Source organism: Oncorhynchus tshawytscha, linkage group LG04 (genome assembly GCF_018296145.1).
Source record: "Oncorhynchus tshawytscha isolate Ot180627B linkage group LG04, Otsh_v2.0, whole genome shotgun sequence".
Lineage (NCBI taxonomy): Eukaryota > Metazoa > Chordata > Actinopteri > Salmoniformes > Salmonidae > Oncorhynchus > Oncorhynchus tshawytscha.
The window spans coordinates 52192148-52480505 of record NC_056432.1 but is presented as its reverse complement, the minus strand read 5'-3'; the positions used below and the strand labels follow the sequence as shown (position 1 = coordinate 52480505).

At 42.7% G+C, this 288358-nt stretch overlaps 6 protein-coding genes, 25 non-coding genes and 1 pseudogene across 51 annotated transcripts in view; 4 read left to right on the top strand and 28 right to left on the bottom strand.

The window, feature by feature from the left end:
• The window catches only part of LOC112248974 (neuron navigator 2a), a 133497-nt gene extending 117150 nt beyond the window's left edge, over positions 1-16347 (top strand). For 5 of the 8 annotated variants that reach the window (XM_042320867.1, XM_042320866.1, XM_042320865.1 and 2 more), the window contains 14 exons: positions 2319-2509; positions 2990-3028; positions 7825-7997; positions 8118-8271; positions 8387-8564; positions 8750-8940; positions 11476-11653; positions 11763-11998; positions 12272-12426; positions 12514-12585; positions 12819-13015; positions 13360-13478; positions 13697-13900; positions 14056-16347. In XM_042320867.1, coding sequence (XP_042176801.1) covers positions 2319-2509; positions 2990-3028; positions 7825-7997; positions 8118-8271; positions 8387-8564; positions 8750-8940; positions 11476-11653; positions 11763-11998; positions 12272-12426; positions 12514-12585; positions 12819-13015; positions 13360-13478; positions 13697-13900; positions 14056-14181 — 2213 coding nt within the window. In that variant the 3' untranslated portion in view covers positions 14182-16347. The remainder of the gene's footprint in view (positions 1-2318; positions 2510-2989; positions 3029-7824; positions 7998-8117; positions 8272-8386; positions 8565-8749; positions 8941-11475; positions 11654-11762; positions 11999-12271; positions 12427-12513; positions 12586-12818; positions 13016-13359; positions 13479-13696; positions 13901-14055) is intronic. The other 3 variants (XM_042320868.1, XM_042320869.1, XM_042320862.1) reach the window with 1 other exon arrangement.
• Positions 16348-16926: 579 nt separating this feature from the next.
• On the bottom strand, positions 16927-20963 carry LOC112249734 (homeobox protein DBX1-A-like). Its single transcript, XM_024419512.2, has 4 exons — positions 20372-20963; positions 20106-20213; positions 18260-18462; positions 16927-18081 (listed from the first exon to the last, which is right to left on the bottom strand). Exons 1-4 carry the CDS (start codon positions 20739-20741, stop codon positions 17752-17754), a joined length of 1011 nt encoding a protein of 336 aa, XP_024275280.1. The 5' UTR covers positions 20742-20963; the 3' UTR covers positions 16927-17751.
• An 80311-nt stretch (positions 20964-101274) lies between these two features.
• Positions 101275-109269, top strand: LOC112248973 (oxidoreductase HTATIP2). The gene is made up of 6 exons (XM_024418471.2): positions 101275-101473; positions 101963-102152; positions 104266-104373; positions 107240-107377; positions 107469-107530; positions 107840-109269. Exons 1-6 carry the CDS (start codon positions 101358-101360, stop codon positions 108054-108056), a joined length of 831 nt encoding a protein of 276 aa, XP_024274239.1. The 5' UTR covers positions 101275-101357; the 3' UTR covers positions 108057-109269.
• Positions 109270-112700: 3431 nt separating this feature from the next.
• Positions 112701-115121, top strand: LOC112249733 (transmembrane protein 208). Its single transcript, XM_024419511.2, has 6 exons — positions 112701-112897; positions 113220-113315; positions 113400-113459; positions 113650-113786; positions 113991-114075; positions 114184-115121. The coding sequence occupies exons 1-6, from the start codon at positions 112892-112894 to the stop codon at positions 114322-114324; spliced, it is 525 nt and encodes a 174-aa protein (XP_024275279.1). The 5' UTR covers positions 112701-112891; the 3' UTR covers positions 114325-115121.
• Positions 115122-121905: 6784 nt separating this feature from the next.
• On the top strand, positions 121906-132129 carry LOC112248972 (katanin p80 WD40 repeat-containing subunit B1-like). 2 transcript variants are annotated; one of them, XM_042320860.1, is made up of 20 exons: positions 121906-122204; positions 122711-122846; positions 122965-123095; positions 123235-123352; positions 124284-124384; positions 124807-124848; positions 125199-125282; positions 125922-126037; positions 126179-126250; positions 126376-126526; positions 126979-127163; positions 127524-127666; positions 127806-127853; positions 128164-128231; positions 128355-128624; positions 130333-130482; positions 130644-130720; positions 130848-130922; positions 131006-131122; positions 131381-132129. In XM_042320860.1, the coding sequence occupies exons 2-20, from the start codon at positions 122807-122809 to the stop codon at positions 131514-131516; spliced, it is 2124 nt and encodes a 707-aa protein (XP_042176794.1). In that variant the 5' UTR covers positions 121906-122204; positions 122711-122806; the 3' UTR covers positions 131517-132129. The 2 variants fall into 2 exon arrangements, with proteins under 2 accessions (XP_042176794.1, XP_042176795.1); XM_042320861.1 differs by having other exon boundaries at positions 121915-122204; positions 128376-128624.
• Positions 132130-133191: 1062 nt separating this feature from the next.
• On the bottom strand, positions 133192-201133 carry LOC112248971 (kinesin-like protein KIFC3). Of its 13 annotated transcripts, none has more exons than XM_024418463.2 (22): positions 200558-201133; positions 152572-152692; positions 150760-150911; positions 149620-149655; positions 146236-146401; positions 145708-145880; positions 145112-145255; positions 144648-144929; positions 144190-144363; positions 143751-143837; positions 143000-143147; positions 142523-142765; positions 139925-140100; positions 139548-139652; positions 139286-139416; positions 138402-138525; positions 137751-137880; positions 137426-137655; positions 137138-137284; positions 135680-135806; positions 135409-135455; positions 134754-134897 (listed from the first exon to the last, which is right to left on the bottom strand). In XM_024418463.2, the coding sequence occupies exons 2-22, from the start codon at positions 152651-152653 to the stop codon at positions 134889-134891; spliced, it is 2913 nt and encodes a 970-aa protein (XP_024274231.1). In that variant the 5' UTR covers positions 152654-152692; positions 200558-201133; the 3' UTR covers positions 134754-134888. The 13 variants fall into 13 exon arrangements, with proteins under 13 accessions (XP_024274226.1, XP_024274231.1, XP_024274225.1 ...); XM_024418457.2 differs by lacking the exon at positions 200558-201133 and adding an exon at positions 174096-175502; XM_042320858.1 differs by lacking the exon at positions 200558-201133 and adding an exon at positions 169463-169571.
• A 3543-nt stretch (positions 201134-204676) lies between these two features.
• On the bottom strand, positions 204677-229952 carry LOC112249552 (annotated as a pseudogene).
• trnat-agu lies at positions 229099-229172 on the bottom strand. The gene has a single exon. It is a non-coding gene; the product is annotated as a tRNA-Thr (tRNA).
• Positions 229953-230204: 252 nt separating the features above from the next.
• On the bottom strand, positions 230205-230278 carry trnat-agu. Its single transcript has one exon. It is a non-coding gene; the product is annotated as a tRNA-Thr (tRNA).
• A 1032-nt stretch (positions 230279-231310) lies between these two features.
• Positions 231311-231384, bottom strand: trnat-agu. Its single transcript has one exon. It is a non-coding gene; the product is annotated as a tRNA-Thr (tRNA).
• Positions 231385-232415: 1031 nt separating this feature from the next.
• On the bottom strand, positions 232416-232489 carry trnat-agu. Its single transcript has one exon. It is a non-coding gene; the product is annotated as a tRNA-Thr (tRNA).
• A 1032-nt stretch (positions 232490-233521) lies between these two features.
• Positions 233522-233595, bottom strand: trnat-agu. Its single transcript has one exon. It is a non-coding gene; the product is annotated as a tRNA-Thr (tRNA).
• A 1034-nt stretch (positions 233596-234629) lies between these two features.
• On the bottom strand, positions 234630-234703 carry trnat-agu. Its single transcript has one exon. It is a non-coding gene; the product is annotated as a tRNA-Thr (tRNA).
• Positions 234704-235735: 1032 nt separating this feature from the next.
• On the bottom strand, positions 235736-235809 carry trnat-agu. The gene has a single exon. It is a non-coding gene; the product is annotated as a tRNA-Thr (tRNA).
• Positions 235810-236840: 1031 nt separating this feature from the next.
• On the bottom strand, positions 236841-236914 carry trnat-agu. The gene has a single exon. It is a non-coding gene; the product is annotated as a tRNA-Thr (tRNA).
• Positions 236915-237946: 1032 nt separating this feature from the next.
• Positions 237947-238020, bottom strand: trnat-agu. The gene has a single exon. It is a non-coding gene; the product is annotated as a tRNA-Thr (tRNA).
• Positions 238021-239052: 1032 nt separating this feature from the next.
• Positions 239053-239126, bottom strand: trnat-agu. The gene has a single exon. It is a non-coding gene; the product is annotated as a tRNA-Thr (tRNA).
• A 1051-nt stretch (positions 239127-240177) lies between these two features.
• trnat-agu lies at positions 240178-240251 on the bottom strand. Its single transcript has one exon. It is a non-coding gene; the product is annotated as a tRNA-Thr (tRNA).
• A 1033-nt stretch (positions 240252-241284) lies between these two features.
• Positions 241285-241358, bottom strand: trnat-agu. Its single transcript has one exon. It is a non-coding gene; the product is annotated as a tRNA-Thr (tRNA).
• A 1031-nt stretch (positions 241359-242389) lies between these two features.
• Positions 242390-242463, bottom strand: trnat-agu. Its single transcript has one exon. It is a non-coding gene; the product is annotated as a tRNA-Thr (tRNA).
• A 1032-nt stretch (positions 242464-243495) lies between these two features.
• Positions 243496-243569, bottom strand: trnat-agu. Its single transcript has one exon. It is a non-coding gene; the product is annotated as a tRNA-Thr (tRNA).
• A 1032-nt stretch (positions 243570-244601) lies between these two features.
• trnat-agu lies at positions 244602-244675 on the bottom strand. Its single transcript has one exon. It is a non-coding gene; the product is annotated as a tRNA-Thr (tRNA).
• A 1032-nt stretch (positions 244676-245707) lies between these two features.
• Positions 245708-245781, bottom strand: trnat-agu. Its single transcript has one exon. It is a non-coding gene; the product is annotated as a tRNA-Thr (tRNA).
• Positions 245782-246812: 1031 nt separating this feature from the next.
• On the bottom strand, positions 246813-246886 carry trnat-agu. Its single transcript has one exon. It is a non-coding gene; the product is annotated as a tRNA-Thr (tRNA).
• Positions 246887-247918: 1032 nt separating this feature from the next.
• On the bottom strand, positions 247919-247992 carry trnat-agu. The gene has a single exon. It is a non-coding gene; the product is annotated as a tRNA-Thr (tRNA).
• A 1031-nt stretch (positions 247993-249023) lies between these two features.
• On the bottom strand, positions 249024-249097 carry trnat-agu. The gene has a single exon. It is a non-coding gene; the product is annotated as a tRNA-Thr (tRNA).
• A 1032-nt stretch (positions 249098-250129) lies between these two features.
• On the bottom strand, positions 250130-250203 carry trnat-agu. The gene has a single exon. It is a non-coding gene; the product is annotated as a tRNA-Thr (tRNA).
• A 1031-nt stretch (positions 250204-251234) lies between these two features.
• trnat-agu lies at positions 251235-251308 on the bottom strand. The gene has a single exon. It is a non-coding gene; the product is annotated as a tRNA-Thr (tRNA).
• A 1032-nt stretch (positions 251309-252340) lies between these two features.
• trnat-agu lies at positions 252341-252414 on the bottom strand. Its single transcript has one exon. It is a non-coding gene; the product is annotated as a tRNA-Thr (tRNA).
• A 1032-nt stretch (positions 252415-253446) lies between these two features.
• On the bottom strand, positions 253447-253520 carry trnat-agu. The gene has a single exon. It is a non-coding gene; the product is annotated as a tRNA-Thr (tRNA).
• A 1032-nt stretch (positions 253521-254552) lies between these two features.
• trnat-agu lies at positions 254553-254626 on the bottom strand. The gene has a single exon. It is a non-coding gene; the product is annotated as a tRNA-Thr (tRNA).
• A 1027-nt stretch (positions 254627-255653) lies between these two features.
• On the bottom strand, positions 255654-255727 carry trnat-agu. Its single transcript has one exon. It is a non-coding gene; the product is annotated as a tRNA-Thr (tRNA).
• Between the last annotated feature and the right edge of the window lie 32631 nt (positions 255728-288358).

The window sequence follows — 288358 nt, the reverse complement described above, 5'->3', positions numbered from 1 at the left end:
TGTAGCGTAAATTTACCCACTATGCCAGGTGTAAACTACTACAGCCGCGGGCTGATTTTTTTTCTTGAGCGGATGGTCAGTTGGCCGGAACATAATTACAAATCATTTGTAGATTGCAAATTGACCACAAGAAGCGAACACATATAATATTTGAGTAAAACAGAATATTTTCAAACCTAGCTTACATTTGTATAGGATCACAGATACAGTGCATTTGGAAAGTATTCAGAGCCTTTGACTTTTTCCTTGTCAATCTACACACAATACCCCATAATGACAAAGCAAAAACAGTTTTTTTAGACATTTTTGCAAAGTTATTACAAATAAAAAGCTGAAATATCACATTTACATACAATTCAGACCCTTTTCTCAGTACTTTGTTGAAGCACCTTTGGCAGCGATTACAGCCTCGAGTCTTCTTGGGTATGACACTACAAGCTTGGCACACGTGTATTTGGCGAGTTTCTCCCATTCTTCTCTGCAGATTCTCTCAAGCTCTGTCAGGTCGGATGGGGAGTGTCGCTGCACAGCTATTTTCAGGTCTCTCCAGAGATGTTCGATCGGGTTCAAGACCAGGGTCTGGCTGGGCCACTCAATGACATTCAGACACTTGTCCCGAAGCCACTCCTACGTTGTCTTGGCTGTGTGCTTATGGTCGTTGTCCTGTTGCAAGGTGAACCCACTGCCCCGTCTGAGGTCCTGAGCGCTCTGGAGCAGGTTTTCATCAAGGATCTCTCTGTACTATGCTTTATTCATCTTTTCTTTGATCCTGACTAGTCTCCCAGTCCCTGCTGCTGAAAAACATCCTCACAGCTTAATGCTGCAACCACCATGCTTCACTGTAGGGATACCATACATGGGAATACTTTAGAACAGATTTCCAAACTGAAAATCACTTGGAAATGATTTTCTGCTACTGTATTTTTACAGTCTTTTATGTCCCAAACTTGCTCAGAAAACTTGGGGGGCCAAAAAAAATCACCCGCGCCCCACCAGTTGGGGAACCCTGCACTATGCTCTTTATTTTATGCATCAAATCAAATCAAATTTTATTTGTCACATACACATGGTTAGCAGATGTTAATGCGAGTGTAGCGAAATGCTTGTGCTTCTAGTTCCGACAATGCAGTAATAACGAACAAGTAATCTAACTAACAATTCCCCAAAAAACTACTGTCTTATACACAGTGTAAGGGGATAAAGAATATGTACATAAGGATATATGAATGAGTGATGGTACAGAGCAGCATAGGCAAGATACAGTAGATGATATCGAGTACAGTATATACATATGAGATGAGTATGTAAACCAAGTGGCATAGTTAAAGTGGCTAGTGATACATGTATTACATAAGGATGCAGTCGATGATATAGAGTACAGTATCTACGTATGCATATGAGATGAATAATGTAGGGTAAGTAACATTATATAAGGTAGCATTGTTTAAAGTGGCTAGTGATATATTTACATCATTTCCCATCAATTCCCATTATTAAAGTGGCTGGAGTTGAGTCAGTGTCAGTGTCAGTGTGTTGGCAGTAGCCACTCAATGTTAGTGGTGGCTGTTTAACAGTCTGATGGCCTTGAGATAGAAGCTGTTTTTCAGTCTCTCGGTCCCAGCTTTGATGCACCTGTACTGACCTCGCCTTCTGGATGACAGCGGGGTGAACAGGCAGTGGCTCGGGTGGTTGATGTCCTTGATGATCTTTATGGCCTTCCTGTAGCATCGGGTGGTGTAGGTGTCCTGGAGGGCAGGTAGTTTGCCACCGGTGATGCGTTGTGCAGACCTCACTACCCTCTGGAGAGCCTTACGGTTGAGGGCGGTGCAGTTGCCGTACCAGGCGGTGATACAGCCCGCCAGGATGCTCTCGATTATGCATCTGTAGAAATTTGTGAGTGCTTTTGGTGACAAGCCGAATTTCTTCAGCCTCCTGAGGTTGAAGAGGCGCTGCTGCGCCTTCCTCACGATGCTGTCTGTGTGAGTGGACCAATTCAGTTTGTCTGTGATGTGTATGCCGAGGAACTTAAAACTTGCTACCCTCTCCACTACTGTTCCATCGATGTGGATGGGGGGGTGTTCCCTCTGCTGTTTCCTGAAGTCCACAATCATCTCCTTAGTTTTGTTGACGTTGAGTGTGAGGTTATTTACATCATATCACTGACTCTACCTTGAAGCTTACACCTGGCAAGGGAAAAGTGAACTTATAGACTTCCCCCAATGCTGTGATACTGTATTCTTTCCGAGTCTTTCAAACAAGTCTCTCTCTCTCTCTCTCTCTCTCTCTAAACCTCCTCCCTCTCCTTCCCTCTTTCTCAGGTTCTTTCTCAGGTGGTGGTGGTAGTAATGGCAGCTCCCTGCAGCAGCAGCAGCAGCAGCCAGACCTACGGATGAGGAGACAGCACTCGTCAGACAGCGTCAGCAGCATTGCCAGTGCAACCAGCCACTCAAGTGTGGGATCCAACATGGACGCCGACGCTAAGAACAAGAAGAAGAACAAGAAGAACTGGGTATGTGCTTTCGTAGACATGCACAAGTGCACACTCACACATGCACATTACACACACACGGGAACTGAGTATGATCGTGATCACTCACTAACAAACAACACACACACAAACATATCTTACTCCAAATGACATCTAACAACTTGTTTTTAGGTTTGTCTCTGTCTCACTTGTTTCGTCTCTCGTAATATATGTGTTTGTAACTCACACTCTGGGGTCTCTTTCTCAGGCATCTTGCACAGGGGCCAAGGGGATTGCAATGCAATTAGCTCTCCTTATAGACTCAGTTACTGTTAAAAAAAAGAGTGTACTGTATAGGGAATAGTGTGTCATTTGGTATGTTACCTAGATCTACAATTGTAGAGGTTTTGTGAAATAGAGAAATGCAGAACACTTTCAAATATTTTCAATTTCCTGTCGATACAGGAAGTTAACGCTGTTCCATTTCTTGTTGTGTTCCCTCTTGCTCCTTGTTGCTGACAGATCGTGTCTTGCACAGGAGGACAGTTTGAAGATGATGATGTATGCATCCTATTTGTGTTTAGGTTACTATAGATGCTTTTAGGCTGCGTGCCTTTATGTTGACATCTGTAGGCAACAAAATAGTGATCAACCTGAAAGCTTTCGTGTCAAGTATTTGTATGTGTACCGCTTCAAAGATGCTAGATGGAAACAGCTACGCTTGAGACTCTAAATATACTATTAGACTCTGTTTCGTTGCCTACATCAACAGTGTCTTGATAAGCTGATTGTTGTTGTGAGAGCTGCTTTCATACCCAGTGTGTCACTGCTGTAGTGTCTGTAGCAAATCTATCTCCTAGTCGATCCTCCAGACTTGGGCTCAATTCCAATAACATTTCAGAAATTGTATTACATGTCAATAGAGGAATTTGGTTTCCAACAGGATTTGAAATGGAATTGAGCCCCACTCTTATTTGCTTCATGGTATTGGCTGCTATTGAACCTGTCTAGACCCTAGTGATTTGTGTTCCTATCCTCTTTTCCCATAGATGCAATAACATTGAAGTGACCCTGTGTAAAGCTGGCTTTAGCTTTGAATTTCTATATTTGTAGCTCTATAGATTTATCCCAATCCCAATCCACTTTGTGTTGACTGGTGTACTGTCTATATTAGGTCGACCGATTATGATTTTTCAGCTCCGATACCGATTATTGGAGGACCAAAAAAGCCAATACCGATCAATCGGCCGATTTGTTTTGTATTTATTTGTAATAATGACAATTACAACAATACTGAACGAACACTTATTTTAACTTAATATAATACATCAATAAAATCAATTTAGCCTCAAATAAAATCATGAAACATGTTCAATTTGTTTTAAATAATGCAAAAACAAAGTGTTGGAGAAGAAAGTAAAAGTGCCATGTAAAAAAGATAACGTTCAAGTTCCTTGCTCAGAACATGAGAACATATGAAAGCTGGTGGTTCCTTTTAACATGAGTCTTCAATATTCCCAGGTAAGAAGTTTTAGGTTGTAGTTATTATAGGAATTATAGGACTATTTCTCTCTATACCATTTGTATTTCATATACCTTTGACTATTGGATGTTCTTATAGGCACTTTAGTACTGCCAGTGTAACAGTATACAGTGGGGAGAACAAGTATTTGATACACTGCCGATTTTGCAGGTTTTCCTACTTACAAAGCATGTAGAGGTCTGTAATTTTTTATCATAGGTACACTTCAACTGTGAGAGACGGAATCTAAACTCCAGAAGAAGAAAAAAATCCAGAAATTAATTAATTTGTATTTTATTGCATGACATAAGTATTTGATCACCTACCAACCAGTAAGAATTCCGGCTCTCACAGACCTGTTAGTTTTTCTTTAAGAAGCCCTCCTGTTCTCCACTCATTACCTGTATTAACCGCACCAGTTTGAACTCATTACCTGTATAAAAGACACCTGTCCACACACTCAATCAAACAGACTCCAACCTCTCCACAATGGCCAAGACCAGAGAGCTGTGTAAGGACATCAGGGCTAAAATTGTAGACCTGCACAAGGCTGGGATGGGCTACAGTACAATAGGCAAGCAGCTTGGTGAGAAGGCAACAATTGTTGAGGAAGGTGAGGGATCAGCCCAGAACTACACAGCAGGACCTGGTCAATGACCTGAAGAGAGCTGGGACCACAGTCTCAAAGAAAACCATTAGCAACACACTACGCCGTCATGGATTGAAATCCTGCAGCGCACGCAAGGTCCCCCTGCTCAAGCCAGCGCATGTCCAGGCCCGTCTGAAGTTTGCCAATGACCATCTGGATGATCCAGAGGAGGAATGGGAGAAGGTCATGTGGTCTGATGAGAATAAAATTATAGCTTTTTGGTCTAAACTCCACTCGCCGTGTTTGGAGGAAGAAGAAGGATGAGTACAACCCCAAGAACACCATCCCAACCATGAAGCATAGAGGTGGTAACATAATTCTTTGGGGATGCTTTTCTGCAAAGGGGACAGGACAACTGCACCGTATTGAGGGGAGGATGGATGGGGCCATGTATCGCGAGATCTTGGCCAACAACCTCCTTCCCTCAGTAAGAGCATTGAAGATGGGTAGTGGCTGGGTCTTCCAGCATGACAACGACCCGAAACACACAGCCAGGGCAACTAAGGAGTGGCTCCGTAAGAACCATCTCAATGTCCTCCGTAAGAAGCATCTCAAGGTCCTGGAGTTGCCTAGCCAGTCTCCAGACCTGAACCCAATAGAAAATCTTTGGAGGGAGCTGAAAGTCCGTATTGCCCAGTGACAGCCCCGAAACCTGAAGGATCTGGAGGTCTGTATGGAGGAGTGGGCCAAAATCCCTGCTGCAGTGTGTGCAAACATGGTCAAGAACTACAGGAAAAGTATGATCTCTGTAATTGCAAACAAAGGTTTCTGTACCAAATATTATGTTCTGCTTTTCTGATGTATCAAATACTTATGTCATGCAATAAAATGCAAATGAATTACTAAAAAATCATACAATGTGATTTTCTGGATTTTTGTTTTAGATTCCGTCTCTCACAGTTGAAGAGTACCTATGATAAAAAATTACAGACCTCTACATGCTCTGTAAGTAGGAAAACCTGCCAAATCGGCAGTGTATCAAATACTGTAGCTTCCGTCCCTCTCATCTCTCCTCCCTGGGCTCGAACCAGGTACACGACGACAACAGCCACCCTCGAAGCCGCATTACGCATGCAGAGCAAGGGAAACAACCACAGGCTCAGAGCGAGTGACGTTTATAACGCTATTAGCGCGCGCTAACTAGCTAGCCATTTCGCATTGGTTACACCAGCCTCATCTCGGGAGTTGATAGGCTTGAAGTCATAAACAGCGCAATGCTTAACGCACAACAACGAGCTGTTGTCAAAATGCATGAAAGTGCTGTTTGAATGAATGTTTATGCGCCTGCTTCTGCCTACCACCGCTCAGTCAGATACTTAGATACTTGTATGCTCAGTCAGATTATATGCAACTCAGGACACGCTAGATTATATCTAGTAATATCATCAACCATGTGTAGTTAACTAGTGATTATGATTGATTGATTGTTTTTATAAGATAAGTTTAATGCTAGCTAGCAACTTACCTTGGCTTACTGCATTTGCGTAACAGGCAGTCTCCTTGTGGAGTGCACAAGGATGAGTTAACTGTAAGGTCGCAAGATTGGATCCCCGACCTGACAAGGTGAAAATCTGTCGTTCTGCCCCTGAACGAGGCAGTTAACCCACCGTTCCTAGGCCGTCATTGAAAATAAGAATGTGTTCTTAACTGACTTGCCCAGTCAAATAAAGATTAAATAAAGGTGTAAAAAAAAAATCGGCAAAATCGGTGTCCAGAAATACCGATTTCCGATTGTTATGAAAGCTTGAATTCGACCCTAATTAATCGGCCATTCCGATTAATCGGTTCGAACTCTAGTCCATATGCAGTTTCAACAAGCAAAAGTAACGTGACATGTTTAAGATCTAGTGATAATAAGCTATTCTCAGAGAGCCCATGGTTCTCACGTGCTTTTTGCACAGAAAATAGGCGGGTCCCCTGATAATTTGCTGATTGGATAAGCCATATGTGGTAGGGTGTAGTATGTAGGGTGTATGTGGGCTGTCTGTGAAGTATCATGGTAAGAAGGGTAGTGGACCGTACATGAGCCTCCTATTAGAAGGACATTAGTCTGCACCAGTGTGGGTTGAAACAAATGGATTTGGTATCTTATGGTGCCGAACGGTTGTATTCCTATTCGAGTGCATACATTCTATTTTAATTGCCTTCCATTCTGTACCCTGTTCAGAGATTCTAATGGTACACGTTCTAGAAGTGTAGATTGCGCTGCCGATTCCTAAGATTGGACTTTTGACATTCCTTAGAGCATTTACCACAGTACACTTTCTGTAGCCTCCACTGAACGCTGGCTGTCCCTACCACTAACACGCTCACACACTCCCCACTGAACCTCTGCTGTTTTGTGTGTGTGTGTCTCTCTCTCTCTCTCTCTCTCTCTGTCTTCCTCTGTGCTATCGCTTCATATGGCAGGTCTATGAGGTAAGAGTGGATTAAAAAAAACGAAAGGCAGCTTAACCTCAAGCTAACCTTAACCTAACCCCCTGCACTACGTAGGTTACTAACCCAATCCCTCTCCTTCCTCTCCTGTCCTCAATCATCCCTCTGCTTTCTTCTCCAGTTGTGTTCTTTATCCTGATCCCTTTCCTGATGTGACTTTGAGTCTGCTCTGAAACAAAAACGGAATATCAGGCTCAATTGTAATGACGCCATTTCAGAGTAATCGTGTAGCAAACATACTATACCGCTTTGGCTGTACATTAAAGTTACATAAACGGGTGGTCTCCGCGATAGCCTTAGGTGCTCTTTTCTAGTCCTATTCACTGCAGTGTAGCTAGTTCTCTCTACAGTCTACAGTGCATTATACAGTTATACACACACAGTAAGTGAGGTTAGTGGACTGGATGTCTGTAAACACACACACACACACACACGGAATATCAGGCTGATGTAGGGTGTATGTGGTTACACAATAACCACCTGACACTCATTCATTTGTGTTTAGAGCATAAGCTCAAGTCACGGCCTCCCTACAGCACTAGTTCTTCCCCTTTGCTTCTCCTTCCCTTCTCTCTTTTCTTGATCTACTTCTCACTTGCTCAGGCACTCCCCTCACAGCTGCCTTCCGCTGCTTTCCTCCTGCTTTCCCTTGCTCCCCGTCTGTCTTGGGAGTGTATCCTCACTCTTCTCTCTCTCTCTCACACACATACACTCACCCTCCACTCCTCTCTGTCTCTCTCCCGCCTGCAGTTGCGGAGCTCCTTCAAGCAGGCGTTCAGTAAGAAGAAGTCTCCCAAGTCTGCCTCGTCCCACTCTGACATAGAGGAGATGACGGACTCCTCCCTCCCCTCCTCCCCCAAACTCGCCCACAATGGATCCACAACCTCCAGCCACATGCTCAGGAACTCGCAGTCCAACTCACTGTACGTATATGGTTTGTGTGTGTGTGTGTGTGAGTGTGAGCGTATGTGTGCTCGTGTCTGTGTGTGAGAGAGAGAGAGAGAAAATGTACAAGTTATATCAATGAATCAATCTGTGTGTAGGCTGTCGGACTGTCTGGACGGTGAGGCAGAGACAGTGATGCAGCTCCGCAGCGAGCTCAGGGAGAAGGAGATGAAGCTGACAGACATCCGCCTTGAGGCTCTCAGCTCGGCCCATCAACTGGACCAGCTCAGAGAGGCCATGAACCACATGCAGGTAACACATCAACACACGGTGAAACGTACGGGCATGCACACACACACACACACACACACACGCACACTGTTTTGTGGACCGACTGTTGCTATGTCTTTCGGGTGTTTTCTCTCAGGGGGAGATAGAGAAACTGAAGGCAGAGAATGACCGTCTGAAGCTGGAGAGTACGGGGAGCAGCAGAGCCCCCTCCCAGGCCTCCATTTCCTCCTCGCCCCCTCACCATACACACACCCCTACACCAGGGCCTGGTCTGTGCCAGCACAGCATCAACCTCACCGAGTCCACCAGCCTGGGTGAGAACGGCATGTTTTGATGTGGTATCTGTACAGTTGAGTAAATGTGTGAGCATGTGTTTTAAGTGTGTGTACTTCTGTATTTGTGTTTGGGTGTGATTGCCCTTGAGAGTATGTTTGCCTGATTGTGTGGTTGGGTGAAATGGGTGGATGTATGAGTCTGACTCTTCTCTCTCTCCTCTCAGACATGTTGTTGGATGATACAGTGGGAGATGGAGTGATGAGGAAAGAGGGACGACATGTGAAGATAGTGGTCAGTCTGGATGAGTACCTCTCCCAGGAGGCCAGGGCTCGCCACTTCCTGATTGGCTGTATCGGTGTGAGTGGTAAAACCAAGTGGGATATCTTGGACGGGGTGGTCCGCCGCCTCTTCAAGGTAAAAACCCTGGAATTATTGACTTCATTTATGACTAAAGGCTTCATTACGAAAGTGACTGTAAAAACGGTTCAATCTCTGTGGATTGACGAGGAATTGAAAAATGGTATGGTTGAGGGGGATGAGGCAAAAGGAATGGCAAATAAGTCTGGCTACACAACCGTTGGGCAAACGTATTGCAAATTGAAAAATCGTGTGACTAAATTGGATAAAAAGAAGAAGAAACTACACTATGAAACAAAGAATGATAGTAACAAGCTTTGGAGCACCTTAAAGGACATTTTGGGGGGAAAAGCAAACACGGCTCCATCATTCATTGAATCGGATGGCAATATCAGTTGGTTTTGTGATGAATGAGCCAACTACTTTAATGATTTTTTCATTGGCAAGATTAGCAAACTTAGGCATGACATGCCAGCAACAAACGCTTACACTACACATCAATGTATATCTGACCAAATTTTGAAAGACAAGAATTGTAATTTTGAATTCCGTAAAGTGAGTGTAGAAGAGTTTTAAAAATATATTTTTCTTTCAACAATGACAAGCCACCAGGGTCTGACAACTTCGATGGATATTACTGAGGATAATAGCGGACGATATTGCCACTCCTATTTGCCATATTTTCAATTTAAGCCTACTAGAATGTTTGTGTCCCCAGACCTGGAGGGAAGCAAAATTCATTCCGCTACCTAAGAATAGTAAAGCCCGCTTCCAGTCTGAATCACAACCGGCCGTGATTTGGAGTCCCACAGGGCCGCACAATTGGCCCAGCGTTGTCCGGGTTAGATTTTGTCCGGGGTAGGCCATCATTGTAAATAAGAATTTGTTCTTAACTGACTTGCCTAGTTAAATAAAGGTTAAATAAAAAAAAATTAAATACTGTCTCAAATAACCGACCAATTAGCCTGTTACCAACCCCTAGTAAACTTCTGGAGAAAAAATGCTCTTTTCCAGTAAACAAATTGACAGCAAACTTTCAGCACAATTATAGGGAAGGGCATTCAACAAGCACAGCACTTACACAAATGATTGGCTGAGAGGAATTGTTGATAAAAAGATTAGGGGGGGGGGCTATTTTGTTAGACTTCAGTGCGGCTTTTGACATTATCGATCATAGTCTGCTGCTGGAAGAACGTATGTGTTATGGCTTTACACCCCCTGCTATATTGTGGATAAAGAGTTACCTGTCTAAAAGAACACAGAGGGTGTTCTTTAATGGAAGCCACTCCAACATAATCCAGGTAGAATCAGGAATTCGCCAGGGCAGCTGTCTAGGCCCATTTACTTTTTTTCAATCTTTACTAACGACATGCCACTGGCTTTAAGTAAAGCCAGAGTGTCTATGTATGCGGATGACTCAACACTATACACGTCAGCTACTACAGCGACTGAAATGACTGCAGTTAGTTTCAGAGTGGCTAACAAGGAATAACTTAGTCCTAAATATTTCTACGGGCATTGTATTTGGGACAAATCATTCACTAAACCCTAAACCTCAGCTAAATCTTGTAATAAATAATGTGGAAATTTAACAAGTTGAGGCGACTAAACTGCTTGGAGTAACCCTGGATTGTAAACTGTCATGGTCAAAACGTGTTGATACAACAGTAACTAAGATGGCGAGAAGTCCGTCCATAATAGAGCGCTACTCTTACCTTAACAGCACTAACAACAAGGCAGGTCCTACAGGCCCTAGTTTTGTCGCTCCTGGACTACTGTTCAGTTGTGTGGTCAGGTGCCACAAAAAAAGGAAAATTGCAATTGGCTCAGAACAGGGCAGCACGGCTGGGCCCTTGGATGTACACAGGGAGCTAACATTATTAATATGCATGTCAATCTCTCCTGGCTCAAAGTGTAGGAAAGATTGACTTCATCACTACTTGTATTTATGAGAGGTATTGACATGTTGAATGCGCCGAGTTGTCTGTTTGAAATACTGGCGCACAACTCGGACACCCATGTATATCCCACAAGACATGCCACAAGAGGTCTCTTCACAGTCCCCAAGTCCAGAACAGACTATGGGAGGCACACAGTACTACATAGAGCCATGACTACATGGAACTCTATTCCACATCAAGTAACTGCTGCAAGCATTAAAATTAGATTTTAAAAAACAATTACAAAAACACCTTATGGAACAGCAGGGATTGTGAAGCAACACAAACATAGGCACAGACACATGCATACACACACACACACACACACACACACACAATAACATACACACGATACACACATGTACACATGGATTTTGTACTGTAGATATGTGGTAGTGGTGGACTAGGGGCCTGAGGGCACACATTGTGTTGTGAAATCTGTGAATGTATTGTAATGTTTTCTAAAATTATATAAACTGCCTTAATTTTGCTGGACCCCAGGAAGAGTAGCTGCTGCCAAGGGGATCCATAATAAAAACAAATACAAATTCATTTGATTTCTCTTTCCAATATCAAAATAAGTAACACAAAGCAATTCATAGTAGAGTTGCATATCACCTAACCCTTGACCTTTGCCCTTATGCTTCTGTAGGAGTACATCACCCATGTGGACCCAGTGAGCCAGCTGGGGCTGACCTGTGACAGTGTGGAGGGATACAACATCGGGGATGTGCATCGTCATAGCAACACCAGCACCGCTCACCCCCCCGAGCTGCTGCCCTGCGGCTACCTGGTTGGAGACAGTGACACCATCAACATCAGGCTCAAAGGTAAGGAATGCATGTGTTTCTCTAAATGTGTGTATCTCTCCCTACGATCTGGTGTGTATTGTGCACATGGGTTCTGTGTGTAAGCATTTCCCTCTCTCTCCCTCTCTAGGTGTGAGCAGTGAGAGTGTGGACTGCCTGGTGTTTGACACCCTGATCCCTAAGCCCATGCTGCAGCGCTACGTGTCTCTGCTGAGGGAGCACCGCCGTGTCATTCTCTCTGGCCCCAGCGGCACCGGTAAAACACACCTGGCTCATCGTCTGGCAAGACACCTGCTCCTGCAGGAGGGCCGACCCCTGACCCCTCATTCCGTCGTCACCTTTAACGTGGACCACAAATCTAGCAAGGTACGTAGCTATGCCCCTGAAGCACCTCACCGACTGGCGAGACGATACTTTGTGTGATGTGACAATTAATTTGCCTTCTTTCCCCCCTGTTATATTAGATATGTATCTTGGAGGCAGAACTTGAAAAAGTGTGTCAATGTTAAAGCAACTCAATAGGGTTTTTTTGTGCGTTGAAAAAAGACTTGGTGTGTAAACCTCCTCTCTCTCCCTCTCTTCTCTCCTCTCTCTTCTCTCCTCTCTCTTCTCTCTTCTCTCCTCTCTCTCTCTCTCTAGGAATTGCGTCAGTACCTGTCAGGCCTGGCTGAGCAGTGCAGCAGTGACAGGCCAGAGGCAGAGAGCCCTCTAGTGGTCATACTGGATAACCTGCACCATGTCTCCTCTCTGGGAGAAATCTTCAACGGAGTGTTCAACTGCAAGTACCAATGTTGGTGAGTACATGCACACTCACACGCACACAATTGTGTTTATTGTAAATGTGTTGATTTTCTGTATGTGTGTGTTCTCTCTGTTCCCAGCCCCTACATCATCGGTACTATGAGCCAGGCCACATCCTCTAACCCCAACCTACAACTCCACCATAACTTCAGGTAGGCCAACTCAACAGTTCAATAGAAACTGAAATGAAACAGTAAAATGTTTGAATTTGAAATGCACTTTGCATGATTCTTCACTAGGTGGCAGCAACAGACTGGACGGCAATCCATTGTCCTCTCTCCATTCCTTCAGAATGGAAAGATGGAGCGTCTTCATTGGCTGTATTCATGAATGAGTACCTAACCTATTAACTCCTCCTCTCTCTCTTGTTTGCATATGTGACCAGGTGGGTGCTGTGTGCCAATCACTTGGAGCCGGTGAAGGGCTTCCTTGGTCGCTATCTGAGGAGGAAGCTGATCGAGACAGAGATCGGCAGCCGCAAGCGTACCCTGGAGCTGGTAAAGATCATTGACTGGATCCCTCGCGTCTGGCACCACCTCAACCGCTTCCTAGAGGCACACAGCTCCTCTGACGTTACCATCGGTAGGTAGAAAACACAAGACCGTCATAAACCAGCTCTATGCCCCAATCCAAAATGAATGGAAAAGATAAGAACAGTAATTTTAAGATTTGTGGTTCTTGGATCAACAAAACCGATGGGGTGGGATGTGGTCTAATCTTGACATTAGGCAAATTTTGTGCTCGGAGGACATCTGACAAAAATATATTTTGGAATATAATGTGTTTTATGCATGTTATTGTGCTTTGGTCACAATATTCTCAATATTCATAACCTCATCTGGCCATAAACTCATTTTCCAAATAGGAAGGAAAGGCACAGTGGCACTATTTAACATCCATCTGACCTTTGACCTTTGCCTCCCCAGGGCCACGCCTCTTCCTGTCATGTCCCATGGATGTGGCTGGCTCCAGGGTGTGGTTCACAGACCTCTGGAACTACTCCATCATCCCCTACATGCTGGAGGCAATCAGAGAGGGACTGCAGGTAGGCTATAAACACACAAAGGCATGCAACACACACGTACAACACATGCATGTGGATTCACACAGGCACACACAAATATATCAGTCACAAAAATACAAAAAATATGCACACACGCACTTGCATTATTTATGGCACTCACTGTGTTATCGTAATATTATCATACCTCTTCATTGATACTTATAATTTTCTCTCCCCTCCATCCGTCTCCCTCTCTGTAGCTGTACGGCCGTAGGTCAGCGTGGGAGGACCCTGCATGCTGGGTGATTGACAGCTACCCCTGGTCAGCCACGCCCACCGCACCTGCTGACTGGCCCCCGTTGCTGCAGCTCCGCCCAGAAGATGTGGGCTTCGACGGTTACTCTGCCCCCAGGGAGGGCATCAGGAAGGAGCCGCCGCAGAGCGACTGTGACGCAGACCCACTGGTGAGACAACACGCGCGCGCACACACGCAAATGCTCAAAACAGATGACGTGAACACATAACACACACACAAGCAGGCACTGCAGATCCAGGAGACAACGCAGACACGCACAGTCACGCTCACGCTAACCTTTGACCCCTGCGTCTCCGTCCTCAGATGAATATGCTAATGAGGCTGAAGGAAGCAGCCACTTCCTCCAGCCCTCAGAGATACGACAGCGACTCTAACAGCAACAGTCACCAACACGACATCCTGGACTCAACACTGGAGTCAACATTGTGATCCGACTCCTCCCCCTTCCCAAGAAGACACAAATACATTCAGTTAACGTTTTTATGTTCAGTCAATACAACATTTCTTTTGAATGTGTTTTTCAAGCTCACGTCCACACAAAAAAAATCAAGCCACTTTAATTGTCATGTCCAGAACACGACGGGTGCAGGTAACCCGAAATGAGAGAAGAACTGAAGAAGGAAAAAAATAGGAGTGAAACAGAAAGCTGCTGCGCTGTTCTATTTTTGCACCGTCATGGCTAACCGCTCTCCTACGTCCAATCCGGACGTGCCACTTAGACAAAACAACTGACATAAACCAGGATTTTACACTGTGCGTCATCTTCACCGTCTTCAACGTTTTCCTTATCAGCATCAGTACCATGGTCTCCTTATTTAAGAAGATAAAAAAGAGACTGCATCTTTGAGCCAAACCCACCACAATCAGCAAGCCAGGCTCCTCACGGCTCTTCCCCAGCTGCAGTGCTCCAAACTGGGCTACAGATTGAGCTACAGGCCCTTTCCTTTGGAGCATGGTGCTGAGGGTGTCATCTTTGTCATCTCCACTGTGACCAAATTCACTGGTTCCCAAATGCCTCCTTATGCCCCCAATGACACACACACACACACCCATCACCATTCACCTGCCCCTACATGTGACTCCTTTTGTCCCAAACGGGTCGCCGTAGCATGAGTTTCTTCTCCAGACGAAAGTCTCTATTTTGGTGCTGGACCGAACTTAAATAAGGATGCCTTACTTTTTTTTTGTAACAGACTTTGTGCATTAGCTACTTTTTTATTTTGTCTTTTTGGCCGTAAACTTACAGGGCTTTAAGTCGACACTCTCTTTGCGTTGTGCCTAGGCAGGTGTGGCTTGAAGAGCATCGTCGACTATCGTCATATCAAACACTAATGCCATGTTATTAAGAGGTTATTAGGGCTTGAATAGGGAAAGGGACTTGGGCTTTAATAACATGTAATGAATTGTATTGCTCCCAATGCTGAGAAGTTTGTAAAAGTTTGGATATAACTTACTAAGGACAACTTGTGAGATGGGAAAGAACATGTGAATTGTGAACATGTGAAAGTACATTTGGTTGGTGCTCAAAGTACACATCATTGTGTAATAAATGTGGGGGAATGTTTATTAAGGAATTGTTTTAATCTCTATACCTCATCTACCTTCTATACTCCCCTTTACGCCTTTGCCATGCTTGTTGTCTGTTTTGATTATGTGTCGTGTAATGATTATTGTTGTCGTGACAACATGTTGAGTGAATATGTAACATTATGTATATGCTGCTTTGTTTAAAGTCATTTTTACTTGAGGTCATGTTTAAAAGGTACAAATGGGAGAAGTTAAAGATTTAAGAATGGTTATGGCTTCAGGTCAAAACAATATTTTATTTCTTGGCTTCAGAAATTGTTTATATTGTCCCCTTTCCTCTAAAAACCTTCATCCAAGGAGGAGAAGTGTGTTTTTTGGGGGTCCGATTAGGTTATTTGTTTCCAGTGTCGCTTCCATTATCTTTCAGAGTTCTTAGTCATCCAACCTATGCAACATTCATTTCAAACTCAAAATTGAAGCCAAGCCTTATGTCAGTTCTTTAAGGTTTTTTCAGCACTGCCAAGAGATGTACAGCAAGTGATCGGATTTTGTGAATAGTTTTTGGGGAGCTGGTACAGTCTTTGTTCATTTACAAATCAAATGTGTCTGTGCATTTGGAGAGGGCGTCTTGTCATAGTGAATGCAAGCACAACAAACAACGGATATGTATGTGTTTGTCTGTATGTCCACCGGTGATACGACCTGCTCGCTTTGAGAAGTTTGGGATGGTGAAATGAATGGAGTTGCTGTTGAATTCACATGTTCTTACAACTTAATGAATGTGTAGCCTTCTTTGCTATGTAAAAAAAAAAAAACAACACACAAACATATGTACACATAACAGTGTAAATACTTGATTACCTTGCAACATTTTTGATGACTTTTCTAGCCAATTTGTAACTACTTGAAAATGGAGTATTTTGTGTACAGTCTCTTTTGCGTCAGAGCAGGCGTGTGGAGTTTATCGTCAATGTTCTCTCCAGAGCTTGGAGAACTGATTCTGAAGATCACTGTACTAGTCTTAACTTATTTGTGATTCAATAAAAATCATGGTTATTTATTAATTCATGCAATGTGACTATCAATTATGGCTCTCTACTAGCATTAACCTATCGATCTATTTAATGATTTTTTTTTTACTGTTGTTCATTTCCGTTTTGTAACAGAAGTTATACCATGTAGCTGTTACATTTTATTTGGTATTTGTACAAAACATAGTGAAATATTAACACATATATACACACAATACATTGAAATAACAAACATAGTGAAATATTAGCACACACACACATATATATATATATATATATATATACACACACACACAATACATTGAATTAACAAATCCGTATAAATTATGCACGAAATGTCTACACTTTTCAATAAAAACTGTAAGTCCAGGTAACTCCATTTTCTTGGCATAAAATATCCATACAAATAGTTGTACAAAATACTGTACAATTGAAAGAGCTGTGCAAAACAGCAAATAATTTCTAAGTATATCCTATAAACAGGGACGGCTCCAGGCATAAGCGATATAAGCGGTCGCTTAGGGCCACTAGGGCCCATTATATAATTTTTTTGAACTCAGTCAGATTCTCAACTTACTGTTGAGAGTTAGAATAGTAGAATACACAAGGTGCAAGTTTGAAATTTGGTTGTGCATCAGCAGCTCTTCTCTTGTTTTGTCAGTCACTGACAGTCACTCAATTAGCCATTCCTGCAAACAATTTTTAGATTGGTAAGTTAGTCTAACCAGTCATCTAAACTTGTAGAAAATCATGGCCGAATTCCGACCGAGCCCAGAGCCCCATTAATCACTCTAACTCAGCTATCATTAACATGACATGTCATGGCAAAATGAGTAGAATTTAATGACATTATTATAAAATGTCAATATTTTCTCTCCACACCATGGCAAAATATGTAGAACTCCAAAAAATGGCTTTAAAGCTGCAAAAATGTCTTACAACTCCATGGGAAAATGAGTAGAATTGCATGAAATGTGTTATAAAAATGCCACATTTTCTTTCCACCCCATGGCAAAGTGTCTAGACCTGCTGAAAACTTTCTTTATAACTGCAACATTTTCCATTCGCCACATGTCAAAATGTGTAGAATTAAAGGAAATGCACTTTAAAACACTGCTGTCAAGAGGGGAGCCACTAAAAAAAAGCCCTCTTGGTGGGGGCCCCCCAACAAAATCTCCCTTAGGGTCCCCCAGAAGGCTAGAGCCGGCCCTTTCTATAAAATAAACCCTGCCTTTATTTTTAAAAGAAATAATCATGGATGTAGCCTAAATTGATTTGACAGAAGTTCATTGTTTGAAAATATTGTGGAATATGAAATAAATACATTTCTTAGTAGTTGGGTCTAAATTAAGGGATACAGACTCTTGCAAACATGGTCACATAGGTACAGTTAACCTGTGGATAACCATTTTATAAACATATCTGAGTTTTTATAAATCAATTAAGAAACTGTGATCTCTTCTTCATCTGATTCTGAGAATTCCGAGTGCTTGCTGGAGAGAGATGGCGACGAGAGGTTCGATCCGCCGCTGTTGGACAGCTCGTGCCCCGCTGCGGGGGAATGGCAAAGGCCAGGCGCGCCTCTAGCGCCGAATGGGTTCTCTTCCATCTCGTCCTCCTCCGCGGAGGACTTCTTGCCGACGTCGCTGAGGTCTGGGTGTGGGTTCGTTTTGGTGGGCAGGGTCTGCTCGCGACAACCTCCTGAAGACAGGAGCTCCCTCTCTTTAGAGTTCCTCCACTTCATTCTGCGGTTCTGGAACCAGATTTTAACCTGGCGACGGAGAAGGAATAGTATTACCAGTTAGTTCGGTTTAAGTTTGTAGAGGTTGACTTTATTAGAGAGTTTCAATAATACAAACAGTATCGACTTTAGCATGCATATGCGTTAAAGTAATTGCGCGCGTATTACGCACAGCGTAGCCCTGTGCAAATAAAAGTAAATGATTCACCTGCGAGTCTTTGAGACCGAGCTTTGAGGCCAGCTTCTTCCTGTCTGGTTTGCTGATGTATTTCTGTTTCTGGAACATCTTCTCCAGAGCTTTGCGCTGCACGTCAGAGAATACTGCCCGTCGGAGCATCCCTCTCCTCGGCTTCCCTCTGTTGGCCAGTGGCCAAGAGAAGGTCCCTGGGATGGGCACGACCGATGAAGATGCTATAGAAGAGAGGGGGAAACGTTGATTCAACAAATAAACACTGTTCATTCATAAAACCATGCCAAAACGTAGCAATGGGCTTAAAATAGACGTTAACCTCCGTCCCCTGGAAGGCTATTACTTTAGCCAACTAGCCTACTTTTTTTACACTTGTGTACAAACTTTGCAATCTGTTATGATTGAATATGCTTCTCCCCTTTGGCCACGGAATACATCTCCTTTTTGAGTGAAATGGCACGAGGTGACTAATTAGCACATTGGTCGGTCCCCAGGCGCATTGGTATGGTAAAGAGGCAGCGTATCCTTTAAGGAACCCCGCGAGGGCGGATAGAGGAGTTAATAAACCGTGAACGGTAATTGTGTAGTAATGAACTAACGCAGAAAAGACTCTGGACAGGCTGCGAAGGCCATATATTATCGCAACAAAAGGAGATTTACACTTTCAAACTAAACACCACTGCATACCTGAATACTGATGCCGAGGGGCCCAGGGTGCATTTTTTTCTGCCCTCAAATCATTTTCATTAAATGAACACGAAAAGCTATTCAGGCCGCTCGAGCTGTTTTGTGAAGGTATTCAGCGCAGCCCATGAAAAGACTCCAACTCCATTATGGTTTGTCTGAATGAAAGCACGGACTAGCGACTTTATAGACTTTTCTAAGAGATTATTCTTTATCTCGCCCTGTTGATTGGCCCCAGAGTTTAAAAACTGAGAGACGAAGGGGGACGTGTAAGGCATGGTGTTTTTTTCAGGTTAGAGATATAGTAAAACACTGACATGTTTCAATGTGCACTGATTTGATTATTGTTCATGCAAAGAATACTTATTCCCAAGCCACTTAATTATAGCACACTTTCAAATGTATGCCTATCTGTAAGCCTACCATTTATTGCCAAATAACTTGGGCTAAAACTACCTCCATATCCACAACTCATGGTTGCACTTCCCATAATCAGGCACAACAACAAGCTATGTGGTCTTGTGAGAATATTGAGAGCTGTGAATGGCGCCTAATAGGGAAATTAGTGTATGACTGGTCCACGCCTCTTGCCCGCCTGGTAGAAGTCACTCTGGGGTGCGTGGGTGGCTTGCGCCGGGGGGAGCTGACCAAATTGGTCATGGTGCTGAAAGCCTTGTTGGCATCCTGTGGCCCAGTGCCCCTGCCCTGTGGGAAAACGCGGGACTGTGCGGAGGAGACTCTAAAATGACCTTATCGCATGAGACGGTGGGGGGAACGAGCTTGACCCGCATCCCGCCTCGGAATTAAACCGTCATGATTTCGGATAATTGGTTAATTAGCATTTGGGGAATAGAGGGCTTTATTAGCGACCAGTGATCTCAGCAGCAAAGAAGTCAGTGCAAATGGAATCAATTCCACCCACCCCATCACACCCACTCTGAAAGCGCTGAAAAGTTCACAAGCTAAGTGCCTATACAGGGCATGTGCAAAAAGGTGCAACTTTCAGAGCTTTGCAGAAAGCATTCAGAGCTTTATTTCGAGTCCATTTGGAAAAGTCGTTCAACAAAACATGCTGATATGAAAAGTTCTGAACGTTGTCCCTGGCGAGGGAGGGGTGAGTATCAACTGTGTGCAAAGTGCAACTCAACGGTGTCTGAAAGTGCATGATTGAGTTCTTTACCTGGGAAATATGTCGACCTGAAGAAGGCGGGGTGAAAGGATCCGTCGAAGTAGGGGAGAGAGAAGGCCTTGGGGTGCATACTGTGGTGGATGGCGGGGGGCAGCGATGCTGTAGAGGAAAATAACGTGTCAAGGAACGCCAACAATCAAGGCAACACTCATGAAAAGACAAACATGTTTTGATCTGTTGTACAATATGCTAAGTGTAAGAAACTGCTAAAATTAACAATTGTAAAGAAGGTACAACTTTCCCAACGTCACACTTACCGGTCTTTGGTGATGGTGCCAGGATTGCGCTGACTCCAAATTTAAGATAAGTTGGGTCTTTACTACTCGGTTGTGACGTTTTCGGAGAGCATGATTCACGCGTCGAGGCAGTTGGAGAGACGATGCGCTCCTGTGGCATGGCACTGAAGGACATGGTTGTGGTGGTTGTCGCCGGGGAGACGCTTGCTGAGGGGAGCGTCCGGCTGAAGTGGTACTCCGCCGGCCTGCTTATCCGCAGCAGGTCCTCCACTAGAAAGCTGGAGTGGGTTGGAAACGCGTTCTGCAGAGACCGTTGGAGCGGCATGGAGGCGGAGGGGCGGTAAAGGCCTGGGTACATCGCATTAGGCGCAAGGACGCTTGGGATCATCATGGTCCCGTCTGTAGTATAACGCAACACGAAACGATCTGTTGAAATACTCCGTCAAGAACAAGTGAGGATCTGATAGGTTCCAATCTGAATGACTAGCTTTACTCCTCTGGCCCCTCTACTCAGGGGAGAGGCGTTTTATAGCAGGCTGCCCCAAAGCTCCTTTCAGAACTGTCAGCCTCAACAATGAGGTTCAACAAAGTTCTCTACATGAGTCGCTTTCAAGCGCCGTCCCGGGATCGCTGATTGGCTAGAGAGTGCAATTTATGATTGGATTAGACTTCATAAGCAAGGAACACACAATGTCCCTTCCACAAAAGAGCCATAGTCATCAATTTTGCATATTGACCACGTTCCATTGAGGCCCTGCGATTGGGTTTTGTTTGGTGGAGACGCACGCAGGCTAATTAAAAAGCGATCCTAAAAGATTCAGACATAATTTGGAGCTTCTGAATGAGGGCTTAACCAGAAGAAGCAGCTATATTTATTCGTCTCCCCTGCTGTGTTTTAATGGATCAAAAGTCCTAATGAAAGCTATAGCCCACTAAAAATTACAATTGAATGCAGTTGAGTTTATACCACATTGCTTAGGCTATAATAACGCGATCATGACGACAACAACAACAATTAATTCGTATTACAACAACAAATTAATAAATTAATAAATAATATAAATATTAATAAATATTGCATGAATGAACAAATAATATAGGCTATGAATATTGACAATCATTTTCACAATCATGATAACAACGATAGGCTAAGTCTAATCGCCACGGTTTCATTTAGCAACCTTTATAACTACCCTACTTTAAAATGTGAATTTATTTAGGAATATGTGGATTGCGTAAAATGTCCATTGGCCTCGTGTTTCCTCGGATTCTCAACAGTCAATCTGGACCTCGTCATGGAATAGTGTCTTAAACGGATTTCTGCGCTCGGAACGCTTTAACAGATGTGTTAAATATCACGGGCTTTGAAAAATCTTCATTCGTTGCGCCAGACGTAGACCCACTGCACATTCGAGCGCAGAGAAGTGTGCGGCCCTAACCGTGTACTGCTGATCCTGTTAACCATGAACTGTCACCATCAGCTGCCACGGCGCCCCTCTCCCGCTTTCATAAAGCCCTACTGGAATAAAAGCTTTATTTCTATAGACGGGTTTTGTTCTGCTGTTTTAACCAGCTGAATAAAAGTGCATCTATGATTTGATTTAAAACGCATTCATATGAGCGGACATTGAAAGCTGGTATAAAACTCACATTAAAGCGGGATTTGAGCCTGTTTACCGTCGCGTTTAGTCTGCTCTGTCTTTAACCAGGCATTAGAGTTCAAATAAATCAATTTCCAAACAGAAATTCATTCATGCGACTATTTTATTTTTGCCGAAATAGTGTATAGGCTAAAATAGTAAGCATATTTAAACAATGCCAAACGAATAGTTTACGAAAACATACTTGTTTATTAAAAGCACAACAAAAATATACGCTAACGAAATAAAATAACATATTAGGGAAGGAAAATGGGATACCTAATCAGTTGCACAACTGAATGCATTCAACCTACCAGAAATGTTTAATTCATATTAGCCTAAATACATTCTCATCAAGTTAGGCTATAATTTGCTTTCAGTACAAACAAGGTTAACGAAATGTTTTAAAGCACAAAAAACAAACGAAAAACGAATGTTATGATGTTAGTTTATACTTTCTTGCTTCATACTTCAAAGCATTACTTTAAGCACGTGCTTTTTAATGTAGACTACGTTTCATCAACAATACAGCCAATATATTTATCCTATGTTTGATTGAATATGTTATTCGAGTAATGATAGCCTACGTGGTTCAACATTAATCGAATGTAAAGTGGTCACAATCCGTTAATTAAAACGGAACGCCTCCGTGAAATGATTTCCAATGTGAGAGAAAGTGAACGCTTATCAGACGTGCGTTAGCCTTTCTGCTTGGCCCCCAAAAGCCCCCAAAGAAAAAGAGAACCTGCCGTAACACCGTCACCATTCACCGGGAAAGTAACTAGACCTTCAAAGCTTTTTTATGAGCCTATATTTCTTTAGTTTACTCAGAAAATCCTCCTTTTGTGACTGCAAGCAGATGGTTTGCAGGAAGCCTCGATCACCGAGACTAATTTCTACTAGCTTTGCAAGCTTTCCACGTCTTGGCCTCTTTTACCAAACAGAGCAAAAACAGCTGGCTCCGGCTGAATTAAAGCCATTAAAAGCACATCTCTAAAATATTAGAGGACCATCCGCCCCCCCCGGCTCTGTACCACCCTCGAATTGACACAAGACAGACTGCTTCTGCATTGAAACGGAAAGGGGTCTATGGAAAGACCCGGACCTCAGGTCCTTAACGCTGCCTCCACATCTCAAAACAATTTACTAAATAGATTAACTTAACCATTGTCTTGCGTCACTTTCTGCTTCGTTAAGTGAATGGGTTGAGTAAATATGTTACCCATGCATGAAGGCTTCTGTATGGGCCGTAACATTGTGTCCAGGGTCCGACAGGTGGTTAGCTGTTTATTATTCTACCATTATTTGATGGTGACGTCAAGGAAAAAGAACTCCCCATCTTTTCAACTCGCCGATGGACAGATTGCTCTGACTGGTGCGCATTCTCCTGTATGACACCAGTAATCTATCTACCCCTCTTTGGTGTCTTTTCATTATTGCATTATCGGCCTATACATTCGTCTAGGGGAACATTTATTTCACTCTTTGACGAAGAATGAAGATGGGTATGACACTGATCAAAAATGATATCCGTTTTCTACAAAAAAGTACCCTGTCTACTCTATACATAACTGCAGATAAAGAAGTGATTATAAACACAACAGCCCATAGACATAATATGCTACCTTTTCTTAAACCAGTTCTGAAAACAGCCCAAACATCCAAAGACTAGGTTAAGCACAGCAGTTTGTTGACTTTCATTGCGTATCCAACGGCTGTACATTTCAATTAACTAATCAATGTCATTTAATGTAGCCTAACTTTATCTCAGAGAATCTACAATGCGGCTGTGTATGGACTGTAGACAGGCTCTCCGGTGAGGGCTAAGCTAACCTTAATGCGGCATCTGTTGCAGTGCATAAACCCCAGAACATCCAGGGAATTATCAATGCCACAAGATCCAGAGGAGCAGTGACAAGCATTACATCGATATTAACTTTGTATTAAACATAGGCCCCTCCTCCCCAAATGGAGTAAAGCCATATCTCCTCGAACAATGCGCTCTGTCCTGAGATTCCCTGCACCTGTTCTTTGACTGCTACAGTAAGCAGCGCTAAAGAGGGCGATGGGAGAAAACGTGTTATTTTCACCCGAAGCGGTTATTTACCTCATGCTTGTCAGATATGATCTTTCGTCATTGTCGGCTTGAAGTGTATTTTGATTACTTAATGTTTCATTTCGTCTTCCTTAGCCAAATATATATGGCATGTCAACTGTATAGCCTCTGAATTGCACTGCCTAATTCATGAATATATAGTTATGCTATGATATCTGTATTATCAGTTTATAAGCATACCTTTGAATGGTTACTGTAGGCTATATTCGTGCCCTCCAACCTTTATACATTTAATATGTGTATTTTACTGTTCTGCAGTTGCCATGTAGTGATGGGACAATGTGTGTAACTGAAATCTTTCCCGTCTTTTGGCACTCTTATATCAGCACCGTGCTGCCTGCATCTGAAGCAGTGTTCTAATCCTCTTAAGGACATGTTGGTACAGTTTGCATATCATTCACCCCTCGAAGAGAAAGGCCACAGCACTCTCCATTCGCCAGGATCCTCTGCCTCCTTTCACCAGGGCCACAGCCACCAGCATTAGCATAATCTGACAACCAGCACTATTGTTTAGGACCTTGTATGCAAAGTTAATTGCTCATTAATACCAGACAAACCAGAGGGGTGCAGAGGAAGCAGAGTAGTCCGATTCGGCTCGTTTGTGGGTAGAAACAGGCAGGTAAAGTGGTTATTCAAATAAAATCTCAGAAAGAAGTTTATTCTAGCCGAAAACATCAGGCAATGTGAATGCATTTCCTAAACAGACAGACCCACACCCCATAATTAAAAGGGAAAGAGGCATGCCATATCTCTGCAGCCTGCAGTTATGGCCAGTTATGCCATTTTCTTTGGAGGTTGAGTTGCAAAACAGATATCATCAGATGCTTTTGACATTTTTACATTTCCATCTTGTCTCTGTTTGGAAACAGAAACGAATCAGTGAGGTAGCCTGTGTCTCAGAGAATGGACATGGGTGGCAGTGAAGTTATTGTGTCTTAACTCACTTGCCTAGTTAAGTAAAGGTAAAAAAAACATTTCACATGGAAGTAGCCCATTTCAGTGTTGTGGACAATTTGTGTTTGATGCTTTACTGAGCCAGACAAACTTCTCTCTTCGAGGAGAGCCCACCAATGGCTTGGGGGTAAAAGCTCTTGAGAAGCCTTTTGGTCCTAGACATGGTGCTCCGGTACCGCTTGCCATGCGGTAGTAGAGCGAACTTTCTATGACTGGGGTAACTGGGGTCTTTGATAATTTTTAGGGCTTTCCTATGACACCGCCTGGTGTAGAGGTCCTGGATGGCAAGCAGCTTAGCCCCAGCGATGTACTGGGCCATACGCACTACCCTCTGTAGTGCCTTGAGGTCGAAGGCCGAGCAGTTGCTATACCAGGCAGTGATGCAACCAGTCAGGATGCTCTCGACGTTGCAGCTGTAGAACCTTTTGAAGATCTCAAGACCCATGCCAAATCTTTTTAGTTTCCTGAGGCGGAATAGGCTTTGTCTTGCTCTCTTCACAACTGTCTTGGTGTGTTTGGACCATTCTAGTTTGTTGGTGATGTGGACAACCTGCTCCACTACAGGCCCATCGATGAGAATGGGGGCGTGCTCGGTCCTCCTTTTCCTGTAGTCCACAATCATCTCCTTTGTCTTGATCACGTTGAGGGGTATGTTGTTATTCTGACCTCCTCCCTATAGGCTGTCTCGTTGTTGTGTCGTCTGCAAACTTAATGATGGTATTGGAGTCGTGCCTGTCCACGCAGTCATGGGTGAACAGAGAGTACAGGAGGGGACTGAGCACGCAACCCTGAGGGGCTCCAGTGTTGAGGATCAGCGTGGCGGATGTGTTGCTACCTTCCCTCACCACCTGGGGGTGGCCCGTCAGGAAGTCCAGGATCCAGTTGCAGAGGGAGGTGTTTAGTCCCAGGATCCTTAGCTTAATGATGAGGTTTAAGGGTACTATGGTGTTGAACGCTGAGCTGTAGTCAATGAACAGCATTCTCACATAGGTGTTCCTTTTGTCCATGTGGGAAAGGGCAGTGTGAAGTGCAATAGAGATTTCATCATCTGTGGATCTGTTTGGGTGGTATGCAAATTGGAGTGGGTCTAGGGTTTCTGGGATAATGGTGTTAATGTGAGCCATTGCCAGCCTTTCAAAGCACTTCGTGGCTACGGACGTGAGTGCTATAGGTCCATAGTCATTTAGGCAGGTTGCCTTCTTAGGCACAGAGACTATGGTGGTCTGCTTGAAACATGTTGGTATTACAGACTCAATCAGAGACATGTTGAAAATGTCAGTGAAGACACCTGCCAGTTGGTCAGCACATGCTCGGAGCACATGTCCTTTAATCCATCTGGCCCCACGACCTTGACCTGTTTTAAGTTCTCACTCACGTCGGCTACGGAGAGCGTGATCAAACAGTCGTCCAGAACAGCTGATGCTCTCATGCATGCCTCAGTGTTGCTTGCCTCGAATAAGTGATTTAGCTCGTCTGGTAGGCTTGTGTCACTGGGCTGCTCGTGGCAGTGCTTCCTTTTGTAGTCTGTAATAGTTTGCAAGCCCTGCCACATAAGACGAGCGTCGGAGCCGGTGTAGAACGATTCAATCTTAGCCCTGTATTGGCGCTTTGCCTGTTTGATGGTGCATCGGGGGGCATAGCAGGATTTCTTATAAGCATCCAAGTTAGAGTCCCGCACCTTGAAAGCGGCAGCTCTACCCTTTAGCTCAGTGCGAATGTTGCCTGTAATCCATGGCTTCTGGTTGGGGTAAGTACGTACAGTCACTGTGGGGAGGACGTCCTCGATGCAGTTATTGTTAAAGCCAGTGACTGACGTGGTGGACTCCTCAATGCCATTGGAAGAATCCCGGAACATGTTCCAGTCTGTGCCAGCAAAACAGTCCTGTAGTTTAGCAACTGCTTCATCTGACCACTTCTTTATAGATCGAGTCACTGGTGCTTCCCGCTTTAATTTTTGCTCGTAAGCAGGAATCAGGAGAATAGAATTGTGGTCAGATTTACTAATGGAAGGCGAGGGAGAGCTTTGTATGCATCTCTGTGTGTAGAGTACAGGTGAGCTAGAATTCTATCCCTCTGGTTGCTCATTTAACATGTTGATTGAAATTAGGCAATACTTGTTTACGTTTCCCTGCATTAAAGTTTCCGGGCCACTAGGAGCACCGCCTCTGGGTGAGCGTTTTCCTGTTAGCTTATTTCCTTATACAGCTGACTGAGTGCAATCTTAGTGCCATCATCTGCCTGTGGTGGTAAATAAACAGCCACGAAAAGTATGGATGAAAACTCTCTTGGCAAATAGTGTGGTCTACAGCTTATCATAAGATACTCTACTTCAGAGAGACTTCCTTAGATTTTGTGCACCAGCTGTTGTTTACATATGTGCACAGACCGCCTCCCTCATTTTACCGTAGTGTGCTGTTCTATCTAGCCGGTGCAGCATGTATCCCACTAGCTAAGTATCCGTGTCATCATTCAGCCACGATTCCTTTGAACATAAGATGTTACAGTTTCTGATATCCCGTTGGTAAGATATTCGTGATCGTACTTCGTCTAATCTTTTGTCCAATGATTGCACATTGGCAAGTAATATTGATGGTAACGGCAGCTTTCCTACTCGCCGTCTGCGGATCCTTACGAGCCCCCATATCGTTTTTAGGGGGCTACAGCTGGAGATGCAGATCACATTTGGTTAGTTAGCAAGAAATGTGATTCACTTTGCTAGCTAGCTATGCTGAACTTGAATGACTTACTCACATATCTCTTAGTTGTCAATCAAATGTATTTGGCATTGATCAAATGGGCGGCGCAGGCAGGCAAGTTCCCATTTAGTTGTTAAAACGTTGGTTGGGATAAGCATGCATTGGCAGGCAAGCTGCAGGAGGGCGAGCAGGCTACTATTCCCCATCGTTTATCAGTGCAACTTTGAAAAAGCTGAAAAAGTTGATCATTTTTTGTTATTGTTAATCTTTTTGTTGTTGATGTGTTGATGTGCACAGGCAACTGAGGGAGCGATAGCCTAACTGTTCCTATTTGTTTGAATGATAGGACCGTAAAGTTCTTAAATGTAAGAGGACTCCTGTGGTATTTACACATTTCCAGAAATTCATTCAGGTGTATTATAATATAATGATCTATAGTTGCGCTGTTGCTACTGCCTGTAAACACACAGTTCAGTTCAAAGTGAAGGATGGCAGGCCCGTGTGGCAAATGGCTTATTTCCATATAGGCCTATTGTAGTTCTGACTGGCTATGGTGTAGTGGTTTGTGTAGAGTCCGGTCCTGGACAAGACTGACATGTTTTTATTCGGTTTTATTTACTGCAGTGTCTATTAAATGTCCAAACAAACGGCCACTTTCCCAGTCTATATTGCTATAATTTTCTCAAGTGCCTTACTCTATGTCATTCCCAAACATTCAATAAAAGTATGAAAATGACCATATCTAAGTGCTCTATTTTTTTTTAAGGCGTTATATTCTTCCTTGGTCGTTTCATGTTGCTAAAAGGCTGTCAGTTCCACTTTAACTGCTCCATTTCCTCCTAGTGGGGCTGTGATTTATAATGACCACCGCCATTCAATTAGAAATCGAATACTAGAATGGATTTCAACCTTCTTAGGATGGGTTAAAGGTCAGCCATTTTGGTCAGGGCGTTGGTCAACCATGGTTTGCCAGTGCTGTAATAGGATAGTGTGTGTAAAATAATGAATTTGAAGAATTGATCTGCCACTGTATGTTTGCTAGCTAGCTAGCCAGACAGTTTTAAAATGATCACATTTTATTTTTATTAACTGCCAACATGCCAACATTCCATTCAAACAATTCAGTCAATGCACAGCCATACACTGGCTGAAATCAGTTGATGGTAGGACGTAGCCTACTGATATGACAATATGACAATATTGCATCATGTAATAGCACTTTATGGTCCGTTTACATATATTTTAGAGGCTATTTATACTGAAAGTGTATAAAACCCATATAAACTGTATTTAGAATTACATGACAATATTTTAGGTTGCCAATCATTCTATTAAACATCTGATATATCACATGCCTTACTTTTGTTTTGCTGCATAAGTAAAACCAGGATTATTCCTCTACCGCCATTCAATCCATAGACTGGTAAGGATTTCTCCCTGAGCAATATGGCTGACATTTTCACCCATTTCTGGAACTTTGAGGGTTTATGACATAGTCCCTCTACTAATTTAAGAGGATCTCCATGACCACTGCCCCAATCCCTCACAGCCTGGAATGCGGTCAGGGCCTTTGGTCAGATGGATGGTCGTAATGTGTTCTGACTAACTTTATACGGTCAATCGCAAGACCCCCCAGGTCTAGTCCTCGATTCTAGACCACAGTTGGTCAAAGCCATTGTCCTGTACTGCTGGTTTATACTAATGTGGAGTGTAATTGATCCCATTAGAACACTTAGAGCTTTCTAATAGGCACAAGGTGAGCTGACCTGACCTCTGACCTCTGATCTCACAGGACTTATGTGACCTTAACCTCCTGTCACCCCTCTAAAATCATTCCTCCATTTCCCCATCTCCCCTTACTCTGTTAAGTCATCTGAATGCTCTGCTCTCGTCTGTAACCATTCAGCTTTAGCTCAATGAGGTAGAATTGATGCCGTTCAGGAGATCAGAAGGCCAGCCCAGTACCAAGGGACTTTCATGTATTGTGCCCGGTCCATCCGCCGATCAGACACCAGGATGTGGGGTTAAGCCAGACCTCCGACAGCCCAGGAATGGTAAAGTTAGGCGAGCTAAGTCAATCAAGGCCTGATGAGAGAGGAGACGTGGAAGAGAGTTCAGTCAACTGTTTCAATGGGTATGCATGCCCAAAAAAACTCACAACCGTGTGCTATTTAATGGGATGCCATGCACTTGCGCTATGCTTGAAAGTGCTGTGATTCTGAAGAATCTTCTAAATGCATCATATTGTATTTTCCTCTTATTCTCACTCACACATTTAGGTGCATGAGGTGTTATCTAATAAGGGTGATGATCAAACTACTTCTTACATTTAACCAAAAGGAATCCTCTTGGAGCCCCCTTGTACTTGGACAATAGGCAGAAGGCTGGCGGGAGGAGAGGGGGAAGGGGCTTCCATCGGTATGTGACCTCTGGTCTGCACGGCCTGATAAGAGACTTCAGGTCAAGGGGGACATAAAGGAGAGGAGAGAAGCTACTCAGATGAGCCACCCTGCAGAATGGAGAAGTTCTAAACTGCAGAAGGGGAATGTTGAATCCTTCTCTCAGCTGGGAGCTGAATGAGGTAGAGGAATGACGTTAACTTTTCAATTTGTCATTGTATTCACTGGCTGCCTTTGATGGCTTTAGACAGCAGCATACCACCCTGCATCCCGCTGTAGCTGCATCCCACTGAAGCTAAGCTTGGTTGGTCTTGATCGGTCCCTGGATGCGAGACCAGATGCTGTTGGAAGTGGTGTTGGAGGGCCAATAGAAGGCACTCTTTCCTCTCGTCTAAGGAGAGATCCCAATGCCCCGGGACAGTGATTGGGGACATTGCCCTGTGTGGGGTGCCGTCATTCAGATTGGATGTGAAACATTTGTCCTGACTCTGTGGTCACTAAAGATCCCATGGCTATTATCGCAAGAGTAGGGGTGTTAACGTGGCCTCCTTAATCATCCATAGCTTCCAATTGGCTCATTCATCCCCTCTCCTCCCCCTGTAACTATTCCACAGGTCATTGTGGTAAATGAGAATGTGTTCTCAGTCAACTTACCTGGTAAAAATAATTGGTTAAAAAACAAATAAATAAGTGGAACTCAAAATATGTGTTTTCAAGAATATTCTCCCACAAGGAAATCCTTGTGGGAAAGTTTGGGTAAAACAAACTGGGCTCCCATCACAAAATGTAAAAGGTGACATGTAGAAGGGATTGTGTTTGTGTCTGCTTTCCATTTCTGTGAATACAGGAGGAAGAGATAAAGCTCCTGCACCCATGAAACACATGAAACCGAAGTTAGTGTGCTGCTAATGTAGCAAATGGGGATATGTGAAACTTACTCCTCAGCCTGAAGTGTCCCGCTTGCATCGCATCATTAGCTGGCTTTTGAGGTGGCGCGATCGGCTAAGACTTTTGAAGGAGGCCGGTCACGTGTGCTAGCAAGGCAGAGGTTCTGAGTTTGTGCCAGGGTATGAGCTGAGTCGGGAGGAAGTGGTACTCGCTAAGCAAGCAGCGTCATGTCCTTAACTTCTTGGATATAGGGGGCGCTCTTTTAATTTATGGATAAAAAAACGTGCCCGTTTTAAGCGCAATATTTTGTCACGAAAAGATGCTCGACTATGCATATAATTGGCAGCTTTGGAAAGAAAACACTCTAAGGTTTCCAAAACTGCAAAGATATTATCTGTGAGTGCAACAGAACTCATGCTACAGGCAAAACCAAGATGAAACTTCAACCAGGAAATGGGCAGAATTTTTGAAGCTCTGTTTTCCATTGTCTCCTTATATGGCTGTGAATGCGCCGGGAATGAGCCTGCCCTTTCTATCGTTTCTCCAAGGTGTCTGCAGCATTGTGACGTATTTGTAGGCATATCATTGGAAGATTGGCCATAAGAGACTACATTTACCAGGGGTCCGCCCGGTCTCCTTTGTGTAAATTGGTGCGTAATCTACAAGCTGCACGCAGTCATCCAGTGATTGAGAGGAGAGAGGAGGCTTTCAACAAATGATATATCATGAAGAGATATGTGAAAAACACCTTGAGGATTGATTCTAAACAACGTTTACCATGTTTCAGTCGATATTATGGAGTTAATTTGGAAAAAAGTTTGGCGTTTTGAAGACTGAATTTTCATTTTTTTTTGGTAGCCAAACGTGACGCACCAAACGGAGCAATTTCTCCTAAACAAATAATCTTTCAGGAAAAACTGAGCATTTGCTATCTAACTGAGAGTCTCCTCATTGAAAACATCTGAAGTTCTTCAAAGGTAATGATTTTATTTGAATGATTTTCTGGTTTTTGTGAAAATGTTGCCTGCTGATGCTAAATGCTACGCTAGCTGCGCTAGCTGTTACACAAATGCTTGTTTTGCTATGGTTGAGAAGCATATTTTGAAAATCTAAGATGACAGTGTTGTTAACAAAAGGCTAAGCTTGAGAGCTAGCATATTCATTTCATTTCATTTGCGATTTTCATGAATAGTTAACGTTGTGTTATGCTAATGAGCTGCGGGGATAATTACACTCCTGGATACAGGTTTTTTTCGTAGCTAAATATGACGCACACAAACGGAGCGATTTCTCCTAAACAAATAATCTTTCAGGAAAAACTGAGCATTTGCTATCTAACTGAGAGTCTCCTCATTGAAAACATCTGAAGTTCTTCAAAGGTAAATGATTTTATTTGAATGATTTTCTGTTTTTTGTGAAAATGTTGCCTGCTGATGCTAATGCTAAATGCTACGCTAGCTGCGCTAGCTGTTACACAAATGCTTGTTTTGCTATGGTTGAGAAGCATATTTTGAAAATCTGAGATGACTGTGTTGTTAACAAAAGGCTAAGCTTGAGAGCTAGCATATTAATTTCATTTGCGATTTTCATGAATAGTTAACGTTGCGTTATGGTAATGAGCTTGAGGCTGTATTCACGATCCTGGATCCGGGATGGCTCGACGCAAGAAGTTAACAGTAGTGCCATGACAGTTGAGCTCAGCTCAGTGCTGGGATCGCTGTTGAATAAGTTTAAGAGGGGAATGTAGCACATGGAGATGTCAGCCTGAAGTGTCCTGCTTGCGTGGTAATCGCTAAGCAAGCAGCGTGATGTCCTTTACACTAACAGTATAGCTTCCTCCACTGTCCCTGTTCATACCAGGTTTGAACTATTGATCCTCTGATCGCAAACACAGGTGACCATCCTCCTTTACTACATACCAACCAATTTTGAGCTGTAGAAAAAGATCCAAATCGATAGCTCCATTGGTGATATTTCAAGCTAGCTGTGGAGTGAGTTGACAGCATGTTCTTAACTCTGTTAAGAAGAAAGCCTTGTCTCAAGTATAGCTTGCACAAATAAATCAATAAAACAATTCTGGATAACACTGCTAAAAAGGTCAAATGACATATACAAATTAAATAGAATAGGAAGTACATTTCAAAATACAATAAATAATGTGAAATATCTACCCACAGTGGAGTTGTCATAAACTCAGCAAAAAAAGGAACAGCCCTTTTTCAGGACCCTGTCTTTCAAAGATAATTTGTAAAAATCCACATAGCTTCACAGATCTTCATTGGAAAGGGTTTAAACACTGTTTCCCATGCTTGTTCAATGAACCATAAACAATTAATAAACATGCACCTGTGGAACGGTCGCTAAGACACTAACAGCTTACAGACAGTAGGCAATTAAGGTCACAGTTATAAAAACTTAGGACACTAAAGAGGCCTTTCTACTCACTCTGAAAAACACCAAAAGAAAGATGCCCAGGGTCCCTGCTCATCTGCATGAACATGTCTTAGGCATGTTGCAAGGAGGCATGAGGACTGTAGATGAGGCCAGGGCAATAAATTGCAATGTCTGTACTGTGAGACACCTAAGACAGTGCTACAGGGAGACAGGATGGACAGCTGATCGTCCTCGCAGTGGAAGACCACGTGTAACAACACCTGCACAGGATCGGTACATCCGAACATCACACCGGTAAACACCGGTGGACGATCAGCCAAACCTTGACCCAGAAAATATAAAAAACTATCAGCCTATATCGAATCTTCCATTCCTCTCAAAATTTTTAGAAAAGGCTGTTGCGCAGCAACTTACTGCCTTCCTGAAGACAAACAATGTATACGAAATGCTTCAGTCTGGTTTTAGACCCCATCATAGCACTGAGACGGCAAACTTTCTACTTTTAAACTCGGACAAAACAGAGATGCTTGTTCTAGGTCCCAAGAAACAAAGAGATCTTCTGTTGAATCTGACAATTAATCTTAATGGTTGAACAGTCGTCTCAAATAAAACTGTGAAGGACCTCGGCGTTACTCTGGACCCTGATCTCTCTTTTGAAGAACATATCAAGACCATTTCAAGGACAGCTTTTTTCCATCTACGTAACATTGCAAAAATCAGAAACTTTCTGTCCAAAAATGATGCAGAAAAATTAATCCATGCTTGTGTCACTTCTAGGTTAGACTACTGCAATGCTCTACTTTCCGGCTACCCGGATAAAGCACTAAATAAACTTCAGTTGGTGCTAAATACGGCTGCTAGAATCCTGACTAGAACCAAAAATTTGATCATATTACTCCAGTGCTAGCCTCTCTACACTGGCTTCCTGTCAAAGCAAGGGCTGATTTCAAGGTTTTACTGCTAACCTACAAAGCATTACATGGGCTTGCTCCTACCTATCTCTCTGATTTGGTCCTGCCGTACATACCTACACGTACGCTACGGTCACAAGACACAGGCCTCCTAATTGTCCCTAGAATTTCTAAGCAAACAGCTGGAGGCAGGGCTTTCTCCTATAGAGCTCCATTTTTATGGAACGGTCTGCCTACCCATGTCAGAGACGCAAACTCGGTCTCAACCTTTAAGTCCTTACTGTAGACTTATCTCTTCAGTGGGTCATATGATTGAGTGTAGTCTGGCCCAGGAGTGGAAAGGTGAACGGAAAGGCTCTGGAGCAACGAACCGCCCTTGCTGTCTCTGCCTGGCCGGTTCCCCCCGGTTCCCCACTGGGATTCTCTGCCTCTAACCCTATTACAGGGGCTGAGTCACTGGCTTACTGGTGCTCTCTCATGCCGCCCCTGGAAGGGGTGCGTCACCTGAGTGAGTTGATTCACTGATGTGGTCATCCTGTCTGGGTTGGCGCCCCCCTTGGGTTGTGCCGTGGCGGAGATCTTTGTGGGCTATACTCAGCCTTGTCTCAGGATGGTAAGTTGGTGGTTGAAGATATCCCTCTAGTGGTGTGGGGGCTGTGCTTTGGCAAAGTGGGTGGGGTTATATCCTTCCTGTTTGGCCCTGTCCGGGGTGTCCTCGGATGGGGCCACAGTGTCTCCTGACCCTCCTGTCTCAGCCTCCAGTATTTATGCTGCAGTAGTTAATGTGTCGGGGGGCTGGGGTCAGTTTGTTATATCTGGAGTACCTCTCCTGTCCTATTCGGTGTCCTGTGTGAATCTAAGTGTGCGTTCTCTAATTCTCTCTTTCTCTCTCTCTCTCTCTCTCTCTCTCTCTCTCTCGGAGGACCTGAGCCCTAGGACCATGCCCCAGGACTACCTGACATGATGACTCCTTGCTCCTTGCTGTCCCCAGTCCACCTGACCGTGCTGCTGCTCCAGTTTCAACTGTTCTGCCTTATTATTATACGACCATGCTGGTCATTTATGAACATTTGAACATCTTGGCCATGTTCTGTTATAATCTCCACCCGGCACAGCCAGAAGAGGACTGGCCACCCCACATATGCTCTCTCTAATTCTCTTTCTTTCTTTCTCTCTCTCGGAGGACCTGAGCCCTAGGACCATGCCCCAGGGCTACCTGACATGATGACTCCTTGCTGTCCCCAGTCCACCTGACCGTGCTGCTGCTCCAGTTTCAACTGTTCTGCCTTATTATTATACAACCATGCTGGTCATTTATGAACATTTGAACATCTTGGCCATGTTCTGTTATAATCTCCACCCGGCACAGCCAGAAGAGGACTGGCCACCCCACATAGCCTGGTTCCTCTCTAGGTTTCTTCCTAGGTTTTGGCCTTTCTAGGGAGTTTTTCCTAGCCACCGTGCTTCTACACCTGCATTGCTTGCTGTTTGGGGTTTTAGGCTGGGTTTCTGTACAGCACTTTGAGATATCAGCTGATGTATGAAGGGCTATATAAATAAATTTGATTTGATTTGACCTGCGGGTCAGGTACAGGATGGCAACAACAACTGCCCGAGGAACACCAGGAACACACAATCCCTCCATCAGTGCTCAGACTGTCCGCAATATGCTGAGAGAGGCTGGACTGAGTGCTTGTAGGCCTGTTTTAAGGTGGGTCCTCACCAGACATCACCGGCAACAACGTCGCCTATGGGCACAAAACCACCGTCGCTGGACCAGACAGGACTGGCAAAAAGTGCCAGTCATCGGACTGAGCTTGTTGTCATTGCAGGCAATCTCAACGCTGTGCGTTACAAGGAACACATTCTCCTCCCTCATGTGGTACCCTTCCTGCAGGCTCATCCTGACATGACCCTCCAGCATGATAATGCCACCAGCCATACTGCTCGTTCTGTGCGTGATTTCCTGCAAGACAGGAATTTCATGTTCTGCCATGGCCAACGAAGAAGACAGATCTCAATCCCATTGAGCACGTCTGGGAAAGGGCTAGGGCCATTCCCCCCAGAAATGTCCGGGAACTTGCAGATGCCTTGGTGGAAGAGTGAGGTAACATCTCACAGCAAGAACTGGCAAAGCTGGTGCAGTCCATGAGGAGGAGATGCACTGCAGTACTTAATGCAGTTGGTGGCCACATCAGATACTGACTGTTACTTTTGATTTTGACCCCCCTTTTGTTCAGGGACAGATGATTTAATTTCTGTTAGTCACATGTCTGTGGAACTTGTTCAGTTTGTTTCATTTGTTGAATCCTGTTTGTTGAATCCTGTTATACAAATATTTACACACGTTAAGTTTGCTGAAAATAAACGCAGTTGACAGTGAGAGGACATTTCTTTTTTTGCTGAGTTTAATAACCATAAAACCTGCCCAGCTAGCACAGTGGATCTGGGCCGATTCCAGCTGAGAGTCAGACTCGGCCGAGGTCATGTGGCCCGAGTCTGGGCCGTCTTCGGCAGTAATACTTATGACTAGGTGTGATAAGGTGCGTCTCGGTGAGAGGTGAAGGAGTCATGCGCAGGAGAGCAGGGAATTTTGAGAAGCGTGTTTAATATATATATATATATATATATATATATATATACATAGTCCACCAATACAAAATTGGCACAGATGAAAATCCAAAACTACGCTCTCGAAGGAACAGAAACTTGTGCCAATACACAGAGGAACAACCACAGTTCCGACACTACATACAAGTGCCTAAATAGTGAAGACAATACAGAAACTTGTGCCAAACGCAAGGAGGAACAAACTCAGTTCCGAAACTTAACTACACGTACGTAATAGCGAAAACAATAAACATCATAGATCATCGAACGCAAATACACACACGCTTAATCCTGCACGAATTAAGGCAGGCAACAGGTGCCCTATATACACACAGAAATAAACGCAATTGAAACCAGGTGTGAAAAGGAACACAGACAAAACAACCAGAAAAGGAAAAAGGGATCGGTGGCGGCTAGTAAACCGGCGACGCCGAGCGCCGAGCGCCGCCCGAACAGGGAGAGGAGTTGCCTTCGGTAGAAGTCGTGACACTAGGATGCGGGGATTGAGCTTGGAACGATTCCGGTGAGAGTTATCTGGCCCAAATGTATTACTTGGGGCTCGGGCCGATTGGGGCTGCTTTATATAATTAATATTTCATGACTTATTTATTTTTCCATATTTTCTCAAAAATCAAAAAATACAATTAACATTGAAATTAAATTCTTTAAGATTCCTGTTTAAGTAGTATTTGAGTATTTTGAGCATTTTGATACTCTGTGCAAGGCAAAACTTTGTGAATGGAGCCTCACGAGTGGCGCAGTGGTCTAAGACACTGCATCACAGTGCAAACTGCGTTGCTACAGATGCTGGCTCGAGACCCGTGCCAGCCGCAACTGGGAGACCCATGAGGCGACGTACAATTAGCCCAGTGTTGTCCGAGTTAGGGAGGTTTTGGCTGGCCGGGATGTCCTTCTACCATTGTGCTGTAGTGACTCCTGTCCAGGCATGCTGACACGGTCACCAGGTGTATGGTGTTTCCTCCGACACTAAATGTTTTTTGTGGATGGATATACTTTGTATGTATAAAATGTATAATAGTAATATTTAAAATTACTAAAATCTGGTAATTTTGTATTCATTAATTAAAATTTGCCAATTCTGTTAGGTGCCGGCAAAGTTGGCTGAATTCCGGTAGACGGAAACGTCCAGATGTTCTTGGGCTGATTCTGGGCAGTCATTCGTATTGATTCCGGGCTGAGTCAGACACCCAATTTCGGACCGATTCAATCAGTTCCGGCACCCTGGAAAAGGGCCGCTTCCTCATTGCTAGCTGGGTAGCGGTCAAACAGGGAAATGGTTCCAATCATTTTTTCCAGATTCTTTTTTCCCATAGGGACTTTTAGAAACACAAAATGAGGGCTGTGTATTGTGTAGGCTTACCCTGGCGTGGCATTTTGATAATCATGTAAATCTCTCTCAGACAAGGTGACTTAATAATAATATTGTTAAAAGTCACCTTGTCTGAGACAGATTTACATGGTTATCAAAATGCCACACCAGGTTCTATTTACTCTCAGATTCGAAAACGCTAATTAGCATCAAAGTAGACATCATGCAAGACTGCAAATCCCTGCAAGCTCCTTCACGTCATCTCTAGCCGACACCTTTGCTAGCAAGTATTGTGTCAATTAAAAAAAAACTTGCACAAGACATTTCACAGAATTGTCCATTTAAAAATATGTAGACAATTTATTCATTCATTACTAAATTTAGCTAACATTAGATTGTTAATCCAGAGATTCTTAGCTTTGCCTCGATTTGGTAGTCTTGTCCAGATCATCATGGCATTTGTAGTTCTTTATGATAGCCAGATTAGCCGTAATTAGCAGTAATTAACATAAAGATATATGTTCACCTGTATTTAACCCCCTTGTCCTAGAGAGATTTACAAGGTTATCAAAACATCACGCCGTGACCTGGATCCACAAGTAGGCTCAGCTCAACGGCTGGGATCGCTCACTGTGTAGAGAGTTTAGAAGAGGTGAATAGAGTACCACAGTAGAAGTCATATTACCCATAAAACCTAATGGTCAGAGAAGGAAATGGTTCCAATCATTTTCCCACCATTCATTTTTCCCATAGAGGATTTTTAGAAACATTAAATACGGGCTGTGTTTCATTTAGGAAACAGTGAAACCAACGTCAGTGTGCTGCTAATTCTATAGCGTCCTCCATGCACGTACGCAACATGCACACCAAATCCTGTTGATCACCACATCGCTTCCCACCATTCTCCCAAAACGTATTTGGTTTTATATCCTTGGGACAAACTGTCCTTCCAGCCATTTATCATGGCTCTGGTTCATGGCTCTCGAAAGCTTTCCCATCATCTTGTCAAAATGGACACAGTATTACAGATGGCTGATACAGTGGAGAATAATTGATCCAGATGGAAAGCAACGCTTGGTGTGACAGTTCAACAAGGTTATGTTTATGACCTGTGTCCAACCAACAGAGCCAGTCTGTGTGTTTGTGTGTGTGTGTTGTAAGGCCAATCTCTGTCTCTATGATAGTTCCTCTGATCCAGCAGGACACATGGGAAAGGTTTGTTACCATTTGTTACTGATGCTGTGATGTTGCAAGAGAAAAGCCCACTCACACAACCCTTCCACTTCATTGAACTTTCACTTCGGGCTATCTCAGAAATGTTTTTTCTCTCGCCATAATGTGATCTGAATTAAGCACCTAGGATGTCCTGTCTGTCTCACAAATTTGTTCCTAATTTGTAACGGTGTGTGTGTTAGGGCCAGTCTCTGTCTCTCTGACGTGATCAAATCAAATGAATCAAATTGTATTTGTCACATGCTTCGTAAACGACAGGTGTGGACTAACAGTGACATGCTTACTTACTGGCCGTTCCCAACAATGCAGAGAGAAAGAAAATAGAGAAACAATAGAAAAGTCAAATGCGTAATAATAAAATTCATAATAGATGGGTAACGATAACTTGGCTATATACAAGGGGTACCAGTACCGAGTCGATGTGCAGGAGTACGAGGTAATTGAGGTAGATATGTACGCTACCGTTCACAAGTTTGTGGTCACTTAGTAATGTCCTTGTTTTTTTTAAAGAAAAGCACTTTTTTTTTGTCCAATAAAATAACTTGATCAGAAATACAGTGATCAAATTGATCAGAAATACAGTGTAGACATAGTTAATGTTGTAAATGACTATTGTAGCTGGAAACGTCAGATTTTTTATGGAATATCTACATAGGCGTACAGAGGCCCATTATCAGCAACCATCACTCCTGTGTTCCAATGGCACGTTGTGTTAGCTAATCCAAGTTTATAATTTTAAAAGACTAATTGATCATTAGAAAACCCTTTTGCAATTATGTTAGCACAGCTGAAAAACTGTTGTTCTGATTAAAGAAGCAATAAAACTGGCCTCCTTTAGGCTAGTTGAGTATCTGGAGCATTAGCATTTGTGGGTTCGATTACAGGCTCAAAATGACCAGAAACAAAGACTTTCTTCTGAAACTTGTCAGTCTATTTTTGTTCTGAGAAATGAAGGCTATTTCATGCAAGAAATTGCCAAGAAACTGAAGATCTCGTAGAACGCTGTGTAGTACTCCCTTCATAGAACAGTGCAAACTGGTGCTAACCAGAATAGAAAGAGTGGGGGGCCCCGGTGCACAATTGAGCAAGAGGACAACTACATTAGAGTGTCTAGTTTGAGAAACAGAAGCCTCACAACTCCTCAACTGGCAGCTTCATTAAATAGTACCCGCAAATCATCAGTCTCAACGTCAACAGTGAAGCAGCGACACCGGGATGCTGACCTTCTAGTGACAGATAATAAACAGTAGCAGCAGTATACATGAAAAAGTTAGCACAAAAAGGGTCCATGTAGATAGTTAAATAGCTAACCAGATTATTACCCGGACTAACTTTTTAGCAGTTTTATGACTTAGGAGTAGAAACTGTTCAGGGTTCTGTTGGTTCGAGAGAGAACAGTTTATGACTTGGGTGGCTGGAGTCCTTGACCATTTTTAGGGCCTTCCTCTCACACTGCATTGTATAGAGGTCCTGGATGGCAGAGAACTCGGCTCCAGTGATGTACTGGGCAGTCCGCACTGCCCTCTGTAGCACCGTGCGGTCGGATGCCAAGCAGTTGCCATACCAAGCGGTGATACAGCCAGTTAAGAGGCTCTCAATCGTGCAGCTGTATAACTTTTTAAGGATCTGAGGGCCAATATCAATTATTTTCAGCCTCCTGAGGAGGAAAAGGCATTATCATGCCTTCTTCATGACTGTGTTGGTGTGTTTGGACCATGATAGATCCTTAATGATGTGGACACCGAGGAACTTGCCGCTCTCGACCCGCTCCACTAGAGCCCCGTCGACGTGAATGTGCTCGACCCTTCACAGCTCTTTTGTCTTGCTGTGGGAGAGGTATTTGTCCTGGCACCACACTGCCAGGTCTCTGACCTTCTCCCTATAGGCTGTCTTATTGTCGTCAGTGATCAGGCCTACCACCGTTGTGTTGTCTGCAAATATAGTGATAGAGTTGGAGTCATGCGCTGTGGATCTGTTGGGGCAGTATGCGAATTGGAGTGGCTCCAGGGTGTCTGGGATGATGGTGTTGATGTGGGCCATGACGAGCCTTTTCAAGTCATTTCATGGCTACAAATGTGAGTGCTAACTTGGAGTTGTTGTACACAGGGACTATGGTGGTCTGCTTGAAACCTTTAGGTATTACAGATTGGGTCAGGGAGAGGTTGAAAATGTCAGTGAATACACTTGCCAGCTGGTCAGTGCATGCGCTGAGTATGTGTCCTGGTAATCCTTCTGGCCCTGTGGCATTGTGAATGTTAACTTGTTTAAATGGTCTTATTCACATTGGCTACGGACAGCGTGATCACACAGTCGTCTGGACTGGCTGCTGCTCTAACGCATGGTGAACTGTTGCTTGCCTCGAAGCGAGCATAGAAGGAATTTAGCTGGTCTGGTTTTGCTTGTAAACAGGAATCAGGAGGATAGAGATATGGTCAGATTTGCCAAATGGGGGGTGAGGGAGAGCTTTGTATGTCTCTCTGTGTGTAGTAAAGGTGATTTAGAGTTTTTTTTGCCTCTAGTTGCACAGGTGACATGGTGGTAGAAATGATGTAAGGCAGACTTGAGTTGTCCTGCTTTAAAGTCACCGGCCACTAGCAGCCCTGCCTCTGGATGATTATTTTCTTGTGTGTTTATGGCCCAATACAGCTTGTTGTGTGCGGTCTTAGTGCTAGCATTGTTTGGTGGTAAATAGATGGCTCCGAAAAATATAGATGAAAACTCTCTTGTTAAATGGTATGGTCTACAGCTTATCATGAGGTATTCTAACTCAGATGAGCAGAACCTCAAGACTTTGTTAATATTAGAGACCGTGTACTAGCTGTTGTTAACAATGAGACACCTACCACCCCCCTTGAGCTTACCCGACACTGTCCTTTGGTCCTGCCGATGCATAGAAAAACCAGCTAGAATATTATCCATGTCCTTGTTCAACCAGGTTTCCGAGAACATATTACATGTCTTCAAGTCCCATTGATAGGATAGTCTCGAACAGAGCTGATCCAGTTTGTTCTCCAGTGATTGTACCTTCGCCAATAGAACCGACGGTAGAGGTGGATCATATACTTGTTGTGGTATTTTCATCAGGGTATCCGCACGTCAGCCTCTGAATAGTCGTCTCTTTCTCTTCCGAGTTTCGGCGATTAGGCCTTGGTCCAGGGTGAGCAGTATGTCCTGTGCCGCTGACTCATTGAAGTAGAAATCTTATTCTAAATCGAGATTAGTGATCGCTGTTCTGATGTCCAGAAGCTTATTTCAGTCATAGGAAATGGCGGAAATATTATTTACAAAAAAAAGTTAAGATCAGCGCAAAAACACACAAAATCGCAGAATTGGTCAGGAGCCTGTAAAAGGTCCACTATACATTCCAGTGCCATTCTCTTCCAGCAGGACACATGGGAAATGTTTGCTACCATTTGCTGCTGTGATGTGTCAATAGAATAGCCCACACACAACCACCCTCCACATCATGAACTTTCACCTCAGATATATCTTTTTTCCCCCCATATAATGTGGTGTGAGCTGCACTGGCTGAATACAAACAGTGCAGCTATTCCCTCCGCAAGGCTATCAAACAAGCTAAGCGCCAGTACAGAGACAAAGTAGAATCTCAATTCAACGGCTCAGACACAAGAGGTATGTGGCAGGGTCTACAGTCAATCACGGACTACAGGAAGAAACCCAGCCCAGTCACGGACCAGGATGTCTTGCTCCCAGGCAGACTAAATAACTTTTTTGCCCGCTTTGAGGACAATACAGTGCCACTGACACGGCCTGCAACGGAAACATGCGGTCTCTCCTTCACTGCAGCCGAAGTGAGTAAGACATTTAAACGTGTTAACCCTCGCAAGGCTGCAGGCCCAGACGGCATCCCCAGCCGCGCCCTCAGAGCATGCGCAGACCAGCTGGCCGGTGTGTTTACGGACATATTCAATCAATCCCTATACCAGTCTGCTGTTCCCACATGCTTCAAGAGGGCCACCATTGTTCCTGTTCCCAAGAAAGCTAAGGTAACTGAGCTAAACGACTACCGCCCGTAGCACTCACATCCGTCATCATGAAGTGCTTTGAGAGACTAGTCAAGGACCATATCACCTCCACCCTACCTGACACCCTTGACCCACTCCAATTTGCTTACCGCCCAAATAGGTCCACAGACGATGCAATCTCAACCACACTGCACACTGCCCTAACCCATCTGGACAAGAGGAATACCTATGTGAGAATGCTGTTCATCGACTACAGCTCGGCATTCAACACCATAGTACCCTCCAAGCTCGTCATCAAGCTCGAGACCCTGGGTCTCGACCCCGCCCTGTGCAACTGGGTACTGGACTTCCTGACGGGCCGCCCCCAGGTGGTGAGGGTAGGCAACAACATCTCCTCCCCGCTGATCCTCAACACTGGGGCCCCACAAGGGTGCGTTCTGAGCCCTCTCCTGTACTCCCTGTTCACCCACGACTGCGTGGCCATGCACGCCTCCAACTCAATCATCAAGTTTGCGGACGACACAACAGTGGTAGGCTTGATTACCAACAATGACGAGACGGCCTACAGGGAGGAGGTGAGGGCCCTCGGAGTGTGGTGTCAGGAAAATAACCTCACACTCAACGTCAACAAAACTAAGGAGATGATTGTGGACTTCAGGAAACAGCAGAGGGAACACCCCCCCATCCACATCGATGGAACAGTAGTGGAGAGGGTAGCAAGTTTTAAGTTCCTCGGCATACACATCACAGACAAACTGAATTGGTCCACTCACACAGACAGCATCGTGAGGAAGGCGCAGCAGCGCCTCTTCAACCTCAGGAGGCTGAAGAAATTCGGCTTGTCACCAAAAGCACTCACAAACTTCTACAGATGCACAATCGAGAGCATCCTGGCGGGCTGTATCACCGCCTGGTATGGCAACTGCACCGCCCTCAACCGTAAGGCTCTCCAGAGGGTAGTGAGGTCTGCACAATGCATCACCGGGGGCAAACTACCTGCCCTCCAGGACACCTACACCACCCGATGCTACAGGAAGGCCATAAAGATCATCAAGGACATCAACCACCCGAGCCACTGCCTGTTCACCCCGCTGCCATCCAGAAGGCGAGGTCAGTACAGGTGCATCAAAGCTGGGACCGAGAGACTGAAAAACAGCTTCTATCTCAAGGCCATCAGACTGTTAAACAGCCACTACTAACATTGAGTGGCTACTGCCAACACACTGTCAATGACACTGACTCTACTCCAGCCACTTTAATCATGGGAATCGATGGGAAATGATGTAAATATATCACTAGCCACTTTAAACAATGCTACCTTATATAATGTTACTTACCCTACATTGTTCATCTCATATGCATACGTTGATACTGTACTCTATATCATCGACTGCATCCTTATGTAATACATGTATCACTAGCCACTTTAACTATGCCACTTGGTTTACATACTTATCTCATATGTATATACTGTACTCGATATCATCTACTGTATCTTGCCTATGCTGCTCTGTACCATCACTCATTCATATATCCTTATGTACATATTCTTTATCCCCTTACACTGTGTATGACAGTAGTTTTTTTTGGAATTGTTAGTTAGATTACTTGCTCGTTATTACTGCATTGTCGGAACTAGAAGCACAAGCATTTCGCTACACTCGCATTAACATCTGCTAACAAATAAAATTTGATTTGATTTGATTTGATTTGATAGGAATTAAACACTTACGACGTCTTGTCTGTCTCCCAAATTTGTCCCAGTTGTAAAAGCTGTTGTGTGTGTTTCTTTTCATGTGAATACACCCTTAATCCAGAGACATAGGAGTATCTGTTGTTATCTCTAATCCCTGAGATATTCTGTATATCAGAACATTCTGCTCACTGCTAGGACCAAATCATTGAAAAAATGTATAACATAAAAACGTTATAAACCCATATGTCCAACAAAAGAGGAGAGAAAATGAATGCTCACGATTGAGAGACAGTTGCCAAATAAGAGGACCTCATTCAATCCCTGTCAGACCGACCCTTCATACACACACACACAGCACGAAGTGACAAAGACAACCAGTTAATTAGCAAGAAGTAGCTTCTCAAGGAGCACTCTGGTGAAAACCCTTATTCTCCCTGGTCACTTGTCAATACTTTTGAAATACTAAGGGAGGATGAGAGGAGGCCCAGCTTAGCCCAGACAGACAGAGAAAGAGAGAAAAAGAAAGAAAGAGATGAAGAGAAAAAACGAGTGAGAGCCTGCATAGATTGATTTAATTAGGACTGTCTCTCCTTTATTTTGCAAAGCCATTGTATCTAATGGAGTTTCTCTATGGGCTGGCAAACAAGCAAAGGTCTTGGAGAGCACGTCAACGATTCCGCGTCTGTCTGCTGGAGGAGGAGAGAAGTGGAGAGAAGATGAGAAGGGGAATGGGTGAAAAGAGGAGTGAAGAGGGGGATTTGAAGGGATAATGATGGAAACTCAACATTTTAATTAAGGCACTTCTTCTTTTCAACGAAAATGAGTTCAGCCTTAGTTCAAGACAAGTGTGTGAGATGGTTGAAACAGAGGTGAGAGTGAGGGGTGTAGAGGGTACTGAAGTATTTTTAAGGATCTGTTGTTGAAAGCAGATTTGACGTTCCTGAAAGCAATAAAGAAATGGGTATTCAGCAACACTAGAAACAATACAATTTGGGGTGAAATATTATGTTTTTTAAAGGGTTTTATGTACATTCTATTGAGATAGTACAGTTGAAAGGAGATGGGAAAGGTAGGATACGTTTTGAGTCAGAAGGGGCATGGATCGGATTCGAACCAATGCGAACGCTGGTAGTCTAGGCCATGTGCCCACTGCTGGACCACACAGTCTCTTTGCATGAAAAGTATACTCCATCTGTTAGAAATGTTTTTAAAAATTTGATCACTGTTTTAATAATGTATTTGATGATTTCATTGAAATATGGCAGAGTAATGTCAATGTCTAATTAATCTAAATATGCATACAAAAGCTCTAACCATTAGCATGGACCATTACACTTGGAGCAGAAGGGCAACAGCTTGTGGCTAAAGCCCTCATACAGACAACCTGGTGGCTTTAAACACTTTTTTTGTTTCATTTGTTAAAACTGGTCCTAGATCTAGGCTAGCTAAAAGCTCTCTAAGGTCCAGGGACTCTGGGGTATAGAGAGAAGACAAAGAGAGGTGTTTAACTGCTCTGAATTCAGGGCCCATATCCACAAAGAGTCTGGGAATAGGAGTGCTGGTCTAGGATCAGTTTGGCCTGTTAATTTATAATAAAAGAACAGTAGGGACCTGATCCTAGATCAGCATTCCGACTCTGAGATGCTTTATGGATATGTCCCCTGGTCTCGGTGGAATAGACTGGCCTACACTTGGAGCCTCCATAACTGAATCCGAATGACAATAGATTAAGAACAGGAGAGACTAAAGGATGACTCTCCTCTCTCCTGTTCTTAATCTATTGTCATTCGGATTCAGTTCTACCATGGAGGCTCCAAGTCTAGGCCAGTCTATTCCACCAAGACCAGGGGACATATCCATGAAGCATCTCGGAAGAGAGGAGAGTCATCCTTTAGTCTCTCTTACCAACATTACGACCAGGAATATGACTTTCCCGACTTTCCCGAAGCGGATCCTTTGTTCGGACCACCACCCAGGACATTGGATCTAATCCCAGAGGCCGGCTCAAAACAACGTCGCCGCAGAAGAGGTAGACGGAGCGGCCTCCTAGTCAGACTTCGAAGGCGTGCACACCGCCCACCGCTTCTGAGTATACTCCTTGCCAATTTCCAGTCTCTAGACAACAAGGTGGATAAAATTAGGGCAATGGTTGCCTCCAGAGAGACATCAGAGATTGTAACATTCAGTTTCACGGAAACATGACTCTCAAGGGATAGGTTGTCGGAGTCGTTACAGCCACTGGCTTTCTTCATGCGTCGCGCCTACAGAAATAAACATCTCTCTGGGAAGAAGAAGGGCGGGGGTGTATGTTTCATGATTAACGACTCATGGTGTAACCATAACAACATACAGGAACTCAAGTCCTTCTGTTCACCTGACCTAGAATTCCTTACAATCAAATGCTGACCATATTATCTCCCAAGAGAATTCTTGCCAGTTATCGTCACAGCTGTGTATATCCCCTCAAGCAGATACCATGACGGCCCTCAGGGAACTCCACTGGACTCTATGTAAACCATATATCCTGAGGCTGCATTTATTGTAGCTGGGGGTTTTAACAAAGCAAATTTGAGAACAGGGCTACCTAAATTCTATCAGCATATTGATTGCAATACTTGCGCGGGCAATACACTGGACCTCTGCTACTCTAACTTCTGCGATGCATACATGGCCCTCCCTCGGCCTCCCTCTGGCAAATCCGACCATGACTCCAACTTGCTCCTACCATCCTATAGGCAGAAACTAAAAAAGGATGTACCTGTGACTAGAACCATTCAACGCTCCACAAAGTGGAGTCAGAATTCAACAGCTCAGACATGAGACGTATATGGCAGGGTCTACAGGCAATTACGGACTACAAAAAGAAAACATTGCTTCCAGACAAACTAAACACCTTCTTTGCCCGCTTTGAGGATAATACAGTTCCACCAACGCGGCCCGCTAACAAGGACTACGGTCCCCCTCCTCCTTCTCTGTGTCCGACGTGAGTAAGACATTTAAACGTGTTAACTCTCACATGGCTGCTGGCCCAGACGGCATCCTAGCCGCGTCCTCAGAGCATGTGCAGACCAGCTGGCTGGTGTGTTTATGGACATATTCAATCGCTCCCTATCCCAGTCTGCTGTCCCCACATGCTTCAAGATGGCCACCATTGTTCCTGTACCCAAGAAGGCAAAGATAGCTGAACTAAATGATTACCGCCCGTAGCACTCACTTCTGTCATCATGAAGTGCTTTGAGAGACTATTCAAGGACCATATCGCCTCCACCTTATCTGCCACCCTAGACCTACTTCAGTTTGCATACTGCCCTAACAGGTCCACAGATGATGCAATCGCCATCACACTGCACACTACCCTATCCCATTTGGACAAGAGGAATACCTATGTAAGAATTCTGTTCATTGACTACAGCTCAGCATTAAACACCAAGGTAGTATCCAAGCTCCTCATTAAGCGAGAGGCCCTGGCTCTCAACCCCGCCCTGTGCAACTGGGTCCTGGACTTTCTGACGGGCCGCCCCCAGGTGGTGAAGGTAGGAAACAACATCTCCACTTCACTGACCCTCAACACTGGGGCCCCACAAGGGTGCGTGTTCAGCCCCCTCCTGTACTCTCTGTTCACCCATGACTGCATGGCCATGCACGCCTCCAACTCAATCATCAAGTTTGCAGACGACACAACAGTAGTGGGATTGATTACCAACAACAACGAGACAGCCTACAGAGGTGAGGGCACTCGGAGTGTGGTGTCAGGAAATCAACCTCTCACTCAACATCAACAAAACAAAGGAGATGATTGTGGACTTTAGGAAACATTAGAGGGAGCACACACATCGAAGGGACAGTAGTGGAGAAGGTGGAAAGTTTTAAGTTCTTCGGCATACACATCACAGACAAACTGAAATGGTCCACCCACACAGACAGTGTGGTGAAGAAGGCGCTACAGCGCCTCTTCAACCTCAGGAGGCTGAAGAAATTTGGCTTGTCACCTAAAACCCTGACAAACTTTTACAGATGCACAACTGAGAACATCCTGTCGGGCTGTATCATCGCCTTGTACGGCAACTGCACCGTCCTCAACCGCAAGGCTCTCCAGAGGATGGTGCGGTCTGCACAACCCAGCACTTGGGGCAAACTACCTGCCCTCCAGGACACCTACAGCACCCGATGTCACAGGAAGGCCAAAAAGATCATCGAGGACAACAACCAACCAAGCCACTGCCTGTTCACCCCGCTATCATCCAGAAGGTGAGGTCAGTACAGGTGCGTCAAAGCTTAGACCGAGAGACTGAAAAACAGCTTCTATCTCAAGGCCATCAGACTGCTAAACAGTAATCTCTAACTCAGAGAGGCTGCTGCCTACATAGAGACTCACTAGTCACTTTAAACAATGTCACTTTAAATAATGTTTACATATCTTACATTACTCATCTCATATGTATGTACTGTACCTTATACCATCTACTGCATCTTGCCTATGCCGCTCGGCCACTGCTCATCCATGTATTTATATGTACATATAAATATATATTTATTCCATCCCTTTAGATTTGTGTGTATTAGGGAGTTGTTGGGGAATTGTTAGATTACTTGTTAGATATTACTGCACTGTCGGAACAAGAAGCACAAGCATTTCGCTAAACTCACATTAACATCTGCTAACCATGTGTATGTGACCAATAACATTTGATTTGATTTGCCTGACTGTTCGACTTCACTGCTCTCCTCTGTACTAGTGACTACCCACTAGGAACAAAGTGGTTGAATCAACATTGTTTCAACGTAATTTTTCAACATATTGTGACTTGGAATCTATGTGGCAAATTCATTGGATTTGAAAAAAGTCTGTTGTTTTGAAGTAAAATTTAAACCACAGGATTATGTCATCATGGTAATTAATGTTCAACCTTGTATAAAATATGTTGAATTGTACCTTTAAAACAACGTCTGATTTTCAATGTCATATCCGCTATCAGGAAGAAAAAAAAAACATTAGCCCAGGCAGCTCTTCCTTCTGGAGAACTGATTTATCAACAGCTACCCAATTGTCGCAATCAATCAATCAATCAATCAATCAAATGTATTTATAAAGCCCTTCTTACATCAGCTGATGTCACAAAGTGCTGTACAGAAAGCCAGCCTAAAACACCAGACAGCAAGCAATGCAGATGTTGAGGCACGGTGGCTAGGAAAAACTCCCTAGAAAGTCCGGAACCTAGGAAGAAACCGAGAGAGGAACCAGGCTATGAGGGGTGGACAGTCCTCTTCTGGTTGTGCCGGGTGGAGATTATAACAGAACATGGCCAAGATGTTCAAATGTTCATATATGACCAGTCTTCCATCCAAGGTTTTAACCAAGCCCAGCGCTGCTTAGCTATGACGTTTGTCACAGACTATTAACAATGTGCTATCGTGAGAATGACTGTTGGGAAATCTCCACTTAAAAACTTCTTCAGGATCGTTCGGTCCCCCACGAGACGTTTGAGCTAACGTAGGTTAATGCGATTAGCATGAGATTGTAAGTAAAAGGAACATTTCCCAGGACATAGATATATCTGATTTTGGCAGAAATCTTAAATTGTTGTTAATCTAACTGCACTGTCCAATTTACAGTAGCTATTACAGTGAAAGAATACCATGCTATTGTTTGAGGAGAGTGCACAGTTATGAACTTATTTAATAATAAACCGATTAGGCACATTTAGGCAGTCTTGTACAAAAAGTTTGAACAGAAATGCAATGGTTCATTGGATCAGTCTAACACTTTGCACATACACTGCAAAATCTGAATTGCACCTGGGCTGAAATAATACATTGTGGCATTTCTCTTTCATTTCAAAGATGGTACAACAAACGGTTGTTTTTTTCTTTGTATTTTCTTTTACCAGATTTAATGTGTTAAATTCTTCTACATTCATTTCACATTTCCGTGTTTCCTTTCAAATGATATCAAGAATATGCATATCCTTGCTTCAATGCCTGAGCTACAGGCAGTTAGATTTGGGTGTCGTTTTAGGCGAACATTTTACAAAAGGGTCCGATCCTTAATAGGTTAAAAACTAAATAGATCCACTGTTGCTATCAAAGTCATCCCAAAGGGTTGGTTTAATAGAGCAAGTGAAATGTGACTATATTTATTGACCATTATTGTTGCCATTTAGGCCCATATAGCGTTATGCAAAGTCATCAACAGCATTTGCTTGAATTCAACCCAGGATTCAACAACATATAGACAATACAATAGGCCTGTGGTTTCAAGACCTGTGTCACAATCGTTGTCCTCCTCGTCTGAGGAGGAGTAGTTGGAAGGATCGGAGGACCAAAATGCGGCGTGGTATGTGTTCATTGTGAATTTAATAAACAGAGACCACTGAACAAAATCATAAACCACCGTGAGGCTATATAAGAACTGTGCTGACACAAGCAACTAACATAGACAATCACCCACAACCCAAAATGACAAAACAGGCTATCTAAATATGGTTCCCAATCAGAGACAATGACTAACACCTGCCTCTGATTGAGAACCATATCAGGCCAAACACAGAAACAGACAAACTAGACATACAACATAGAATGCCCACTCAGATCACACCCTGACCAAACAAAACATAGAAACATACAAAGCAAACTATGGTCAGGGCGTGACACTCTGGTTGATTTTAAATGTAATATTTATTGATTTTAATTGGGTTTGGTTGTCAACAGAACCAACTATCAACATTTGAAGTAGATTTATCTTCTTTTTGGATAGTTCCATCTGTGCCACTGACTTAGACTGTTTTAGATTCCAGTTTGTCTACAAATTAATAATCCAATTAATATTAGATTCATGTCTCCATCTCAGCCAAAAATCTAAGTTGACGAAAAGGACTAAATTAAATCAAACTTCATTTAAAGTGCAATAAAAGTTTGATTTGATTTAGTCCTATTCTTTACATTTTATTTTTGGTTGAGGTGGAGACCTGTATCCAACATATCAATTATTAATTTGAAGGAATTAAAGCCATACAGACTAAGTCAGTGTCACAGATGGAACTATCCAGCCAGAAGATACATCTTCAAGTGTTGATATTTGGTTGTGTCGACAACCAAACACAATTCAATATCACTTTTGAAATACAATAAATAGCCTATTTACCTGTGCACAAGTTAACAAATTATATGTTGGAGTCATGTTTCCAACTCAACCGAAAATAAAAGTTAAAGAACGGGATTGAGCCAGTGGCTCAGATGGAACTATCAAAGCAGAAAATACATCTAATTTAAATGTTGATATTTTGTTGCATTGTCAACCAAACACATTTCAATATTACTTTTGTAATAGAGTAAATTACCTAAGGTTAAGGCTATCTTACGAACTCATGTAACATTCAACCGTAAAATCACACATCCCATGGACACATTTTGAGGTTACTGTAAATATAAATGTCGTAATAATCTTGTTGTAATAATCTGTGCAGAATCTCAAAAGGCATCGGTCACTTGCACCATGTACTTTTAACGTAATCTCAACTGCAATCCAGGTCATTTGGTTTTGCTATTAGATGAAGCACAGTGATATCACATTAATCTTTCGTATAAATAAACAAAATATCTGATATTGTATTCCCATTTGAACTGCTGTGCTTTTAAAATGGTTGAAAGCGAAGAGATAGACATTTGGGCGACAACTAAACCAAACATATCCAGGCTGTATCACAACAGGCCGTGATTGAGAGTCCCATAGGACAGCGCACAATTGGCCCAGCGGTTTGGCCGGTGTAGGCCGTCATTGTAAATAAGAATTTGTTCTTAACTGACTTGCCTAGTTAAATAAAGGTTCAACAAAAAGAAGAAAAAAAACCCCATCAGATTGTTTTTCCATTGGAATTTGGTTGTGCTTTTAGATGGTTGAAATCATAATGATAACACATTAGTGATTCAACAAATTGTGGCTGTCTTTTTGAGTCAACGTCAATGATCAATGTCTCAACCAAGTATTACCCAATTATCCACGTTAAAATGACATAGTGTGCAAAGTGAGTAGTGTCTAGACTGACTTGGCCACTTGCCAAGAAATGGAAGTTGGATCTCAAGAAAACGTATCAAGAACCAGTGTTCCAACTTTGAGCTTTTGTTTAGATGCCATATATATTTTTTGGTTAGGGTAATAATATAACAATTCGTATTAAACTCACTAAAATAACTGAGCTTTATCAGTACTGCTAACTTTGGCAGTGGGATTTAGTTGGACCCCATCTGTAGATCTGTCTAACAGAGAGAGAGCTGACGTCAGGTTAGTATAATATCGGAGCTGCGTGACTTCTCTGCTGACACATACACAACAGGGCTAACTAGAGCCTTTATACAGGCAGGCTAATGGTTACCCATGCTAAGCTAAGACCAGCAACCACTACTAAGGCTTGGGTTTTGCATGTGAACAAAAGGGAAGGAAGAAAGGAAAGGATAAAAGAGGGCAAAGAGCAAGTATCAATCACATTTACTCATCTGTTGACTGATTGAATCTCCCTTTCATAAAGCTTTGTCAATTCCTGCCACTTCTAGTTGCACATATTTAACCACCGTTTCTTAATTGACATTACATTTAGCAGATGCACTTATCCAGAGCAGCTTACAGGATCAATTAGGCTTGAGTGCCTTGCTCGAGGGCACATTGACACATTTTTCACCTAGTTGTCTCAGAGATTCAAACCACTGACCTTTCAGTTACTGGCACAACACTCTTATTAAGCACTAGGCTACCTACACCCTTAATTTCCTTATTTAGCCATTAGTCTCTGAAAGACCCTAAATCATTTTTATTTATGTGAGAGCCAATAAACCTGACATGATGAACCATAAATACATTCTATTATTGAGTCAGTTGCTATCGGTCTTTGCATATTTGAGTGTGTTTGTGAGGCTATTTAGCTCTCACATGCTATTCTACGGGGCTTTGAACATACGTACACCAGAGGAGGCTGGTGGGAGGAGCTATAGGAGGACAGGCTCATTGTAATGTCTGGAATGGAGTAAATGGAACAGTATCAAACACATCAAACAAATGTTAACCACGTTTGACTCCGTTCCATTGATTCCATTTCAGCTATTACCATTAGCCTGGCCTCCTATAGCTCCTCCCAACAGCCTTCTCTGGTGTGTGTATGTTCAAAGCCCCTTGGAATTCAGAGTGAGGGAGAGTGGAGGGGCTGGCAGGGATAGGGGGTGGGGGATATGGAATCGTAAGAGTGAGAGTTTTCACCACCAGTGAGTGAGTGTCTATAGTGGGGTAATCAACCATAGGGCTAGAGGACATTTATCTCTAAAAAAGCCCCTGTCACACACACACACACACACACACACACACACACACACACACACACACACACACACACACACCCTCTGGTACCTGTGACAGCCAGCTCATGTGCAGCTAAGGGTGCCATTGAGGTGGACAGGGGACAGAATAGCCCAAGCGGGACAAACAATCCTGAGGAGTCTATCATTCTGTGCTGTGTTGTCTTAGGATTTGAATAGAGCCTGAGTGACCCTCCCCATCTACCCCTCCTCTCCTCCTATACACCCCCCATCTCCTCCTCCTCTACCCTTTATCCCTAATCCTACCGACCTTTACATGCCTCATCATCAGCTTCACTCTCATTTCTTTCTTCTTTTTCTCTCTTCTCTCTTTGCTCTCTATCTTCATCTCTGTATCACTGTCTTTTTGACCTATTATCAGGGTCAATAGGGCAAATCATAAAACAACAAAGATGGTAGCTTTCATTTGACGGACACAGACAGCTTGGGCTGGCTGTTCTACTAAGTCTGCCAGAATGTTTGAGTATTGTTGGGCAGTACTAATGGTTTAGCTCTGCCTTTTCAAATAATGGTCCTAAACTGCAAACTTTTGAACCCATCAAAATGTGCAGACTCTTGTGGTCTTATAAAGGTCTGGTAATGGTCTTGGGTCATTGGTGTGTTGCTATCTGGAACTGCTGGGTCCACCAGTGCACTAACCACAACAGATAATTAATTTGGGCATGTTCACATTTACCTTTAACAGTTGTCGCTAGATGGCTATTTATTGTAAGGGGTCGGCAGGCTGGTGTGGGACTTTAAGGTTAGGGGTAAGGTTAGGGTCACAGTGGCATACAGTAAGTGGTTAAGTGCCATGTATCTGTCCTTTCTAACGTGGCGGTATAGTGACATCCCCACTGATGCACAGACTCCTACTGCAGGCAACTCCAACTGCAGGCGGCTCCTATTGCAGGCCATTGTGGGAAAGGCAGAGGGGACCATGACTCATCCGGACATATGGTCCTCTGATTCGACACGCCATGCCTGATCTTCCCGGCATCTGGTGCCATGTCAGGCTGCCGAGTGTGCCACACAGACACTGTGACAAATGGGGGTCGAGGGGGCACAGAGTGTGGGGTTTGGGGGACAAGGCAAGGGCAGAGAGCTGGTGGTACAGTATGTAGGGTGGTATATGGGGGGTTGGGGATGTAGGGTATACGAGGGCACAGGGAGGGAGAAGAGAAGAAGGGAGAGAATAGAATCATTACCCACCCAGGACTATTCCTCTCTGGCCCATTAGCCAATGGCGGCCGAGACCAATCGGGTTTTGTTGCTGTTTGCAGGGTCATCCACTGGTGGTCTGACAGTGGGCCTTTTTTTTTATTTTTTTACAATAGCCGCATGCTCAGTCATCCAGCCAACAAAACCTTTTATGGGGTAAGAAATATTCTCTCTCTGCCCCCCCACCTCTTATCTCTCTGTCTCTCTCACTCCCTCTCTGGCTTTGATGGTAAAAACAAGACCCAGTCAGAGAGAGAAAATAGATATTTAAGAAGCAAGGCCTGTCAGGAAGTGATCATTTAGCCACATGTGGGGGGAGGAGAGTTTGTTGTGTGTAGGTCTCATCAAAGTCTCATTCTAACTCAAGGGGCAATTTAGACTACATCTCATTCTTCATGAAAGAGGAATGCAGGCCTACCCCTACCTACCTCTCTCTCTCTCTCTGAACTGGCACACGGCTGCCAATCAAACAGACTGTTGGAAACCAAGGGGTCACAGTTGAAGTGGTCACACTTCTTTCTATCTTTCTGACATATCTGAGACGTCTCCATTTGTGAAGATGGACAAACTGGACAAATAGGCCATAGCAAATTCATTATGTGCAGTATCTGAATACACAACATTGAGAAGGCCAATAAGGGGCAATATGGTGACGCATCCACGTTTATAATGGGTGTGTGTTCACTGAATGTTTGCGGTGACCCAACAGAGACAGATGGAGGATATAGTTATAGTGCAGTGACTCTGTCACTGAATATAACCTTAAATAGTCTAAGACGAATACATTCCAATTCCATCATAGTTCATCATACATGTTCAGAGTGTGTGTGCACGTGCCGACGTGTGTGTTCCTGCTTGCGTGTACGTGTACAGTATGCACGTGTGTCTGTGCAATTATATGTGTTTGCATTGTAAAATAGTAAAGAACAAGAAGGTCCCCACACTCTTTAAGCTCCCAATTCAGTGCTTTATTGACTACTCTTTGACCCGGAACTGATCTCTGTCGGGTCAAACAAACAAACTGAGCGCTCACTTCCAACATAATATATTTTACTGTTGCCTAGGTTTGTATGTGGTTAATTATGAATGATTATGCACAATATATCATTGAGTTGTTTCCACACCCACCCATGCGTCGTGCGTAAAGATCATGTGAGGTCAAATTTTATAAAAATAATGGCTCAGTAGGTATGACTGCCGTTTTATGGGCTCCTAATCAATTGTGCTATTTTGTGTTTTTTTCTCATTGTTTGTAATTTATTTTGTACATAATGTTGCTGACCAAAAAGAGCTTCTGGATATCAGAACAGCGATTACTCACCTCAACCTGAACAAAGATTTTTTATTTAATGAGTCTGATGCAAAGGATGCACTATTTCTCCCAGACCAGGCACAAATTCCTGTCATTAGCATGAAGAAAAGATGGAGATACAGGGGGCGCAGATCTGAGTGCCTTGTGAGAATTCGGCTGCGAGTTGGTAATCCGCCTCAATCATCCGTTCTATTGGCCAATGTGCAATCACTGGAGATTAAACTGGATGAGCTCCGTTTGAGACTATCCTACTAGCGGGACATTAAAAACTGTAATATCTTATGTTTCACCGAGTCGTGGCTGAACAATGACTCGGTTAATATACAGTCGGCAGGGTTTTCGGCGTGTCGGCAGGACAGAACAACTACGTCTGGCAAGACGAGGGGTTGTGGTGTGTGCCTCATGATAAGCACTATCTACCAAGACAGTTTCACATATATTTTTCGTAGCTGTCTATTTACCACCACAAACAGATGCTGGTACTAAAACAGCACTCAACAAGCTGTATAGGGCCATAAGCAAACAGAAAAATGCTCAACCAGAAGCAGCGTGCCTAGCGGCCAGGGACTTAAATATGTTTTACTTTATTTCTACCAGCATGTCACATGTGCAACCAGAGGGAAAAAAACACTAAACCACCTTTACTCCACACACAGAGACGCATACAAAGCTCTCCCTCGTCCTCCATTTGGCAAATCTGACCATAATTCTATCCTCCTGATTCTTGCTTACAAGCTGAAACTTAAGCAGGAAGGACCAGTGACTTGCTCAATATGGAAGTGGTCAGATGACAGAGATGCTACTCAACAGGACTGTTTTGCTAGCACAGACGGGAATATGTTTCATCCAATGGCATTGAGGAGTATACCACCTCAGTCACAGGCTTCATCGATAAGTGCATCGACGATGTCGTCCCCACAGTGACTGTACGTACATTTCCCATTGTTATTGTTATAGTAGACCTAAGCCAACAATGGACCCAGCAGAGATTTCTCAGTCGTCCGACGAACATTCCGAACTCCACCATTTACCGTTGGCTCTCACCCACCATGGAACTGTTATTGGTCGCCATGAGGCGTGGCTGCAGAAATTGCCGGATGATTTAAGAACTCTTGTGTCTGATCTGCAGACAGGACAGGCGGGAGTAACGGCTGCTGCACCTCCGAATCCTCTACTCCCTACCAGCTCAGCATCTTCCTCCCTTCGGGAGCCTCATCTCCTGGCACTGGAGCGCTATGAGGGGCATCCTGGGAGGTGTCGTGGGTTCCTGCTCCAATGCTCGCTGGCCTTCAAGCTGCAGGCATCAATGTTTCCCACTGAGCGTTCCAGAGTGGCATACGTCATCTCCTTGCTCTCAGAACGGGCTCTGGCCTGGACCACGGCCATATGGGAGAAGCAATCAGATATTTGTTTTAATTAGCAAAGCTTCACCCAGGAGATGAAGAGAGTTTTTGATCACCCCATCTGTGGCAGGAACACTGCTCAAAGACTCATTGTGCTTCGGCAGGGCAGCCGGAGCGTAGCTGATTACGCCATTGACTTTCGGACGCTCGCCACTGAGAGCGGTTGGAATACAGAGGCAATTCACTCAGCCTTTCTGAACAGACTCAGCGAGGTTCTCAAGGATAAACTGGCTTCCCGGGACAACCCTGACACTCTGGATGAGCTTATCGTTCTGGTCATCCAGATTGACATCCAGCTTCGGGAATGTTGTTGTGAGAGGACGGAGGGGTTCTGAGTTGCTTCCAGTGTTTCAGGCTGAGGGAGTCGATTCTTTGTTTGTTCCACTGCCTTATGCTGCGTCTGCTTGTCCTGCACCCCGTCAGAGTTCTCAATTCAGCTCTGGTTCTTCTTCATATCCTTCAGAGGAGCCGATGCAATTGGGACTCACAACACTTTCCGCTCTGGAGTGAAGGCACAGGATTAATGAGCAACGTTGTCTTTACTGTCGACAGTCCGGACATTTCCATGCTAGTCCTGAGCTGACGGGAAACTGGATGACTCATCAGTAGACAGGAGAATACTGGCGAGTCAGATACAGTCTCCAGCTACCGACACGGTAAGCACCTTGCTTCCAGTCAACCTGCGGTGGCACAATGGGCAGTTGGACATTTCTGCTTTCATAGACTCTGGGGCTACCGGCTGTTTTCTAGAACGCACATTAGCTCGCCAACAGGGGCTGTCTCTCACCCTAGGGTCTGGGAAGGTGAAGCAACTCACCATGCCTATTCAGCTACGAGTTCTGGATTATCATGTGGAGTGTATAGAGTTACATTTGGTGGACTCTCCTGAGCTTCCCCTGGTTCTTGGACATCTGTGGCTTTCTATCCATAATCCTCAAATTGACTGGCCCTCTGGAAGAGTTCTGGGATGGAATCCTTCATGCCAGTCCACCTGCCAGCAACTCTCTCCACATCTTTCCGGCCCTGCTCATCTGGAGGCTTCCGATTCTCCTGTTCCCCCGGCTGGGGATGACAAGCCTGATCTTTCCTGTGTACCTTGGGATTACTGGGATCTGGGTCAGGTCTTCAGCAAACAAAGGTCCAGCCTGCCTCTTCACAGGTCCTATGATTGTGCCATCGACCTTCTGCCCAGCACCACTCCTCCGAGAGGAGGGCTGTATTCTTTCTCAGGTCCAGAGACTGCAGCCATGAACAGTTATATTAAGGAGGCGCTGGTGGCTGGTTTTATTCAGCCGTCCACTTCACCTGCAGGAGCGGGTTTTTTCTTTGTTGGAAAGAGGGATGGGGAATTACGTCCCTGTATCGATTACTAGGGTTTAAATAACATTACCAACAATAACTGTTGCCCTCTTCTTCTTATGTCGTCAGCCTTTGAGAGACTCCAGGGAGCTATGGTTTTCTCAAAATTGGACTTACGGAACGCGTACAATCTGGTGCGCATCAGACAGGGAGACGAGTGGAAGACAGTGTTCAACACCACAAATGGACATTGAGTACCGTGTCATGCCGTTTGGACTTAAAAATGCTCCAGCCGTTTTCCAGGCTCTGGTGCTGCATGATTTCCTTCGTGTTTGTGTACATGGATGACATCCTCATCTTTTTCAGGCCCATGGTTGAACACATCCAACATGTTTGCCAGGTTCTTCAAAGACTCCTCTCTCACCGCTTGTTTGTGAAGGCCGAGAAGTGTGAGTTTCACCTTCCACAGATCTCCTTCCTGGGGTACATCGTGTCTCAGGGCTGTGTATGGATGGACTCCCAAAAAGTAGAAACGGTGGTCAACTGGCCGTGGCCCAGCACAGTCAAGCACAGTCAAGCAAGTCCAGCGTTTTGGGGTTTTGCTAATTTCTACCGAAATTACAAGCAGGGGTCCTTCTCAGCAACAGGGGTCCAGTTTACATGTCCAGCCGAGCCCTTGGTGAGCGCCGTCAATGTAACGTGGACCCCTGCTGCTGAGAATGCGTTACAGGACCTGAAACGTTGGTTCAGGTTCTTCTGCACCCATTCTAGTTCATGTGGATCCTTCTCTTCCCTTCGTGGTAGAGGTGGATGCCTCTGACGTTAGCGTAAGGTGCGGTTCTGTCTTAGCGCTCGGCTAAAGACCTAAAGCTTCATCCATGTGCGATATTCTCCAGGCATCTCACTCCGACAGAGAGGAACTATGAGGTCGGCGATGCCTCTGACGTTGGCGTAACGTGCGGTTCTGTCTTAGCGCTCGGCTAAAGACCTAAAGCTTCATCTGTGTGCCATCTTCTCCAGGCATCTCACTCCGACAGAGAGGAACTATGAGGTCGGAAATCGGGAGCTTCTTGCGGTAAAACTGGCTTTGGAGGAGTGGCAGCACTGGTTGGAGCTTTCAGAACATCCCTTTATGGTTTGGACTGACCACAAGAACCTGGCCTACATCCAGGACGCTAAATGCCTCAGTCCCCGACAGGCTAGTTGGGCTCTTTTCTTCACTTGGTTCAGATTCACATTATCTTACCCCCCGGGGGTCTAAGAACGTGAAGCCAGATGCCCTTTCTCGCCCTCGGCAGAGGCGAATACTCAGACCTTTGTGGCTGCCTGTCAGACATGTGCCCGGAACAACACTCCTCGTCAGCAGCCTTTGGGGCTTCTTCATCCGCTGCCAACAACTTCTCAACCCTGGTCTCATCTATCTATGGATTTCATCACGGGTCTTCCATCCTCAGAGGGTTACACTGTCATCCTAGTCATTGTGGACCGCTTTCCCAAGGCGGCACATTTCATTATGCTGCCTAAGCTTCCATCTGCCCGTGAGACTGCTCAGCTAGTTATTCAGCATGTTTTACACCTTCATGGACTTCCTCTGGACATCGTCTCTGACCGGGGCACCCAGTTTGCCTCCAAATTCTGGATGGCGTTCTGTACTCTTTTGGGGTCATCAGCCACTTTGTCCTCAGGCTATCACCCTTAGTCCACCTGTCAAATAGAGCGGGTGAACAAGGATCTGGAGAACTCCTTACAGTGCTATGTGTCCGCCTATCCCGTCACTTGGAGTCAGCATCTTCCCTGGGTGGAGTACGCACACAACACTCTCCAGTGTTCCTCCACCGGCCTGTCACCATTGTTTCCTCTGTTTCCATATCAGGAGATTGAAGTGGCAGTTCCATCCGCTCAACGTCTCATCTCTCATTGCTGCCGGACCTGGAAGAGGGCTCGGTCAGCGCTCCTGAGGTCCTCAGTTCGGGTTCAGCGACAGGCCAACTGACATCGCCGTTTGAGTTCTCTCTTGCGTCCAGGCCAGATGGTCTGATTGTCTACTAGGGATCTGCCTCTACATGTGGAATCAAGGAAGTTGGCACCCCAGTACGTTGGTCCATTCAAGGTTCTACAGCGCATTAATCCAGTGGCCTACTGCCTTTGTCTCCCCGGTCCATAATGGTTCATCCCACCTTCCACATCTCCAGACTAAAGTCTGTGTTGTTCAGTCCTCTGGATTCCCGTGTGTTTAATTACCTTCTTTGTTCACCTGGTTGCCTTATTATTTAGGTGCCTCAGTTGGCCTGTATCTGTGCTTAGGTCTCATGTTTTATTAGTGTACTCTTGTGCGGTTGTGTTTCTGTTAAGACTCTAAGTAGAAGTTCTGGATTTACCCTTACCTCTGCTTGCTGTGTTTCTCTGTGCCTGGGTTAGAGTTCGTACTAGCATTATTGTTACAGAAAGTGTCTTCACTGACATTTTCAACCTCTCCCTGACCGTGTCTGTATTACCTACATGTTTCAAGCAGACCACCATAGTCCCTGTGCCTAAGAAAGCAAAGGTAACCTGCCTAAATGACTACCGCCCTCACGTCAGTAGCCATGAAGTGCTTTGATAGGCTGGTCATGGCTCACATCAACACCATCATCCCAGAAATCCTAGACCCACTCCAATTCGCATACCGCCCCAACAGATCCACAGATGACGCAGAGTCAACCCCACTCCACACTGCCCTTTCCCACATGGACAAAATTAACACCTATCTGAGAATGCTGTTCATTAATTACAGCTCAGCGTTCAACACCATCATGCCCACTAAGCTCATCATTAAGCTAAGGACCCTCGGACTAAACACCTCCCTCTGCAACTGGATCCTAGACTTCCTGACAGGCCGCCCGTAGGTGGTAAGGGTAGGCAACAACACATCTGCCACACTGATCCTTAGGGATGCATGCTTAGCCCCCTCCTGTAGTCCCTGTTCACCCACGACTGCGCCAAGTCTAGCTCCAAAAGGCTCCATAACAGCTTCTACCCCCAAGCCATAAGACTGCTGAACAATTAATGAAATGGCTGCTATTCCATCCTACTTGTGGTCAGTCCATTCGCTGTTTATTGTCTGTGCATAGTCACTTTATCCCTACCTACATGTAAAAATGACCTTGACTGACTAACCTGTACCCCCGCACATTGACTCGACCTTGTATATAGCCTTGTTATTGTTATTTTATTGTGTTACTTAAAAAAATGTTTACTTTAGCTAACTGAGTAAATATTTTCTTTACTCTATTTTCTTAAAACTACGTTGTTGGTTAAGGATCCTCCCTTTTTTCCAATTTTTGTCGAAAATGACATACCCAAATCTAACTGCCTGTAAATCTGGCCCTGAAGCAAGGATATGCATATTCTTGTTACCATTTGAAAGGAAGCACTTTGAAGTTTGTGGAAATGTGAAAGGAATGTAGGAGAATAACACAATAGATCTTTAAAAGATAATACAAAGAAAAAAAACAACCGTTCTTTTGTATTTTTTTGTACCATTATCTTTGAAATGCAAGAGAAAGGCCATAATGTATTATAACTGCCCAGATGCAATTTAGATTTTGGCCACTAGATGGCAGCAGTGTATGTGCAAATTTTAAGACTGAATTAATGAACCATTGCATTTCTGTTCAACATTTTGTATCAAGACTGGCCAAATGTGGGTAATTTGTTGAATAATAACTTTTCGTGTTCAAAACTGTGCACTCTTCTCAAACAATAACATGCCATTCTTTCACTGTAATAGATACTGTAAATTGGACAGTGCAGTTAGATTAACAAGAATTTAAGTTTTTTGCCAACATCAGAAATGTCTATGTTCTGGGAAATGTTCTTGTTACTTACATGGAACCCAAACCGGCTGCGCGTGTGCGCCATTTTGCTCCGGGTTAAAATATCAAAACAAACTCGGAACCAATTACATTAACTTGGGGACAGGTCGAAAACCTCTTGATCCTACTTGAGACGCAGATGTCCCAACTAGAGCTCTGGAAATGCAAATACGCTACGCTAAACGCTAATAGTATTAGTTAAAACGCAAACGTTCATTAAAATACACATGCTTGGTATTGAATTAAAGCTACACTCGTTGTGAATCCAGGCACCAAGTCAGATTTTTAAAATGCTTTTCGGCGAAAGCATGAGAAGCTATTATCTGATAGCATGTAACACCCCAAAAGACCCGTAGGGGATGTAAACAAAAGAATTAGCATAGTCGGCGCTACACAAACCGCACAATAAAATATAAAACATTCATTACCTTTGACCATCTTCTTTGTTGGCACTCCTTGATGTCCCATAATCAATACTGGGTCTTTTTTCGATTAAATCGGTCCATATATAGCCTAGATATCGATCTATGAAGACTGTGTGATAAACTGAAAAAATAGCGTTTCATAACGTAACGTCATTTTTTAAAAGTTAAAAAGTCGACGATAAACTTTCACAAAACACTTCGAAATACTTTTCTAATGCAACTTTAGGTATTAGTACACGTTAATAAGCGATAAAAATCATCAGGAGGCGATGTAAATTCGATAGCTGGTCGTCTGGAAAAAATGTCCGGAAAAACACCGGGCCAATACATCAAGTTGGTGGTCGGAGGGAATCGGTTCCCTTTGGTCGGTTCTACCAAGAATCAAATCCGAATCAAATGAGAAGACTCTATACATCCTGTGGAAGCTGTAGGTCCTGCAACCTCGGCCTCATTTAATACGGTTCACCTTTAACAATGGGTTGAAGTGGCGCATGGATATTTTTTTCCATTTCCAGTGATCAGATTTTCCTGCGCTTTTCGATGAAACAGACGTTCTGTACTAGTCACAGCCGTGATTTAACCAGTTTTAGAAACGTTAGAGTGTTTTCTATACACACATACTAATCATATGCATATACTATATTCCTGGCATGAGTAGCAGGACGCCAAAATGTTGCGCGATTTTTAACAGAATGTTCGAAAAAGTAGGGGGTAGGCTTAAGAGGTTTTAAACATGTATGGCAATTTAGCTAGCTTGCTTGCACTTGCCAGCTAATTTGTCCTATTTAGCTAGCTTGCTGTTGCTAGCTAATTTGTCCTGGGATATAAACATTGAGTTGTTATTTTACCTGAAATGCACAAGGTCCTCTACTCTGACAATTAATCCACACATAAACGGTCAACCGAATCGTTTCTAGTCATCTCTCCTCCTTCCAGGCTTTTTCATCTTTGAACTTACATGGTGATTGGCATCTAAACTTTTATAGTATTACCATGACGACCGGCAACAAAGTTCGTCTTTCAATCACCCACGTGGGTATAACCAATGAGGAGATGGGTGGGTACCTGCTTCTATAAACTAATGAGGAGATCGGAGAGGCATGACTTGCAGCGCGATCTGCGTCAGAAATAGGAATGACTTCTATTTTAGCCCTTGGCAACGCAGACGCTCGTTGACACAGGTAATGTGTAATGTCTACACCTGTTGTATTCGGCGCATGTGACAAATATAATTTGTTTGATTTGAATGTGTGTATTTTGGGAAGTGAGCACTCAGTTTGTTTGTTTGACCCGATGAAGATCCGTTTCGGATCGAAACGTAGTCATTAAAGTGGTAAATTGGGAGCTTAATGAGTGTGCAGGCCTTCTTGTTCTTTATTAGTATTCTTTATTAGTCCAACACTTACGTTTAAGGATGTGTTCAAGTCCACAAACTTTTGTATAGACATTGTAAGAATACATATTTTTTTATTTTGTCCCTGTATGGCAGTTTCTTTGGTCCAGTCCTGCAAAATAAAAGACCAGCTAACCACCTAGCGGGCTGCTAATTACCGATGTCAAATACAATGGCAGCAATTATATGGTAATCAGTGTTGGTGGCTCATACCTTTTTGCTTCTCTGTGTGTGTGTGTGTGTGTCTGGCCAAGCTGCTCCTCTGGGAGAGGGTTAGTCACGGCTTATTATTGACCCATTAGACAGCCGTCACACTGGCAAAGAGGAACCATTCAACACACATGCACACATACACTCACTCGCTGCATTTATTCAGTCATCATAATAATGATGATGAAGATAGCAATGATTATATTCTAATCTGGAACAAGGAAATATCAATTGAGTGATCTGTGCCAGGTCGCGGTTGTAAATGAGAACTTGTTCTCAACTGGCCTACCTGGTTAAATAAAGGTGAAATAAGAAAATTATGAAAAAATTATGAGTGGAGAGATATTGGATAGTCTTCTGTGCGTATTGTGTTTGTTTATGTTTGAATATTTTTCCACCTTCCCTGTCGCTGTCTTGTACCTTGTATTAGGAGTATTTTGATTTATTTTATTGTTAGTTATTTCACCTTTATTTAACCATGTAGGCTAGTTGAGAGCAAGTTGTCATTTGCAACTGCGACCTGGCCAAGATAAAGCAATGCAGTTCGACACATACAACAACACAGAGTTACACATGGAATAAACATGATTGTTGACAATTTTAAAGTTTAATGATCAAATAAACATACAAGCAACGCACAGACATATCAAATTCCAAATTTGTCTATCCTAACATGACTCCTCTCAGTTGTGCCATTGATAACTGTGTTGTTTTGATAGTAACCCCCCCCACCTGCACATCTTTAGTCCTGTCAACCCCAAACCGCCCGCCACCCCCTCCTTCCTCCTATCCACTAACCCCCTTCACCCTACCATCCGCCCCTCTATCCTAACACACCCACACTACCACCCTCCCTCCCATCTCCCCTCCACCCTGTCCCACCACAGCAAAGCTCTATCTTTGTTAACCTAATGTGCTTTTACCAGTTGCTTTCTGCCAGGGGGACATCTGCTGCATGCAACCAGTCAATATTGTGGGGACAGTTCAAAGCGGACTAGTTCATTATCTGTGTCAGCTTAACAACCAGAAGGTAGCGGGACCGTGAGGGGGTGACAATGTGGCCCCACACAATGGACTCCTCATTAACTAGTGATTTATCATGATGGGATGCCCAGTCCAACCTTTGCCCCTCCCCTCCCCGCACCCCCCCTCAGACAACCCCTGTCAGACTATCCGGGACACTCAGATTAGTATGATGTTACATTTGGTATGGTTACATAAGACAGAAGGTTCCTTAAGGCAGAAAAATGAAAGTAGTGTGGGTGGGTGAATGAATGGGTGTATAACATGAACGTCTAGCAACCCAAAAGTTGTGTGTTCCAATCTCATCGCAAACAACTTGAGCATTTTAGCTATTAATAAGCAACTTTGCAACTACTTTATACTTGTTAGCTAATTTGCAACTACTTAGCATGTTAGCTAACCCTTCCCCTAACCCTTTAACCTAACTATAAACTTAACCCTAACCTTAGCTACTAACCCCTAGCCTAGCTAACATTAGCTACTTGGCTAACATTAGCGTTAGCCACCTAGCTAAATTTAGCGACTTTTGAATTCGTTAGCGACTTTTGAACATCATAAGTTTAGCTAATTCTTAACATTTTGCACGAAATGCAATTCGTAAACCATTGTACGACTTGCAATTTGTAACATATCATAGGAATTGTAATTCATAACATATCATACAAAATAGTTGGACATCCAAAAAATAATAGATACCACACGAAACGTAACACATACTAATTGGGGTGTCCTGGATTTACATTTACTATGTTATGTCTACCACTTAGTCAATGTTGAGTTTAAATGTGAAATAGAAAAAAGAAAGTGAAAAAGTAGAAACATCAGTAGCAGGAGTGTGGTGAGAGTGATGATAGTGGTGAGAGTGAGAATAGTATGGTGCCTTGCTAACTTTGCTGCGTTTTTGTAAAAAGTTTGAAACAGGTAAAAGAGAGGCCTACTGGTGGCTTTATATGCATTTACTTTATATATTTTTTCATGAGCATGCTTTTGTTCTTTGATTGATATTTTTCCACTTTGTATTCTTAGGATTAACTTCAGTCTCTTTATAGTTTCAATTAGTTTTCTGTCTTGAATGTCTATGACACTTTCCTGATAGTTCAGCTCCTATTCTTATTTAGATTGTGAGTCAAAAATAGGGCCTCTTTCTATTTGCATTCATCTATTTATTTCTCATCCCTCATTTTCTCTTGCAAGTATCACATCTAACCGTAAAATTTGCCTCTCAGCGTTCCCACACCTCCCTTTCCATGACGAGCTTTATGAAAGTCAAATATTGCAGTCATGATGATATGACATGTCACAGGAGCCTGTTAAAGATGCATCATGCATGCATATGTAGAGAGATCATAGTCCGTCTCCAGCCATTCTGCCCTCATATAGAGGGACTCCCCTTCCACATAATGGCAGCATAATGAGCGTTTAATGTATGGCTGCTCTGAAATGGAGGAGAAAGGGAATATTCAGCGTGGCCCATGTGGTGGTTTTGTAAAGCCACTGTGCTAAGGGACACGCCTCTTCTCTCTCTTTCACTCCACCCCCTCTTCCCCACCCTTTACTCTGAATCCATTTGCCTAAATCAATCTGAGGAGGCGGTCGTGGATAATGTACCAGCCGAGGTTTGTAAACCGTTTTGTTAACAATTGCATTGTGAAAAGAAAAGAAAAGAGGAGAAGAGAGAAAGAGAGAGAGGGAGAGAAGGGGACAGAAGGCAGAAGGTTTCATGAATGAGGAACAGTTGTGGTGGGTGTGGTGGGCAGAACTGTTTGGGACGGGGCCTAGTGGTGGTGACACCCCTGTCCCATCTCTACCCCTCACCCCCTATTGCCCCCCTCCCACATCCGAGACCCGGCATCCACCCCGTTCAGACCAGTCCTCACTTTAGTCACACCACCTGCCTCCACCACAAACCCACCCATCCTCTGACAAGGCCAACAGGCGGAGATCCCCCCACTTACCTCCCTTCTCGAACCTCCCCAGCCCGATCCAACCACATCCTGCTTTGGAGAATGATAGCTGAGAAGGCACTTAGTGGTAGTCAATGAGAAGAGAAGGACAAACTTAGTTACTAATCGTGTCCCTGTTTGGCGTATTGTAGTGATCATAATCAATAGTGTTTCAATCAGTTGGTGATCATTATACATGTTTCTATGGGTCAATACCTTGATTGATATTGAAAGGCAAAGGGTGTGTGTAAGAGTTAGTTTAAGTTGGATAGACCGGTTCATTTTATCCCCCTATAGGCAGAGCGCAAATTATACCGTGACATTTGGGGGTCTCTATTTTTGTTCAAGGGACTTCCTATTTTATAGGCCTAATAGTAAAGACATGTATTTTAATGGTATACATGTATTACCTTTTAATGTGGCATGAACAAAACCAGTCATGATAGGCTACCTGCACACGTTCATCCACTAATTCCAGTATCCAAACAATGCATTGTGCACCCGCCATTTGATGGAGGGAAAGAGGCATGTTACAAAATGACAAAAAGTGTAATGACATTCGACGATTGTCATTAGGCCTACAATAATGTAGCCGGAAAAAAATGGATTTGTCTTGCTGACAAATGAACAATTTATAATAAATCGGGAAACCTGAAAAGGGGCTGAAACAAAGGATGCAAATACATCTGTGTCTGTCCGGAGCTCATTAGTGCAGGAGACTGTGATCGTACCCTTTTATTCAATTTTCACCTACAATTACATACCCAAATCTAACTGCCTGTTGCTCATGACCTGAAGCAAGGATATGCATATTATTTTCCATTTGAAAGGAAACACTTTGAAGTTTGTGAAACTAATATCGGAGAATATAACACATTAGATCTGGTAAAAGATAATACAAACAAAAAAAATGTTTTTTTGAAACATGACATTTTTTAAAATCATCTTTGAAATGCAAGCGGAAGGCCATACTTTCAGAAAGGAGTTTAGGCGTAATTTAGATTCTCTAATTTAGCAGTGTGTGTGCAAAGTTTCAGACTCAAATCAAATCAAATCAAAGTTTATTTGTCACGTGCGCCGAATACAACAGGTGTAAACCTTACAGTGAAATGCTTACTTACAGGCTCTAAACAAGGGTGCCAAAAAAAAGTTATGTGTGTGTGTATGTGTAGGTGGGTAAAGAAATAAAACAACAGTAGAAAGACATTTGAAAAAATAGTAGCACGGCTATATACAGACACCTGTTTGTCAGACTTATTGAGGTAGTACGTACATGTAGGTATCGTTAAAGTGACTTTGCATATATGATGATCAGAGAGTAGCAGAAGCGTAAAAAGAGGGGTTGGCGGGTGGTGGGACACAATGCAGATAGCCCGGTTAGCCAATGTGCGGGAGCACAGGTTGGTCGGGCCAATTGAGGTAGTATGTAGTACATGAGGTAGTACATGAATGTATAGTTAAAGTGACTATGCATATAAGATAAACAGAGAGTAGCAGCAGCGTAAAAGAGGATTGTCATTAGGCCTATAATCATCTCCTTAGTCTTGGTTACATTGAGGGATAGGTTGTTATTCTGGCACCACCCGGCCAGGTCTCTGCACAATATTTTGTATTAAGTCTGCCAGGAATTTGCCCAAATGTGCCGAATTGGACAATTTATAAATGTTCAAGTACATAACTATAGAGAACATACAAAAAGGCTATGGTAATACAACATTTAAGTTTACACACCCCCAGGAATGTCATACATGATGGATCATTAGCTTATACACTAACTTTCACACATCTAGATGGCCGGGCGGGGTGGGTGTGGAGCCAGAGACAGTAGTGGGGTCAAACTGTAGACCCCAGTTTCTACATTTAAACATCAAAATGTATTTTATCAAACAAAACTATGCTACATTCTATCTCTGGGACCCTCAGGATGACAAATCAGTGCAAGATTACTGAATGTGTTTACCTTCAGAGGTGAATGTATCAAACCAGTTGCCCCGATAAAAGTTTTTTGTTGTTGTGCACTCTCCTCAAACAATAGCATGGTATTTCACTGTAATAACTACTGTTAATTGGACACTTAGATTAGATTAACAAGAATGTAAGCTTTCTGCCCATATAAGACAAGTCTATGTCCAGGAAAGTTGTCTGTTGTATACAGCACGGCATCATTCTAGTCACATTAGTGCATGTTAGCAACAACCATCCTGGTTTAGGGACACCCATCCCATAGAGGTTAAAACAATGTTGCTAGTTTGCTAGCGAGCTGGTCAGTGTTCTGCCATGGCCAGCGAAGAGTCCGGATCTCAATCCCATTGAGCATGTCTGGGACCTGTTGAATCGGAGGTTTTGAGCTAGGGCCATTCACCCCAGAAATTCCCGGGAACTTGCAGGTGCCTTGGTGGAAGAGTGGGGTAACATCTCACAGCAACTGGCAAATCTGGTGCAGTCCACAAGGAGGAGATGCACTGCAGCACTTAATGCAGCTGGTGGCCACACCAGATACTGACTGTTACTTTTGATTTTTACCCCCCTTTGTTCAGGGACACATTATTCCATTTCTTGTTATGTTTATACAAATATTTACACATGTTAAGTTTGATGAAAATAAACACAGTTGACAGGACATTTCTTGACAAGAGGACATTTCTTTTTTTGCTGAGTTTATATAAATAACATTAAAAAAGATATATGAAAATAATTTTAAAAATACGACAATTCTAGTGGACTTGTATTCACTCAGGAAAAATCTCATTACATTGATTCAGGAAGATGTTATTCTTATTGTTATTCACTATGGATAATATCTTTAGAAGATGATTGAATTCAATCAAAAATATTTAGAATTTTGGTATAGAATTCTGGAATTCTTGTTTGTGTATAAAGTATTTGGCAACAAGAATAGAATAATTCACATTCATTTCAATGGTCTTGTTATCATTACAATAGTAACATATTATATCCTTCATGTCAGAAACATGGGTAGTGTTCAAAAAGTTAAATAACTATTCTGCAAGGTTTTCCCAAAAATCTATCACATTGAGTCCAATTTCCACGTTATGTTTTGCAGAAAACGCAGATATCATCAATATCAACAAATTTGTACAACATAGAATTACATGGATATATCTTATGTAGAATTTTAAAGTGCACTTTCTTAAATGTGTTTGGTATACAATATTTGGAAGGCATCAACTACGTTTTTTCCAGAGAATGTCAGGAATAAGCATGTTCCAGAAAATGTTTCCTCTAGGCGTAAGTTGGTTCCGTGAATGGAAAATGTGTCTTATGTATTTGTTCCAACAATATTTCTCAAGTAAGCTCACGCCTTCCAAACTGAGATCTGGATAAGCTCTGATCATCACCAAAGTGAAAATGAGTTTTCATTAGTGTAGTAAGACCACTGGGAATGGCTTTGATCACAGAAATAAACTCTCGGACAGCTATTGGAAACTCATTCAATGTTATAAATTGTTCATATGAAAGAATATTACCACTGTTGTCGAAAACGTCAAGAACAAAGTCAATATCCCTCTCATGCCAGCTAGGGTAGAACAACGACTTATTCCTTAAAGTTATGTCTGAATTATTCCACAAAAGAGCTTTATGTGGAGAAAAAGTGTGCAGGAAACATATTTTCCTGGACTTGAAAGCTTGTCGGTAAAAACCTAGCCAATTTAGAATGTAATCTTTAAGGGATATATTTACATTTCAGTCAAAATTGAAGACCTCCCAACTTGTTAAACACATTGTTTGGAATAAAATACCAAAATGATTATGTATTGACCAAACATCTTTTCAACCAATTGATCTTGAAAGTGTTATTTATGTCAACAAAATCCAACACGTCCAGATCTTTTATTTGAGAGGACTGACGTTTTAAGTTTGTGAGACTTATTTTTCCAGATGAAGTCAAGAAAGGTCTTGTTGATCTCTATACAGGTAGAGGGATTTACACATAAAGAGAATGAGGGGTACACAAAGCGAGACAGTCCCTCTGCCTTGGACAGAAGCACTCTCCCAAGTATAGAAAGATCCCTTTGTAGCCAATTATTAAATATGTTCTTGGTTTTTTAAATTTTAGGAGAGAAATTCATATGTTGTCTGACTAAGTGGTTTTTGGATAGATGTATTCCTAAATATTTAACACAGTCCTTTACGGGAATATTTTATATTTCTTTATCATCAGAGTCATATAAAAATAAGTTTTCACATTTAGAAAGATTCAGATTTAACCCAGATGCAATAGAGAATGCAGTAATAGCATTAAGGCCATGGGCAACCTGGTATTTGTCTTTAAAAAAAAAGTAATATCGTCAGCGTTGGGTAATTTGGATTTCTCTGTTAAAAATGGATAAGCCATGCAGATTTGCATTATTCAGAATATCTAGAGATATCACTACCAAGATGAATAAAAAGTGCAAAATTGGGCATCCCTGTCATACACTTCTGTTGATTCTGAATCTTTTGGATGTGTTACAGAAATATTTATTTCTTTGTAAAACATGCGTATAAGGGCACAAGGCGAGACCCAAATACAGACACAGGAGGCAGATGGTTGAGCTCCGATATTTATTATACCAAAAGGGGTAGGCAAAAGGCAGGTAGGGGACAGGCGAGAGTTCATAAACCAGGTCAGAGTCCAAACAGTACAAGGGGATAGGCAGGCTCGAGGTAAGAACAGGCAGAGTGGTCAGGCAGGTGGATACGGGATCAGGACAGGCAAGGGTCAAAACCAGGAGGGCTAGGAACAAATAGAGACTGGGGAAAAAACAGGAGCTAGGAGGTTGACTTGGCAAAACAAGACGAACTGACGCAGAGAGACCTGAACCACAGGGATAAATACACTGGGGACTAATGGAGGAAAAAGGAGACACCTGGAGGTGGGTGGAAACAATCACAAAGACAGGTGAAACAGATCAGGGTGTGACAATGACTTTGATAACATTTTCCCCCGAAACCAAAAAGTTTAAGAGACCGAAAGAAAAATTCATGTTCGATTGTGTCAAAAGTTTTACAGAAGTCCAAAAATAAAACAACAGCATCTGAATCAATTACATATAAATGATCTAAAAGGTCGACGACTAAAAGAATGTTGGAGCTTATGTGACGGCCCTTCATAAATCCTGTTTGAGTCTAATTTATAATAGTATCTATTCCTTTATTTAATCTTTTGGCATAAACCAGAGCAATCAATTTGTAATCAATATTTAATAAAGTAATTGGTCTCCCATTGTCAGTGAGAGAAGGGTCTTTATCAGGCTTCGGAATCAGTGAAATAAGGCACAGTTTCATAGTGGAGACCATTTCACCATTTTCAATGCAATCTTGAAACATTAAAAATAGGGTATTCTAGTAATTCCCAAAACTGCCTATAGAATTCAATTGACAGACCATCAGGGCCAGGTGATTTCCCTTTTTTCATTGAACTCAGAGCCTCTCTAATTTCTTCGATTGACACGTGAATTGCAAACTGAGTGTAAATCATCCTCATTTACAAATGTAGCTTTCACAACCATCTTCCTGAAATTGTGAGTTGTAAAGGTTTGCATAAAAGGAATTGACAAATGTTTATATTATAATCTTTGCATAATACATCATTCATTTTGAGTGCCGTTATAGATTTTCTTTAGTAGTTCCTCTTTTCAAGTGCAAAAAAAATAACTGATGTTTCTTTCCCCCTCTGCAATCCATGTTGCTCTTTCCTTTTTGTAAGATCTCTCAAACCCTGAGCATTCAGGCTAACGATATTGAGTGAGTTGAAAACAAGCTCCTGCATTAAAAAACAAAGAGACACAAGCTAGACAACAGATGTAGTAATGTGAACAAGAAAACAAATAGTAAACCTTGATAGGGTTACTCTGGCTGAAAACTACGCTCAGTTGAGGTAAGGGTGGTTAACAGTATAACAAATCTCTTTTTTTCTTTTTAGGTTGGCATGTGTTCATAAATTGTAGTTCGAACGGTAAACTTACTCGTGGCAGTACTCACAGTTAAAATGTGGTTCATGTCATCAAAGTTAACCAGGAATCTTTCTTCCTTCAATAAATGCGTGTGGGCCCTTGAACCCAGCCTTCTTTCCCTCTTGTCGTGCTTTCTGTATAAGCGGCCATAGTTTCTCCCTGGCAGTCAGATCCTGCGGTATCAGAGCCTCTTTGATGCGGAGCTTCTTCTCATCCAGAAACTTGTTCTCCTTGGCCATTTTCCAGATGATGTCCCTGGTGTTTTTTTTTTAAACATTGGATAAAAGCAGAGACAGAGATCTACAAAATGGTATATCATACACTGCATTTGAGGAACAATTGGGAAAGTAACCCCACTTTTGTGAAAATGGCTCTTGAATGTTTTGGTACACAGACTGGAGAGCTCTTCTTTGTTTACACCCATTCAGCATCGTTCACACACTCTTAAGCCAGCCCACCCATCTATTTAAGGATTCACATGTGAGGTCATCTGCTAAACATTGAGTAGTGTAGTAAAGATTAAGACTAAAAGTGGTAAAAGTAGTAGCCTTACAACAAGGACAAATTCCAGGCAATCAGAAAGTGTCCAGATAAAAATATTTTATAAATATTAGATGACGCTTACCCAGACACACTTGTCTAAATTGATGGGTCATGTGAAATAAATGCTATAACCCCATGCCACATCTTGCTAAGTGGTTGGGTCTCTACAGAAGGTGTAAACAGTACAGTGAAATGGTTACTTACATAGTAGCAATATCAGAAATAGAGTGTCAATATAAAGAAAAAAAAGAACAAGTGTCAATGTCAGTAGAGAAAGAATAAAATAATATACCGTATGTACAAGAACAATTTCAATAACGATATCAGTGATACTGGTGATAGATGAGGTACAGTTGAAGTCGGAAATTGATATACGTACACCTTAGCAAAATACATTTAAACTCAGTTTTTCACAATTCCTGACATTTAATCGTAGTAAAAATTCCCTGTCTTAGGCCAATTAAGATCACCACTTTATTTTAAGAATGTGAAATGTCAGAATAATAGTAGAGAGAATAATTTATTTCAGATTTGATTTCTTTCATCACATTCCCAGTGGTTCAGAAGTTTACATACACTCAATTAGTATTTGATAGCATTGCCTTTAAATTGTTTAACTTAACGTTTCAGGTAGTCTTCCACAAGCTTCCCACAATAAGTTGGGTGAATTTTGGCCCATTCCTCCTGACAGAGCTGGTATAACTGAGTCAGGTTTGTAGGACTCCTTGCTCACACACGCTTTTTCAGCTCTGCCCACACATTTTCTATAGGATTGAGGTCAGGGCTTTGTGATGGCCACTACAATACCTTGACTTTGTTCTCCTTAAGCCATTTTGCCACAACTTTGGAATATACTTGGGGTCATTGTCCATTTGGAAGACCCATTTGCGACCAAGCTTGAGATGTCTTGAGATGTTGCTTCAATATATCCACATATTTTTCCTACCTCATGATGTCATCTATTTTGTGAAGGGCACCAGTCCCTCCTGCAGCAAAGCACCCCCACGACATGATGCTGCCACCCCCGTGCTTCATGGTTGGGATGGTGTTCTTTGGCTTGCAAGCCTCCCCTTTTTTCCTCCAAACATAATGATGGTCATTATGGCCAAAAAGTTATATTTTTTATTTCATCAGACCAGAGGACATTTCTCCAAAAAGTACAATTTTTGTCCCCATGTGCAGTTGCAAACCGGAGTCTGGCTTTTTTATGGCCGTTTTGGAAAAGTGGCTTCTTCCTTGCTGAGTGGCTTTTCAGGTTATGTCGATATAGGACTTGTTTTAATGTGGATATAGATACTTTGTACCTGTTTCCTCCAGCACCTTCACAAGGTCCGTTGCTGTTGTTCTGGGATTGATTTGAACTTTTCGCACCAAAGTATGTTCATCTCGAGGAGACAGACCTGAGCGGTATAATGGCTGGGTGGTCCCATGGTGTTTGTACTTGCGTACTATTGTTTGTACAGATGAACGTGGTACCTTCAGGTGTTTGGAAATTGCTCCCAAGGGTGAACCAGACTAGTGGAGGTCTACAATTGTTTTCTGATGACTTGGCTGATTTCTTTTGATTTTCCCATGATGTCAAGCAAAGAGGCACTGAGTTTGAAGGTAAGCCTTGAAATCCACAGGTACACCTCCAATGACTCGAATGATGTCAGAAGCTTCTAAAGCCATGATATCATTTTTTTCCTGGAATTTTCCAAGCTGTTTAAAGGCACAGTCAACTTCTGACCCCCTGGAATTGTGATACAGTGAATTATAAGTGAAATAATCTGTCTGTGAACAATTGTTGGAAAGATTACTTGTGTCATGCACAAAGTAGATATCCTAACCAACTTGCCAAAACTATCGTTTGTTAACAATACATTTGTGGAGTGGTTGAAAAACAAGTTTTAATGACTGCAACCTAAGTGTATGTAAACTTCTGACTTCAACTGTAGATATATGCACACAATCAGGGGAAAGTGGTTGAGCATTAGGATAAAAAAATAAATAGTAGAAGCAACGTATGGTGTGTTAGGAGAGAGTCATTTGAATAGAGGCACTGTAGATAGTGCTGATGACTGGGATCTCGCCCCCAGCGATAAACTGATCGATCCAAACCATGGATGAACAAGGGAATGTATAATCAGAGAGCCTGTTTCTGCCCTGCCCTTGACTTTGGTGCAGGGCATGTGATGTCCATAGCCTCGCTATCGCAAAACTCCCTGATCCTTTCAAAAATATACGTTTCTAGCTGTCCAGTTGGTGCTTGTCTATGGGAGGAAGGATGTCAGCGTTGCGCAGCAGCTGAAACCTGGTTCTGACTGAGTCCGAATTCTCCTTGGCGACAACACCACGCTCCAGAGCATCGAAGCTGTAAAACAGGAAATAACAAAACAAATTGAGAAGACATTACAACCTTCCATAACATAAATTCACCTCCCAAGTTTAGATAAGAAGAATAACTTCATACAATGCAACGAAAATGATATTCAGCTGAAGTGCTGGTACTGCTTGATCTGTGGCAGCGGCCTGAAGTACGGAATCAGGTGATGTTGCCAGCCATTGCTTTCCACCAGCACCGTATCATCCTCCAGTCCAACCAGCTGTGGGATGTTGATCCCTGTCACAGTGCTGTCCTTCACAACACCAGCAATCTCAGACAAAGTGTTCACTCTGGTCTTTCTGAAAGGGAAAGGGAAAGGGATCAACATTTAACCCAACCCCTCTGAATCAGAGAGGTGCGGGGGGCTGCCTTCATCAACATCCACATCTTTGGCACCCGGGGAACAGTGAAGCGCTGCTTGATGAGGCTGAAGCACCAGTCAGGGGCAAACTTGGTATGGTCTGTGATCAGAAAGTGAAGGTCCAGACTGTGGTGGAGCTTGTGCATGGTCAGCCAGGCACTATACAAGAGCACAAACTTGTTCTTGTTTTAGCCACTGCAGTGTATCACAGTTCAGGTCCACATGTGTTTCCCCAACTCCATAGTTGTTGAAGAAATGGTACATGTAGGCCTCCCGAGTGGGGCAGTGGTCTAGCACTAGCTGTGCAACTAGAGATCCTGGTCCAGGTCCAGGCTCTGTCCGGGAGACGGTGCACAATTAGCACAATCGTCCGGGTTTGGCCTGCAGGGATGTTCCTGTCCCATCGCACACTAGTGACTCCTGTGGCGGGCCGGGTGCAATGCGCGCTGACACGGTTGCCAGGTGTATGGTGTTTTCAACGACACATTGGTGTGGTTGGGTTAATCGGGCATTGTGCCAAGAAGCAGTGTGGCTTGGCTGGGTTGTGTTTCGGAGGAGACACACTCAACCCCAACATTCGCCTCTTCTGAGTCTGTACGGGAGTTGCAGCAATGGGACAAGACTGTAACTACCAATTGGGGAGAAAAAGGGGCAAAAAAATGAATAATGCATGTAGTTGATAACTGTGCTAGATGACATTCCTTTATCAATCAAGTAGTTGAATTCTTGTGGTATTCCTTCACAGCTGATACCAAACAAGGCACACTTGTGAGGAGTTAAAAAGTAGATGGGACCTGACTGCATACGGTCAGAAGGATAGTGCACCTGCAAAGAACATTAGGATACATTCAAATGAATTTTCTCACCCCTATCAGTCTGTCTTTACACAGCTCAGTGAAAGGCATTTGCCGGCTTGTATATATATATATATATATATATATATATATATCTTTAATCAGTATAAATGAGGAAATGTTGCTTATGTCATGACGTTGGCCTATGGGTAAGGTACCTTTCTCCCCTCTCTCTCTTGACTCTACTGAAGGACTCTTGAATAGCCTTTGATAAACATAGAGAGTCTGGGAACATCAAACAAGTGGGGGAAAGGAACCATATTTCGGTTAATAGAACCAGTTGAAAATATGTGTTTGTACTTAATGAATATGATGTCAGTTCGGTTGTCATCTGAGACATTATGACTGATGACAGGACGACATAAACTGTATCTGGGAAAGTCTACGCATTCTATTTATCAGATTCACATGGAATTGTTGTGCAATTTAAATGTTTGAATATGAAACTATTTGTGAAAAGATGAAATGTAATTTTAGCTTCCAAATGAGAGAATTTGGTTTTCATAAGGTTAGAGCTCTGCTCAATCAGTGGCCCGCCCCTGTGAAGAGACATGGGTTATAAACTATGAAACACACCCTTCTCTCCCTCCACTATATACGCCCTTGACGAAAATGTAACCTTCTGTTCCGGGTACATTAGGGCGACGGTCCGGTGTCAGAAGGATTCAGACAATAACTACAGAACGAAGCCAACCTCAGCGTGAGCTTTGGTTGCGAACGGTATGAACTTTGAACTCTTATTCACTACAGAAGTGATACCTCCTAGCCGTTGAGTTAGCAGCGGCCGCTGTAAACGTGGGCTAGGAAAGGACGGACGACGTTTCCAGTCTAACACACAATGAAGATACTACAACGTATTCAATTTACCAACAGAGACATTCTTCCAAGGACAGGAAGATCTCTGTTGGCCAACACGGCCAGCATCTACGACCAACCTACCGTAGCGCAGCTCAGAGTAAATATTTATTGCATTTTCCTTTTCCAAATGGGCGGTCATTTAGAATGCATAAGATACTGTATTTACGATAGCATGGCTTCTCCCTTTGTTCCTCAGTCTTCCCGCTCTTTCACTCAAACCCAACCCCCTTTCCTTTGTTTAACCAGCATCATGTCGGCTTCGTCCACCAGGGATGTTTTCTTTATGACATAATTTGCATTCTGTGTATATGTAATTCTGTGTGATTATTTAGGTATTTAGTAAATAAATAATTAAACCCAATTTTGTATTGCTGATTCAACTTGTTAGCCAGGGTTTGTGAAGATAACCAATAATTTACCATTTTCAGATGAGACTGAAATAAGGTGACAATTAATATTGACTGCTATTGATGTAAAATATTACTAGGTCTTGCAGAGTTTATTCGGAACATAACAGCTCTATAAACACTCTTTCGTGGTGCCCCGATTTTCTAGTTAATTACATGTACATGATTAGCTCAATCAGGTAATATTAATTACAGAGAAAGGATTTTATAGAATAGCATGTCATATCACTTAATCCGGCATAGCCAAAGACACAACACTTACATGTTGAGCAAAATCAAAGCTGTAATGCATCCTGATGTCTTTGCTTGCTGGTTCAGTAGGGCCCCCCAGAGACAACTGCAGGTCTTGACAGGTGGTCTTGCAGTCAGCAACCATCTTCTGGTAGACAGACCGCTCACTCTGAACAAGCAGGAGGTGCTGCTCTTGCTTCTTCAGCTTGGCTGACTTAACAGCTTCTGACAGATTGGCAGATCTGAAGAACTGGTAGTTGTTCCTCTGGCGGCTTAGTGCTAGAGATGTGGGGCAGCAATTTTCTCCACAGATTCCTGAAGGAAGACAACCCAACTCCAAGTACTTCTGGAAAATACAGAAATAATGTGAGATCAATACAAATAGTGCGAATCATGTTCCGAGGTAAATTAAATAATCAAAACGTGTTGTTTATGCTTTACATACCAAGAGTTGTCATCCATTCCATGTAGAGATGCCACACCGCTGCATTTTTTCATATGAGATGGCAGCATCTTTCCACCAATGTGTTTGTATCCTGGGTGGCATCCTGGTAATACTGCATTATCCTCTGCGTAGTTGTTGATGAAGTTCACAACTTTAGTGCAAGTCCTCATGCTTCATGTGTAACCTATGCTTTCTTGGGCCAGCTCTCTTTTTGATGGGAGGCATTAGACCATTCTCCTTGTATCCTTGTATTCAAATGTTCCAGAAGGCATTTCTGCCAAAAAAAACACATTTTGATAACAAATAAAAATAAACGTTCAAATGCATCTCCTGTGAAGTCATGACTTGCGACATACGCCCAGTTTCCTGAAACGAGTCACAAATTATTAATCTTCTTTGATGTTTCATCGGTAGCCCGCTCTATGATGGACACTTTGGAGAATTTGGCCTCTTGTTTAGTAGTCAGGGTCTGGTTTGCAGAGAAAAGTTCAGACATGGAAATGTCCTCACTTCTTTTCCCGGTAGATTTTTAATTGGTGTCTGAGGTAAAGAGGTTGCAATGATCTCGTCCTGGTCCATCTTGTTCTTTCTCTTGCATGATCTAGCGGCATCTTGTGTACCCATGTTGTTCTGGCTCTCGTCATAGCTAGCTAGCATGCCTGCCGTCTTCTTTGAGGCTTGGATATTCCGTCTTCTGTTGTCTTTCTGTCGTGTTCTTCCCATTCAACTTGCCATATGTAGCTAAAACAAGTTATAGTTAGATTCTTGCTACATCGATAGCCAATACTGGACTATTAACAACCTAATCCTCAAAGTTGCTTGGACAAGCGAGAAAACACTCACTCTCACAGCGACGCCATCTTGGCTCCTCGCATGTAACTGAAGTCTGCAGGTGTTTACATGGTTTTGTGCATGTGCCAGATGAATCACATATCAACGGTAGTACCGGCGCTATAAAAAGTTGGGTAAACAATTTCCTGTGGACATTTGGTCTCAGATTTCGAGTGGCTGAAGGACCAACCACACAGACAACAGGTAGAGTAAATTCAAATGTAATTTTATTCAACATTCTGTCTTGTAAGGAAAGCTTAAGAAATGTTGCATTGCTATGTCCAGTCTATTTATCAAGTATTGGTGTAAATGTCTGGTTAAATGGGCAAGTTTAAATCATGACAGAGAGGTCAGGGTGTTTGTTTAATTTGGAATAAACTTTATTTTATTTTCATAATCCCCATTCAACCTGTCTTCTCCCCTTCATTCACACCGACTGAAGTGGATCCATCAGGCGACATCAACAAGGGACCATAGCCCCCACCCGGATCCACCCGGGTCAGTCCATGTCATGGAAAGAGCAGGTGTTCTTAATGTCCAGTAGAACATTGCATTTTAAACAAATAGGAGAATGGTTCAATTATAGACTCCTCCAAAGTTAGACCTTTATTGCAATTAGGGAAGCTCATGTCTCATTTTGGGGGGCTGAACTCACCTCTGACCCCAGTGTAATTCGCACGATGCCTACAGGGTATCCAACAGAGACAGGGAAATCTATAGGGAAACTAATTCTGACCTACAATGAAGACAAAGCAGTAAAGGAAAATAGCTTGGCAGGTAGCCTAGAGGTTAAGAGCGTTGAGCCAGTAACTGAAAGGTTGTTGGTTTTAATCCCCGATCTGACTAGGTGAAAAATCTATTGATGTGCCCTTGAGTGAGTCACTTAGCACTTATTGCTCCTGTAAGGTTTAAAGTGTACCCCTTCTCTACCACAACAGTTGAAATTGCAACTCAAACCTTTCTCTGAGTAGGTACCACAAATCCCCTGCAATTGAACCCCCAAAACATAATCTGTTCATGTGAAACCAAGAGTCTCTATTGTACAAGTTGGCTCTGAACCAACCTATTCCTTTATGTTCCCCATATGGGACTACTTTGCCTATCAAAGACACTTTGAGCCTGGTGACGCCTGTGCCAGTCTGACACCATATTCCCCTCTGGGCCCCTACAGATCTCCACCCCAGCACCCATTACTGCATCCTAGCTCCAGACCCCGCTCTCTCTGGACAGCTATCCCCAGAAGGGCCCTCCAGATCAGGGTTGATTTGCAGCATAAGCCCCCTAGTGATTACCCATTAGCCCTGGTCCCTATTGACCCTGGCTTCTAGCAGGGTAGCATGTGTACCCCTCTCTGCCCCTCTCTATTGCCTTAGTAGCCATCCCATTGAAGATTTGCCCCCCTCTCTCCTCCCTAATTGTCAGTAAGGGGTATCAGAGAGGGCCGGGACACAGGGAATAGATGGTGACATCTGATTTGATGTCCACTTAAAATCTAAATAATGTCGAGCTGCTACTTTGTTGTGTCACAAGGGGTAGTCTGTAGGGGCATGGTGCTTTGATTGGATGATTGATAGGTCATTATAGAAACAGAATCGCAGTTTAAATGTGAAAGGAGAAGGAGTTGTGTACAGGAAGAACACCTGACTGTGATGAAATATGTATTTGTTGCACCGAACATGAAGCTAGCCTTAAGGTTAGGGTTAAGATAGTGGTTGAGGATAGGGTTGAACCGAAATGTGGACAGGAGACTGGGGTTAGGTTTAGGGCTAGGGTTGTGGTTGAGGCTAGGGTTGAATTGGGATGTGGACATGAAGCTAGGGTTAAGGTTATAGTAATGGTTAGGGTTGCGGTTGAGGCTAGGGTTCTACCGAAATGTGGACTTGAAGCTAGGGTTAGGTTTAGGGCTAGGGTTGTGGTTGAGGGTTACGTTTGAACTGGGATGTGGACATGAAGCTATAGGGTTATGGTTACGGTTAGGAATAGTTAAAACAACTGTTACAGTTTTTCTCAATTTGCATACAACATTTTTTGGGGAACAATGTTGTTGATTTTCAAAACATTGCACACAAGACACAGTACCATATGGTCTGTTGCAAAACATTAAATGCATTTTCAAAATGTACTTGTCTTCTCAAAACACAAACACAAACTATATGATACTATAAAAATTGCAAATACCCACAACCATTACATACCTCTTGAATCAAGCTGACAAAACAGAATGTTAATCTCTCTTCTAAAAATTCCATGTGAATCAATGTATTTTCTTTGCAGTCATTAAATGTTGATCAAAATTGGAAATTCAACTATCAAAAGCGGCAGAATTTGGGGCAATTACTGTCATTTTATGCACACGTCACAAAACAATTTCATACACATCAAATATTGTCAAACATGGTTCCTTATTTAAAAGGAAAATGGAAAATAAGCACATTGTGCGGAATTCATTTGTCAATATCATCACAATGCTGACAGGTTTGTAGACTTTCATCACCAAGTAGAGAAACAATTCCCAATAGAAATAAGGACAGGTGAATGCAGTGGAGGAACTGCTGATATGAATGGATAGGCCTCAACCGACACCAAAGAAAAGCTCTGTAATGGAGACAATGTTGGAGATGACGACTTTACGAGTAACCCAAAGTTACCTAGAAGTATCTCAAATGTATTCTCTGCAATGTTGTGAAAAAGGTTAAAAATATCACACGGAATCACCCACCTGCAGAATCGTGTTGATCTGCACATTTCTTCAAAGTGACTTGGCTGGATAACTATATCGAACTACATCAAACTGGCTGTCATGCCACTGAATTCTCCAAATCTCTCCACCGTTGAACCAGAGACAGACAGTGAGTTTCAGGGTGTTCTCAGATGCTGACTGTCTTTGGTCTGTTTGGGTCAGACTGATGGTGGTCCCATGAGAACATCTCTCAGTCAACACTTCAGACCTCACCAACTCTCTCTTCTTTTTACCAGATAAACCTTCATGCCGTTCCCTCTGTTTACACACCCTGATTAGTTTGGTAAGGGGACAGAATCTCCCAAGAACCCGTGATCTCTGAATCAACGTGCCCCTCTGTCCTACCCTTTATCTCATCATCCCTCCATCCCTCCATTCACAAAAGAAACAGATTCTCCCGGAATCAGGGAGTGAAATTGGGGATCAGAGTGGGCCGACTCCTGAGCAAACAGACAGCTAATGGACCGGCTGTCTTCTCCTCCCCTCACATTACCAGCAAAGCAGGGGAATGCAGCCCAGCCAGTCATAATACTAATGCTAAAGCTGGCTAATCCTTTACACACACAGGCCTCATACTCACTGACTCACACACTGATAGGAGATAATCACTCCACCACCCAGGCACTGGAAGAGAGTGTGTGAGAGAGTGAGAGTGATGGAATGGGACTCACAGCGCACATGTATGTTCACATAAATTAATGTACACATGCATGGATGCACTTACGCACGCACACACACACGCACGCACGCACACACACGCACGCACACACACACACACACGCACGCACGCACGCACGCACGCACGCACACACACACACACACACACACACACACACACACACACACACACACTACCTCGCCTCCACACACACACAAACACACTCATCCCTCTCTCCTCTCCCCCCCCAGCTGTGAAAATCTGTCTCCTCCAGGTTGGACTCATAGCTAGCTAATGGAGAATATGCTAATGTTAGTTTGGAGGGAGGAGCGCGGTTGGCTTATGGAGGATTAGGGCTTGTTGGCCAGTCCTAGCCCAGGCTCCCCGCCGTGGTAGTGCGCTAATACAGGTGTTAGTAAACTGGCGTTAGCCACCAGCTAATTAGCCCCCATTCAGAGAGTGATTGTCTGGCTGGCTCTGCCATTTGTAGCAATGTTTGCTCGTCAGCAGGGAGGTCTCTCTGTACTGTGGTGGGTCCATAATGATCCAACTAGATCCCCCTTCTCTCTCTTTCACTCTCTTCTTCTCTCTTCTTTCTGTAGTATCCTGGACAGCAAATCAAATCAAATTTTATCCGTCACATGCGCCGAATACAACAGGTGTTTTCGGCGCATGTGACAAATCCTTAAACAACAAAGCAGTTCAAAAAATAGAGTTAAGAAAATATTTACTAAAGTAAAGTTAAGTAATCAAACCAATCAAAAAGTAACCCAATAAATTACATAACAATAACGAGGCTATATACATGGGGTACCAGTATCGAGTCAATGTGCTGGGGTACAGGTTAGTTGAGGTAATTTGTAATGCGACATTGCATAGATAATATACAGCGAGTAGCAGCAGTGTAAAAACAAAGGGGGGGGGTGAGCGGCATTAATGTAAATAGTTTTTCAGCAGTCCCATCCCAGAGACAGAGACATGCTCAGGCGGTCTAAAGACAATCAGAGGCTGGGAGAGGACTGAGGAGAGTCAGAACACAGATCGTCAGAGGTCAGAACACAGATCGTCTGTTCTGACCCCTGATTCACTGCTACATCTGGGTTTATCAGACTCTCTATTCTCCTTTGTTTCCCCTTCCATTGCGGACTACCATTTTTGCTTTTATAAGAGTTGTTAGGAGCAGATCTGGCACCAATGATGACAAAGGTGCTTGTAGAATCTTCCATCTTCTACGACCATGTAATATATTTATAACAGGTGGTTTGTGTGTTGAGAGAAAGAGAGGGAGACAGAGTGGGAGATAATTGTGAATGCATAAATGTGTGAGGTGACATTGAATATATAGTTGTGAGAAAATGAACTTGTGTACTTTCCAAGTGTAGTACATGTGGGAAAGCAAGTAAAGATTAGTTGGGTGACCTAACATGCCTAAAGCGATTCTGTCGGGGGATGTCGGTGAATCAAAGAAGTCATTAGTCTTCTCCAGCACTATCACAAAGAGGAGATTTAAAACAGCAAACAGAAACAGATCTTGGAAAACTCAAAGCAAAACACACATATCCACTAAGAGGCTTTGGTGTATTATGCTGTTCTGTCCCCATACAAAACCAAAGATTCAAATGTGTCTCCCTCTCGCTCTTTTTCTCCTAAGAAAGTCTTATAATGTCTCGTCCTGTGTTGTTTGTAAGGGCTTTTAAGTCCAGCAGCCAATTCTGTAAAAAGTCAAAACTTTTTGTTGGAAATTACATTTACCACTCCGAAGAGTTTCTAAATAGTGAGCAAATTAAGAAATGTTTTTAATTACAGTTGACACGAAACGACTTTGTATCTCAGCCATTAGCTGTAACTAGCTGCTGGTGGGAACTTAATATGCATGGATGAATAACATTTGAAGAGTACCTTCCATGAAAACAGTGGAAGAAACAAAGAATGCAGAAAAACAATTATTTCACATGTATTTCAAGGTCTTACAAGAACTATTGCCAGCTAGAAAGTGTCTTCACTGACATTTTCAATCTCTCATTGTCCCAGTCTGTAATCCCAACATGTTTCAAACTGACCACCATTGTCACTGTTCCCAAGAACTCCAAGGTAAACCTTCCTAAATGATGACCGCCCTGTAGCACTCACATCTATAATTATGAAGTGCTTTGAAAGTCTATTTATGGCACACATCAACTCCATCATCCTTGACACCCTGGACCCACTCCAATTCCCATATACCGCCCCAACAAATCCACAGAGGAGGCAATCTCAATTGCACTTCACTACCCTCTCCCACCTGGACAATAGGGGCAATAACTATGTGAGAATGCCATTTATAGACTACAGCTGGGGACTCTGGGACTGACCAGCCCCTCTGCAACTGGATCCTGGACTTCCTGACGGGCCGGCCCCAGGTGATGAGGGTAGGCAACAACATCGCCGCCATGCTGACACTCAACACGGGGACCCCGAGGGCTCTCTATGGTCAGGGCGTGACTCTGGGACCGTTGTGGGACAATAGATCCCAAAATCATAGAACCACTGTACATCAAACAAACTGGTAAAAAATGCCTCATTATATGACAAAAAAAACATTAATTATTAATTATCCTACATTATATTTGCCATTATATATATGTAATTAAAAGTCTCATTAAAGTTTGGCTAAATTTTCTGGTGCCTCCCTCATGTCAACATTGGTGTAGACATGTGAGGCTGTAGCCAATACGCATATATCATCTACACTTTGACAGACAAATAATTTATCTACATTTATACTTGTGTTTTTCTTAATAGAAAAGCTAGTGTTTTGTGGTTTTCTTATACATTTAGTTGGCTATTTTGTTTAATGGCCTTGGTGTACTGGCAGATTGGGCACCTCTTGAAAGCCAAATGGCCTTGTCTTTAAAATCTAGAAATGTCAAACCTGGTCCACAAACACCCACACAGTCATGAAGAGGGCACAACAGCACCCCTTCGCTCTCAGTAGACTGAAAAGATTTGGCATGGGCCAAGAGGAAGGCCAGAAAAATTTCGACCATATCCAGCCACCCAAGGTACCAGAGCATTGGCCCTCGGATAACAGGCGCCAAGACAATTTCTACCCCAAAGCCATAAGTCTGCTAGATAGCCATGAGACGCCTAAATAGTTAACTAAATGGTTACCCGGACTATCTGCACTGACCCTGTCTTGCACTGACTCTATACACACTCACAAGACTACATACACTGAGTATACAAAACATGCTCTTTCCATGACATAGACTGACCAGGTGAATCCAGGTGACAGTGTTACACCCTGATCTGTTTCACACGTCCTTGTGATTGTCTCCACCACCTCCAGGTGTCGCTTGTTTTCCCCCGTGTATTTATCCTTGTGTTTCCTGTCTCTCTGTGCCAGTTCGTCTTATGTGTCCAAGTCAACCAATGTGTTTTCCCCATGCTCCTGCCTTTTCTATTCTCTTTTTGCTAGTATTCCCAGTTTTGACCCTTGCCTATTTCTGGACTCTAAACTGGTTTTGACCTTTTGCCTGTCCATGACCATTCTCTTGCCTACCCCTTTTGGATTATTAATAAATATCAAAGACTCCAACCATCTGCCTCCTGTGTCTGCATCTGGGTCTCGCCTTGTGCCCTGATAGTACAAACTGGCCATGACAGACCCTGCAGACTTGGATCAGATCCGCCACGCTGTCTCCCTGCAGGGAGTCACAATTGGGAGGCATGAGGAGCTACTACAGGACCTGTTGGAAGGGCTTCGTTCCCTGACGGAACACCATGACCAAGGGTTTAAGGCTACCATGGAGCTAATTAATGAGTTAACTAATAGGTTGTCTGCCATCCCTGATAAACCCCAATCTCCCGGTATTTTTTTTTTCTTTTAGTGGTGAGTTGGTTCAGCCTACCCCGGTTCCCTGAGAACCCAGCTGACCTCCTCTGGAGAGATATTTTGGGAATCCTGGTACCTGTCTGGGTTTTCTTTCTCAGTAATCTCTTATTTTTGAGCTACAGCCATCTTCATTCCCTTCGAATCGAAGGAATTATTACACTAATGTCAGGAAGGGCGCTCTCCTAGGCCCCGGCTGTTTGGGAGCAACAATCCACCCTTTGTTGTCATCTGGAGGAATTCATGGTAGAGGTGAGGAAGGTATTCAATTCTCTGGTATCCGGAAGAGAGGCGGCCAGTAAGCTTCTTGAATTACGTCAAAACTCCCAACGTACGTTGGCCGCCGAGAGTGCCTGGAACCCAGAGTCTCTTTTCGATACCTTTCTTTATGGACTATCTGAGGTATTTGTTCCTAACTCAGTCTGGTCCCGGGTCCTGGAATGGGCTCATTCCTCAAGGCTGTAACGGTCTTCTTCATCCTCTGACGAGGAGGAGTAGTAGGAAGGATCGGAGGATGAAAATGCAGCGTGGTATGTATCCATAATGTAATTTAATGAGAATGAATACAGAATACAAAAAGAACAAGAGAAACAAAATGAAAACCGAAACAGTCCCGAATGGTGCAAACACTGAAACGGAAAATAATCACCTACGAAACACAGGTGGGGAAAGGCTACCTAAGTATGATTCTCAATCAGAGACAACTAACGACACCTGCCTCTGATTGAGAACCATACCAGACCAAACACAAAAACACCACATAGAAAAAGGAACATAGACAACCCACCCAACTCACGCCCTGACCATACTAAAACAAAGACATAACGAAATAACTAAGGTCAGAACGTGACAAAGGCTGACCTGTCATCCAGGTTCCCGTCGTACCCTAGCCTTCATCAAACTACCCTCTACCAAGTAGATGGTCCAGCTTATGGTGCAGTCTTCCAGATCCATCGACTCCCAGTGGACATGGTCTCCAACCGGGGTCCTTAGTTCTCGTCTCAGTTCTGGAAGCCGTTCTGCGCCCTTATTGGGTCGTCGGCCAGCCTGTCCTCCGGATTTCATCTCCAATCCAACGGCCAGTCAGAGCAAATCAACCAGGACCTAGAAACCACCCTGAGATGCCTGGTCTCAACCAACCCCACAGAGTCCTGTGGCCGACAACTGGTCTGGGTGGAGTATGCCCGGAACACCCTTCCCTGTTCGGCCACAGGACTCTCTCCTTTTGAGTGCTCTTTGGGGTATCAACCTCCACTCTTCCCGGAACAAGCGCAGGAGGTCAGCGTACCCCAGCCAGGTATGCACCCAGGTAGGACTGTGTTTCCTGTCTCTCTATGCCAGCTTGTCTTGTATGTCCAGGTCAACCAGTGGGTTTTTCCCATGCTCCTGCCTTTTCTATTCTCTGTTTCCTAGTGCTCCCAGTTTTGACCCTTGCCTGTTTCTGGACTCTGAATTGGTTTTGACCTTTTGCCTGTCCACGACCATTCTCTTGCCTACCCCTTTTGGATTATTAATAAATGTCAAAGACTCCAACCATCTGTCTCCTGTGTCTGCATCTGGGTCTCGCCTTGTGCCCTGATAGACAGCTATGATCCTTTATTGATGTCACTTTTAACATCCACATCAATCAGTGTAGATGAAGGGGAGGAGACCGGTTAAGCCGGTTTAAGCATTGAGAGTCTGTGTATATGTGTGAGGGTGAATGGGCAAGACAAAAGATTCAAGTGCCTTAGAACAGGGGATGGTAGTATGTGCCAGGTGCACTGGTTTGTGTCAAGAACTGCAACGCCGTCGTGTTTTTCACACTTAACAGTTTCCTGTGTGTATCAAGAATGACCCACCACCAAAAGGACATCCAGCCAACTTGACACAACTGTGGGAAGCATTGGAGTCAACATGGGCAGCATCCCTGTGGAATGCTTTCAACACCATTTAGAGTCCATGCCCCCACAAATTTAGGTTTTTCTGAGGGCAGGGGGGGGGGGTAAACACACCATATCCACATTCACTCACACACACACACACGACACTAATGCATTCACACACAAAAAAAACACACATTCACATAGCATACATATGCACACATATAACACACACTCATACTGACACAACACAAGCACACACATCATATGCTGCTGCTACTCTGTTCTTTATTTTACTCTTACTATTATCTATCCTGATGCCTGTCACTTTACTCTGCCTTCATGTACATATCTACCTCAAATACTTCGCACCTCTGCACATTGATCTGGTACCGGTACTCGCTATATATAACCTCATTCTTGTGTATTTTATTCCTCTTGTTTTACTATTTTTCTTTTTATTATAATTTTTAAAATCTGCATTGTTGGGAAGGGTTCGTAAGCAAACATTTCATGGTAGAGTATATTGTATACTGTATACGGTTGTATTCAGCGCATATTAGATTTGCTAGAACCATGCTCTTACCAACTGAGCCACACAGGTCCAACAAAACACCAGATATCAATATACTATATCCAATCTCAATCTAATAGGCAATCCAGTGGGCCAATATGCATCCTCTTACACTATAGGCTGGGAAGCTTGTCTTTGACATTCATCCTACACAGAATAGGAGGGGATTTAACAGCGGGACTGACTGACAAGAAACCCCTCATCCTCATCCTCCTATAGTGATACACTGTATAGCAGCAGGCAGGCCAGATGTACCAGTGTTTCCCCTAGTATTTTCTCTACCTACTGGGAACTGGTAGAAGACCTGTCTTTCTCCAGACCCTTCCTGGATCCCCCTGTTGAAACCCACTCTAATCTGGTTGCTCATTTAATGACCCTATTGTTTCCTAGGCCAGGAAAAGCAGGTCTCAGTGCTGCTTATTCCAGCCTCCATGGGCAGGAGAGCTCCTCCTTGCTGCATTGATACTCTGCTTAGCTCTGGGCACAATATGCAGTCCCTGTGCCTGATGTCTGAGCCTGTAAGAAAGGAGGACATTTCTGGTCTTTCTATTAAGATGGTACTGTATCGACCAATCAGAAGTGTTGCAGCTGGCCACTTTGTGAGTTTGAAGCGACCTAGCTATGATGATTCATCATTCATCGTTTCACTGAATGGTTCAAAATGGAATGCTTCACACCTATATTCAGCTTCTGAGTGACATCTGAGATTATGTGTCAACCGAAAAACAGAGAAACGTGGATTTAGGAAAATGATCAGCTTATTGACTGTTAAATAATGTGTTCTTCTGTGATCTTAAGCTTACACGCATTCATAAATCCAGTAAAAGGTGATGAAATTGAGATGAATTAGAATTGAAATTTATGACAATGAATGGATATCCCAACAGAAGGTCACTGCCATAGAAAAGCACAGGGCATCATATGGACTATTGTTACCACCAGCTGAATTAGGAGAGACAGCAACAAATAAAGGCAACAGCCAAGTCTAATGATGTACGTCTCACGACACACACACACACACACTGACCGCCACAGGGACCAGTGGACCATCAAACCCCTCATCTCGACTTGACAGGCTCACTCTAATTGAGCTAATCCCTGTCCCATGGGGCATGAACACACACACACACACACACACACACACACACACACACACACACAGAGAGAACACACAGCCTGAGAATAAGCCTCCAGTCTCATCTTTGGCCCATGTGGGCAGCAGAGCTACTGATTGGGAGACAATGGGCAGCAGATTGTGCTGTCAGGGTCCATTAATTGGCATCATTAGCATCACACTCTGGAGTCACAGGAGCTGTGTTCTTCCTAAATCCTAAACTGAGTGTGTGTGTGTGTGTGTGTGTGTGTGTGTGTGTGTGTGTGTGTGTGTGTGTGTGTGTGTGCGTGTGTGTTTTTCAGTGGGGCAGGATGGGGACAAAAAGTACCGTGGTTAACATCAAACCCTGTCAGCGATATAAATTCAAGAACCAATCAATTATTTGGCCCTGAGACATGTTACAGGCATCGCTGTTGATTGACAGTCAAAAACATTTTATTTTATTTATATTCAAAATGTCAACCTATGCATTAGCCATACGACTTACCCAACGGAAATAATCCACAAAGTCCTCTTAGGCAACCTAGTCGATGGTCAAAATCACTGACCACTGGCATTGACCATCAATGGCACTTCCAGTTCCAATATCCATCCGCGGGTCTCTGAAAAGGAAATGGATCCACGCTGCAGCCATACATCCACTGTGGCGTAAGCCACTGCTTCCTTCATTCGACTTCCTGTCTGATCAATGCAGGGGACAATGTCTCAACAGGTGTGACAGACAGGGGCCCAGCGGCAGCCCTCCACCCCACCGCTAGCTCCAATTAGCACCCACTGCTAAAGAACAAAGAGGAGATATTTCACTTTCATTTCATTTCAGCAGAGTGCCAGTTAAAGGCCTATTCTATCAACCTCTCTCTTTCTCTTTCTGTCACGTTCTGTCTCTTTCTGCTGGCATCTCTCAAAGATCATTTCTCTCTTCATGTTTTGTATGGCTGTGGCCAGTGTGGAGTCGATGCCTTGTGTTTTAAGTGGTTAGGGGTGTTGAAATCATGGGGTGTTGATTAATTCATAGTAGACTGACTTGCTTTTTGTGTTTTAGTGGGGTTGAGTTCATGAAAACTCCTGGAGGTCTGAGGAAAGGAACAGCGTGTCTTGAAAGGTTGCATATTGCTCACAGAGGAAGTGACCACACTCAATTGCCATGTTTTCAGTACTTTCACATACCGTATCTAAATATAGAGTGTCTAACACATTCATATTTTGCAACACTTTTATAACACTTTAACAGCATACCTTAATATTAGTAATTGTTTTCATACCATAACATATCGGGATTTCTGGTGCATTGCTAAGTGAATTCAAACTATTGGTGGGTTCAATATGGAGCTCATTTGACATGATGCTCAGTTTATACATTAAAATCCATTGCCATGGCCATTCTAGAGGGCGAAAATGATTTCATTATAATGTGATGACATCACAAACAAATGTGTTGATTTGAAATAGTTAACATACATTCTGTTTCACTTCCATGGTGATTGTAAATCATAAGAATACAATTACATTTGAATCTGACCACATCACAATTAAATGTATAGCAGCTTCAGTAGAAATTTTGAATTTAGAACGTTTGGTTGATAGGCGGCAACTCAGTTTTGGTGGCAACAATCAACAAGACAACAAGTGCGACTAGAATCTGCTATCTAAGTTCGCAAGAATGAGCTTCTGGCACCAAATGAAATCTATGAAAATGTATTTATATAGCTCTTTTTACGTCAGCAGATGTAAACCCAACCTAAAACCCCAAACAGCAAACAATGCAGATGTAGAAGCACGGTGGCTAGGGAAAACTCCTTCGAAAGGCAGGAACCTAAAAAGAAACCTAGACAGGAACCAGGCTCTGAGGGGGGGCTAGTCCTCTTCTGTCTGTGCCGGGTAGAGATTATAAGAGTACATGGCCATCAAGGCCAGATTGTTCTTCAAGATGTTCAAAAGTTCATAGATGACCAGCAGGGTCAAATAATAATCACAGTGTTTGTAGAGGGTGCAATACGTCAGTACCTCAGGAGTAAATGTCAGTTGGCTTTTCATAGCCGAGCATTCAAAGGTCGTGACAGCAGGTGCGGTAGAGAGAGAGAGAGAGAGAGAGTTGAAAACAGCAGGTCCGGGACTAGGTAGCACGTACGGTAGACTGATCAGGTTTCGATAGCCACAGGTAGAACAGTTGAAACTGGAGCAGCAGCACGGCCAGGTGGACAGGGGACAGCCAGGAGTCATCAGGCCAGGTAGTCCTAACAAATCAAATCAAATCAAATTTTATTAACATGCTGACTACACCACTCACGTCGCGTTGCAAAATATATTTAGACATACATGTTCTTTATTGCCTCCAAACACTGCTCGCGCGCGCCAACGAGCATCTGCGTTGCCAAGAAAAGGCCTGGAAGGAGGAGAGATGACTAGAAACGATTCGGTTGACCATTTTATGTGTGGATTAATTGTCGGAGTAGAGGACCTTGTGCATTTCAGGTAAAATAACAACTCAACGTTTATATCACAGGACAAATTAGCAAGCAACAGCAAGCTAGCTAGCTAAATTGCCATAAATGTTTAATGCTTTTCGACCTGTCCCCAAATTTGTTTTGATATTGTAACCTGCGTGTCGTGATCGCGTTTGGTGTGTGTGGGGGGAGGGGGGCAAAATCAATTTGTGCACGATGGTGCACGATGGTGCATGATGGCGCAAGCACGTGGTCGGTTTGAGTACAGTGTAAGGCATGGTCCTGGGGCTCAAGTCCTCCGGGTGGGGAGGGTGAAAGGGAGAGAAAGAGAATTAAAGGGAGCATACTTAAATTCACACAGGACAACGATACCCCCGGACAGGCCCAACCAGGCAGGATATACCTCCACCCACTTTGCCAAAGCACAGCCCCCACACCACTAGAGGGATATCAACAGATCACAAACTTACTACCCTGAGACAAGGCTGTGTATGGCCCACAAACATCTCCTCCCTGCACGAGCCCAAGGGGGAGAAAAACCAGACAGGAAGATCACGTCAGTGACTCAACCCACTCAAGTGATGCACCCCTCATGGGGACGGCGTGGAAGAGCACTAGTAAGCCAGTGACTCCTCCCCCGTAATAGGGTCAGAGGCAGGGAATCCCAGGGGAGAGAGGGGAGTCGGCCAGGCAGAGACAGCAAGGGCGGTTCGTCGCTCCAGTGCCTTGCTGTTCACCTTTGCACCCCTGGGCCAGACTACACTCAATCATAGAACCTACGGAAGAGATGAGTCTTCAGTAAAGACTTAAAGGTCAAGACAGAGTCTGCATCTTTCACATGAATAGGCGGACCATTCCATAAACATTGAGCTCTGAAGAAGAAAGCCCTGCCTCCAACTGTTTGCTTCGAAATTATAGGGACAATAAGGAGGCCTGTGTCTTGTGACCGTAGCGTACATGTAGGTATGTACAACAGGACCAAATCGGAGAGATAGGTAGGAGCAAGCCCATCTAATGCTTTCTAGGTCAAAAATAAATACATTTGCCCTAGCCTTAACAGGACACCAGTAATATGATCAAATGTTTTGGTTCTAGTCAAGACTCTAGCAGCCTTGATTAGCACTAACTGACGTTTATTGAATGCTTTATCCGGGTAGCCGGAGAGTAGAGTATTGCAGTAGTCTAATCTAGAAGTGACAAAAGCATGGATAAGCTTTTCTGCATAATTTTGGGACAAAAAGTTTTTGCGATGTTACAAATATTCTTGATATGTTCGTCAAAAGAGAGATCAGTGGGACTCCCAAGTGGTGCAACGGTCTAACGCACTTGAGGCATCACTACACATCCGGATTCGATCCCAAGATGTGTCGCAGCCGAACAAGACAGTAGTGAGGCGGTGCACAATTGGCCCAGCATCATCCGGGTTTGGCTGGCAAGGATGTCCTTGTCCCATTGCACTCTAGCGACTCCTTGTGGCGGGCCGGGTGCATGCATTCTGCACTCTGACTTTGGTCACCAGCAGTACAGTGTTTCCTCGAACACATTGGTGAGGCTGCCTGCATGGGTTAAGCGAGCAGTGTGTCAAGAAGCAGTGCGGGTCCAGAGTAATGCCAAAGTCCTTCACGATTTGAGATGACTGTCAAGATTAATTGTCAGATCCAACAGCAGAATTCTTTGTTTATTGGGACCTAGAACTAGCATCTTTGTTTTCTCCAAGTTTAAAATGAAGGGTTGGAAATTTTGGGGCTTCACCATGTTTCATCGAAATGTACAGCTGTGTGTCGTCCGCATAGCAGTGAAAGTTGACATTGTGTTTCAGAATGACATTACCAAGAGGTAGAATATATAGTGAAAACAATCGTGGTCCTAAAACAGAACCTTGAGCCATACCGAAACGTACAATTGATGTCCATAGAAACAAACTAATATCTTTCCGACAGATCAGATCTAAATCAGGCAAGAACTTATCCGTATAGACCAATTCGGGTTTCAAATCTCTCCAAAAGAATGTGGTGATCAATGGTGTCAAAAGCCACAATAAGATCTAAGAGTACGAGGACAGATACAGAGCCTTGGTCTAACACCATTAAAAGGTAATTTACCACCTTCACGGGTGCAGTCTCAGTGCTATGATGGGGTCTAAAACCACACTGAAACATTTTATATACATTATTTGTCATTTCTGTTAATTACTGAAATTTTTTGTGAGCTGGACCATCTTTTTGTGAGTTGGTGGATAGGGAGCCATTTATTATGTTCAACATAGGAAGGCCAAGTACAGGAAGTAGCTCTTTCAGTAGTTTAGTTGGAATAGGGTCCAGTATGCAGCTTGAAGGTTTAGAGGCCATGACTATTTTCATTAATATTTATAATTAGCTTTTTAATGATCATGATCTTTTCGTCGAAGAAGTTAATGAATTCATAACTGCTAAAGTGAAAGCCATCCTTTCTTGGGGAATGATTATTTTGAGTTAGTTTTGCGACAGTATAAAACATTTATTTTGGATTGTTCTTATTTTCCTCAATTAGGTTTGAAAAATAGGATGATCGAGCAGCAGTGAGGGCTCTTCGATATTGCACGGTACTGTCTTTGCAAGCTAGTCAGAAGACTTCACGTTTGGTGGAGTGCCTTTCTGTTCCAATTTCCTGGAAGCTTGCTTCAGGGCTCTAGTATTTTCTGTATACCAGAGAGCTACATCCTTGTGACAAATGTTTTTTGTTTTAGGGGTGCGACTGCATCTAGGGTATTACGCAAGGTTACATTTAAATCCGCAGTAAGGTAGTTAACCATTTTTTTTGTACTTCAGGTTATGACTGTGGCAATGAGTAGGTCCGGAGACATGTTGGAGACAAAACCCACTGAGTCGATGATGGCCCCGAAACCCTTTTGGAGTGGGTCTGTGGACATTTCCATGTGAATATTGAGTCACCAAAATGACTACAAAGTCCGATAGGAATTCAGGGAACACGGTGATGAACGCTGTATACGGCCCAGGAGGCTGGTCAACAGTAGCTATAAAAAGTGATTGAGTAGGCTGCATAGGTTTCATGACTAGAAGCTCAAAAGATGAAAATGCAGTCATTTTTATTTGTAAATTAACCCGTCTCTGTACCATGGATGACAGAGGAACATCAATATCTTCCTCGGTACACTTCTCACACATTAAGTACCACTACCTACCATACTATCTACACTGGTTTTCTTTTTAAATCAATACATTTTTATTTCCAATGTACTTTTTCATTACTTTATTTACAGTTTACTCCACCCCAGCTTGTGCAGGCAGACAGCCCGAGTTTCTGGGAGCCAAGAAGTACTGGAGGTACGAGCTCAGAAACAAAGCCCATGATCCTCTGCCACAAACAGCATTTGCCTGAGCTGGACCAACTCTGCCTGGCCGACTGGCACATGGGAGGGAGGTGGAGTGCAGGGTTCACTTTTATAGTGTGGGAGTGAGAGAGACACTGGGCAGACTGATCCAAGACATCAGAGAGTGAGCAGGAGCAGAGGGGAAAGGCTTGGGTGTGGAAAGACTGAATGGACCGTGCCTGATGTGTTGAAAATATAGAAAAATATGTATTTTGTAGTAGTTGTAGTAGTATGATAATGTAAGGTAAGATAGGCATATGATTAATAAAAAAATAATCATTTAATAATTGTGTCTTTTTTTGTTGAAATTTTACTCCATGGGAAATGGATGAAATGAATGAAAATGGAATTGAGCCGGAAGGGATGGATGCCGTTTTAATTGGCTCCTAACCAATTGTGCTATTTTGTGTGTTTGTTTTTACTTTAGTTGATTTAGTAAATATTTTCATAACTTTTCATACATTTTCTTAAAACTGCATTGTTGGTTAAGGTCTTGTTAGTAAGCATTTCACGGTAAGGTCTACTACACCTGTTGTATCGGCGCATGAGACAAATAGCATTGTATTTTATATTAATCAAACAAACTTGATTAAAGGTTGAAAAACCATTCTGTTTGTGTTTGTGTGTGCATGTACACGTGTGTGTGTGTGTGTGTGGCAATGGTTTATGTGACTACATTTGTTTTCTTCTGTTTCATCCTTTAATCAGTACAGGCCACTCTGATTTATCATTGAAGTCAATATAGTGTGAAAGCTACAGTGGGGCAAAAAAGTATTTAGTCAGCCACCAATTGTGCAAGTTCTCCCACTTAAAAAGATGAGAGAGGCCTGTAATTTTCATCATAGGTACACTTCTACTTCTACTATGACAGACAAAATGAGAAAGAAAAATATCCAGAAAATCACATTGTAGGATTTGTAATTAATTCATTTGCAAATTATGGTGGAAAATAAGTATTTGGTCAATAACAAAAGTTTATCTCAATACTTTGTTATATACCCTTTGTTGGCAATGACAGAGGTCAAACGTTTTCTGTAAGTCTTCACAAGGTTTTCACACACTGTTGCTGGTATTTTGGCCCATTCCTCCATGCAGATCTCCTCTAGAGCAGTGATGCTTTGGGGCTGTTGCTGGGCAACACAGACTTTCAACTCCCTCCAAAGATTTTCTATGGGGTTGAGATCTGGAGACTGGCTAGGCCACTCCAGGACCTTGAAATGCTTCTTATGAAGCCACTCCTTCGTTGCCCGGGTGGTGTGTTTGAGATCATTGTCATGCTGAAAGACCCAGCCACGTTTCATCTTCAATGCCCTTGCTGATGGAAGGAGGTTTTCACTCAAAATCTCACGATACATGGCCCCATTCATTCTATCCTTTACACGGATCAGTCGTCCTGGTCCCTTTGCAGAAAAACAGCCCCAAAGCATGATGTTTCCACCCCCATGCTTCACAGTAGGTACAGTGTTCTTTGGATGCAACTCAGCATTCCTTGTTCTCCAAACACGACGAGTTGAGTTTTTACCAAAAAGTTCTATTTTGGTTTCATCTGACCATATGACATTCTCCCAACATTCTTCTGGATCATCCAAATGCTCTCTAGCAAACTTCAGACGGGCCTGGACATGTACTGGCTTAAGCAGGGGGATACGCCTGGCACTGCAGGATTTGAGTCCCTGGCGGCATAGTGTGTTACTGATGGTAGGCTTTGTTACTTTGGCCCCAGCTCTCTGCAGGTCATTCACTAGGTCCCCCCGTGTGGTTCTGGGATTTTTGCTCACCATTCTTGTGATCATTTTGACCCCACGGGGTGAGATCTTGCGTGGAGCCCCAGATCGAGGGAGATTATCAGTGGTCTTGTATGTCTTCCATTTCCTAATAATTGCTCCCACAGTTGATTTCTTCAAACCAAGCTGCTTACCTATTGCAGATTCAGTCTTCCCAGCCTGGTGCAGGTCTACAATTTAGTTTCTGGTGTCCTTTGACAGCTCTTTGGTCTTGGCCATAGTGGAGTTTGGAGTGTGACTGTTTGAGGTTGTGGACAGGTGTCTTTTATACTGATAACAAGTTCAAACAGGTGCCATTAATATAGGTAACGAGTGGAAGACAGAGGAGCCTCTTAAAGAAGTTACAGGTCTGTGAGAGCCAGAAATCGTGCTTGTTTGTAGGTGACCAAATACTTATCTTCCACCATAATTTGCAAATAAATTCATTAAAAATCCTACAATGTGATTTTCTGGATTTTTTTTCTCATTTTGTCTGTCATAGTTGAAGTGTACCTATGATGAAAATTACAGGCCTCTCTCATCTTTTTAAGTGGGAGAACTTGCACAATTGGTGGCTGACGAAATACGTTTTTTGCCCCACTGTATGTTACCAAAACTATTATACAAATGACAAATTCAACCAAAGCTGCAATTGACAAAATTGCAAATTAAACCAAAATAGTCACCAACACATTTAGCTTCATGACAAAACAATGAGTGGTTTGCTTGTGTGTCTGTGGCTCCATAGAAGGATGAACTTAAAATGACTTGGTTGGTCTGCCATGAAACTTACCAACAATGGCTTGAAGTCCTCAATGACACATGTTCTCTTGTGACCAGGACGAGTCTGAACAGTTGGTCTGAACCACTGGCTGTAAATTAACTATGAAAGGATGGTAACAGATGAATGGATATAAAACAATGCATGTACAAAGATAAAGAAACTACAGATTACTTTTTATTTCATTTCTGAATGTACAGTTTGTACATTTACTTGGACAATTAAAGACACTGACCACATTATGACAAAGACTGAAAGAAATATAGTGTTACCAAATGCTCTTTGGTACTTCCTGACAAGTAGCCACTGTCACTGTGTGTTTCAATGCCTGTACCTGCCTGTGCCTGTACTGCCCTCTGTCTAGCCTATTGAAACGTGCAAAGTAATCATGTGATGACAATGATGATCATTTTTTAAATTTTTTAAAAACTTAGCAGCCATCAAATAAAACTGTCAAAGCCAGGATTCTTATTGAATATATGTATTTGTGTTTCAATAAAACAATAACTATTCAAAACATTTTTCTGAATGTATTGTCTTCACATAATATGTTGACAGTGTATCAGGCAGGGTTTATCGATTGAAAATCCTTGATAGGTAATTTCATCTGTTCTACTGCGCATGCCTATCGCAAATGACTGCAGAAACCGGATGTATGTTTCCATGGGCACATCCATTTGTTTAGCTACCTCTCTGATCTGTTATGAAACTACTGGAAATCAGTTGGGGTAAAGCTCTTGGCTTCTTCGCTGTTCTGCTCGCTGTCATTGCAGCCGTTTTACAACATCTAGAAAACTGCGAACAGACGATATACACCAGGTGAGAGGCAGATGCTAACTAGCTAACGTTAGCTTTCTACTCGAACTAATTTACACCGACAGATTGGTGACAATTTACCATGTCAGTCTGCGATCAGGTTTGGGAATTCTAGCATGTACTACTAAACAGTATCTAGCTACTGGTACAATCTACTGGTACTAGCTAGTAGCCTACTGGTCTGTTTTACAGCTAGTTGTAAATGCTGTTTGATTGCCTTTGAGGGAGGCTTGCAAGAAAGTTGTTCCTAGGCCGTCATTGTAAATAAGAATTTGTTTTTAACTGACTTGCCTAGTTAAATAAAGTTTAAATAAAAAAGGTTAATTGCCTTATTTGGCTTGCTAGTTAGTTGTAGGGCGTTGACAGTTGTAGGGCGTGACACACACCTGTGTTGGAATAAAACTGCTGTATCATGCTGCTTCTGTCTAATATAGCGATCAAACCATTAGGTCTCTCCTCAGTGGTGAAGCACTGTCTTGTTTTGTCCTTCAGGATGACACACGACCTGAAAATACTGGCAGAGGACTTCAGACAGAAGAATAAAAGTTGTTTTATCCTGGGTGCCTCTGGCGAGACAGGCAAGGAGTTACTGAAAGAGATTGTGGAGAGGAAGCTTTTCTCGAAGATCACTCTCATCGGAAGGAGGCAGCTCACATTTGAAGACAAAGCGTTTGAGAACCTGGTAGGTGTGCGACTTGTCTTATTGTCAATGTATTGTTGCCTTTTCAAGCAGGGCTGGTTTCCCAAAAGCATCTTAAGGGTAAGTTCATCGTTAGAACCATAGGACCCTATGGTTCTAAGATGAATTTAGCATTTAGATGCTTTTGGGACACCGGGCTCTGCTCTATTTGGCAAAGTAACACACCTATGAGTAGGGTGTTAAGGGGAAAAAAATAGCTTTGGTTCTGGTGTTATACTTTGTATTCTATGTCACAGAGAAGCTTGTCTGGAATACAGAACACTTTATTTCATGAGGAAAGGATTTACCATTGCTGAGATATCTAATTTTCAAGTTAACGGGAAAGGTCAATAATGGCACCAAATCACCTGTTTTTATATTTAGCACGTTTTTTAAGATGTTACTCCTTAGTCTGAGGACCTTATGTGTTCTGTTTAAAGGATGAATTGGCTCTGGAAACCAAAACAGCCCAAAACTCCATCTAAACGTGAATCGATTCTCAGTTGCGGTACAGTTCTAAAAATATAAATCCCTCTACTTTCATATCACATCAAAATATTTTCACAAATGCTAAATACACACCTACTGTACAGTTTTAACACTGTTACAGCCGACAGTATTTGTCAGTGACAACACGTTTGTGTCTGTCTTCCGTTTACACACGGGATCAGGGACGCAGATGGCTAATTAGCACTGTTTTCAGTAAACAGGCGCTGTAACGTGAAAATATGGCCATGTGGGAACCCTAACCCTATAAAGGTGTGTATCAATTTAACCTTTTTTATTTATTTTTGTATAATTTCTCACAGATATGAAAGATAAGGTCCTTATGCTTCCAAAACTGTACCACAAGCAATTCATGTTAATATTCAGGCCAAGCGTTGCAGCTCTTAACAAAACTCCCCCCTAAAGGAGATGCCTTCGTCCAATGATACTTATATCTAATGTAATGGAACTGGGAGTCATGATCAAGGGCTAGGGCTGATGTAGAACAGAGATTTTTGAAATAAAAGTACAAATTCTTCAATTAAAGTGCTGTACATAATTACAGTAATTTAAGCCCAATAATTGAAGGTAGGGTGGTCATATCATTAACAAATATGAATGCTTTATGCAAAACTAAGATATTAACAATTTATGAAATTACAATACTACTTTAATCAAATTAAATACTTAGGCCGTGCGTGTGTCTCTCTTAACGCAGACACACACTTCTCAGCATCCCCATACAATCACACAACACACACACACACCACATCAAGCACAGTCTAACACGGATACACACAGCCCAGCATAGATGCACACTTCTCACTAAGTCTGAGCTATAACACAGAAGGCTACCGGTTAAATGAGATAGAAGTAAGCTAAGGTACGCCTACCATTGAGTTGGGTTACATTGTAATGTTAGTTTTTGTGTTAATGAGTTGCTCTGGTGATGGGAGGATATACTGCAGTAAATAATTAGCCTAGGCACAGAAGAGACTGAGTGCGCTGCTTGGACCGATCCCTGACAACCCATACATTAAAACGTAGCTGTGAAGCTTTACTTTGTGAACTGCAGCCTGCTATATATATATTTTTTTTTAGTGTCTTTGAAATCATCTGACAACAGAAGCGAAGGAAAAACGTTATATTTCAGTCAAAAGACGTCCCATGACCGTAAAACACCCTCAGGACTTTCCCATACTTATCGGCAATACAATGTCACATCGATCTTACTCTGATAGGTTGAGGAATACCCATCGCAAAGAGCAAGTAAAAACACACTGATTTCGTGGGTTCCTCAAAAAGGTCTGTCCCACAGACTTGAACGTTCGTTGCATGGCACTTGCTTTACGTATGGGGTCATATCACGTAAATATCATAACCTACAGTATTAGGATCTTTAGACATGGGGAAACAACTGCCACATTTTATGTCATTTCAAATCATTTTCACAAGTTCTCATATAGCGTCCGATGTTTGTCGCGTCACCGTACACCCTACCATGAGCTTTGAATAAAGTACATTCAATACCATTAAATGTGTGCAGACTACAACAAAGCCAACAAGAAGTCTACATCCCATTTATTCCATTCTAAAGATTGGCCTCTTATTGTTCTCTGTCCTCTTTCAGGTGCAGGAGGTGGTGGACTTTGAGAAACTGGATGACTATGCTGCAGTATTCCAAGGGCATGATGTTGGCTACTGCTGCCTGGGAACGACCAAAGCCAAAGCAGGGGCTGTGAGTTCACGTCACTGATTATATAGAGATCCCTGTGTATACTGTATCTGGATGAGTACTCATATGAATATGATAACTCCTAACAACTATACAGAGCTGAACATGTACGATGAGGGTTTACTAGAAAAGAAAGAGGATGTCGACACCTGCCATTTTAGATTTTTCTGAAATCATTTTTGTTTTGAGAAAAAGACGAGATGAGCATTCGATTAGCAACGTTATTTTATTGAAATATAATTTATTGCATCCAAATTGGCCATTTTAATTTCTAGGAATCATATAATATTCAATAAATATAGTACCTAACATCCGATTTGGACCAAACTTTTTTTTCTCACATTGATTTATCCAATGGTCAAAAGCTACACACGGACACCCCACGCTAATCCCATCCCAACGACAAGTATAGAAACGTCCCTTTTTCAAAAGACCCCGTCTTTCAAAGATCATTTAAAAAAATCCAAATAGGTTCACAGATCTTCATTGTAAAGGGTTTAAACACTGTTTCCCATGCTTGTTCATTAATTGTTCATGGCTCATTGAACATGTACTTGTGGACCGGTCGTTAAGACACTAACAGCTTACAGACGTTAGGCAATTAAGGTCACAGTTATGAAAACTTAGGACCCTAAAGACCTGCTGACTCTGAAAAACACCAAAAGAAAGATGCCCAGTGTCCCTGATCATCTGCATGAACGTGCCTTAGGCATGCTGCAAGGAGGCATGAGGACTGCAGATGTGGCCAGGGCAATACATTGCAATGTCCACACTGTGAGATGCCTAAGACAGCGCTACAGAGAGACAGGATGGACAGCTGATTATCCTCGCAGTGGCAGACCATGTGTAACAACACCTGCACAGGATTGTTACATCCAAACATCACACCTGCGGGACAGGTACAGGGTGGCAACAACAGCTGCCAGAGTTACTCCAGGAACGCACAATCCCTCTATCAGTGCTCAGACTGTTCGCAATAGGCTGAGAGAGGCTGGACTGAGGGCTTCTAGGCCTGTTGTAAGGCAGGTCCTCACCAGACATCACCGGCAACAACGTTGCCTATGGACACAAACCCACCGTCGCTGGACCAGACAGGACTGGCAAAAAGTGCTCTTCACTGACGAGTCGCGGTTTTGTTTCATCAGGGGTGATGGTCGGATTCACGTTTATCGTCGAAGGAATGAGCGTTACACCGAGGCCTGTACTCTGGAGCGGGATCGATTTGGAGGTGGAGGGTCCGTCATGGTCTCGGGCGGTGTGTCACAGCATCATCGGACTGAGCTTGTTGTCATTGCAGGCAATCTTAATGCTGTGCGTTACAGGGAAGACATTCTCCTCCCTCATGTGGTACTCTTCCTGCAGGCTAGTCCTGACATGACCCTCCAGCGTGACAATGCCACCCGCCGTTCTGTCTGTTCTGTGTGTGATTTCCTACAAGACAGAGCCCGGATCGCAATCCCATTGAGCACATCTGGGACCTGTTGGATTGGAGGGTGAGGGCTAGGGCCATTCCCCACCAGAAATGTCTGGGAACTTGCAGGTACCTTTGTGGAAGAGTGGGGTAACATCTCACAGCAAGAACTGGCAAATCTGGTGCAGTCCATGAGGAGGAGATGCACTGCAGTACTTAAGGCAGCTGGTGGCCACACCAGATACTAACTATTACTTCTGATTTTGACCCCCCCCTGTGTTCAGGGACACAATATTTAATTTATGTTAGTCACATGTATGTGGAACTTGTTCAGTTTGTCTCAGTTGTTGAATCTTGTTACGTTCATATAGACATTTACACATGTTAAGTTTGCTGAAAATAAACGCAGTTGACAGTGAGAGGGCGTTTCTTTTTTTGCTGAGTTTAGTATCAGTTCTCTGTCTGACAAGTAGTATGTTTATTGTTTCTTCATCCTATACAGTGTATTCCCTGTGAATTTGGTGATGTCCCCCCCCCCCAATGTTAAAGGGACAGTTCACCCAAATTGTCTGTCATTACCTACTCCATAAAAAGCTTACAGGGTAAGGCAGTGTTTCCTGTCCTTGGGACCCCAAGGGGTGTACGTTTTGGTTTTTGCCCTAACACTAAACAGCTGATTTAAAATGATCAAAGATGATAGTTGATTATTTGAATCAGCTGTGTAGTGCCAGGGCAAAAACCAAAACATGCAATACCTTGGGGTTCCGAAGGCCTAGTTTAAGAAGCCCTGGGGTATGGAAAACCAAAATCCAATTTTGTAATTTGGGTAAACTATCCCTTTAACATTGAGACATTGAGGGGGTGAACTATTAATCACCTAATAGCAGGAACAGCACCATCCAGTGGTCAGAACCTGGTAATATCAGGATGTAGGATGGGACATAAATCTAACAATTTCAATTATGAATTTCTCAGAACAGGGAAAGAAAATCACCACTAAAAATCACTGAGAATACATTACATAGAATGAAGAAACAATACTCAGAGCCACAGCTCAATACTACTTCTCAGACTTACAGAACTGATACTTTATAGTCGTTATTGGGATTGGTGTGGGGGGTCCGTTGGTGGCTTTTGACTATTTCTTTAGGTTCCTCATGTCTTACTCATTGTGAGATACTATATTTATTGACTATTATATGAATCCCATAAATTCAAATGGCCAATTCGGGTGCAATCAATCAGCTTAATGTCCCAGAGATCAAAATAATGATGCAGAAATTCTTATCTTATGTTACTATCTACATGAATGATTTCAGAACAATATGAGATGGTGGGTGTCATGGCTTGCTGAGATGACATTGAACGACCCACCAGACACAACCTGCTTGGATCATGTCGTGGTAAAAGGCAGATTTAATGTACACACATTTTCTCTTTATCTTTCTGTCATTGTAGGATGGATTCATCCGTGTTGACCATGACTATGTCCTGAAGTCAGCGGAGCTCGCCAAGGCAGGAGGCTGCTCACACTTCAACCTAGAGTCTTCTAAAGGGGCTGACAAAACCAGTGGTTTTCTCTATCTCAAAGTGAAGGTAATATACCAAATGTTCACCAGAGTAAAGACTCCTCAATTATAGCCTTTTATAATGAAGGCCTCATAAATGCAACTGTTTGCCTCTCCAGGGACAAGTGGAGGCAGACATTGAACCGTTGGGCTTCGAGAGGTTCTCCGTCTATCGCCCTGCGTAAGTCTCGTTTGCATTAGTCATGTGTTAAAAAAACAACAACATTTTTTCCCCCCTATGAACAAGTGAGTCATTGCTCCATTACCTTATCAGTCATGGCAAAACAAATAGTGACCATAGGTAAATATCTCACACCCATGTCATGATTAGCAATATACACATTTCTCCAGTGATCACATAGTGTTGCGTTTCATTGCATAAATACACTGAGATGTTTTGATTCTGTGTTTATTGCAGTAACTTATTTTAATCGTAACAACTCACAACTGAATTCTTCCTCTTTTTTTTGTGTGTTTTTTTTCCTCCCAGGGTGCTGATGGTTGACAGGCAGGAGAGCCGGCCTACTGAGTGGTTTTTCAGGAAGGTCCTGGGCCCTATTTCCTCCATGTTTCCCACGGCAATGTCCATCCCCATCCAATCAGTGACTAGGGCCATGGTGGCCAACACACTGATTCCTGCAGGGGACAAAGTGGAGATCCTGGAGAATAAAGCCATCTATGACTTGGGGAAGGCCCCAGAGAAATGAGGGAGAGGGATGGTGTCTCTCAATAGCTTAATTTCATCATATCCTTTCCTCCCAATAAATCACTGATGTGTTTGTACCACCACTGGTCTGTCTGGACATGACATGTGAGAGCAATGTGAGTGGTAATGAGGGAAAGGTGTTGAGGAAATTATGAGTATTGGGAACTCAGCCAGAGACTGGTGGTGAAGTGTGTTGTGCTACTGCCATTTAATGTGATGGTGCTTTTTCTTCATGGCAATCTATTTTCTACTAACACTTTCCTTTGAAAACACAAAGGGTCAACAATAAGTGTAAAGGTGAATTTCTAGAGCAATGCAGACGCTCTCCGAGCACATGGTCAAGCGTTCAAAGCTTCATTGGCTTCAACTCGAGGTTCCTTTGCAACCATGATTGAGTCAACGCGGTAGCTAGCTCTCAAGTCCTCTAAAAAACATACTTTATCTGCTTGAGCAGGTGTTGTTGAGTGTCTGGGTTTCTCTGGGAATGAGTCCAAAGGGGAATATTTCCTTATGAAAAGTGCCATTAAAGCGCTTCAAGGGTAATGCAAATGAGATATCATTGGGTAATTATGAATACTGAAATCTGCCTTCTCTGTAGTCTTTGTATCCCAAGTGCTTTTTCTGAGTGCAGACTATTTTTGTGGTCAACAAGAAGGTGTTTGCTGAAGAGGAAACCGACTGGCAGAAAGGCTAGAATCGGTTTAATATTTTAGGTGAAGAGGGAAATGTATTTGACTGGTTCTTCTGGGTCCATTACCTCAAACGGTTTAAGTTAGTAGAAGCTCTTCCATCCAGCCTACAACGTTCATGCTGTTTTATATAAGACCACATCCTTACGCACTTTGATAAATGATGCACTTACTTGAAGCAAGAGTTTATTTTCCACAATACTGAACCATTGTAGAGGGATTTAAGGCAATATATCTGACTTATTTTATTGTCTTTGATGTACTTTTTTTCCCCCCTTCTGAGCAATGTTTAAGATGTAATTGAATCAGGGGTTATGTTATTCATACTCTTATTGACTTGGCTTTTTAATTGTGGTGTTATGTAAATCCTATTAACTGAATTAAATAGTAATATATGCAAGAACACTATAGTTACAGTAATAGGCAATGAACAAATGCCTGAGAATGGAATTCTAAATACAAGTGTATTGAATTACTTTGTAAATGTAATGGTAACATTTATTAAAGGCATTAAGTTACCAAGCATTACAAGGCATTATTTGAAACATGGTCAGAGAGAGAAAGAAATGGCCATGGCCCATATCTCATTGGAGAGAGAAAGAAAGAGTGTAGGTATCTCACCAGTGCAGGTCAGGAACGTATGAGAAAGAGACAATCAAGGACCCTTTTATAAGTATCTGAGTTGTTTGCATTCCAAATCTGAGTTGTTGACCAATAGTATTACTGTACATCAGATATCAGACCTACAATTTCTAAAACAGAGGAAATTCTTGTATACAGTCAATAAAGAAGAGTCACTTTGGGGGCTGCCCAACACAATCCTCTCTTGAACACATCCGATTCTGCATCAGAAGTGTTCAAAACTGGATGGCCAGCACTATAGTCACTGTTGACAATCTTCAGACCAGCAGTTCATGGTCCATGCATTATCACTTCAGGAGTTTCCTTTTGGTGGGTGGCATTGTCTTCTTTAGACAGGCAAGCTAGAAAGGAGTGCTCCGTTCTACTTTTGTAAGAGCAAACACATAACAGATTAATCCTGATAATCTGATTGGATTGGCCAATAGCAACTTCCGATGTGCTTTTATCAAATCTGTCAGATGAATATAAAATACATAATAGATCACTATCATAAAGAGAGTATTTTTAAAATAAAACAAACTCTCCTCCCTTTGAGAGAAAATAGATCTGCCTTGAAAATGGCAACAGAAATAAACAAGAACAATTCTTGAAGTTAAAACAACTTTCAAGCAAATGAAAATATAAATCTAACACGTTTTGTGAGTTTAGTTGTGAGTTTGAATCTCATCACGAACAACTTTAGCATTTTAGCTAACTATCAACTTTTCAACTACTTACTACTTTTTTAGATAATTTGCAACTACTTAGCATGTTAGCTAACCCTTCCCCTAACCCTTTAACCTAATCTTAACCCTTTTAGCTAACCCTTCCCCTAACCTTAAAACCCTTTAACCTAACTCCTAACCCCTAGCCTAGCTAACGTTAGCCAGCTAGCTAATGTTAGCATTAGACATCTAGCTAACAATAGCCACAAATAAATAGAATTTATAACAGCTAATGTTAGTGTAACGGATGTGAAACAATTTGTAGACTCCAAATTGACTGTAAGAAGCCCAAACAGATATGTTTGACTAAAACATAATAATTTCAAGGCTAGCTGACATTAGCATATGATCACGTGTCTCTATTATGCATGGGAATACTTTGGAACAGATTTCTTAAATTAAAATCACTTGGAGCTCATTTCCTGGTGTTTTTACACTTTTATGTTCAAAGAAAAAAAAGCCTGACCAATCTGAAGATGAGAAGTAAGGCCCACGTGGTTTCAACCATGCCTTCAGAAGCACTAATCCCCCAACAACCACATATCCCCCCAGCGGTAACACTTCTCAGAGTGCAACTGCCCGCACCAGAATTACATTTTAGTCATTTATCCAGAATTTACAGTTAGTGCTTTCATCTTAAAATAGCTAGGCGGGATCACCACACATCACAGGCATAGTAAGTAGCCTAGTGATTAGAGCGTTGGGCCAGTAACTGAAAGGTGGCTGGATAGAATCCCCGAGTTGACAAGGTAAAAATCTGTCGTTCTTCTCCTGAACAAGGCAGTTAATCCACTGTTCCCTGGGCACCGAAGACGTGGATGTCGATTACGGAGTCACTTTAAACAATGCCACTTTATATAATGTTTACATACCCTACATTACTCATCTCATATGTATATACTGTACTCTATACTATCTACTGCATCTTGCCTATGCCGCATCTTGCCAATAAATATCTATATATTTATGTGTACATATTCTTATTCTTTCCTTTACACTTTTGTATAAACTAGTTGTTGTGAAGTTGTTAGATTACTTGTTAGATATTACTGCACGGTCGGAACTAGATGCACAAGCATTTCACTGCATTTGCGTTAACATCTGCTAACCAGCTGTATGTGACCAATAAAATTTGATTTGATTTGATTTGGCAGCCCATCGCACCTTTCTCTCAGCAAAGTCAGTGCTGGTATGGGGGGGAGTCAAGTGCAAGTGTTGGTTCAGGACAATTTATCTTCGAGGTGAAGAAGGGGATTATTTAAGATACTCCGAAGAGCTAGGGTTTAAGGTGTTTTCGGAAGATGGGCAGGGACTCTGCTGTCTGTCGTAGCTTCAGGGGGAAGCTGGTTCCATCATTGGGGTACCAGGACAGAGAAGAGCTTGGACTGGGCTGAGCGTTAGCTACCCTCCCTCCAGCCCCTCCCGAGACAGAGGTTACCCCAGCTGTGGTGCCTGTACCATCGGCACCAATGAACCCTGATGAAGGCCACCCTGGAAGGCATAGTGAGGGTGCTGCTAAACCACTCCCAGAGCAATCAGACCTCACCCTGGTAACTATTGCTGGGACTGACCTGGAAGGGAACCCTGAAGAAAATGATGAAAATAGTGATGAATAAATAGTGTGTTGTGATGACCATGAGCCCTTTGAAGCCAGACGTGACACAAGCATCTCAGGATTTGTCCACAGCAGATACGACCCAGTCTGACCAAACTACCGAGGACCCTGGCAAGAGGTACACTAATGGTTTACTGTGTTAAAAGTTCTACCTCACCCTGCATTTAATGTTTTATTGTGTTTTCAGGTCAAAATTTTCCATCAAAATGGATCCTCTATCGGTCCAAGTGATGCAGGTAATTGTGGTGATAAAATACCAGTGGTGAAATTAACTTAAAATTAAGTCTGTCAATTCCTAATGTTAGAGGAGGTTAGACTTTATTGCTCATTATGCATTGCTTTCCAGGTTTCAACCGCTCCTGATATGACTGGCGCCCTGCAATGGTCTGACTTTGACTACATGGTTAAATCCTGAGTCCTTGGGAAATCTTTGATTTCAGGGATTAGAAATGCAAAAAAATAAATAAGTGATGTGATCTGAGTAAATACAACATTTATACACTAATTTTAGATGGTCCCATTTATTTTTCTCACTATAGTGGCTTCATCAAAATGTGACAATTCAAAGATTGTCTTATGAGTTGGTGACCTCAAGTGGTGAATATATGGAAATACACTTTCGAACCAGTCAGACCTAACCTAACAGGACAGAGTGCAGTAATACTGAACTCTTCAGGAAAGGAGCCCAGTGAACTGCTCTTCCACTGCACACTGCTGGTATGGTTGGAGCTGATCTCATGATCACCATCTACATGGCCCCATATTTGAAGCAGGTTTATATGGTTGATTTGCTTATGTTTTATTTTTAATCTATATAGTTATTGTCAGGCATGACTGTCAAAATGGTTCTGGTTGAGTCGGCCTATTGTTATATTTGTAAATTACAAAAATTGTGCGACAACAACAACCACTGTAGTTGAATGCATTCACGTTCACGACGCAAGATGGCAACAAAGTCATTTTGCAAAGTTCAAACACATTTAAATTAGTGACGTCTTACCTGCGCCGGAAGTATAATTCTTAAATGCAGATGTGTTACCTTCATTGAGATCTCGTTACAGTTGAACTTCAAGCCTGTGTTTGGTATAACAGTCCATCCAAATTGCTCAATACTGTACAAGTCGATGTCAAAAAAGGACCTACTTCGCGTACGTGAAAAAAGCAGCAGCACAGGTTTGGGGAACTAATGGCGGTAGGTGGATCTTTGATCTGCTTATGTTTCAGGTTGGGAAGACAAGCTGACCGCATAGGATAACGAGTCTCCTATGCTTTATAACACCACATTAACTAATTCACCTTCAGTTATGTGTACCTATCGACTAATTAATTTATTAGAATGGGGAACGAATGTGTATCAAAGCCTATTAATTACTTTGAGCCAACGTTAGTTAACAAACCCTACACAGCCTGTCTCCATATTGATGCTAGTAGGTTAATTGCTGGTAAGCTATCTTACTTCTGAAGTCCATGCAAAGTTGACTACACTAACAGCCCACCTTTTATAATGCACACAGCCCAAAGGTAAGGTCGGAACTAAAGGCAAGAAGCAAATCTACGAGGAGAATGAGGCGACACTCAAGTTCTACACCAGAGTAATCTTGGGAGCCAACGTAAGACACCATCTTCCTTTTCAATGTTACCTTTTGAATGGAAATTGGGACTAGTACAACACCTGACACTTGTTTCTCTCCCAGGCGATATACACTGCGTTAAACCTCTTGGTCTTCTATAGCTCTTCAACGTTTTGGACATGGGTGAGTGAGTTCACTCTGTATGTTATTGACATTGATAGCTCCTCTACTGTTGAGCAGTAAAACTGAAACGGGGACGATTGGGGATTACTAACGCTCTACTTTATTCTTTCCTCTTCTTGGTTTCTCCCTCTGCTCTCATTCCCCCTGTCTCTCTTCTTCCTTCCTCCATCTCCTTCTCCCACCCATGTAGTTTGCGCTGGTGTTTGCCCTGGCAGTGTGTGTGGGCAGTTACCGCGCCATGTCTGCCATGGCCCAAGCAGTGTTTGGTGAGGATGGGAGTCTGCTCGACGGTGGAATAGATCTGAACATGGAGCAGGGGATGGCAGAGTGAGTGCTCACACTGCAGGCGTCTGTTTGTTTCCGTGAACATGAGTGTGCGAACATACAGTGTGTGTGTGAGAGCAAATTGGTGAGTATTACAGCATGTTCAACATGCATGTAACAATGGTGCCCTTATCTCCCTTCAGAGGTAGATCTCTCAAAGCTATAGTGGTAGTGTGGTGCATTATGATGGATTCTTTGTCATTATAGGCATCTGAAGGATGTTATCCTGCTAACTGCTATATTACAAGTGCTCAGCACCATCTCCTCCTGCTTCTGGTACCTTTGGCTGCTGGTAAGAGTTTATCCCGTACTTGTTGTACGCTCTCTCTTTTGGTTGTTTAATTTCCCTTTCTCATGGCCCTCGTTGATCTTTTAATCAATATGTGTGTGTGTGTGTCAGGCCCCGGCCCGAGCAATGTTCCTGCTGTGGGTGAACTTCCTAGGCCCCTGGTTTTCGGCCGAGACCCCTGGTGCAGCCCCAGAGGAGGTGAATGAGAAGAAGCAGAGACGACAGGAGCGCAGACAGATGAAGAGATTCTAACTTGGCAGACTGCCGTAGTATTTCTATACACAGAATGAATCTAAGTATAGCCAGGAACTCTACAGTTAAGTTATTCAGGAGGAACTTTTGATGTGTACACAGACATCCAGGTATGGATAAAGAATTCAACTGAACCCTGTGGGTTATCTGGTTTTCCTCTCTCCCTATCCCTCCATCCTTCGAATTCTTCCTCTCCCCTCTATCATTATCCTTTTTCCTCACATCTGGAGAGGAAATCGTCCTTGTTGGGCTGATGATCTCGTCACCAGTACATGTTGTCATATACCTTGGCCTGTAATTTGTTTACATCCAATTGTTCATAATCTAGGTCTATGTATCACACCAATTTCATCTGAACTAGTGAAAAGGATGTGGTGATCTTACCCTATGGCAGATCTTTTATTTTAGACTATGCTCATCAGATCACACGCTCATGCCCAATTCCAAATAGACCACTAGCCACTACCATCTAGGTGCTAATCTAGACCATGGGGGAACTATTACCTAACTTTCACAGATATTTATTTCAGATCTACATGCGGTGCATAGGGTTAGGTGCTTGGTGTTGGTTTGGAATTGGGCATATGTGACGAAGGTCAAAATTAAATCGGATTGTGCTTTGTCTGCAATGCACAGTTTAAAGGCAATGTTCTCGCGGAGACTACATTCACTGTTAATGCTGCATATGTTGGTTCAATCGGAAAGGACTTTTACACTGAACAAAAATAACACAACATGTAACGTGTTGGTCCCATGTTTCATGAGGTGAAATAAAATATCCCAGAAATGTTCCATATGCACAAAAAGCTTATTTCTCTTAAATGTTGTGCACAAATTTGTTTACATCCCTATCAGTCAACATTTGCTTATATAATCCATCCACCTGACAGGTGTGGCATATCAAGAAGCTGATTGAACAGCAGGATCATTACCCCGGTGCACCTTGTGCTGGGGACAATAAAAGGCCACTCTAAAATGTGTAGTTTTGTCACAGATGTCTCAAGTTTTGAGGGAGCATGCAATTGGCATGCCGACTGCAGGAATGTCCACCAGAATTGAATGTTCATTTCTCTACCATAAGAGGCCTCCATCATTTTAGAGAATTTGGCAGTACGTCCAACTGGCCTCACAACCGCAGACCACGTGTATGGCTTCATGTGGGCGAGTGATTTGCTGATGTTAACGTTGTGAACAGAGTGCCCCATGGTGGGGTTATGGTATGGGCAGGCATAAGCTCCGGACAACAAACACAATTGCATTTTATCAAGGGCAATTGGAATGCATAGAGATGCCGTAACAAGATCCTGAGGCCCATTGTCATGCCATTCATCCACTGCCGTCACCTCATGTTTCAGCATGATAATGCACGGCCCCATGTTGCAAGGATCTGTACACAATTTCTGGAAGCTGAAAATGTCCCCGTTCTCCCATGGCCTGCATACTCACCAGATATGTCACCTGTTGAGCATGTCTGGGATGCCCTGGATCGACGTGTACGACGGCATGTTCCAGTTTACACCAATATCTAGCAACTTCGCACAGCCATTACAGAGGAGTGGGACAACATTCCACAGGCCACAATCAACAGCCTGATCAACTCTATGCGAAGGAGATGTGTCGCGCTGCATGAGGCAAACGGTGGTCACACCAGATACTGACTGGTTTTCTGATCCACTCCCCTACATTTTTATTTTAAGGCATCTGGGGCCAACAGATGCATATCTGTATTCCCAGGTCATGTGAAATCCTAAGATTGGGGGCCTAATTAATTTATTTCAGTTGACTGATTTCCTTATATGAACTGTAACTCAGTAAAATCTTTGAAATGGTTGCATGTTGCGTTTATATTTTTGTTCAGTATAAATGACACATTGTCTAAATCCGCTATCAGGTTGTATCTCGGCCCTAATCATTGTTATCGCTCCCATCCTTCACAATGCTTAAAAATGATTTGATTACAAACAATAACAATCATGTACATACATTTTTTAACATTTCAAGTGCATTTCTTCACAGCATAAATAAGCAATAGGAAATGTAGTGCCTTCAGAAAGTATTCAGACCTTTTCAGACTTTTTCCACATTTTTGTTGATACAGCCTGAATTTAAAATAGATTTAAATAGAGATTTTGTCACTGGCCTACACATGATACCCCACAATGTCAACATGGCATTAAGTTAATTATTCAACCCCTTTTATGGCAAGCCCAAATAATTCTGTGCTTTAACAAATCACATAAGTTGCATGGACTCATTCTGTGGGCAATAATAGTGTTTAACATGATTTTAGAAAGACTACCTTGCATCTCTGTACCCCACATATACAATTATCTGTAAGGTCCCTCAGTCAAGCAGTGATTTTCAAACACTGATTCAACCACAAAGTCCAGGGAGGTTTTCTAATGCCTCGCAAAGAAGGGTGGCTATTTGTAGATGGGCAAATGTTTACAACATTGTAGTTACTCCACAATACTAACCAAATTGACAGTGAAAAGAAGGAAGCCTGTACAGAATAAAAAATATTCTAAAACATGTTTGCAACAAGGTACTAAAATAATAATGCAAACAATGTGGCAGAGCAATTTTTTTTGTCCTAAATAAAGTCAATGTGTTGTGTTTGGGAATGGAATGTAGCTAAGCAAAGTCCTAGAGGACAACCTGGTTCAGTCTGCTTTCCACCAGACGCTGTTAGATGAATTCACCTTTCAGCAGGATAATAATCTGAAACGCAAGGCCAAATATACACTGGAGTTGCTTAACAAGAAGACCGTGAATGTTCCTGAGTGGCTGAGTTAGTTTGGACTTAAATCTACTTGAACATCTATGGCAGTACCTGAAAATGGTTGTCGAATGTCTAGCAATTATCAACAAAAAATTGACCGAGCTTTTAGAATTAAAAAAATAATAATGGTGGGCAAACTTTGCACGATCCAGGGGTGGAAAGCTCTTAGAGACTTACCCAGAAATACTCACAGCTGTAATCTCTCCCAAAGGTGCTTCTACGAAGTATTGACCCAGGGGTATGAATATTTAATTTTCAATGCATTTGCAAAAATGTCTAAACCTGCTTTCACTTTGTCATTATGGGGTCAAAAGGTATATGTGTACAGTAGATGGATGAGAGGGATTAAATAGATTTTGTTCCATTTTGAATTCCGGCTGTAACACAACAAAATGTGGAATAAGTCAAGGGGTATGAATACTTTCTGAAGGCACTTTAGTATACCTTTTGATGTGTAGCCATCAAAATGCAGATATGATAACTGTCATCTCAGATCCTCAAAGGGGCGTGATGGAGGGTAGATTGTAGAAAACAGCTTCCTGTAGCTAATGCTTCCCCAGTGAGTGAGTTATTGCCTGAGTCATTGATGAGCATAGACAAGGTGCTAGGAATGGGACAATGACCTATGACTGCTGTCCTTGCTTTGCCAAAATCATGTTTGAATAATACACAAATGAGATGGAAGTATATATTGATGCACTGGTAGTTAGTTGGCAGCAACTTGTATGATTCAATATGCCTACACAATGGAAGCATGTCAAAGCAGGGGTAACATGGTGGCTGATTTCTTCAGAAATGTCTGCCTTTTTATAATCAGCCAACACAGTACCAGTCAAAAATTTGGACACGCCTACTCATTCCAGGGTTTTTATTTTTACTGTTTTCTACATTGTAGAATAATAGTGAAGACAAACTATGAAATACACATGGAATCATGTAGTAACCCAAAAAGTGTTAAACATATTAACATATTTTATATTCTTCAAAGTAGCCACCCTCTGCCTTGACAGCTTTGCACATGTTGGCATTTTCTCAACCAGCTTCACGAGGAAGGTTTTTCCAACAGTCTTGAAGGAGTTCCTACGTATGTTGAGCACTTGTTGGCTGCTTTTCCTTCACTCTGTGGGCCAACTCATCCCAAACCATCTCAATTGGGTTGAGGTCGGGTGATTGTGGAGGCCAGGTCATCTGACCCGTCTAATGTCCATTGCTCTTGTTTCTTGGCCTAAGCAAGTCACTCCTTATAATTGGTGTCCCTTTAGTAGTGGTTTCTTTGCAGCAATTGGACCATGAAGGTCTGATTTTACACAGTCTTTTCTGAACAGTTGATGTTGATGTGTCTGTTAATTGAACACGGTGAAGCTTTTTTTGGGTTTGTAATCTGAGGTGCAGTTAACTCTAATGAGCTTATCCTCTGCAGCAGAGGTAACTGGGTCTTCCTGTCCTGTGGCGGTGCTCATTAGAGCCAGTTTCATCATAGCGCTTGATGGTTTTTGCGACTGCACTTGAAGAAACTTTGAACGTTCTTGAAATGTTCTGTGTTGACTGACCTTCATGTCTTAAAGTAATTATGGACTGTCATTTCTCTTTGCTTATTTGAGCTGTTCTTGCCATAATATAGACTTGGTATGTTACCAAATAGGGCTATCTGCTGTATATCCCCCCCTACCTTGTCACAACACAACTGATTGGCTCAAACACATTAAGAAGGAAAGAAATTCCACAAATGAAAATAACACCTGTTAATTGAAATGCATTCCAGGTGACTACCTCATGAAGCTGGTTGAGAGAATGCCAAGAGTGTGCAAAGCTGTCATCAAGGCAAAGGGTGGCTACTGTGAAGAATCTCAAATATAAAATGTATTTTGATTTAACACTTTTTTTTGGTTACTACATGATTCCACGTGTGTTATTTCACAGTTTTGATGTTTTCACTATTATTCTACAATGGATAAATACAGAAAAACCCTGGAATGAGTAGGTGTCAACTTTTGGCTGGTACTGTATGTAAGCCTAGATACTATTGCTACAAAGTCTTAATGTACACATTATTAAATTGATTTCAGTATATAAACAATAACCTGTCATTTTATGTCATTTGATTTTTCACAACGATTTAACAAGTATATTGTTTGTTTTCAATAAATGTATATTAAAATAACCTTTTCAAGATTTCAAATCAAACTTATTGTAAAACTTTAACGTTCAAGTTTTAATATTCGGGGGACTTTTATGGTCATGTGACCTTAAAGGCGGTTGCTACATCCATTTTTGGACTCTTAAATGAATGATGTGTACCTATTGATTTTTGAAGAATGTAACTTCTAAATGCCTCGTGAACTTAGTTCAACTAAGTCACATTCGAACCCAAAATATAACTTTGTTTTACGCCAATGTTTGTAAACAAACACTATATAGCCTCAAAGCATGGTTAAGACTATAATTTTGATATCATGAATGCTCAGTCCTTGCATCCATAGCTCTGTATATGAATTTGAGAGTGGCTACATTTCTCCAGGCCCATCCCTCAACTTTTTACCGAAGCAGGTGGGTTGCCCTCTTATTGTTTCAATGGCAGATTGCCGCTTTAATGGAGCTTGCTTCACAATGCTTCCAATTCAAAAAGAGATTGTAAACATTTTTGTACAATCCCTGTATTTCTATTTCTATGGACCTCTTCCTCTGTTCAGAGTTTGAACAGGAATCTGGTCTGAACTTTGGGGAAACACACTTAACGCCACTTCGATACTGAAGTAGCAGGTTAGGAGACTGAACAGGGTTAGGGTTTGCGAAAAGGATATCCTAACCTGCTACGAAAATTACTTTGAAAACCATGTAGCGGGTGAAAATGTATTTGTTGCATGTTTTTGGGCTACTTCTAAATCGCACCAGGGCCGTCATGGCATTTTTCTTAAAAAATGTATATTTCACTGTGACCTGCTGCTGCTGACTATCAGGTAGTGTGGCAGCCTGTTGCTGCTTGAGTGGTGGGGAGGGCCGGAGGGGTGTGTGTATGAGCCTGAGGCTGCAGCTGAGTCACTTGAGGGAGAGGAGACAGTCATGACAACTTTTTACCAGTTGTAGGTAGGCTATTTAGATTTGTCATTATGGAAAAATATATTTCCAACCCTCTTTCCATAAAACATATTAATGCGCTAGAACTGATGCGCATCAAGAAATAAGGTGACAATGCACAGGGAAAGGACAAGACGTAGAGCGCCTTATACGAATCCTCACTTCTTGGGTCTGGAGTGCTGCGCGGGTGGAAATTGTAAATGGACGTTATGGAACTCCCTTGTGTGCTTCTGATATGGGGAAAAGGCTACAATGAAACTGACATTGAATGTGGAGAGGGATACATCCAGGGGTGCAAATTTCACTAGGGATGGGGCCACATTCTGAAATGGCGTTTTTGTCCCTCCCAGTTTTATCATTGGAATGTGATACAAAACAAGGCAAAGGTGTGCTTTAGGGCCATTGCGAATGCCTCCGAGCAGTCTGACGTGTTTATCCGACTGGATAAAATATGTATGTCCCCCCCACTTCTAAAACCAAAGTTGCGCCCCTGGATACATCTGTTGGCCATTAAGTAACCTATTAATTTCTATTGAGGCTACTGTGGCCTACCATTTGATACAATACATTTGTTGTAGAGTTGTGTTACTATGCAATTATTAATGGCCATGTTTAGTCAATGAAATTGGAAGTTATCAATTGTGATCATGGTCACAGTTCTATCGCATTTGCATCAGCTGTTGTTAGAATGCATTAAATTGAAGGTAACAGTCAGATTAGGCTACAGGTAAAAAAAATAAAAAATAACCCTGACTGTTGATGATAAGCATAGGCCTATTCAGGTAATATCCATATAATTAATATATTATTTAAATTATTTGTGATTTAAATTACGACCCCATCCTCAGTGGCCTATTCTAGCAGGCTATTGGGCAACATACAGTGGGGCAAAAAAGTATTTAGTCAGCCACCAATTGTGCAAGTTCTCCCACTTAAAAAGATGAGAGAGGACTGTAATTTTCATCATAGGTACACTTCAACTATGACAAACAAAATGAGAAAAAAATCCAGAAAATCACATTGTAAGATTTTTTATGAATTTATTGGCAAATTATGGTGGAAAATTAGTCTGTACATTTGAATTGAAAAAACTGCTAAATTGTTCATTTTACATCGTGCCTAGGCTACTGTAGGCTATCAAGGGCTATAGGCTACCTGGATCTAGCAAACCAAACCATGGCAAAATTGAATTACAACCATAAACCCGGATTGTAGTAGGCCTAGCCTATGCCTATTGAAATGACAAATCAATCTAGCTAATTGGCCATTTATAATGGTATGTAGTCTTAACATCAGCCATACAATAATGGCACAATGGCCAGAAAATAGCCTAACATTCTTTTGAAGGTTATCCGAGTGTTTCTTGCACAGAGAGCTCGAGATCCTTTGTCCAACTTTCATCCCTCAAACTCTCCTGTTGGATTTAGCTATAGTTATGCACATGCGCATAAGGGATTTATTTACAATGAAAGTTAAATCGACATCCATTGATGGAAAACGATGTGACGAGTATAAAATAAGGGAGAATTATATTTTCTATTGCAACATATACAAATTATTTTATTAGTCACCTTAGTTGGCAATAATTATAATTTGGATGGAAAACCGAATTTGTCATCTGTCGTCGTTACGTCGATATTCTTTCTTAATTTGCACGATAACGTTATGGAAAAACTCTTCTCTTGCTGGTTCTAGGATTCAGGCTTTGTGTGAGGGTTTTGAGTAGTCATTGGAATATACATTTTGGTTCGACCTGGCAACCCTGTTCTCTGAACTTCAGACATCCGGAAGTGAATAAGTGATCTCATCGCAAAACCCAGTTGCTAAACTGCAAGTGTGGTTTGAGGTCGGCGTTCCATAGTAAACAGCCGCACAAACATGACATCAACAAGGACTGAAGGAGCCAGACAAAAAAGCAATTTCGTAGTTGACATCAACTAGCTAGTGATACCGGTCTTAAGCGTTCTCTTTTCACCAATCATAGCTAGAGATGTTCTACTAGCAATTAGCTAAAAAAATGCAGGTATGTTCTGTATTATATTTTGCACTGCCCAGGACGAGCAATCTAATTGGGTAGCTACTATACAGTAGTAATTGAGCTGTTAACGTTAGCAAGTTATGCTAATTTAGCTAACTGGCTAGTTAGTTGCTAGCTAACGTTAATCAAGTTCAACGTAACTGTTTAACCATCGAAAAGGCGTTTACTAGTTACGTTAGCTAGCTAAAAGTTAGTAGAATTTGTATGACTTTGACATTTGCCCAAATTGAAGCCCGAAATAAATTGTTACTTTGTTTTGTTTAAGCTAACTAACAATACATAGCCCGCTAGCTAAGTTAACTAAGCCTGCTAACTAGCTAGCGAACTAGCTAGCGCCAACAGCGTATATTCGACTATCTAGCTTGTAATAATCCTCCCTCAGCTTCAAGAGAAGCCGACAGGGGACATGAAGCGGATGAGTTGTGCCACCATCAACAATTTGTCATACAAAGTATTTTCCCTTTGCCTCTTGTTCATTTATTGGAGAGAAGCTAAAGGTCTCATCATACAGTCAACACACATGAACCAGCTAGCTCTGTGTGAATAATAACAACACTCCGTTGAGTGTTGGACGCTAAAGAATCACCATGGCTGTGGCCAACACCACCAAAACATCATGGCGATTACGTGAGTCGAGTCTCCATTTCACTCACCCTTTCAAGACCTTAATTCAGGCCCACAATTTTATTAGTTTCATTGACCCAGCGATTAATCATGGTGTGTTGTGCATCATTTTCTGTTCCAGAGGAGATTGTAGCCCACTCCAGTAATGTGGTGTGTCTGGCACTGGGGAAGAACTCAGGCCGTCTGCTAGCCACTGGGGGAGAGGACTGCCGAGTCAACATCTGGGCAGTCAGCAAACCCAACTGCATCATGGTACAGACTAGTGAGACCATTAGGGAATAAGTGTGTGTGTGTGTACAGTTTGATCTCTGCTTATTTCTGGTGAATGCTGCCTGTCACTAAAACTCTTTATTTCCACCTCTCTCTCCCTCTCTCCCTATCTCTTTCTCAGAGTCTGACAGGACATAATAACCCAGTGGAGTGTGTAAAGTTTAATAACTCTGAGGAGCAGGTGGTGGCTGGCTCACAGTCCGGATCACTGCGCGTATGGGACCTGGAGGCTGCAAAGAGTGAGACTGCATTTCTCCTATATTGTGTGTGTGTGTGTGTGTGTGTGTTATGCCCCTGAAAACAGGGGAGAAATAATCACGAGAGTGATACGTTGTTGTATTCTCAATTCAACGTTTAGTTCAATCATTTCACAAAAGTAACACATTACAAAACAACAGAAAACCCATTATACAAATAACACAGCAAAATATCTTATTGACAACGTACATGTTCATTCACAATCGACATAAAATGGCAGCTACTCTCAGTACGATGCTATTCTTCACTTCAACCGAGCAGGGCTAATATTACTCTCTTCAAACTTAACTCTAACTTCCTCAAGACGTTACTAAGACACACCTTAAACACTCTTGACATGTTAGTGAGTTATAACATTTAAATTGCTATTTTTATCATCAATAAAGTACCTGAAAACAGGGGAGAAATAATCACGAGAGTGATACGGTGTTGTATTCTCAATTCAACGTTTAGTTCAATGAGAAAAGACCGCGATTTTCCCCAGGAATATGGGTGGAGACCAGAGCAATCGATCTCCGGCTCATAGATTAAGATCATTTCGTAGATGACAGATGAACACTTTTAGGCACCACAAAATAAAGTAATCGATATAACGTTTACACATTACTCTCACAATTCGTACCCTTTGACAGATTTTAACTTTAACACAATTATATGAATGTTATCAATCTCTATCAACTAATACTGAATTCATCTTCTTAACCTTAGATGTTTTAAGATCCTCCCATACTATGAACTTACTAATACTTTTTAATGTATAACAGGCTATGAATATTTCCTTTAACCTGTTACATGTGTGTGGAGAGGTTAGGCGTGTGGGATGTGGAGATGTTTCTACTAGAGTCAACTAGACCTAGGCTACCAGTTGTTCAGAGAATGTCATATCAATATTTTTTGCTATTTTTATCCCAGTCCTAAGAACTCTAATGGGACACAAGGCCAATATCTGCAGCTTGGACTTCCACCCATTTGGGGAATACCTGGCATCTGGTTCCATGGACACCAACATCAAGGTGTGTATGTGTGCTGCGTTAGTGAGTGTTGTTAAGAGCTCTACTATGTAGGTTACCGGTCAAAAGTTTGGACACACCTGCTCATTCCATGGTTTTTCTTTCTTTTTACTATTTTCTACATTGAAGAATAATAGTGAAGACATCAAAACTATGAAATAACACACATGGAATCATGTAGTAACCAAAAAAAGTGTTAAACAAATATATTTGATACAAAATACATTTTATATTTGAGATTCTTCAAAGTAGCAGCTTGACAGCTTTGCACACACATAATTAGTGCTGATTTAGATTCTACAATGTAGAAAATAGTGAAATAAAGTAAAATTCCTTGAATGAGTAGTGTCCAAAGTTTTGGACTGGTACTGTATGTGGATTGTTATGTGATATCTGTGCTTAAAATGAGTTTTTTTTTCTTTCAGCTGTGGGATGTACGGAGAAAGGGCTGTGTGTTCAGGTACAAGGTAAGACTTGCACTTGTGTATAATTCATGCCCAACTAAAGAGCACCAAGGTTAATTATCGACTAAAGATTTGTGGTTAGGAAGCCCCCCCCCCTCCTTCACTCTCTGTGAGCGGCCTGCTGGCTGGTCAGTGGCTGATTGTTTTGTTAGCCGTGGGAGTGGGTCTGCTAATCAGCACTAATACTGTGTCTATGTCTGGCAGCAGGACTAAGCCAGGGATTACAGTGAGACGGCAAACACTGTCTTGTCTGGCCTGGGGGGGAGGGGCTGGGGACTGACCGTCTGGATAGGAGTAGGGGGGCCCATGTGTGTTTATCAATTTCATATGGCATAATGTGTGTGTTTGTGCAGGGACACACTCAGGCAGTGAGGTGCCTGGCCTTCAGTCCAGATGGGAAATGGTTGGCCTCTGCTAGTGATGACAGCACCATCAAGGCATGAACCCACCTACACATTGTCAGAAGCTTACTTTCACATGTTTCTCATCTCACATGACTGTGGTCAGTTTGTAAACCAGGGCTCTCCAACCCAGATCCTGGAGAGCTACCGTCCTGTAGGTTTTTGCTCGAACCCTAATCTAGCGCAACTGATTCTAATAATTAGCTGGTTGATAAGCTGAGTCAGGTTAGTTACAACTGGGTCTTGAGCAAAAACCTACAGGAGGGTAGCTCTCCAGGAACAGGGTTGCAGAGCCCTATTGTATACTCTCAAACGTATGTTCAGAGGATTAATGAGTTAGACAGCTAACTTGCCTAAGTATTCTGAAATAACTTTTTGGGAAAATAAGCTTGAAATGGGCATGGCCTAATTGACTCAAGAACCAAAAACACAAATCTAAGTGTAACTTTCTTAATGAACCAGAAAACCAATAGTTACTTCTGGTTGTTTATCAAAGTCAGCTGGCTAACTCATCGATCCTGTTTGGTAGTTATACACCTTTGCATATAAGTTCTCCTTCTATAGGCACAGATCTGATATCAGCTTACCTGATTCTTAAGGGCAACGTCATAATATTCCTAGCTGTGCCAGTCAGGAACTCATATTGCCCTCTGACCTTTGACCTGTGTGTCCTAGCTGTGGGACCTGACTGCAGGGAAGATGATCACAGAGTTTACAGCACACACCGGAGCCATCAACATCATCCAGTTCCACCCCAACGAGTATCTGCTAGCGTCAGGCAGCTCTGACCGGTATGGTATCCACACACACACTCGGGGGGGGGGGGTGAAATATTGTAAATAAATACGAATGAGGTAACTGAACATTTGCTTACGGTGGCTTCAACTCCATTACTAAAGCGGAATGCCTTTGTGTATGTCTGTTCCCTACAGGACCATCAAACTGTGGGATCTGGAAAAGTTCAAGATGATTGGCTCTTCAGAGGGAGAGATGGGACCAGTCAGGTGATGGCTACCGTCACTATTAAGAAGTGTGGTTGGTGGGACACCACGATATTAGAAGTTCAGATGCAACTAACACACTATACTGTATATAAACTATCCCTACACCCCCCCATTTCTCTCTCCAGGTGTCTGGCCTTTAACCTGGATGGCTGCTGTCTGTATAGTGGAGCTGTGGACTCTCTCCGTGTGTATGGCTGGGAGCCCAACCGCTGCTTTGATGTGGTGCCAGTGGGCTGGGGCAAGGTGGCAGACCTGGCTATCTGCAACCACCAGCTGGTGTGTGAGAATGGCATTGCTTTTTAAATGTTTTACATTTGAGTAATTTAGCGGACACTTAACCAGAACGACGTAGTCGGTACATTCATCTTAAGATGGCTCGGTGAGACAACCACATTTCAGTCCTTTGTAAGTACATTTTTCCTCCGCAAAGTCAGTGCTAGTAGGAAAAGACAAGTGCGAGAGTTGGTGTTTATTTATAATTTTTAAAAAATTGGTGGGGAGGGGGGTTACTCTTTTAATGTTACTATTACTATGTAACTACTGTGTTACTGCAACCGTGCGTGTGTGTGAGCCATAGGGATCTTATTAAATGACTATTAGGGATTCTTTATGTGAATCTGTGGTGTCAGCATGATGAATTTACATTTATTACTGTCACTGGTACTGTTAGTTTTACCCAACCCCTTGTGTTTTTTGCTCTACTGTCCCCCCCCATCTCTCTCTCCAAGATTGGCGTGTCGTACAATCTGACTAATGTTTCGTCCTACGTGGTGGATTTGACGCGGGTGAAGAAGTCTGGCTCTGTGATCCAAGGCGTAATCCAGGACGACCAGCCACTCACAGAGCCCTCCCCGAAAGGATCCACGCTGCGACGCAACTACGACCGACCCCTGACCACCTGCAGCACACAGAGGTACTGCCCACTTCCAAACGCCGCTATTCTACTTTCTATGGAGCGAACCCTAACGTGAGATGGGCACACTAAACTCGGATTTAGTGTTTGTGCCCTATATGCTACGGAATCTGTTTTCAACAAAACCACTTATGAGTTGATTTAAAATTGTAGCGGTTCAAATCATGTGGTCGTCTGTAGCTTAGTTGGTAAGGCATGGTGCTTGCAATGCCAGGTGGCTTCCATGCCCAGGGACCACTCATATATAACATGTATGCACGTTGCTAAATGGCATATGTTATAGCAAATACTGCATCAAAACAGCATCCGTTAGTTTCCGTTGTGGCAATAAGCAGACTAATTGGGGGTGTGCTCCTCCAGGGTAAAGCAGAGTTCTGAGTCAGACCGCCGCAGCCCCGAGGGGGAGAGGAGGAGCCCCAGTAGCGAAGACGAGAAGGAGTCCTCCGCCGAGATCCGTAACCCCGAGGACTACAAAGAGATCTTCCAGCCAAAGAGCGCCATCTGTAGGCTGATAGTACACCTTACGTTTAATTGCTATCTAATTCAGTGTTCACGCGAACAGCAGAATGCATGTATTACTACATTAACATCTAGCAGTGTCTTAATCATTCTTGAATTTCATTCCTTGTTTCCCCCTTCCAGCTCGCACCCCCCCAAAGAGTGAGCCCTTCCCTGCCCCCTTGGAAGATGGTGAGTCCCTTCTACCAAGCCGTTAGTATGAGCAGTATTACATTTGTGTTTGTGGTTAAACTATCACATTGATCTGTTGTGTATAAGATGTGTTGCTGTCCTGAGTTTCATATTCAAGTTGTTTTGTTGCATTTTAATATTTATATATTTATTTAGAAGTAAAGAATGGGAGATGGATAAAGAAGTGAAGGGCGCAGCCGGTCGAGCTGGGGCTCCAAACCCCATCGTCAAGGTGCATGTGGGGTCCGCTTCACCAGACTCCGGCACTCATATTCAAGTTCTCTCTCTCCCTCTTTTCTCTTTTTGTCAGAGAGTTTTGTGGTGAGGGCTAACCAGGGGCTGGTGGAGTTCATGACTCCTATGACTGACAGACAGCAGGTTTGTACTCTACACCTGTACTGTTGTATGTGTGACTGATTTGTGTTTTTTGTCATGCTTGTGTGTATGTGGGATTGTCTGTCAGTGTGAGATTCTCTGTAAATAAGTTAGATTTGTTTCTAGTATGTGTGTGTGTCACTGCAGCCCGGCCTGTTGTTAAACCTTCCTGTGGCATCGTCCACTCCGGTCCTGAGGGTGGAGCCTACCATGGTCGCCACGGCGCCCCGTCCCATCCCAGTGGTAACCACACGACCTCCGACCTCTAACCACCCCCCCGCACCCCACCCAGCCCCTCCACCGGTCGTTGCTATGGCGAAGGCCAAACCCCAGCCCAGCGTCATCCTCTCCACCAGGAATGAACCAATAGGACTCAACGTGGGAGATTTCCTGCCTGTGAGTGTGTATATACATGCATAACACACACGTTTGTTTCATTTACCATGGAGAAATTTCACTCAGACATCACAATTTGTATGGTTAAATTCTAATGTATTTATGAATAATTAAAACAAATCTCATCACATCTTTTCTTATCTTAGTTCTAATAGTACTAAGTCATTTATTATTTCAACAGTCCATTCACAGTAGAGGCCCTCATTCTTCACTCACCCAAGTCTTTCTCCTCTGATCAGTGACATCAGAGAGCCAGCAGGAGCAGTCTGCCTTGGGTCTCTCTCACACTGTAAAAGTAAACCCTGCACTCCACCTCTGTGCCAGTTGGCCAGGAAGAGTTGCTCCACCTCTGTGCCAGTTGGCCAGGCAGAGTTGCTCCACCTCTGTGTGCCAGTTGGCCAGGCAGAGTTGCTCCAGCTCATGCAGTTGCTGGCTGTGCCAGCGGATAATTGCTATGTTTCTGAGCTCATACTGCTTGGGTTCCCAGAGATTCAGGCTTGCCACCTGCACAATGCTCCTCAAACTACTTACTGTGTGAGGAGTGTACCCAGGAAGATAGTGATGCTCCTGTCATCTGGTATAGACTGGTCAAATTGCTGGTGCTAGAAGCTGATTTTTGAGAAAAATCTACCAGTCTTACATAGCAGATGCTGGTTGCACGTGTTGTCTTTTGAATTTTGAATGTATTTATTTAACTATTACAAGTCAATTAGGAACAAATTGCCACCAAAACAAACAAGTTGCCACCAAAACCAAAGATTGCTATACATTAAAATGTATTCTTATGGTTTAGAATCGCCATGGAACGGTTTCAAAGCAGCAGATTTGTTTGTGAGGTCATGAAATTAAAATATTGTTTGCCATCTAGAATTGTCATGTCATTGGAATTTAGTATATAAGTTAAATGTTTTTATTACACTCGTATAGCCTTCAATACATAACTGAAATCGATAAGCATGCAATGTATTAATACAATACAATACACATACAAGTAGCCAGAATAATTACTGAAGCAAAGTCAGGAAGTCGGCATGGGAACTGAAGCAGCTACTTTTGGTAGCACCGAGTGGTGGGAGGCAGAATCACTGTCACAGGGATGGAGCAGCATGACGGTCACGGTCAGCGGGGGAATATTGGGTCAGGAGACGGGTCGGGAATGATTCAGGAGAGCACCTTGCCGTCCTCACAGCTATCCTTTTGCTTAGCCACTTGACTTTGTAGGTAGAAAGGCCGCTAGCTAGCTACTCCTTCACTGCCAACAAGTAGCACCCACTTGGATGATGCTGCCGGCGCCAGTAGATTAGTGGAATAGTATAGTTCTCCTATTATTAGCCTCTGACATCTCCACTGTCTTTAACTTCAGACTTTGTCTCTACCACAAGCCCCATAAGATAAACTGGGCATAGAATGAAATGGGACACAAATAGTAATTTAATGCATATCAGTCACGGATCAACATGTAAAATCAGCTCAACATTAAACCTACCATAGTGGTACAGTTTTCAAATTCACTCAAATGCTCCAATCACCTAATTACATTGTGTACGCATAAAACAATTACAAAAACAAGATGGTCAGCTTCTTAAATATTTTTTAAACACATGCGCATAGAAATGGAATTGACCCCTAAATGTATGTAGGTTTAGGGTGTGATCGAACAGGGGTGTGTATTTACCAGGTTATATATGTTTGCGTATCTCTGTCCTAGCCTGCTCGCAACAACCGGCCCAGTGTGCTGGGTGATGACGAGGCTCTGGCCCAGATCAGAAAGGGCCATGACACCATGTGTGTGATGCTCACCAGCCGACACAAGAACCTGGACACCATCAGAGCTGTGTGGGGCAGCGGGGACGTTAAGGTATGGCGCTTAACAGACCGCGCTGACATCACTTGAAATAAATGACCTGTTAAACTCGGACAACATCCTGGACTGATTAGCTGTTTGTGGCCATGAAGTATGGAGAGACGTTACTGGCTGCCTCTTCAGTGTTTGTTTGTGGTTGCTGCTCTTGTCTTCAGACCTCCTTGGACTCGGCCGTGTCGATGAAGGATCTCTCTATCGTCGTGGACATCCTCAACATCGTTAACCTCAAACCGTGAGTGGATGTTGAAACACGTGCGCACAACAAGACTACAGATCTTATTTAGCGAAGGAGGCCACACATATACTTTCACTGGTCACTCTTGGCGTTGGTGTGAGTACCATGACCTGTTCCCCCCCAGGTCTCTATGGAAACTGGACCTGTGTACCTCTATCCTGCCCCAGATTGAAGAGCTGCTGCAAAGCAAGTATGAGAGGTGAGACAGCAGAGATGAAAGTGATAACAAATCCATGTTTGGGTATAAATGTGTTGACCCATCGTCTCTCCCCGTGTGGTCAGTTACGTGCAGACGGGTTGCACCTCTCTGAAGCTGATCCTGAAGCGTTTCTGGCCTCTCATCTCAGACACGCTGACAGCGCCCCCCTCTGTTGGAGTGGATATAACACGGGAGGAACGGTGAGTTTAGGCCCCATTTTGGAAACCTAAACCGGCTTGAACTTTTAACCATCTATCTGAAGTGTGCATTAATGCAATGGTCACTAATCCTGTTCCTGGAGAGTGACACTATGCAGCCCATCACTAAAGAACATTGTTCTTAAGGGTTCTAGCTCCGTAATTCATCCAATATTGCTTGCAGAAAGACTCCGATACAGTGAGGCAGGCCATTTCCATTGCATACTGTGAGTTAATGTTTTTTTTTGTGTTTGAGCTCAGCCACCAGAAGTGCAAGGCATGCTACAAGCAGCTGAAGAACCTCAGCAACGTGGTGAAGAACAAGGCCGACCAGGTGGGACGCCACGGCAGCGCCTTCAAAGAGCTGCAGCTGCTTATGGCCCCACTGGACTACTGACAGTCGACTATGCAACTGGAGACGCACAGACCCCAAATGGCTGAGCACTGCTGTGAGGACTCAAGTCTGACTGACGGCTGCATTCTCTCATCCACCCGAGTGGTAAATCCAGGGACAATCACAGATTCACACTGCTTGTGGATGGACTGAAGCAATGGAGTCAGGGTGGGATATGAGTCCATGTTAGAGATCACTGTGTAGGTGTGTTTTCAGGGCGTAGCTCTATTTAAACACGGGGCACTTATGATTCCTTAATCTGTATTTGTCTGTGTATGAGTAATTATGTCCTCTGTAACCTTGACTGGCCGAGCACACACACTTTAATTCCACAGACCTGACTAGGGTCAATCCGATCGTAGGTTATAGGCATTGCGGCTTTTAAAGGTAATGTTCACAAGGAAATCCTACACAGTAAAAGCTGCACATTTCGGCTCAATCAGAAATCGCCTTTAAAAGCCTATAACCTATGATCGGATTGAAACCCGGCCTAATTTACGATGTGATTTCTATTTAAATTTTCTACATTCTGTACCTGAGATGTCAACTCTAGATGCACTCTTTGAAAGTAGTTAACACTAAAATAACATGTTTTTCAAATAAAGAATGGAGTCTAGTTGTAGGCATGTTTCTGGAATTGAAAGGAACAACACTTGTTAAGATGTGTGTAATTCCACTCCAACAGAGAGCAGCACTGTTCTGGTTGGGAAGGTGCTACAGATATCCAAAATTATAAGGACAAGGCCATGTTTAAGGTTTCTTGTAGAATCAGTTGCAATTTTGAGCACATGGCCATCTCCATTTTTATCCGGAAAGAGGCAAGATCAGATGCATGTGAACAACGGTTTCCAGGTTAGTATTAAGAGAAATGTCACATGTCCTTATCAGTACACCTGTAACAATCTCAGTATGAAACAACTATTTGATCAAATAAGCCATTACATCTTTTTGTTAACCAAATTGGACTCCATACAAAGAAGATTCTGCGAGAACTGTCCAGCTTTAAACTTCCTCTTGAAAGATGTAATAGTAGAATGCACAAGGTGCAATTTCAAAATTGAAGAGGAATGACGCACTTCCCATGTTAGTCATTGCAGACATTTCTCCAGGGCAATTAATTCTTGCTGGGGAACTCGAACCAGTGACCTTTCAGTTGCTGGGTTACCTGCCACATACTTTAGCTGACATTTCTGAATAGCTCTAAAGTAACTTTATTTAGGTTTTTAAGCCCATAGATTGTTGTAATTTTGTCATGAATACACAGACATGGCAAAATGTATAGAATTGCAAGACAATACACTTTAAAACCAACATTTTCTTTGCACCCCATGACTATGTAGCAATGCACGAAAGAAGCTTTAAACCTGCAAAATTCTCAAAGCCAACAAGAGGGTTGTGAAGTGCTTGTGCCCATAGACATGGTGACTGCTTGGGATGTTCCCCAATGCTGGAAGGGGGAGGGGCCCTAGTGGAAAAGTTCAGGAACTCCTGCTCTATGCAACGCTATGGCTGCAACCATCCTGAACCAGTTGGTCAAAGAGCATTGTCTCTGAGTAGGTGTAGTACAACATGGCGATGAAAGATATGCAGCTTTCTAGTGGTTATATATTTCAACAAACATCTGTTAGAGTCCTGTGCTCTCAGAGCTCTATAGAAACAGCATAAGAAGACTGTTGAGTTCCATTTGGTATCGAGTGTTTATTAAAAAGGGTGTACAAAAACAAGACTGTAGAAACCTACGGCAGCTACAACAAAGACAAAAGCAAGCAAAGATACCCATCGACAACCAACATGATGCAGCGTGTCCTCAATGTTCCTTGGACATGAAGGGAACATTGGTTTAACATTGAAGAAGCACAGCCGATATGTATTGATCGATCAGCTGATCAAAATGTATTAAGCATTCCTATTTACACTGGATGCATTTTGAAAAACAGTTCACAAGCTTAATCACTCCAGCAGGGGCAGCAATTTCTGTAGCTACATATTTGTCTGCTCCGTGAGGCGATCCGTTGTCATTTGCTGCTTGTGGTCAGCCATAGGGAGTAGGATAAGGCTGTCCTGGATGCAGATCTAGGGTCAGTTTTGTGTTGTGTCCCTATTGAATAATCTGATCCTAGAAATGTGCCTCTGGGCAACTCCAACCGGCAGCATCCAATAACAGGAATGGCATTTCCTGTCTGTCAGGGAGTTTGAGTCGGTCTAGCTTTATTCGCTCGGTACAAGAAACACGACAACATGAACGTTTCCATGCAGTGCTGAGGCAGCTCTGTATTGCCCTGGAGAAATCTAAAACACAAACGGCTACACAGGAAGTTAACCTCTCTCTGCACTCACATCTCTATTGCTTGCGTCTTATTGGGTACTCAGGGTACTCCACAGTAACATATCTGTGGAGTACCCTGATTGCATGAGGGGGAGAAAGTGTAGAAGGAGACCAGGATGGAATCCTTGTAAAAAAAACAAAAAAAACAACCAAAGGAGATTTAAGGGATTAAAAACCATCTCAAAACACACATTATGCATATTATCATAATCCGTAACTGGAGCATTGTTATAAAACACATCAAGAAGGTAACAGCCTTGTTTAAAGTGCATTTTTACCCAGAAATACTGTGATTAGAAGGGCTATACTGTTAGTGGATGATGGGACTAGTTAGCACTAGGGGTGTGGGTGTGGCATTATTTTGAGGAAATCCATTGGCCAATGGGAGAATAGATCACAGCTCAGTTTAAGAGTCAAAGGGGTAGGAGTGAAAGGTGGGGTGGAGTTGTTCTGGGCTGTGAGGGGTAAAGGGTTTCTTTATGAGAGAGTTGTTTTTAGGACACGGGCCTGTGTTACTCTCAGGTGCTCCTCCCATTTGGCCCCTAGTCAGGTGTGGAAGTCTGGTGTGTTGTGTTCCTTCAGGGGTATAGACGAGGGCACGTAGTTAAGATATGGGGGGGCTGTACAACAGTCCTGGCTAAAATGAACACCTATCGATTCCTTTCAGCTATCAGTGGTAATGAAGAAATTGAGAACTGGAGGCCATTTTAGAGCATTGGGACTGAGTCTCGGTACGCAGCATGAGGCGGCCATCCATGAGGGTCAAAGTTCATATCCCCCTCTTTACCCCTCTGCTCTTCAAATTAAAATGTCACCTTTCAATCGGTCAGATCTGATAATTTGCCTAGTCCAGTTGCTCTCACCCATTGGCTGAGTGAGATCAGCAGAAGGAGACAGGGCTGATAGTGGATAGGTTGTTCCCAAAGCAGAGACTTTCTATTGGTGGGTCAAGGTGCTGGTTAACACCCTCCTGTTCAGATGGCCCAATGGCTGACTGGATCAGGGTCCGGTTTCATTCTGAATCCATTGGAGCCTTCAGACAGACAGTTTCAGTCGTCCTGTAGGGGCAGAGTAATAGGTTTAGGAAACTGAATAGTGGGGAGTGGTGTCCCTGTGTTAATAACGGCTCACTACAACCCAGCCAGAGAGCAGCACAGATGGGGGAAAGGAAGAGGATGTATCCACAGATTCCACACACCAAATCCATATAGACAAAAACATATAAACACCCTCACATCATACAATATACAGATCACATAGATAAGAATTGCATTCAGACAGCCAGACAGACCGTCAGTCACAGACAGCCAGAAGTCAGAGTCACAGACGTGTACGGACACCTTCACCCACACACACATGGATCTGCAGATAGAGAAACAAAGCTTGCAGTCTCTCACATAGACAGAGGGGCAAGAGTCACACAAACAGTTTCCTGGGGTTAGAGGTGGGGTGTGTTAGATAGGTGGGCATTAACCAGGTGACATGGGTGGGCACTGGGCACTGGGCACCATGCCATGCTGAGCATTTACTTTTCATGCCAAGCGACCAATCAGCATAAACCCCACCTACCTGCCCACCGTCCCCCACCAATGGGATGGCTCTGCCTAACAGCCTGTCTGCAAACCAACCAATCAGACCAGAGGATCAGGACACAGGAGTGAACGGATTCAGAGTTCACTTTGTTTATTTTGTATCATCCCAATAATGATGGCATAAGGTGGTGTGTGTACATGTTAGTGTTGTATATCGATGGGTCCCAGAGTTCTTGGTGACATAGGACATTTCAAGAGAGGCATGTATGTATGTATGTATGTATGTATGTATGTATACACACATTTACCTGTAGAGAGCTGGGACTGAGACCTCCGTCGTGTGGTGGGGGTTTTGGAGGAGGCAGAGAGGGTGGAGCCGGCACTGCTGGCCCGAGAGATGGGGAGGGGCACGGGAGTCACCGGGGGAGAGTCCAGCTGCAGAAATGTCAAAGTTCAATTATAGAAATATCAATACCAAAGTTCAAGATCCACATTCAGCTAAGGATCCTGTCTGTCTAACTGGATTACGATTGTTTCTGTGCTTCGGTTTCGCCCTCATCAGACTGAAACTTAAGTCGATCTTAGATTGATTGTCTGGGGCCAAGTTAACCTCCCATTTCATGTCAGAAAGTCATGACTATGATGCTTTTAGGGAAAGAGGATCATTTACATGTGAGCTTGACCAGTTCCAGTCCCCTTGCTTAGTGGGTTCGGGGTACTCCCTGGGATCATTTGTATGTAGAAGGACTGAAGCTCAGTTCTGGTGACATTTTAATGAAAATAAAATTATGCTGACACCTGACATTACCATGTTCTGACCACTAGATGGTGTCAGAACAATCTGAGATGGTGGGTGTCATGGCTTGCTGAAACGCTCTATTCAGGTGTAAACACTTCTCGAACCCAGACTGGATGCATCTATTATGCATTTGAGTGCAGGCTCTGTCTGGCATTAACTCGGGGAGTTTTCATCTGATGAAAGCAGTGTGTTTGAATGGCAATCTGTTGAAATGATCTCCTAAATTAACAAAGTGCATAACTAATCATAACTAAGGGGTCATCAGGAATGGTCCATAATAGAGACCATTTTCATCACCTTTCCTGAATGTGTAAAATCTCTGCACCATTTAGTGGTTAGAACCTGGTAATATGAAGATGTAGAATGGGACATAAACCTAAAAACTTAAATATACTTGATACTGTATACTCATTGTTGGGTTGGGATTGGGCGTTGGGTGGCTTTTGGCCATTTCTTTGGATTCCTCATACTCATTGTTAGAAAAAGAGTTTGGTCTAAATCGGATGTTAGGTACTATATTTAATGAATATTATAAGAATCCTAAAGATGTATACGGCCAATTTGGGTGCAATCAGTTACCTTCATTTTTCAGATTTCAATTGATATTTCAACAAAATAATGTTGCAGAAATGCTACTCTTATCTGTTTCTAACAGAAACAATTTCAGAACAATCAGATGGTGGGTGTCATGACTTGATCAAATAAAATCAAACTATCCAGAGGGTTTTGGAGATAACCTTTTCAAACATCCTGAGCCTACTAGATCTTCTTTGCAAGACAGTGGGTTTCCCGACCTGGATCATTAAGGGCAGAGGGACAGAATGAAAGCTGATGCCCCAGATTTGGCTCAGTGATCTGGGGAAGGTTTGACGTAAGGCCTGGGCTGACCTAGCACGTGTGTGAGATTTCATGTGTGAGTGCGTCCCTCACTCTCTCCAGGGTGCGTGTGTGTGTGTGTGTAGGTTACCTCCACGCTGTCGTGGGTGGGCGAGGAGGAGGTGGAGGAATTCTCCCACTGTCTCCTGGTGGCATTGCCCAGCTCGATGGTCCGTACCCGCTGGGCAAACTTCAGAGAGCACACCGACTCACTCATGTTACTGACCAGGGGAGACACCTAGAGAAAATACCTTCTGATATTAGCCTGAAGTCCAACATTGATGGCTTCAAGCATTGATCATTTTATCATAGGCTAATATCCAATTTAATTTGAAACCCCTTACCACCCACCCCTCTCCCTCCTCTACCCCTCTCTCACCTGCACCATCATCAGGGTCTTGCTGTCCCCACTCAGTGAGTCAGACAGCAGGTAGGTGAGCCGGGAGTTCCTGAAGGGCACGTGGGAGTGTCGGCTCCGTAGCGCATTGATGACATCACCAAGGGCCGACAGGGACTTGTTGATGCACTGGGCCTCTCGCAGACGGCTGCCCTCTGCCCCAGATTTAGCAATCCGCTCTGAGCCAGCCAGGTCAACCAGGTTCAGCTTACCTAGTAGAGGGTGTACAGAGATAAAATCCCAAATTAGTGTGTGTGTCTGTCTGCCTGCCTGTGTACCTTGTCCGGTACAGGAATTGTGTGTGTACCTTGCGTGCGGTGCCCGGTGGAGGAGTTGACGCCTGCTACGGTGATGATGAGGAGGGCATGAGAGCGGGAGCTGTGTTCGTTCAGATTGGTGCAGGCTGTGGCCCTGTTCATGTGACCCAGCTCAAACACCTACACAGAGGGCACAGGCCAGGTCAAAGGGTCAAAGGTCATTGGAAGTGAATAACTGCTCCTTCATCCGCACAGGCACATGGCAGAACACACACAGGACCAGATTTCAATCATTAACACACAAACTAATCTGTAGACTAGAGACAAATCCAGGCTTTGGCACATTCCACTTGTTCAGGGAACACAAGAGCTCTCACAGACATTTCAGGATGAGAAAACAAGAGCTCGGTCTCAGGCCTGAAGAACCGTGGGAGCCATCTTATTAACTGACACATGATTGTAAACAACGCCCAAGTTCATCTTACTCTAAACCTCTATTTAATTGGAAAACAGTACTGAAGGAAATGTATTGTTTTAGGGTTTCGTTAAGGAATACCATTTGGCACTTTGTGATTGGTAAGTAACACCATATAAACAAAATGTGATTCATTGATTGCAGATCAGAGCACAAAGCTACCTCACTAACCCAACGTCCTGTGGCAGGCATAGTATAAGTGGCAGTAGTAGAATGGTGGCCTCACCCTGTTGATGTCCTCAGGGCTCTGGACAGTGAACTCCGTGAGGCCTGGCACATAGAGCTGACCGCTACCGTCCGGGTTCATCTTGATGTCCAGCTTCTCACCCTGGATGTCCCCCAAAAGGTTCCTACAGGAAACAGCAACACATGGTCACAAAGATGGTTCCCACTCAAATAAAAAGGACGGTCTTAAAATGATACCCATACGGCACTACTTTAGGTGTATGGTGTCATTTCCTATGATATCCCCCAACAACATTCGGCAGACAGAGAGATAGATGGATAACTAGATAGATCATTTTTGTTAATTTGAGCTATGTATCCATCAAGATAATCTGTAGCCAACTCTCCAACTAAGTGGGGCCAAAACGGCTTCTCTCATGTGTTGTGACATTCCACCCCTCCAATTCTCTTCTCGTGGCGAGTTCTGCTGTCACGCTTTGGCAGAAAGGACACACAGATGTTCAGAGATGACAAAACAGAGAGATGGTGAGATAGACGGAGGAAGGAGATAGAGGGAGAAAAAGAGGGAGGAAGGGAATAGAGGGAGGGTGGAGAGGAGCTCGTGTTCAACAGATGAACCGAGGACGTTAAATATAATCCACTCTTATATAACTGCTGGCCCCATGCACTCAAATTGCTTACACAGATGCACACAGGAACTGTGTCAAAGACAGCTTAGGTCTAAATCACAATGAAATAACGTATCAGCCTTGATCAACAAAAAAAAAGCCTTCTCATAAAGGTACGTATTGTAACTACGTGACCCCTTTGCTTCCCCTCTGTCATTGGGTAACCTTTTGAGGCAAGGCCGCACCTGCACTCAAATCCAAACCTACTCACCCTGTCTGACCTTATACTGATGTGTGCGCGTGTGTGTCCTCTCACCGTAGGGTCTCGTTGTAGATCTCCACCATGCTAACAGTGATCTTGAAGTCCCAGTCGGGCGCTTTCTCAGTCACCTCAGAGAACAGCAGTCTGAGAGCCCTTTGGTTAATGCCCGGGTCCTTGGCCACACCCTAAAGAAAAAAGGACAGACAAGACATTTGCTATTAACAACCACTACAACACATCTCTTCATTTATCTCTTGTGGTATGAGAGAGAAGGAGAGAGAGTGAAAGTAAGTGTGTGTGTATTAGCAGTGAATACCTCCATGGTGTAGGTCTTTCCTGAGCCCGTCTGTCCGTAGGCGAAGATGCACACGTTAAAGCCATCAATACAAGACGTCACCAGGGACTGGACCTCCTGGAACACCTGGTTAGCCAATCAGAGAGGGACCGTTAGGATGACAGGCGTTGTGATTGGTGACAGTAAACCATTAGAATATATAGAGACAGCAACATCCTTTTAGTACATCTCAACTTAAAAAAAGGGGCTTCCTCTCATGTCATTTCCTTCATCTGTGCTGATGAGAAATGTCTTATGTTGCTTTTACCTGTGGTTACGTTTTCAGATGAGTAAAGACGAAGGCAAGGAAGCCACTTCAGACTATTGAGATGTACTCCAAATCATGATGTTTTACTGACCTCTTCCTGTGTGGCCTGAGGGTGGAACACCTTGTCCAGTTCAAAGGTCATCAGTTTGACCTTGTTGGAAAGATAGAGAAGGGCATCGTCGTCTGGGTCAAAGCTGACCATGTTTTCGGCAGAATCATGCTCCCCCCGGCACACTGGCCGCACCCGACAGAACACCCTGATGTTACCTGGGAAGTGAAGGCAGAGGAGAGAGGCATTACAATACTGTTTAGGGACAACACATTAAAAGATCCACTGCTTTTGAACAGAATTGATCTGTTATATACTCAGATGCACCTGTGGAATCAAATCAAGCTTTGTCACATGCACCGAATACAACCTTACTGTGAAATGCTTACTTACAAGCCCTTAACCAACAGTGCAGATCAAGAAGAGTTAAGACATTTTCTACCAAATAAACTAAAGTACTTTTTTTTTTTTAAAGTAACACTAAAATAACAATAACGAGACTATATACAGGGGGTACCGGTACAGAGTCAATGTGCTGGGGTACAGTCTGGGGTTAGTCGAGGTAATTTGTACATGTAGGTAGAGGTAAACTGCCTATGCATAGATAATAAACAGTGAGTAGCACCAGTGTAAAATCAAATGGGTGGGGGTGTCAATGTAAATAGTTTGGGTGGCCATTTGATTAATTGTTCAGCAGTCTTATGGCTTGGGGGTAGAAGCTGTTAAGCCTTTTGGTCCGAGACTTGGTGCTCCAGTACCGCTTGCCGTGCGGTAGAGAGAACAGTCTATGACTTGGGTGATGGGAGTCTAACAATTTTTTGGTCTTTCCTCTGACACTGCCTAGAGTATATAGGTCCTGGTTGGCAGGAAGCTTGGCCCCAGTTATGTAGTGGGCCTACCCACTACCTTCTGTAGAGCCTTACGGTCAGATGCCGAGCAGTTGCCATGCCAGGCAGTGATGCAACCGGTCAGGATGCTCTCGATGGTGCAGCTGTAGAACCCTTTGAGGATCTGAGTACCCATGTCACATCTTTTCAGTCTCCTGAGGGGGAATAGGTTTTGTCATGTTCTCTTCACGACTGTCTTGGTGTGCTTGGACCATGTTAGTTTGTTGGTGATGTGGATGCCAAGGAACTTGAAGCTCTCGACTGCTCCACTACAGCCCCGTCGATGAGAATGGAGGCGTGCTCGGTGCTCCTTTTCCTGTAGTCCACAATCATCTCCTTTGTCTTGATCACATTGAGGGAGAGGTTGTTGTCCTTGCATCACATGGCCAGGTCTCTGACCTCCTCCCTATAGGCTGTATCGTCGTTGTCAGTGATCAGGCCTACCACTGTTGTGTCATCGGCAAACTTAATGATGGTGATGGAGTCATGCCTGGCCGCGCAGTCATGAGCGAACAGGGAGTACAGGAGGGGACTGAGCATGCACCTGAGTGACCCCCGTGTTGAGGATCAGTGTGGCGGATGTGTTGTTACCTACCTTTACCACCTGGGGGAGGCCCGTTAGGAATTCCAGGATCCAGTTGCAGAGGGAGGTGTTTAGTCCCAGGGTCCTTAGCACAGTGATGAGCTTTGAGGGCACTATTGTGATGAACGCTGAACTGTAGTCAATGAATAGCATTCTCACATAGGTGTACCTTTTGTCCAGGTGGGAAAGGGCAGTGTGGAGTGCAATAGAGATTGCATCATCTGTGGATCTGTTGGGGCGGTATGCGCAAATTGGTGTGGGTCTAGGGTTTCTGGGATAATGGTGTTGATGTGAGCCATGACCAGCCTTTCAAAGCACTTCATGGCTACAGATGTGAGTGCTACGGGTCAGTAGCCATTTAGGCAGGTTACCTTAGTGTTCTTTGGCACAGGGACTATGGTGGTTTGCTTGAAACATGTAGGTATTACAGACTCAGTCAAGAAAAGGTTGAAAATGTCAGTGAACACACTTGTCAGTTGGTCAGCGCATGCTCGGAGTACCCGTCATGGTAATCCGTCTGGCCCAGCAGCTTTGTGAATGTTGACCTGTTTAAAGGTCTTGCTCACATCGGCTACGGAGAGCGTGATCACAGTCGTCCAGAACAGCTGGTGCTCTCATGTATGCTTCAGTGTTACTTTCCTTGAAGCGAGCATAAAAAGGCATTTAGCTCATCTGGTAGGCTCGCGTCACTGGGCAGCTCGTGGCTGGGTTTCCCTTTGTAGTCCGCAGTCTTCAAGCCTTGCCATATCCGAGGAGCCTCACAACCGATGTAGTAGGATTCAATCTTCATCCTGTATTGACGCTTTGCCTATTTGATGGTTCGTCTGAGAGCGTAGCGGGATTTCTAATAAGTGTCCGGATTGGTGTCCTGTTAATTGAAAGCGGCAGCTCTAGCCTTTAGCTCGATGTGGATGTTGCCTGTAATCCATGGCTTCTGGTTGGGATATGTACGTACGGTCACTGTAGGGAGCGTCAATGCACTTACTGATAAAGCCGATGACTGAGATGGTATACACCTCAACGCCATTGGATGAATCTCGGAACACATTTCAGTCTGTGCTAGCAAAACTAGCGAATCTACTGGATGTACACACTATACACTAGCTAGTATTAACGGCTGATATCACACACACACACACACACACACACACCTCTCAGAATGCACGGTACCTTTGATGCGCACCAACTCGTTGTGACACTTCTTCCTCAGGTTCATCTCTCTCTTGTACTTCCTCAGCAGCTCTTGGTTGGCACTGCTCACCTCGCCTATCACCTGGCAGATCTCCTGCTTGGCCTCGGTGATGGCCTTCTCCAGCATGAAGGGGAAGTCCTGAACCTGTCTCTTCAGACAGTTGTAGTCACAGGTGAGAGTACGCAGGGCTGGCTGCAGGGTCAAAAGGTTCATACGCACCCCTGGGGACAGGGAGGGACACGCACGCATTTTGTTACATCAGTGAATAATGACAAAAAACAGAGCACACAAACATTCCTGGGTAATATTCATTAGGAAGGACAGCAAAATTGAATAAAACCTGAAGTGAAAAATGTTTCACAGTGTGCCCTAATGAATACTGCCCGAGACAACAATGTGCATACGCGCAAATGCAAAAAGTACATAAACATAAAAGTCCTAAACTTTCAGCTTACCTGCCAGGTTCTCATGCACGGCCTTCATCTCGCTTTCGGCCCTGATGAAGGCCTCCTCTATCACCCTGTTCTTCTCCTCCTCCAGGTTCTGCATTTCAGCCTCTAACTGGCCCTGGGCCCGCTCCATCTCCCCCTCGTACACCAGGATCTACAGGGTTGACAAAGAGAGAGAGGTTAGAGAGGGTTGGACATGGGGATTGGAGTAGGTCTTGGGACAGTACCAGCACACCATACTGGTCTAGGTGGGGACTGGAGCGTGTTTGGTGGTCTACCTGGAGTTAAGAGCTAAAAATCTAGCATAAAAGCTAACACAGCACTGGAACTCAGATCTAATAGCTACCAGGGCATTTGAACTAAAGGCTTCAAATGCCCCTTAACATCTTTGTTAAGATCTGAAGCCTATAACTAACCCATGGAGGTAATTAAAAGTTAGCTCCCAGCAAAACTATCGGGTTTGCTTCTTCTCAGCTACAGGATATATTAATGGGTTCACAATGGGTTGTGAACCATCATTACAGCTAAAAGCTAATCCAAAACCACACACTGCACCCCCAATACAAGACTGGAGGACCCTCAGAGATTCAGGGTACAGTTTATGCATGTCATTACAGCACACAGGTTTTTGGTAGGGGTTGAAACCACACAGATGGGCATAGTTTGGGGAGCAGGTTACCTGAGACACAGGAAGTGATGTAGTGAGAAAACAGGAAGCACTATGAGGGGCCTAATGTGCCTATCAAAGGGGGCCAACCTTAGACAACCTGCAAATGACCGCGCCATTGCCCCTTCCGACGGCCTTGGAGAGCAGGCCGCAGATACGGCCACGGTCCGCACGCAGCTGGAACCAAACGTAAGCGAAGAGAGAGGGGTTAACACGGCCCATGCCACTACAGGGGAGGGGATTGGGCGAGGGTTGAACCATTCACCTCTACTGGGAGGGAAGGGTGTTTTTGTGAAGGACCGTACCGCCACAATCTACTACAAGGGGGGTGAGTTGGATTGTACCAATGCTGGTACCAGGGGGAGGAACGAGGAAAACTTCAGAAATAACAAAGACCAACTGGTTAAGGAGCCAATGGGATTAGGAAGGGGCACAGAGGGTTATGCGTGTGTGACAGTAGTATGTGTGTGTTGTTAGATGGTTGTGTGTGTGCGCGTCTGTGTACATGTGCATCTCCTTATGTGTGTACCTGAGCTCGGAGCTGGGTGCTGGTCCTCTGGGAATCGTGCAACTGTGTCTCCAGCTCTCGGAGCAGCTGTCTCTGCAGTGATAGCTGCTCCTGCAGGGCGACGCTCTTGGCCTGGGCCTCGGCTACGGCCTGCTGAGAGTCTGACGACTCCACCTCCACTATCTCAGTCACATACTGGACGGAGAGAGAATAGAGAGAGCGAGATAGATAGGGTAGGAGAAGAGAGAGAGGAAGGTGGGGAGCAGGAGAGCGAGATTGATATCGTAAGATCCTCAGGGAACACAATTCAGCAGCAAATGCTCTCGTAACATCCCAGTCATTCACAGAACTCAAAAACATTGGATAGGTGGTAAGCTACCAACATATAACGTACCCATCCTATCATTTAAGATCTATGAGGGACCATTAAGTAACATAGGGGTTGTTTTTGAAATACGACAGTTTTTCCGATTCCTCACCTTGACCTGATGGGGCCGGGTGGCCTGTCTGGCCAGCTCCTCCTCACAATCTCTGAGCCGCACACTCAGCTGCTGCTCCACCTCCCCCTGCTGACACTTCGACTCCTCCAGTTGCCTCTGCATCTCCCCCGCGTGGCGCTTGGACTCCTCCAGCTGTCGGCTGAGCGTCTCCACCCTGCTGGCCTTCTCCAGGACCTGCTGCTCCAATTCAGCCAGCCTCTTCTGCCTCGGTCTGGCCTGGCTCTCCCAGCGAGACACCGCTTCACGCAGGGCCTCCGCATCCTATATAACACATAATACACCACACATGCTTATAACACAGCCTCTTCTCGCTCTTCTAACGAGATGCCTTTCCAAACAGGGCTTCCGTATCCTACACACACAGAGCTATAATAGACACATTAAAAAAAATATGTTTTTTACAGCCTCTACCCTCACTTGATTTGCCCAAGCCACACCCATACCTGGCTGTGGGGGCAGTCAGTGGTTGTGCAGGCCGGTGGAGGAGGCTCCTGGAGCAGTGAGGTCTTGCATGCCTTCAGCTCCTGCTTCAGCCGCTCGTTCTCGACCACCAGCAGCTCCAGGTGCTTCTCCAGGTCGGTCGCCCCCTACAGGACAGAAGGAACAGGCACATGTCAGTATCACACTCACAAAGGCACCACAGAGAGATATCAATATACACAGGAAGGAATTAACACACATTCACACAGCAATGCACAAGCACTTTTCCCTCTGACTATTGTTCATTATCTGCCCCCCGGACACAAACATCAGGAGACAGTGAAACAAAAGAACACATTCACGTACATAACATTGCAATTGCCCCCTCTCCCTCACCTCCCCCTCTTACACACACTCACATGCAACACCTTAGAATGCCTGTGAAGCAGAAGTGTGTCACGGTGCAATCTTACACCTGAAAGTAAAGGTGCCAGTTATCTTGAGCTTGTCTTTCCCAAGCTTCCCAAGAATGTAGGCCAGCTGGGATCTGCCCTCATTCTCCCTTTAGTTTCCTCCTCACCAGTCTCTCCTCCCATTTCCCTCTCTCTATTCTACTCACCAGCTCCGAGCGCAGTCTCTCCACCTCCTGGTTCTGGTCTAGTAGCTTCTCCTCCAGCTCCCCCACCTGTGTGCGCAGCGCTGCGATGAGCTGCTCTCCTTCCTGAATGAGACGGTTGCTGTGCTGCTGATGCTGCTCCTGTGGCTCACCCAGCCTCTGCACTGCCCGAACACCTGCAACACACACACAGACAGTGATAACACATTATATACACGCACCCACAGAATTTAAAAACAGACACACACGCCATCCAGCCCCACAGTATTGGATAATGCGTGTTGACAGTCGGTCACAGCCGTGACACACAGCTCTCTTCTTGCTGACAGGCTGGTTTGTGTCAGCATTGTGAACACCGTCCTGACAAGACACAACCCATTCGGAGTCATTCACTTCACAGTAATTACTGACGTATCAGTCACGACTCACAGTCCTGTTTTTACATCTGCAGTTCTCCTTCCTAAATACTCTATTACGGTTCTCCCTCCCTCTTTCTTCCTCCCTCCATCCATCTCCCCGTTCCTCTCTCACCGTTGGGCAGGGCTGTGTGCAGCTCCTCTTGTAGAGTGTGTATGACGTTAGTCTTCTCCTGCGGACCTTGTTCGTGACTCTGCTGCAGTCTCTGCAGCTGCAGACACCGGGAAGCTTCCTCGCGTCGCAGACGCGCCTGGAACTCGCACACTTTCTCCTGCAGTGTCTGGACACATGCACACGGCAAAGGTCACAGGTTAGAAGCTAGACAGGTCATTAATGACGTCACATTTCCAAGGGAACAAGGATGTGTCAAGGAGGATTGGTCAGTTTATAACTACATCCACGTTCACTAAATCTCAACCGGTTATCTTATTTTCCAGTGATGAAGACATGGATGTCTCATGGTATGGTGGGGTATGCAAAATAGGTCAACTATGAGCACCTTTATCTCTTGAATGTTTTGGCGTTCAGGTCCAAAAAGTCACTTTCTGAGCACTTCTACAACAGTAGATTTCATTCAAATCAAAAGGGGTGCTGTCAAATAGTGATTGAATTCAAATGGATATACCCCTACACCAGTGGTTCAAACATCTCCTCTGGGACCCCAAGATATTTCAATTTTTTTTATATAGCCCTGAACTGCACTCACCTGCCAGTTTATTAAGTACACCACCCAGTTTACGAAAATGGATCGCTCCCACAGACAGTGAGTCACGTGGCTGTGACTTGCTATATAAAGCAACAAGACAGGCCTCCAGTTACTGCTCGATTGAACATTAGAATGGGAAAAACAAGTGACCTAAGCGACTGAGTGTGGTATGATTATCGGTCCCAGGCTCGCCGGATCCAGTATCTCAGAAAAAAACGGCAGTCGAAAAACATCCAGTCAGCGGCAGTCATGTGGGTGAAAACAGCTCGTTGATGAGAGAAGTCGGAGGACCATGGCAAGAATCGTGCAAGCTAACAGACGGGCCCACAGACAGACAAATAACTGTGCAGTACAACTGTGGTGTGCAGAACGGCATCTCGGGAACACACGACTCGTCAATCCTTGTCACGGATGGGCTATTGCAGCAGACGACCACACCGGGTTCCACGACTATCCACTAAAAACAAGAACCGGCTCCAGTGGGCATGTGATCACCAACACTGGACAATTGAGTAGCGGAAAAACAGAGCCTGGTACAACGAATCCCAGTTCCTGTTGTGTCATGCTGATGGCAGATTCAAGATTTGGCGTAGGCAGCACGAGTCCATGGACCCATCCTGCCTGGTGGCAGTGGTGTACTGGTGTGATGAATGTCTTCCTGGCACACGTTAGGTCCCTTGATACCAATTGTGCAACAATTGAACGCCACAATTTGAACATTGTTGCTGACCAAACCCAATATAGTATCTTTGGGATGAGATGGCATGGGACGTTCACAGCATGACTACCTCTGTCCAATCTGCAGCAGCTGTGTGATGCCATCCCTGTAGAACATTTGACACCTTGTAGAATCCATGCCCTGAAGAATTCAGGCTGTTCTGGGAGGCAAAGGTTGGTCCGACACGGTACTAGATGGGTGTACCTAATAAAATGACGGGTGTAATTCACCTAATCAAGGGTTTGATGATTAATTGAAGATTACAATCAGGTGTACTAGTTCTGGAATAGATCAAATACATGGAACTGCATGGGGTGCCAGAGAAGAGGTTTGAAAACCACTGGTCTATACAACTAGACTCGGATGCAGAGATTAAACTGCTATTCTACCACCTACAGCCATACAAATCAGACTTAAGAAACTACTACATACAGAGACTAGAGGTCGACCGATTAATCGGAATGGCCAATTAATTAGGGCCAATTTCAAGTTTTCATAACAATCGGAAATAGGTATTTTTGGGCGCCGATTTTGCCGATTTTGTTTTGTTAAACCTTTATTTAATTAACTAGGCAAGTCAGTTAAAAACACATTCTTATTTTCAATGACAGCCTAGGAACGTTCTGCCTCGTTCAGGGACAGAACGACAGATTTTTACCTTGTCAGCTCGGGGGTCCAATCTTACAACCTTTCAGTTAACTAGTCCAAAGCTCTAACCACCTGATTACATTGCACTCCACGAGGAGCCTGCCTGTTACGCGAATGCAGTAAGCCAAGGTAAATTGCTAGCTAGCATTAAACTTATTTTATAAAAAAACTATCAATGACTATCGTTGCACCAATGTGTACTTAACCATAAACATCAATGCCTTTCTTAAAATCAAAACACAAGTATATATTTTTAAACCTGCATATTTAGCTAAAAGAAATCCAGGTTAGCAGGCAATATTAACCAGGTGAAATTGTGTCACCTCTTGTGTTCATTGCACGCAGAGTCAGGGTAACCGTTTGGGCCACCTGGCTCTTTGCAAACTAATTTGCCAGAATGTTACGCAATTATGACATAACATTGAAGGTTGTGCAATATAACAGGAATATTTAGACTCATGGATGCCACCCTTTAGATAAAATACAGAACGGAATAAACGTTTTGTTTTCGAGGTGATAAGTTTCCGGATTTGACCTAAGGCTCGTATTTCTGTGTGTTTATTATAGTTAAGTCTATGATTTGATATTTGATAGAGCAGTCTGACTGAGGGGTGGTAGGCAGCAGCAGGCTCGTAATAGTCAAAGGTATATGGTTTAGAGAGAAATAGTCAACACGTTATAATTCCTGTAATAACTTGCGGCTGAACTTGAAAGGGGTTCCTTCATTATTTTACTGTTCATGTCTTCCATAGAGAATGTCTTGATCTACTTTAAATAAGGACTGTGTTTCGTGCAGGCTTAAACCGCCTCTGCGTTTTGACACCCGTGTAAATCTCACTAGGATAAGGTAATATTTTCATAAATCCACTCTACAAAAAAATTATCTTTGCTTATATTTAGCCAATATTCATCAGAGTTACCTTGTCCTATGGATATCTACACAGTTATAAAATTGGCAAGGTGGTGTAAGCCTACACGAAACACAGACCTTATTTTAAGTTAAGTGAATCTAAAAATATCCTATGGAATAAATGAATGAAGGAACCGCTTTTCAGGTTTTGCTAGGTGTCATAGCAATTATGACTCGCACTTTGGTAGTCAATTCTTACCATGCCCATTATTAAAATAGGATTTCCTGCATATAGAAATGACAGTTTTTGTTTTCAACATTCATCATTCATGTTATTTGAGTCTAAATATCTATATACATATAAACCTTTTTTAAATATATATATATTTTTTTACATGTTATTTTAAAATCGGCCAATTAATCGGTATCGGCTTTTTTGGTCCTCCAATAATCGGTATCGGTGTTGAAAAATCATAATTGGTCGACCTCTAACAGAGACACACAGAGACTGAAAGAGCGACAGAGAGCGAGACAGATCTAACTAGAGACTGTAGAGAGAGCGAATGAGGACATTACATAGGCAGATGTCCAGGAACAGGACCAGGTGACCTTCTGTGGATGAAAGCGAGATGTGGGAGAGGAGAGAGGGATGGGAAGATGTACAACAATAAAAGGTGTAGAGGAGTGGAGGAAGACAAAAGCGAAATGGCCGATGAGGTGAAGGAGGAACAGCACAATGATGAATGGAATATGGAAGAAATGCAATGATTTGTTGAAGAGAGACTGCTTTTTGCGTAAGTTCCGCGCGTGTCCAGTTAAAAGCCATGCGTCAAAAGGCAACGGACAGCACAGTCATCTTTAATCTGCAAGACCTGTCGCTATGAGGCACCGATGTCATTTTATGAGGTGCTGATGTGAGCTTTATGACTCAGCACTGGGGCTGTCAACTGTCATAGGGGCAGATTAGGATGCCTGTCATGAGGCGTTGGGAAGAACAGTGCAGAATACCCACACCTGAGGGATCTACTACAAAGCAAGATCAATGATTTAGCCAGCTAACTTGGCTAAATATTCTGAGTTAACTTTTTATCGTACAGAAAAATAAGCTTGAAGTAGGCATGTCTGATTGACCCAACAGCCAAAAAACATATTAGTTTATCTTTCCTAATGAACCAGAAAATCAGTACTTATGTTTGTTTATCCAAGTTAGCTGGCTAACTCATTGATCCTGCTTTGTAGTAGACCCCTCTGTGCTGTGTTCAGTGGGGCACAACATTGTGGAACGTTCTGATGGAAATATACTATGTAGAACAGACAACAGGTGTGTTGTTGTAACAGTGTGTGCTCTACCCTGTGTTTTTCCAAAGGCAGACAAAGTAACACAATCCCAAACACACATGAAATGAAACAAGAGGGATACTATGCAGACACAGGATTCTCTGTTCTGCAGAGTACATACAGAGTAACAGGATAACGACAGCTAGGCTGTGTGTGTGTGTATTAGGCTAGGCTGGTGTGTGTTAGAAGCCCATTAAAACCTGATCGATAAATCGACTGAGTCTCACTCCCCAGGGCTCTTACTGACCTGAACCCCCCCCCACCAGTTTAGCCAGTGAAACCAGGACAAACAAGTGCCATGTTGGGAAAAGACCCACTAAAATGAATGATATGCTAGCCACATTGACCTAGTTAGTGTGCGTGTGCACACCATCTCACCTGTATGAGTAGCTGTTGGTCGTGGTTGTGCTGGCTGGTTTCTAATTGGTCAGTAGTGGTCAGAGCGGTGTGTTGTGGGAAAGCGTCTGCGGGTAGAGACAGGAAGGAGCAGTCCTCCTCACCATCACTCATCAAAAAGTCCACAGAGCTCGCTACGGACACACGGGATGGACAAACAAAGTTTGGAAACACAAACATAAACACTGTGGACTCACAGTTAAACACAGTACACAAACATGCAACAAACAAGCCTGAGCCTAATGGGTTGATTATGTTCTTATCCACTGTGGCAGAGCTGATCCTGTATTCACTTGAGTCAGAAAACAGTCTCTATACATCTTTGTCCCTCTACCCTTTTCCATCTTATCCCAATCTCTCATCCCTCTCTCTACATGTGAGAGGTAATTTTCTATGGCCCGCTTTCTCCCCCCTCTCCCTCCACTAACCATTATCATCTCCTCTCCCCTCCCCTCAGCCAAGAGCGATTCTAGGCCTCTCTCCCCTATTTTCCCTCCCCGACCTTCCAAGGTTCGCACAGACAGTACCATGGAAACGAGCACAGCTAGATAAGCAGTGTGATAACACAGGCCCCAGCAGGTGATACATTAACTCCATACAGGCCTGTTCACCTGTGTGTATGCTTGTGTGTGCGTATGGGGGCCCAGTCTTATCAACCTGAGGACAATCACTGTACTACCGCACTGGGTCTATTCTACACACAATCAACCCTACAATATGAACCTGTATTGACACACACACACTCAAACACAGACGTTTATTTCCTAATACACACGTAAGAGTAATTTAACTGAACAAAGCGCCTTATACATACAATGGATCACAGACTAAGGCAAACACACACCAAGAAAAATACACTTATTCAGCAAAGTAGTGCTTAAAGTATCCCCCACACAGTCCACAAATACATTGTGTGTACACGCTGCGCAAATCAGTTTAACACAGGTTTACTCGTACCTCTAAGGCTGGGGGAAAAAAAACAGCATGCATTCAGTAACTGATGACACAGCAGATTATGTCCCAACATCGGAGTCACACACGTACAGACAAACGTACGATACATACACACAACCTCACACACACACACCATTAGGACACACATTGTTAAGTATTATACAACGGGACACGTTGACGCTACCATCCTCTCATTCTCTACCTTCTGCCCTCGGCTAGCAACACTGTCCCTTTCTCTCTGCCTCTTTCTTTCAGTCACTCTCTTGCTTTCTTTTCTGCACTAGCACAGTCACAGTTCTGCGGCTCCATCGTCACCTTGAGCAGTCCTGCAAGAGCATTAACGCAGAGAAACGCACACCCACAGACCGCTGGACACACACATGGACACATACAATAGGGCCAGTGTTTGCACTCCTGGCCCCTAAACTGTGGCTGTAAGGGGATCAGCTTTAAGATCTGTACCTGCTAGACGCACTCCTTCAGCTGAGAGAGGTAGAGAAAGAGAGAGAAGCCTGGCACACTCACTCCTCACCGCTTTCTCAGATAGCCGGCATACACTCCTCCTTTCCCCTCTCCAGTCAGACACAAGAATTCCTTCTCTTCTCCAGTATTTCCTGTTCCTCCCAGTTTCACTGAGAGGCACAGCTCATGGGAATCTGTCACACACTCCTCTCCTCTTACTAAGAGTCCTGTCAGACAGGCAGCACACACACCTCTCCCATTCCCTCCCTCCCTCTCTTTGTCATCCCAAAAATGCAGCCACACTGGTTTAGTCCCACCCCTGTGTCACAGAGGGACTTCCTTGCTGCCCAATGGGGTGGGCCTACAGAATCCACTTACCATCCAATGAGACGTCTTTCTTCCAGAGCTCCTGCAGACAGGGGGCGTGGCCAAGGTCCCAGGTCTTTCTTGTTCCGAACATGACCGCAGGGCTGAGCAGAGCACTGGGTCTCTGGACCGGCTAGAGAGAGACAGAATGAGATAGAGAGAGAAAAGAGCGAGAGAGAGAGAGAGAAAGAGACAGCGTGAGATGTAAATATATCCTTCTATTTTTGTCACTTAGCAGACGCTCTTATCCAAAGCGACTTACACTAGTGAGTGCATACATTTTTCATACTGATCCCCGGTGGGAATCGAACCCACAACCCCGGTGTTGCAAGCGTCACATGGGATTACATACACAGCGTGAGAGAGAGTCAAGGGCGATAGCTTGTGGTCAATATTCCCTTTGTTATAATTTCATTGCCATTATTGAGTTAACAGGTTCTTCTTTGGCAATATAAGATAACTTGTCATGCCAATAAAGCTCATTGAAGGTTCAGCAGTAAAGTGTCTGAAAGAGGAAAAAAAGACAGACAGTACGGTATTTGAGAGTGATTGGAGATAGGAGAAAGAGAGCATTTGTGTGTGCATCTGTTTACACAGCGGGCGGTGGGAACAGCCTTCAGAGTTCATGGTGAAACAGGAGAAATGAGAAAGAGATGGACAACATTCCTGCATGAGTGATAACCACATTCACAGCCAATACTGGCTTGTATTCATTAGTCAGACACCATTTACTCCAAACAGAAAAAACGTTCTGCAACTATTAGCCAATTTCAGGTAGGTCCCTCCCTATGTCATTTTGTTTGCTTCAGCTTGGTTAGTGAAAACATCCCTGGTAACCAGTTACCGGTTTACTACAGCCACATGAATACTGACCAGGGACCGGTTTCCTGATAGCGATGGAACTTAAGCTTTTTTTTCATCGCGTGTAGTCTTTTAACGATGTATCGTTCCTATAAAATGGCCAAACAGCTCACATACGTTTCCCAAAACACCACGTAGGGAGAACTTTCACAAAGTGTGTCAATACTGATAGGATTGAGAGAAGAAAAAAAATGCAGCACTGCTCTCAGATCAGCTTTCTCCATGCAAATCTTACCTTAACATTGGGAATTATTCCACAATACTGAAGGAACAGCTCCTAGAGAGATCACCTTCAGTGCCTTCAGAAATTATTCACACCCCTTGACCCCTTAAATTTGTTGTGTTACAGCCTGAATTTAAAATTGATGAAATGTACTGTTTTGTCACTAGCCTACACACACACTACTTCATAAAGTCAAAGTGGAATTGTTTTTAGATGTTTTTTTTTTTTTACAAATTAGTAAAGATTTTCCTAACAAGTCAAACTCACTGTGTGCAATACTTTTGAATGACTACCTGATCTCTGTACCCCACACATGCAAGGTCCCTCAGTCAAGCAGTGAATTTCAAAAAGATTCAACCACGAAGACCAGGGAGGTTTTCCAATGCCTTGCAAAGAAGGGAATCGATTGGTAGAGGAGTAAAAATCTTAAAAGCAGACATTGAGTAAGTGTACATACACACTATAATTCAATATTAAACTGCATGGCAGTAGGCAGATTATGCAATATTCATATAAACAACTTACTCTGCTGATCTTAAATTGGTGGGAGGTCAAAATCGAAGCAAGCATACGGCGATTACAATACCCGAGCAATCTTTCGAATTATTAGGACATGTAAACACCTTATTTGGTTTTCCAGCAGTGTATTTGATCTGCGCACCTGCTTGCGCCAGCCGAGTGAGCCTCCCTCTTCAGTGTGACTGAAGTGTCTTCAGAACAACTGAATGTATGCGTTTTAAAAGTCGTTTTCACATATAAAATGTGTAGGTCCGAACTCCGAATCAAATATGCTTCCCAAATTGAACATGTTCGATGTGGTAGAAATTTCATTTTGATTGCCGATTTTCTGCCATCAGGTAGCCTGATTTCTGACGTGTCAATGTAAACAGTATTATTAGGGAAATCGTTCTTGCACATCATGTACGCGTTTTATTTATACTATCATATTATCTGACAATCTAATTGTGTGCATATAACCACACTCATTGAATATCTCTTTGAGCATGGTGAAGTTATTAATTACACTTTCTATGGTGTATCAATTCACCCAGTCACTACAAAAACACAGGCGTCCTTCCCAATCTGTTGCCGGAGAGGAAGGAAACCACTCAGGGATTTCACCATGAGGCCAATGGTGACTTTAAAAATTAGAGTTTAATGGCTGTGATCAAAAAACTGAGGACAGATCAACAACATTCAGTGGTGGAAAAAGTACCCAATTGTCATACTTGAGTAAAAGTAAAGATAACTTAATAGAAAATGGCAAGTAAAGGTGAAAGTCACCCAGTAAAATACTACTTCAGAAAAAGTATTTGGTTTTAAATATACTTAAGTATCAAAAGTAAACGTAATTGCTAAACTATACTTAAGTATTAAAATTCCTTACATTAAGCAAACTAGACGGCACACTTTTCTATTTTTTTTAAAAAGGAAAACCAGGAACACACTAACACTCAGACATCATTTACAAATGAAGCATTTGTGTTTAGTGAGTCTGCCAGATCAGAAGGGATGACCAGGGAATTGGACCATTTCCTGTTCTGCTAAGCATTCAAAATGTAACAAAGTTCTTTTGGGTGTCAGGGAAAATGGAGTAAAAGGTACATTATTTTCTAAGGAATGTAGTGAAGTAAACGTTGTCAAAAAATATAAATAGTAAAGTACAGAACATGCATCAAGTTTTACAACAAGGCACTAAAGTAAAACTGCAAAAAAATGTGGCAAAGCAATTCACTTTTTGTCCTGAATACAAAGTGTTATATGCTTGGGGCAAATTTCAATAACACATCACAGAGTATTACTCTCCATATTTAGAAGCATAGTGGTGGCTGCATCATGTTATGGTATGCCTGTAACCGTTAAGGACTAGAGTTTCAGGATAAAAAATAAATGGAATGGAGCTAAGCAAAGGCAAAATCCTAGAGGAAAACCTGGTTCAGTCAGCTTTCTACCAGACAACAAGATGAATTCCCCTTTCAGCAGGACAATAACCTATAGCAGAAGGCCAAATCTACACTGGAGTTGCTTACCAAGATGGCAGTGAATGTTCCCAAGTGGCCGAGTTGCAGTTCTGACTTAAATCTAGCTGAAAATCTGACAAGACCTTAAAGTGGTTGTATAGCAATTATCAACAACCAATTTGACAGTTTAAATAATTGAAAGAAAAATGGGAAAATGTTGTACAATCCAGGTGTGGAAAGCTCTTTACATTTAATTATATAAATGTAACCTTTATTTAACTAGCCAGGCGCACCAGTTTGAGTGTGTCAAGAACTGCAAACGCTGCTAGGTTTTCCCCCACACGCAACAGTTTCCCATGTGTATCAAGAACGATTCACCACCCAAAGGTCATCCAGCAAACTTGGAAGTGGGAAGCATCGGCGTCACATGGGCCAGCATCCCAAAGTGACACCGAAGGGCAAAAAAAAAAACATCCAACAACGTTTTATCTGTTCTACGAGTGGGCTGAGGCAGTCGGTAAGTAAACTTTAGAAACAATTGTTTTGAGAAATAGCACAGATTTAACGATGCTCCTATGAAGGCTGTAACGATGAACTTAACCTTATGATGCTTGGAAAACTTGGTCCTGGTTGGCTAAGTTCATCGTTAGAATCTTCGTAGGAGCATCGTTAAATCTCCCAAAACCATCGTTATTAATGTTGCACTTGAAAATAATCATAATCTAAAACAAAGTTTCAGTTGCAGGCTATAGGCTTATTTCAGTCATATTGAAATACATTTAATGTTCAATTGATTTAATTCTATTTTGCTACTTGTAGGCTACTGTCTAATGCGTCTCAATCCATTTCATCACTAGTAGTCTAACATGTGCGCTCAATGATGTGCCAAATCGGTGATTTTGTGCATTTTTATAGGCTAAGCATTAGAATAAGCCGCACCAATATTTGCAGTCGTAGGTGGTGATATCTCTAGTAGCTGATCCGATGTCAGTATTGTGAAATAATTATAATGTTAAAGGTAAGATTTGAATGGAGAAAGCTGATCCGAGAGCAGCGCTCCCTTTCTTTCGATCCTATCCAGTGGCGGTTCTAGCTTGTAAGGCGAACCCCCCCTTCAGCGCCCCCCACCAACAAAAAAAAGCACCATTCTGCACTAACTGTAATTTTTATTCAGACATTCGAAACACAAATAAATAATCATAACATTAAAAACTATATAAATATAAAAATATATACAAAAATAAGTAACAAAAGACAAATAGAAACAAATTGTAGTATATAAATACAAATAAAAAAAAGAGAATACAATTATTCCACTATTACCCTATTGCTAACAAAAAACAGTAAATCGCACAAATACACAAATAGAAAAACTTATAAACAAGAGAACCTGATTATTACACTTTTGCACTTCAAACAAGAAACACAAACTAAATTGCACAGTTAATTGCATTAGAACTGTACAAAGTTAGAGGTGCGCTATTTGATAGATTCACCCGCTCCCCTTACCTCGGGCTTCCAGTGGAGAGACCTGAGGTCAACCTACCCCTGCCCCTCTCCCCATCTCGTACTTCTGAGTGGGAGACCTTTCCAGCTAACAAACTAGAATCAGGACGCCCACTCCGACAATGTTAATTGACCCACAGTGAAATATCATTGATGTGACGTGCAAATGAGCGATAGAAAACCGATCATGCAAATGTCACCATTCGGATTTTTCTGGGGGTTTGTGCTGGCGCCCTGTGCTGCCCCCGGCAAGATGCCGCCTATACCTAAATCCGCCACTGATCCTATCAGTACCGACACATGCTCCAACAACGCACTTAGAGACTGTTCTCTCTGCGTGGTGTTTTGGGAAACTCATGTTACATCTTCGGATGTTGTAGGAAAGATGAATTATTAATAAAAAACACATTTTAAAAAAACACTCCGGGAAACCGGGCCCTGGACAGTTGGCGGTTAAGTAGCACATTCAGGTATGTACTGTATGTGGTAATGACATCGGGACATTAGTCTCTCCTGTGTATTTTTTATTTAACCTTTGTCAGGCCATTCTGGTGGCTCCATCACCACCCGTCCCAAATGGGCCAGAACTCCATCCTATTCAGTCATCTCACTGCTTTCCAGACTCTCCCTGGTCTGAGCCGGGGCACGAAGGTCAAGCCAATCAGACTACACAGGACTGACCGCAAACTGGTCAATACTGACCAATCAGATTATACCGACAGTGATGAGCAGTTTACAGTTCACAGCCCCACACAGACTGCCCTGATATTAACGGAATCAGTGGAAGAGTAAGGGTCAAGACAGACACACTTCCATGTTGTACTACATCACCACACACACAGGCAATACAATACTATTCAACTACGGTATACATAAAACTCTGCACCACACACACGCCACATCAATTCATTACTCAACTCTATTCAATAGCTACACATTACAGAGTGGGATACAAAACATGTGAATGCACCCAGTGTGCAAATATAGCAATGCCTGCACAAAGAACCGGGCAGAAACGTCAAAACTCACACCTGTGTGTTTGGCGAGTCCCATGATTGTGTGAGTGAATGTGACCACTGATTGTGTGGTCAGTCTGGTTCAACCCTTGTGTGTATGTGGTTGTACTGACCGTGACCCAGAGTTGACTGTTCTGTCGGAGACATGGTGGGTCAGCAGGTCCAGTCCAGTGCTGCTGTATTAGCTAGGCTAATCTCTCACAGCGGGAAGTTCCCCAAAGTACTGGCCACATAGAACACAAGGAACTGTATTCAGCAAGTGTGTGTGTGTTCATCAATGTTCTGTATGTTGTACTGTTTCCTACAGCAGAATATCCAGAACAGTGGTTTACTGTAAAAAGGTCCTCAGAGCTCTTCAACAAAGTGCTACAATAGCTACAGTACTATACTAAGTTCGGTCCATACAGGGTCTATCCGGGATCCAGAGCCCATGGATGGATCTCAAGTAAAATGGGTCTTCCTTTCCTTTCATCTCCTCATCTTATTTCCTTCATGTACACTGATGTGATGAAACTGGACAGCTAAAAGCAAATGCCTAATTGTATGGAGTTGCTGTGACCTGTCATTGAGTTGTCACCTGTCTTCAGGTCAGACTATGGAGATGCACCAAATTAACTGGACCATACACTGGGCCTCCATCTACCCTCCCATAGAGTGTGTATATCAGACTTCACCCTCAATCTATACATAATCTAAGAACCAATCCTGTGTCCCTGAATGAAACCGTACCCTGTGTGCGACTCCAGAGGGAATCCGGTCCTGTGTGGAGTAGTGGTCTTTGTCTCGATCTCGGTCCAGCCAGCGTTTGTTGATCAGAGATCCCATCCAGCCAATCATCCTGCTTGCCCCTTAGCCAGACTTGTGGCAGCCACCCTCCTTCTACAGCCTGAACATCACACACTCTACCATGTGACCACTCTTACACACACCTATGTATTCCAAATAACTCCAAATGAAATAATTCAACTTGAACACACTTGCAGTCCCTTCCCCAGGCCTGGCAGCCATCATAACATCCTCACTCTACAACCTGACCACACGCTTGGCATCCATAGAAAGACGTCGGTATCCGTAGCGACAGGCCATAGTTTACTAGCGGTATGTACAGGGTTAGGTCCCACCCACAAATACACAGGAAACGCAGAATGGACGTTGCCATTAATCACAGATCTAAGATCGGGTTATTTAACACACCAACCTAACCTTAACCATTAGGCTGATTAAATAATACCTGACCCTGGACCAGTGGTAAGAGGCAACCTCTACCTTATCCACTTATTTACCCATAATCCTTTAAACCCCACAACAGATGGCCTCCTTCATAAACACCTCATCTTCCTCTGAGAAGAAGGATCAAGGTGTCCCTAACCACAGATCTCAGATCAGATCTATCAACAGGGACCCATCTTCAAATCCTAGCTTTTAGTATTAGGCGGGAATCCAAAACTGATGTCATCATACTCTCCGGGGAGACTGGTGTGTTTACTTTAGGGATTTTGTCCTCACTTGTCTCCCCTTGTCCACCCCAACCTGCTGTTTCTCCCTCTTTGACTGCAGGAGAAAGGTGGGTGGCCTTTTGATCTCTGCTTCCTTCCCTCACTCTATCACCTCATTTCCTCTCTTTCTACACTCTGAATTCACAGCTCAGAGCAAAGTGTCAGGAATGTTAGAGCCTAAGACGGTTGTGCCAGAAAAATTAAAAGCGTTCTCATTATTACATTGTTCCAGTGAGATCAGGCACCCCGTGGCTTTTCCTAGGTAGTAGAAAAGGAGTCGGTAGAGGCAAGGTCATGTTTGTGTAGATCTGTGGTTAAAGGCAACTTTTACACTGAGCTTGTGATACATGAGGCGATACAGTATAGAGTTGTGGATGCCTTTGTGGTAAATGCAGTTCTCTGCCAGCCCCATAGAGGGTGTTATGAGCACAAAGGACAAAAAAAAAGAAGACAAAAAAAAGAGTAAAGTCATACAGCTTATCTGGTTATTTACTGCTTCCAAGGTATTGTCCTCACGGAAACATACACACACCTGACAGGTTTCTAGGTTACCACGCTCTCCATGGTTCTTTGAGCACAAGGCATGGTGTGTAGGATAAGGTTACACACTCCTGTCGGCACTCTGCCTTCTATAGTATCATCTGTCCCCTCTATGCACCAGGAATATTGCAAAAACTATTTAGCTCTGGTACAGTGGGTGATATCAATGTGCTTGTGTGGGAGACTACTGTTGTGGAACAGGGGATGACAGGAGGGGCTGGCTAGCTGTGAGGAGCTAATGTTGCGCACCCCCCACCACCCAGTACTCTCCCTCCTACTTTAACTAGTGTTTAGCTTCACCCTGCCAAAGCAGAGCATTCTAATAGTTGATGACAGCACAGAGGAAGGGCTTAACATAAAGCAGAGAGGATAAGATGTGACTCCCCCCATCCCCCTGCCTCTCTCTCTCTTACTGTTTGTATATCCCTCCCTCAAGTATTTTCATCCCTCTTATCGCTCTCCTTCCATTTGAGTGTATCCTCTGAGTATCCCTCCCTACTCTCTTCCTCTCCACAGTATGTGAATCTCATTAACCCAGTTCCAGTTGTCCCTGTTAAGACTCAGCTATATATAAAATATAGTGTAAATATAAAATAGTGTGTATGTACACACACACACACACACACACACACGTAAAGGACAAACTACACCAGGAACTAGATAGTGTTATGATAACGCTAGAATAATGCCCTGGAGATGCTGGGTTCATGTTTTACTGTTGTGCTCTCGTGGCTCATGAAGCCGGGGTACCTGAGCCAGGGTGTGTAGTGTGTTTCATCTATAATTCCCTGAGGAACAGTGACTACCCTGAGAACACCGGTGTGTCCCCTGGTTTCTCTGTATATGCAGTTGAAGTCGGAAGTTTACATTACACCTTGGCCAAATACATTTCAACTCAGTTTCAGAATTCCTGACATTTAATCCTAGTAAAAATTCCCGGTCTTAGGTCAGTTAGGATCACCACTTTATTTTAAGATTGTGAAATGTCAGAATAATAGGAGAGAATGATTTATTTAAGCTTTTATTTCTTTCATCACATTCCCAGTGGGTCAGAAGTTCACACACACTCAATTAGTATTTGGTAGCATTGCTTTTACATTATTTAAACTTGGGTCAAACGTTTTGGGTAGCCTTCCACAAGCTTCCCACAAAATTCCCAGTTAGGAGGAATGGGCAAAAATTCGCCCGATAGAGCTGGTGTAACTGAGTCAGGTTTGTCGTCCTCCTTGTTCGCATACGTTTTTTCAGTTCTGCCCACACATTTTCTGTAGGATTGAGGTCAGGTCTTTGTGATGGCCACTCCAATACCTTCACTTTGTTCTCCTTAATCCATTTTGCCACAACTTTGGAAGTATGCTTGGGGTCATTGTCCATTTGAGACCCATTTGCGACCAAGCTTCAACTTTCTGACTGTTGTCTTGAGATGTTGCTTCAACATCTATTTTGTGAAGAGCACCAGTCCCTCCTGCAGCAAAGCACCCCCACAACGATGCTGCCACCCTCGTGCTTTACGGTTGGGATAGTGTTCTTCGGCTTGCAAGCCTACCCCTTTCCCCTCCAAACATAACGATGGTCATTATGGCCAAACAGTTCTATTTTTGTTCCATCAGACCGGAGGAAATTTCTCCAAAAAGTATGATCTTTGTTCCTATGTGCAGTTGCAAACCATAGTCTGGCTTTTTTAATGGTGGTTTTGGAGCAGTGGCTTCTTCCTTGCTGAGCGGCCATTCAGGTTGTCGAAATAGGACTTGTTTTACTGTGGATATAGATACTTTTGCACCCGTTTCCTCCAGCATCTTCTCAAGGTCATTTGCTGTTGTTCTGGGATTGATTTGCACTTTTGACACCAAAGTACATTAATCTCTAGGAGACTGAACGCGTCTCCTTCCTGAGTGGTATGACAGCTGCCTGGTCCCATGGTGTTTATACTTGCGTACTATTGTTTGTACAGATGAACGTAGTGCCTTCAGGCATTTGGAAATTGCTCCCAAGGATGAACCAGACTTGTGGAGGTCTACAATTTTTTTTGCTGATTTCTTTTGATTTTCCCATGATGTCAAGCAAAGAGGCACTGAGTTTGAAGGTAGGCCTTGAAATATATCCACAGGTACACCTCCAATTGACTCAAATGACGTCAATTAGCCTATCAGAAGCTTCTAAAGCCATGACAATTTTCTGGAATTTTCCAAGCTGTTTAAAAGGCAGTGTCAACTTAGCGCTTGTAAACTTCTGACCCACTGGAATTGTGATACAGTGAAATAAGAGAAATAATCTGTCTGTAAACAATTGTTGGGAAAATCACTTGTGTCATGCACAAAGTAGATGTCCTAACCGACTTGCCAAAACTATAGTTTGTTAAAACCTGTTAAGCTTCCCCCCTACTTTTTCGGAAATTCTGTTAAAAATCGCGCAACATTTTGGCGTCCTGCTACTCAGGCCAGGAATATAGTATATGCATATGATTAGTATGTGTGGATAGAAAACACTCAGACGTTTCCAAAACTGTTTAAATCACGGCTGTGACTATAACAGAACGTCTGTTTCATCGAAAAGCGCAGGAAAATCTGATCACTGGAGATGGAAAAAAGTATCCATGCGCCACTCCCATGAATTGTTAAAGGTGAACCGTAATATATTAGGCCAAGCTTGCAGTACCTACAGCTACCACAGGATCTATAGAGTCTCCTCATTTGAATCTGAATTGATTCTTGGTAGATCCGCCCAAAGGGAACCGATTCTCTCCGACCACCGACCCGAGGCATTGTCTGTCTTTTCTCCGGACATTTTTCCACACGGCAGGCTATCGTTTACATTCCTGATGATTTTTATAGCTTATTAACGTGTAGTTATACCTAAAGTTGCATTAGAAAGGTATTTCTCCGAAGTGTTTTGTAAAAGTTTATCGTCGAATTTTTAACTTTTAAAAAGGAATGACGTTCGTTATGAAACGCTCTTTTTTCTCCGTTTTCCACACAGTCTTCATAGATCGATATCTAGGCTATATATGGACCGATTTAATCCAAAAAAGACCCAGTATTGATTATGGGACATCAAGGTGTGCAAAGAAAGAAGATGGTCAAAGGTAATTAATGTTTTATATTTTATTGTGCGGTTTGTGTAGCGCCGACTATGCTAATTCTTTTGTTTACACCCCTTAATCGGGTCTTTTGGGGTGTTGCATGCTATCAGAATAATAGCTTCTCATGCTTTCGCCGAAAAGCATTTTAAAAATCTGACACGGTGGCTAGATTCACAATGACTGTAGCTTTATTTTAATACCAAACATGTGTATTTTAATGAACGTTTGCGTTTTAACTAATACTATTAGCATGTAGCGTCGCGGATGTGCATTTCTAGAGCTCTAGGTGAGACGTCTGTCTCAAGTAAGCTCAAGAGGTTTTAACAAGTCATTTGTGGAGTGGTTGAAAAGACGAGTTTTAATGACTCCAACCTAAGTGTATGTAAACTTCCGACTTCAACAAATAAACGTATCTTTTTTAGGACCCTGTCTTTCAAAGATATTTGGATTTTTATGAATTAACTTTACAGAAAGTGTTTAAACACTGTTTCCCATGCTTGTTAAATGAACCATAATCAATTAATGAACATGCACCTGTGGAGCGTGTCATTAAGACACTTACAGCTTACAGACAGTAGGCAATTAAGTTCACAGTTATGAAAACTTAGGACACAAAAAAAAAAGAGACCTTTCAACGGACTCTGAAAAACACCAAAAGAAAGATGCCCAGGGTCCCTGCTGATCTGGGTGAACGTGCCTTAGGCATGCTGCAAGGAGGCATGAGGACGCAGATGTAGCCAGGAAAATAAATTGCAATGTCCATACTGTGAGACGCCTAAGACAGCGCGTAAGGGAGACAGGACGGACAACTGATGACCTTGCAGTGGCAGACCACGTGTAACACCTGCACAGGATCGCCATCCGAACATCACACCTGAGGGACAGGTACAGGATGGCAAAAACAACTGTCCGAGTTACAGTTTCAGGAACGCACAAAATCCCTCCATCAGTGCTTTTACTGTCCGCATAAATAAGCTGATGAGAGATATTTGACTGAGGGCTTGTAGGTCTGTTGTAAGGCAGGTCCTCACCAGCCATCACCGGCAACAATGTCGCCTATGGGCACAAACCCACTGTCGCTGGACCAGACAGGACTGGCAAAAAGTGCTCTTCACTGACGAGTTGCGGTTTCGTCTCACCAGGGGTGATGGTCGGATTCACTTAAATCGTCGAAGGAATGAGCGTTACACCAAGGCCTGTATTCTGGAGCAGGATCAATTTGGAGGTGGAGGGTCCATCATGGTCTGGGGCAGTGTGTCACAGCATCATGAGACTGAGCTTGTTGTCATTACAGGCAATGTGCGTTACAGGGAAGATATGGTACCCATCCTGCAGGCTCATCCTGAAATGACCCTCCGGCATGACAATGCCACCAGCCATTCTGCGCTTGATTTCCTGCAAGACAGGAATGTCAGAGTTCTGCCATGGCCAGCGAAGAGCCCATTTCTCAATCCCATTGAGCACGGAACTTAACTGGGACCTGTTTAATCAATAATTTTGCACGCCCAATTTTTCAGTTTTTGATTTGTAAAAAGTTTGAAATATCCAAATAAATGTTTCACTTCATGATTGTGTCCCTAAATGTTGATTCTTCACAAAAAAAGTAGTTTTATCTTTATTGGTATCTGTTTGAAGCCTGAAATGTGGCAAAAGGTCGCAAAGTTCAAGGGGGCCGAATACTTTCGCAAGGCACTGTATATACACACTGCTCAAAAAAATAAAGGGAACACTAAAATAACACATCCTAGATCTGAATGAATGAAATATTCTTATTAAATACTTTTTTCTTTACATAGTTGAATGTGCTGACAATAAAATCACACAAATTACCAATTGAAATCAAATGTATCAACTCATGGAGGTCTGGATTTGGAGTCACACTCAAAATTAAAGTGGAAAACCAAACTACAGGCTGATCCAACTTTGATGTAAATGTCCTTAAAACAAGTCAAAATGAGGCTCAGTAGTGTGTGTGGCCTCCACTACAACGCCTGGGCATGCTCCTGATGAGGTGGCGGATGGTCTCCTGAGGGATCTCCTCCCAGACCTGGACTAAAGCATCCGCCAACTCCTGGACAGTGTGGTGCAATGTGGCATTGGTGGATGGAGCGAGACATGATGTCCCAGATGTGCTCAATTGGATTCAGGTCTGGGGAACGGGCGGGCCAGTCCATAGAATCAATGCCTTCCTCTTGCAGGAACTGCTGACATGTTTTGGGGCTGTTGCTGGGCAACACATACTTTCAACTCCTTCCAAAGATTTTCTATGGGGTTTCATCTTCAATGCCCTTGCCACATTGTCATGCTGAAAGACATTTCATCTTCAATGCCCTTGCTGATGGAAGGAGGTTTTCACTCAAAATCTCACGATACATGGCCCCATTCATTCTTTCCTTTTACACGGATCAGTCGTCCTGGTCCCTTTGCAGAAAAACAGCCCCAAAGCATGATGTTTCATCCCCATGCTTCACAGTGGGTATGGTGTTCTTTGGATGCAACTCAGCATTCTTTGTCCTCCAAACACAACGAGTTGAGTTTTTACCAAAAAGTTCTACTTTGGTTTCATCTGACATTCTACAATCTTCTTCTGGATCATCCAAATACTCTAGGCTTTGTTACTTTAGTCCCAGCTCTCTGCAGGTCATTCACTAGGTCCCCCCGTGTGGTTCTGGGATTTTTGCTCACCGTTCTTGTGATCATTTTGACCCCACAGGGTGAGATCTTGCGTGGAGCCCCAGATCGAGGGAGATTATCAGTGGTCTTGTATGTCTTCCATTTCCTAATAATTGCTCCCACAGTTGATTTCTTCAAACCAAGCTGCTTACTTATTGCAGATTCAGTCTTCCCAGCCTAGTACAGGTCTACAATTTAGTTTCTGGTGTCCTTTGACAGCTCTTTGGTCTTGGCCATAGTGGAGTTTGGAGTGTGACTGTTTGAGGTTGTGGACAGGTGTCTTTTATACTGATAACAAGTTCAAACAGGTGCCATTAATACAGGTAACAAGTGGAGGACAGAGGAGCCTCTTAAAGAAGAAGTTACAGGTCTGTGAGAGCCAGAAATCTTGCTTGTTCATAGGTGACCAAATACTTATTTTCCACCATAATTTGCAAATAAATTCATTAAAAATCCTACAATGTGATTTTCTGGATTTTTTTTCTCATTTTGTCTGTCATAGTTGAAGTGTACCTATGATGAAAATTACAGGCCTCTCATCTTTAAGTGGGAGAACTTGCACAATTGGTGGCTGACTAAATACTTTTTTGCCCCACTGTGTGTAATATATATATATATGATGATATATATATATATATATATATATATATATATATATAAATAAATAATTGGCCATATTTTTTTTTAAAATTGATTTTTTTAGGCCATATCAACAAGCCCTTCAAGGGGGCTTCAGGCCATCTGACTGTACAGTAGGAGCTAGACAGTGACAGACTGCCTGACCACAGGAAGCTTGTGCGTGTGTGTCTTTGTCTGTTGGAACTGTCCTGTCAGAGACTTCCTAGTCCCTACAGTCCTGTCTGTTTTAAATAATGTATGTTATAGGCTGGTAAATTAAAGAGCTCTTTGTTAGTGATACAAAGCCTGGGAGTACTATACCTCAGTCCTCATACATTCGTCTGTTAAAGCCCCCCTTAGAGGACAGTGAGTTTAAAAAAAGTGTTTTGATATTATTAAAACTCAAACCTCATAATTCAAATCCTTACCACTTGGTCAGTAATGTTCCAATAACCGGCTTTATGGTTCCCAGGTAGAGCCTGCTCAGACAGGGCATGGATCTGTAGCTGTGTTACACTGAAAGTCCTCGTCACACGATGAGACTGAGAAAAGGGGCTTGCTGGTCGACTTTCTCTTTTCCGTTTTTTTAGCCATGAACGGTCTTTATTTAATTGCAATAGTTTGACTGCATTTCATTCAATGTTTACTGTGCCTGGTGTCTTTCATTCTATGGTCCGCTCCCTGTTGTCGTAGCAGAAGGACGCACATAGCTTTGGTCTCTGTAGCCCGAAACATGGATTCAACACACACACATACATATCACGCAGATTAGAACATATATACACACATATATAGATATATGAGTGACAAGGTCAATACGCTGCATTTCAAACAGTCAGGAATAATCTAAATCAGGGTTGGTAAAAGTATACCTAGGCTAAATATAAGCCTTCCACAATCATAAGTAATAATTAAATTATTTTATCAAAATAGTTTAACCTGCTTTTTTGCAATAATCACTGATCTGGCTTTCAAGTCTATGAAAATGACCTTTTTGTTACAAATTTAACCAGAACCATGCACAATGCACTAATGATGAGCAGGTTGACTTTTATTGTTATGAGTCTTGTCCTGGAGGCAAAACTGAGTGATTTCCCATTAGATAGGCCAACTGCAGTGTCAAAACTGGGTATATTGTAAAAACTAATGAAAACAAAAATGTGCTTTTTAGTCTTAAAGGGATACTTTGGGACTTTGGCAATGAAGCCCTTTATCTACTTCCTACGAGTCAGAATAATACATGGATACCATTTGTACGTCTCTGCATCCAGTATGAAGGAAGTTGGAGGTAATTTTGTAAGCCATTGCTAACTAGATTTAGCAATGACTAGAAGTCTACGGTATTTACTAGCATCCTAGCAGTTACCCATAGACGTCCAGTCATTGCGTTAACACTAGCTAGCAAATGCGCTAACACTAGTTAGCAACTTCCTTCAAATTGCACTTAGAGGTACAGCATAAAAATGGCATCCACTGGTTCATCTGACTCTGGGGAAGTAGATAAAGGGCTTCATTGCCAAATTCCAAAAGTATCCCTTTAGTTTAAGGTTAGCGTTAGGCATTAGGGTTGGCAGTGTGGTTAAGGTTAGGTTAAAAATCAGATTTTATGACATTGTGGCAGTGCCAGCTAGTGACCACTCTGCAAGAGCTGCCTCCAGAACAATATTCACAACAAAAAATAGCAGGCACTATAGAAAATGTAAGGAAAACCCCACCCAAAAACTATCTTTTGGTATTTATTTCATTAGTCCATTGTTGATATAGTCACAAAATGTTTTGTATGTCAGCAATCAAGTTTTCAAGAAACTGCATCGTATTGGCTGTAGTCTTAAACTTGATTTCTGACATGCCAAACATTTTGGGACTATCAACAATGGACTAGTGAACTGCATACCAATAGATAGTTTGAGACCTACTGTTTGTTAAAGGAATATCCACCCAAAAACTCTCTCTCAAGCACAAGCCCACATGCTTGTGAGTAGCCAGCTAATCTATTTGCTTGCTAACAAGGTAGAGCAGTTGAACTGCTATGAATACACCCTCCTGTCCGTCTCCAACTGTTTGAACAACATAGCCTGTTCACTATGTTTAGATGTTGAAATCAAGTGGCCTACCTGGATAAGAAGATGCCCGTTTCTTAGATAGAGAACGAGTTGCCAATTCCTTATATAAATGAGTATTTTTTATGTTCATTGCACATTTATAAAACAAACTAGATAGCTAGCACATAACAGTCTGTAGCTAAAATGCTGTTGGTGGACAAGGAGATTGTCTATCCTTTCGGTCTCAGGCTGACAGGATAGACACAGTGTCCCAGACAGGATAGACACAGCATGCCAGACAGGGCGAGGGCAGGACTCTGACAGAAGGAATCTGCTTCCTGTTATAATGAGCACATCACAGAACTCTTACTTACAGGGTTCAATTCCCCCCTCTCTCTTCCGCGCTCATCCCCCTCCTCCCAATAAACTGGGTCAAATCATTCAGTGGTAGCTCAGCTCAGCCACCATGCGTCAAGTGTCAGAAACTGTCTGCTCAAAATCACACAGCTCTGGGGAGGTTCAGGGCTGTTTTTACTGCCAACACACACCACAGACATGAATCTGAATAAAACCCAATGCATCAGAATACGGTTGAGATTAATTCATCAGCACGACATCATATAGACTGGGATTACTAGGTATGGGTAAAACCTTAACAAAGACAGCGGGAAAAGGAGAGAATCCTACCATACCGGGACAATCAGTCAACAACAGAGAAACACTGACCTTTCTTTCCTTGTCCTGCAGTTATTCTATCGCTTTTTATTTCTCTCCATCTAACCCGAGTGGCTACCTCTCATACCTCACTCAACATGTCCCCCTCCTCCCCCCTCTTTCTCTCCATTTCTCACCCCCATTCCTTTTCCTTAAAATCGGTAGGATACTCACCTCCCTCCCTGCAGTCTCTGTGTCCTGATCATCCCTGCATCGCTGTAGAGACCATCTTTACGTGGCAGAAACACACACACTCACCAATCAACACACCCCCACGGCTCACTGTCACTAGCCAGCCCCCCTTCTCTAACACACACTCTCTCGCTGTTCCTTAGTAACAGCAGAATTGGAGCCACCCTCATTCTTCCCCCTCCCTCCCTTTAATATATATATATATTTTTTTTTAAATCGCTCGCTCTGCAGTGGAGGAATAAATATTTTAGCTACAAATGAAGCGTGGCTCTTCTGAGTTCTCCTCCCCCTGCTTGCAATATGTAACAGAGAACTGTGTGTGCAAATGTGAATTTATGAAACACTGTCTCCACACATCATTTATTACTTAAAAGGCAAATGGCTCTCGTAACTTGCCATACACTTGTTCCTAAACCATACAGTATACATAGTTGTACACTGCAATATGCACACACAAAGAACATATGGTCTCCTATGGCTGCCACCGCTCAAATGTATATTTACCCAAACAAGTAGTGCTGTAAATCACACGGTGTGAGAGCTGCTTCACTGACAATTCACTAGCACTCAAGCAAGAGTCCCTCCCCACTCACTAGATGCTGCTGGGTAATGGAGTCCTGGCCAGGTCTGTGTGACTACTCATACTGAGGGAAACTGAGAAAAGGGCTGGTGTGTGTGTATACAGTTGAAGTCGGAAGTTTACAGACACTTAGGTTGGAGTCATTAAAACTAATTTTTCAACCACTCCACAAATTTCTTGTTAACAAACTATAGTTTTGGCAAGTCTGTTAGGACATCTACTTTGAGAATGACACAAGTCATTTTTCCAACAATTATTTCACAGTATCACAATTCCAGTGGGTCAGAAGTTTACATACACTAAGTTGACTGTGCCTTTAAACTGCTTGGAAAATTCCTGAAAATTATGTCATGGCTTTAGAAGCTTCTGACAGACTAATTGACATCATTTGAGTCAATTGGAGGTGTACCTGTGGATGTATTTCAAAGCCTACCTTCAAACTCAGTGCATCTTTACTCAGCTAAGACCTCAGATAAAAAATTGTAGACCTCCACAAGTCTGGTTCATCCTTGGGTGCATTTTCCAAACGCCTTAAGGTACCACGTTCATCTGTACAAACATTAGTACGCAAGTAAACACCATGGAACCACGCAGCCGCAATACCGCTCAGGAAGGAGAAGCGTTCTGTCTCCGAGAGATGAACGTACTTTGGTGCGAAAAGTGCAAATCAATCCCAGAACAACAGCAAAAAGGATCTTGTGAAGATGCTGGAGGAAACAGGTGCAAAAGTATCTATAACCACAGTAAATAGAATCCTATATCGATATAACCTGAAAGGCCGCTGAGCAAGGAAAAAGACACTATAAAAAAAAGCCAGACTACGGTTTGCAACTGCACATGGGGACAAAGATCGTAATTTTTGGAAAAATGTCTTCTGGTCTGATGAAACAAAAATATAAGGTGAAGTCCTCCGGTTGAATAGTCAAAAATAGAACTGTTTGGCCATAATGAATATCGTTATGTTTGGAGGAAAAAGGGGGAGGCTTGCGAGCCGAAGAACACCATCCCAACCGTGAAGCACGGGGGTGGCAGCACCATGTTGTGGGGGTGCTTTGCTGCAGGAGGAACTGGTGCACTTCACAAAATAGATTGCATCATGAGAATGGAAAATTATGTGGATATATTGAAGCAACACCTCAAGACATCAGTCAGGAAGTTAAAGCTTGGTCGCAAATGGGTCTTCCAAATGGACAATGACCCCAAGCACACTTCCAAAGCTGTGGCAAAATGGCTTAAGGATAACAAAGTCAAGGTATTGGAGTGGCCATCAAAAAGCCCTGACCTCAATCCGATAGAAAATTTGAGGGGAGAAGTGAAAATGTGTGTGCGTGCAAAGAGACCTACAAACCTGTCTCAGTTACACCACCACTGACAGGAGGAATGGGCCAAAATTCACCCAACGTATTGTGGGAAGACTACCCGAAAAGTTTGACCCAAGTTAAACAATTTAAAGGCAATGCTACCAAATACTAATTGAGTGTATGTACCACTGGTAATGTGATGAAAGAAATAAAAGCTGAAATAAATCCCTCACTACTATTATTCTGACATTTCACAATCTTAAAATAAAGTGGTGATCCTAACTGACCTAAGACAGGGAATTTTTTACTAGGATTAAATGTCAGGAATTGTGAAAAACTGAGTTGAAATGTAATTTGGCTAAGGTGCATGTTCCTCAGGGAATTATAGATGAAACACACTACACCCTGGCTCAGGTACCCCGGCTTCATGAGCTACAAGAGCACAACGGTAAGACGTGTTCACATCTCCAGGGAATTATTCTAGTGTTATCATAACACTATCAAGTTCCTGGTGTAGTTTGTCCTTTACTAATTAATCATGTGGCAGATGTTGAATGTAGAGGACATCAGATGAGTGATCATGAGAGGACAGCACAGTGACCATGCTCCCTCTGAAATACCTTAGCGTTCCCTCAAAGTCTTAGTTGTGTAACCAAAGCGTTGTTTAGGGATTTACAGGGACAAATGTCAAAGGAGGGTGATTCAGAGAGGCCCTCCCTATGACCAGGAGGAATGGGGTTAGGGTTGAGAGAGAATGGGTGGGGTGAGGTAAAGGTAGGTCTGGGCAGTATACAGTATTTTACAATATACCAGTATTGATGCACAGTATTGCGTTTTTACTTTACCTTCTATAACGTATTTGAATGTTTGGTTTGTTAAAAGGTGATACGCCATTTTTACAGTTTACTTTGCTTCTTCATCCCTGTTTGAACTCTCTCTACATGCTGCTTTTCACACAGACCTAACCCTGCCCTGTCACTAAAGGAGCACATTTCTTGTTCCTCGACCACGAGACACTGCAAGGTCAATGCAGCACATCAAAATAAATTTTATTGTTTAGCAGATGTTATTGCGGGTGTAAGCAAAATGCTTGCCTGCAAAGTTTTCCTAAGAGCTAGAAGCGAGGCAGCCCTCCGACAGTTCACCAAAGTGTTTTGCTCTAAATCGCAAGTCAAATCAGATTGTTTGCCTATATCGTGCAGACCTACATGGCAGTGTGGAAATGATTTCAAATGAGTGCAGGAAATGCAGATATTGATGAAAACACTTTTTTTTTTTTGGGTTGAAGTGAAATTGAACAGTATAAAACAATCAGAATGGAGAAAGACCTATTTAAAATCACTTAGAATGTATGTTGCCATCTTAGGGTCACACTATTCATAAAGAAAATGCATAATTTATTATTCAAAAACATAAAAATACTGTCACACCATCCATTGTTTTTTTTTTACCGTGATATGAAATGTCATTGGGCCGACAGCCAGAATCACAGCATTGTGAGGGATTAAAGCCCACTTTATCCCAAACACACAGAGCAGAGATAGTGAGGCTGTCCTCAGATTAACAACATGGTTACATAAATGATGATCTGAATCCGTTTCCCCGGAATGCAGGGACACTCCGGCCCACTTTAGCATCAGCACGCATTCTGCCATTACTCATTTCTCATACCACCAATAGATATAGTCAGCAGGTTAGGAGGGGATTTGACTGGGCTTGGGGGAAGATGGGTGAAAATAAGGACAGGAGGGGGGAATTTTTTTTTAAAAGAATGAGGGAGGCTGTCCGAGGGAGGGAAAAGGAGAGAGATGGAGAACAGGAAAATCTATTTGGCTATACAAACCCAAGTGAGCGGTAGGGAGGTAGGAATGGGCGATGGTCATCACATTACTCACTAATGTGAACCTCAAGGTAATCAATGGTGAACTGCCAAGGTCCATAATCACCCAAACAACCACACACATTCCTTCAATAGCTCAGAAAGGTTAGACTGCTGGAGCAGCGCTTAGATTATCTCTCCAACTTGGTCACACAAGCACATAATTACTTAAATACTAAACCAACATGGTGCTGCATCTCATTCAAAAGGATTTCAACATAACCTTTCAAATTTTTGGCCAATTTCATGATATCCAATTGGTGCTGCAACTCCCGTATGGACTGGGAAGAGGCGAAGGTCAAGAGCCATGCTTCCTCTGAAATATGACCCCCCCCAAGCCGCGCTGCATCTTGACACACTGCTCGCTTTATCCGGAAGCCAGCCACACCAATGTGTTGAAGGAAACACTGTATAACTGGTGACTGTGTTAGCGTGCATGTGCCCGGCCTGCCACAGGAGTCGCTAGAGAGTGATGGGACAAGGACATCCCAGCCGGCCAAACCCTCCCTTAACCCGGACAACGCTGGGCCAATTGTGCCGTCTCATGGATCTCCCGGTTGCGGCTGGCTGCGGCACAGACCTGGATCGGACGAGGGTCTGTAGTGACGCCTCAAGCACTAAGATGCAGTGCCTTAGACCGCTGCGCCACTCGGGAGGCCCCAAACCTTGGACTTCTGTACCACAATATTTATGATTGGTACTTAATTAGATTGGTGCCTTATCCGTGTCTGTAATCCCATGCCAGTCTCAAACATACCTGTGCCTACATGCTGGTTTGCACATGTAGGTGCTCTCCCCTCCCTCCTGTTCTGTTTAGCATGCCCTCCCTCTATCCCCATCTTCCCCTCCTCTCACCTGCAATCGTTTTCTGCTGTCCGGCACATTCTCCAGGCTGCCTTCTCCGCATCCCAGCCTGCCCTGGCTGCAGCGCAGCTCCCCGTCACCACTATGTTTGCCTGTGAAGTTGCAGCCTGCAGCCTTCCTGTCTACAACAGGAGCCCTCTGCCTCTTATCCTGAGAGAGGGCTACAGTCATCCCTCTCTCCTTCTCCCTTGGCCCCACACCCCCTCCATGACCTCCAGGCCCGGGATCCCTTGACCTGCCTCCCTCCCCTAGTGGAGGGGCCTTGTCCCCAGGCAGCGTGGCCCCATCTCTAGCCTCTTTATCGCCGGGCTCCAGGGCCTTGTGTCGGCTCTTAAAGAGGCTGTGGATACTCAGTACCACCAGAGTGCACAGCACGTACATGATCCCGTCCGTCTGTGGAGACGGGCAGGTTGGTTCGCTCCGTTCTCACCCACTCACAAAGTCCCCCTTGTTTGAATGGGACAGGAACTGTTGAAGTTCCACAGGCTGTTATGATAGCTTATAAGCTGTTATGGAGGGGTTCCATGGTTGAGGTCTAGATGTGAATGGCAGTCAGAGCTCCAGGCGTATCTTCTGTGGTCTGGTCATAGTTGTCATCAGTTGGAGAGCTGAAGACTGAGTGCGAGAGATAGCAACAAGTGTATCCACAGTGAGAACAGTTCCAAAGTTCTATCCTGGACTGTAGTGTCTGTACTGTGCAATCTGTACTGCAGCCAAGTTCAAAGACGAAAAGACTACAAATATCCAGTCTACTCTCCTCTTTTACGGTATTCACCACAATACACAACGCCGGTGCTCTTCAGAGGGCGAGAGAGTTTCCAGTAGGGAGTCTCACTTTCTCTCCTCTGTGTGTGTGTGTTGATCCCCTGGACAATGGCAGTGCCCTAAATCTCATCAACTGTCTGATAATCCCCAAGTCTGTTCTCTGGTCAGCAGACACAGACGGCGAGAGGTGAGTGAGTGTGATCCTCAGATACACACGGTCACACACACGCCTGCTTTTATATCTCACCTCTGTCCCTGTGCCTCAACTAGTCCCTCCCACAGAACTACACACACACACCACCTTTACAGTTCCTCAGAACAACAATAAGGTTTTGGACTCTGTCCTGTAGTAAAGGCGATTGCTGTCCCTCTGCCAAGCCGGTGGAGCTCAGGTAACCCAAACCTCTAGGAGCAGACGGCTGGCTAAGTACCTCCAGGTAACTACAGACACACCACGTCCATCAACTATACACAGAAACTAGTAGATATTAAATCTACACCCAAGCAGATAACTCACTATACCTTCACACATGCATTTAAACCCTTACAAAACACACACACAAACCCTAAACCGTTGCAAACTTCGAACAGTGTAGGAATGTCTCGGATGTTGATTCATCCTCCTCTGCCCTGCTAATTTATGTTTACAGTCCAGTCCAGGATGGTGTAAAGAAGTTTCCAATTAAATGATTAACAGGTCCAACGTAATGCCTCTCCCCTTTCCCTCTTCCTGCTGCGAACAGCCGGGGGACTGTCCAGTCCTCCCTGAAAAGTCCCTGGACAGAGAGAGGGGCGATATCTACACCCCTTCACTTGTTCAGTCACTCTCCATCTCCCGCTCCACTCATGCACAGAGTTTACAGTCCTATCATGTGCGGTTCTGCAACTCTCCAGAAGGAGAAAGTATCTTCATCCACTCTCGCTCTCACCCTCCCTTCCTGTGTTCTGCCCATCTGTCGCTGCGGGATAATCACTGGAATGGGACAGAGCCGGCCATGCGCTGGTGATGTAACACATAATACACTATTGATATGAATGTATCTAAAAAAGCAAAACCAACGCGGAGTGCGGAAAGAGTCAAACTTTTTTTTTTAAAGCTTCCCACCTTCATCCGTTAGGAGTTCCACCATATCAATTCAAACTGATCTCTGGGCTCTGAGGGGCGACCTCGTTAGTTGGTGTCCTGTATGCCTGACAGTCTTCCTGGTACGTGACAACCCTGCACGGTAACGCCATGACAACCGTGCAGCTATGGAACCAGGCTACAATGGGAACTGACAGTGTCGATCACATCGGTTGAATCGTGATGAGAGGTCCACGGCAGTCAGCGTGGTCACTTTGTGCCCAGCGGTCCTGGTCATTCACAGTTCTGGTTCATTGTTCTGTGACATACTGTAAACATGGAGTGATTCTCTAGCCTAACTTGGTCCTATGGGGCCAAAGGTGAAGTCCTCCGGTTGAGTGGTCACTTTTAGGATCCTAACGAAGGGGACGGGAAGGGACAGGGCACACACACACTTGGGGAGGGGACCCCAGAACGGAGGTTGGCTAGGATGAGCTACTACACACAATGAATAAGACACTACGACTGAATGAATTCCAAACTGCTCAGACCAGTGACCCAAACTAGTTGTGACCCACCAAGTCATCGTGGTCTCAGGGTAATTTTCTGTTTGTAAATCCGTTACATCATTTAGTATGATATATTATGTTACGCCACATTATACATCTTTCTCTGAGACAAGGTTGCTTGTTGGACCATAACAAAGGAGGATTATGGGGAGAATTTATGTTGGTGGTTAGGGGAACTAAAAGGACAAATGTCAGGGAAATTTACCTAGCAGGTTAGCTGAATTGGGTTAAGTTAAGAACAAGGGTTAGATAAAATGTAAGTTGTCCCGGACGCGTCCTCACAACTTCTGGATTGCTAGACCCATTCGCCCCGACCAAATAGGAATTAGACCAAATATTATGCCAAAATGTGTTCCAACAGACCTTTTGGGTAACACAATCTACCCACACCCTTTTGGCCCAAATTACCAGCACTATCGTGGGACTCAAAATGGCACTTTCAGCGACCCATGACAATACATGGCACGTGACAGGCCAGCTGAGCAACCACAGGAAGTGACCTGATTAACAAAAACAGAATGGTTAAGAATTTCACCACCACTATTATTTATTTATTTATCTCACCTTTATTTAACCAGGTAGGCAAGTTGAGAACAAGTTCTCATTTACAATTGCGACCTGGCCAAGATAAAGCAAAGCAGTTCGACACGAACAACAACACAGAGTTACACATGGAGTAAAAACAAACAGCCAATAGTACAGTAGAAAAATGAGCCTATATACAATGTGAGCAAATGAGGTGAGATAAGGGAGGTAAAGGCAAAAAAGGACATGGTGCGAAGTAAATACAATATAGCAAGTAAAAAAAAAAAAATACAAATAAACACTGGAATGGTAGATTTGCAGTGGAAGAATGTGCAAAGTAGAGATAGAAATAATGGAGGTGCAAAGGAGCAAAATAAATAAATACAGTAGGGGGAGAGGTAGTTGTTTGGGCTAAATTATAGATGGGCTATGTACAGGTGCAGTAAGCTGTGAGCTGCTCTAACAGCTGATGCTTAAAGCTAGTGAGGGGGATAAGTGTTTCCAGTTTCAGAGATTTTTGCAGTTCGTTCCAGTCATTGGCAGCAGAGAACGGCCAAAGTAAGAATTGGTTTTGGGGGTGAGCAGAGAGATATACCTGCTGGAGCACGTGCTACAGGTGGGTGCTGCTATTGTGACCAGCGAGGTGAGATAAGGGGGGACTTTACCTAGCAGGGTCTTGAAGATGACTTGGAGCCAGTGGGTTTGGCGACGAGTATGAAGCAAGGGCGTACAGGTCGCAGTGGTGGGTAGTATATGGGGCTTTGGTGACAAAACGGATGGCACTGTGATAGACTGCATCCAATTTATTGAGTAGGGTATTGGAGGCTATTTTGTAAATGATGTCGCCGAAGTCGAGGATCGGTAGGATGGTCAGTTTTACAAGGGCATGTTTGGCAGCATGAGTGAAGGAGGCTTTGTTGCGAAATAGGAAGCCAATTCTAGATTTAACTTTGGATTGGAGATGTTTGATGTGAGTCTGGAAGGAGAGTTTACAGTCTAACCAGACACCTAGGTATTTGTAGTTATTCTAAGACAGAACCGTATTCTAAGACAGAACGGTCCAGAGTAGTGATGTTGGACGGGCGAGCAGGTGCAGGCAGCGATCGGTTGAAGAGCATGCATTTAGTTTTACTTGTATTTAAGAGCAATTGGAGGCCACGGAAGGAGAGTTGTATGGCATTGAAGCTCGTCTGGAGGGTTGTTAACACAGTGTCCAAAGAAGGGCCAGAAGTATACAGAATGGTGTCGTCTGTGTAGAGGTGGATCAGAGACTCACCAGCAGCAAGAGCGACATCATTGATGTTTCCAGAGAAGAGACGGTCCAAGAATTGAACCCTGTGGCACCCCCATAGAGACTGCCAGAGGCCCAGACAACAGGCCCTCCGATTTGACACACTGAACTCTATCAGAGAAATAGTTAGTGAACCAGGCGAGGCAATCATTTGAGAAACCAAGGCTATCGAGTCTGCCGATGAGGATGCGGTGATTGTCAGAGTCGAAAGCCTTGGCCAGGTCAATGAATAAGGCTGCACAGTTTTGGTTCTTATCGATGGCGGTTAAGATATCGTTTAGAACCTTGAGCGTGGCTGAGGCACACCCATGACTAGCTCCGAAACCAGATTGCATAGCGGAGAAGGTATGGTGGGATTCGAAATGGTCGGTAATCTGTTTGTTGACTTGGCTTCGAAGACCTTAGAAAGGCAGGGTAGGATATATATAGGTCTGTAGCAGTTTGGGTCAAGAGTGTCACCCCCCCCTTTGAAGAGGGGGATGACCGCAGCTGCTTTCCAATATTTGGGAATCTCAGACGACACGAAAGAGAGGTTGAACAGGCTAGTTAATAGGGGTTGCAACAATTTCGGCAGATAATTTTAGAAAGAAAGGGTCCTGATTGTCTTGCCCGGCTGATTTGTAGGGGTCCAGATTATGCAGCTCATTCAGAACATCAGCTGACTGGATTTGGGAGGTCTTAAGTGGTCTTAAGGTCTTATGTCCAAGATAGCATAGCAGTCATACGTCCTTTGTCCTCGTTTTGACATGACAAAACGAGGACAAAGGACGTCTGACTGCTATGCCATCTTGGACATAAGACCACTTAAGACCTGTACCATCGGGCAGTATAGAATAGACCTTTCTACTCCAGACAGTAAACCCTTACAACCAACAGAGTAAGGAAAGGCCAGAGAGACTAGTAAACAAGGTCTGAGGTTCAATAGCAGATTAAGTGGCTGATAAGTTTGAATCAAACCATAAAAGGTGATAAGGCATGGGTGGAGTGATCAGATTTGTTTCCTGTGTATTAGTGGTTTGGTATTAGTGGTTTCCAGTGTTATAGTGGTTGCAGTGGTTTGGGCGGCAGAAAGCCTAGTGGTTAGAGTGTTGGGTCAGTAACCAAAAGCTTGCTAGATCGAATCCCCGAACTGACAAGGTAAAAATCTGTCCTTCTGCCCCTGAACAAGGCAGTTAACCCACTGTTCCTAGGCCGTCATTGTAAATAAGATTTTTCTTAATTAACTGACTTGCTTAGTTAAATAAAGGTTAAATAAAATTTAATTAAAAAGAACCATAATCTCATTACAGAGACAAGTCTACATTACAGAGACAAGTCTACATTACAGAGACAAGTCAAAACAATTACAGTGGGACACATGGTGTGGTGTTACACAGAGTCAACCAGGAAGTCAACAAACATTTTGCTTGGCCTAGAAGTAAGTGAGTGTGTATGAAAGAGAGAATGTGCTAAAGTGTGAGAATGTGCAAACCTGTGTGTGTGCACGCGCATGCAGGAGATCTCAGGTGTGTGAGTTGGTCTCACGTTAAGTAGCTTAGACCTCCTGGATTTGTGTTTCAGACTATTTTGTGCCTAATAGAAATTAATAGTAAATAATGTAGTGCCGTTTTGGAGTCACTATTATTGTAAATAAGAATAGAATGTTTCTAAGCAGTTTGTAAATGTGGATGCTACCATGATTACTGTAGTCCTGAATGAATCGTGAATAATGATGAGTGAGAAAGTTAGACGCACAAATATCATTCACACAAATGTGTCACTTCAAGCACAAATGTATCATACTTTGACTAAAACTATCACTTTTTGACTTAAATCATTGTGCAACACGGGTAAGCTCTGGCCGTCATCTTTCAGCTTGAAAAAGTGGATTTCTACTGGTGTGGGCGTTTAAGCAGCTTACAGGAGAAAATGTGCCACACTTCACTTTATGGCTTTAGGTAAAGGCTTTAACTCAGTCACCCCACACCCAAATATGGTATTCGAGGCAGTCTGAATTAGGGATGGGCATATTCGAATATCTGATCGGACGTCAGTATTTGATTACTTGTGAGTATTCATTTAAAAAAATAAGTATATTTTAACAATGAAAAGGCTTTTTCTAAATACAATAAACATATCCATGTGACATTGTTACTTACAAGGATATAACCATGTCATTACAAATACTTAATTTAACAAAACAAACTTTTGAATGTAGTTTTTATGACACGCACCCCTTAAAATGTCCGGTAGCCTTCTTTCTGTAGCTTGTTTTTGTCAGCCAATCAAAGCAGCACCACAGTCAAAGGCTCGATGTGTAACAGAAAGTGAGAGTTCACTAATGCAATGCAAGATGGAATTACAAGTTAGCTGAGTTAAATGAGAAAGAATAGGCTACAACGAGCAACCAACAGGTAGGATATTGTTTATCAATCTCTGAATGGGGTTGGGGAGAAAGCGCAGCATGTAGCCTGCAAATTGGCCTAGGTAGTTAGCTAGTTTCTCTAGGCTACTCCAGTCAAGACAGGCACTGTTATATGGGATGATAAATAACATTGTGGCTGCTACAAGTTAGCTAGTCTTGGCTGTAGCGGAGTTGGCGCTCTTCCTCACATCCGCTCCACTCCCAGCTCCTACACACCAACCCCACCCATTGCTCCAGCAATAGAGCACAGGGTCTCTACCTCGCGCAGCAGTGCTCAGGTTAAAAACTGTGCAATAAAATAAACTGGATAGCCAAAAACATTTCATGATACTATTGGAATAGTGACATTATGATAGACTAGGGATGGATCGGTGTTGAGTCAAAGAGAGGGGAGCAGGGAGAGTCAGGGAGAAAGAACGTGGGGGGAGGATATGAGAGAAACAGGCAGTGCGCAGTCGGCAGAAAGCCTCAATCTTAACTCTTGGACTAGCCCACAATGCACTACACACACCCTTTTCATCTTTCTCAACTGGGCTATTTCAGAGCTAAATTACAGTGACACAGCAGGGAGGGACAGGCACACACACGCACACACACGCACACACTTAATAACAGGTTAGAGGGTGGACCATCCCTGCCTGTGTGGCCAACACACCACTGACATCACACCACTAAGGATGAGGTTTGAGAGGAAGACGATGGGTGGAGAGGCAGCTAGACAGCCAGAGGGTGGAGAGAGAGAAAAGGGACAGAGGGAGGCTGTTGAGAAACAGTGAAGGGGGAAAAAGGGCTAGGGAGTATGACAGAGGGAGGAAAGAAGAGTGCCAAAATCCCACAAGAGAGAACCCTGAGGTTCTGCCTCCTCCCCCTCTTCCGGTCTCTGTGCTCCCTGCCTGGTTGGTCCTTAACATGTTTCACTCTCAACCCATTACAGCACATGGTTCGACCTTACAGACAAACAGGCGTGTGGAAAACCGACTTGCCCTTGCAGCCTTTTTCGACATATGTGACACACTTGTTCCTTCCTCTCATGGCTGTTCACATGCCAAGACAAAAATAATGTTACCGAAATCCCTCCCTCAACAATTGCTCTCTTTACGTGAAATGTATGCATCAAATGCACGTGACCAATAGGGCCTGACCTGTAGCCTATCATAATCGCATCAATAAATAAGTTAGAACAAACTTAAAATCAAAACACATTGACAGAAAAATGGATGTAGAGGACATGACAAATCAACTCCAAAACAGGGGAATGTTTACTAGTTGCTCAGGAGGTAATGGGGAAGTCAGATGCATGGAATGAATTTGACTAGTTGAAGAAAATACTGGAGATCAAGAAAAAGGTAAGAAGCAAGCGCTGCATGCATATTATGTCTGGCAAACAGGTGCTGTTAGATTAAAATCACATTTTGGAACCATGTAAAGTGTTGCAAAGGGTAAGACTCCATCAAATCATCAGCGCTCCCGCCATTTCAATTCGAGGTGAAAATGATGAATCAGACACCTTATCGATAGCAACAGATCATAGTCCTTCTGGAATCAGAAGTTTTTTTGACTCTGTAGGAACGTAGTCAAAGAAATGCTGAGGAATGTCTTGCTCGAGCTGTGTATGCAACTGGTTCAACTGATGCTCATAGGCAATGAGTATTGGAAGAGATTTGACTGTTCTTCACCCAGCATACACCCCTCCAACCAGACATGATTTATCTTCTAAATTTGCTGGATGCAGAGTTCAACATAGTTCAAGTGAAGGTCAAGCAAATCATAGAGAAAGCAGACTATTGCAATCACCTCTGATATGTGATCAAATGTTTGTGGGCAAGGAATAATTAACTACATCTCCACCCCTCAACCAGTGTTCTTCAAGAGCACAGACAAGACACACCGGTCTCTACATTGCAGATGAGCTGAAGGCAGTCAATGACCTTGTACCACAGAAGGTATTTGCACTTGTGACAGACAAAGCCGTGAACATGAAGGCTGCTTGGTCTAAAGTGGAGGAGCCCTACCCACACAGCACACCCATTGGCTGTGCTTCTCATGCATTGAATCTGCTCCTCAAGGACATCATGGCACTGAAAACAATGGATACACTCTACAAGAGAGCCAAGGAAATGGTTAGGTATGTGAAGGGTCATCAAGTTGTAGCAGCAATCTACCTCACCAAGCAAAGTGAGAAGAATAAGAGTACCACATTGAAGCTGCCCAGCAACACCCGTTGGGGTGGTGTTGTCATCATGTTTGACAGTCTACTGGAGGGGAGGAGTCTCTCCAAGAAATGGCCATATCACAGTCTGCCGATATGGACAGCCCCATCAAGAGGATCCTCCTGGATGATGTATTTTGGGAAAGAGTGGTAAGCAGCCTGAAACTCCTGAAATCTATAGCAGTAGCCATTGCATGGATTGAGGGAGACAAAGCCATCCTGTCTGATGTTCAGACTCTGCTTGCAGATGTAAGAGAATAAATCCATACTGCCCTGCCCACTCCACTGTTGTTCCAAGTAGAGGAAACCACAGTTCTGAATTACAACCAAAAGCGTAAAGACTTCTGCCTGAAGTTCATACACGCTGCAGCGTATGTTGGACCTCAAGTATGCTGGCAAGAGCATCCTGTCTGGTGCAGAGACCAACAAGGCCTATGTGTCTCGCCACTTTGGCCTGGATGAGGGCAAGGTTTTTGGCAGTCTGGCATAGTACACTTCCAAGCAAGGGCTTTGAGATGGAGATGCAATATGGCAGTTGTGTCAAAATATCTCAAAAGCCACCTGGTGGAAGGGAATTTGTGGATCCGAGGCGCTTTCCCCAGACTCAACATCAACAGTGAAGAGGTGACTCCGGGATGCTGGCCTTCTATGCAGAGATGCAAAGAAAAAGCCACATCTCAGACTGGCCAATAAAAAGAAAGATGGGCAAAAGTACACAGACACTGGGCACAGGAACTCTGCCTAGAAGGCCAGCATCCCGGAGTTGCCTCTTTGCTGTTGACGTTGAGACTGGTGTTTTGCGGGTACTATTTAATGAAGCTGCCAGTTGAGGACTTGAGGCATCCGTTTCTCAAACTAGACACTAATGCCCTTGTCCTCTTGATCATTTGTGCACCGGGGCCTCCCACTCCTCTTTCTATTCTGGTTAGGGCCAGTTTGCGCTGTTCTGTGAAGGGAGTAGTACACATCAGTGTACGAGATCTTCAGTTTCTTGCCAATTTCTCACATGGAACAGCCTTCATTTCTCAGAATAAGAATAGACTGACGAGTTTCAGAAGAATGGTCTTTTGTCTGGCCATTTTGAGCCTGTTTTCAAACCCACAAATGCTGATGCTCCAGCTACTCAACTAGTCTAAAAGGCAGACAGTTTTATTGCTTCTTCAATCAGGACAACAGTTTTCAGCTGTGCTAACATAATTGCAAAAGTCTTTTCTAGTGATCAATTAGCCTTTTAAAATGATAAACTTGGATTAGCTAACACAACGTGCCATTGGAACACAGGAGTGATGGTTGCTGATAATGGGCCTCTGTACGCCTATGTAGATATCCATTAAATCTTTTTTTTTTTTTTTAAACAGTTTCCAGCGACAAGTCATTTACAACGTCTACACTGTATTTCTGATCAATTTGATCTTATTTTAAATGGACAAATAAACGTGTTTCTTTCAAAAACAAAGACATCTAAGTGACCCCAAACTTTTGAACGATAGTGTACATACAGTACCAGTCAAGTTTGGACAAACCTACACATTCAAGGTTTTTTTTCTTTTGACTATTTTCTACATTGTACAATAATTGTGAAGACATCAACACTAATGAAATAACACATGGAATCATGTAGTAACCAACAAAGTGATACATCTAAATAGTTTTTAATATTTGAGATTCTTCAAAGTAGCCACCTTTGACAGCTTTGCACACTCTTGACATTCTGTCAACCAGCTTCACCTGGAACAGTCTTGAAGGAGTTCCCACATATGCTGAGCACTTGTTGGCTGCTTTTCCTTCACTCTGCGGTCCATCTCATCCCAAACCATCTCAATGTTTTATGAAGTGAAATAAAAGATCCCAGAAATGTTTTATACAGAAAAAAAAGCTTATTTCTCTAAAATGTTGTGCACAAATGTGTTTACATCCCTGCTAGTGAGCATTTCTCCATTGCCAAAACAATCCATCCTTCTGACAAGTGTGGCATACCAAGAAGCGGATTAAACAGTGTGATCGTTACACAGGTGCACCTTGTACTGGGGACAATAAAAGGCCAGTCTAAAATGTGCAGTTTTGTCACAACAGATGTCTCATGTTCAGGGAGTGTGCAATTGGAATGCTAACTGCAGGAATGTCGACCTGAGAATTTTCAAGATAAAGCTCATTTTCTCACACATTTCAAAACAGAGCTAGCTCAAAAACAAAGAACAAATAATTACAACTTATTTTTAAGAACACAAGCTCTTCTTTAACTTCTTATGGCTGCAGGGGCAGTATTGAGTAGCTTGGACGAAAGGTGCCCAGAGTCAACGGCCTGCTCCTCAGTCCCAGTTGCTAATATATGCATATTATTAGTATTGGCTAGAACACACTCTGAAGTTTCTAAACCTGTTTGAATGATGTCTGTGAGTATAACAGAACTCATATGGCAGGCAAACACCTGAGAAGAAATCCAAACAGGAAGTGGAAAATCTGAGGTTGGTCGATTTTCAACCCAGCCCCTATTGAATACACAGTGGGATATGGATAAAGTTGCACTTTCTAGGGCTTCCACTAGATGTCAACCGTCTTTAGAAACATTAAATGAGGCTTCTACTGTGTTGTGGAGCCGGATGGGAGATGTTTGAAGTCAGTGGTCTGGTAGAGAGCCAGGTCCTGGTCACACGCATTACACATGATAGCGACCTGCGTTCCATGGCTTCTCTACAGACATAGGAATTCTCCGGTTGGAACTTTATTGAAGATTTATGATAACATCCTAAAGATTGATTCTATACTTAGTTTGACAAGTTTCTTCGACCTGTAATATAACTTTTTGAAGTTTTCGTCCGATGTTCGGATGGACCTGCACGAGCGTTTGGATCTGTGTACTAAACGCGCTAACAAAAGTAGCTACTTGGACATAAATAATGGACATTATCGAACAAATCAAGCATTTATTGTGGAACTAGGATTCCTGGGAGTGCATTCTGATGAAGAGCATCCAAAGGTAAGGGAATATTTATAATGTGATTTCTGATGACTCCAACATGGCAGATAATTTTATTTATTTTCTGAGCGCCGTCGCAGATTATTACTTGGTTTGCTTTTTCCCGTAAAGTTTTTTTGAAATCTGACACAGCGGTTGCATTAAGGAGAGGTATATCTATATTTCCATGTCTAACAATTGTATTTATCGACATTTATAATGAGTATTTCTGTAAAATGATGTGGCTCTCTGCAATATCACCGGATGTTTTTGGAACTAGTGAACGTAACGCGCCAATATATACTGAGATTTTTGTATATTAACTTTATCAAACAAAACATACATGTATTGTGTAACATGAAGTCATATGAGTGTTATCTGATGAAGATCAAAGGTTAGTGATTCATTTTATCTCTATTTGTGCTTTTTGTGACTCCTCTCTTTGGCTGAAAAAATGGCTGGGTTTTTCTGTGAGTTGATGGTCACCTAACAATTCTTTGTGGTGCTTTCGCTGTAAAGCCTATTTGAAATCGGACACTGTGGTGGGATTAACAACAAGATTACCTTTAAAAATGGTATAAGATACATGTATGTTTGAGGAATTTTAATTATGAGATTTGTTTTGAATTTGGCACCCTGCACTTTCACTGGCTGTTGTCATATCATCCCGTTAACGGGATTGCAGCCCTAAGAAGTTTTAATATGACACCACATTCATCTCAATAAGAAAAACACACTTCCATTGTGTAAAGACACTCACTATCAAAAACAATTAACAAAAAATCCTAGAATATTTAAATTGTAGTACACTTGCCTAAATTATTCAATGTACCAAGTATAACATTATAGTTCTAAATATTATTTACATATAATTAATAAAAATATTATCCAAAATGTGACCAATGGACAATATTCAGAAAGTATTTGAAAACCCACAAAGTAGGCTATTTGATTGACAACGATTCTTACTTCTGTAATAACTATTCAGCGACTATTTAAAAAAAATGTAGATAACCTCAATTAAATTTAGTACAGACTGACAAAATGTAGAAAGAGCACTTTTAATAACAACTCCTAAACCCCATGCAACTGTAAACTTTAGACCCAAAGTTTACAGTGGTACATTCACTCTGTGGTACAAGAGTGAATGGTGGAACTCCATGGAAATGTAGGCTCCCTCTCGGCTGTGCTTTGCCTCTGCTTCCTCCTCTTCCTCTCCATGTTCCCTCGCTCCATTTCTATCCCTCCTATCATCTCTAAACTCCTCTTCCTCCCTGCTGCTGAGCCCCAACTCTCCACATCAATTCCCTTGCTTTTACTGACCTTGAGGAACAGACTAACAGAGGGAGACAGAGCAACAAATAGGATACAATTGTGGTCAGGAACATCATCCCTCTCACTCTCTCTTTATGTCAACCATACACACACTCTTCCTAATAGTTACTTATTTTCCATAATAAATTGTGTTTGTTACACGCCTCCAATTCCACCCCACACAGTATCATCATGATGCTATAGAGCACTTACAATCAAAATAACTTTATGAAGCCCTTAGTTAGTAACCAGATTGTTTCCCAGTTCATGGTGTGCATATGTATGACAGACTGATGGATAATTAGACAGGATAGAGCACACAAAAAGACGTTCACAAATAGATGGATCATATTCTAACCAAAAAGGCTATATACGGTAGAGGTCGACCGATTATGATTTTTCAACGCCGATACCGATTATTGGATGACCAAAAAAAGCCACTACCGATTTAAAATATATATACATTTTTATTTATATATTTGTAATAATGACAATTACAACAATACTGAATGAACAATGAACACTATTTTAACTTAATATAATACAGAAATAAAATCTATTTGTTCTCAAATAAATAATGAAACATGCTCAATGTGGTTTAAATAATGCAAAAAGTGTTGGAGAAGAAAGTAAGTGCAATATGTGCCATGTAAAAAAGCTAACATTTAAGTTCCTTGCTCAGAACTTATGAAAGCTGGTGGTTCAATATTCCCAGTTAAGAAGTACTTTTTGTAGTTATTAAAGGAATAATGATGCGTCGACTATTTCTCTCTATACCATTTGAATTTCATATACCTTTGACTATTGGATGTTCTAATAGGCACTTTAGTATTGCCAGCCTAATCTCAGGAGTTGAAAGGCTTGAAGTCATAAACAGAGCATTGCAAAGAGCTGCTGGTGAATGCAGTAAAGTTTGAATGAATGCTTACGAGCCTGCTGCTGCCTACGACCGCTCAGTCAGACTGCTCTATCAAATCATAGACTTAATTATAATAAACACAGAAATATGAGCCTTTGGTCATTAATATGGTCAAAACCGTAAACTATCATTTCAAAAACAAAACGTTTATTCTTTCAGTGAAATACGTAACCGTTCTGTATTTTATGGAATGGGTGGCAACCCTAAGTTTAAATAATCCTGTTACATTGCACAACCTTCAATGTTATGTCATAATGATGTACATTTCAAATTAGTTTGCGACGAGCCAGGCGGCCCAAACTGCTGCATATACCCTGACTCTGCGTGCAATGAATGCAAGAGAAGTGACAATTTCCCTAGCTAATATTGCCTGCTAACATGAATTTATTTTAACTAAATGTGCAGGTTTAAAAAAAATACTTCTGTGTATTGATTTTAAGAAAGGAATTCATGTGTATGGTTAGGTACATTCGTGCAGCGATGGTGCTTTTTTCGCAAATGCGCTTTTGTTAAATCATCCCCAATTTGGTGAAGTAGACAGAGTCAATGATAAATTAACAGGCACCGCATTGATTATATGCAATGCAGGACAAGCTAGTTAACCTAGTAATATCATCAGTGATTATGTGAGGATTGATTGTTTTTTATAAGATAAGTTTAATGCTAGCTAGCAACTTACCTTGGCTCCTTGCTGCACTCTGTAACGGTTTTGACTTGAGGTTATTATTTATAGGGGTGCCAGGTAGGTTTGTGCCTACCAGAGAAAACATTAGTTTCTCCTTTTAGTTTGGGTGGGGATGAGTCCCATCTGGTCCGTCAAGTCTACACCAATACAAAGGACTTATGTAAAAGTCAGGATGGAAATAAACTTTTCATAAACCCTTAAAACATTGGAAAGAACTTCAAAAACAACTATATTCTTTTGCGTGGGTTGTATTAGCAACAACAATGATTACACACATATAATAATATCACAATGAGTTCTGGTTCCTCCAGAAATGTCCTGTACCTCGGGCCTAAAAAGAGTCCAGCCCGGTAAAGGAGTTCAGTGAACTCAAGTGACTTTTGTCACGCAATGTTTGTCCGTTCATTCCGTGTAGCGTAAACCCAGTATTAAACATACAATCAATATAACAATTATTTTACCACAGAACTTTAAAGCGTATCAACTCTTACTAAGTCCTCAACTACAACTAACTACATAAATCAAAGTATACATCGCATCAAAACAAATGAAATACCGTATACAAAAAGGTGGTAGTCAGTCGGTCAGTCAGACAATCCAATCCGCCAATAGATCTCCAGCGGAGAAAGGCCACGAAGAACGGAGAGGTGTAGTCCACGGACGCAAAGAGTGGATTCGATCCTGGGTAAACTCTCTTAGGCTACAAAACACACGTTTAACGGCAACAAAACAAACGGAATAGAGAAGCTTCGGCACTGAGGGTTGAACACATCCTCATTCACGTCTCCATCACAACCCCACTTTTGCGCAGCTGATGCTGGCTATTTAATTGGGAATTAAAGGGAAAGCTCCCTATTGGAAGGAGCTGCACTGAGACGGTTCAGAATAATTCAGGGCCGTCACAACTCGCGTAACAGTTGGTCAGCCGGCCACACAGTTTCCTCATGGAATGCAATCGGCATCCGAAAATGCAAATTGTTATGAAAACTTGAAATCGACCATTCCGATTAAAATCGGTCAACCTTTAATGTACGGTACACACTTCAAGCACCAAGGTCAGGATACTTTTCACAGATGGTAAGAAGTCAAAGTATGTACCAACAGTTTACAGTTTCAACACAACTATTGTTTATGTATTTAGGTTGTTGAAAGTAAAATATTACAAAGATGACACTGTGCAATTTAGCCAAACGGGTTTAGAATAATTCTTCATCTATTTTGATGGGGATAGTTAGCTGGTTGTCTTTATAGGGAGGGAGTGAGTCGATCAAGTGACAGCATCACGAGTGAAGCACAATGTGCCCCCCCAACTCTTGTTTTCTTGCCTGACTGACTAACTACAAATGTTGCCAATGTTAGCTGATAAGTTATGAAACTGGGACAGTTTCCAAATGAATTGCATCGGTGGAAACAGGTAAAAAAAGCAACTTGTTAGCTGGCTATGTAAACTAATATCACTGCATCTCAATAACATTTGAGCACCACTGAGCGGGCATCTACCCTAACACTACAGCTAAGCTGTCAGATAATAGGAAAACAAAACAATGTACAGTCCACTCAGAAAGTATTCAGACCCCTTCAACATTTGTTTAACGTTACAGCCTTGTTTTAAAATTGATTGATTATTTTTCTCATCAATCTACACACAATATCCCATAATAACAAAGCGAAAAAATGTTTAGAAATTTTTGCAAATGTCTTAAAATAAAAAAAACAGAAATACCTTATATACATACGTATTCAGACCGTTTGCTATGATACTCAATTGAGCTTTGGTGTATCCTGTTTCCATTGATCATCCTTCAGATGTTTTACAACTTGATTGGAGTCCACCTGTGCTAAAGTCAATTGATTGGACATGATTTGGAAAGGCACACACCTGTCTATATAAGGTCCCACAGTTGACAGTGCATGTCAGAGCAAAAACCAAGACATGAGGTCGAAGGAATTGTCCGTAGAGCTCCGAGACAGGATTGTGTCAAGGCAGAGATCTGGGGAACATAACCAAAAATTGTCTGCGGCATGGAAGGTCCCCAAGAACACAGTGGCCATTCTTAAATGGAAGAAGTTTGGAACCACCAAGACTCTTCCTAGAGCTGGCCGCCCAGGCCAAACTAAGCAATCGGGGAAGAATGGCCTTGGTCAGGGAGGTGACCAAGAACCCAATGGCCACTCTTGACAGAGCTTCAGAGTTCCTCTATGGAGATGGGAGAACCTTCCAGAAGAACAACCATCTCTGCAGTAGACTGGACAGATGGAAGCCACTCCTCAGTAAAAGGAACATGACAGTGCGTGTGGAGTTTGCCAAACGGCATCTAAAGGACTCTCAGACCATGAAAATCAAGATTCTCTAGTCTGATGAAAACAGGATTGAACTCTTTGGCCTGAATGCCATGAAACCATGGCACCATCCCTACTGTGAAGCATGGTGGCAGCATCATACTGTGGGGATGTTTTTCAGCGACAGGGAGACTAGTCAGGATCGAGGCAAAGATGAACGGAGCAAAGTAAAGAGATCCTTGATGAAAACCTGCTCCAGAGCACTCAGGACCTTAGACTGGGGCGAAGGGTCACCTTCCAACAGGACAACGACCCTAAGCACACAGCCAACACAATGCAGGTTTTCATCAAGGACAAGTCTCTGAATATCCTGGTGTGGCCTAGCCACAGCCCGGACTTGAACCCGATCTAACATCTCTGGAGAGACCTGAAAATAGCTGTGCAGCGACACTCCCCATCCAACCTGACAGAGCTTGAGAGGATCTGCAGAGAACAATGGGAGAAACTCCCCAAACACAGGTGTGCCAAACTTGTCTTCTTGGGTATGATGCTACAAGGCTGTAATTGCTGCCAAAGAAGCTTCAACAACGTACAGTAATGGGTCTGAATTCTTATTGTAAATGTGATGTTTAATTTGAATAGATTTTCAAACATTTCTAAAACACACTATACATGGTATACACACAGTAGTGTGTAGATTGATGTGGAAAAACATCTATTTAAATCAATTTTAGAATAAAGCCAACAAAATGTGGAAAAACTCAAGGGTTTTGAATACTTTCCGAATGCACTATTTAGTGCTCAATATGTTTGGAACATCAAATAGCAAAAAAAATAAAAATCACATTATCGAATCGCAATACATACAGATGAAGTCGGAAGTTTACATGCACTTAGGTCGGAGTCATTTAAACCCGTTTTTCAACCACTCCACAAATTTCTTGTTAACAAACTATAGTTTTGGCAAGTCAGTTAGGACATCTACTTTGTGAATGACAATACATTTTTCCAACAATTGTTTAGACAGATTTTTTTACTTATAATTCTTTTAAAAATTGTAGACCTCCACAAGTCTGGTTCATCATTGGGAGCAATTTCCAAACGCCTGAAGGTACCATGTTCATCTGTACAAACAATAGTATGCAAGTATAAACACCACGGGACCATGCCTCTGTCATACCGCTCAGGAAGGAGCCGCGATCTGTCTCCTAGAGATGAACGTACTTTGGTGCGAAAAGAGCAAATCAATCCTAGAACAACAGCAAAGGACCTTGTGAAGATGCTGGAGGAAACAGGTACAAAAGTATCTAGATCCACAGTAAAACGAGTCCTATATCGACTTCAGCTGAAAGGCCGCTGAGCAAGGAAGAAGCCACTGCTCCAAAACCGCCATAAAAAAGCCAGACTATGGTTTGCCACTCCACATGGGAACAAAGATCGTACTTTAGAGAAATGTCCTCTGGTCTGATGAAACAAAAATAGAACTGTTTGACCATCATTATGTTTGGAGGAAAAAGGGGCAGGCCTGCAAGCCGAAGAACACCTTCCCAACCGTGAAGCATGTGGGTGGCAGCATCATGTTGTGGGGGTGCTTTGCTGCAGGAGGGACTGGTGCACTTAACAAAATAGAAGGCATCATGAGGTAGGAAAATGGTGTGGATATATTGAAGCAACATCTCAAGACATCAGTCAGGAAGTTAAAGCTTGGTCACAAATGGGTCTTCCAAATGGACAATGACCCCAAGCATACTTCCAAAGTTGTGGCAAAATGGCTTAAGGACAACAAAGTCAAGGTATTGGAGTGGCCATCACAAAGCCCTGACCTCAATTCCATATAAAATGTGTGGGCAGAACTGAAAAAGCATGTGTGAGCAAGGAGGCCAACAAACCTGACTCAGTTACACCAGCTCTGTCAGGAGCAATGGGCCAAAATCCACCCAACTTATTGTGGGAAGCTTATGGAAGGCTACCCGAAACGTTTGACCCAAGTTAAACAATTTAAAAGGCAATACTACCAAATACTAATTGAGTGTATGTAAACTTCTGACCCACTGGGAATGTGATGAAAGAAATAAGAGCTGAAATCATTCTCTACTATTATTCAGACATTTCACACTCTTAAAATAAAGTGGTGATCCTAACTGACCTAAAACAAGGAATATTTACTAGGATTAAATTTCAGGAATTGTGAAAAACTGAGTTTAAATGTATGTCTAAAGTGTATGTAAACTTCCGACTTCAAATGTATACAGTTTCATATCGCAATATTATTTTGGTCAATATTATGGTAATACTTTGACTCCAATTATCGATTTGTAAAAAATGCGAGGTTGGCTGTACCTGCGGGGCTTGGCTAGAAGGGATATAACTTTTGTCAAATTAACCTTAAATTGAATTTTGGGAAATTATGGCTAACCCTATTCTGTGCGTTGCCATTCCTCCAAAATCATGTCGTTGTCACACCTCCCTTGCCAGAAGTGTGCTCTATACACAAAATTAACATACATCATCTTTTGATGGGGTTTTAAGCTACGATTTCCTGGCCACCCACACGCACTGTTGCGCCTACAACACTAGTTAGTACTATTGGAGCTGCCCCCAAGAAAGGCATTTTATTGATGAGTTGCGAGGCGTCACTGATTTACACTGGGTTCCCACCCCTATTTAGCTATCTTTCTACCATGGACTTCGCCAGGCTTCCCATATTAGGGAAGCCTGTTTCATTACGAGACTAACCCTTCTTCTAATCTTAACTTAAATTTTCCCAACCTGCTATGTTAATTATCCTAACCTGCTATGCAAGTTCTGCTAACCTGCTACAAAAAGCCAAATCTGACTAAAGCTAAATCCCATCTAGTCAAAAGCGTACCTGCTCCAGAACTACAGTATTTTTCATGCTGCAGCTTGTTCTCCATCTTTTTAGTGAGCCAGCATGTTTTTTTCCACTTTTATTTCCATGACTGATCAAAACTAAATTCTTATGCTCTCTCGTCTAGTGCATAATATGTTTGGAACATCAAATCGCAAAAGATGAATACAATCGCAATACATACAGAATTGGGAGAATCACAATACATATCGTATCAGGAGGTCCCTGGCAATTCCCAGCCCCGACACACATACCTCCCGTCTCCTCAGAACACAGCATGTCTCTCCACACTTTCACTCTCTAACCTACTGCTTGTGATGGCTCGCCGAAAGGCTAGGCAAGGAAAATCAAATCAAAGCGCCGAATACAACAGTTGACATTACAGTTAAGCCCTTCCCAATGATACGGATTATATACTGAACAAAAATATAAAAACAACAATTTCACTGACTTACAGTTCATGCAAGGAAATCAGTAAATTTATTAGGCCCTAATCTATTTCATGTGGACTGGGCAGGGACTCAGCCATGGGTGGGCATAGGCCCACCCACTGGGGAGCCAGGCCCAGCCAATCAGAATGAGTTTTTCCCCACAAAAGGGCTTAATTACAGAGAAATACTACTCCGTTTCATCAGCTGTCCGGGTCGCCTGGTCTCAGACAATCCCGCAGGTGAAGAAGCCAGATGGAGGTCCTGGGCTGGCATGGTTACACGTGGTCTGCGGTTGTGAGGCCGGTTGGACATACTGCTAAATTCTCTAAAATGACATTGGAGGCGGCTTATGGTAGAGAAATCAACATGAAATTGTCTGGCAACATCTCTGGTGGACATTCCTGCAGTCAGCATGCCACCCGCATGCTCCCTCAACATGTGGCATTGTGTTGTGTGACAAAACTGCACATTTTAGAGTGTCCTTTCATTGCTCCCAGCACAAGGTGCACATGTGTAATGGCTAATCATGATTTTTCATTAGCTTATTGATATGCCAAACCTGCCATGTGGCTGGATTATTTTAGCAAAGGAGAAATGCTCACTAACAGGGATGTAAACACATTTCTGGGTTCTTTTATTTCAGCTCATGAAACATGGGATCAACACTTTACATTAGTAACACACAATATAGTTGGTGAACATATCGGAATCGGCCGATGTCTAGTTTAACACCTGATGTGCAAAACCGATGTCAAAGCTGACGTGCATACCCATATAACAACGATACCTGATGTAATTACGCCACGTAAAATTTTGCGCTATATGTGCAACACAGCATTCCTAAACTAGCCCACAATGTCTGCTGTATGGATTGAGCAGTCAACAAGTAGAGCAGTCATTAGAAAGAGTAACAACATTTCAGCGAGACAACTCAAAAGGTAAAATCCATTAAAGCCAAGATAATGGAATTCCTTCCCCTTGACAATCAACCGTTCTCTGTCGTGGGTGATATTGGTGTTCGCTGACTGGTTGAGCACCGGTTAACACTACCAAGTGCGCTATTTTTCTGATGTTGCCCTACCGGAGTTAGACAGTAATAGCGTCACTGCTATTAGCTTCACAACATACATACTATGGAACGTCTTTTGGGTCTTTGGGTGTCAAAAAAGATACAGTAGCACTGTCAAAGCTGTACAAAACAGTCTGCAAACACGATGTGAACGATGTGTTTAAAATACCACATTGGTAATAAAGCATAATTTGTTCGACCGCAACTTCTGGGGTATTTAGCTTTAGCTTGGTACCTAGCTAGAACCAATACAACCAGCCTGAAAACAATGACCAGTAGAAACTGCTGTCATTTCTGTTATTCTTAGCAATGAATTAGGAATCATTGTGAGTAAGTATTAGCTAGATTGCCACTTGTTCGCCTATTGAAACTGAACTTCAGGTCATGAAAATAAATAACTAGCCAGCTACTTAACCCTTTTGCCAAAAGCTAACGTTATAAGCAGCCAGCTAGCTTCATCCGGCTAGTGAGGCTCAACCGGACTGGGATATGTGTTGCGAAGCTAGCCACAATAAGGATTAGGCACAGTAGTGGAATTTGCTGAACTTATAGCTTATAGCTAACTATATAGCTACTGAAACATGTGTAATTTTGCTATGTTTTGGGGAAGAACATTGTTTGCATCCATGAGCTTTTTTTATGACCAACACTGTAGGAGCATGAGACAACTTTACCAGCGTCATAGCATACGTATCGATAAATCGTTGTGACATTAAATACGAGTGATAGTGTAATCAATGTGTAATAACTACGTAAAAAATGTACGAATGTGATGTGCAGTCATTCAGGTCCTGATTGGTCAAATAGTGTTATTTGACACGTCAAGACCCAAACGGCGTTCCATAGAAATCCTTGAGAATGAAACGACTGAACAAATGAACAACGAAACAGCACAGCAAGTAAGTGAAATAGGTTTTGATTATGTTTTACTGGTAATTGGGATATACGTAAATGCCAACAAAATAATGTTTTGGTCAGTGTGGTGTGTGTGTAACCTTTATTTAACTAGTAAAGTCAGTTATTAAGAATAAATTCCCCGGCCAAACCCGGTCGACGCTGGGCCGCCCTATGTGACTCCCAATCACGGCCAGATGTGATACAGCCTGGATTTGAACCAGGGACTGTAGTGATGCCTCTTGCACTTAGATGCAGTGCCTTAACACACACATGGACACAGCGGTCTAACTATTCAACTGTTCTAGAATGCTTAAAAGGCAGCAAAATGTTAAATATCGGTATGAAAATGGGTTACATTTGCTTGTTGTCAAAATGTACAAAAGAATTGTCCTCTAGCTATCGTTTTTGGAATTTGAGACACTCACTGTCATTTTAAAAGTATATTGAGTTTGTTCCACCCCCAAAACAAACTTTTTAATTTATTTACTCAAACCACCCGCAGGCCGTATGTTTGACACCCCTGATAAAGTGTAATGTTCTAACCCATGCTCACACTTAAAATAGCCTAGCCATTTTCTTACTGTGTCTTTTAGCCATTAACATGCAGAATTAAGTTCGGCAGTAATCCGCTGTGGGCAACATGGCATTAACATTTCCTAATATAAAATCTACCCCTCTTTCATACACAGTTTAATTGGGCCAGATTAGCTACAGCTGAACTGAGGCTCTGCTGTCGTTTCCACATCTTCTCTTGTTCAGAATCTAATCTGATTTAACAGTTGTGTTGAAATGACCATGAGACTAAGTAGGATGAAGTTGTCAGTTTCCCTAGATCAGGGGTGTCAAACTAATTTTGACACAGGGGCCGCATTCAGTCTTCAATGAGGATTCAGAGGGCCTTATTGAAAATTGGTTGCATTTCTTCACCATCAGAATGTGCAACAAATAAAATAGTACTTAATCCATCATTTTTGAATTGCAGATGCTCCCTGAAAAAGTATATTTCACTAAAAAAAAAACACCCAGGGGCCGGATTGGACCCCCTCGTGGTCAGTTTTGTGATTCACCTCATAACGAATTGTGGGAAGATAAACTGATCCTAGATCTGTGCCAAAGGGTAACTTCTAACCTGAGCATGCCATCCATGTAGGCTAACCAACATCAGTGCCAAGAGATTGTAGTCCATCTATGTGACAGACACTGCAGCAAACAGCACCATCTACTGGTTATCTGGTAATGTTCACATTCTATAATAATATGCTTCCAATCAGAGCAGTTACATAATGCCTGAATGCATGGAGAAGTCACAACATGCCACCCTTTATATGATGAAAGGGAAAAAAGTGGTTCACACGCCCCACTCCCTAACCTCATCTCCACTACCGCAGCAAAACAAGTCAAACCGTCCAGGACTTATTTAACAAACAGCCTACAATAGAGCACCAAACCAGAGACCGACTGTGATCCAAACAAACACTATCCTCATGTGTGAGCTCACGCACTTTTGTGCAAACACAGACATGGCACGTTTCAGAACAGATTTCCCTATACAGTGTCTTGGGCAAATATTTTATGGAATACATTTTCTGATGTGTAGCTAGTAGCTACGCACGCACACACACACGGTTGGAGCTACATAATCACTCTGCATGACATGTAATTTCCACGAGTAGTCTCTTATTCTCTTTACAGCCTGTGACTCAACCAGCCCATCATCCGGAAATCACAGACTGTGTGTGTGTCTGCTCTCTGTCTCCACACCCTCCCAGCCTACACTGGTGTCTTGTCCAACTATACCGTGCTTGGGGGAACAGGATAAGAGATAAAACTGTCCAGTTTGAGTGTTTGTTGCAGCTCATTCCAGTCGCTAGCTGCAGCGAACTGAAAAGAAGAGCGACCCAGGGATGTGTGCGCTTTGAGGACCTTTGACAGAATGTGACTGACAGAACAGGTGTTGTATGGGGCAGAATTGTGTCTCCATCTATGGGAGTACAACATAACATATGAACTGTCTAAGCAGTTCCCACAATAACTGTCCGAACAGCTAGAGACTTAGCCGACATGCCCTGACCATCTTCCCTCACATCAACATGAAATTGAATTAAAGCTGCATAATTTTTCTCAGCTATGCAGGTCTAACAGAGAGGGGTAGGGTCAATTTGTTCTGCTCATGACTCCTGCCTCTGGAATGCCATGCCAGTGATGACGTGAGGAGTGGTACTGTAGGGAACATTGAGAATAAAATGGAATGTCCCTGTACTCCCTGTGCTCTAGCGGTATGTATTTTACAAACACAGCCCCCTCTGGTGCAGTAACAACTGGGAGGGCTTTTAAAAACAGTGGTCTGTCAAAATAAGTCTGCCCCACATTGAGCTATTACATTTTCTAACAGTAAGAGGGGAAGGATGTTACACAGACTTAGTTATTCCTGAAGCAAGATTTGTAACAATCAACAGGCTCTCCATTACCCAGCGTGTAGAAAATCTGCTCCGATGCCAAATCAAGATCGCTATCCCTGACTTGTCTGTCATTTTTTTAAAGGATAACTCATAAATGATATAAAAATATAAGTTTATACATTCATTCATTGGCACGGTATGTAAAGACAAAACACACCCTGGTCTCTCAACAAACAGAAATAACTAAATTACATACGTACTAGCTCAGGTGCATCCTGTTTCCATTGGTCATCCTTGAGATGTTTCTACAACTTCATTGGAGTCCACCTGTGGCAAATTCAATTGATTGGACTTGATTTGGAAAGGCACACACCTGTCTATTTAAAAGGTCCCACAGTTGACTGTGCATATCAGAGCAAAAATCAAGCCATGAGGTTAAAGGAATTGTCAGTCGAGCTCCGACGAGACAGGATTGTGTCGAGGCACAAATCTGGGGAAGGGTACCAAAACATTTCTGCAGCATTGAAGGTACCAAACTGGAAGAAGTTTGGAACCACCAAGACTCTTCCTAGAGCTGGCTGTCTGGCCAAACTGCGCAATTGGGGGAGAAGGACCTTGGTCAGGGAGGTGACTAAGAACCCGGTGGACACTCTGACAAACCTCCAGATTTCCTTTATTGAGATGGGAGAAACTTCCAGAAGGACAACCATCTCGGCAGCACTCCACCAATCAGGACTTTATGGTAGAGTGTAGTTTATAGTTAGTAGTAGTTTATAGTTAATAGTTTATTAGGTCATTATTTTCTTAACTCTTCTTGAACTGCACTTTTGGTTAAGGGCTTGTAAGTAAGAATTTCACAGTAAGGTCTACACTTGCTGTATTCGGCACGTGACAAATAAAGTTTGATTTGATTTACTCCAGAGCGCTCAAGACACCAGACTCTGCAAAGCTGTTATAAAAGGCAAAGGGTGGCTACTTTGAAGAATCTCAAATATATTTTTGGTTACCACATGTTCCATGTGCCATTTCAGTTTGTCTTCACTATTATTCTACAATGTAGAAAATAGTAAAATAAAGAAAAACCCTTGAATGAGGTGTCCCAACTTTGACTGGTTACTGTATATAAATGTGATTTCAGTATTTTATAAATTAGGTTTTTTTAAAAATTCTAAACCTGATTTTTTTTGTCATTGTGGGGTATTGTGTATAGATCGATAAGGGAAAATACTACTGAATCATTTATAGAATTAGGCTGTAACAAAATGTGGAAAATGTCAAGGGGTCTGAATACTTTCTGAAGACACCGTGTGTGTAATGTGTGATATATTTTATACGAGTGGGCGCGCGCACACACACACTAACCCCGTGCACTGTCCCACAGCTCAGCACTGAAATAAACGCTGGGAACATTTTTGTTTGACAGAAGAGGGAGGCTTTTTGACAAGCGTGGAAACGGCTGGAATGGTGTGAACCACGGCTGTTTTCAGTGAATTGGATGTGCTCCGTTGCCATTTTCTGTAAACACCGAAAACAAAACGAGGCAATTTGATAATGTGGCTTTGGGCTGTAGTCTAGGGTGCCTTGCCAAGTAGCCTAATATTGATAGTCAATATCACTAATTAAACAGCACGACCACATCAGTGTGCAACTCGCGGTTTGAAAAATGTGTTAATACAAATCAACATTATTGACAAGGCAACTACAACTTGTGTGTGCAAATTTGACAAACAATTTACTATAAATTGCGAAATGGAAAGCAAACAATGTGCTAGAGGAAAGGAAAATAGTGCAAAGTTTGTAACTCTTACCTCTCGGTCCAACACGCGAAACCTCGCCTTGTTATTTTATCCGTAAATTTTCCGAATTGACCAAATAAATCAACCTCACATCAAGAGTCTCAATCAAAAATCGGTTGGACTGTGTTGTGGAGTCCAACACCCCGAAGTAGCCTATCTAGAGTTCAGTGGAGCAAATATTTCCGTTAAGTTTTTTTTTTTCCGGCTACGGCCGAAAGTCAAGTCTCCTCGCGATTTGGAGTGGAATTCACCAGCTGACAGCGCTTCAGAGACCGTGACGTAGGTCAGACATTGTCGCGTTCAAACCAACTCGGAAATCTCAGACTTCTGACTTTAGTGCGTTCAAGACAACTATGTACTCGGGAAAAGACAAGCTCAGAATGGGAAAAATAGTTTTGAACGGTCATCCACGTCGGAATTCCAAGTCGGGAACTTGGACATCTTTCGAAAGAGCTTCAACTTTCCCAATGACCGAGGTCATGATTTGACCAAGGTTATTTTCGAGTTCCCAGACGGTTATCTTCTGCTCTGTTCCACCAATCCAGTAAATGTGGATGCGGAGTTAAACTGGAGTAACGCCTTGCTAACGTTCAAAAGCGGAAGTCGTGTCACAGGCTCTCGTTCCATTTAACCTAAAAACCGGAACATCCGGTTGTTGTGGACTCGCAAATTATATTTGTCAACAGAATATATTTTCCCTCAACTTGTTCCCTTGACTTTCTCATTGGTCCAAAAAACTATAGCACAATGAATGCATTTTTTTTACTGATCTGTGCTGTGGTTTACTCACGCTAATGTCCTGTTTAGCAGACCAGTCAAAAGCTCAAAACTTAAGCAAAACAGTTGTCACTATGCTCTGAAACGTCTTAATTACCAACCAGTGGTCTTAATGCAAATCATGAGAGCATTAAAGATGTATATCAAATAATCACGTCGTCGCTGGCACACTGGCAGTAGGATGCAGGAGGACAATCTCTTTCTCTCTCTTTACCCAATCTTCACTAAGCCAATATTCTTTTTATTATTTACAAGCTACTTACATATAATGCATTCACCCGCATACCTATAACAATATTAGGCAAATCATCATCTATAAAACTTCTTCTTCATTGTCAAAAATCTATCTGAATCTAACAAGGGAGCTTACGTATCCAGTTGTATTCAGCTGTTGGTTCCAAATATATTATTTTAAACAATATATATATATATATACAGTTGAAGTCTGAAGTTTACATACACTTAGGTTGTAGTCATTTAAAACTTGTTTTTCAACCACCCAAAATTTCTTGTTAACAAACTATAGTTTTGGCAAGTCGGTTGGGACATCTACTTTGTGCATGACACAAGTGATTTTTCCAACAATTGTTTACAGACAGATTATTTCACTTAAAATTCACTGTATCACAATTCCAGTGGGTCAGAAGTTCACATACACTAAGTTGACTGTGCCTTTAAACAGCTTGGAAAATTCCAGAAAATTATGTCATGGCTTTAGAAGCTTCTGATAGGCTAATTGACATAATTTCAGTCAATTGGAGGTGTACCTGTGGATGTATTTCAAGGCCTACCTTCATACTCAGTGTATCTTTGCTTGACATCATGGGAAAATCAAAAGAAATCAGCGAAGACCTCAGAAAAAAAATTGTAGACCTCCACAAGTCTGGTTCATCCTTGGGAGCAATTTCCAAATGCCCAAAGGTACCACGTTCATCTGTACAAACAATAGTACGCAAGTATAAACACCATGGGACAACGCAGCCATCATACCGCTCAGGAAGGAGACACGTTCTGTCTCCTCGAAATGAACGTACTTTGGTGTCAAAAGTGCAAATCAATCCCAGAACAACAGCAAAGGACCTTGAGAAGATGCTGGAGGAAACAGGTACAACAGTATCTATATCCACAGTAAAACGAGGTCGATATCGACATAACCTGAAAAGCTGCTCAGCAAGGAAGAAGCCACTGCTCCAAAACCGCCATAAAAAAGCCTGATAGCGGTTTGCAACTGCACATGGGGACAGATATCGTACTTTTTGGAGAAATGTCCTCTGGTCTGATGAAACAAAAATAGAACTGTTTGGCCATAATGACCATCGTTATTTTTGGAGGAAAAAGGGGGATGCTTGCAAGCCGAAGAACACCATCTCAACCGTGAAGCATGTGGGTGGCAGCATCATGTTGTAGGGATGCTTTGCTGCAGGAGGGACTGGTGCACTTCACAAAATAGATGGCATCAGGGGGTTTGAAAATTATGTGGATATATTGAAGCAACATCAAGACATCAGCTTGGTCGCAAAGCTTGGTCGCAAATGTGTCTTCCAAATGGACAATGACCCCAAGCATACTTCCAAAGCTGTGGCAAAATGGCTTAAGGACAACAAGTCAAGGTATTGGAGTGGCCATCACAAATCCCTGACCTCAATCCTATAGAAAATGTGTGGGCAGAACTGAAAACGTGTGTATGAGCAAGGAGGCCTACAAACCTGACTCAGTTACACCACCTCTGTCAGGAGGAATGGGCCAAAATTCACCAAATTTATTGTGGAAGGCTACCCGACGTGTTTGACCCAAGTTAAACAATTTAAAGGCAATACTACCGAATACTAATTGAGTGTATGTAAACTTCTGACCAACTGGGAATGTGACGAAATAAATAAAAGCTGAAATAAATCATTCTCTCTACTATTATTCTGACATTTCACATTCTTAGATTCCAAGAACACAGGATGAGATGTTACTTTCCTTTGTGCAAGCACTTCCAAGAGTTAATGAACAGTGAGCGTGGCGAAATTTGGGGAGCGCATCGTCAGTAGTGTACCTTTGGTTCCTAGGGTGTTTCGGCCTTTCACACTATACACCCTCCCCAAAGGCGGCCAGCGACAGGGTGATCAATCCTACGCTTGCGTCCCATTCCCAATTAATCATAGGAGTTGCCTTGTTGTTGATAGCCAACATCCCATGGGACTATGCATGGCAGGGGCATCCTCCTCCCTGAGTCAAGCATTGTTGACCGCATACCTCCTGGCCCTCTCACTTCGGGGCCCAGCTGGAGTCTTTCCTCTTCATCCAGAGCCACTGACTGCTGCCTTCTGCCGCCTCCGATACAGCTTTGATTGCCGAACGCTGGCTCTGGCCCTTAATTCCCAGGTCTCTAAGCAGTCTGGTTGTAGATGTTGCCACAAAACCTCTGCAGCCCACCTCCACTTGTCGGACTTCTGTGTTCCAGCCATGATGCCGTGCTTCGGCAGCTAGATCAGCATAGCACAGATGTTTTCGCTCATAAGCCTCATCTACTGAGTCCTCCCCGGGTACTGTGAGCTCAATGATGAAGACCTTATTGAGCGAACGGGACCAGAGCACCATGTCAGGTCTAGGGTGGTGGTTGCGATCTCCGGAAGAAACACAAGTTGCCGGCCAATGTCAGCTAGCATTTTCCAGTCGCGGGCCAAGCACAGCTGGTCTCGCTCTAATGGTGTAGAGCCGCTCTTCGGTGGTTTAGCCCCTTCACAGACAAGTTTGTCCGTAAGGAGTGTGATGCTGCTGTGGGTGCTGCTGTGGGTTCTCTACTATTATTCGGACATTTCACACACTTAAAATAAAGTGGTGATCCTAACTGACCTAAGACAGGGAATTTTTACTAGGATTAAATGTCAGGAATTGTGAAACTGGGTTTAAATGTATTTGGCTAAGGTGTATGTAAACGTCCGACTTCAACTGTGTTTGTGTGTGTATGTATGTATGTATATATATATATATATATATATATATATATATGCTTTCATTTCCAAAATGGTTCAGTGTGTCTGATACTTTGTCAGTTGAAAATGACACCAAAAGCACATCCAGTCGACTGAAACATATCCATGTTAAAAACAGTCTCATAAAAACATGAACTATGGGCATGATCCCTGAGCGTTACACTTAAGGGCTGGATTCAATCCGTATCGCGGAAGTATCTAGGAAGATCTGCGTTAAAATGTAAAGGTAATTTTGGATTGAGCCGACATATGCAGCGTTTACCGTGAATCTAGTATTCGAGAATGCGGGAACATTGCCTTGAAATTGAAATCAAGCTATAACGCAGATCTTCTGCAATTTCCTACTTCTGCGATAGGGATTTAATCTAGCCCTAAATCTTCTAGTAGCACCTAGGCGTCTATGCCATGTTGTTTAAAAATAACCCACTCTGACAACCCACTGTGTCTATGATCTTAGGTCACTGATATATATGGGAAGGGGTTGTAAAGTTAACTTTAACTTAAGTTAAAACGTGACTCCTACCACAAGTATGCACACACACCCACAGCCTAAGATGTAGCACAATGTTGGACAGAGGTTAGTTCTGAGGCTTTGCTCAGCATTGTTTTATTCCCGCCTTTTTTTATTCTGCCTTTTCCCGTTTGGTTGAGACGGACACAATGAACACTTCCTCTGGCTTTCTGCATCTCTTCCTGCTCATACACACTCATTTCCACATCTTACACACACACACACACACACACACACACACCTCGAAACTCAGTAACTCAGTAAAATCTTTGAAACCCATTTGTGCTCCTGCTGTGTCAGACAGGAGGACACATGGCAACGACCCTGAATTAGTCAATCAGATATCGACCTGTGTGATGCATCACGGCGCCATGGAAACCAACACAGGACCACTCACTCTCAGAGTTCAGATAAGAAAATGTTTTTTTCCCCATATTCCTCAGATAAGAGAAACAGATGTTTTCCCAACAATTAAATGCTAAGCATTCTTTTAGAGTGAAAGACTAGTGTTCACCCTTGTGGCACAGACTACAAAAGAAAATGGCCTCTCTTTTAAAAAGGAATGGCTAAAGAAATATGGAAACCAGCAACGTCTAGGTTTGGTTAAGGCCATATTGCCTCTGTCACAGGTCCTTGGGGAGAATGGCAGTACATAGAAGCAGGAAGCAGTAGCAGACCTGGAGCTAAACCCCCTGGGTAATGGAGTTCTATAACCATAAAGGCTCCTTAGGTTTATGAAGCATCAATAAGGTTGCTACATACATTTTTGGACATATAAATTAATAATATGTACCCATTGATTCTTGAAGAATGTAACTTAGAAATGTCTCATGAGTTTAGTTCAACTGTCGTACCATTTCACAACCCCAAATATAAGCTTGTTTTACTTCAATGTTTATCAGCAAAGTAAACGTAAACAAACGCTATATAGCCTCAAAAGAAGCATAACACTACATTTTGATATCATGGATGGACATTTTTTGACAGTGGTTACATTTCTTCAGCCCCATCCCTCAGCTTTTTACCAAAACGGGAGACGGAAGTACACTTTCTTATTGTTTCAACTGCTAATTGCCACTTTAAGGCACTAAAACGTATTTAACACACACAACATCAGTGAGACCATGAGGGAGTGAGGGACAGAAGGGGTACACATAATATCCCAGAATATTAAAGGATAACTCTGTAAAGGGAACTTTTCCGAGGGGGACATATGTCATGTTCACGTCTTGTCGGAAACTCCAAAATTTCCGACTTGCTTACTCATTATAGAAAGATGGTCCCCGAGTTTCCCACTTGGAAAATCAACCAATAGGAAGCTCTATGCAAATAACTTAAGTTAATTTTGTCTCGGAGGTCCAGAGTTTCTAACATGAAGTGAACGCGGCAATAGAGAGAGAATGTTTTTTTTTAACCATTTCGGTCTGAAATCTCAATGTCAATATATACGAAGAAGAGCATAGAAAAATAGTGGAGGACCACAACATTTCTTCCCCTTCTCTTTCTGTCTATTTCCTTTTCAGTCTCCTACTTCTTCTCAATCTCCTCCTCTTCATCTCCAATTTTCTGCTCGACGGACAGGAGCTCCTCGCTTTTGTGACGGCATGTCATGAGGATGAGCATCATGCTGTCGGTCGTCTCGGGAAACCGCATCTTCGTCATCCTCGACGCGAGGATGTGTAGGGGGGATGGGGGAGCGACGGTGCACCATCGGGGAGGGAGGAGGTATGTGGAGTCCAGAGGTCTGGGGGGAGAGGGGGTTGGGTGTGAGAGAGAGAGAGAACAAAGATTGATTTGATTTTTAATCCACCCACAAAAAGAGAGAGAGAGAGAGAGAGAGAGAGAGAGAGAGTAAGAAGGAGGGTGTGAGAAGGGAGAGAAGGGACAGACACAGAGGCAGCTGTTTATGACACTAGGTGTGTGCATGTAAATGCATGCGTATACTATTTACCTCAGTCTCAGTAGGTTTGTAGCCCTCTTTCAGCTTGACAAAGGTGCCCTTAATGCCTGCCTGCTCTGTAACCACCAGGGCTGCTTTCAACAGCTTGGGGGTCTCTGGCCTGTCTGGGATCACCTCGGCAGTCTCCTTCGCCTCTGCCTTTTCCTCTGGCTTCTTATTCTTAGTCAGCATTTTCCTAGAAAGGGAGAGCGGTAGGGAAAAGTTGTGGTCAGGTCAGTCAGACTGAAGTGAACCGTTTAGATATGGTCTCACTGTGCATATACACTGTGGGCATTGATGCATTTTGTGGGCTTGAAACATTTAGGCACACACACACACATATACACACGCACACACACACACACACACACTGCACCGCCCTGTCCTCACTCATGAGGTAAATTGATGCCACGGATGAGTTAGAGTAGGTCATGAGACTGTCTGTTTATCCGGATCTGATTCCCTCTGAACTTCTGCCTGCCTCTCACTTAAACCAATAATACTTCATCAGGAGCTCAAACTCCTCTTAACCATTTTCAAAGAGAGAGAGAGAGAATTACAGCAGAGAGGGAAAGAGATTGAGATAAAGAACGGATGAACAGACAGAGGGAGAGGGTTACAGATGGATGAAGAGATGATGCGGAGAGATAGAGGCTTGGTAAAGAGAGAGAAAGAGAGAGAGCGCACCTTTTGCCTCGCCATCACGTGAGCAATCACAAGATCGGTGTACAATATGTAGTGGGATATGTGTTGGCTGTGTGTAGGTTATCCATCCCCTCCACCCTTCCCTTCTCCAAGACTCATATCCCACAACCCAGCCTTTCCATTTGACCTCCTCGGGCCTTTTGGATGTGTCCTGGGTAAGAAGAGAGGGATAGGGGAAGTGGAAAAGGTAGGAAAGTTGGATTCGAGAGGTCACCCCCTCACTTTGTTTCTGGGACTCGGGGTAGTGCACCAGGATGTCTGAGAGGTCCCTCTTATCCGGGATGAAGAGGTTAGCGAATCCGTGAGCCATCACGTTGGCCGTGCGTCTGTTCCCCCCGCCCCCTGCCAGCAAGCTGTCCAATCGGAGGACATATATGGGTTATACGCCAAACAAACACCAAACACATGCTTCATGCTTAGAGACATGCTAGAAGCAAGCTAGAGGCATAGCATGCACATTGTTTCACGCATGAGCGCTGACACAGGTTCATTGGGATTGTGTACAATGTACAGCCCTTAGATATTCCAAAACATGATACTGTATATGAGGAAAAGATTTGGACCAGGGATTAAGGGGGAGCTCTCACCTGATTTCTCCAAACACAGAGCCGGCCCTGATTGTTACAAACACAGTTTTCAAATCAGGTCCTCCCACCACCTGAACCGCCCCCTGCTTGATGATATACATCTCCCTGCCGATCTCACCCTGCCCACCCTGGACACACAGCACATTATAGCAGATCATAGCAAACACGCACAGGTGCAATTAGAGGTATCGTTTACAAAGGGAGAATGGACCATGTGCAAGTGATTTAGGCTAAGCTTGGGGTAAAGCTGTGATGGGAGGGTGAGGGCATCACTCCACTGGCCTACCTTTTTACAGACAAAGTCCCCAGGCAGGTATACCACAGACTCGAGCCTCATCAACATGTCAAATATCATCTGTCTGTCACAGCCCTGGAATAGAGAGAGAGGGAGAGAGAAAGAGAGAGAGAAAGAGGGAAGGGGGGCAGATATAGAGGCAGGGAATAGAGAGACATGAAAGAGGGAGTTTAGTACAATTGGAGAAATAAAAAAAACACGAGAGAGAGAAGAAAGAGTACAGTATGTATTATTGAAGATTTGACAAAGATGAGGGCTACAATGTCTGAGTGTCTGCATTAGACTCTTTCCCTCCCCTTACCTGGAACAGGGCCACTTTACTGACAATGTAGTAGTGAACATCCACAGCCATGTCCACCCTCATCTTATCTGGCAGCTGGATCGACAGCTCCTGCTCCTCTGTAGGGAGAGAGAGACAGAGAGAGAGGGATAAAGGTAAGGAGGGAGACAGATGGACAGAGAGAAGGAGAGAGATAGGGGGATGGTGAGTGAGCAGCTAGGCCCATAACAGAAACAGCCTCTTTGTAACGTTTTCACATGCAGCACTTTCACAACATTTAGCCAACGTTCCTCACCCAGCATGCCCTGTATCTTCCAGGTGTAGTCGTGCCAGGTCTTCACTCGGTTCTGGACCTCTTTGGCGATGTGGTAGGAGGTCATGTACTTGATGGTGTTGTCCATGCAGGCCCGGTAGTAGTTCTGTCCTGCTGTGGCAGCCCCCGCCACATCTCTCATCTGGTACAACAGCAGAACAACAGGCCTTATGTTCAGTAGGCATGAAACGGAAGAAAACGCTCAGAAACAAGAACATACCAGCCATCAAGAAACGCTTCTTTTTTTCTGTTGTAAAAGGTTTTGCTACAGCGTGCCTTAATGAACCTACCTGACCCATCATGATGGAGAAAGCAAAGACACCAACAAAGTAGTTGACGAGCTGGAATGTGATCTCGAACACGGTGGTGGGGTCCGGGAGACCAAGTAGTAACACCGGATATAACTGGGCACACAGACAGACAGAGGTACAGTATACACACAGATGGCAGACAAATACATGCACACACACATCTGGGATAAATACACATTTTAAAGGTGATAGCAGAAGAGGACATAGAAAAAGCTGTTTTGTATTGTGGTAATGTGGTTGGTATGAGGTTTTTGGCTGTTTAGTGACTGTTTAGCGGTATTCTCCTCACCTGTTCCCTCTGCCGTCGTAGACCCACTTAGTGGACCCCAGCCCCTCATAGTCAGAACCCCAATAGAACAGACAGGCGTTGATGTGGAGAGAATACAACAGTTAGGAAGTGGTCAGGATCCCTCTGAGAGAGGGAGAGCGAGAGGAGGGGGAATAAGAAAAAGTTATTTGAGCTCAGTAAGGGCTACAGCACCCTCTGCTGGCTAAATATGCGTATTGTGTTTTGAGTGTGTTGGCTTAGTTTTCTCTGCTGAGTGTTTACGTGCTGAGCGAATGTCCCGTGTAGAGTATGTATGTGTGGTTGATGGTCAAAGTGTGTTCTATGTGTCCCTCTCTGGTACCTGTAGATGTAGGCTTTCTTCATTACTGCTTCCAAAAAGGTTGTTGAACTCAAAGAAAGCCATGTACTGAAACAGAGAGAGAGAGAGAGACAACAGAGAGGCATCAATAATCAAACACTAATCACTAAGATCTAAGCACTACAAAGAATGTATGTGTATGTGTGTGTACCTTCAGTGGGTGGGGGAATCTGAGGAGGGAGTTAACGCCAGTAAAGTAGTAAAATATCTCCATGGGGAACATACTGACACAATCCATCTGAAAGACAAATAATTCTAAACCAACACTCCTCACGTCCAACTTAGAAATGTAGAGTTACTTATCTACTAGCCTAGTCAACAAGGAGAAACAGTGTAGCTTCAGCCTCATCTTGAATTGCTCTGTTGTCATGTAGTTGTCTCTCATGTCCTTTTTGTCACTGTAGGAAAATAGAAGAAATTAAAAAATAATTTTGTTCCTTGTATTTATAAATATGTACATGTATGTGTGTTTTCAATTTTTTTTCTGACTCTGTGTGTATGACTGTCTGTGTTGGCATGCATTTTCTAGTAATACTTGCCATAGAGGGCCTGTTTGTGTGAGGGCCTGTTTGTGTATATGTGAATCTCTGTATACGCATGTGCATATGTGGTTGCCTACAGGATAAATGAGTATCCAGATCCCCTTACCACAATATCTCCTCTGCGTACAAACTCCAGGCGGGGCTGAAAGACCAGGATGTCGTTGATGTAAATAAGGTCACAGGTGTAGTCCATTAACAGCCACCAGTAGATGTTGTCTGCAGTCTGGTAGGGGAAGGCCCGGCGCACAGGGATCAGGCACACGTTCCAGTTCCACGCCATCATCACAAAGAACAGCCACACCACGTAGACCAGGTCTACAGGGAGACAATAGGCACAAACAGAGCAGAGCAGAGTCAACTACAACGTGAATATAAAAACTCAGTGGGGGATAAAAGGCATATTATGATTTCATTACATTAGTATCAGGGCCGAAGATCAGGTTGGTAAAGATAGTTCATATTTTATTGTCAAGATCCAGTTGTGATATGAGACTGTAACAGGCTCACTCATTCGCCAGTTGGTCATGTTGGTAAAGTATTGTGTTGTATAGGAATGCATAATGGTACAGGGGTATATGGTAGTCAAATTGGTGAGGGATGCTATCCACTATTATATAGTTTGGGTCCTGGATACTGATTGGCTGAAAGCCGTGCTATATTAGATTGTATTCCACGGGTATGACGGCAAATTATTTGTTTACCGTTCTAATTATGTTTATAATTGCGAAAAGGCACCTCTTGGGTTTGTAGCATATGGCTAATATACCACGGCTAAGGGCTGTATGCAGGCAATCTGCGTTGCGTCGTACCTAAGAACAGTCCTTAAACGTGGTATATTGGCAATACACCACACCCCCTAGTGCCTCATCGCATAAATACAAAATTACTTGTTCACTGTATAATTACAGTGCCTTGTGAAAATATTCACCCCCCTTGGCATTTTTCCTATTTTGTTTCCTTACAACCTGGAATTAAAATATATTTTGTGGGGGTTTGTATAATTTGATTTACATACATGCCTACCACTTTGAAGATGCAAAAATATTTTTTATTGTGAAGCAAACAAGAAATAAGACAAAAAAACGGAAAACTTTAGCATGCATAACTATTCACCCCCCAAAAGTCAATACTTTGTAGAGACAACATTTGCAGCAATAACAACTACAAGTCTCTTGGGGTATGTCTCTATAAGCTTGGCACATCTAGCCACTGGGATTTTTGCCCATTCTTCAAGGCAAAACTCCCAGTCCCTGCAGATGAAAAACATCTCCACACCATCATGCTTCACTGTGGGGATGTTGTTCTCGGGGTGATGAGAGGTGTTGGGTTTGTGCCAGACATAGTCCTTGCCTTGATGGCCAAAAAGCCCCATTTTTGTCTCATCTGATCAGAGTATCTTCTTCCATATGTTTGGGGAGTCTCCCACATGCCTTTTGGCGAACACCAAACATGTTTGTTATTTTTTCTTTAAGCTATGGATTTTTTTCTAGCCACCTCCATAAAGCCCAGCTCTGTAGAGTGTACGGCTTAATGTGGTCCTATGGACAGATACTCCAATCTCCTCTGTGGAGCTTTGCAGCTCCTTCAGGGTTATCTTTGGTCTCTTTGTTGCCTCTCTGATTAATGCCCTCCTTGCCTGGTCCGTGAGTTTTGGTGGGCGGCCCTCTCTTGGCAGGTTTATTGTGGTGCCATATTCTTTCCATTTTTTAATAATGGATTTAATGGTGCTCAGTAAGATGTTAAATGTTTCTGATATTTTTTTATAACCCATCCCTGATCTGTACTTCTCCACAACTTTGTCCCTGTCCTGTTTAGAGAGCTCCTTGGTCGTCATGGTGCCGCTGGCTTGGTGGTGCCCCTTGGTTAGTGGTGTTGCAGACGCTGGGGCCTTCCAGAACAGGTGTATATATACTGAGATCATGTGACCGTTCATGTGACACTTAGATTGCACACAGGTGAACTTTATTTAATGAATTATGTGACTTCTGAAGGTAATTGGTTGCAGCAGATCTTATTTAGGGGCTTCGTAGCAAAGGGGGTGAATACATATGCATGCACCACTTTCCGTTGTAATTTTAATTTTAATTTTTAACAAGTTATTTTTTTCATTTCACTTCACCATTCTGGACTATTTTGTGAATGTCCATTACATTAAATTTAAATTACAGGTTGTAATTCAACAAAATAGGAAAAATGGCAAGGGGGGTGAATACTTTTGCAAGGCACTGCAACTTTAAACATCTGCTATCTGAGCAGCTAACCGATCGCTGCAGCTGTACATAGTCCATCGGTAAATAGCCCACCCAATTTACCTACCTCATCCCCATACTGTTTTTATTTATTTACTTTCTGCTCTTTTGCACACCAGTATCTCTACCTGCACATGACCATTTGATCATTTATCACTCCAGTGTTAATCTGCTAAATTGTAATTATTCGCCTACCTCCTCATGCCTTTTGCACACAATGTATATAGACTCTTTAAAAAAAAATTATACTGTGTTATTGACCTGTTTATTGTTTACTCCATGTGTAACTTTGTGTTGTGGTCTGTTCACACTGCTATGCTTTATCTTGGCCAGGTCGCAGTTGTAAATGAGAACTTGTTCTCAACTAGCCTACCTGGTTAAATAAAGGTGAATTTTTTTTTTTTGATAACCAGTTTATAATAGCAGTAATGCACCTCAGTCATTTGTGGTATATGGCCAATATACCACGGCTAAGGGGTGTACCAAGGCACTCATTGCGATGAGCATAAGAATAGCCCTTTGCCGTGGAATATTGGCCATACACAGTACCACACCTCCTCGGGCCTTAGTGCTTAAGTATAATATGTTATAACTCACCAGTATAGAGGTCGATGCTGGATGGGAAACGATAGTCCACTATGGTTTGAAGCCAACTAGGAAGTGGGAGCATTTTGGGAAGTTTGAGGATTTTGATTTGGTATCCATACAAGTCCCAGTACTCCTCTTCCTCCTCCACCGGGCCTGGGATGTCCTTCATATCCTCTTCTGGGGGCAGGGGAGGAGGGGGTGCCTTGGCTGGGGCTGGGCTGGGGCTGGGAGTCAAAAGTTATAGGTTATGTGAAAAAGGATGTGGGTCAGGCTTGCATTTGTGTATTTTAGAAAATCGTATGGCAATTGTCTATTTTGCTCGTTGTAAGGTCAAGGGTCAGGGTCACAGGTTAAAGGTCATGTTTAGTGGTAGCCTACAGGCTCGGGGGCTGTCTTCCTCAGAGTCATCAGGGTCCATCCGTTTTTCCTTCTTGTGGACCGTCCTCGCCTTAAACAGCTTGACCAGTGTAGTCACTCTCTTGGATATTCACACTGCCATAGCTGGCCTCTGATGCTGGACGATCCCTGCAGCATATGACATCATCAGTGAGTGAGCGAGTGTGTGTGTGTGCAAGTGTAAATGCGTGTTTGCATCACAGGAGTTTGGTGGCACCTTAATTGGGGCGGACGGGCTCATAGTAATGGTATCAAATACATCAAATGCGTGGCTTCCATAACGAGGGGTGGCAGGTAACCTAGTGGTTAGAGTGTTGGTCCAGTAACTGCAAGGTTGGTGGATCAAATCCCTGAGCTGACAAGTTAAAAATGGTTCTTCCCCTGAACAAGGCAGTTAACCCACTGTTCCTAGGCTGTCATTGTAAATAAGAATTTGTTTTAAATGACTTGCCTAGTTATATAAAGGTACAAATATATATGTTTGATTCCATTTACTCCGTTCCAGCCATTGTTAAGAGCTGTCCTCTGCTCATCAGCCTCCACTGGTTTTGCATGCATGTTGTGCATTTGCCTGTGTGGCATCACTCACTCATCTTCCACAGTCAGGAGGCCGGTCTGCATCTCCAAGTCATCAACAACACAAACATCATCCTCTTCAGCACTTCTCTCTTCTACCAGGAGGAGCAAGCCACTGAGGGGAAGGCGAAACAAGGTTAGGCAATAGGAGACAAAGAGAAAAGGGCAGAATAGCTGCACAAACAAAGCTGTCATAACTTACTCTGTAGCCACAGCTTTGCTGAATGTGTGAGAAAAAGAGAGAGAGTAATATTAGGGTCATCCTAGGAAAATCACTACAGAGCAAGTCTGTACAGCTAGACTCAGCAAAAAAGAAACGTCCCTTTTTCAGGACCCTGTCTTTCAAAGATAATTCATAAAAATCAAAATAACTTCACAGATCCTCATTGTAAAGGGTTTAAACACAGTTTCCCATGCTTGTTCAATGAACTATAAACAATTAATGAACATGCACCTGTGGAACGGTCGTTACGACACTAACAGCTTACAGACGGTAGGCAATTAAGGTCACAGTTATGAAAACATGGGACACTAAATAGGCCTTTCTACTGACTCTGGAAAACACACAAAAGAAAGATGCCCAGGGTCCCTGCTCATCTGTGTGAACGTGCCTTAGGCATGTTGCAAGGAGGCATGAGCACTGCAGATGTGGCCAGGGCAATAAATTGCAATGTCCATACTTTGAGACGCCTAAGACAGAGCTACAGGGAGACAGGACAGACAACTGATCGTCAACACCTGCACAGGATCCGTACACCCGAACATCCGAACATCACATCTGCAGGACAGGTACAGGACGGCAACAACAACTGCCCGAGTTACACCAGGAATGCACAATCCCTCCATCAGTGCTCAGACTGTCGGCAATAGGCTGAGAGAGGCTGGACTGAGGGCTTGTAGGCCTGTTGTAAGGCAGATCCTCACCAGACATCACCGGCAACAACATCGCTTATAGGCACAAACCCACCGTCGCTAGACCAGACAAGACTGGCAAAAAGTGCTCTTCACTGACGAGTCGAGGTTTTGTCTCACCAGGGGTGACGGTCGGATTGACGTTTATCGTCGAAGGAATGTACTCTGGAGCGGGATCGATGTGGAGGTGGAGGGTCCGTCATGGTCTGGGGCAGTGTGTCACAGCACCATTGGACTGAGCTTGTTGTCATTGCAGGCTCATCCTGACATGACCCTCCAGCATGACAATGCCACCAGCCATACTGCTCGTTCTGTGCGTGATTTCCTGCAAGACAGGAATGTCAGTGTTCTGCCATGGCCAGTGAAGAGCCCGGATCTCAATCCCATTGAGCACGTCTGGGACCTGTTGGATTGGAGGGTGAGGGCTAGGGCCAATCCCCCCCAGAAATGTCTGGGAAATTGCAGGTGCCTTGGTGGAAGAGTGGGGTGACATCTCACAGCAAGAACTGGCAAATCTGGTGCAGTCCATGAGGAGGAGATGCACTGCAGTACTTAATGCAGCTGGTGGCCACACCAGATACTTTTGATTTTTACCCCCCCTTTGCTCAGGGACACATTATTCCATTCCTGTCGATGGCACGTCTGTCGAACTTGTTCAGTTTATGTCTCCGTTTTTGAATCTTGTTGCGTTCATACAAATATTTCCACATGTTAAGTTTGCTGAACATAGACGCAGTTGACAGTGAGTGGACGTTTATTTTTTTTGCTAAGTTTACTATAATCATCAGATAGACTTTTGAAGCAGCAGAGTGTATAGTCAGTTTACCTGAAGCTTGGTCATGGGGACGAGATGCACGGTCAGAGAGATGGACAGGGGGTCCTGGGAGGTGATGATCTGGGGGACTTTGCAACTCCCTCCCATCACTACGTCTCTGTCCACATCCTCTACTTTAACTGCTGGCAGCACATTCCCTCTGTCCCTACCAATGTTCTCTGAAGAAGTAGGATTCTAGAACTTTGATACACATCAACATTCCAGAACTCTCTGAGGAATCCCTGACAGACTATTCTAGAACTCTAGAAAACTCACTCAAGAGCGTTCTGTTGATACACACCAACAACCCAGAACTATCAGATTCAAATTCTAGAAACAATACTTGAAAGCGTCCTAGAACTTTTGTAGGAAGACGAAAACATTCTAGAAACCAAGGGGTTTGCTTAACCCAGGGATAACTTGGGTACAACAGTAACGAGGCTATTATATCACGAGGCTGGTTGGGAGATCGCCAAGGGTGTCCAGAGCGGGAGTCTGGAATGTGGGGTGGGTTTTGATTTGTATGGCACTTTTTTGGTTGCTACATGATTCCCTTTTTGTTATTTCATAGTTTTGATGTCTTCCCTATTATTCTATAATGTAGAAAAAGTAAAATAAATAAATAGAGAGGCTATTGTCATTGATGTGAAAGAAAGACACAACACAGCACGGCATGGCACAACACGACATAGCATTGCACAACACAGAACAGAATAGCACGGCACAGGACATTTCACCCTTTAGAGGGTTCGGTTCACTTTAGCAGTGGGTGGATGGCTGCTGCTCTTCCCGATGAAGCAGGGGGGACTGTAGAGAGCATGATGGCAGAGATGTGGAGGTCAGGGGTCAAAGGGTCAGGGGTGAGGATGGGGTCAGGATGTGGTCGGGAAGTCTCAGGATAGGTGAAAGTTGATTTGGTGCTCTGAGGAGAAGGTTGATCTAATTTGACACTCATTTTATGAATCTAACTACAGGTCTGCAGGAGGCATCTCCTTGGAGGCATCTTCCTGGGGTTGGGACACTGTGTTTGGGTTAAGTCTGTTGAGGATAATTTGGCAGTACTGTTGTGCCTGCTTGGGTAGCTCGGACATGTCATGTTTTAGCAGGGTTAGATTTTCTGTCAGGGCGAGCATGGACAGTTTTAGGAGGGGTCAGGTTGTTATAGCATAGCAACTGGGTGAGACTGTCGATGCACTGGCAGGTGTGGGGGATATGCACAAGCAGGCTCCTGATTGGAGAGCAACTGGAGGGCACTGAGTGGAGACACGGTCAGACAGCCAATCAGATCAAAACAGCAAAACTGGAAGTCATGGTAAGATCAAAAATGTTAGAGTAGTAGTTAGTAGCAGTAGTTTTAATGTCTGGTAGTTGTGCTGTCATATAAACTATATATACAAAAGTATGTGGACACCCTTTCATATTAGTCGATTCGGCTCTTTCAGCCATACCCGTTGCTGACAGGTGTATAAAATCGAGCACACAGCCATGTAATTTCCATAGACAAACATTGGCAGTAGAATGGCCTTAATAAAGAGCTTAGTGACCTTCAACGTGGCACCATCATACAGTAGGATGTCACCTTTCCAACAATTCAGTTCGTCAGATTTCTGCATTGCTAGAGCTGCCCCGGTCAACTGTGAACTATTGTGAAGTGGAAATGTCTAGGAGCAGTAACAGCTCAACCACGAAGTGGTAAGCAACACAAGCTCACAGAGCAGGACCGTTGAGTGCTGAAGCGCGTAGCGTGTAAAATTGCCTGTCCTCGGTTCAACACTCACTACCGAGTTCCAAACTGCTTCTGGAAGCAACGTCAGCACAAGAACTGTTTGTTGGGAGCTTAATGAAATGGGTTTCCATGGCTGAGCAGCTGCACACAAGCCTAATATCACCATGTGCAATGCCAAGCATTGCCTGGAGTGGTGTAAAGCTCACCGCCATTGGACTCCGTAGCAGTGGAAACTCGTTCTCTGGAGTGAAGTATCACGCTTCACCATCTGGCATGCCAGGAGAACGCTACCTGCCCCAATGCATAGTGCCAACTGTAAAGTTTGGTGGAGGAGGAATAATGGTTTGGGCTGTTTTTCATGGTTCGAGCTACGCCCCTTAGTTCCGGTGAAGGAACATTTTAACGCCACAGCATACAATGACATTCTATAAGATTCTTTGCTTCCAACGATGTGGCAACAGTTTGGGGAAGGCTTTTTCTGTTTCAGCATGACAATGCCCCCGTGCACAAAGCGAGGTCAATACAGAAATTATTTGTCGAGATTTGTGTGGAAGAACTTGACTGGCCTGTACAGAGTCCTAACCTCAACCCCATCGAATACCTTTGGGATGAATTACAATGCCGACTGCAAGCCAGACCTAATCGCCCAACATCAGTGCCCGACCTCACTAATGCTCTTTTGGATAAATGGAAGCAAGTCCCTGCAGCAATGTTCCAACATCTAGTGGATATCCGGGGTTGAGGTCAAGCCCCATATACTACCCACCACTGCGACCTGTATGCTCTCGTTGGCTGGCCCTCAATACATATTTGTCGCCAGACCCACTGGCTCCAGGTCATCTATAAGTCTTTGCTAGGTAAAGCCCCGCCTTATCTCAGCTCACTGGTCACCATAGCAACACCCACCCATAGCACAGACTCCAGCACGTATATATCACTGCTCATCCACAAAGCCAACACCCCATTTGGCTGCCTTTCCTTCCAGTTCTCTGCTGCCAATGACTGGAACAAATTGCAAAAATCACTGAAGCTGGAGACTTATATCTCCCTCTCTAACTTTAAGCATCAGCTGTCAGAGCAGCTTACCAATCACTGTACCTGAACACAGCCCATCTGTAAATAGTACACCCAACTACATCATCCCCATATTTTATTTTTTTGGTTGTTGCTGCTTTGCATCCCAGTATCTCTTCTTGCACATCATCATCTGTACATCTATCACTCCAGTGTTAATGCTAAATTGTAACTATTTCGCCACTATGGCCTATTTATTGCCTTACCTCCCTAATCTTACTACATTTGTACACACTGAACATAGATTTTTCTATTGTGTTATTGACTGTACATTTGTTTATCCCATGTGTAACTCTGTGTTGTTGTTTTTGTCACACTGCTTTGCTTTATCTTGGCCAGGTAGCAGTTGTAAATGAGAACTTGAACTTTTGTCCATGTAGCATATGTGCACTACTGTTCAGCATTGATGAATATTCTCATATTACATGAAGCAGGAAGACTCACCTTCACACCCTCCTTCGTCAGCACCTTCCTCTTCCTGTAATGAGAGCAGTGAACAGAAAAAAAATATTCTCCATAGTAATAGCATTGGTAACACACATGTAACTACAGTGTAATAACAAGGTTACCTGTTGACAGTTAAAATGTTCCCTACCTGAGGAGTGGCAGTAGGCTGAGCCTTCTGGCTCTGGTTCTGGCTCTGGTTCAGGGGAAGACTCTCTGGGGGTAGACACTGGGAGGCTTGGATCGACTGGCTCTGCCTCTGCCCCAACCTCAGGCAACTCCTCAGCTGGACACACATCCACCAGGAACCTGGAGAGGGAGTGTGGTCCAATCAGTGCAGCTTTACTGTGTGAGATAGCCAATAGGAGTAGCGTTAAACACTGAGAGAACCTATCAATACAGTCTTAGTGCTGGAAGTGAAGCAGAGAAAATCATCAGGACAAACACACATCCACCTAGCTCTGGTTCAGGGCGTTAGAGCTGCTTGCTAGAAGGATCAGCGTTAACATAGGAATATGCACTCTGGGCATCCAGAGTAAGAAAATGTCTCACAATTGCAGATAATTAATTATTTCACTGGTAAGGAAATGATTCATATCTGTCACTGAAACAGATACAGCCATAACTCAACAACAATGTCGACAGATTGTTCCCGGTTACACAACTCACTCTGAACCCATTGGAACATCTCTCTGAAGTTCTCTAAAGCCTATGTGGTCTCCTTCTTCCGTGACTGTTTGCCACTTAATTGTGGCAAACACAATGTAATATACAGTGCGTGGTCTCACCTTCACAACAAATAATCCTCAACTCTCATCCTGGAGATTAACGGTTGGTTTGGAGGAAAACCGTCTGAGTTTGACTGCCCAGACAATCACATACTCAGGATAAATTGTCAAGACAACCATCGACAACAAGATTAGACAGATACGAATGGAAGGATTTAGAACAATGTTGCCATAGCAGCATTGAATTATCAAGATAATATTTGTCAATCGGGAGTGTGAGGATGGATACTGGGGAGAGGATTATACTTAAGTTTTGTTTTTGAATTGGTCTGTTTGACATTGGGTTAGATCTCAACTATGTTTTCATGAATGAAACAATTGTTTTGTGTAGAAAAAAAGGACTAAATTAAACATATCCCAGACTAGTCATCCTTAGCCTCGCTGTCGACCCTCCAATGAGAATCCAGTATCTGGCTCGTGAGACTAAGTCATTCTTAATGGTCTAAATTTGATTTTAGAACCTACCTTTTCAGGTCCGCTCTGATTCAATGAGGAATTAGTGGCACAAGACAATACAAGAGACATGTCCAACTGAAGCTGTAATAGTGTAAACAATGTTGAACATACAGTGCCTTCAGAAAGTATTCACACCCCTTGACTTTTTCAATTTGTTTTGTGTTAAAGCGGAATTATGTTTAAAAAATTTTTTTTTTACAAATTAATAAAAAATGAAAAGCTGAAATGTCTAGCGACAATAAGTATTCAACCCGTTTGTTAACTAATTTCAGGAGTAAAACATTTCTACTAAGCTAACATATGAAATATATTTTGAATCTTAGGACCCCTTTATATAAATATATATATTTTATTACAAATGATTTGAATTTGGAATTTGGCATTTACTACTATAGCTCATAGAAAAGCATTGAATACACATTCATAAATGGCAAAAAAAGATAGTATTTTTTTTAGTGATAAGGGATAAGGTTTTGAAGTGTCTGTCCTATATCTAGGAGATATAAAAAAGCTCAGGAAATATATATTTTTTTGGATACATATATAACAGCTTATTTTGGTTGGCACAGAGCTACCTTCCATTCATTTGTATGGGTTATCTTCATTCGAGTCCTGAGACACTTGTGGGGATCATAGAGCATAAATGGAGCATCGTGTTCATGAGAGTTTCCCCTTTCCACAGTGGTGTCATATTAGTTTGTAGCCCAAACGGTTCAGATTTGGCACATCACCATTACAGACTTCAAATGCGTCCCTTCATATTTTCAAGCATGGTGGTGGCGGCATCATGTTATGGGTATGCTTGTCATCGGCAAGGACTAGGGATTTTTTTTGTTGTAAAAAGAAGCAGAATAGAGCTAAGCACAGGCACAATCCTAGAGGAAAACCATGTAAATTCAGCCTTCCAACAGACACTGGGAGACAAAGTCTCCTTTCAGCTGGACAATAAACTAAAACACAAGGCCAAATATACACTAAACTTGCTTACCAAGATGACATTGAATGTTCCTGAGTGGCCTAGTTACGGTTTTGACTTAAATCAACTTGAAAATGGCTGTCTAGCAATGATCAACAACCAACTTGACAGAGCTTGAAGAATTTAAAAAAGAATAATGTGCTTCACCGTATGGATGGTGCCAGGTTTCCTCCATACGTGACGCTTGGCATTCAGGCCAAAGAATTCAATCTTGGTTTCATCAGACCAGAGAATCTTGTTTCTCATGGTTTGAGAGTCCTTCAGGTGCCTTTTGGCAAACTCCAAGCGGACTATCATGTGCCTTTTACTGAGGAGTGGCTTCCGCCTGGCCACTCTACCATAAAGGCCTGATTGGTGGAGTGCTGCAGAGATGGTTGTCCTTCTGGAAGGTTCTCCCATCTCCACAGGGGAACTCTGGAGCTCTGTCAGAATAACCATAGGGTTCTTGCTCACCTCCCTGACCAAGGCCCTTCTCCCCCGATTGATCAGTTTTGCTGGGCGGCTAGCTCTAGGAAGAGTCTTGGTGGTTCCAAACTTCTTCCATTTAAGAATGATGGAGGCCACTGTGTTCTTGGGGACCTACAATGCTGCAGAAATGTTTTGGTACCCTTCCCCAGATCTGTGCCTCGACACAATCCTGTCTCAGCGCTCAACGGACAATTCCTTCGACCACAAGGTTTGGTTTTTGCTCTGACATTCACTGTCAACTATAGTCCTTATACAGACAAGTCTGTGCCTTTCCAAATCATGTCCAATTAATTGAATTTAGCACAAGTGGACTCCAATCAAGAAAGATTGTAGAAACATCTCAAGGATGATCAATGGAAATTGGATGCGCCTGAGCTCAATTTCTAGTTTCTTAGCTAACGGTCTGAATACTTACGCAAATAAGGTATTTCTGGTTTTATTTTGAATAAATGTGCAAAGTAGTCAAAACAACTGTTCTCTCTTCGTCATTATGGGGCATTATGTGTAGATTGATGAGGAAAAAATGTATTTAATCCATTTTAGAAGAAGGCTGTAATGTGACAAAACGTGGAAAAGGGGAAGGGGTCTGAATACTTTCCCGAATGCACTGTACATGCAGGCAGGGGAAAGTGGTAGATAATAATGTGTGTGTGTGTGTGTGTATTGTTTAAATGTGTGAGGGATTTGTGTGGGAGTGGCAGTGTAGTGTGTGTGAGTGAGTGTGTATATAAAGTCTAGGTTGCGTAGGGTCCGTGCAAGATAGTTTGGGTACCATGAGTTGACTATTTAGCAGTCTTATGGCTTGGGGGTAGAAGTTGTCTCGGAGCCTGTTTGTCCGAGAGCCGATGCTCCCGGACGGTAGCAGGGTGAACAGTCTATGAATTGGATGGCTGGAGTCCTTGGCAATTTGTCAGGTGTTCCTCTGACACCGCCTGATATAGAGGTCCTGGATAGCAGGGAGCTCGGCCCCAGTGATGTACCGGGCTGTCTGCACCACCCTATGTAGAGCTTTACGGTCAAGGTGGTGCAATTGCCATACTAAGCGGTTATGTAGCCAGTCAAGATGTTCTCGATGGTGCAGCTGTAGAACTTTTTGGTGTAGCCTAATCACGAGGCAAGCCTACAGTTGGGATCACGCTGCAAATCTGTCAGTGAACATCATACAACGAAAACAGTTTCAATTTCGCAGTATTTAAAATACAATCCTGGGAAAACACAGATTGGAAAGCAAATGACTGCTGAAAAGAGAAGACGAATCTGCCTGTAGGCTACTAAATATGTTATCAACTTCCAACCAGGCCCATTGAGCGACCAATATTGTTTTACAAAGTAAAACAAGATAGATGTTTTTGACATGGGCATCAGCCATCACCGGTGAGTGAGCTGCGGGTGAGTCAGTGAAACTGGAAAGCTTTTTTAGGACTATAATTTCGACTAATATTGTCCAATATTTACATCTCCACTCACCTAGTCTATTGATGGATTCAAGACAAGGCCTAAATGTTTCATCTCAGATTCTCCGTTTGCCAGTGTCAAAGTAGTCATTTAGATCATCTGTTATATAGAATCCAGCCCAGGACCTCCACATCCGGCTTCCTCACTAATTCGCACACGCGCACGCACACGCACACGCACGCATGCACGCACACACACACACACACACACACACACACACACACACACACACACACACACACACACACACACACACACACACACACACACACACACACACACACACACACACACACACACACACACACACACACACACACAGTAGTTCTGTACCTGTACCTGTTTGGTGGAGGGGGGAAGGATAAGGATGAACAGAGAACAGAGTCACAAACGGCACTGTGAGATTGAACTTAACACGATCTTGCAGTAACTTTCACACAAATCTGTAGTGGATCTTACCTCAGTGTTGGCTCTGCCTAGCCGGCGTGTCCCAGCAGGCTGGGGAAGAGAATTAGCAAAACCATGGGTGATCCATGTCAACACTCCAGCCTCACCACTACACAGAGACGGAGAGAGGGGGTGGTAAACAGTTGAAGACAATACAAAACATTAAATTACATAGACTGACCAAGTGAATTGAGGTGAAAGCTATGATTCCTTATTGATGTCACTTGTTAAATCCAGTGTAGATTAAGGGGAGGAGAGATTATTACAGAAGGATTGAGCCTTGAGACAATTGAGACATGGATTGTTTATGTGTGCCATTCAGAGGGTGAATGGGCGAGACTAAATATTTATGTGCCTTTGAACGGGGTATGGTAGTCGTTGCCACCAGTTTGTTTCAAGAACTGCAACGCTGCTGCGTTTTTCACGCTCAACAGATTCCCGTGTGTATCAAGAATGGTCCACCACCCAAAGGACATCCAGCCAACTTGACACAACTGTGGGAAGCTTTGGAGTCAACATGGGCCAGCATCCCTATGGAAAGCTTTCTACACCTTGTAGAATCCATGCCCTGACAAGTTGAGGCTACTCTGAGGCTAAAAGGGAGGGGTGCTGACATTATGTAGCACCCCTGAAAATTCATATCTCGAAATTCATGACATTGTCATGACTGACCACGAGTATCCAAATAAGACAGAACAGGTTTGCAACGAATAACTTCAATCGGACCCCTTTCCCCCGTAGAGGGGAAGGAAAGAACTAGTGGGGATTGACACTCACTTCCTGTTGTAAATCAAGGGAGGAGATCCAGGCCTCTGCTTGCCAATTCACCAAAGGAATGTGTTTTGTCTCAACAGACCTTTTCCCGCTGAAGCTCTAACACGTCTAATACTGGAACAATATTTTGAACATAGAACTTGGGGAATGGTCAGAGGTGGTACATAGAACACTAATGTAATTTTGCTTGTTATCATATAGCCTCGGCACCTACATACAGCTGAGTGACTCACTCATTCATGGCTTTGGATCAAAATATATACGTACCAACATTCTTTCTGATAGTCTAGAAGTGAAAAATAGAAAATAGAAGTGATTATAAAAAGTCACGACTCTACAAGTGATCGCTAGTTTTGGTCTCAAATAGGCACGTTCTGTGAAGAGCGTTTATAACCTCTTAAGCATCTCTACAGATCGGTGTCCCTACCTCAGGACGGTTGAGCTAATGTGCGCTAATGTGATTAGCATGATGTTGTACGTAGCAAGAACATTTCCCAGGACATAGACATATTCGATATTGGCAGAAAGCTTAAATTCTTGTTATTCTAACTGCACTGTCCAATTTACAGTAGCTATTACAGTGAAAGAATACCATGCTATTGTTTGTGGAGAATGCACAGTTATGAACTTGAAAATATATTATTAAACCAATTAGGCACAATTGGGCCGTCTTGATACAACATTTTCAGAAATGCAATGGTTCTTGGATCAGTCTAAAACTTTGCACATACACTGCTGCCATCTAGTGGCCAAAATCTAAATTGTGCCTGAGCTGGAATAATACATTATGCTCTTTCTCTTGCATTTCAAAGATGATTGTACAAAGAAAAATACAAAAAATGGTTGTTTTTCTTTGTATGATCTTTTACCAGATATAAGATGTTATATTCTCCTACATTCATCTCACATTCCCACGAACTTCAAAGTGTTTCCTTTAAAATGGTGTCAATAATATGCATATCCTTGCTTCAGGTCCTGAGCTACAGGCAGTTAAAATTGGGTGTGTCATTCTAGGTGAAAATTGGGTGTGTCATTTTAGGTGAAAATTGTGATCTTTTTAACTAAAATAAGGAATGTTTGCTAAAAAAAGACACCAGGAATATATAGACCTAGAACTATGAACACTTAAAAAAGAGAGTCGGGGTTAGTGCTTTGTGTATATTATTGGTTATCCTGACCTGGATGCATGTATTATTGTCTCAAAAAGGATTTAACCTTTATTTAACCAGGTAGGCATATGACCACCTTTTCTTGCGCATGTCATTTTCCTTTCATAATGCATCCTTTTAGAGAGAAAATCTAAACAGCGACAGTTTAAACAGTTTAAATTATGAGCAAAAAATATTCCATTTTATTTGGAATGGCAAGCCAGAGAAAATGAAAATGGCCTATTGTCTCACCCCATGTTCAAGAATGGCCTTTTTCCCTTGATTCAGATTACAACCGTTCACCTTCTGATATTTGAAAACGAAATCATCTCCAAAATATCATTATTTTTTAAACAAGGACTTGAAAATGAGATTGTGAACTCTGCAAACAATGTTTCCAGTCCGAGAATGAGAATGGTAAATTACTCTAATTAATACATTCATTCAATACATTGGAATACAAAATAAGTAATCCATCCACCCATTGTGGGCTATTAGTCCTTGCAAAGAAGGAGGGTAGGGAGGGAATTGTATCGTCAATTTCTCAAGACAAAACATCTTGATGGCCGTCACCAGTTCATCTTTGCCTGTACTGTAGGCTTGGCAGAGTTAGGGATGAATGTTTTCAGTTGATGCCAAACAAGTTCGATGGGGTTTAAATCAGGAGATCTACAAGTAGAGATTTTAGATATACTGTAGGTGTTGTAGGTCTTTTATTTATTTTATTTAACCTTTATTTGACTAAATAAAGGTCTACTTACTCTGCTGGAGTCTTGACCCAGTTTATGCCCTGATTTGCAATGAGGACCCTTATTTAGGCCCTTTTCTGGCTTACAGACATCATTTTCATCAAGCCAGCTTCTTTCTATGGTGTTACCCGTTCCAGGGTTAGGACTGTAACCACCAGAGGACTTGAAAATTAGCCGGAGCTGAGAGGATCACCAAAACTAAAAGTATTTGCGTTTCCTTGCTTTAAAAAAAAGTTTATATAGCCTATCAATGTGTAGGTATACAGTACTGTGTAATAAAACAGATCATTGTGTACTAAAAACGTGAATGTGTTTTTGCAGAGCATACAACCGTGCGGACATCCATCCGTGGAGATCAGTGGACAAAGGGCTGAGCCGCACCGAAAAAATACATGGTTCCACGGAATACCAACCGGGATGGATCCCGATTCAAATGTGGCTTCTTCATCAACATCTTTATGCTTTCGTTAATAAAATAATGATAAAAATACTGTTTCAAAATGCAGATGTTTATTTCGTTATGGATCCAGAAAATCACATTGTATGATTTTAATGAATTTATTTGCAAATGATGGTGGAAAATAAGTATTTGGTCACCTCCAAACAAACAAGATTTCTGGCTCTCACAGACCTGTAACTTCTTCTTTATGAGGCTCCCCTGTCCTCCACTCGTTACCTGTATTAATGGCACCTGATTGAACTTGTTATCAGTATAAAAGACGCCTGTCCACAACCTCAAACAGTCACACTCCAAACTCCACTATGGCCAAGATCAAAGAGCTGTCAAAGGACACCAGAAACTAAATTGTAGACCTGCACCAGGCTGGGAAGACTGAATCTGCAATAGGTAAGCAGCTTGGTTTGAAGAAATTATCTGTCGGAGCAATTATTAGGAAATGGAAGACATACAAGACCATTGATAATCTCCCTCGATCTGGGGCTCCACACAAGATCTCACCCCGTGGGGTCAAAATGATCACAAGAACGGTGAGCAAAAATCCCAGAACCACACGGGGGGACCTAGTGAATGACCTGCAGAGAGCTGGGACCAAAGTAACAAAGCCTACCATCAGTAACACACTACGCTGCCAGGGACTCAAATCCTGCAGTGCCAGACGCGTCCCCCTGCTTAAGCCAGTACATGTCCAGGCCCGTCTGAAGTTTGCTAGAGAGCATTTGGATGATCCAGAAGAAGATTGGGAGAATGTCATATGGTCAGATGAAACCAAAAATACAACCTTTTGGTAAAAACTCAACTTGTCGTGTTTGGAGGACAAAGAATGCTGAGTTGCATCCAAAGAACACCATACCTACTGTGAAGCATGGGGGTGGAAACATCATGCTTTGGGGCTGTTTTTCTGCAAAGGGACCAGGACGACTGATCCGTGTAAAGGAAAGAATGAATGGGCCATGTATCGTGAGATTTTGAGTGAAAACCTCCTTCCATCAGCAAGGGCATTGAAGATGAAACGTGGCTGGGTCTTTCAGCATGACAATGATCCCAAACACACCGCCCGGGCAACGAAGGAGTGGCTTCGTAAGAAGCATTTCAAGGTCCTGGAGTGGCCTAGCCAGTCTCCAGATCTCAACCCCATAGAACATCTTTGGAGGGAGTTGAAAGTCTGTGTTGCCCAGCAACAGCCCCAAAACATCATCTGCATGGAGAAATGGGCCAAAATACCAGCAACAGTGTGTGAAAACCTTGTGAAGACTTACAGAAAATGTTTGACCTCTGTCATTGCCAACAAAGGGTATATAACAAAGTATTGAGATAAACTTTTGTTATTGACCAAATACTTATTTTCCACCATAATTTGCAAATAAATTCATTAAAAATCTTACAATGTGATTTTCTGGATTGTTTTTTGTAATTTTGTCTGTCATAGTTGAAGTGTACCTATGATGAAAATTACAGGCTTCTCTCATCTTTTTAAGTGGGAGAACTTGCACAATTGGTGGCTGACTAAATACTTTTTTGCCCCACTGTATGTGAGAATGCTGTTCATTGACTACAGCTCATCGTTCAACACCATAGTACCTTCAAAGCTCATCACCAAGCTAAGGACCCTGGGACTAAACACCTCCCTCTGCAACTGGATCCTGGACTTCCTGACAGGCTGCCCCCAGGTGGTGAGGGTAGGTAGCAACACATCTGCCACGCTGATTCTCAACACTGGAGCTCCCCAGGGGTGCGTGCGCAGTCCCCTCCTGTACTCCCTGTTCACCCACGACTGCATGGCCAGGCACGACTCCAATAACATCATTAAGTTTGCTGACGACACAACAGGGGTAGGCCTGATCACCGACAACGACGAGACAGCCTATAGGGAGGAGGTCAGAGACCTGGCTGGGTGGTGCCAGAATAACAACCTATCCCTCAACGTAACCAAGACTAAGGAGATGATTGTGGACTACAGGAAAAGGAACACCGAGCATGTCCCCATTCTCATCGACGGGGCTGTAGTGGAACAGGTTGAGAGCTTCTTATTCCTTGGTGTCCACATCAACAACAAAACTAGATTGGTCCAAACACACCAAGACAGTCATGAAGAGGGCACGACAAAGCCTATTCCCCCTCAAGAAACTAAAAATATTTGAGATCCTCGTACAATCAAATGCTTGAAAAGGTACTGCTGAGAGTTGAACTCAGGATCTCCTGTTTACTAGACAGGCGCTTTAACCAACTAAGCCACAGCACCCATTTATATGACATCTATTGCAGATAAGAACTCACACACCTATTTGAATCAAACCAGTCTCATTCATTTAACCCATATCTCTGTCTAGCAAAAACACGTCACAAAACAAATGTCATTTACTAATATTGGAATCGATATGGACACCTTCAATTGTCAAGCAACAGGGTTTCTTAAGCTATGTTTTGGGTCCCAAAGTGGGCCTGAGCATGTGAAAGGTGGGTAGCAAGATATCAGTAAACATTTGTAATCGCAAACTATTTCTTCTTAAATATGGTCATTCGAGGACAGTACAATTTTCATTTGGGTCTCGAGATGAATAAACTCAAGAACCTCTGGCATGGATTCTTAAACAATGATTTTGGACCCAAAGCGGTTATTAACATGTGATAGGTGGGTCGCAAGATATCAGTAAACATTCAGAATCATACATTATTTCTTTATTATTTTGGTTGTTCGAGGACACTACAATTCACATTTGGGTGTCGAGCTTGAAAATGGTAAACTCCTCTAACACAGGAGATAATGTAATAATGTAAGTAAATAACCTACCATGAAATGGGGTCTTGGTCAAATAGCACAGATGTTGAGTTTCTTGACCTTACACAGTAAGTTTGATCTCGTTCAAAATACAACCCTTTCGAAATGACATTGCAGTGCGCTGATCCGGATTTGGACCGGGGTTGCTGAGGCCACAACTCAGAGTACTAACCACTATACGATCACTGCTGGCTTCAAGAGCTGGCGTGTAGAGCCTACTCATCCTTTGAAAGTGACGTGTACAAGCTGGCTTAACTCTTTTCATATGGGCCTCGGAAATGAATAAAATGAAGACCAAGTTGCGCTTTCCACAGTCAGTACGTTTAACTCATTCAAAAAGAGCCCTTTTTCCGTAACATTGGAACATCGCAATTGCATCCTCCTCACATCTTCTCTCCTCTCCACTTGCCTAATTCTCTAAACCCATTGGTGAGAAAACCAGAGTGCACTCCCCTCTGACCTTCTCCACCAATGTGTACAATCAAATGCTTGAAAAGGTACTGCTGAGAGTTGAACTCAGGATCTCCTGTTTACTAGACAGGCGCTTTAACCAACTAAGCCACAGCACCGATTTATATGACATCTATTGCAGATAAGAACTCACACACCTATTTGAATCAAACCAGTCTCATTCATTTAACCCATATCTCTGTCTAGCAAAAACACGTCACAAAACAAATGTCATTTACTAATATTGGAATCGATATGGACACCTTCAATTGTCAAGCAACAGGGTTTCTTAAGCTATGTTTTGGGTCCCAAAGTGGCCCTGAGCATGTGAAAGGTGGGTAGCAAGATATCAGTAAACATTTGTAATCGCAAACTATTTCTTCTTAAATATGGTCATTCGAGGACAGTACAATTTTCATTTGGGTCTCGAGATGAATAAACTCAAGAACCTCTGGCATGGATTCTTAAACAATGATTTTGGACCCAAAGCGGTTATTAACATGTGATAGGTGGGTCGCAAGATATCAGTAAACATTCAGAATCATACATTATTTCTTTATTATTTTGGTTGTTCGAGGACACTACAATTCACATTTGGGTGTCGAGCTTGAAAATGGTAAACTCCTCTAACACAGGAGATAATGTAATAATGTAAGTAATTAACCTACCATGAAATGGGGTCTTGGTCAAATAGCACAGATGTTGAGTTTCTTGACCTTACACAGTAAGTTTGATCTCGTTCAAAATACAACCCTTTTGAAATGACATTGCAGTGCGCTGATCCGGATTTGGACCGGGGTTGCTGAGGCCACAACTCAGAGTACTAACCACTATACGATCACTGCTGGCTTCAAGAGCTGGCGTGTAGAGCCTACTCATCCTTTGAAAGTGACGTGTACAAGCTGGCTTAACTCTTTTCATATGGGCCTCGGAAATGAATAAACTGAAGACCCAGTTGCGCTTTCCACAGTCGGTACGTTTAACTCATTCAAAAAGAGCCCTTTTTCCGTAACATTGGAAAATCGCAATTGCATCCTCCTCACATCTTCTCTCCTCTCCACTTGCCTAATTCTCTAAACCCATTGGTGAGAAAACCAGAGTGCACTCCCCTCTGACCTTCTCCACCAATGTGTACAATCAAATGCTTGAAAAGGTACTGCTGAGAGTTGAACTCAGGATCTCCTGTTTACTAGACAGGCGCTTTAACCAACTAAGCCACAGCACCCATTTATATGACATCTATTGCAGATAAGAACTCACACACCTATTTGAATCAAACCAGTCTCATTCATTTAACCCATATCTCTGTCTAGCAAAAACACGTCACAAAACAAATGTCATTTACTAATATTGGAATCGATATGGACACCTTCAATTGTCAAGCAACAGGGTTTCTTAAGCTATGTTTTGGGTCCCAAAGTGGGCCTGAGCATGTGAAAGGTGGGTAGCAAGATATCAGTAAACATTTGTAATCGCAAACTATTTCTTCTTAAATATGGTCATTCGAGGACAGTACAATTTTCATTTGGGTCTCGAGATGAATAAACTCAAGAACCTCTGGCATGGATTCTTAAACAATGATTTTGGACCCAAAGCGGTTATTAACATGTGATAGGTGGGTCGCAAGATATCAGTAAACATTCAGAATCATACATTATTTCCTTATTATTTTGGTTGTTCGAGGACACTACAATTCACATTTGGGTGTCAAGCTTGAAAATGGTAAACTCCTCTAACACAGGAGATAATGTAATAATGTAAGTAATTAACCTACCATGAAATGGGGTCTTGGTCAAATAGCACAGATGTTGAGTTTCTTGACCTTACACAGTAAGTTTGATCTCGTTCAAAATACAACCCTTTTGAAATGACATTGCAGTGCGCTGATCCGGATTTGGACCGGGGTTGCTGAGGCCACAACTCAGAGTACTAACCACTATACGATCACTGCTGGCTTCAAGAGCTGGCGTGTAGAGCCTACTCATCCTTTGAAAGTGACGTGTACAAGCTGGCTTAACTCTTTTCATAGGGCCTCGGAAATGAATAAACTGAAGACCCAGTTGCGCTTTCCACAGTCGGTACGTTTAACTCATTCAAAAAGAGCCCTTTTTCCGTAACATTGGAATATCGCAATTGCATCCTCCTCACATCTTCTCTCCTCTCCACTTGCCTAATTCTCTAAACCCATTGGTGAGAAAACCAGAGTGCACTCCCCTCTGACCTTCTCCACCAATGTGTACAATCAAATGCTTGAAAAGGTACTGCTGAGAGTTGAACTCAGGATCTCCTGTTTACTAGACAGGCGCTTTAACCAACTAAGCCACAGCACCCATTTATATGACATCTATTGCAGATAAGAACTCACACACCTATTTGAATCAAACCAGTCTCATTCATTTAACCCATATCTCTGTCTAGCAAAAACACGTCACAAAACAAATGTCATTTACTAATATTGGAATCGATATGGACACCTTCAATTGTCAAGCAACAGGGTTTCTTAAGCTATGTTTTGGGTCCCAAAGTGGGCCTGAGCATGTGAAAGGTGGGTAGCAAGATATCAGTAAACATTTGTAATCGCAAACTATTTCTTCTTAAATATGGTCATTCGAGGACAGTACAATTTTCATTTGGGTCTCGAGATGAATAAACTCAAGAACCTCTGGCATGGATTCTTAAACAATGATTTTGGACCCAAAGCGGTTATTAACATGTGATAGGTGGGTCGCAAGATATCAGTAAACATTCAGAATCATACATTATTTCTTTATTATTTTGGTTGTTCGAGGACACTACAATTCACATTTGGGTGTCGAGCTTGAAAATGGTAAACTCCTCTAACACAGGAGATAATGTAATAATGTAAGTAATTAACCTACCATGAAATGGGGTCTTGGTCAAATAGCACAGATGTTGAGTTTCTTGACCTTACACAGTAAGTTTGATCTCGTTCAAAATACAACCCTTTTGAAATGACATTGCAGTGCGCTGATCCGGATTTGGACCGGGGTTGCTGAGGCCACAACTCAGAGTACTAACCACTATACGATCACTGCTGGCTTCAAGAGCTGGCGTGTAGAGCCTACTCATCCTTTGAAAGTGACGTGTACAAGCTGGCTTAACTCTTTTCATATGGGCCTCGGAAATGAATAAACTGAAGACCCAGTTGCGCTTTCCACAGTCGGTACGTTTAACTCATTCAAAAAGAGCCCTTTTTCCGTAACATTGGAATATCGCAATTGCATCCTCCTCACATCTTCTCTCCTCTCCACTTGCCTAATTCTCTAAACCCATTGGTGAGAAAACCAGAGTGCACTCCCCTCTGACCTTCTCCACCAATGTGTACAATCAAATGCTTGAAAAGGTACTGCTGAGAGTTGAACTCAGGATCTCCTGTTTACTAGACAGGCGCTTTAACCAACTAAGCCACAGCACCCATTTATATGACATCTATTGCAGATAAGAACTCACACACCTATTTGAATCAAACCAGTCTCATTCATTTAACCCATATCTCTGTCTAGCAAAAACACGTCACAAAACAAATGTCATTTACTAATATTGGAATCGATATGGACACCTTCAATTGTCAAGCAACAGGGTTTCTTAAGCTATGTTTTGGGTCCCAAAGTGGGCCTGAGCATGTGAAAGGTGGGTAGCAAGATATCAGTAAACATTTGTAATCGCAAACTATTTCTTCTTAAATATGGTCATTCGAGGACAGTACAATTTTCATTTGGGTCTCGAGATGAATAAACTCAAGAACCTCTGGCATGGATTCTTAAACAATGATTTTGGACCCAAAGCGGTTATTAACATGTGATAGGTGGGTCGCAAGATATCAGTAAACATTCAGAATCATACATTATTTCTTTATTATTTTGGTTGTTCGAGGACACTACAATTCACATTTGGGTGTCGAGCTTGAAAATGGTAAACTCCTCTAACACAGGAGATAATGTAATAATGTAAGTAATTAACCTACCATGAAATGGGGTCTTGGTCAAATAGCACAGATGTTGAGTTTCTCTTGACCTTACACAGTAAGTTTGATCTCGTTCAAAATACAACCCTTTTGAAATGACATTGCAGTGCGCTGATCCGGATTTGGACCGGGGTTGCTGAGGCCACAACTCAGAGTACTAACCACTATACGATCACTGCTGGCTTCAAGAGCTGGCGTGTAGAGCCTACTCATCCTTTGAAAGTGACGTGTACAAGCTGGCTGAACTTCTTTCATTTGGGCCTCCGAAATGAATAAACTGAAGACCCAGTTGCGCTTTCCACAGTCGGTACGTTTAACTCATTCAAATAGAGCCCTTTTTCCGTAACATTGGAATATCGCAATTGCATCCTCCTCACATCTTCTCTCCTCTCCACTTGCCTAATTCTCTAAACCCATTGGTGAGAAAACCAGAGTGCACTCCCCTCTGACCTTCTCCACCAATGTGTACAATCAAATGCTTAAAAAGGTACTGCTGAGAGTTGAACGCAGGATCTCCTGTTTACTAGACAGGCGCTTTAACCAACTAAGCCACAGCACCGATTTATATGACATCTATTGCAGATAAGAACTCACACACCTATTTGAATCAAACCAGTCTCATTGATTTAACCCATATCTCTGTCTAGCAAAAACACGTCACAAAACAAATGTAATTTACTAATATTGGAATCGATATGGACACCTTCAATTGTCAAGCAACAGGGTTTCTTAAGCTATGTTTTGGGTCCCAAAGTGGGCCTGAGCATGTGAAAGGTGGGTAGCAAGATATCAGTAAACATTTGTAATCGCAAACTATTTCTTCTTAAATATGGTCATTCGAGGACAGTACAATTTTCATTTGGGTCTCGAGATGAATAAACTCAAGAACCTCTGGCATGGATTCTTAAACAATGATTTTGGACCCAAAGCGGTTATTAACATGTGATAGGTGGGTCGCAAGATATCAGTAAACATTCAGAATCATACATTATTTCTTTATTATTTTGGTTGTTCGAGGACACTACAATTCACATTTGGGTGTCGAGCTTGAAAATGGTAAACTCCTCTAACACAGGAGATAATGTAATAATGTAAGTAATTAACCTACCATGAAATGGGGTCTTGGTCAAATAGCACAGATGTTGAGTTTCTTGACCTTACACAGTAAGTTTGATCTCGTTCAAAATACAACCCTTTCGAAATGACATTGCAGTGCGCTGATCCGGATTTGGACCGGGGTTGCTGAGGCCACAACTCAGAGTACTAACCACTATACGATCACTGCTGGCTTCAAGAGCTGGCGTGTAGAGCCTACTCATCCTTTGAAAGTGACGTGTACAAGCTGGCTTAACTCTTTTCATATGGGCCTCGGAAATGAATAAACTGAAGACCCAGTTGCGCTTTCCACAGTCGGTACGTTTAACTCATTCAAAAAGAGCCCTTTTTCCGTAACATTGGAATATCGCAATTGCATCCTCCTCACATCTTCTCTCCTCTCCACTTGCCTAATTCTCTAAACCCATTGGTGAGAAAACCAGAGTGCACTCCCCTCTGACCTTCTCCACCAATGTGTACAATCAAATGCTTAAAAAGGTACTGCTGAGAGTTGAACGCAGGATCTCCTGTTTACTAGACAGGCGCTTTAACCAACTAAGCCACAGCACCGATTTATATGACATCTATTGCAGATAAGAACTCACACACCTATTTGAATCAAACCAGTCTCATTCATTTAACCCATATCTCTGTCTAGCAAAAACACGTCACAAAACAAATGTCATTTACTAATATTGGAATCGATATGGACACCTTTAATTGTCAAGCAACAGGGTTTCTTAAGCTATGTTTTGGGTCCCAAAGTGGGCCTGAGCATGTGAAAGGTGGGTAGCAAGATATCAGTAAACATTTGTAATCGCAAACTATTTCTTCTTAAATATGGTCATTCGAGGACAGTACAATTTTCATTTGGGTCTCGAGATGAATAAACTCAAGAACCTCTGGCATGGATTCTTAAACAATGATTTTGGACCCAAAGCGGTTATTAACATGTGATAGGTGGGTCGCAAGATATCAGTAAACATTCAGAATCATACATTATTTCTTTATTATTTTGGTTGTTCGAGGACACTACAATTCACATTTGGGTGTCGAGCTTGAAAATGGTAAACTCCTCTAACACAGGAGATAATGTAATAATGTAAGTAATTAACCTACCATGAAATGGGGTCTTGGTCAAATAGCACAGATGTTGAGTTTCTTGACCTTACACAGTAAGTTTGATCTCGTTCAAAATACAACCCTTTTGAAATGACATTGCAGTGCGCTGATCCGGATTTGGACCGGGGTTGCTGAGGCCACAACTCAGAGTACTAACCACTATACGATCACTGCTGGCTTCAAGAGCTGGCGTGTAGAGCCTACTCATCCTTTGAAAGTGACGTGTACAAGCTGGCTTAACTCTTTTCATATGGGCCTCGGAAATGAATAAACTGAAGACCCAGTTGCGCTTTCCACAGTCGGTACGTTTAACTCATTCAAAAGAGCCCTTTTTCCGTAACATTGGAATATCGCAATTGCATCCTCCTCACATCTTCTCTCCTCTCCACTTGCCTAATTCTCTAAACCCATTGGTGAGAAAACCAGAGTGCACTCCCCTCTGACCTTCTCCACCAATGTGTACAATCAAATGCTTGAAAAGGTACTGCTGAGAGTTGAACTCAGGATCTCCTGTTTACTAGACAGGCGCTTTAACCAACTAAGCCACAGCACCCATTTATATGACATCTATTGCAGATAAGAACTCACACACCTATTTGAATCAAACCAGTCTCATTCATTTAACCCATATCTCTGTCTAGCAAAAACACGTCACAAAACAAATGTCATTTACTAATATTGGAATCGATATGGACACCTTCAATTGTCAAGCAACAGGGTTTCTTAAGCTATGTTTTGGGTCCCAAAGTGGGCCTGAGCATGTGAAAGGTGGGTAGCAAGATATCAGTAAACATTTGTAATCGCAAACTATTTCTTCTTAAATATGGTCATTCGAGGACAGTACAATTTTCATTTGGGTCTCGAGATGAATAAACTCAAGAACCTCTGGCATGGATTCTTAAACAATGATTTTGGACCCAAAGCGGTTATTAACATGTGATAGGTGGGTCGCAAGATATCAGTAAACATTCAGAATCATACATTATTTCCTTATTATTTTGGTTGTTCGAGGACACTACAATTCACATTTGGGTGTCAAGCTTGAAAATGGTAAACTCCTCTAACACAGGAGATAATGTAATAATGTAAGTAATTAACCTACCATGAAATGGGGTCTTGGTCAAATAGCACAGATGTTGAGTTTCTTGACCTTACACAGTAAGTTTGATCTCGTTCAAAATACAACCCTTTTGAAATGACATTGCAGTGCGCTGATCCGGATTTGGACCGGGGTTGCTGAGGCCACAACTCAGAGTACTAACCACTATACGATCACTGCTGGCTTCAAGAGCTGGCGTGTAGAGCCTACTCATCCTTTGAAAGTGACGTGTACAAGCTGGCTTAACTCTTTTCATATGGGCCTCGGAAATGAATAAACTGAAGACCCAGTTGCGCTTTCCACAGTCGGTACGTTTAACTCATTCAAAAAGAGCCCTTTTTCCGTAACATTGGAATATCGCAATTGCATCCTCCTCACATCTTCTCTCCTCTCCACTTGCCTAATTCTCTAAACCCATTGGTGAGAAAACCAGAGTGCACTCCCCTCTGACCTTCTCCACCAATGTGTACAATCAAATGCTTGAAAAGGTACTGCTGAGAGTTGAACTCAGGATCTCCTGTTTACTAGACAGGCGCTTTAACCAACTAAGACACAGCACCCATTTATATGACATCTATTGCAGATAAGAACTCACACACCTATTTGAATCAAACCAGTCTCATTCATTTAACCCATATCTCTGTCTAGCAAAAACACGTCACAAAACAAATGTCATTTACTAATATTGGAATCGATATGGACACCTTCAATTGTCAAGCAACAGGGTTTCTTAAGCTATGTTTTGGGTCCCAAAGTGGGCCTGAGCATGTGAAAGGTGGGTAGCAAGATATCAGTAAACATTTGTAATCGCAAACTATTTCTTCTTAAATATGGTCATTCGAGGACAGTACAATTTTCATTTGGGTCTCGAGATGAATAAACTCAAGAACCTCTGGCATGGATTCTTAAACAATGATTTTGGACCCAAAGCGGTTATTAACATGTGATAGGTGGGTCGCAAGATATCAGTAAACATTCAGAATCATACATTATTTCCTTATTATTTTGGTTGTTCGAGGACACTACAATTCACATTTGAGTGTCAAGCTTGAAAATGGTAAACTCCTCTAACACAGGAGATAATGTAATAATGTAAGTAATTAACCTACCATGAAATGGGGTCTTGGTCAAATAGCACAGATGTTGAGTTTCTTGACCTTACACAGTAAGTTTGATCTCGTTCAAAATACAACCCTTTCGAAATGACATTGCAGTGCGCTGATCCGGATTTGGACCGGGGTTGCTGAGGCCACAACTCAGAGTACTAACCACTATACGATCACTGCTGGCTTCAAGAGCTGGCGTGTAGAGCCTACTCATCCTTTGAAAGTGACGTGTACAAGCTGGCTTAACTCTTTTCATATGGGCCTCGGAAATGAATAAACTGAAGACCCAGTTGCGCTTTCCACAGTCAGTACGTTTAACTCATTCAAAAAGAGCCCTTTTTCCGTAACATTGGAAAATCGCAATTGCATCCTCCTCACATCTTCTCTCCTCTCCACTTGCCTAATTCTCTAAACCCATTGGTGAGAAAACCAGAGTGCACTCCCCTCTGACCTTCTCCACCAATGTGTACAATCAAATGCTTGAAAAGGTACTGCTGAGAGTTGAACTCAGGATCTCCTGTTTACTAGACAGGCGCTTTAACCAACTAAGCCACAGCACCCATTTATATGACATCTATTGCAGACATCTATTGCAGAATAAGAACTCACACACCTATTTGAATCAAACCAGTCTCATTCATTTAACCCATATCTCTGTCTAGCAAAAACACACGTCACAAAACAAATGTCATTTACTAATATTGGAATCGATATGGACACCTTCAATTGTCAAGCAACAGGGTTTCTTAAGCTATGTTTTGGGTCCCAAAGTGGGCCTGAGCATGTGAAAGGTGGGTAGCAAGATATCAGTAAACATTTGTAATCGCAAACTATTTCTTCTTAAATATGGTCATTCGAGGACAGTACAATTTTCATTTGGGTCTCGAGATGAATAAACTCAAGAACCTCTGGCATGGATTCTTAAACAATGATTTTGGACCCCAAGCGGTTATTAACATGTGATAGGTGGGTCGCAAGATATCAGTAAACATTCAGAATCATACATTATTTCTTTATTATTTTGGTTGTTCGAGGACACTACAATTCACATTTGGGTGTCGAGCTTGAAAATGGTAAACTCCTCTAACACAGGAGATAATGTAATAATGTAAGTAATTAACCTACCATGAAATGGGGTCTTGGTCAAATAGCACAGATGTTGAGTTTCTTGACCTTACACAGTAAGTTTGATCTCGTTCAAAATACAACCCTTTTGAAATGACATTGCAGTGCGCTGATCCGGATTTGGACCGGGGTTGCTGAGGCCACAACTCAGAGGTACTAACCACTAACCACTATCACTGCTGGCTTCAAGAGCTGGCGTGTAGAGCCTACTCATCCTTTGAAAGTGACGTGTACAAGCTGGCTTAACTCTTTTCATATGGGCCTCGGAAATGAATAAACTGAAGACCCAGTTGCGCTTTCCACAGTCGGTACGTTTAACTCATTCAAAAAGAGCCCTTTTTCCGTAACATTGGAATATCGCAATTGCATCCTCCTCACATCTTCTCTCCTCTCCACTTGCCTAATTCTCTAAACCCATTGGTGAGAAAACCAGAGTGCACTCCCCTCTGACCTTCTCCACCAATGTGTACAATCAAATGCTTGAAAAGGTACTGCTGAGAGTTGAACTCAGGATCTCCTGTTTACTAGACAGGCGCTTTAACCAACTAAGCCACAGCACCCATTTATATGACATCTATTGCAGATAAGAACTCACACACCTATTTGAATCAAACCAGTCTCATTCATTTAACCCATATCTCTGTCTAGCAAAAACACGTCACAAAACAAATGTCATTTACTAATATTGGAATCGATATGGACACCTTTAATTGTCAAGCAACAGGGTTTCTTAAGCTATGTTTTGGGTCCCAAAGTGGGCCTGAGCATGTGAAAGGTGGGTAGCAAGATATCAGTAAACATTTGTAATCGCAAACTATTTCTTCTTAAATATGGTCATTCGAGGACAGTACAATTTTCATTTGGGTCTCGAGATAAATAAACTCAAGAACCTCTGGCATGGATTCTTAAACAATGATTTTGGACCCAAAGCGGTTATTAACATGTGATAGGTGGGTCGCAAGATATCAGTAAACATTCAGAATCATACATTATTTCTTTATTATTTTGGTTGTTCGTGGACACAACAATTCACATTTGGGTGTCAAGCTTGAAAATGGTAAACTCCTCTAACACAGGAGACAATGTAATAATGTAAGTAATTAACCTACCATGAAATGGGGTCTTGGTCAAATAGCACAGATGTTGAGTTTCTTGACCTTACACAGTAAGTTTGATCTAATTCAAAATACAACCCTTTTGAAATGACATTGCAGTGCGCTGATCCGGATTTGGACCGGGGTTGCTGAGGCCACAACTCAGAGTACTAACCACTATACGATCACTGCTGGCTTCAAGAGCTGGCGTGTAGAGCCTACTCATCCTTTGAAAGTGACGTGTACAAGCTGGCTTAACTCTTTTCATATGGGCCTCGGAAATGAATAAACTGAAGACCCAGTTGCGCTTTCCACAGTCAGTACGTTTAACTCATTCAAAAAGAGCCCTTTTTCCGTAACATTGGAAAATCGCAATTGCATCCTCCCTCACATCTTCTCTCCTCTCCACTTGCCTAATTCTCTAAACCCATTGGTGAGAAAACCAGAGTGCACTCCCCTCTGACCTTCTCCACCAATGTGTACAATCAAATGCTTGAAAAGGTACTGCTGAGAGTTGAACTCAGGATCTCCTGTTTACTAGACAGGCGCTTTAACCAACTAAGCCACAGCACCCATTTATATGACATCTATTGCAGATAAGAACTCACACACCTATTTGAATCAAACCAGTCTCATTCATTTAACCCATATCTCTGTCTAGCAAAAACACGTCACAAAACAAATGTCATTTACTAATATTGGAATCGATATGGACACCTTTAATTGTCAAGCAACAGGGTTTCTTAAGCTATGTTTTGGGTCCCAAAGTGGGCCTGAGCATGTGAAAGGTGGGTAGCAAGATATCAGTAAACATTTGTAATCGCAAACTATTTCTTCTTAAATATGGTCATTCGAGGACAGTACAATTTTCATTTGGGTCTCGAGATGAATAAACTCAAGAACCTCTGGCATGGATTCTTAAACAATGATTTTGGACCCAAAGCGGTTATTAACATGTGATAGGTGGGTCGCAAGATATCAGTAAACATTCAGAATCATACATTATTTCCTTATTATTTTGGTTGTTCGAGGACACTACAATTCACATTTGGGTGTCAAGCTTGAAAATGGTAAACTCCTCTAACACAGGAGATAATGTAATAATGTAAGTAATTAACCTACCATGAAATGGGGTCTTGGTCAAATAGCACAGATGTTGAGTTTCTTGACCTTACACAGTAAGTTTGATCTCGTTCAAAATACAACCCTTTTGAAATGACATTGCAGTGCGCTGATCCGGATTTGGACCGGGGTTGCTGAGGCCACAACTCAGAGTACTAACCACTATACGATCACTGCTGGCTTCAAGAGCTGGCGTGTAGAGCCTACTCATCCTTTGAAAGTGACGTGTACAAGCTGGCTTAACTCTTTTCATATGGGCCTCGAAATGAATAAACTGAAGACCCAGTTGCGCTTTCCACAGTCGGTACGTTTAACTCATTCAAAAAGAGCCCTTTTTCCGTAACATTGGAATATCGCAATTGCATCCTCCTCACATCTTCTCTCCTCTCCACTTGCCTAATTCTCTAAACCCATTGGTGAGAAAACCAGAGTGCACTCCCCTCTGACCTTCTCCACCAATGTGTACAATCAAATGCTTGAAAAGGTACTGCTGAGAGTTGAACTCAGGATCTCCTGTTTACTAGACAGGCGCTTTAACCAACTAAGCCACAGCACCCATTTATATGACATCTATTGCAGATAAGAACTCACACACCTATTTGAATCAAACCAGTCTCATTCATTTAACCCATATCTCTGTCTAGCAAAAACACGTCACAAAACAAATGTCATTTACTAATATTGGAATCGATATGGACACCTTTAATTGTCAAGCAACAGGGTTTCTTAAGCTATGTTTTGGGTCCCAAAGTGGGCCTGAGCATGTGAAAGGTGGGTAGCAAGATATCAGTAAACATTTGTAATCGCAAACTATTTCTTCTTAAATATGGTCATTCGAGGACAGTACAATTTTCATTTGGGTCTCGAGATGAATAAACTCAAGAACCTCTGGCATGGATTCTTAAACAATGATTTTGGACCCAAAGCGGTTATTAACATGTGATAGGTGGGTCGCAAGATATCAGTAAACATTCAGAATCATACATTATTTCCTTATTATTTTGGTTGTTCGAGGACACTACAATTCACATTTGGGTGTCAAGCTTGAAAATGGTAAACTCCTCTAACACAGGAGATAATGTAATAATGTAAGTAATTAACCTACCATGAAATGGGGTCTTGGTCAAATAGCACAGATGTTGAGTTTCTTGACCTTACACAGTAAGTTTGATCTCGTTCAAAATACAACCCTTTTGAAATGACATTGCAGTGCGCTGATCCGGATTTGGACCGGGGTTGCTGAGGCCACAACTCAGAGTACTAACCACTATACGATCACTGCTGGCTTCAAGAGCTGGCGTGTAGAGCCTACTCATCCTTTGAAAGTGACGTGTACAAGCTGGCTTAACTCTTTTCATATGGGCCTCGGAAATGAATAAACTGAAGACCCAGTTGCGCTTTCCACAGTCGGTACGTTTAACTCATTCAAAAAGAGCCCTTTTTCCGTAACATTGGAATATCGCAATTGCATCCTCCTCACATCTTCTCTCCTCTCCACTTGCCTAATTCTCTAAACCCATTGGTGAGAAAACCAGAGTGCACTCCCCTCTGACCTTCTCCACCAATGTGTACAATCAAATGCTTGAAAAGGTACTGCTGAGAGTTGAACTCAGGATCTCCTGTTTACTAGACAGGCGCTTTAACCAACTAAGCCACAGCACCCATTTATATGACATCTATTGCAGATAAGAACTCACACACCTATTTGAATCAAACCAGTCTCATTCATTTAACCCATATCTCTGTCTAGCAAAAACACGTCACAAAACAAATGTCATTTACTAATATTGGAATCGATATGGACACCTTTAATTGTCAAGCAACAGGGTTTCTTAAGCTATGTTTTGGGTCCCAAAGTGGGCCTGAGCATGTGAAAGGTGGGTAGCAAGATATCAGTAAACATTTGTAATCGCAAACTATTTCTTCTTAAATATGGTCATTCGAGGACAGTACAATTTTCATTTGGGTCTCGAGATGAATAAACTCAAGAACCTCTGGCATGGATTCTTAAACAATGATTTTGGACCCAAAGCGGTTATTAACATGTGATAGGTGGGTCGCAAGATATCAGTAAACATTCAGAATCATACATTATTTCCTTATTATTTTGGTTGTTCGAGGACACTACAATTCACATTTGGGTGTCAAGCTTGAAAATGGTAAACTCCTCTAACACAGGAGATAATGTAATAATGTAAGTAATTAACCTACCATGAAATGGGGTCTTGGTCAAATAGCACAGATGTTGAGTTTCTTGACCTTACACAGTAAGTTTGATCTCGTTCAAAATACAACCCTTTTGAAATGACATTGCAGTGCGCTGATCCGGATTTGGACCGGGGTTGCTGAGGCCACAACTCAGAGTACTAACCACTATACGATCACTGCTGGCTTCAAGAGCTGGCGTGTAGAGCCTACTCATCCTTTGAAAGTGACGTGTACAAGCTGGCTTAACTCTTTTCATATGGGCCTCGGAAATGAATAAACTGAAGACCCAGTTGCGCTTTCCACAGTCGGTACGTTTAACTCATTCAAAAAGAGCCCTTTTTCCGTAACATTGGAATATCGCAATTGCATCCTCCTCACATCTTCTCTCCTCTCCACTTGCCTAATTCTCTAAACCCATTGGTGAGAAAACCAGAGTGCACTCCCCTCTGACCTTCTCCACCAATGTGTACAATCAAATGCTTGAAAAGGTACTGCTGAGAGTTGAACTCAGGATCTCCTGTTTACTAGACAGGCGCTTTAACCAACTAAGCCACAGCACCCATTTATATGACATCTATTGCAGATAAGAACTCACACACCTATTTGAATCAAACCAGTCTCATTCATTTAACCCATATCTCTGTCTAGCAAAAACACGTCACAAAACAAATGTCATTTACTAATATTGGAATCGATATGGACACCTTTAATTGTCAAGCAACAGGGTTTCTTAAGCTATGTTTTGGGTCCCAAAGTGGGCCTGAGCATGTGAAAGGTGGGTAGCAAGATATCAGTAAACATTTGTAATCGCAAACTATTTCTTCTTAAATATGGTCATTCGAGGACAGTACAATTTTCATTTGGGTCTCGAGATGAATAAACTCAAGAACCTCTGGCATGGATTCTTAAACAATGATTTTGGACCCAAAGCGGTTATTAACATGTGATAGGTGGGTCGCAAGATATCAGTAAACATTCAGAATCATACATTATTTCTTTATTATTTTGGTTGTTCGAGGACACTACAATTCACATTTGGGTGTCGAGCTTGAAAATGGTAAACTCCTCTAACACAGGAGATAATGTAATAATGTAAGTAATTAACCTACCATGAAATGGGGTCTTGGTCAAATAGCACAGATGTTGAGTTTCTTGACCTTACACAGTAAGTTTGATCTCGTTCAAAATACAACCCTTTTGAAATGACATTGCAGTGCGCTGATCCGGATTTGGACCGGGGTTGCTGAGGCCACAACTCAGAGTACTAACCACTATACGATCACTGCTGGCTTCAAGAGCTGGCGTGTAGAGCCTACTCATCCTTTGAAAGTGACGTGTACAAGCTGGCTTAACTCTTTTCATATGGGCCTCGGAAATGAATAAACTGAAGACCCAGTTGCGCTTTCCACAGTCGGTACGTTTAACTCATTCAAAAAGAGCCCTTTTTCCGTAACATTGGAATATCGCAATTGCATCCTCCTCACATCTTCTCTCCTCTCCACTTGCCTAATTCTCTAAACCCATTGGTGAGAAAACCAGAGTGCACTCCCCTCTGACCTTCTCCACCAATGTGTACAATCAAATGCTTGAAAAGGTACTGCTGAGAGTTGAACTCAGGATCTCCTGTTTACTAGACAGGCGCTTTAACCAACTAAGCCACAGCACCCATTTATATGACATCTATTGCAGATAAGAACTCACACACCTATTTGAATCAAACCAGTCTCATTCATTTAACCCATATCTCTGTCTAGCAAAAACACGTCACAAAACAAATGTCATTTACTAATATTGGAATCGATATGGACACCTTCAATTGTCAAGCAACAGGGTTTCTTAAGCTATGTTTTGGGTCCCAAAGTGGGCCTGAGCATGTGAAAGGTGGGTAGCAAGATATCAGTAAACATTTGTAATCGCAAACTATTTCTTCTTAAATATGGTCATTCGAGGACAGTACAATTTTCATTTGGGTCTCGAGATGAATAAACTCAAGAACCTCTGGCATGGATTCTTAAACAATGATTTTGGACCCAAAGCGGTTATTAACATGTGATAGGTGGGTCGCAAGATATCAGTAAACATTCAGAATCATACATTATTTCTTTATTATTTTGGTTGTTCGAGGACACTACAATTCACATTTGGGTGTCGAGCTTGAAAATGGTAAACTCCTCTAACACAGGAGATAATGTAATAATGTAAGTAATTAACCTACCATGAAATGGGGTCTTGGTCAAATAGCACAGATGTTGAGTTTCTTGACCTTACACAGTAAGTTTGATCTCGTTCAAAATACAACCCTTTTGAAATGACATTGCAGTGCGCTGATCCGGATTTGGACCGGGGTTGCTGAGGCCACAACTCAGAGTACTAACCACTATACGATCACTGCTGGCTTCAAGAGCTGGCGTGTAGAGCCTACTCATCCTTTGAAAGTGACGTGTACAAGCTGGCTTAACTCTTTTCATATGGGCCTCGGAAATGAATAAACTGAAGACCCAGTTGCGCTTTCCACAGTCGGTACGTTTAACTCATTCAAAAGAGCCCTTTTTCCGTAACATTGGAATATCGCAATTGCATCCTCCTCACATCTTCTCTCCTCTCCACTTGCCTAATTCTCTAAACCCATTGGTGAGAAAACCAGAGTGCACTCCCCTCTGACCTTCTCCACCAATGTGTACAATCAAATGCTTGAAAAGGTACTGCTGAGAGTTGAACTCAGGATCTCCTGTTTACTAGACAGGCGCTTTAACCAACTAAGCCACAGCACCCATTTATATGACATCTATTGCAGATAAGAACTCACACACCTATTTGAATCAAACCAGTCTCATTCATTTAACCCATATCTCTGTCTAGCAAAAACACGTCACAAAACAAATGTCATTTACTAATATTGGAATCGATATGGACACCTTCAATTGTCAAGCAACAGGGTTTCTTAAGCTATGTTTTGGGTCCCAAAGTGGGCCTGAGCATGTGAAAGGTGGGTAGCAAGATATCAGTAAACATTTGTAATCGCATACTATTTCTTCTTAAATATGGTCATTCGAGGACAGTACAATTTTCATTTGGGTCTCGAGATGAATAAACTCAAGAACCTCTGGCATGGATTCTTAAACAATGATTTTGGACCCAAAGCGGTTATTAACATGTGATAGGTGGGTCGCAAGATATCAGTAAACATTCAGAATCATACATTATTTCTTTATTATTTTGGTTGTTCGAGGACACTACAATTCACATTTGGGTGTCGAGCTTGAAAATGGTAAACTCCTCTAACACAGGAGATAATGTAATAATGTAAGTAATTAACCTACCATGAAATGGGGTCTTGGTCAAATAGCACAGATGTTGAGTTTCTTGACCTTACACAGTAAGTTTGATCTCGTTCAAAATACAACCCTTTTGAAATGACATTGCAGTGCGCTGATCCGGATTTGGACCGGGGTTGCTGAGGCCACAACTCAGAGTACTAACCACTATACGATCACTGCTGGCTTCAAGAGCTGGCGTGTAGAGCCTACTCATCCTTTGAAAGTGACGTGTACAAGCTGGCTTAACTCTTTTCATATGGGCCTCGGAAATGAATAAACTGAAGACCCAGTTGCGCTTTCCACAGTCGGTACGTTTAACTCATTCAAAAAGAGCCCTTTTTCCGTAACATTGGAATATCGCAATTGCATCCTCCTCACATCTTCTCTCCTCTCCACTTGCCTAATTCTCTAAACCCATTGGTGAGAAAACCAGAGTGCACTCCCCTCTGACCTTCTCCACCAATGTGTACAATCAAATGCTTAAAAAGGTACTGCTGAGAGTTGAACGCAGGATCTCCTGTTTACTAGACAGGCGCTTTAACCAACTAAGCCACAGCACCCATTTATATGACTTCTATTGCAGATAAGAACTCACACACCTATTTGAATCAAACCAGTCTCATTCATTTAACCCATATCTCTGTCTAGCAAAAACACGTCACAAAACAAATGTCATTTACTAATATTGGAATCGATATGGACACCTTCAATTGTCAAGCAACAGGGTTTCTTAAGCTATGTTTTGGGTCCCAAAGTGGGCCTGAGCATGTGAAAGGTGGGTAGCAAGATATCAGTAAACATTTGTAATCGCATACTATTTCTTCTTAAATATGGTCATTCGAGGACAGTACAATTTTCATTTGGGTCTCGAGATGAATAAACTCAAGAACCTCTGGCATGGATTCTTAAACAATGATTTTGGACCCAAAGCGGTTATTAACATGTGATAGGTGGGTCACAAGATATCAGTAAACATTCAGAATCATACATTATTTCTTTATTATTTTGGTTGTTCGAGGACACTACAATTCACATTTGGGTGTCGAGCTTGAAAATGGTAAACTCCTCTAACACAGGAGATAATGTAATAATGTAAGTAATTAACCTACCATGAAATGGGGTCTTGGTCAAATAGCACAGATGTTGAGTTTCTTGACCTTACACAGTAAGTTTGATCTCGTTCAAAATACAACCCTTTTGAAATGACATTGCAGTGCGCTGATCCGGATTTGGACCGGGGTTGCTGAGGCCACAACTCAGAGTACTAACCACTATACGATCACTGCTGGCTTCAAGAGCTGGCGTGTAGAGCCTACTCATCCTTTGAAAGTGACGTGTACAAGCTGGCTTAACTCTTTTCATATGGGCCTCGGAATGAATAAACTGAAGACCCAGTTGCGCTTTCCACAGTCAGTACGTTTAACTCATTCAAAAAGAGCCCTTTTTCCGTAACATTGGAAAATCGCAATTGCATCCTCCTCACATCTTCTCTCCTCTCCACTTGCCTAATTCTCTAAACCCATTGGTGAGAAAACCAGAGTGCACTCCCCTCTGACCTTCTCCACCAATGTGTACAATCAAATGCTTGAAAAGGTACTGCTGAGAGTTGAACTCAGGATCTCCTGTTTACTAGACAGGCGCTTTAACCAACTAAGCCACAGCACCGATTTATATGACATCTATTGCAGATAAGAACTCACACACCTATTTGAATCAAACCAGTCTCATTCATTTAACCCATATCTCTGTCTAGCAAAAACACGTCACAAAACAAATGTCATTTACTAATATTGGAATCGATATGGACACCTTTAATTGTCAAGCAACAGGGTTTCTTAAGCTATGTTTTGGGTCCCAAAGTGGGCCTGAGCATGTGAAAGGTGGGTAGCAAGATATCAGTAAACATTTGTAATCGCAAACTATTTCTTCTTAAATATGGTCATTCGAGGACAGTACAATTTTCATTTGGGTCTCGAGATGAATAAACTCAAGAACCTCTGGCATGGATTCTTAAACAATGATTTTGGACCCAAAGCGGTTATTAACATGTGATAGGTGGGTCGCAAGATATCAGTAAACATTCAGAATCATACATTATTTCTTTATTATTTTGGTTGTTCGAGGACACTACAATTCACATTTGGGTGTCGAGCTTGAAAATGGTAAACTCCTCTAACACAGGAGATAATGTAATAATGTAAGTAATTAACCTACCATGAAATGGGGTCTTGGTCAAATAGCACAGATGTTGAGTTTCTTGACCTTACACAGTAAGTTTGATCTCGTTCAAAATACAACCCTTTTGAAATGACATTGCAGTGCGCTGATCCGGATTTGGACCGGGGTTGCTGAGGCCACAACTCAGAGTACTAACCACTATACGATCACTGCTGGCTTCAAGAGCTGGCGTGTAGAGCCTACTCATCCTTTGAAAGTGACGTGTACAAGCTGGCTTAACTCTTTTCATATGGGCCTCGGAAATGAATAAACTGAAGACCCAGTTGCGCTTTCCACAGTCAGTACGTTTAACTCATTCAAAAAGAGCCCTTTTTCCGTAACATTGGAAAATCGCAATTGCATCCTCCTCACATCTTCTCTCCTCTCCACTTGCCTAATTCTCTAAACCCATTGGTGAGAAAACCAGAGTGCACTCCCCTCTGACCTTCTCCACCAATGTGTACAATCAAATGCTTGAAAAGGTACTGCTGAGAGTTGAACTCAGGATCTCCTGTTTACTAGACAGGCGCTTTAACCAACTAAGCCACAGCACCCATTTATATGACATCTATTGCAGATAAGAACTCACACACCTATTTGAATCAAACCAGTCTCATTCATTTAACCCATATCTCTGTCTAGCAAAAACACGTCACAAAACAAATGTCATTTACTAATATTGGAATCGATATGGACACCTTCAATTGTCAAGCAACAGGGTTTCTTAAGCTATGTTTTGGGTCCCAAAGTGGGCCTGAGCATGTGAAAGGTGGGTAGCAAGATATCAGTAAACATTTGTAATCGCAACTATTTCTTCTTAAATATGGTCATTCGAGGACAGTACAATTTTCATTTGGGTCTCGAGATGAATAAACTCAAGAACCTCTGGCATGGATTCTTAAACAATGATTTTGGACCCAAAGCGGTTATTAACATGTGATAGGTGGGTCGCAAGATATCAGTAAACATTCAGAATCATACATTATTTCTTTATTATTTTGGTTGTTCGAGGACACTACAATTCACATTTGGGTGTCGAGCTTGAAAATGGTAAACTCCTCTAACACAGGAGATAATGTAATAATGTAAGTAATTAACCTACCATGAAATGGGGTCTTGGTCAAATAGCACAGATGTTGAGTTTCTTGACCTTACACAGTAAGTTTGATCTCGTTCAAAATACAACCCTTTTGAAATGACATTGCAGTGCGCTGATCCGGATTTGGACCGGGGTTGCTGAGGCCACAACTCAGAGTACTAACCACTATACGATCACTGCTGGCTTCAAGAGCTGGCGTGTAGAGCCTACTCATCCTTTGAAAGTGACGTGTACAAGCTGGCTTAACTCTTTTCATATGGGCCTCGGAAATGAATAAACTGAAGACCCAGTTGCGCTTTCCACAGTCGGTACGTTTAACTCATTCAAAAAGAGCCCTTTTTCCGTAACATTGGAATATCGCAATTGCATCCTCCTCACATCTTCTCTCCTCTCCACTTGCCTAATTCTCTAAACCCATTGGTGAGAAAACCAGAGTGCACTCCCCTCTGACCTTCTCCACCAATGTGTACAATCAAATGCTTGAAAAGGTACTGCTGAGATTTGAACTCAGGATCTCCTGTTTACTAGACAGGTGCTTTAACCAACTAAGCCACAGCACCCATTTATATAACATCTATTGCAGATAAGAACTCACACACCTATTTGAATCAAACCATTCTCATTGATTTAACCCATATCTCTGTCTAGCAAAAACACGTCACAAAACAAATGTCATTTACTAATATTGGAATCGATATAGACACCTTCAATTGTCAAGCAACAGGGTTTCTTAAGCTATGTTTTGGGTCCCAAAGTGGGCCTGAGCATGTGAAAGGTGGGTAGCAAGATATCAGTAAACATTTGTAATCGCATACTATTTCTTCTTAAATATGGTCATTCGAGGACAGTACAATTTTCATTTGGGTCTCGAGATGAATAAACTCAAGAACCTCTGGCATGGATTCTTAAACAACGATTTTGGACCCAAAGCGGTTATTAACATGTGATAGGTGGGTCGCAAGATATCAGTAAACATTCAGAATCATACATTATTTCTTTATTATTTTGGTTGTTCGAGGACACTACAATTCACATTTGGGTGTCGAGCTTGAAAATGGTAAACTCCTCTAACACAGGAGATAATGTAATAATGTAAGTAATTAACCTACCATGAAATGGGGTCTTGGTCAAATAGCACAGATGTTGAGTTTCTTGACCTTACACAGTAAGTTTGATCTCGTTCAAAATACAACCCTTTTGAAATGACATTGCAGTGCGCTGATCCGGATTTGGACCGGGGTTGCTGAGGCCACAACTCAGAGTACTAACCACTATACGATCACTGCTGGCTTCAAGAGCTGGCGTGTAGAGCCTACTCATCCTTTGAAAGTGACGTGTACAAGCTGGCTTAACTCTTTTCATATGGGCCTCGGAAATGAATAAACTGAAGACCCAGTTGCGCTTTCCACAGTCGGTACGTTTAACTCATTCAAAAAGAGCCCTTTTTCCGTAACATTGGAATATCGCAATTGCATCCTCCTCACATCTTCTCTCCTCTCCACTTGCCTAATTCTCTAAACCCATTGGTGAGAAAACCAGAGTGCACTCCCCTCTGACCTTCTCCACCAATGTGTACAATCAAATGCTTGAAAAGGTACTGCTGAGATTTGAACTCAGGATCTCCTGTTTACTAGACAGGCACTTTAACCAACTAAGCCACAGCACCCATTTATATGACATCTATTGCAGATAAGAACTCACACACCTATTTGAATCAAACCAGTCTCATTGATTTAACCCATATCTCTGTCTAGCAAAAACACGTCACAAAACAAATGTCATTTACTAATATTGGAATCGATATGGACACCTTCAATTGTCAAGCAACAGGGTTTCTTAAGCTATGTTTTGGGTCCCAAAGTGGGCCTGAGCATGTGAAAGGTGGGTAGCAAGATATCAGTAAACATTTGTAATCGCATACTATTTCTTCTTAAATATGGTCATTCGAGGACAGTACAATTTTCATTTGGGTCTCGAGATGAATAAACTCAAGAACCTCTGGCATGGATTCTTAAACAATGATTTTGGACCCAAAGCGGTTATTAACATGTGATAGGTGGGTCGCAAGATATCAGTAAACATTCAGAATCATACATTATTTCTTTATTATTTTGGTTGTTCGAGGACACTACAATTCACATTTGGGTGTCGAGCTTGAAAATGGTAAACTCCTCTAACACAGGAGATAATGTAATAATGTAAGTAATTAACCTACCATGAAATGGGGTCTTGGTCAAATAGCACAGATGTTGAGTTTCTTGACCTTACACAGTAAGTTTGATCTCGTTCAAAATACAACCCTTTTGAAATGACATTGCAGTGCGCTGATCCGGATTTGGACCGGGGTTGCTGAGGCCACAACTCAGAGTACTAACCACTATACGATCACTGCTGGCTTCAAGAGCTGGCGTGTAGAGCCTACTCATCCTTTGAAAGTGACGTGTACAAGCTGGCTTAACTCTTTTCATATGGGCCTCGGAAATGAATAAACTGAAGACCCAGTTGCGCTTTCCACAGTCGGTACGTTTAACTCATTCAAAAAGAGCCCTTTTTCCGTAACATTGGAAAATCGCAATTGCATCCTCCTCACATCTTCTCTCCTCTCCACTTGCCTAATTCTCTAAACCCATTGGTGAGAAAACCAGAGTGCACTCCCCTCTGACCTTCTCCACCAATGTGTACAATCAAATGCTTGAAAAGGTACTGCTGAGAGTTGAACTCAGGATCTCCTGTTTACTAGACAGGCGCTTTAACCAACTAAGCCACAGCACCCATTTATATGACATCTATTGCAGATAAGAACTCACACACCTATTTGAATCAAACCAGTCTCATTCATTTAACCCATATCTCTGTCTAGCAAAAACACGTCACAAAACAAATGTCATTTACTAATATTGGAATCGATATGGACACCTTCAATTGTCAAGCAACAGGGTTTCTTAAGCTATGTTTTGGGTCCCAAAGTGGGCCTGAGCATGTGAAAGGTGGGTAGCAAGATATCAGTAAACATTTGTAATCGCAAACTATTTCTTCTTAAATATGGTCATTCGAGGACAGTACAATTTTCATTTGGGTCTCGAGATGAATAAACTCAAGAACCTCTGGCATGGATTCTTAAACAATGATTTTGGACCCAAAGCGGTTATTAACATGTGATAGGTGGGTCGCAAGATATCAGTAAACATTCAGAATCATACATTATTTCTTTATTATTTTGGTTGTTCGAGGACACTACAATTCACATTTGGGTGTCGAGCTTGAAAATGGTAAACTCCTCTAACACAGGAGATAATGTAATAATGTAAGTAATTAACCTACCATGAAATGGGGTCTTGGTCAAATAGCACAGATGTTGAGTTTCTTGACCTTACACAGTAAGTTTGATCTCGTTCAAAATACAACCCTTTTGAAATGACATTGCAGTGCGCTGATCCGGATTTGGACCGGGGTTGCTGAGGCCACAACTCAGAGTACTAACCACTATACGATCACTGCTGGCTTCAAGAGCTGGCGTGTAGAGCCTACTCATCCTTTGAAAGTGACGTGTACAAGCTGGCTTAACTCTTTTCATATGGGCCTCGGAAATGAATAAACTGAAGACCCAGTTGCGCTTTCCACAGTCGGTACGTTTAACTCATTCAAAAAGAGCCCTTTTTCCGTAACATTGGAAAATCGCAATTGCATCCTCCTCACATCTTCTCTCCTCTCCACTTGCCTAATTCTCTAAACCCATTGGTGAGAAAACCAGAGTGCACTCCCCTCTGACCTTCTCCACCAATGTGTACAATCAAATGCTTGAAAAGGTACTGCTGAGATTTGAACTCAGGATCTCCTGTTTACTAGACAGGCGCTTTAACCAACTAAGCCACAGCACCCATTTATATGACATCTATTGCAGATAAGAACTCACACACCTATTTGAATCAAACCAGTCTCATTGATTTAACCCATATCTCTGTCTAGCAAAAAAACGTCACAAAACAAATGTAATTTACTAATATTGGAATCGATATGGACACCTTCAATTGTCAAGCAACAGGGTTTCTTAAGCTATGTTTTGGGTCCCAAAGTGGGCCTGAGCATGTGAAAGGTGGGTAGCAAGATATCAGTAAACATTTGTAATCGCAAACTATTTCTTCTTAAATATGGTCATTCGAGGACAGTACAATTTTCATTTGGGTCTCGAGATGAATAAACTCAAGAACCTCTGGCATGGATTCTTAAACAACGATTTTGGACCCAAAGCGGTTATTAACATGTGATAGGTGGGTCGCAAGATATCAGTAAACATTCAGAATCATACATTATTTCTTTATTATTTTGGTTGTTCGAGGACACTACAATTCACATTTGGGTGTCGAGCTTGAAAATGGTAAACTCCTCTAACACAGGAGATAATGTAATAATGTAAGTAATTAACCTACCATGAAATGGGGTCTTGGTCAAATAGCACAGATGTTGAGTTTCTTGACCTTACACAGTAAGTTTGATCTCGTTCAAAATACAACCCTTTCGAAATGACATTGCAGTGCGCTGATCCGGATTTGGACCGGGGTTGCTGAGGCCACAACTCAGAGTACTAACCACTATACGATAACTGCTGGCTTCAAGAGCTGGCGTGTAGAGCCTACTCATCCTTTGAAAGTGACGTGTACAAGCTGGCTTAACTCTTTTCATATGGGCCTCGGAAATGAATAAACTGAAGACCCAGTTGCGCTTTCCACAGTCGGTACGTTTAACTCATTCAAAAAGAGCCCTTTTTCCGTAACATTGGAATATCTCAATTGCATCCTCCTCACATCTTCTCTCCTCTCGCCTAATTCTTTAAACCCATTGGTGAGAAAACCAGAGTGCACTTCCCTCTGACCTTCTCCACCAATGTGTACAATCAAATGCTTGAAGAGGTACTGCTGAGATTTGAACTCAGGATCTCCTGTTTACTAGACAGGTGCTTTAACCAACTAAGCCACAGAACCCATTTATATAACATCAATTGCAGATAAGAACTCCTTCACCTATTTGAATCAAACCAGACTCATTCATTTAACCCATATCTCTGTCTTGCAAAATCATGTCACAAAACAAATGTAATTTACTAATATTGGAATCGATACGGACACCTTCAATTGTCAAGCAACAGGGTTAACAAGCCATAAATTGTTGGTTGCAATTTCAGTTTAATCTACCAGAGATGACAACACAAATAACACAACAAATATTGTGGTTAAACTCAAATATTCTAATTGATAAAACAACATTTTTTTTTTGTAAAAAAAAAAGGTATAATCTTTCTAAATGACATCATAAATACGACTGGTGGAGTAATGTCACACATGCAGCTAACACAACTATATGGAAATGTCTGCTTTACCCAAAATGGAAGAAGCAAGTGGAAGAGGGAAAAAGTTTTCAAACACTTATTTTTCGCAAGGGCTATTAGCAGGACAATAGACACGACGTGGTCCCTAAAACATCTCTCTGACACAGGGTCCAGCATATCTCTTGATGACATCATTGAATGTCTCGCCAGCTTTGATCCATGCCTAGGCCTGCAGAATGTGAAGTTCTTATTGAATAATACAATGTGTGTTGCAAGCTTCATTTTTCCTTATTTTATGGCTGACAAATTCTGGCATTCTGATGAATAGGGGCTCTATGACATCAGCTTCTATATTGTTAGCTCTATGTGTGTAACAACTGGATGGTTTGCATGATCTGAATGGTGACCTAAATACTGGAATAAAGTAGGCTAATGAAAGCAACTAATTGTTGCTTACGGAAACTCCCAAAGTCATACAATTGTTATAATAGGATTTGAAGCAATAGCCTACCCACGTGTGGTCAACTATTTCAGTACCGTTTTGTGCTGCTCTGAGACAAACATGGGGACTGGTCTTGATAAATCAATGACATTTTTACTTTTAATGAATCTCCATTTGGGTATTGGTTAGCCCCAAGGCTCTCATTCCGATGCACTTTATCATATGCTATATGATCAGCCATACATACAAATACTGTACATGCGTTTGTCCCCAGAGAATCTAGAACTGCCCCGCTCTGTTTTACCATGGGATTTCATGAGCTATGTCAAATGTAGACAACAGTTCGCAATGACTAAAATGGTTTTGGTCTTCCTAGGTTTTGGCCTTTCTTGGGAGTTTTTCCTAGCCACCGTGCTTCTACACCTGCATTGCTTGCTGTTTGGGGTTTTAGGCTGGGTTTCTGTACAGCACTTTGAGATATCAGCTGATGTACGAAGGGCTATATAAATAAATTTGATTTAATTTGATTTGATTTGCACGTTGATAGTCATAGTCATATGTAAAACATATTTATGCAGTGTTTGGTGACATGCATCTCCGACATCTAATAAAGATTCATTCCTCAACTGAATAATGAGGAAATGAGCAAATGGTGCACTGCATTATTGTTTCATGTTAAAGACATGGCAGCTTATTGTAATGGAGAGAATGTATTGTAATATGGTGAATTACGATACAATGGTCATGTTGTGTACAGTGCCATATTTTCCTAATGGAAAACCAGTTTTTCTTCTTGGAATAAAACCCCATAATATTAATCAAATTAATTAAGCAACATTTCTTAAAATCAATCCCATATACTATGTTCTTACAAGAAAAAATGTTTAAAAGTCTCTAGTACAGCCTGTATTAAAGACTGTCAAATTCTTCTTAAAGATGCCCTCTGATGGTCAAACTAGCGCTAACTAGCATTAATGACAACAATGCTGACACTTAAATAACGTGCCATATAATTCTGCGGCAGCCCGTAAGGTGTGCTGCAGTATGACGCAACTTTTAAAGGAAGAACCACTGTACGCACTACATAGATGAAGTTTCCATACATACGGATTGTGCATGTAATATGGAAAATTATGAAAGTGCTTTTGTTAAGAGAAGGATGTGATTTGAGAAGTTATAGGAGATACATGTTTTCCATAACTTTTCACAGTGAGTTATCCCCTCCCCTAAGTGAGGTCAGGGAGCGTGCCAGCCTGCCGGGACCGCCCCTTTCGAGCAAAAGGTATAAATGATGGGTTAAGAAATTAATCCTGGACAATCACTGGTATGGCTGATTACCTGTCCTTAGTAAAGTATCTCCGAAAGCAATTTTAAGTAGGACCATCCTGTTACTCAGCTCAAACAATCCTATTATGCTACTTCCATCATCCGACTGGGGAACCATCGATACAGCTGGCTAGCCTATCTCCAAAGAACCATCTTCAAGAGCTAGCGGAAGGGTAATCAACTCTGTAGTTCTCTTCAGGACTACACTACATGTCACTAGACAACTAAGAAGAAGGACAACAGGAGAAGGGTTGTTGGAACCATTTCGGACAATCAGAGCCTTATTAGCGTGCCGCAAAAAGGTCCAACCCCCTTTCCAAGGCTGCCCTGTTCACCGAGAGATCCCCGGCGGACCCAGGCATTTCACATAAATACATTCATGATTTCTTGCTCAAATTCAGCCACGGTTCGTGTGCAAAGTATTTGGTTATTGTAGGTGAGAGTAGTTTCTGAATGTGGCAATGTTAAGTGTCTCTGTCCCTCTTTCTCCCTCTCTTCTTCAACAAATATCCATGTTGTTGTCATTCTGCTATGGACCTGTTTTCAGCGTATTACGTCTCCAGTCAATAACCAGTGTAGTGTGTTTATCCTGTTTTCCCATTTAATTAACTAGTAAATAAATAATGAAACCAATTTATGTAGTATTGAATCATAAGTAAGGCTCTGGTCTTTGCAGATGCAATGAGGTTACGACTGTTCAGAATGGTGATATGATACGTGGTTATGATTAATAAAGTGACTGTTTATAGATGTAATAGGAGAAGACCTTGTAGATTTTCATACGAAAGATGGCAACTCTTTAAATAACCGCTCTCGTGGTGCTCCAGATCCTAATGAGTTAGTTGTTACATGATTGATTTAATTGGGTAACAATTAAACATAGTTTGTTAATTAGATAAATAACAGTCTTCAGATTAATGTTAAAGTCCAGTCAGACAACATACTACCTGCCTTTAAAACTGGCTGCAATCCCACTAACGGGATAAGTGTCATCAACAACCGCTGAATAGCATACAATAAATATTACTAAAGATATTTATATTCATGAAATCACAAGTGCAATATAGGAAACACAGTTTAGCCTTTTGTTAATCCATCTGTCGTGTCAGATTTTGAAATTATGCTTTACAGTGAAAGCAATTCAAGCATTTGTGTAAGTTTATCGATCGCACGACAAAACATTAAGTACACTTAGCATCAGGTAGCTTGGTCATGAAAATCAGAAAAGCAATCAAATTAATTGTTTACCTTTGATGATCTTCGGATGTTTTCACTTACGAGACTCCCAGTTACACAACAAATGTTCCTTTTGTTCCATAAAGATTATTTTTATATCCAAAATACCTCTGTTTGTTTGGCGCATTATGTTCAGAAATCCACAGGAAAGAGCGGTCACGACAACGCAAATGAAAATTCCAAATAGTTTCCATAATGTCCACAGAAACATGTCAAACGTTTTTTATAATCAAGCCTCAGGTTGTTTTTAAAATATATAATCGATAATATATCAACCGCAAATGTCTTTCATTGTAGGAGAGGGAAAAGCAATACCTATCCAAACTCTGTTGCGCGAGCAAAACTCATGTGACCACTTGACGCGATGTTATCGTTCTGGCTCATTTTTCAAAATAAAAGCCTGAAACTATGTCTGAAGACTGTTGACACCTTGAGGAAGCGATAGTTAAAGAAATCTGGTTAATATCCCTTTAAATCCAGCAAAGGGAGGCTATGGAACAAAGGGAGGCTATGTAGTTTTCAAAATAGAAGCCACTTTCTGTTTTGATTTTCCTCAGGAATATTTTCTAGTTTTCACAGACAATATTTTGACAGGTTTGGAAACTTTAGAGTGTTTTCTATCCAATACTAATAATAATATGCATATATTAGCAACTGAGACTGAGGAGCTGGTCGTTTACAATGGGCACCTTTTCATCCAAGCTACTCAATACTGCCCCTGCAGCCATAAAAAGTTAAAGGGAAATTTCAACATTTTTCAACTTCATATTCATGATCTCCAGTACCACCCCAACATCAATGTACCGTATGTGAAAATGGCATGTTTCTATGTTTTGTAGGAAAAAAGATAGAGGAAGATAAGTCTTTCCAATTACATAATCAGTGTGCATCATGTGATTTTAACCAATTATGAGTTGGTATTGCGTACTAAAGGTCTACTGATTGGTTGATAATGTCATTAGAAACACTTATCTTGGGGAGCATGTGATGCCGCGGAGCTGAGCAGACGTTGACAAACCGAGCTCTTCAAAGTTATTCTATTTTTACCTAAATAACAACGTTGAAACAATATTCTAACATCGGCTGATAAATTGTCAAGTACTTACCTTCCCAAAGAGCCATGGACCTCCGACCGAGAGGCAAGAAGGACGACCAAAACGTTGTCCCAAGATAACGATAACGCTACAGCTAGCAAGATTAGCATTAGCCCTCATAACTCAGACGACAGTTCCAGACTGTTGCTCTCAGCAGACTCTTGCGAGCCTGCCAACATGCTGGCTACTCTCCTCCGGGAAATTCAGGGTGGTAACAAAGGTCTTTCTATGAAAATTGATAAGAAATCGTCTGAACTCCATTCTTCCATTGACGACCTGAAATCCTCCATGAATGATCTCCTTTTGAAAACGACTGAGGCAGAGTTGCGCATTAGCACAGGTGAAGATACCATCGCTAGACATGACCAAGTCTTGATACAACTGCAAAAGGACAATGCCTACCTCAAAAACAAGGTAGATCAGATGGAGAACCAGAGAAGACGTAGTAATATCCGTGTGGTGGGATTGAAAGAGGACAGCGAGGGCCGTGACCCGGTCCGTTTCTTCACTCAATGGATCCCGGAGGTCCTAGGCATAATCAACTTCACCAAGCCGCTGGAAATCGAACGCGCCCACAGAACATCAGCGCCGAAACCCTGGCCAGATGAGCCCCCACGAGCCGACCTGATCAGGTTCCTCCATTTCCAAGACAGAGAGAAGATACTGCAACTCGCAAGAGCCAAAGGGGACATCACCATCAATGGAAAGAGGGTCAGCCTTTTCCCAGATATGAGCGCGGATCTCGCCAGACGTCGCAAGCAGTTCAAACCTGCCGCCAAAGCACTGAAGGAGAAGAACATCACCGGCTACCTCATCCACCCTGCGTGGATGAAAGTTCAGTACAAAGGCCGAAGCCATCTCTTCAACACACCGGGAGAAGTGCACACATTTCTCAAAGAACTGAGCAACGTCTGAGCCAGGGACGGTCTCTCTGGGGGATAAAATGCAGTTCGTTTGTTTTCTCTTATCCGGATTGAACTGCTGGTATCTCCCGGTCACTATAATTGATTTGTACATTTTCAACTAACCGTATCTTTCCGGGGTGAGTTCTATTACATTTACAGGAGAGTATATTTTGGTTTAGTCCATATCTACTGGGCGAAGCAATAAGTGGGCCTAGGCCCACTGCTTTCCCCCTCATTTATGTTAATCTTTCGAAAAGAGACTCAAGCATCCCTTACCGTGGGCAGTAAATATGCAGCCATAAATATCTATTTACAACGTTTGTTTTCAACTTAGAGAGCTCGCAGGTTTTAGTTTACGCCAAGGTTTAGCTAGTAAGAGCAAGATGGAAAGCGAGCAGCAACGTATCTCTACAAGTGTATTCATGTTTGATTGTTGGGATTGTTGTTTTAGTCTGACAATCAGGGTGGGTGAGATTTTTATTATTTTTCTTCCTTCTTTCTATGTTTATTGTTTCCTTCCTAAAGAGACACACAGGTCACTTTTGTGACCAAAGTTGAAACATTTCCTAATTATCTGCATATGATAGATTTCTATTCAGTTACATATTTGAAACCCAACCTATGCTTAATTAATCCACTCAAATATGTCACATTCAACGTAAAAGGTCTTAACAGCCCGATGAAAAGGAAAAGAGTCTATACATACCTTAAGAAATTAAAGGCTGACATTGTGTTTTTACAAGAAACACATCTTACAGCCAGTGAACACAAGAAATTGAATAGGGAATGGGTAGGACAAGTTTTTGCATCCTCTTTTAACTCCAAAGCAAGAGGAACTGCAATTTTGATAAGTAGACACATCCCCTTCTGCGTCAACAACACCATCTCTGATCCCTCTGGCAGGTTTGTTTTGGTGCAGGGACATATGTTTTCAGAGTCTTGGACCCTATGGAATATTTATGCTCCTAACTTCGATGACCATATGTTTATTAAGAATGTCTTCCTTCAGGTCGCTCAAGCACCACCAGGATGGCTACTGGCTGGAGGAGATTTACATTTTTGCTTAGATACAGTTCTTGATAGGTCTTCTGATAAACCCTCACTTCTTACCAAAGCCGGCAAGCTCACCATGTCATTCATGAAAGATCTCAATTTACTAGACATCTGGAGACAGTTGCACCCACAGGATAGGGACTACTCTTTTATTCACACCCACACAAGACACACACACGCATAGATAACTTTTTACTTTTGACACAACTGTTTCATAGAGTGTTAGATGTCGAGTATCTCCCCAGATTGCTTAGTGACCATTCTCCTCTGGTATTATCAATCTCCATTCCTACCAAGGTAAATGGAGCATATAGATGGAGACTAAATTCTACACTCCTAAAGCAACCTGAATTTTGTGCATTCATCAAAGAGCAGATCAATATTTTTACTTTGACAAACAAACCCTCTGCTCCTGACAGCTTCATTCTTTGGTACACATTGAAGGCCTATCTGAGGGGACAGATAATGTCCTATACTAAAGGGCTGAAGAGAAAACACGGTGCGGAACTGAGTGCCCTTGAATCTGAAATCTCCGAGCTAGAGAAAACCTACCAAAGAGGCCCGACTAAAGATCTATACAGGCTTTTGGTAAATAAAAAACTTAAATATAATATTCTGAACACATATCAATCTGAGAGGGCCATCACTAAATCAAAACAGCGTTATTACGAGCTTGGAGAGAAAGCTCACAAAGTATTGGCATGGCAACTGGAAGTAGAGGAAAGTAAGAGGACAATTAATGCTATAGAAACTCTTACTAATGAGATATCTTTCGACCCTACTGAAATTAATAACACTTTTAAGAAATACTATGAAGACCTCTACACTTCCCAATCAAGTGATGATCTATCAGAGATCGACTCCTTTCTGTCCTCTCTCAACCTCCCATGCCTGTCAGGGGAAGACAGCGAGCGCCTGAGTGAACACTTCTCAGTTCCTGAATTGTTGGAGGCCATTAAATCCTTACCTTCTAATAAATTTCCTGGGGAGGATGGCTTCCCTCCAGAGTTCTATAAAGAATTTAGGGAGCTGTTGGTCCCCTACCTTATGGAGGTACTTAAAAAAGCAAGAGAAGACAACTGCTTTCCAGAGTCCTTCTCTCAAGCAGTGATTACTGTAATCCACAAGAAAGGGAAAAACCCGCTAAAGTGTGCCTCCTATAGACCAATCTCTCTCCTTAACACAGATTGTAAACTGGTCACCAAGATGCTATCTAAGAGAGTCATGTCTTCCCCTGTTGGTCAACCCAGATCAGACTGGCTTCATAATTAAGAGATTGTCCTCCAATAATCTCAGAAGGTTCTTTGATATAATTCACCTCGCTAACAAAAACAAAATACCTAGTGTCGCAGTCTCCCTCGACGGTGAAAAGGCCTTTGATAGAGTTGAATGGCCATACCTCTTTCGCGTCTTGGAAAAGTTCGGTTTAGGTACCGTGTTTGTAAATTTGATAAAATCACTCTACAAGTCTCCTAAAGCTAGGATTGCTACCAATGGGATTACTTCCTCCTCTTTCCCTCTTTATAGGGGGAACAGACAAGGTTGCCCAATTAGCCCCCACCTCTTTGCCCTCGCCATCGAACCGTTGGCTGAGGCTATTAGAACGTGCCCTGACATACATGGCTTTGAGGTGGGCCCCCATACCCATAAATTATCACTCTTTGCGGACGACCTTATCTTATTTCTAACAAACCCAGAACACTCCCTCTCTCACTTGCAGATCCTACTACAGTGTTATAGTTCTCTCTCTGGATATAAGTTCAATTTTGATAAAAGCGAAATCTTACCGTTGTCCGTCTTTGACCATCATACCATCAAGCACAAGTTTCCTTTTAGATGGTCGCCTATGGGCTTCACATATTTGGGCATAATGGTGGATGGTAATCTGAACAACCTCTATAAACTCAATCTGGCCAGTTTGTTGCAAAAGGTGGAGGTTGACCTTTGTAAATGGATGGACTTACCTCTCACTCTACTGGGTAGAATCAATGTAATTAAAAAGAATGTCCTGCCCAGATTTCTATATCTGTTTCAATCTCTCCTTATCCCTGTTCCCACAGCATTTTTTTCCTCTCTCGACAAGCTGACCAGACGGTTTATCTGGCACGGCAAAACCCCTAGGGTTGGCCTGGATAAACTGACCCTTGATTACAGTCAAGGGGGCTTAAACCTCCCCAATTTTAGAATGTACTACTGGGCTGCATAGTCTAGGTTTCTGGCTCAGAGGTTTGACAATGGTCCCTCTCCCTCATGGTTGAACATTGAAAAGCTTGAGGTAAATGATGACACTGGGGCAGAATTGTTTTACAAATGGGACAGAAAATCTATAAAAAACATCACAGACAACCCTTTAATCATACATTCTGTCCTGGCATGGTGCAAACTGTATGAGCTGTTCGGATGAGAGGGATTCCTTTCCCCTAAAATCCCTTTATGGAACAATAGATTGATCCCTATGTTTTTCCAGAATAGTAACTTTAAACCATGGTCTGATAAGGGGATCACTCTTCTGGAACATTGTTACGAAGAGGGAGTTCTTATGTCTTTTGATCAGCTGAAACAGAAATACCGCTTGCCTAAAAGGGACTTCTTTAGCTACCTACAACTACAAAACTTTATTAGGGTGACTCTCAAGGGACAATGGAACCTACCTAAGATGTCACCTATTGAACAACTCTGCCACGCAGACCAACCACTGTTCAAGACCATTTCCCGTGTATACGATGCTCTTATGTCAGGACTAACACTGCCTGAGCTAGATAAACCCCGACTTAGATCGGAAAAAGATCTGGGTATTGATCTTGATGAGGATCTATGGAGTGACCTATGCAGGGATGGTGTTACATCCACATTGAACTCCAGATACAGACTGATCCAGTTTAATTTCCTCCATCAGCTCTATATCACCCCATCTAGACTGCACAAGTTCAACCCAGATATCTCCTCCCTATGTTTTAGATGTGGCTCAGATGAAGGAACATTCCTCCATTCCACTCGGCAGTGTTTAAAACTACACGGTTTCTGGCAGGGGGTATGCGATACCATATCCTCAATTCACGGGGTTGCATTCCCTTTAGACCCGGAAGTCTGTCTACTCGGTAACTTTACTAACACCAATCTTAGGCAAAGCCATACTATAAAGCTAACAGAAATATTGCTAGCGATTGCCAAGAAATGTATTGCCTTGAAATGGAAATTGGATTCCTCCCTGCCAGTTGCAATGTGGCTATCGGAAGTTAATAGTTGTATCCCTTTGGAGAAAATCACTTACTGCTTGAGGAATAAGTTAAAGACATTTTACAGAATTTGGCAACCTTTTATTGACTATATGGAGAATCTCCCCCCACATCTCATTGATTGAATCTCTATATAATCCTCACATAATGTTTCACACGTAATGTATAATATGTAGCCTACGGCATGTGATCCAATGTCTCGTTATTATTTTTTTCTTATTGTATGTTTGTATATATAATTATAATTATTTTATTATTTTTTGTTACGCTCGTCTGTTACTGTCACCTTGTCCTATCGTTGTCTAATATCTTTTCACTTTTGTTTTGAATGTTATTAATTGGAAAATGCAAAAATAAAAATAAAAAATAAAAAGAAACACATCTTCTTCTATCTTTTTTTTTTACTACAAACATAGAAACGCACCATTTTCAGATACAGTATGTTGATGTTTATGCTGGAGATGATGAATATGAAGTTGAAAAATTGTGACATTTCCCTTAAAATTTTTGAGCATAGGCATATTTATTTCTACAACAACACACTAACTCATCACAAATTGTAAACAAGGTATACTGAAAAAAATACAAACCAACATGTAAAGTGTTGGTCCCATGTTTCATGAGCTGAAATAAAAGATCCCAGGAATGTTCCATTTGCACAAAATGCGTATTTCTTTCCAACTGTATGCACAAATGTGTTTACATCCCTGTTACTGAGCATTTGTCCTTTGCCAAGATAACTCATCCAGAGCTGATTAAACTGCATGATCATTACACATGTGCACCTTGTGCTGGGAACAACAAAAAGCCACTCTAAAATGTGACGTTTTGTCACACAACACAATACCACAAATGTCTCAAGTTTTGAGGGAGCAGGGGCAATGATCACAATACAGTGATAACGTGGCTAATAAGCTAGCATATCTATTTATGTAGCTATTTATTTAGCAAGCTAAAAACACAGAGCCTAACGTTAGCTAGCTAGCTAGCTGCTTGGAAGATGTCATGTCATTGGACGAGTGGGTGAGTGGCCGACTTTATCTCCTCGTATCGTATTTTGTTGGCTACAACTAGAGAATGCAGGTGTCATTTGGTTAGCTAGCAAGAAGTGTGTATTGCTTTGCTAGCTAGTTAAATATGCTGAACTTGAATAACTGTTAAACACAGTTAGCATACATATTTCTTAGTTGTCAATCCAATGCAATCCGTGACGCGGTTAGCCATTGTGGCTGGGACTGCGGATTGTCCCAGGTTTGTGGCTGTCTAGATCCCTGCTGTTTGTTGTTTTCAATATTCCCTGTGACCTGCCCTGTCTGGATCTTCGAGGACTGCAATAACAGCGTAACCGACGTTGCTAGCTACCATGACAAAGACCAAAGCTGGAGGGAGTACCATTGAGGACAGTGATGTCTCTCTATCACAGGTGAAGGATCGTTTTTAATAAACAAACACAAATAGTCTTACAAGCATTTGTTTAACCTTTATTTATCTAGGCAAGTCAGTTAAGAAAACTATTCTTATTTACAATGATGGCCATTTCTAAGACTCACTAAGATAATTCAGTTGGTGATATAGCAGTAGCAATACAAGGATATAACATGTATAGAAGAGACATAAATGCTTATGGGGAGGTGTTGCTGTATATATTCAGAGCCATAAATATCCCTGTAATGCTTAGAGAAGATCTTATGTCAAGTGTTATTGAAATGTTGTGTTTGCAGGTTCACATCTAAAGCTTTTTCTTTTTGGGTGTCGCTAAAGGCCTCCAAGTGCTAACAGTCAGTATCTAAATGATATGTGTGAAGCGCTTGATAGTGTACATGTATGTGATGTAAACAGAGAGGTCTACTTTCTTGGGAACCTGAATATTGGTTATCATCAAGCTGTCCACTCAAGATGAAGCTTCTCACTGTAACCAGTGCCTGTAATCTGGTTCAGGTTATTAGAACTTTGTTCTAAAGTTGTATCCATACCCATTTAATGCAGGGATCAGAGTATAGTGGCTATATCCAGGAAAGCCAAAGTTCCAAAAGCTGGGCCTAAAATATTGTATAAGAGATCATATAAAAGATTTTGCTGTGACTCTTATGTGGATGATGTTACAAATATTTGCTGGTTTGATGTGATTAATAAGGAGCATCGAGACGCTGCACTTGATGAATTTCTGAAATTGCTTCTTCCAATTATTGATAAACATGCACCTGCTAAGAAACTGACAGTTAGAACTGTTATTAGGGCTCCATGGCTTGATGAGGAATTGAAAAACTGTATAGTTGAAAGAGATGGGGCAAAAGTAATGACTAATAAGCCTGGCTGCACATCTGACTGGCTGATTTACTGCAAATTGAGAAACTATGTGAATAAACTCAACAAAAAGTAGAAGAAACTGTATTATGAAGCCAAGATCAATGATATACAAACTGTGGAGTACTTTAAATGTAATTCTGGGCAGAAAGACAAATTCAACTCCATCTTTCATCGAATCAGATGGCTTATTCATCACAAAACCATTTTATGTTGCCAATTATTTGAATGATTACTTCATTGGCAAAGTGGGCAAACTTAGGCAGGAAATACCAACAACGAACAGTGAGCCATCATGCATAAAAAACAAAAAATGAAAGAAAAGCATTAAAAAATGTTTTTCACCAAATACAATGCTATTTCTCTGTAAACAAATGAACAACAGAGTTTCTGGTCATGCTTCGTAAACGGGCACATCGCTCACTGCTCCCGAGTATACTACTCGCCAATGTCCAGTCTCTTGACAACAAGGTAGACGAAATTCGGGCAAGGGTTGCCTTCCAGAGAGACATCAGAGATTGTAACATTCAGTTTCACGGAAACATGGCTCTCTCTGGATATGTTGTCGGAATCGGTCCAGCCTCCGGGCTTCTCAATGCATTACGCCGACAGAGATAAACACCTCTCTGAGAAGAGGAAGGGCGGTGGTACATGTTTTATGATTAAAAACTCATGGTGTGATCATACCAACACACATGAACTCAAGTCCTTCTGCTCACCTAAACTACAATTCCTTACAGTCAAATGCCGGCCATTCTACATACGAAGAGAATTCTCGTCAGTTATGGTCACAGCTGTCTACATCCCCCCTCAAGCAAACACCAAGACGGCCCTCAAGGAACTTCACCGGACTCTATGTAAACTGGAAACTAAATACTGTACCTGGAGGCTGCATTTATTGTAGCTGGGGATTTTAACAAAGCAAATTTGAGATCAATGTCACCTAAATTTTATCAGCGTATTGATTGCACGACATGTAAGGCTAATACTCTCGACCACTGCTACTCTAACTTCCGCGATGCATACAAAGTCCTCCCCTGCGGCAAATCTGACCTCGATGCCATCTTGCTCGTGTCATGTCTTTGGCATCATTAAAGTGAAGACTGTTATTTTATCAAATCAATTCTCTGTAATTATTATTACGTGATTAAACTAATCATGTAAATGTAATTAACTATGAAGTTGGGGAACAAACGAAAAACTACAGAATACAAAGTTGTAATTTTCCTAATATAACTCTTCAGATATTTTAATATCTGATCAATTAGTCTTCTTATTAATTAATTATTCTTTATCTCACGTTAGTCTCATTACAAACGTCGTAAATTTGGTTATGGTTATCTGCATGAACTCAGCCTTTACTATGAATCATCCATACACCAATTGTCTTAATAATGTATTTACTAACTAACTAATAATCACAGAAATGTATAAACAAACAACACAGTGGATATGGTTACAAGGAAATGATAGGGGAGGTTCCACAGTGGGCTATGCCGATATGACAGTTTGGTGGACAAAGGGAAGTGGGTGTGGACTGAAAAGGGAGGGACAGACAAAAGGAGTAACTAACAGTTGATAATTATATTAATTGAAATGCTAATCCTTTGCACATGAATGCTTTCTCATTTGGAAATAATTGCAATCAATATACACTGCTCAAAAAATAAAGGGAACACTTAAACAACACAATGTAACTCCAAGTCAATCTCACTTCTGTGAAATCAAACTGTCCACTGAGGAAGCAGCACTGATTGACAATAAATTTCACATGCTGTTGTGCAAATGGAATAGACAACAGGTGGAAATTATAGGCAATTAGCAAGACACCCCCAATAAAGGAGTGGTTCTGCAGGTGGTGACCACAGACCACTTCTCAGTTCCTATGCTTCCTGGCTGATGTTTTGGTCACTTTTGAATGCTGGCGGTGCTTTCACTCTAGTGGTAGCATGAGACGGAGTCTACAACCCACACAAGTGGCTCAGGTAGTGCAGCTCATCCAGGGTGGCACATCAATGCGAGCTGTGGCAAGAAGGTTTGCTGTGTCTGTCAGCGTAGTGTCCAGAGCATGGAGGCGCTACCAGGAGACAGGCCAGTACATCAGGAGACGTGGAGAAGGCCGTAGGAGGGCAACAACCCAGCAGCAGGACCGCTACCTCCACCTTTGTGCAAGGAGGAGCAGGAGGAGCACTGCCAGAGTCCTGCAAAATGACCTCCAGCAGGGCACAAATGTGCATGTGTCTGCTCAAATAGTCAGAAACAGACTCCATGAGGGTGGTATGAGGGCCCGGCGTCCTCAGGAGGGGGCTGTGCTTTACAGCCCAACACCGTGTAGGACGTTTGGCATTTGCCAGGGAACACCAAGATTGGCAAATTCGCCACTGGCGCCCTGTGCTCTTCACAGATGAAAGCAGGTTCACACTGAGCACATGTGACAGACGTGACAGTCTGGAGATGCCGTGAAGAACGTTCTGCTGCCTGCAACATCCTCCAGCATGACCTGTTTGGCGGTGGGTCAGTAATGGTGTGGGGTGGCATTTCTTTGGGGGGCCGCACAGCCCTCCATGTGCTCGCCAGAGGTAGCCTGACTGCCATTAGGTACCAAGATGAGATCATCAGACCCCTTGTGAGACCATATGCTGGTGCGGTTGGCCCTGGGTTCCTCCTAATGCAAGACAATGGTAGACCTCATGTGGCTGGAGTGCGTCAGAAGTTCCTGCAAGAGGAAGGCATTGATGCTATGGACTGGCCCGCCCGTTCCATAGACCTGAATCCAATTGAGCACATCTGGGACATCATGTCTCGCTCCATCCACCAACGCCACGTTGCACCACAGACTGTCCAGGAGTTGGCGGACGCTTTAGTCCAGGTCTGGGAGGAGATCCCACAGGAGACCATCCGCCACCTCATCAGGAGCATGCCCAGGCGTTGTAGTGGAGGCCACACACACTACTGAGCCTCATTTAGACTTGTTTTAAGGACATTACATCAAAGTTGGATCAGACTGTAGTGTGGTTTTCCACTTTAATTTTGAGTGTGACTCCAAATCCAGACCTCCATGGGTTGATAAATTTGATTTCCATTGATAATTTTTGATGTGATTTTGTGATTGTGATTTTGTTGTCAGCACATTCAACTATGTGAAGAAAAAACTATTTAATACAAATATTTCATTCATTCAGATCTAGGATGTGTTATTTTAGTGTTCCCTTTATTCTTTTGAGAAGTGTATATTTATGCCCAGAGTGTAGTCGTGATCTCTGTTGGAATCGTCAGTCCTTCTGTTGGAGAGTCGGTTCATCATCGTGCTTCCCTGAAGATCAGTCTTTCTGTGGTTAGGACGGGTACTTCAGAGTACCATTCAGAAATGTTCTCATAGAATAGATGTTTCGGCGGTTGCCAGCATTCGCAATCCCACCGACACCATTTTGTATCGGTGGTAACACTGTCACCACCGATAAATCCATGATTATCGAAAACTTCAACAAGCATTTCTCAACAGCTGGCCATGCCTTCCTCCTGGCTACTCCAAACTCGGCCAACAGCTCCGCCCCCCCCGCAGCTACTCGCCCAAGCCTCTCCAGGTTCTCCTTTACCCAAATCCAGATAGCAGATGTTCTGAAAGAGCTGCAAAACCTGGACCCGTACAAATCAGCTGGGCTTGACAATCTGGACCCTCTATTTCTGAAACTATCCGCCGCCATTGTCGCAACCCCTATTATCAGCCTGTTTAACCTCTCTTTCATATCGTCTGAGATCCCCAAGGATTGGAAAGCTGCCGCAGTCATCCCCCTCTTCAAAGGGTGAGACACCCTGGACCCAAACTGTTACAGACCTATATCCATCCTGCCCTGCCTATCTAAGGTCTTCGAAAGACAAGTCAACAAACAGGTCACTGACCATCTCGAATCCCACCGTACCTTCTCCGCTGTGCAATCTGGTTTCCGAGCCGGTCATGGGTACACCTCAGCCACGCTCAAGGTACTAAACGATATCACAACTGCCATCGAAAAAAGACAGTACTGTGCAGCCATCTTCATCGACCTGGCCAAGACTTTCGACTCTGTCAATCACCATATTCTTATCGGCAGACTCAGTAGCCTCGGTTTTTCTAATGACTGCCTTGCCTGGTTCACCAACTACTTTGCAGACAGAGTTCAGTGTGTCAAATCGGAGGGCATGTTGTCCGGTCCACTGGCAGTCTCTATGGGGGTGCCACAGGGTTCAATTCTCGGGCCGACTCTATTCTCTGTATATATCAATGATGTTGCTCTTGCTGCGGGAGATTCCCTGATCCACCTCTACGCAGACGACACCATTCTGTATACTTCCGGCCCTTCCTTGGACACTGTGCTATCTAACCTCCAAACGAGCTTCAATGCCATTAAACACTCCTTCCGTGGCCTCCAACTGCTCTTAAACGCTTGTACCAAATGCATGCTTTTCAACCGTTCGCTGTCTGCACCCGCACGCCCGACTAGCATCACCACCCTGGATGGTCCTGACCTAGAATATGTGGACATCTATAAGTACCTAGGTGTCTGGCTAGACTGTAAACTCTCCTTCCAGACTCATATCAAACATCTCCAATCTAAAATCAAATATAGAGTCGGCTTTCTATTCCGCAACAAAGCCTCCTTCACTCACGCCGCCAAACTTAGTAAAACTGACTATCCTACCGATCCTCGACTTTGGCGATGTCATCTACAAAATAGCTTCCAATACTCTACTCAGCAAACTGGATGCAGTTTATCACAGTTTATCACAGCAGTTTATCACTCTACCTGTACATGACCATCTGATCATTTATCACTCCAGTGTTAATCTGCAAAATTGTGATTATTCGCCTACCTCCTCATGCCTTTTGCACACAATGTATATAGACTCTCTTTTTTTCTTCTTCTTTTTCTTCTACTGTGTTATTGACTTGTTAATTGTTTACTGTGTAACTCTGTGTTGTCTGTTCACACTGCTATGCTTTATCTTGGCCAGGTCGCAGTTGTAAATGAGAACTTGTTCTCAACTAGCCTACCTGGTTAAATAAAGGTGAAATAAAATAAAAAATAAATAAAAAAGTATCTAAGATTTGCTCTTATTCTGTAGGGATTGATAGTCTGAGAGTTGAACCATTTCCAGCCGTGTAGCCAATGCTCCACGTGGTATGGTTAGGAATTCAATAACTATTCACAATCTTAGCTCACGCTGTGGGTTTGCTTAGTCTCTACGCAAACCTTTGCCCCCTCACCTGACCGAGATACGTGTGTTCTGAAGAGGATTTCCTCAGAAGGGGGTTTTATTCGTGTAGAAAGGGCTGTTCCATGACGCCAGATCATGTCTGTGCTCACGGGGGCATGCCAATGACTTAGTTGAACTTGAAAGGGAATACAATTCTCTTTCATTAAAGGTTTAACATCACCTTACATCATTTCACAAATAGTCTCATTCATGTTATTCACGAATTAGATGCAAACCCCATAATTGAGAAATGCACATATTCAGAGATATGTCATGTGTGTTTTCTGTCCTCTCTGCGGTCACAAAATGAAACTCACTTGTCATATACATCCCTTAAGTGTCCACGGACCATTCCCACCTTCTCACAAGTGGACATTTTGTATCAAATCCTCATTTTGGGGATTTAGGAGTTCACCATGTGAAATCCTTTGTTCTCGCTGTGTCTCTTTCTGCATGGCCAGGGGGAGAGAGTCTCCTCCAGGAATTTATGACCTGAGATAACAGAACATGGGTGTAGAGAGAGAGAGAGAGAGAGAGAGAGAGAGAGGAAGCCACTAGCTATACCCAAAAAGGGCCACATCATGAAACCCGTCCCAGCTTATAGGCAGAAACTCAAACAGGTTGTACCAGTGACGAGATCCATTCATTGCTGGTCTGACCAATCAGAAGCCACGCTCCAAGATTGTTTTGATCACGCGGACTGGCGGCCCAGACATCGGCCACAAGGCCCAGACATCATTCACTTTGAACTGGACTGTGTGTTTACAGGCACAACTTTAGACCATTAGACCACACCTAAATGACTTTCTGCAAATATATCAATACCACAGGAGTCCTCTTCATTTGGAAACTTTACAGTTCTATTGATTAAAAAGAATGAACAGGTAGGTTCTCTCTCACTACCTAAGATCAACAACTAATGTTAGCCAGAGCGAGATAAGCTAAAATCTAACCAGGCAAGAGCAAATAAACACTCTCAAACTTTTTCAGCTTGTAGTTGACTGTCAAAATTGCACTGATAAATGATGGGGAATAGTAGCCTGCTCGTCCTTCTGCAGCTTACCAATCTATGTATGCTTGTCACAACCCACATTGTGTTATGTGGGCTCAATGGCATTCCGCTATAGGATACCCGAAGTCCAGCATTAGTGATGTCACTGCCTACGTCATTATCTTTTACTCATGAGACCAACACCATGCCGACTCAACACTAAAACTCTTGTTTATATAGCTATCTAAAAGCTTAGCAGTAAATGTCCAAGTTGATTTATAGTGGAATGTCTGACTAATCTCTTATCTCTTACACTCCCCTGCAGAGTTCTGTCTTCACAGTCACATATTTCTCAAAGTGGCCTCTTTATAAGAGGCAAAGAGACCAGAACACAACTGTGAAACAATACTAAACCTCTACAATGAATATACAGTATATATTATTAATCTGTAGTCTGGGACCCTATAAATGTAAGGAGGGCGAGGTCTTATAACCCCTACCCTTCTATAATACAACATAAGCAAAATCAATTATTATAATACATCAAACATTTGGAACAGCCCCTATCATGACCCCTAGGTGAACCCCTTTCAGAGTACTTTAGGTGCCATTTGGCAAACTCCAAGTGGGCTGTCATGTGCCTTTTACTGAGGAGTGGCTTCCGTCTGGCCACTCTACCATAAAGGCTTGATTGGTGGAGTGCTGCAGAGATTGTTGTCCTTCTGGAATGTCCTGCATATTCACATAGGAACTCTGGAGCTCTGTCACCTCCCTGACCAAGGGCCTTCTCCCCTGATTGCTCAGTTTAATGGAGCGGCTAGCTCTAGGAAGATTCTTGGTGGTTCCAAACTTCTTCCATTTAAGAATGATGGAGGCCACTGTGTTCTTGTGTACCTTCAATGCTGCAGACATTTTTTGGTACCCTTCCACAGATACACTGTATGTGCCTCGACACAATCATGTCTCTGAGCTCTATGGTCAATTCCTTCAATCTTGGTATTTGCTCTGACATTCACTGTCAACTGTGGGACCTTATATGGACCGGTGTGTGCCTTTCCAACTCATGTCCAATCAACTGAATTTACCACAGGTGGACTCCAATCAAGTTGTAGAGACATCTCAAGGATGATCAATGGAAACAGGATGCACCTGAGCTCAATTTCGAGACTCATAGCAAAGGGTTTGAATACTCATGAAAATAAGGTACTTCTGTATTTGTTTTTTTTCTCTCACAAATGTCTTAAAACCCATTTTCACTTCATCATGATGGGGTATTGTGTGTAGATTGATGAGGACGTTTTTTTATTTAACCCATTTTAGAACAAGGAACGCATCAAAATGTGGAAAAAGCCAAGGGGTCTGAATACTTTCCGACCGTACTGCAACTTATAAATTGCCTCAAGAGCTTAGTTCAACTGTTGTACGCCATCAGAACCCCAAATATGAACATGTTTGTAATTGTTTCAACAGCTGATTGCCACTTTAAAGTATTTGAGTATATGCGAGTCAATCTGGGCACGCAGCCAGACACCTGCTGTGCTGCCTGTCTATTTTTCTAACCCATCTCCTTACCCTACCTCTGCTATTCCTCTCTACCCTGCTATTAGCTTGTTAACCTGCCTGTCCCTGTCCTGCTGGACTGTTTGTCTCTCCATCTAACCCTACCTTATCTCTTTGCTGTACTTCTCCTGTAATTTCCTCCCCTCCTTTCTTAGCTTGTTAACATTTCTGTCTAATCTACTGTATGTCCTGGATAGGGTCCTGCCACCTGAGCATGGTAGGATAGAGGGGTGTTTGCAGCCATGTTTGGTAAGGAGCTCTTAACACAGTACTCTAAATGGCTCACAAGACAGTCTTGATGTTTACTTTCAGAAAACACCCACCCTCCAAGAACCACATAATGTAAAAAAATTGCCATAATACAGTAGTTACACCAATCATAGCTTTATTGATTTAATATGCAGATGAATCTTTCGTAGGCATACAAGTATTGTAGAGTTTGTGAAGACATTTCTCTACATAATGGAGGCCCGTGAGAGTACAATTCCCTACATATGGTGGTGCCCCATGTGAGGAGATAATCCCCTACAGCAGTGCTTCTTAACCTTTTCACACCGTAAATTCCAAATATTTTTAATGGTCCCCCCAGCGTGAGTAAAAAATATTTGTTTTTGCGTTATGTCAGAATGCGCTCACTGTTCAAAAATGTGATTGTTATGCAACAGGACAGTTAACCTGGGACTGCCCTCACACATGGCAATTATTTATAGGCTGTGTTTCAGTTCGTACATTTCAAATGAGCTAGATCAACTAGATGAGCCTGACAAACTTCTCTTGTCGATGAGAGCTCAAGCACTCCCCTGGTGTCTCCCCAGGTCAAGTATGCAGACATTTGTGCATCTCCAGTCAGAACAGAACCTTCCCAAACTCCCCTGCCCCTGGCACATTTTCCTGCTGGCGCCTGCATTGCCTTCATTGTTGTTTTCCTTACAAATAATTACTTTAGACATGTGTGAGTTCCTATCAAAGTAATTGCCTTATTACGTTATCATAATAGTTTCTACACATTGTGTTGGGTCATTTCTACTGTAGTGCACCGTATGTAGCTGTGTATGTACATCATGTATGCTGTGTGTATTCCTGTATAACTGTAGACACGCAAGGTACTCATTTCATAACCTGTGCTTATGTAGCTACACTCTTCTATTAGTTTTGTAAAACAATGCTATTGGCATCAGATAAGTATTTGCTTGTGTTGAGTCTTTTTATGCTGCCCTGGTCTTATCATGAGCATGGCCTGTGGATTCATTTGGCCTGTTAACATAGCTCTCTGCTCTGCTCTGCCTCCTTGTGGAGCTCTTGTGGAGCTCTTCAGTTACTGCTTCTTAATATTTCTTGTGTAGGGCCTATACCATTCATAATTGTGATGTTGTCAATGCAACATATTATTTTTTATTTGCAATATTGTTTTAGTGCTTTATCTGTCACGCCCTGACCTTAGAGAGCTTTTTATGTCTCTATTTTGGTTTGGTCAGGGTGTGATTTGGGTGGGCATTCTATGTTATTTTCTCTGTGTTCTGTATTTCTTTGTTTTGGCCGGGTTCTCAATCAGGGACAGCTGACTATCGTTGTCTCTGATTGGGAACCATACTTAGGTAGCTTCTTCCCACCTATGTTTTGTGGGTAGTTGTTTTCTGTTTAGTATTCTTCACCTGACAGGACTGTTTCGGTTTCATTTATTCACCTTGTTATTTTGTCTCAGTGTTCAGTCCAATAAAAGTCATGAACACTTACCACGTTGGTCCGATTTCTCCTCATCCGACGACGACACCCGTTACATTATCCTGATATTGTATTCTAATGATTCATGATTATTTTCTTCTTTTTTCTGTACTTTCAGAAATCACACACATAAACAGTACTGAACATTATTTGCCAACATCATAACTGGACATCTTTCTTGCGGCCAGTATTTGTATGCTAGCAACATCCCACTGGGCATGGCGTTGAAATGACGTACTTGATGGAAAAAACAGCAAGAAAATACATATATGTAATGGCTGTCTATTTTATTACAGTTGTAGTAGTGGTTGAGGAACAAAAATGAGTTTTAATAGAGGAAGAAAACTACAAGACTGACAATTGACATTTCATTTCAATATTCACGTAGTGATTGAACAACAAACACTGCATTCCCACCCTTCACCCCTAAAGGCATAGTGTCGTGACAGGTCACCCGTCAAGTCAGTCACTCAGTAGTTGCTGCAGATGTGCTCAATAGTGCTTGAGCGTGTGCTACTCCCCAAAGCGTGGCGCAACACACATGGGTGTGTCACAAGCTAAACACATGCATTTTGACAACTTCCTCTGCTTCCTGCTCCTGGTGCTGGACAGGCAGACGTTGCAGTGCCTCCATATGTGACTCGATTCAGGAAACTAGGCATGTGTCGCGGGTCACGACTTCACAGGAGTGTCACGCCCTGGTCTAAGTATTTTGTGTTTTTCTTCATGTGTTGGGTCAGGCCAGGGTGTGGCATGGGGTTTTTGTATTGTGGTGTGTTTTGTCTTGGGGTTCTGGTGTGTTTGTATTGGGATTGTAGCTAGTGGGGTTATCTAGCAAAGTCTATGGCTGTCTGGAGTGGTTCTCAATCAGAGGCAGGTGTTTATCGTTGTCTCTGATTGGGAACCATATTTAGGCAGCCATATTCTTTGAGTTTGTCGTGGGTGATTGTCCTTAGTGTATTTGGTCCTGTCTCTGTGTTAGTTTACGCAAGTATAGGCTGTTTTGGTTTTGGTTACGTTATTTGTTTTATAGTGTTTTGTGTTAATTCGTGTTTACGTTGTTCATTAAAAATGGATCGTAATCTACACGCTGCATTTTGGTCCGACTCTCCTTCACACCTAGAAAACCGTTACAAGGAGAGGCGTTTTTTTGGCAGAAATGCCTTTCTCGAACATGTGAACATTCATGTGCCTTAATATCAAACTTGTATGCCATCTGTAAATATTAATACAATTGTCAACTTTTTAGGGATAGGGGGCGGCATTTTCACTTTGGATGAATTGCGTGCCCATAGTGAACTGCCTCCTACTCTGTCCCAGATGCCAATATATGCATATTATTATTACTATTGGATAGAAAACACTCTGAAGTTTCTAAAACTGTTTGAATTATGTCTGTGAATATAACAGAACTCATATGGCAGGCAAACTTCCAAACAGGAAGTGGATATTCTGGGGCTGGTTGATTTTCAACTCATCACTTATTCACATCCCAGTAAGATATGGATCTGTTCGCACTTCCTACGCCTTCCACTAGATGTCAACAGTCAGTAGAACGTGGAATGAGGCCTCTAGTTGTAACGGGATTCTTCCGTCGAAGGCGGACCAAAACGCAGTGTGGACCAAAACGCAGCGTGGTAAGTGTCCATGGTTTTAATAGGAAAACTCAACATGAACACAACTACAAAACAAGAAACGTGAAAACCCGAAACAGTCCCGTGTGGCACAAACACTGACACAGGAAACAAACACCCACAAAACCCAACACAAAACAGGCTACCTAAATATGGTTCCCAATCAGAGACAATGACTAACACCTGCCTCTGATTGAGAACCATATCAGGCCAAACATAGAAATAGACAAACTAGACACGTCCTGACCAACACTAAAACAAGGAAAATACACAAGAACTATGGTCAGAACGTGACACTAGTGTGATGTGGGGCCGGATGGCAGCTATTTGAGTCAGTAGTCTGGCAGAATGCCAGTTCCTGGTCAGGCACATTTCTCATGATATCGCCATGCGTTCCATTACTCTGTAGACAAAAACAAATGCTCCGGTTGGAACGTTATTGGCTATATATGATAACAACATCCTGAAGATTGATTCTCTACTTAATTTGACCAGTTTATTCGACCTGGAATATAACTTTTTGAAGTTTTCGTCCGAGTTCGCCTGGACTGGCGCCAGCGTTTGGACATGTGAACTAAAAGTGCTAGCAAAAGTAGTTAATTGGACACTAGTAATGGACATTATCGAACAAAACAACAATTTATTGCGGAACTAGGATTCCTGGCACTGCATTCTGATGAAAGATCATCAAAGGTAAGGGAATATTTATGATGTAATTTCGTATTTCTGTTGACTCCATCATGGCGGAGAAATGTTGTGTACCTCTGAGCGCCGTCTCAGATTATTGCATGGTATGCTTATTAAAAGTTTTTAAAAATCTGACACAGCGGTTGCATTAAGAACAAGTGTATCTTTAATCATATGTAAAACATTTATATTTCATCAAAGTTTATGATGAGTATTTCTGTTATATGACGATGCTCTCTGTAATTACTCCGGATATTTTGGAGGCATTTCTGAACATGGCGCCAATGTAAACCGAGATTTGTGGATATAAATATGCACATTATCGAACAAAACATAGGTTAGTGATTAATTTTATCTCTACTTCTGCTTTTGTGACTCTATCTTTGGCTGGGAAAAATGTCTGTGTGTTTTTTGGGATTTGGTGGTGATCTAATATAGATATATGTTGTGTTTATGTTTATGTTTTCACTGAAAAACATTTAAAAAATGGTTAGATTAACAAGATGTTTATCTTTTATTTGCTGTATTGGACTTGTCAATGTGTGAAAGTTAAATATTTCACAAAAATAAATTGTAATATCCCGCGCTGCCTTTTCAGCGGAATGTTGGGGGGGCGGGGGGATTCCGCTAGCGGAACGTGTGTCCTAGACAGGTTAAATTATGAGCCTAGTTGGTTTAGCCACAGAAAAAGCCAGCAACCTTCCCGCTAGCCATGATTGGCTGAGATAATGAGTGTGCTGGACATGCCGGGAGATGGGTTTGGATTGGTCTGCAGGGTAGCATCTTGTGTCTATAAAATGAGCTGATCGTAATGCGTTGACAATCCTTTCTACTGCAGTTTTTTTGAAAGATATAACGTTAGCCATGGAGAACTGGAAATATGTTGCTACTCTGAAATTATCAGGCGCTATCGACAAAGGTCCGTGGGAAAAAGATGTGATGGACTACTTTCTGGAGGACGATCGTGCCATGCTGACTCTCTCTGACTCTGAAAATGAATCAGACGATGAGGAAATCCCTGATTTAGGTTAAAACATTTTCATTGAAGACGACATTGTAGAGTCTTCTGATGACAGTGATGGAGAAGAAACGATGAAAATCAACAGTGTTGTTGTCACAGAAGAAGTTGACCGAGTTTTGAAATCAATTTAATGTCTGGTAGAAGCAGAGTATGATAAGGAGATGAATAGAATTTTGGCGTTTGATTGCAAATGCATAGGGAGTCGAAAAGGCTGTTGTATAAAACACATGTCTCCAGATTACATTTTCAAACTAAGGGCAACCATGGCTTCGGTGACAGAGAGGGAGAAAGATCTGATGATTCTTATGGCAATGCACACTGTCAGTGTGAACCAGAGTGACTTGACACAACGGGTCAAACAAGCTGATCAAACTATACGGAAATTACATAGTACGTCTTATTTAATAAAAGTCTGCAACAGAATCTAACATTGAACCTATTTGCTTAACTTTATCTAGCTATGTCAATCGGTTTGTATTGCTAGTTAAAGCTTGCCAGCTGGAGTTCGATGGCTGGCTTGCTAACGTTACTCTATGGATTGGGATCTCAAGTTAACCCTTGCTGTTAGCTGTTAGCAAAGTTAGCAGAGGTGAGATGGCTGGCTTGCTAGCTAACAAGAACTTACATGTATGAAGCAGTGGTGGGCCGTCAGGGCCAGCAAGGCCTTCTCTGCTGGCCTAAACATCATCAGAAGATACATTTAAAAATATATATATTTTCCCACAAATATGTATGAAATTATTCCCCAGAGTAAGAGTTATACTCTTCATTTCATAGCTTTCCTCTTGGTTGCACTGCTTCCAGCCCCATGTTGAGATTTGGAGGGCTGGTCTTTATGTTAGATCTTTTATCCAATCATATTCAGCCATCATGTGTTGCCAGGGGTCTAAAATCTGCCCTCAATCTGCCCTCAGGAAATTAAAATGTATTGTCAACAAATCAGCTTTAGAGTTGGCTATTATACTCCTGCTGGCTGGCTCCAGTGTTACACAGGAGCCAGCTAGCAGGTGTAGTGAGTGCACGTCTTTTGATTGGATTAACAATATTGAGAGGCAGGCCCTATATGGGCAGGTCTATGCAGAACCTCAGAACTAGGAAATTGAATTTGATAAACAAATTAATTTGCGTACTACTAAGCTGTTTTTTCAACCCACAATGGCGGAAGGAGAAGATATCGATTTGGTCGAGGATATAATTATAACACCATTCTCAAGACAAACTTTTCAAGAAAAGTTAGACATTGTCAGGAGAGGTCGACGCCGACGCTACAAAGCCTGTCACAGGCGGGAAAGGGGTTCGTTCGCCACTTTCAAAGTTCCAACTACGAGCGCTATCAATGGCTCACAGGCTCCGAGAAGCACTGCAAACTGTACTGCTGGGAATGCCTATTATTTGCAAGTAATCGATTTGGTGTTTGGAGCCACACTGGCTTTGCAAACTTGAGATGTCTAACCAAGGCAGCAATGAGACACCAAAGTACGGCTGGGCACTTACAAGCAATGGTGCTTTTGAAAACTTTTGGGGACACCTGAGTGGATCTACAGCTCAACGAACAAGCGCGCAGGGCAACGAAGCTGCACAATGAAAAGGTATTGTACTCTTCCCCTGCAATTCTCTGAATAAAAATGTCAATTTTAAGGTGACGCAACACCTGGTTATACTGCGTTTCTGTCTAAATGTATAGTGTCTAGAGCCAGGGCATCATAATGATGGTAATAAGAGGTGGATTAATTCGGGTGGGACTATTCAGTACTTGACTGAAGGCCCAGGCCCCAGGCCCACGGCACGCCACTGGTATGAAGTGTGTGTAACGTCAGTGTCTGGAATTTGTTTATCAGCATCAGTAGAACATGCCTGACTCTCCTCCACCAGTCATACATGGAGAATGGTATAATGCCTCCTATCAAAAAGAAGGCTGACTTGGTGGAAAGCTATGGCTGGCAAAAACACCTGACTCCATACTTCAGGCTACTGTCACAGGTCTAGCAGTACCAGCACTTCAGGTAAATATCATTTTCATTGCATTGTATGAGGTTATTCTTCTTATCTAAACTTGGGAGATGAATTGATGTTGTGCAAGGCTGTAATGTCTTTATTTGTTATTTCCTGTTTTCCAGCTTCGATGCTCTGGACCAGGTCGGGACCAGGTTTCAGCTGCTGCGCAAAGCTGACATCCTTCCACCCATAAAAGCACCACCTGGACTGGACACAGCTAGACAAACAAATATTTTTAAGAAGATCAGGGAGTTTTGCGACTAAGAGGCTATGGAAATCACATGCCCTGCACCAATGTCAAGGACAGGACAGAATCATGCTCTCCGTATATAGATTCCCTTGTCCATGCGTGGTTCAGATGGACCAGTCATCGGCACTATATGCAGTGCCTCTTTTCAAATGACTCTCTCAAATGATTCTCTCATGCTGCTACTATTTTTAGGTGGACCCTGTGTAGGCTCTAATGTCCTGGACAAATCCTGTATTCACATCACCTTGTGGAGGGAATGTATTGACGGAACGCCGGTCTACCCTGCCCTAACACCAGGGACTCATCAATACATAAGTCCTTGTATGGCACAAAGACCTGACAAAATGCTGATGTCTGGCTAGTAAGAATATGTCTTATTTTGTGTAAGGGGTCATTTAGGTTGACAGTTGATGAAACGCAGGCATCGCCGCAGAACTAAGAACGGTCTTTGGAAAAGAGAGTGGCAAAGAAGGGAGTTGCCGACATAGGATCCGTGCTCCAGTATTCCCTTAGGGAGATCATCTTCACTATTCCCCTGAGAAAAACTGTCAGCAGGAAGGTATACATTTCACTAATTGTGGTTGTCACCCATTTAGCGAGCTTCCCTCTCACTCCTGTCTCTTTCTTCTCCTGTATTTCCAAGGCGTAGCGATTGATCTCCTCCACTATCTCCCACCAGCTCCTATGTCAGAAACAGCTTGAAGCACTCTGCCTCAGAGGGAGATGGAAAGGGTCTTTGCAATCCAGACGGGGACTCATCAAAACCAACAGCAGAGCCAGGAGGAGTGAAATGGCTGGTAGCCTTCCAGCAACTGCAGACCTCTCGTACTTCACCCACTATTGAGTACTCTCGTACTTCACCACCAGCATTTTCTAAGGGGCCTGGGACTTCGTCGGTGGGCAAGCGGTCCTCAGTTTCATGGTTCTCAATGACCACAAGGTTGGGTGGCAGCTGCTCACGGTCACTGTCAGAATCTGATTCCTCACTTTCATACTCAGACTCATTGTCAGAATTGACAAAAATCTCCAGATTTTCTGCATTTATGAGTTGTCTACTTTTGAAAGTAATTTCTAATCAATCAAATGTATTTATAAAGCACTTTTTACATCAGCAGATGCCACAAAGTGCTATACAGAAACCCAGCCTAAAGCCCCAAACCGCAAGCAATGCAGATGCAGAAGCACGGTGGCTTGGAAAAACTCCCTAGAAAGGCAGGAACCTAGGAAGAAACCTAGAGAGGAACCAGGCTCTGAGGGGTGGCCAATCCTCTTCTGGATGTGCTGGGTGGAGATTATAACAGTACATGGCCAAGAGGCTACAGCTTTGCCCACTAGCTACACAAACAACAACAACACTGAATGGCTCCAAGTGAGAGTCAGAGGTTACATTATTGATTGCTGGCATACGTTATTTGTATCAATAAATCATTATCAGAAAATGGTTTGTGTAGTCATAATTTATTTATTTAATCTTTTATTCACATTTTCAAGTACTGATGACAAATCATGCAGTCCCATTCTTGCAATAGATTGTAATGGACAAATATGATGTGTGAAATTATTTTTTGATTGCCAGCTACTGTATGTATTCTGATATGCTATTTGGGGGGAAGAAAACTATGAAATCATTACACACTTTCGCCGGCCTCTGGTGTTGACAGGTGAACTGACCCAATGACTCGGTATCGTCACCGAGTCAGAATGATTATCACATTCCTGTCCAACCCCCTCTCTCTATTCTTTGTTTACCCCTTGCCCACCCACACTCTATCCATCACTTTCTCTCTATCTACCTCTGTTTGTCCTTACTTTCTTTGATTCAGTCATTGACTGCGAATGCAAGAACCGCGAAAGCCTAACATTTTCTCATCTAGATTATGATAAAATCTTGAAGCAAAAGAGTGCACTTTCTATGCCCCTCCCCCTGCAATGTGTCACTTCCAATCATAGCGTTAGCAGGATGATGGAATGGTCAGCGTAAAAATGTTTAAAAACCCGGCATCCGCTCAACGAACCCAGACGCTGAGTAATACCACTTCCTGTGTCGTAAGACCCTGTTTACGCCAACACACAGCCAATCATTACAGAGAGAGAGAGAGAGAGAGAGAGAGAGAGAGAGAGAGACAGAGAGAGAGAGAGAGAGAGAAAGAGAGAGAGAGAGAGAGAGAGAGAGAGAGAGAGAGAGAGAGAGAGAGAGAGAGAGAGAGAGAGAGAGAGAGAGAGAGAGAGAGAGAGAGAGAGAGAGAGAGAGAGAGAGAGAGAGAGAGAGAGAGAGAGAGAGAGAGAGAGAGAGAGAGAGAGAGAGAGAGAGAGAGAGATATATATATATATAGAGTACGTGCAGGGTATGTGTGATTGCAGGGGATATATAGTATGGTGTTTTGTGGTAGGGGGTTGGGGTAGGTATTCTGCCATGGTTACATTTGGCCAGTTCCTGCTGCAGTCCATAACATTTGATTTTGTGTGTGACTTTGTGATAACCTATTTGAGTTTAATTTAACTAGGACATAGATCCTCGTGCCAACTGGGGTAGAACCTATGCTACAGGTGTATTCTATGACAGTGCCAGGTATAGACTACAGCACAGGTGTATCTCTATGTCAGGTAACTGTTGAGACAGTGCCAAAGTTGTTAATATGGTCCGAAGAGGATTAGTCACATCCAGCATCCAGCGAAAGAGAGGATAGAGTCTTCTGTGCCTGAGCTTCCTTGACCCTGACTGGACACACACACACACACACACGCACACACACATTCGGATGGTCGTACATGCAAAACCTTTAATTTGCATTCATTTAGTTTGTAGACATCTTTCACCACTCAACCGTTGATCCAAAATATAAGTTTACTGTGAAATATAATGAGTACATTGGTTTAATCACCAAAACACAACATAATGATATCTTCTCAATTTAGTTATTTTAACAACCAATTAATAGCAAAAAACGCAAAATACTGTATTTGCCCTTTGAATGTAGTATGCTACAGTACTGTAAATTACAGTACATTACACCGTTTTCACATAGGCAATACAGTTGCACTACCCATTAAAATGTCCATCATTTCTATCCCATGTGATCACTGAAGACATCTTTCACAATGGAATGAAATAAAAGAAATGAAAGAAACAATGTTTAGCAGGCACTCGTTGAGCATTTAGCCATAGGTTCTCATCGAAATTGCAATAAATATCCTCATTGCACCTGGGAAAAAAACCTTTCGGCATGGTGAATCCAAGCCTGACATAGGTCTGGGTTGAAATAATTTCATGCCTCATCCATGGCCTGAAGGAGGGTGGTACACTCATGGGGATGGCAATAATATATCTTCCACCTGTATTCATTTTTGATACATGTTTACTGTAAAGGGGATGCATTTCTTTTTTGTTTTGGACTTTCTGAGTTGTTTATGTATTGGTATTTTGTATTGAGCTAGAACTAATTCACGACTGTGAAGTGAAATCATGATAGTCCATCATAGTAGTACATTGAAGTAGGTGTCATACTTTTTATGTTTGTACTTTACAGACATTCATTTTCATTGTGTAGTTCTCAAAATCTGCAGTAGACAAACCAGTTTGTTTACATGTTAAATATATAGGTTCACCAAACGTTTAAGTTGTCATAAATTAAGAGTCAAGTCAAACTAAAATGTTTTTTAACAAAAGAGAAGAGAATCGTGTAAAAAAAATCAAATACGTTGAGGAAGAGTAGGATGAGAAGGAAGAGCAGGCTAGGGCTCGTGACCTGCTATGACCTCTGCAGGAAGGATGTACCTAAAGATTATCTATTATATGACAAGATAGCCGAGTGACCTCTCTAACAATGGAAATACATGTCCTCAATGATCGAAGGCAGATAAGAGTAAATGGGACCATTCTAGCCAATGAGAAGGCAGGTATGCATTTAAACAACAGGCAGAACTAAATAGTTTTTTCTCAAAGTTGCCAGAATGCCACGTGTATCCACTTAAATCAGTACATTTGTAACAGCCTAAGCATTAAAAAACGTATATTCGATAAATTAAGCCTCGCGTATTTCGACACACTCTCATAGACCTCCAGACAAAAAAGGCTAATCTCACACAGACAGATTAAGTAAGTCCTCTCGCTTCGCCTCTTCCTCTCTGATATGACCAGATAAAATCTATCACATGATTGGATGAGGAGAGGAGCAACGCAACCAACTAGGACAGAGACACGAAGAGAAGAGAATAGCAGAGAAGAGAAGAGGGAGAGATGAGAACACAAGAACAAGAGAGGAGAGGAGAAAAATAGAAGTGTGGGGAAGAGTTAGAAGATGGCAGGTGTTAGAAAAAAAGACAAGTAAGACATCATAGAGATTCCAAAGAAATAGATTCTATTCAGACAGAAACTGATCAGAAATTGCAATCATATGAGCTGTGGACTACTGTCAAGGTAAATGATGGTACAATGTAGAAGTTGTTTTAATGGTGAGCATCCACCAATAGGTGGCGACAGACTCCTACTGTTCACTGCTTTCGGCACACACACACACACACACACACACACACACACACACACACACACACACACACACACACACACACACACACACACACACACACACACACACACACACACACACACACACACACACACACACACACACACACACAGAGAAAACTACAGTCGACTGACAGGCGTGAAATTCAGCATCTTCCGATATGACCGTTGATGGTGAATATTACTATGTGTTTCCTTCTCTGAATAATTTATCCCCTGCATCTCCCTTACTGTTACACCTCTCTTCTCTTAGTTTTTGCCTTTGGCCTTTCACCTCATCCTCCCTCTCTTTCCCTACTCCCCATCCTCCTCTTCCTTCTCAAGAGTATCTCTCGATCCTCTCCCTTCATAAAATAACTGTGCTGCTGTTGCTTTTCAGACCTTTATTCTCTCCCTCCCTTTCCACTTTCTCGCATCCTGTCATTTTCTCTCCGCCCCCCGTAACCGCCACAGCTCAATGCGTGCAACACCTCAACACCTCTCAGATTTCTGCACTTTTCCCCTCTTATCCCCCTCTCCCTCTTATCCCTCCATCTCTCATGCGTATTCTCCTCTACCCCATGTCGCCCAGCCATAGAGGCGTGATGGAGTACAAGGAACAATCTATCTTTAATGGAACAATTATCCATCAGTGGAAGAGAGATAGGAAGACACAGGGTCCAAATATAGTTCCACATCCAGACTAGTTCCATGTTAAGCTTGATGAAATCACTGAGGGAGAAGAGGAGAAGAAAAACAGAACATGTGGTTGATAAAGTCTGAGAGTGTTATGATCCTGCAGTGAAAATGTCCATGTCACAACAGGTGACATGTTGTTATGCCTGGCCCCTGAATGCCTGTATGTAGTATAAGAGGTTCTACTGAGGGCATGGGTTCTACTGAGGGCATGGGTTCTACTGAGGGCATGGGTTCTACTGAGGGCATGGGTTCTACTGAGGGCATGGGTTCCACTGAGGGCATGGGTTTGAGACAATAGGTCTTCTTTCTATGGAAAATAGAGAGAGAGACCGGGAGAGGGAGATAAAGGGAGAGAGAGGGAGAGAGAGAGAGAGAGATAGAGAGGGAGGGGAG

What these genes read in the sequence shown, in the direction of transcription:
- LOC112248973 (XM_024418471.2), top strand. Translation starts at nt 101,358, where the DNA reads ATGAAACTACTGGAAATCAGTTGGGGTAAAGCTCTTGGCTTCTTCGCT. An exon ending in ACAAAGCGTTTGAGAACCTG is followed by an intron (nt 102,153 to 104,265) that starts GTAGGTGTGCGA and finishes GTCCTCTTTCAG; the next exon opens with GTGCAGGAGGTGGTGGACTT. An exon ending in TTCTCTATCTCAAAGTGAAG is followed by an intron (nt 107,378 to 107,468) that starts GTAATATACCAA and finishes TTGCCTCTCCAG; the next exon opens with GGACAAGTGGAGGCAGACAT.
- LOC112249734 (XM_024419512.2), bottom strand. Translation starts at nt 20,741, where the DNA reads ATGATGATCCCAAGCGTCCTTGCGCCTAATGCGATGTACCCAGGCCTT. An exon ending in GGCACCATCACCAAAGACCG is followed by an intron (nt 20,214 to 20,371) that starts GTAAGTGTGACG and finishes TTTCCTCTACAG; the next exon opens with CATCGCTGCCCCCCGCCATC. An exon ending in TCGGTCTCAAAGACTCGCAG is followed by an intron (nt 18,082 to 18,259) that starts GTGAATCATTTA and finishes CTCCGTCGCCAG; the next exon opens with GTTAAAATCTGGTTCCAGAA.
- LOC112248972 (XM_042320860.1), top strand. Translation starts at nt 122,807, where the DNA reads ATGGCTGTGGCCAACACCACCAAAACATCATGGCGATTAC. An exon ending in GTGATGACAGCACCATCAAG is followed by an intron (nt 125,283 to 125,921) that starts GCATGAACCCAC and finishes TGTGTGTCCTAG; the next exon opens with CTGTGGGACCTGACTGCAGG. An exon ending in ACCACCTGCAGCACACAGAG is followed by an intron (nt 127,164 to 127,523) that starts GTACTGCCCACT and finishes GTGCTCCTCCAG; the next exon opens with GGTAAAGCAGAGTTCTGAGT.
- LOC112248971 (XM_024418457.2), bottom strand. Translation starts at nt 174,485, where the DNA reads ATGTACGTGCTGTGCACTCTGGTGGTACTGAGTATCCACAGCCTCTTT. An exon ending in ACAGCAGAAAACGATTGCAG is followed by an intron (nt 152,693 to 174,095) that starts GTGAGAGGAGGG and finishes GTCTCTCTCTAG; the next exon opens with CCGGTCCAGAGACCCAGTGC. An exon ending in CCCGGCCCCATCAGGTCAAG is followed by an intron (nt 144,364 to 144,647) that starts GTGAGGAATCGG and finishes CTCTCCGTCCAG; the next exon opens with TATGTGACTGAGATAGTGGA.
- LOC112249733 (XM_024419511.2), top strand. An exon ending in GAGTAATCTTGGGAGCCAAC is followed by an intron (nt 113,316 to 113,399) that starts GTAAGACACCAT and finishes TTTCTCTCCCAG; the next exon opens with GCGATATACACTGCGTTAAA. An exon ending in ATGGAGCAGGGGATGGCAGA is followed by an intron (nt 113,787 to 113,990) that starts GTGAGTGCTCAC and finishes TTGTCATTATAG; the next exon opens with GCATCTGAAGGATGTTATCC.